The following is a 266,156-nucleotide window of genomic DNA, read 5'->3' as shown; positions in this document are numbered from 1 at the left end:
AGGCATCAAATGGTTTGTGATGATGTGGCTCAGTTGTTAGAGCATGGCACTTGCAATGCTAAGGTTGTGATTCCGATGCCCATGGGGAACCAGTATGAACATGAATGCACTCACTACTGTAAGTTGCTCTGGATAAGAGCGTTTACTAATATGGAAACGGAATGAATAGACCATTTCAGTTTTCACATTGAAATAAGTTGCATTTGTATTCAGACCCCTTAACTTTTTCCACATTTTGTTATGTTACAGCCTTATTCTAAAATGGATTAAATGTTTTTTTCCCTCTACACACATTAGTCCCCATAATGACAAAGCAAAAACAGGTTTTTAGAAATCTTTACAAATGTATAATAAAAGAAAGCCCTGAAATACTACATTTACATAAGTATTCAGACCCTTTACTCAGTACTTTGTTGAAGCACCTTTGGCAGCGATTACAGCCTCGAGTCTTCTTGGGTATGACATTACAAGCTTGACACACCTGTATTTGGGGAGTTTCTCACATTCTTCTCTGCAGATCCTCTCAAGCTCTGTCAGGATGGATGGAGAGCGTTGCTGCACAGCCAATTTCAGGTCTCTCCAAAGATGTTCGATCGGGTTCAAGTCCAGACTCTGGCTGGGCCACTCAAGGACATTCAGAAACCCGAAGCCACTCTTGGCTGTGTGCTTATCTGTCCTGTTGGAAGGTGAACCTTCGAGCAGGTTTTCATCAATGTTCTCTCTGTACTTTGCTCTGTTCATCTTTCCCTTGATCCTGACTAGTCTCCCTGTCCCTGCCACTGAAAAACCACAGCATGATGCTGCCACCACAATGCGTCACCGTAGGGATGGTGCCAGGTTTCCTCTAGACATGACTCTTGGCATTGAAGCCAAATAGTTAAATCCTGATTACATCAGACCAGAGAATCTTGCTTCTCATGGTCTGAGACTCCTTTAGGTGCCTTTTGGCAAAGTCCAAGTGGGCTGTCATGTGCCTTTTACTGAGGAGTGGCTTCCGTCTGGCCTCTACCATAAAAGCCTGATTGGTGGAGTGCTGCAGAGATGGTTGTCCTTCTGGAAGGTTCTCCCATCTCCACAGGGGAACTCTGGAGCTCTGTCAGAGTGACCATCAGGTTCTTGGTCACCTCCCTGACCAAGGCCCTTCTCCCCCGATTGCTCAGTTTGGCTGGGCGGCCAGCACTAATGCTTTGGTTCCCTTCCCCAGATCTGTGCCTCGACACAATTCTGTCTCGGAGCTCTACGGACAATTCCTTTGACCTCATGGCTTGGTTTTTGCTCTGACATGCACTGTCCAATGTGGGACCTTATATAGACAGGTGTGTGCCTTTCCAAATCAGGTCTAATCAATTGAATTTACAACAGGTGGACTCCAATCAAGTTGTAGAAACATCTCAAGGTTGATCAATGGAAACTGGATGCACCTGAGCTCCATTTCGAGCCTAATAGCAAAGGGTCTGAATACTTATGTAAATTAACTATTTCTGTTTTATATTTTTTATAACTTGACCAACATTTCTAAAAACCTGTTTTTGCTTTGTCATTATGGGCTGTTTGTAGATTGATGAGGAAAAAATATGATTTCATAAATTTTAGAATGAGGCTGTAATGTAACAAAATGTGGAAAAAGTCAAGGAGTCTGAATACTTTCTGAATGCACCGTATATCAAGCAAGTATTATCAGATGAACTGTTTTGTACAGATAATAATCAGACAAGTTACAAATGCTGGTAAACACTCAAATACATTTAGTTTTAAAAAATTCATAAACGGAGTGCTCTGGACTTTTACTAGTCCTGTATTAGCGGACCAATATAAACATCTTCAGCGCAGGCATTTGTTTTTGCAGCACCCCCATACTACTTCCAGTGGCTATGCCCACAAGTGAAGAAGCCGGTCCTGGGCTGGTGTGGTTACACGTGGTCTGCAGTTGTGAGGCCGGTTGGACGTACTGTTAAATTCTCTAAAATTAGGTTGGAGGCAGCTTATGGTAGAGAAATGAACATTCAATTATCTGGCAACAGCTCTGGTGGACATTTCTGCAGTCAGCATGCCAATTGCACACTCCCTCAAAACTTGAGAGATCTGTGGCATTGTGTTGTATGACAAAACTGCACATTTTAGAGTGGCCTTTTAGTGTCCCCAGCACAAGGTGCACCTGTGTAATAATCATGTTGTTTAATCAGCTTCTTGATATGCCACACCTGCCAGGTCGATAGATTATGTTGGCAAAGGAGAAATGCTCAATAACAGGGATGTAAACAAATTTGTGCATAGCATTTGAGAGAAATACACTTTTTGTACGTATGGAACATTTCTGGGATCTTTTATTTCAGCTCATGAAACATAGGTCGAAGACAGAAATCTGTGTTTTGTATCATATAATGCTAAATGCATCATACGGGCCAGATTTCTGTATTTTCAAAGTTAGATATCTTGGAAACTTGATTGCTGACATGCAAAACGTTTTGGGACTAGATCAATAGTGGACTAATTAACCATTCTTACCCTCCTTAACATGGTCTATAGACATCTAGAGGGTGCCAAATCCCATGTCAGGGTTCTGTTTGTTGACTTTTCTTCTGCCTTCAACACAATCCAGCCTTACATTCTGGCACAGAGACTCATTCGGGACTTCTCCTTAGATGGGCGCTGGTTTTGTGGCTGTTGGACTTCCTGAGCGAATCAAAATAGGTCCCCACGTGTCGGATATACGCAATACCAACACAGGCTCTCCTCAGGGATGTGTTTTGTCCACACTCCTGTACATCTTGCACACTAATAGTTGTACTAGTTCCCATACTGACAGACACCTCGTTAAGTTCGCTGATGACACTGCCTTGATCAGCCTGTTGCATGATGACGAGGAACATCATAGATTACTTTGTAGAGTGGTGTGAGGAATCACACTTGGTCCTCAATACCAACAAGACCAAAGAGATGTGCATAGACTTCAGGAAGCGTACAACACCTACCTCTGCAACATCTATCAGAGGTCAGAATATAGAAATTGTAGAGGAATACAAATATCTGGGTGTCCTTTTGGACAATAAGCTTCAGTGGAGTAAATGTACAGACCTGATCTACAGAAAGAGCCAACAGCTTTCTCAAAAAGCTGGGATCTTTTAATGTAGACTGTACTATATTGACTCTGTTTTACACATCTTTTATTGAGAGTATTTTAACTTTTTGTATTGTTTGTTGGTTTGGCAATGCCACTATCAGCCAGAGAAATATGTTGAGAAGGATTATTATCACAGCAAGCAAGGTACTTGGAGTCAAACAGGCCTGGATGAGATCTTTAAGGTCACAAAATAATTTTAGACCCACGCCACCCCCTGTACCTGGACTTTGAACTACTCCCCTCTGGGCGCAGGTATAGGGCACCCCTCAGCAGGAAAAACAGAACTAGACAATCATTTGTGCCAGGTGTGATATCCCTCAAAAATAGTTCGGGCTAATGTTCCTATCGACTCCGTAAGGCCAGCAAGCTAGTCTTTTAAAAAAAATATATATATATTTCTTTATTTATTAGAATTATTATATATATATTTTTATTGGTATGTAACTGTTATGAAAGTTGTATGGTCAATTTTGTTTTTTATTTAAACGCCACTTTAAATGTGTACATGACACTGCAACAAAATTTCTCCATTGGGACAATAAAGTCAATAAGTTAGTAAAGTGGCGCAGCGGCCTAAGGCACTGCATCACAGTGCTGTAGGCTTTACTACAGACTCTGGTTCGATCCCGGGCTGTATCACAACCAGCCGTGATCGGGAGTCCCAGGCAGCGCACAATTGGTCCAGAGTCGTCCGGGTTAGGGGAGGGTTTTGCCGGGGTAGGCCATCATTGTAAATAAGAATATGTTCTTAACTGACTTGCCTAGTTAAATAAAGGTTAAAATACCAAAACATTGTTTTTTGGTGGAGTTTTCCTTTAAGTTCAAGGTTAGAATAAGCAGAGAGAAAAGTGCATAAAAAGTTAATTCCATTCCATTTAAGCTCGCTTAACTCAGAATCGGATCCGGGCCCTACGCCCTTTGCATACCTGGATTGTACAATATTTGCACATTATTATTATTATTAAAGAAATGCTTCAAGCTCTGTCAAGTTGGTTGTTGATCATTGCTAGACAGACATTTTCAAATCTTGTTATAGATTTTCAAGCTGATTTAAGTCAAAACTGTAACTAGGCCACTCAGGAACATTCAATGTTGTCTTGGTAAGCAACTTCAGTGTATATTTGGCCTTGTGTTTTAGGTTATTGTCCTGCTGAAAGGTGACTGTTTCCCAGTGTCTGTTGGAAAGCAGACTGAACAAAGTTTTGCTCTAGGATTTTGCCTGTGCTTAGCTCTATTCCGTTTCTTTTTATCCTAAAAAACTCCTTAGTCCTTACCGATGACAAGCATAGCCATAACATGATGCAGCCACCACCATGCTTGAAAATATGAAGAGTGGTACTCAGTAATGCGTTGTGTTGGATTTGCCTCAAACATAACGCTTCGTATTAGTTAATTTCCACATTTTTTGCAGTTTTACTTTAGTCAAATGTATGTTTTGACATATTTTACTCTGCACAGGCTTCCTTCTTCTTACTCTTTCATTTTGGTTAGTATTGTGGAGTAATTAAAATGTTGTTGCTCCATCTTCAGTTTTCTCCTATCATAGCCATTTAACGCTGTAACTGGTTTAAAGTCACCATTACATCCAAAATGTAATTCATAACTATACCATGCTCAAAGGCATACCAATAGGTTCCCTTCTTTGTGAGGCTTTGAAAAACCTCCCTGGTCTTTGTGGTTAAATCTGTTTGAAATTCACTGGTGGACTGATGGACCTTAGAGATATGTGTGGTGTACAACGATGAGGTAGACATTCAAAAATAATGTTAAACACTATTATTACACACAGTGTGAGTCCATGCAACTTGTGAGACTTGATTAGCAAATGTTTACTCCTGAAATTATTTAGGCTTGCCATAACAAAGGGGTTGAATACTTTTTGACTCAAAACAATTTGGCTTTTAAATTATTAATGTGTAAAAACATATATATATACATAATTCCACTTTGACATTATGGGGTATTGTGTGTAGGCCAGTGACACAATCTCAATTTAATCAATGTTAAATTCAGGCTGTAACAACAAAGTGTTGAAAAAGGGGTGTGCATACTTTCTGAAGGCAATGGAGTTGCTTACCAAGACAACATTGAATGTTCCTGAGTGGCCTAGTTACAGTTTTCACTTAAATATGCTTGAAAATCTATGGCAAGACTTGAAAATAGCTGTCTAGCAATGATCAACAACCAACCTGACAGCACTTTAAGAGTTTTTTAAAGAATAATGTGCAAATATTGTACAATCCAGGTGTGCAAAACTCTTAGAGACTTACCCAGAGAGACTCACTGCTGTAATCGCTGCCAAAGTTGATTCTAACATGTATTGACTCAGGTGGATGAATACTCTCTGCCTGGGATTCAAGTTAACACACAACATAGCACCACCACCTTTGAAGGTTTTCGTCAGCAGTTCCAAGAACCTCCACCAGGGGTGACTGTAGCATCCTCAAACAGACGAAAAGGAGACACAGGAGTCAGCCCGACACTAACTTTAGATACCAAGGAGCAGTGCTTGATTTGAGCCAGATCCTGCCAGAACAGGATCCGGCATCTCTCAGTTTTGGACTTGTTTCATTGCGGAACCCATTTGCCAAGATCCGGTACCTCTCGTGACATGAAAAATACTTTTCACTGTTTGCAATGTAAAAATAAAAGCAATCAGAGTCAGAGTTAGGCTAATTCAAGTTGACTGCTTTGTAATTCTCCTGGTTGCCCCCTAAAAAATGTAATGTGAATAATTGATTCGTGTTGTGCTGGACCGGTTTATGTTTAGCCCAACATTGGAGCCGGTATAGACCAACGCGTGGCCATTGCTGTGTTGAGAGAGAAGCGCCCCTGTATCTCGCAGAGAACTAGAACGAGATTCACTTTCTATATCTCTTCCTCTCTCTACTCTGATAGACATGAGCCTGCAACTCTCATCCCTCCAACTCTCATAATTTATTTCCTAACAGAATCATAGGTTCTGGCAGCACTCCTGATAAATTTAAATCAAATCAAATTGTATTTGTCACATGCGCCGAATACAACAGGTGTAGACCCTACCATAAAAAAATAATACATACAAGTTATAGAATTACTGCTGTCTGTTCAGAAAGAAATGAAATACCTTAGAATAGTGCACCAGTAGTAGGCATATAATTTAGCCACAGATTATCAATGATTTATTTTAAAAAATTGACTAGCTGTGGATTGTGTGTAGCCCAATCATGAGGCACGCCTAAAGTCGGGAACACGCGGCAAGTCTGTCAGTGAACAGCATGCAGCCAAAACAGGCTTTTCCCAAGTAAAACAAGAGAGATAAGCTTTTGGAACAAGCACATTGGCCATCGCCAGTGAGTAAACTGAGCATCAATGGGTGACTCAGTGAAACTGGAAAGCTTTTTTAGGTCTATAATTTCCTCCTCATACTGTACAATATGTGTGTCTCCACACACCTACCATAGGTCTAGGGCTAGGCTATTGATGGATTGAGGACAAGGTCGTTTTTATTGATCTCAGATTCTCAGTTTGTCAGTGTCAAAGTAGCTTTGTCATTTCGATCATTTGTGAGGTAGTAAAAGTCTCCAGTCATCAAAAATTATATAAAATTGCATGAAATGCATTTATGAAGGTCACATTTTTCCCGAACACTAGGCTACAAAAAAAATTCCCCATGTGAGCAACTTCTGCAAGCAACTTTTACTGATCTATGTCGGTATGCAAAATAAATGATAATGCATGCAGTGTTTTATTATAACGTTTTTTTTTCATGTGTTCTGGTACCTCAGTGTACCACGGGTCACCCCCCCCCTATCTGGCTCACTTTTTGTTACAGCACCTCCCAATTTACAAATTAAGCACTGCCATAGGCTCTCACTCACATCACTATCTCCTTTGGGAACATCACACTCATGTCTTTTCTTGGATTCCCACCTGCACCCTCACACACACACACAACTGTAGCATCTTGTTACATTTCTCAAATTTAGGCATCCACTGACATGGGCACAGATGTATGTATAGTTATTTTCTGTGTGGTGGAAAATTAGTTGAAAGGGGGAAGAGGATGTGATTGCTTGCGGTGGGGGTGGTGGGATGAACAGCTGCAGTGAAGCTGATTGGTTGCTCTGGCTATCACATCTTCTTGACTAAAAGAAAGAAAGATTTAGGAATTAGTTCAACATTGCCATAGTTCAACAGCTGAAAGCCTTCATTAACATGCTCCCAAAGACAGCAAGACATTCAATGACTCATGATTATTATTGTAGACTATAGGCTACTCCTGCATCTACTTTGTACAATACTGTAATCATTGAATGAAGTAGCGTATCATCCACATTTTTTATTAAATGTATCAATTAGATAAATAATGCTATAGTTATATTATTGTAGAATAGGCCACTCCTGTATCCACACTATAATAGGATACCGTTATGATACTGTCATGATTTTAGGTCTTCAATCGAAGATGTATATTGTATCTCGTTTTCGTCCTTCAGTGAAAAGTAGTTATGCATCCCCCATTCAATTCAGTGCAGGTGTAAATGTCCCATAGCTCCAGCATACAATGGCATGTTGGGGTAGTGTATTACAACATACTATTTTTATATATCCTATAGCACACATTTGTATATTTTCATTTACAATTTAATTAATCCATGAAATAAATAATACTATCACATCAAATTACATTATTGTTGTACACTAGCCTTCTCCCCTATCGACACAGTAATTAATATTGCCTACGTGCCTTCGACAATACGTTATCAACTCAGCAAAAAGTAATTATTTTCAAATAAACCAAATTTGCCTTATCAACACAGTAGACCTAAATATTTCCTAACAATATTAGAACTTAAATATATTTACTTCTCAATCGGATCAAGGACATCTTGTGAATTCTTCTCATCTTCTCTAAGGAAACTATCTGGGCAGACACTCGAAAATTGTTGTGTGGTATACCGTTTCTTTGCCATAGTTTTTTCTGTAAGAAAACCAAGCTTTCAAATACCTTGCCCGTCTCTCACTCTATGAACGGTCACTGCTATCCGGATTCCTTGGGACGTCCCTATCCTGAACCAAACCCTATAACTTATCTATAATCATAATCCTTACCTATCACTAAACTTAACCCTTACCTTAACCATTTTACATTTCTACTTGATTGAGGTAGGGACATATAAGGAATCCCGGATAGCATGGACCCTCTGGGAAATCCTATCCTAAACTCCTCTACTCTACTGAAAGTCATGGATACAACTCCTATTGACATACTGGGAACTTGTAACAACACAGACTGTGATTGGCTAACAATGTTTAGATCTGTATACAGCGAGATAAGATAACGTACCATCCCATGAGGTGTTGAGGGAAAGCAAGATTACCTATAGATTGAACGTCATCTTTTCTAGGCCATAATAACCAGAAATGTGACCCGATTCAGGAAACTAGGTGTATGTCGCAAGTCACGACTTCACAGGAGAGCTGTTTGAACGTAAACATTTTTTTTGCCATGCCTTCTCGAACATGTGAACTTTCATGTGCCTTAATAACAAACTTGTATGCCATCTGTAAATACAAATAAAATTGTTAAATCACAAGCCTTGTTGGTTAAGCCACAGAAAAAGTTAGCAACCTTCCCACTAACCATGATTGGCTGAGATAATGAGTGGGCTGAATATGCCGAGAGAGGAGAGAGGATTGGTCTGTCATATTGAAGGCTGCTGTCTATTTGAGCTCGTCAGTCTGTGTTGGTAATCCTGTTGAATGCGGCTTTTTAAAAAATGTTTTGTGTAGTAGAGCTGCACTCTCTGGAGGATCAAGTTTTGAAATCAGTGGAAATAGAGTATGATAGCTAAAGAGATGGAGAAAACACCTGTCTCTGGATTACATCTCCACCTAAGGGCAACCGTAGTATGGCATTCCTGATCCACCTCTACGCAGACGACACCATTCTGTATACTTCTGGCCCTTCTTTGGACACTGTGTTAACAACCCTCCAGACGAGCTTCAATGCCATACAACTCTCCTTCCGTGGCCTCCAACTGCTCTTAAATACAAGTTAAAACTAAATGCATGCACTTCAACCGATCGCTGCCTGCACCTGCCCGCCTGTCCAGCATCACTACTCTGGACGGCTCTGACTTAGAATATGTGGACAACTACAAATACCTAGGTGTCTGGTTAGACTGTAAACTCTCCTTCCAGACTCACATCAAACATCTCCAATCCAAAGTTAAATCTAGAATTGACTTCCTATTTGGCAACAAAGCATCCTTCACTCATGCTGCCAAACATACCCTCGTAAAACTGACCATCCTACCGATCCTCGACTTCGGCGATTTACAAAATAGCCTCCAATACCCTACTCAACAAACTGGATGCAGTCTATCACAGTGCCATCCGTTTTGTCACCAAAGCCCCATATACTACCCACCACTGCGACCTGTACGCTCTCATTGGCTGGCCCTCGCATCATACTCGTCGCCAAACCCACTGGCTCCAGGTCATCTACAAGTCTCTGCTAGGTAAAGCCCCGCCTTATCTCCGCTCACTGGTCACCATAGCAGCACCCACCTGTAGCACGCGCTCCAGCAGGTATATCTCTCTGGTCACCCCCCATGCCAATTCCTCCTTTGGCCGTCTCTCCTTCCAGTTCTCTGCTGCCAATGACTGGAACGAACTACAAAAATCTCTGAAACTGGAAACACTTATCTCCCTCACTAGCTTTAAGCACCAGCTGTCAGAGCAGCTCACAGATCACTGCACCTTTACATAGCCCATCTATAATTTAGCCCAAACAACTACCTCTTCCCCTACTGTATTTATTTATTTTGCTCCTTTGCACCCCATTATTTCTAGTTTGCACTTTCTTCTACTACAAATCTACCATTCCAGTGTTTTACTTGCTATATTGTATTTACTTTGCCACCATGGCCTTTTTGCCTTTACCTCCCTTATCTCACCTCATTTGCTCACATTGTATATAGACTTATTTTTCTACTGTATTATTGACTGTATGTTTGTTTTACTTCATGTGTAACTCTGTGTTGTTGTATGTTGTCGAACTGCTTTGCTTTATTTTGGCCAGGTCGCAATTGTAAATGAGAACTTGTTCTCAACTTGCCTACCTGATTAAATAAAAACATTCCTGACAGGGAGACGAGTCCATCATGCATGATGATGTATACAGGTAAGATAGTCTAGCGCTAGCTAGCTACTTTTTCAGATATCATACGTTTCTAATTTTGACAGAAAGGGGTTTCATTTGAAGCTAAAGTGTACTGTTAGCTAGCTAGCTAGCTAATGTTAGCTGGCTGGCTCCTTAGCTGACGTTATTATTTGTTTCCCAGAGCCGTTTGCTTTTCTAGTTAGAGCCTAATGTTAGCTAGCTAACATTGGACCTGGTTGGTTAGCTCCCAGCACTGTGGCATTGTTGGCACTTTGTTCATTGTGGTTTAACTAGCTAACGTTCGCTGGCTGGTTCGTTAGCTAACGTTACGTGACGTGTGTACAACACCCGTTGAATATGTCCGGTGTCAGTAAACATCTGCAAAAAATTGTAATGAAATTGTTGCCAGCAGAGCTGGTTAGGCTGTTTTCATGTTATACAGAGGTAAACAAATCATCAGTCAGAGCGTCAAGTGTGCGCTCCAAGAGCGAAACGAGATGGGTGGGGCTAAAGCTTAAGAGGATGTGAACGATGCTGAATGGGTGTAGACAAAGAAGAGCTCTTCACTAGATACCTAAACATTGAAAAGCGATTTTCTCAGAAGTGAGTTTACATGTTGATCAACTTTCAAAGCAGAATTACTTTCCCATTGTTCCTCAAATGCAGTGTATGATATACCATTTTGTAGCTCTGAGTCTCTACCTTTATCCAATGTAAAAATAAAAAAAAACATTAAACATTTTGCTACATAAGACCGAATCCAGGTGGTGAATCACAAATACACCAGCTGTTGGCAACACTATAGCTCAATGTGGCAAGCTATATTGGAATATCAAGAAAACTGTACATTTCTAATATTTGTGGTTGATATTTAATATAAATATAAACAATGCACCTTATGACTTTTATTAACATGCAGGCGTCAGATGTTAGTAAGGCGTTGATATCACTTCATGTCAGTCAGATGTTCAAAGGTAGACGACAGCCACACGGTGGTGCTGTTGCCTAGGCTTCATTTTGGCACGAATCACTCCCCTAGCGCACTACAGGTTTTGTATTTGTATTTATTATGGATCCCCATTAGCTGCTGACAAGGCAGCAACTGCTCTTTCCTTGGGTCCAGCAAAATTAAGGCAGTTATACATTTTTTAAAACATTACAATAGATTCACAACAGATTTCACAACATATTAAGTGTGTGCACTCAGGCCTCTACTCTACTACCACATATCTACAACACAAAATCCATGTGTACGTGTGTTTAGTGCATATGTTATTGTGTGTATGCATGTGTCTGTGCTAATGTTTGTGTTGCTTCACAGTCCCCGCTGTTCCATTAGATTTATTTTTATCTGTTTTTATTATCTCATTTTTATGCTTGCATGTGTTACTTGATGTGGAATAGAGTTCAATGTAGTCAAGGCTCTATGTAGTGCTGTATGCCTAGTCTGAGAGGAAGAGAGAAGCCCAACTCAGTAGAAAATCTTTCTCCCTCTAGCACAGGGGTGTCAAACGTCCGGCCCGCGGGCCGGATCAGGCCCGCAAAGGGGTTTAATCCGGCCCGCGAGATGATTTTGTAAAGTATAAAAATGAGCTGCAATTTTTCAATAAAATAAACTGCTGTTCCAATTGCGTCCACTGGATGGCGCAATAGCAATTGTGTTAAGCAAGCAAACTGTTTATACCAGAGCAGAGCAAGTAGGTCAAGCAAGTGCAGCCAGTCCGGATGAGCTACTTTGTTTTGCCCGTGATATTTATTACGGCTTCTACTTTTAACATTATGTGCTTTGGCACCCTCATTGCCCCAATATGTCTCTGTCAAAAAAGAGAAAAGTGGACGCAGAGTGTTCCAAGAAAAATGGTCATCCTCCTATTTAATCACGGAATTGAATGGGAAAGCTGTATGTTTGGTGTGTTCACAGCATGTTGCAGTGCTGAAAGAGTATAACCTTCGTCGCCACTATGTGAGTCTTCATGCCGACAAATATGACAACTTTCAAGGACAGCGGAGAAGAGAGAAGGTGAATGAACTGTTGGCGGGTCTGAAGAAACAGCAGTCTGTGTTTACTCACAGCCGAGACATCAGTGACGCTGCAGTGAAAGCTAGCTACCTCATTGCTAATGAAATCGCAGTGCCTTCAAAACCATTTATCGAGGGTGAATTTGTAAAAACATGCATGATGAAGGCAGCGGAGATTGTGTGCCCTGAAAAGCGCCAGGCTTTTGCAAATATCAGCCTGACAAGAAACACAGTTGCAGACAGGATTTCCGATTTTTCAGTGGATTTGGACAGCCAGTTGAAGCAAAAAGTAAAGTCATTTTATTGGGTTTTAGGTTGCAATTGATGAAAGCACGGACATTACAGATGTTGCACAACTGGCCATTTTCATCCACGGAGTTGATGACACATTGACCGTCACCAAGGAGTTCGTGGAGTTGGTGCCGATGACAGATACAATGACAGCAGCTGATATTTTCACCGCACTTGTTGGCGCGCTGGACAGGGTCGGAGTGGACTGGTCCCGCGCTGTCAGCCTGGCTACAGATGGTGCGCCCTCAATGATCGGGAAAAAAGCAGGCGTTGTGACAAACTTCAGAGAAAGTGCAATCTGCAAATGGAGTGATTTTTGGACTTTTCACTGTATTTTGCACCAGGAGGCTTTGTGTTGCAAGTCATTAAAGATGGATAACGTCATGGTTCGAGCCCGGGTTGGGGCGAAGAGAGGGACGGAACCTACACTGTTACAGATGCAGGACCTTGCATTTATGGTGGATGTTACAGAGCACCTGAATAACTTGAACAAACAGCTGCAAGGGCGCAACAAAGTCGTCACGCAGTATTATGACAGCATACGTTCTTTCAAGTTGAAGCTGTCATTGTGGGAGACGCAACTCGCCGGTGGTGATGCAGCTCACTTCCCCTGTCTGAAAAATGTGTGCGCGACCCAACATGTGGCAGACATGAAGCGGTTCAAAGATATAATAACGGGACTGTTACGGGAGTTTGAGCAACGCTTTTCAGATTTTTGGTGAACTGGAGAAAGACTTCAACGTTTTTTGCTCGCCATTCACCGTGAATCCCTCTGATCTGCCCGTCAGCATCCAACTTGAAATAATAGACTTGCAGTGTGACTCGGATATGAAGGACAAATTTGCCGCAGCTGGCTTGGACACATTTTATCAGAATCCCTTGCCAGGTTACCCCAACTTGACAGCCCTCGCTGCAAAACTGTTGTGCATGTTTGGAACCACATGTCTTTGTGAGCAAGTTTTCTCTGTAATGAGCATAAATAAAACAAAGCTGCGCTCAAGGCTCACGCACAAGCACTTGAATCACATCCTGAAGTTGGCTGCCACTCAGGATGTGACGCCTGATATTGATGGCTGGTGAAAGCTAAAAGATGCCAGGTATCAGGAGTCAAATAAACTATGCAACCCAACTTAAAGTGCTGCATGAGACACCCTGATATAGTTCTGTGATCTGTGATATACTTCTGTGAATCACTGAGGCATTGTGTGTTCTTTTTCTTTAGAATTTTCAAATAAACTTGAGGTGTTTTATGATTAATCGTGATGTTGTGCTTGTACTATTGTGGACACACTGTCCTCAGGCTCCAGCTTTATGTTTTATGTTGATCGTATTAAAACAAAGAAAACAATCTGAAGTTGTTGTTTTTAAGTTATATATATACCATGATTTTACCGGTCCGGCCCACTTGGGAATAGATTTTCCTCCATGTGGCCCCTGAGCTAAAATGAGTTTGACACCCCTGCTCTAGCAGGTCGCTTTTTCTGGGTGGTTTCGCCCACCAAGCAAGGAATTTTTGTATGGCGTTCAATGAGTATTGAATTTGGTCAACAAGAAAATGAATGGCTTATTTGCTACGTTTTATTTTACCTTTATTTTAATAGAGAAGACATTGAGACCTAGGTCTATTTTTCAAATGTGCCCTGTATAATAGAACATAAATACCCACATTATACACAAATATACATACACTGAACAAAAATGTAAACGCAACATGTAAAGTGTTGTTCCCATATTTCATGAACTGAAATAAAAGACCCCAACATTTTCCATACGCACAAAAAGCTTATTTCTCTCAAATTTTGTACGCAAATTTGTTTACATCCCTGTTAGTGAGAATTTCTCCTTTGCCATGATAATCCATCCACCTGACAGGTGTGGCATATCAAAAAGCTGATTAAACAGCATGATCGTTACAGATGCACCTTGTGCTGTGGACAATAAAAGGCCACTCTAAAATGTGCAGTTTTGTCACACAACACAATGCAACAGATGTCTTACATGCTGACCACATCGCTATTCAATCATTGCACCCACACTGCTTGCGCACGCCAACGAGCATCTGCGTTGCCAGGCGCTAAAATATAAGTTGCTTCTATTTGTGGCACAGAACACGCTGAAAGTCCTGCCTCTCCCATCTCCTCATTGGTTTATAGAAGCAGATACCCACGTGCCATCTCCTCATTGGTTATACCCAAGTGGGTGATTGAAAGACGAACTGAGGTCGGTCGTCGTCATGGTAATACTATTAGATGCCAATCGCCATATAAAGTCCAAAGAAGAAACAGCCTGGAAGGGGGAGAGTTAACTACAAACGGTTCGGTCGATCGTTTTATGTGTGGATTAATTGTCGGAGTAGGGTACCTTGTGCATTTCAGATAAAATAACAACTCACTGTTTATATCCCAGGATAAATTAGCTAGCAACAGCAAGCTAGCTAAATAGGACAAATTAGCTAGCAACTGCAAGTTAGCTAGCTAAATTGGCATACGTTTTTAATGCTTTTTGACTTGTCCCCAAATTAATATAATTGGTTTAGAGTTGCGTGTCGTGATCGCGTTTGGTGTGGAGGGACAAAATCAATTTGCGCACAATGGCGCACGACCGGTTTGGGTACGGTGTTAGGTTGAGGGAGCGTGCATGGTGGCATGGCAATTGACATGGTGACTGCAGGAATATCCACCAGAGTTGTAGACAGAGAATTGAATGTTAATTTCTCTACCATAAGCCGCCTCCAACGTCATCTTAGAGAATTTGGCAGTACGTCCAACCGGCCTCACCACGGTAGACCACGTGTAACCACGTCAGCCCAGGACCTTAACATCCGTCTTCTTCACCTGCGGTGTCGTCTGAGACCAGCCACCAGGACAGCTGATGAAACTGTGGGTTTGTACAACCAAAGAATTTCTGCACAAACTGTCAGAAACCATATCAGGGAAGCTCATCTGTGTGCTCGTCATCCTCACCAGGGTCTTGACCATGCCGTAACCGACTTCAGTGGGTAAATGCTCAACTTCGATGGCCACTGGCACATTGGAAAAGTGAGCTCTTCATGGATGAATCCAGTTTGCTAGCACAGACTGGAATATGTTCCGGGATTCTTCCAACGGCATTGAGGAGAACACCACATCAGTCACTGGCTTCATCAATAAGTGCATCGATGACGTCGTCCCCACAGTGACTGTACGTACATACCCCAACCAGAAGCCATGGATTACAGGCAACATGTGTGCTCGTCATCCACAGTAAAACGAGTCCTATATTGAAAAAACCTGGGCTAAAGGGTAGAGCTGCCGCTTTCAAAGAGCGGGACTCTAACCCGGAAGCTTATAAGAAATCCCGCTATGCCCTACGACAAACTATCAAACAGGCAAAGTGTCAATACAGGACTAAGATTGAATTGTACTACACCGGCTCCTACGCTCGTCGGATGTGGCAGGGCATGCAAACTATTACAGACTACAAAGGGAAGCACAGCCGTGAGCTGTCCAGTGACACAAGCCTACAAGACAAGCTAAATTACTTCTATGTTCGCTTCGAGGCAAGTAACACTGAAGCATGCATGAGAGCATCAGCTGTTCCGGATGACTGTGTGATCACAATCTCCGCAGCCGATATGAGTAAGACCTTTAAGCAGGTCAACATTCACAAGGCCAAGAGGCAAGACGGATTACAAGGACATGTACTCTGAGCACGCGCTGACCAACTGGTGTCTTCACTGACATTTTCAGCCTCTCCCTGTCCGAGTCTGTAATACCAACATGTTTCAAGCAGACCACCATAGTCCCTGTACCCACGAACACTAAGGTAACCTGCCTAAATGACTACCGAACTGTAGCACTCACGTCTGTAGCCATGAAATGCTTTGAAAGTCTGGTCATGACTCACATCAACACCATTATCCCAGAAACCCTAGACCCACGTCAATTTGCATACTGCCCCAACAGATCCACAGATTGCACTCCACACTGCCCTTTCCCACCTGGACAAAAGGAACACCATTGATGGAAGCAAAGATTAATGCTTCCATCAATGTAATTGTCTGCATCATTTCCAATCCCCCATATATTTTTGGGGTACATACATACATACATACATACATACATACATACATACATACATACATACATACATACATACATACATACATACATACATACATACATACATACATACCCTTATTATATACAGTTGAAGTCGGAAGTTTACATACACTTAGGTTGTAGTCATTAAAACCCATTTTTCAACCACTCCACAAATTTCGTGTAAACAAACTATAGTTTAGGCAAGTTGGTTAAGACATATACTCTACACATGACACAAGTCATTTTTCCAACAATTATTTACAGACAGATTATTTAATTTATAATTCACTGTATCACAATTCCAGTGGGTCAGAAGTTTACATACACCAAGTTGACTGTGCCTTTAAACAGCTTGGAAAATTCCAGAAAATTATGGCATGGCTTTAGAAGCTTCTGATAGGCTAATTGACATCATTTGAGTCAATTGGAGGAGTACCTGTGGATGTATTTCAAGGCCTACCATCAAACTCAGTGCCTCTTTGCTTGACATGAGACAATCAAAAGAAATCAGCCAAGACCTTGGAAAATAAATTGTAGATCTCCACAAGTTTGGTTCATCCTTGGGAGCAATTTCCAAATGCCTGAAGGTACCACGTTCATCTGTACAAACAATAGTACGCAAGTATAAACACCATGGGACCCCGCAGCCGTCATACCGCTCAGGAAAGAGACGCGTTCTGTCTCCTAGAGATAGTCAAAAAGTGCAAATCAATCCCAGAACAACAGGAAAGGATCTTGTGAAGATGCTGGAGGAAACAGGTACAAAAGTAGCTATATCCACAGTAAAACGAGTCCTATATTGACATAACCTGAAAGGCCGCTCAGCAAGGAAGAAGCCACTGCTCCAAAACCACCATAAAAAAGCCAGACTACGGTTTTCAACTGCACATGGGGACGAAGATCATACTTTTTGGATAAATGTCCTCCAGTCTGATGAAACAAAAATAGAACTGTTTGGCCATAATGACCATCGTTATGTTTGGAGGAAAAGGGGGAGGCTTGCAAACCGAAGAACACCATCCCAACCGTGAAGCACGAGGGTGGCAGCATCATGTTGTGTGGGTGCTTTGCTGCAGGAGGGACTGGTGCACTTCACAAAATAGATGGCATCATGAGGAGGAAAATTATGTGGATATATTGAAGCAACATCTCAAGACATCAGTCAAGAAGTTAAAGCTTGGTTGCAAATGGGTCTTCCACATGGACAATGACCCAAAGCATACTTCCAAAGTTGTGGCAGAATGGCTTAAGGTACAACAAAGTCAAGGTAAAGGAGTGGCCATCACAAAGCCCTGACCTCAATCCCATAGAAAATTTGTGGGCAGAACTGAAAAGGCGTGTGCGAGCAAGGAGGCCTACAAACCTGAATCAGTTACACCAGCTCTGTCAGGAGGAATGGGCCAAAATTCACCCAACTTATTGTGGGAAGCTTGTGGAAGGCTACCCAAAACGTTTGACCCAAGTTAAACAATTTAAAGGCAATGCTACCAAATACTAATTGAGTGTATGTAAACTTCTGACCCACTGGGAATGTGATGAAATAAATAAAAGCTGAAATAAATCACTCTTTACTATTATTCTTTCATTTCACATTCTTAAAATAAAGTGGTGATCCTAATTGACCTATAACAGGGATTTTCTACTAGGATTAAATGTCAGGAATTGTGAAAAACTGAGTTTAAATGTATTTGGCTAAGGTGTATGTAAACTTTCGACTTCAACTGTATATATATATATATATATATATCTGCAGAGCTGGGAAGATTGTGTCCCCCATGTATATAACATTCTGTTGGTTGCAAGAATTTAGTATAATAATTGAACCTGAAAAAATCTAAGTTTTGAATCAGGCGTTGTTTTGCGTGTCAATTTATAAACCATGTGCCATGGAATGGGTACATCGAAAATCTCTTCCCAACTATTTTGCAATTTATATAGCACAGGTGTCAATTTTTTGGTCCTTAAATGAAATTGATTCATGTTTTTATTCATCAGAATTTTCTTTAACCATTTACGTTCTTTAATGTAGGACCAACAGACAAGTTCCTTACTTTTCTCCCCTTCTACTTGCTTCTTCCATTTATGTGGTAATGCTGCAATTAGTTGGTTGTAATTTGAGGTAGAGCAGACATTTCCATATGTCTGTGTTAGCTGCATGTGTGACAACTCCACCAGTCCTGTTTATGACATCATTTACAAAAATTATACCTTTAAAAAAAAAGAATTATCGAAAAATACGTTTTTTTGATCAATTAGTATATTTTAGTTTAACCACAATATTTGTTGTATTATTTGTTTTTTATTTTCAGGTGGATTAAACTGAAATTGCAACCAAGTTTCTAAGGCTTGTTTAAAAAATAACGATATTTTGGAGATTTTAGAAGAACCGAACGTGAGCAGTTGTAATCTGAATAAAGGGGAAAAGGCCATTCTTGAACATGGGGTGAGACATTTCTACCAATTTACTCGAGAACCATTTCGGATTTAAGTAGAACTTTTGTATGACTGATGCCTTTAGTGAGAGGTCTAATGCTTTAATATTTAATAATTTCTGGCCTCCAAATTCATATTCATTATATTAATAGACCCTTATAATTTTTTCTGGCTTGCCATTCCAAATAAAATTGTATATTTTTTGTTCATATAATTTCAAAAGCAGGTCACTAGGTGTAGGCAAAACCATAAGCAAATAGGTAAACTGTGATATGACTAAAAAGTTAATCAGGGTAATTTTTCACAAATAGACAGGTATTTTCCTTTCCATGGTAGCAAGATCTTAACTATTTTTGCTAACTTTCTATAAAAATTTACTGGAGTGAGATCATTTCTTTCTTTCGGGATTTGTATACCGAGTATGTCCACATCCCCGTCAGACCATTTTATTGGTAAACTACACGGCAATGTGAAAGTTGCATTATTTTGTTGTGATCCAATACGTCATAATTTCAAATCAAATCAAATTGTATTTGTCACATACACATGGTTAGCCAACGCAGTCTCACAATCAATTCGTGCATATATGCACATAATGCATTTCAGCAAATTTCGTGCGTTTTTGTGCGTTTTGGTGTGGCATAAGAAAAGACACGAATTTTATGTGCTTCTTAATTTGTGCGAAAAGACACAAATTTAACCAGTAGGCTACACACAAGCCTTTGCAAAAACCATATAGACGCGATAGTTTATATTCATTTTTGTTCTTCTTAATGGCTAATTCAACGTTATGAATATTGTAATGAAACAGGCAGGGAGCAGGTCTCGAACCCTCGACCTTCAAGCCCGAGGTCCGGCGCGCTATCAGAGTCGATTTCCGCGCTTATAAACCCATGGTCGTTACACTAAACAGAAATGTTGTCTTTGTTTAACCATGTTTTAAAATGTGGCGTTGTATGCTATAGATATAACGGAAGTATGAAGTAGGGTCTTGTTAACAAAAAAAATGGGGTAATGTAGAGATCTATATAGGTCTTCAGCGAAGTCCAGCCAACATTTTGACACAGGATGCAGTGATGAGTATTAAAACGAAGGACATTAAACCATGGCATCCAAAGGTTTAAGGGTAGTAGAAGCTGCACTTTGATAAATAATATCACCATAATCAAGAACAAGTAAAAAGATTATTCAGTCAATCTGCTTCCTAATGCTTAGAGAAAGGCACAATCTGTTTAAAATCCAATCCATATGCCTAAGTATTTATATGCGGGAACAGGTTCGATTGGAGAACCATCTAATGGGTTAACATGTAGTTATTCTGAAACATTCGTACGAGTTTAAAAACATGTATTTCATTTTATCCATATTAAGCAAAAGGTTTATTTGATCGAATAGAAGTTTCGTAATGCTTAAATTGTTACGAGTGTAATGATATGAGAAGGACATGTGACATCCCGGCTACTTTGATATAACATGTTTTTTTATCGGAGTTGTTGAGATGGCTATGTATATTCATGGCATTAGGCTAGTATCATAGCATCTCTCTCCATTGAATACAGGCGATAGATATCAACAACCCTCATTGAATATTCAAAAAGGGATGACAATAATGAGATTTATCCACCAATCCAAAGAAAGGATAGGCAGGAGTTAGACAGGCCGCCGTGTCGCTTTGTGGGCGACTCCTAATGTTAGGGCGTAGAGACATGTATCTTGTCTGTATATCTATAAACGTTGTCGTAGTCAGCCAGATGACTAAAGAATGCTTGATGGCGCGCCCTCTACTGTTCAGCCATGAGTTTCAATGTCACCCGGACCAATTTGTCATCTATCATGCATGGAAGTGGAATAATAATTGCTTTTACATGGGTGGGAGAATAATAAAAACGATCTATCCTAACCCAGTCATCCAGTTAGAATGAATCCGGTTTAAGAAAATTAAGAGTGCCCATTCTTTTCATAATGTAGTATTATAAGTTCATATTTACAATACAAACACACAAGCATCACATTACAATATGGTAAGAGACAGTTGTGGAAACGTTACAGCAAGGTGTCACTCAAGTCCATCTGATGATCCAAATTCTTTCTATTGAGAAGAATTGTTATAGAAGGCTCATATGAATGTAAAGGAAATATCTATAGCTGTGGTCCAATTCGCTACCCTTCTCCTGAGATGTGCACTCCTACACCTTCTCATGGATTTAAAAGGAATGGATTGGTGCAAAGTATATGGTCAAAACTCCCTTCATCCATGCTTGCAACAATTCAATGCTTTTGGATGAAGAGTGGAGAAACAGAACGCAGCCTATGATCTAAGTTGACATCACAGTCCCTTGTAGTAAACCTTTCACCCTTTTTCCTCTTGACCCATCTCTCACACTGCTGTCCCCTCCTGCCTCTCCCTCTCCTGACTTCTGAAGTACTCTTTGCTGAGTAGGACATCCCCTTTAGGGGTAAGGTTGGCTCCTCAGCCGCCGCCGCCCCTAGCTCATCTTTCTGCCGCTGGGCGAGGAGCATGGCACGGCACAGGGGCGGGTACGACACATAGCGTATGGGGGGCTCGGGAACAGGGTTGTAGAGTCATGGTACATCACCTTGTCCATCTCCTTTGTTTCACTCTCCCAATTGCCTATGGGAAATAATAATACACATAATGTTGTCTTGGTCATCTTTTCCTAATCTCTTTTCACAACCACAATCACATGTCGGTACAACAGAGTACTACCGAGGAAAGCTAAACCTATTCTTTCTTCAGTGAGAGAGCATGATATAGGATGTGTGAATGGAAAATTCACACCTTTATAGGTCAGGACTCCTCATGCTCTGCCGTGGCCCATGTTATGCAGAGAAGAAGAGAAGGCAGCGGAGTTATAAACATGTACACTACATGACCAAAGGTATGTGGACACCTGCTCGTCGAACATCTAATTTCAAAATCATGGTTATTAATATGGAGTTAGTCCCCTCTTGCTATAACAGCCTCCGCTCTTCTGGGAAGGCTTTCCACTAGATGTTAGAACTTGCTTCCATTGAGGTCGAGCACTGATGTTGGGTGATTAGGCCTGGCTCGTAGTCGGCGGTCCAATTCCTCCCAAAGGAGTTCGATGGGGTTGAGTTCATGGCTCTGTGCAGGCCAGTCAAGTTCTTTCACACTGATCTCAACAAACCATTTCTGTATGGACCTTGCTTTGTGCACGGGGGCACTGTCATGCTGAATCAGGAAAGGGTCTTCCCCAAACAGTTGCCACAAAGTTGGAAGAACAATATTTTCTAGAATGTCATTGTATGCTGTAGCATTAAGATTTTCCTTCACTGGAACTAGCCCAAACCATGAAGAACAGCCCCAGACCATTATTCTTCCGAACCACGATTTGTCCTTCGGACTGCCAAATGGTGAATCGTGATTCATCACTCCAGAGAACGCCTTTCCACTGCGCCAAAGTGCAATGGCGGTGAGCATTACACCACTCCAGCCGACGCTTGGCATTACACATGGTGATCTTAGGCTAGTGTGCGGCTGCTCGGCCAACTGTTCAGTCGTGTGGTCAGGTGCCACAAAAAAGGACTTAGGAAAATTGCAATTGGCTCAGAACAGGGCAGCACGGCTGGACATTGGATGTACACAATAATATGCATGTCAATCTCTCCTGGCTCAAAGTGGAGGAGAGATTGACTTCATCACTGCTTGTATTTATGAGAGGAATTGACCTGTTGAATGCACCGAGCGGTCTGTTTGAACTACTGGTGCACAGTTCGGACACCCACGCATACCCCACAAGTCCAGAGCAGACTATGGGAGGCACACAGTACTAAATAGAGACATGTCTACATGGATCTCTATTCCACATCAAGTAACTCAAACAGTAAAATTATATTTAAAAAACAGATTTAAAAAAACACCTTATGGAACAGCAGGGACTGTGAAGCAACACAAACATAGGTACAGACACATGCATACACACACACGATAGCATACGCACTATACACACACACATACAGATGGATTTTGTACTGTATATTTGTGGTAGTGGTGGAGTAGGGGCCTGAGGGCATACGGTCTGTGAATGTATTGTAAGGTTTTTAAAATTGTATAAACTGCCTTAATTTTTCTGGACCCCAGGAAGAGTAGCTGCTTCCTTGGCAGCAGCTAATGGGGATCCATAATAAATACAAATACTACAGAACCTGGTTGGATTCCAGGTTATATCACAACCGGCCGTGATTGGGAGTCCCATAGGGCAACGCACCATTGGCCCACCGTCATCCGGGTTTGGCCGGGGTAGGCCGTCATTGTAAATAAGAATTTGTTCTTAACTGACTTGCTTAGTTAAATAAAGGTTAAATAAAAAAATGCATTCACTGTAACGTTACTACTCAAGTCTGACTGTTTTACGTTAGCAACATACTATAGTAACCATTAAGTAGCTAGTCATCCTGTAGGTAATCTGGTTAAGTAAAGCCAAACATCTTATTTAAGAACCACAATCAATACAGCAAAATTGAGTTATGATTACTGTTAGATTGTTAAATGCGGTCCGTTTACGTTAGCTACTATTTCACGTGCTGGCACTGGCATTCTCTGTCACAAGCTAGCTAACATTACAGATGTTAGCCAGAGAGAATGGCACATTAGCGGGCTAGCTAGCTAGGTATTCCACTATTCAACACACAGTATTCTTGTTATCACAATTGTAAAAAATAGTTTCCAGGGGATGTTTTATTTGGCATAACTAGCTAACGTACGCTAACCCCATTCCGTACAAATGTGCGTAACCGCAACATTCAAACGAGGCTGCAAAGAAAACTAATTGGACTGGAGCGACTGTGTTGACATCAAAATCTGGGGTGTGAACTATAGTATTGGAGAAAAGTTGAAAAAAAAACAGACCCCTCCGACGCTGTACGTACAACAAATTCTGTCTTACAGCCTCTCTCCACCAGGTGTAGCACTTCTCTCACCGTTTAAAAACAATAAAGGGACAGGGTAAGGGTGGATACCTAGCCATTTTTTGCGTCATCACTGCAAGCTATCATGACTCTCAAAAGCCGCTGTTAACTTCTGAAAATCACTTTAGCACCGCCCTAAAAACCCGATTCAAATTCGACACATACCTTCAAATAGTTATGTAATCACACATAATATAAACTCTTTATAGTGTTTTATTTACATTTTAGAGGCTATAAGGGTTGGATAGATCGAGTGGAAAAAGCCGTTTCCCCACACGACATCTCTCCTTCGCACTATCACGCAATCGGTTTCACTTCCTCACCCGCCATTTTAAAAAATACCCGACGGAGCTCATTGCTTTCTTGAATCATGCAAAGATGGGCATCATGAAGGTCTCGTCATTGATTTTTACATAGATCATTACAGCCTAAATTACGTTGTTTTCATTCCCACTATGCAAACAAGGTTGATTTCAGGGACATTTTCACTGTTTAGACTTGTTTTGCTTAGCTAATAAAATGAAAACATTACTTCACACTACTTTTGGGTACCTTGTTAGCATTATAACACATAAAATCCTTGTCTTAAATGTTGCTACGTTTCGGAAATAGCAAAAAATACATGTGCAAATCCATTTGATTCATACACTGGCTAGTCTGGCTGTCATGTTTTATTTTAATCGGCCCTTCCCTTATCTAGACTGAAATAATATAATTTCAGTAGTCCTCTATTCTGATTCCCTTTTTTCTATCTCGCATAGTACATCCTTGTGGTTGAATATATATGTATCTATTGTAGGTCCTAGGATACAATGAATAATGTGGAACTAATAAATACCATCAAAGGATATCTTACAACTTACAATAATGAACACCTTGTGAAACAACTGTGAACACTAACCTGGCAAAGTTTAAGATTTTAATATATAAACGTCGATTTTTTTTGTTGTCCATCATTGCCTTGGAGGTGGCCTTGCCAGTCTCGCCCTTGATGGGTACCATACAAAACAAAAATCTATTTTTGGTTCCAAGCACCCTTTTTAATGGGTTACAGATGGAAATTTAGAGTTAAACACGTTCTCTTCCTTCACTGACCTTAATGGGTATTGCCTCCACCCACTTGGTAAAGTGATTGGTCGCCGTCAGACACCAGCTGTTGCCATTCCTGGATTTCGTGAAGGGTCTGATGAGGTCCACCCCTTTACATGTAAAGTGTTAGAGAGAGGATTACTTTACTCTTACCTGTGTCATACAGTATGCAGATGTTCATATTTGTAAGGATACTGACACACACATTCTATAATATTGAACTCTGCTGTGGTCAAAAAAAGCAACCATTACATTACATAAAACAACTTATCAGGGCACAATTTGAATTGGGACACTTAACAAACATGTGCCATGGTGAAACAACTTTGATGGGCTTCAACTCCAGTGCCACAGTCTTCACTCTCTCATACTTCTGGCAGGCTAGACAGGGTACTGACCTTTAAGCACACAGTGACAAATTGAAACATTGTGTGCTCTCTGACGTGACATTCATTGAAATCATAATAATTCCAGATATAATAGAATGTGCTTGATGAACAAAAGGTTAATTCACTTGTCAAGCTGTCCACCTCCTTGACAATTCCACGTCAGAAGAAACTTAGGTTGATTTTCGCAATAATGCGCTTCACTCCGAAATCGTCAGCATGCATCTCGTTCAGCACGGCCTACTCCTTAGTAAAAATCACCCTCCTGTGTCTGGCCATCCTTCCCCTGTAGGTGCATGTGATTGTCTAACAAGTTGGAAGAGACGAGTTGTTGAAATACTCAAGTCTAAGTAAATTTGCACTGCTGTCTTTCTCTCTCTGTCTCCCACTCTCATCCCACCTCTCTCATCCTTTCTTTTTCACTTTCTTCCTTTCTCTCCCCCCTCTCTCTCAGTATGTCTAGCGAAGACACCTAGTTAAGGGCATTTGAAATACCATTATTGTCTATACCTATCCATTTGATTGATCAGGTTTAACTTATAGCTAGATACCTAAATATGACAGACATAACAATATGTATAGCTAGCAACATGTAGGTGACCAACTAGCTAGACGGAAAGTGGTTGTACATAGCTAAATCTGTTCAGTTATCTAATTCCCCAATTCAGGGGAACGTGCTTAACCTCTCTGGGTCAGTGGGACGTTTGCGTCCCACCCTAGTCAATAGCCAGTGGAATCGCGTGGCGTGAAATACAAATACCTAAAAAATGCTATAACTTCAATTTCTCAAACATATGACTATTTTACACCATTTGAAAGATAAGACTCTCGTTAATCCAACCACGTTGTCCGATTTCAAAAAGGCTTTACAGCGAAAGCAAAACATTAGATTATGTCAGGAGAGTACCCTGCCAAAAATAATCACACAGCCATTTTCAAAGCAAGCATATATGTCACAAAAACCAAAACCACACCTAAATGCAGCACTAACCTTTGATGATCTTCATCAGATGACACTCCTAGGACATTATGTTATACAATACATCCATGTTTTGTTCAATCAAGTTCATATTTATATCAAAAACTAGCTTTTTACATTAGCATGTGATGTTCAGAACTAGCATACCCACCGAAAACTTTCGGTGAATTTACTAAATTACTAATGATAAACGTTGACAAAATACATAACAATTATTTTAAGAATTATAGATACAGAACTCCTTTATGCAAATGCTATGTCAGATTTTAAAATAGCTTTTCGGCGAAAGCACATTTTGCAATATTCTGAGTACATAGCTCGGTCATCACAGGCTAGCTAATTTGACACCCACCAAGTTTGGGGCAACCTAAACTCAGAATTACTATTAGAAAAATTGGATTACCTTTGCTGTTCTTCGTTAGAATGCACTCCCAAGACTTCTACTTCAACACCCAATGTTGTTTTGGTTCCAAATAATCCATAGTTATATTCAAATAGCTCCGTTTTGTTCGTGCGTTCAGGTCAGTATCTGAAGGGTGACGCGCGAGCGCATTTCGTGACAAAAAAATTCAAAATATCCCATTACCGTACTTCGAAGCATGTCAAATGCTGTTTAAAATCAATTTTTATGCTATTTTTCTCATAAAATAGCGATAATATTCCAACCGGACAACGTTGTATTCAAAAAATTGAGAAGTCTCGTGAACGCGCATCTCAGTTGTCCCCAGGCAGGCCACTTACAAACTCTGCTGCTGTACTTTGCCCAGAGACAGGAGACACGTCATTCCACTTTCTGAACGCTTTAGAGAGCCAATGGAAGCCTTAGAAAGTGTCACGTAACAGCACAGATGCTGTAATGTCGATAGAGATGCAACAGGACAACAAATTGTCAGACAGGGCACTCCCTGCATGGAATCTTCTCAGGTTTTGGCCTGCCATATGAGTTCTGTTATACTCACAGACACCATTCAAACAGTTTTAGAAACTTTAGAGTGTTTTCTATCCAAATATACGAATTATATGCATATTCTCGTTTCTGGGCAAGAGTAGTAACCAGTTTAAATCGGGTACGTTTTTTATCCGGCCATGAAAATACTGCCCCCTAGCCCCAACAGGTTAACGGGGCGGACAGTTTTTGTCAGAGGGACACTATTTGGCATGACAGACCAAAAATCCGTCACTTCCAGCAGGTGGCGTTTTTCTTGTATTTTTTCACTCTCCAAGCAAGGCGTTTTTGTATGGTAAATAAAGTGTAGAATTTGGTAAACTAAAAATGGATTGAAAATAAGTTGTGTAATGCTGAGGTTGTTACGAGTGTACTGATATAAGTAGGACGTGTGACATTCTGGCAAATTTGAGAAGAAAAATAATTCAGAGTTGCGCTGTCACACGCATATCTTCCCTCTCATTGGCCAAAATGATCCCACCTGATTTTGCATCCTCCAAACTGCCTTCCATTTTTTAAGCCATTTATGTTCATTGTTAGAGCGGTGTGATAGAAAAATTACGTATTTACCTGATTTGTTTGATATTAATATTTAGCAAGACATTTATGTTGTTTAATTCTGTGTTTCTGTAAAGAGATGGTTTCCACTCTAGCTTCCTGCAGTTAGTCTGGGCGTATGGTCAAGGAAAATAGGTTTTGCTAGAGATAGCGTGAGCTGAGAATGACTTGGTGATAAAAACCTAAAGCTGGCATTCCATAGACAAGATGTGGTGTGTGTCACCCAAGATAGAGATAGCCTGGAAGAGTTTAGAACAAGGCCTCATTGTCACATCTTCCTGGCATCTGGGAAACTAAGCCCGGGTTGGAAGTAAAACAACATCCCGTGCAGATAACCAGGAGATGGACCAAGGTGGCTTATGGGAGGGGTTGGAAACAGGCTGACTAAGCATTTTTAGGTTCTATATAAGATCTGTTTTTTCATTTTCAGTTATGCTGCTCAGCCCAACAGTCAAGACTGTTGAGTTGACTGGTTTCATTATTGCAATAATTAATTGATATGAAATAAAGATGATTGTTTGAAGAAATGACCAAGTCTCTCTCAGTACTGAATTTCCACGACAGCAGCCACTTGAGTATATGGTCAATATAATGCAGGGCTGACAAACTCATTCCACGAAAGGCAGAGTGTTTGCATGTTTTGTTTTTTCCTTTTTAAGACTTAAGACAACCAGGTAAGGGGAGTTCCTTACTAATAATTATTATTAGTGACCTTAATTAGTCAATCAAGTACAAGGATGGACTGAAAACCCATAGACACTCGACCCTCCATGAGATGAGTTTGACACGTGACATAATGGATAATCTGTGGGGCTGCCCATTCTCTCATGACGCCATAATGGGACAGATACAATGATGCAATGTCTATGGGTTAGCTACACAGGTAGCTAGCTAACGTGGAATTGGACTGGAAAGGAGAAAATGGCTTCTAGATCATCTCTCCCAGTGCACTGTTCTGTCTGCTGTGACAAGGATCCAATCATACAGTCGCAGTTTCTAAACATACTGTACTGTCTTTGATACTGTGTGGTGGCCACAGCTTCTGTATCCCATACAGAAAAAAAATATTGGAATTAATACAAATAAAAAAATATATTTTAAAATAATACAGTGCATTCGGAAAGTATTCAGACCCCTTGACATTGTTACATTCCAGCCTTATTCTAAAATTGATTAAAAAAAAAAATCCCTCATCAATCTACACATTAAACCCCATAATGACAAAGCCAAAACAGGTTTTTAGGCATTTTTGCTAATTTATTACAAATAAAAACTGAAATTTACATAAGTATTCAAACCCTTTACTCAGTACTTCGTTGAAGCACCTTTGCCAGCGATTCTAGCCTAGAGTCTTCTTGGGTATGATGCTACAAGCTTGACTCAGCTGCATTTGGTGAGTTTCTCCCATTCTTCTCTGCAGATCCTCTGAAGCTCTGTCAGGTTGGATGGGGAGCGTTGCTGCACAGCTATTTTTAGGTCTCTCCAGAGATGTTCGATCGGTTTCAAGTCTGGGCTCTGGCTGGGCCACTCAAGGACATTCAGAGACTTGCCCCGAAGCCACTCCCGCGTTGTCTTGGCAGTGTGCTTAGGGTCATTATCCTGTTGGAAGGTGAACCTTCACCCCAGTCTGAGGTCTTGAGCAGGTTTTCATCAAGGATCTCTATGTACTTTGCTCCGTTCATCTTTCCCTCGATCCTGACTAGTCTCCCAGTACCTGCCGCTGAAAAGCATGATGCTGCCACCACCATGCTTCACTATAGGGATGGTGCCAGGTTTCTTCCAGACGTGACACTTGGCATTCAGGCCAAAGAGTTCAATCTTGATTTCATCAGACCAGAGAATATGGTTTCTTATGGTCTGAATCCTTTAGGTGCCTTTTGGCAAACTCCAAGCGGGCTGTCATGTGCCTTTTACTGAGGAGTGGCTTCCATTGGGCCACTCTACCATAAAAACTTGACTGATGGAGTGCTGCAGAGATGGTTGTTCTTCTGGAAGGTTCTCCCACCTCCCTGACCAAGGCCCTTCTTCCCCAATTGCTCAGTTTGGCCAGCTCTATGAAGAGTCTTGGTGGTTACAAACTTCTTCCATTTAAATATGGTGGAGGCCACTGTGTTCTTAGGGACCTTCAATGCTGCAGAAATGTTTTGGTACCCTTCCCAGAGCTGTGCCTCGACACAATCATGTCTCAGCATTCTACAGACAATTTCTTCGACCTCATGGCTTGGTTTTTGCTCTGACATGCACTGTCAACTGTGGGACCTTTTTATAGACAGGTGTGTGCCTTTCCAAATCATGTCCAATTAATTGAATTTACCGGTGAACTCCAAGTTGTAGAAACATCTCAAGGATGATCAATGGAAACAGGAAGCACCTGAGCTTAATTTCAGGTCTCATAGTAAAGGGTATGAATACTTACGTTCTGTTTTTTATTTTTAATAAATGTGCATACATTTCTAAGAAATTGTTTTCACTTTGTCATTATGGGGTATTGTGTAGATTGATGAAGAGAACATTTTATTTAATCCATTTTAGAATAAGGCTAATGTAACATTTGGAAAAAGTCAAGGGGTCTGAATACTTTCCAAATGCATTGTATGTAAGGTCCCTCATTCAGGTATTGAATTTCAAGCACAGATTCGACTACAAAGACCAGGGAACTTTTCGAAAGCCTCAAAGAAGGGCAGTGATTGGTTGATAGTTAAAAATAACAAATCAAATATTGAATATCTTATTGAGCAAGTTAATAATTATGCTGTGCATTATATATTAAACGACCCGGACACATATACAGTCGTCCTTCCGAACTGAGCTGCAGGACAGGAATGAAACTGCACAGGGATGTTAACCTGAGGCCATTGGTGATTTTAAAACAGTTATTGAGTTCAATGTCTGTGATGGTAGAAAACTGAGGATGGATCAACAACATAGTAGTGACTCCACAATAATGACCTAAATGACAGAGTGAATAGAAAACACAGAAATATACAGAATAAAAATATTCCAAAACATGCATCTTGTTTGCAACTTGGCACTTAAAGTAATACTGCAAAAACAACAAACACAGCATTGGAATACACCTTTTGACCTAAATGCAAAGCCTTGTGTTTGGGCAAATCTCACAACACACCACTGAGTAACTGCCTCCTTATTTTCAAGCGTAGTGGTGGCTGCATCATGGTATATGGGTATGCTCTACATAGGCAAATAGTGGGGAGTTTTTCGGGATAAAAAGAAACGGGATGGAGCTAAGCACAGGCAAAATCCTAGAGGAAAACCTGCTTCAGTCTGCTTTACACCAGACTGGGAGAGGAATTCACCTTTCAGCAGGACAATGACCTACAACACAAGGCCAAATCTACACTGGAGTTGTTTACCAAGAAGAGTGAATGTTCCAGTTTTGACTTAAATCTGCTTGAAAATGTATGGCAAGACTTGAATATTGCCATCTAGCCATGCTCCCCCAACATCGACAGAGCTTGAAGAATTTTGAAAATAATAAATGGGCGAATATTGCACAATCCAGGTGTGGAACGTGCTTATTACCCAAGAAGACTCAGAGCTGTAATCGCTGCGAAATCCTATAGATGCCTTCTACAAAGTACTGACTCAGGGGTGTGAATACTTGTGTAAATGAGATATGTCTGATATTTCCGGGAGTTTGTATTTAGAGGTAACTTCTTCTAAACCTGAAAAGGGACAACTTCTAAATGTTACGCAGCAAAAAAAGACAAATATATAAAAATCAGACTTAAGTAACCACATTGTGGGCCTATTACAATACAGAAATCACGACGGATTTGAAGAATATTCACTTGCTGAATGTGCGCCAATCTGGGCAATGGAACGGTCTGCGTGGCCATCTCTGTTGTGATGTCACCTGCTAGGTTGGGAAGCGACCTCTGCTCAGACTACGAAGATGAATACCAGTAGAAGGTTGTCGTCAATATGATTTTCAGATCACAAAAATTGTATTTTATTTTTTTGTTGTTGCCAGAGCTGCCTCAGCTGATACCGCTGTCTGTACACTGAAAGTGGCATTCGTTTTGATTTGCAAAGGAAAGTTTTCATTTGTATTTTATTTGATGTTGATGCATTTTATGCCATTGTAGGTTCTTTAGACCAACAGACATGCACAAATATTACTTACTTAATCCTTGTTTCCTGGAGGAACATTGGTCTGCTAAATGACGTTAATGTAAATGTGTGCAAACATAAGATTTATATTGTTATAGCAACCTAACAGAGAAGAGAATACTGAATGTAAAGGTTAAAGATTAAACATTTGCTTGAACCAGGGGGAAAAAGAAAAGCACCATGAGCCTCCGACTATTTTTTAGAATAAGGAAAACAGTTCTGTGCATATTTCACCTATTCCTCTTAGTTTCAGTTAAAGGCCATGCATTAGATATAGATTATTGTAGAGAAAGACATAATTAGAGAGAAAGAGAAGAATAAAGGCCTATACATACAGTATGAACATTACATAGAAGATCCATTTATATATCCCGTTTATACAGTGAATTCAGAAAGTATTTAGACCGCTTCACTTTTTCCACATTTTGCAACATTATAGCCATATTCTAAAATGGATTTAAAAAACACAATACCACTAATGACAAAGCAAAAAGGTTTGACATTTTTGCAAATGTATTAAAAATAAACAAATACCTTATTTATATAAGTATTCAGACCCTTTGCTATGAGACTTAAAAATTGAGCTGTTTCCATTGATCATCTTTGAGAAGTTTCTACAACTTGATTAGAGTCCACCTGTGGTATTTTTTTTAAATTTGATTTTACTTTTATTTAACTAGGCAAGTCAGTTAAGAACAAATTCTTATTTACAATGATGGCCTACACCGGCCAAACCCAGACAACGCTGGCAAATTGTGCGCCGTCCTATGGGACTCCCTATCACAGCCTGGATTCGAACCAGAGTGTCTGTATTGACGCCTCGATCAATGAGATGCAGTGCCTTAGACCGCTGCGCCACTCGGGAGCCCCGAAAATTGGTAAATTCAATTGATTGGACATGATTTGGAATGTCACACACCTGTCTATATAAGGTCCCACAGTTGACAATGCATATCAGAGGATAAACCAAGCCATGAGGCCGAAGGAATTTTCTGTAGAGTTCCGAGACAGGATTGTGTCGAGACACAGATCTGGGGAAGGGTACCAAAAAATGTCTGCAGCATTGAAGAACACAGTGGCCACCATCATTCTTAAATGTAACTAGTTTGGAACCACCAAGACTCGTCCGGCCAGCTCTAGGAAATAAAATGTGGGAAAAGTCAAGGGGTCTGAATACTTTCCGAATGCACTGTATATACTCAAGTGCTTTGCTGCATAAAATAAACAACATTGTACACTGAAAAATAATAAAACACAGATATATTTATATATTATAATATGTGGACACCCCTTTTCTACCCCTTTTGCCTTCTTTATTCAGTACACTGTCTGCAACCCAACCATTGGACGCACAGGGGGTTCCAACCAAATGCACGCGACAACAAAATCAAATGTCTAACTAACAGACAAAACGAGTCAACCATCAAGCAGAAGGAGAGCATAACAGGGAGGTCAGTATAAGAATGGTGCATGACAACTCACAGTTCAACATAGATGGTGTGTGTATGTGTAACAGTCATCACCGCTTCAACCCATATCTAATACGACGGCAGTATTGAGTGAAAAATACATCAGAACCCCCCCTAAACATTTAGTTAAAAAATAAATATAAATAAATAAAAAATACATGTTGATGCCATGTCTGGTGTCGATATGACAAAAATAATTCATTTGTCAAGCTGATCTAAACAAAATAAAAGATTGTTCCTGCTCTGAAACAAATGTGCCAATTAACAACAAAATAACTTTGTTTCACTGAGTATTCAAAACTGTCAAACGCATTACTTGAACTGTGTATTCTTGCAGAGCAAGAACAGAACATTTTCCCATAGATTTTCCAAAACTTTGATTAAATTCCAGTGTTAATGCCAGCCTAATGAAGTTATGATTTCATTAGAGAACAGCGAATGACATACAAACGTAAGCTCTCGCCAAATTGCATCACTTTAACCATTGGTCAGACAGACTCCATCAACATTGATCTAGGGATGGTCTTCCAGCTAGGATAGTTGTTGAAGGTCATGTTTTACATGCAATAAATCTGACTAGGACTACCTCCAAAGCAGGCCTTCTCTCCTATTTAGAAAATTTCAAATTTTGAGTGCGAGTCTTGTCTTATTTACACCTTGCATTAATAATGTAACATGGATTGTTTGGATTTTCGTGCCAGGACCAGACAAAGGCACAACAAAGAGGGAGGAAAAAAGTAACAAATAAATGTTGTCATGGAGATGTGAAAGTGCAACAAATTGTGACTACTCTCTGGACTCAACTTCGTTCTTCGGTCAGCTAAAACAGAAACTTAAAATAGGGCCTTATGGGCCACTCTTACAGCAATCCAACCAGCTTTTCATGTACAAGGAGAAAGCATGGTGACAATCCACATAATGCTGCACTTGGTCTCTTTTCATTGATGTCATCATTGTTGTTGCATATACTGTTAATGTACACTAAAGTTTGGCCATAGGTCTTAGTGCCACATTCATTTGATCTTGATTAAATGTTCCCACAACACTGTCCCTAGGTCCTGGGATCACCATTAACTGTAACGTGTGTGTGTGTGTGTGTGTAAGGGGTTATAACTTGAGTGTGTCTCAGGGAGGGGGCAGGGATCCAGTCCAGTTCATGGCTGCATCCAAATGGCACCCTATTGACCAGAGTCCTATGGGTCTTTGACCAGTAGGTCACTATATATAGGGAATAGGGTGTAATTTAGGACACACCCCATGTGTTTACATTGGGGGTCACGTCGGATTCCCGTCACGTCCAACGACATCTCTTCCTCTGACATGCCTCAGGGTCCGACGAACACCCCTCAGAGTCATCGCTTTCAGAGGACAAGGCCCCGGCCAAGGGGGGCGTAGGGGGCAAGTCAGACCCCAAGCCCCCCCTCCCTGGAGCTCCCAGGAGGCCGTTGTTGAGGCGGAGGACCCAGCCCAGCTTATTGTGCAGCAGGTGGCGCAGGCCAGGGGGCAGCGGCAGTACGCTCAGGGTGTCTGGGCACTCAGGGAGGAGCTTGCGGAGGCGAGCACAGCACAGGTACTGCAGGGAAGTGGGCGTGAAGCAGGAGCGGATCACCTTCATGCTGCTCTTGGCTGCTGTGGAACACGCCATGGGGTAGAAATGCTTGTTCTGTAGCTTTGTAGCCGCCACGCCTGCAGAATAGAATATACATTTTATTGTCCAGTTTAGAATGGAAATGTATCCATTTGTTGTCAAATTACCCAACGTCACACACAAGCATAAGACTAGGCGCAGCACAGGGGTAACTAGCTGGGTACATGCAGAGGGGGAATATGAGAAATCCTAGGTAGGTTCCATGTTAATTAGGTCTTGAAGTGATTTATAGGGCTGGTTTTCCCATCCCAGATCAAGCCTAGTCCTGGACTAGAAATCACTTTCAATGGAGATTTAACATAAAGCATGCATTGTAGCCCAGGACTTAGCTTAATCAGTGTCTGAGAAACTGGCCCCTAATGCCCAACCACCAATCTAACATACAGTGTTGGGGAAGCTACCCTGAAAATATAGTTTACCAAGTTATCAATTACTTCACACTGGAGGAAGTTAAGCTACCCTTAAAGGAAAACACCCAAAAATGATCTTACCAGCAGTATTTCTATAACTTGATTGCTGGCACGCAAAACATTTTGGGACTATATCAACAAAGGACTAATCAAGCAAATACCAAAATATATATTTTGGGGTGTAATTTTCCTTTAAGAAAAAATATAGTTTACTTAACTAAAGTTAATTTGAAAAAGTAGTTCAAACTACTTTGTGATAAATGATATCTAAATCTGAAATGTCAGACTACAAATTGCAAGAACAGTGAAATGTAAACAGAATGTGTAATTTAGCCTATTAATGACAAAAACTGTTTCAAGTGAAAATTAGGCATGTTTGATGCCGTAAAAGAAAGGAAATTCTTGCCTACTTCACCCATATTTTCTTATCTTTTTGCCCAAAATAGTAGTGTGTAGTTCCAGTAGTTAACTACAACGCTACATGGCAAAAAAGTAATTAACTAGTGAAAATATTACCAAGATTTGAAATTTAGTTCAACTACCACCAAGCTAATGCAAAACGTAGTTAAATTACTATATGTTGATCACTACTCAACCCACCTGGTCCCCTTGACCTGTGACCCCTGTAATTACCTATGCACTTGCGGTTCTTAAAGAAGGTGAGTGTTCCATGCCATGTGTCCAGGTGCACTCCGATGATTGAGCCCTGGCCGAAACGTGAGGAGAAATTCACCTTGTCTCCTTTATGATGCAACAGACCTAGAGGATAACCATATTAGCATTATTATTATTATTATAATGGGAAAACAACACACAATTATTTCATGTTTCAAAACAATTTCTTTATCCAGATGAAGGGTACTGTTAAGGGATCCCCAACGGCTACTAACTATGCTAATTTGTATGTGGGTTAAATGGAGAAACAGTCAATTCTCAACCACCTCAAAATATATTTTTTTTGCCCAACATTATTTGGAAATGGTACATTGATATCTTTGCTCCCTTCGGGAATTTTCCACTCCAGTTAGCTCATCATAAAATGCCAACTAGTGTTAGCACAATGACTGGAAGTCTATGGGAACAGCTGCTGTACCTGTAGACTTCCTGTCAGCATTGGCTCGCGAAACTACCTACCTTCATACTGCATGGTCATTGCTAAACAGCTTTTGTTAAATTGACATCAAAAGTTATTTTGTTGCATTTTGGCTAACCCTAAGCCTTTTCATAACCTTAACCCAATTCTCCCATACTGCTACGTAAAGTCAAATCTGACAAAAGCTGTATTCATTCTAGTCAAAACCATACTAGACGAAGAGACATAAAAATGATATCCACGAGTTAATCGGACTCTGGGTAAGTAGATAAAAGGTCTTCATTGCCAAAATCCCAAAGTATCCCTTCAACCTCTACGGGATCGGGACAGTTGTTTCGTAATATGCATAATGTGACTAGAACGACGTTGTAAACAACATCATCTTTACAAGGTCCTTTGCTGTTGTTCTGGGATTGATTTGCACTTTTTGACCAAAGTACATTCATCTCTAGGAGACAGAACGCTTCTCCTTCCTGAGCGGTATGATGGCTGCGTGGGCCCACGGTGTTTATACTTGCATACTATTGTTTGTATAGATGAACGTGGTACCTTCAGGCATTTGGAAATTGCTCCCAAGGATGAACCAGACTTGTGGAGGTCTACAATATGTTTTCTGAGGTCTTGGCTGATTTCTTTTTATCCGGCCGTGTAAATACTGCCCCCTAGCCCCAACAGGTTAAGGCTTCCATTGGCTGTCAACAGCCTTTAGAAACGTGTTTCATGCGTCTCCTGTTACTGGGCAGAGAATAGGAGCTCAGTCCATCAGTGGACTGCCTGGGAGCAGTGCGTTGTTTACTGAGCATTCACGCTGGCGTGCCGCTCATTCTTTTTCTTCTGTAACGAATACGCTATTGTGCGGTTGGAATATTATCAACGTTTTATTTTAAAAAGCCCCTAAGGATTGATTACAAACATCGTTTGACATGTTTCTACGAACGGTAATGGAACTATTTGACTTTTTGTCTCTTTTTTACGCACACGTGTTATGCCTTTGGATAGTGATCTGTACGCACAAACAAAACGGAGGTATTTTGAACAAAAATAACATTTCTTGTGGAAGTAGGAGTCCTGGTAGTGCATTCCGACCAAGATCAGCAAAGGTAAGGGAATATTTATAATACTAATTCTGAGTTTAGTTGACTCCAGAACTTTGCTGGTATCTGTATAGCTTGCTTGATGGTTGAGCTCTGTACTCAGAATATTGACAAATGTGCTTTCGCCGAAAAGCTATTTTAAAATCTGACACAGCGGTAGCATTAAGGAGTAGTATATCTATAATTCTTTCAATAACTGTTGTAAATTTTATCAACGTTTATGATGAGTATTTCCGTAAATTGATGTGCTCATTCACCGAAAGTTTTGGTGGGAATAACGCGCCAATGTAAAATGGGGTTTATGGATATAAATATGAACTTTATCGAACAAAACATACATGTATTTTGTAATATTGAGTCCTGGGAGTGAAGGATGCTTTGTTGCCAAATAGGAAGCCGATTCTAGATTTATGCATATCTTAGTTCTGGGACAACTACAAATACCTGTCATCTGATGAAGATCATCCAAGGTTAGTAATTGATTTTAGCTGACTTTCTGTTTTTTGTGATGCCTCTGCTTGCTTGGAAAATGGCTGTGTGGTTTTTCTTGTTTTGGTGCTGTCCTAACATAATCTAATGTTTTGCTTTTGCCGTAAAGCCTTTTTGAAATCGGACACTGTGGTTAGATTAAGGAGAATCTTATCTTTAACAGTGTCCAAAGAAGGGCCAGAGGTATACAGAATGGTTTTGTCTGCATAGAGGTGGATCAGAGATTCACCAGCAGCAAGAGCGACATCATTGATGTATACAGAGAAGAGTCGGCCCGAGAATTGAACCCCCATAAAAACTGCCAGTCCGGACAACAAGCCCTCCGATTTGACACTGAACTCTATCAGAGAAGTAGTTGCTGAACCAGGCGAGGCAATCATTTGAGAAACCAAGGCTGTTTAGTCTGCCGATAAGAATGTGGTGATTGACAGAGTCGAATGCCTTGGCCAGGTGGACGAATACGGCTGCACAGTAATGTCTTCTGTCGATGGCGGTTATGATATCGTTTAGGACCTTGAGCGTGGCTGAGGTGCACCCATGACCAGCTCTGAAACCAGATTGCATAGCGGAGAAGGTACGGTGGGATTCGAAATGGTCGGTAATCTGTTTGTTAACTTGGCTTTCGAAGACCTTAGAAAGGCAGGGTAAGATAGATATAGGTCTGTAGCAGTTTGGGTCTAGAGTGTCTCCCCGTGGCAGCTTTCCAATCTTTGGGAATCTCAGATGATACGAAAGAGAGGTTGAACAGGCTAGTAATAGGGGTTGCAACAATTTCGGCAGATAATTTTAGAAAGAGAGGGTCCAGATTGTCTAGCCCGGCTGATTTGTAGGGGTCCAAATTTTGCAGCTCTTTCAGAACATGAGCTATCTGGATTTGGGTGAAGGAGAAGTGGGGAGGCTTGGGCGAGTTGCTCTGGGGGGTGCAGGGCTGTAGCCAGGTGGAAAGCATGGCCAGCCATAGAAAAATGCTTATTGAAATTCTCAATTATAGTGGATTTATCGGTGGTGACAGTGTTTCCTAGCCTCAGTGCAGTGGGCAGCTGGGAAGAGGTGCTCTTATTCTCCATGGACTTGACAGGGTCCCAGAACATTTTTGAGTTTGTGCTACAGGATGCAAATTTCTGCTTGAAAAAGCTAGCCTTAGCTTTCCTAACTGCCTGTGTATATTGGTTCCTAACTTCCCTGAAAAGTTGCACATCATGGGGGCTATTCGATGCTAATGCAGAACGCAAACGGATGTTTTTGTGCTGGTTAAGGGCAGTCAGGTCTGGAGAGAACCAAGGGCTATATCTGTTCCTGGTTCTACATTTTTTTAATGGGGTATGCTAATTTAAGATGGTGAGGAAGGCACTTTTAAAGAATAACCAGGCATCCTCTAGTGACGGGATGAGGTCAATATCCTTCCAGGATACCCGGGCCAGGTCGATTAGAAAGGCCTGCTCACTGAAATGATGAGGGGTGGTCGTTTGACCGCAGACCCGTTACGGATGCAGGCAATGAGGCAGTGATTGCTGAGATCTCGGGTGAAAACAGCAGAGGTGTACTTGGAGGGCAAGTTGGTTAGGATGATATCTATGAGGGTGCCCGTTTTTACAGATTTGGGGTTGTACCTGGTGGGTTCATTGATAATTTGTGTGAGATTGAGGGCATCAAGCTTAGATTGTAGGATGGCCGGAGTGTTAAGCATGTCCCAGTTTAGGTCACCTAGCAGCACGAGCTCTGAAGATAGATGGGGGACAATCATTTCACATATGGTGTCCAGGGCACAGCTGGGGGCAGAAGGTGGTCTATAGCAAGCGACAACGGTAAGTAAGAGACTTGTTTCTGGAAATATGGATTTTTAAAAGTAGAAGCTCGAATTGTTTGGGTACAGACCTGGATAGTAAGACAGAACTCTGCAGTAGATTGCAACACCGCCCCCTTTGCCAGTTCTATCTTGTCGAAAAATGTTATAGTTAGGGATGGAAATTTCATTTTTTTTTTTTTTTACTTCTTGACTGTCATCTTGATGTTGCTTCAATATATCCACTTAATTTTCCTTCCTCATGATTTCTTCTATTTTGTGAAGTACACCAGTCCCTCCTGCAGCAAAGCACCCCCACAACATGATGCTGCCACCCCTGTGCTTCACGGCTGGGATGGTGTTCTTCGGCTTGCAAGGCTAGCAAGGCTTTTTTTGGTCCTCCAATAATCAGTATCGGCGTTGAAAAATCATAAATCGGTCGACCTATAGTCCTCAGTACATGGGCAAGAAGATGAGAGCAACAGGAGTGTGCTTGACAGGTGTTGCCCCACCTTGCACAAAACAATATCCCATTAGCAAAGAAAGCTATGGCTCTACTAAAGTTGTGGAGGCTCCTAACATCATCATACAATGTGGCACACCATGTAATCCAGCTACTCTGATGCTTCCTCCATAAACCACATTACTTGAACACGACTGTTGTGAGTTGGTTTTGGATCAACTCTCTGATGGGTTTATTAAGAGTCATCCGTTGGAAAACCCTGAGTTTATATTATACAGAGACGGATCAAGCGTTGTGGAGGGGGGTGTGAGGAAGGCAGGCTGGGCAGTTAGTACGGTTGGGTTCTGAGAATATGAAATATACTTATTCATGTCACTTCACTGAGGGAGAGAGGGCTTTCATAGTGTCCGTTGAGTTTTTTTATCCTGAGAATTAGAACACTACAATGGACAATGTGATAGTGACAGGCACGTTAGATTTAAGAAAATCAGACGTTCACTTTATGAGTGACACAATGTTTAACTATTGCATACAACTCTCTAATGCAGTAGCGGAAGCAGACAGACAAGTACAAGAGGCGTGGGGAATAAGTGGTGTGGGGGCTGTGCTTTGGCAAAGTGGGTGGGGTTATATCCTGCCTGTTTGGCCCTGTCCGGGGGTATCATCGGATGGGGCCACAGTGTCTTCTGATCCCTCCTGTCTCAGCCTCCAGTATTTATGCTGCAGTAGTTTATGTGCCGGGGGGCTAGGGTCAGTCTGTTTCATCTGGAGTATTCTCTTGTCTTATCCGGTGTCCTGTGTGAATTTAAATATGCTCTCTCTAATTCTCTCTTTCTTTCTCTCGGAGGACCTGAGCCCTAGGACCATGCCTCGGGACTACCTGGCATGATGACTCCTTGCTGTCCCCAGTCCACCTGGCCATGCTGCTGCTCCAGTTTCAACTGTTCTGCCTGCGGCTACGGAACCCTGACCTGTTCACCGGACGTGCTTGTTGCACCCTCGACAACTACAATGATTATTATTATTTGACCATGCTGGTCATTTATGAACATTTTAACATCTTGACCATGTTCTGTTATAATATCCACCCGGCACAGCCAGAAGAGGACTGGCCACCCCTCATAGCCTGGTTCCTCTCTAGGTTTCTTCCTAGGTTTTTGGCCTTTCTAGGGAGTTTTTCCTAGGGAGTTTTTCCTAGCCACCGTGCTTCTTTCACATGCATTGCTTGCTGTTTGGGGTTTTAGGCTGGGTTTCTGTACAGCACTTTGAGATTTCAGCTGATATACGAAGGGCTATATAAATAAATTTGATTTGATTTTGATTTGAATAAGTCCCGAGGGGGGACATGACGTAGTACCAGGACAGTGGGTGATGGTAAAAAAATATTTAACAGAGACATTAGGGCCAAAATGGGAAGGTCCTTATCAAGTTCTGCTCATAACGAGGTCAGCAGTACAAGTCCATGTAAAATCACGATGAATACATGTCACTCATTGCAAGGTTGTCCATGTTGATGACAAAGCGGAGCCTGGAGAATAAAGAACTGATTGATTAGCAAATCGGGGGCCAATCTTGGGTGAAGAAGCATAGTAAGATGATCAGAACCTGATATGCTTCTATGTTATACAGTCATCATATTAGGGATATCTAGCTGAAATATCCAACTTCTTCCTGAAAATCAGGACATGCTTACTTAGGGAAATCTATGTGAAATATCAATTTCTCTTGAAACCAGGACATGTTACTTTCACTTTTTTGTTTCCTTCGTTACAGGTTACTAGAATCTACAGTCTGAAGCAATATCCCTTGACCCAAGGACTGTACTTGAAATGATACAAGATCACTGGTGAAGTGTTCACTAGAGAAGTCCTTATCAACCAGTGGAATGGAAGAATTAGAAAGGAAGAAGAATTCCTCACTACCGGCAGACTTTCAGAAAATAATTTCGAATAGTTATCTATGTGGGACTGATACCAGTGTGGAAGAGCAGATCACTTTTAAAAGACTTGGTAAATGATTACCTTGCCAATAGGACAATTGAATATTATGGTCTTTTTTTGTTCCCTCCTAATACAGGATGTGGTAGGAATCGTAAGGGCTCATAGTAATGGCTGGAATTGAATGAATGAATCATTACATCATTACACCGGTTAATACTTATTTTCTATAACTTTGTTTGAAATCGATATCTTATTGTAACAACAAGTAAAATATGGCCTTTGTGTTCTATAGAAATGCAAGGTGTTTAATGTGAATGATTTTATGCTTACTGCTAATGTTTTTTATACTGTATATTTTTTCATGTTTTTTTTATTATTTTCTAAAAATAAATTTTAAGTATATTTCTTTTTAAAATGGTCTAGGGGGGAGTGTAAGAATATTTCGAAGATAAATACACAACGCAGAGGACGAGAAGTCAAGAGTATTAACAGTCAATATGGAATTATCAATGGAAATAGTTGGTTTTCAGTTCAACATCTGTTAGCTATGAGTTCAGGACTGACATTCCTATGTGTGGCACGTTCTCATTGGTCCAACCTGAAATAGGATACTTGTTATTTTGCCATTGGCCCAGTTTTATTGCAAGGAATTCTAATTGGCCAACAACAGGCTAGGGCTGGGTTATAAAACTACATCCTGTCCCTTTGTTCTGTGGAGAGAATCACTGAGGACAGGGAAGGAACGTCCATCTAACATTTACCTCTCAGCATAACATCTATGATTTAACCTTCTCCTCCCTCCTGAATCCCCCCCCCCCCCTCCTCCCTCTTTGCGGATGACTTCGTCAACCATTTTGAAAAGAAGGTTGACGACATCCGATCCTCGTTTGCTAAGTCAAACGACACTGCTGGTCCTGCTCACACTGCCCTACCCTGTGCTTTGACCTCTTTCTCCCCTCTCTCTCCAGATGAAATCTCGCGTCTTGTGACGGCCGGCCGCACAACAACCTGCCCACTTGACCCTATCCCCTCCTCTCTTCTCCAGACCATTTCCGGAGACCTTCTCCCCTACCTCACCTCGCTCATCAACTCATCCTTGACCGCTGGCTACGTCCCTTCCGTCTTCAAGAGAGCGAGAGTTGCACCCCTTCTGAAAAAAACTACACTCGATCCCTCCCATGTCAACAACTACAGACCAGTATCCCTTCTTTCTTTTCTCTCCAAAACTCTTGAACGTGCCGTCCTTGGCCAGCTCTCCTGCCATCTCTCTCAGAATTACCTTCTTGATCCTAATCAGTCAGGTTTCAAGACTGGGCATTCAACTGAGACTGCTCTTCTCTGTGTCACGGAGGCTCTCCGCACTGCTAAAGCTAACTCTCTCTCCTCTGCTCTCATCCTTCTTGACCTATCTGCTGCCTTTGATACTGTGAACCATCAGATCCTCCTCTCCACCCTCTCCGAGTTGGGCATCTCCGGCGCGGCCCACGCTTGGATTGCGTCCTACCTGACAGGTCGCGTGGCGAGAATCTGTCTCCGCACCACGCGCTCTCACCACTGGTGTCCCCCAGGGCTCTGTTCTAGGCCCTCTCCTATTCTCGCTATACACCAAGTCACTTGGCTCTGTCATATCCTCACATGGTCTCTCCTATCATTGCTATGCAGACGACACACAATTAATCTTCTCCTTTCCCCCTTCTGATAACCAGGCGGCGAATCGCATCTCTGCATGTCTGGCAGACATATCAGTGTGGATGACGGATCACCACCTCAAGCTGAACCTCGGCAAGACGGAGCTGCTCTTCCTCCCGGGGAAGGACTGCCCGTTCCATGATCTCGCCATCACGGTTGACAACTCCCTTGTGTCCTCCTCCCAGAGTGCTAAGAACCTTGGCGTGATCCTGGACAACACCCTGTCGTTCTCCACTAACATCAAGGCGGTGACCCGATCCTGTAGGTTCATGCTCTAAAACATTCGCAGAGTACGACCCTGCCTCACACAGGAAGCGACGCAGGTCCTAATCCAGGCACTTGTCATCTCCCGTCTGGATTACTGCAACTCGCTGTTGGCTGGGCTCCCTGCCTGTGCCATTAAACCCCTACAACTCATCCAGAACGCCGCAGCCCGTCTGGTGTTCAACCTTCCCAAGTTCTCTCACGTCACCCCGCTCCTCCGCTCTCTCCACTGGCTTCCAGTTGAAGCTCGCATCCGCTACAAGACCATGGTGCTTGCCTACGGAGCTGTGAGGGGAACGGCACCTCCATACCTTCAGGCTCTGATCAGGCCCTACACCCAAACAAGGGCACTGCGTTCATCCACCTCTGGCCTGCTGGCCCCCCTACCTCTGAGGAAGCACGGTTCCCGCTCAGCCCAGTCCAAACTGTTCGCTGCTCTGGCACCCCAATGGTGGAACAAGCTCCCTCACGACGCCAGGACAGCGGAGTCAATCACCACCTTCCGGAGACACCTGAAATCCCACCTCTTTAAGGAATACCTGGGATAGGATAAAGTAATCCTTCTAACCCCCCCCCCTTAAAAGATTTAGATGCACTATTGTAAAGAGGTTGTTCCACTGGATATCATAAGGTGAATGCACCAATTTGTAAGTCGCTCTGGATAAGAGCGTCTGCTAAATGACTTAAATGTAAATGTAATGTAACCTCTTTGAATAAACCTATTTTCCTCCCCCTGATTTACTATGGGGTTTGTGTTGTTAACCTGTTGGGGCTAGGGGGCAGTATTTGCACGGCCGGATAAAAAAACGTACCCGATTTAATCTGGTTACTACTCCTGTCCAGTAACTAGAATATGCATATAATTATTGGCTTTGGATAGAAAACACCCTAAAGTTTCTAAAACTGTTTGAATGGTGTCTGAGTATAACAGAACTCATTTGGCAGGCCAAAACCTGAGAAGATTCCTTACAGGAAGTGGCCTGTCTGACCATTTCTTGCCCTCCTTGATAATCTCTAACAAAAACAGGGGATCTCTGGCATGACGTGACACTTCCTACGGCTCCCATAGGCTCTCAGAACCCGGGAAAAAGCCGAATGACGTAATTCAAGGCCCAGGCTGAAACACACTAGCGCGTTTGGCAAGTGCTCTATCAGAGGGCCATCAGACTGAGGCTCGTGCATGAGGGGATAGCATGCTTTAACTTTCACTCTCTTTGTAATAAAAAACGATTGCCCGGTCGGAATATTATCGCTTTTTTATGAGAAAAATGGCATAAAAATTGATTTTAAACAGCGGTTGACATGCTTCGAAGTACGGTAATGGAATATTTAGATTTTTTTTGTCACGAAATGCGTCGTGCTCGTAACCCTTATTTACCCTTTCGGATAGTGTCTTGAACGCACGAACAAAACGTCGCTATTTGGATATAACAATGGATTATTTGGGACCAAACCAACATTTGTTATTGAAGTAGAAGTCCTGGGAGTGCATTCTGACGAAGAACACCAAAGGTAATCAAACTTTTCTAATAGTAAATCGGAGTTTGGTGAAGGCTAAACTTGCTGGGTGTCTAAATAGTTAGCCTTGTGATGCCGGGCTATCTACTTAGAATATTGCAAAATGTGCTTTCACCGAAAAGCTATTTTAAAATCGGACATATCGAGTGCATAGAGGAGTTCTGTATCTATAATTCTTAAAATAATTGTTATGCTTTTTGTGAACGTTTATCGTGAGTAATTTAGTAAATTGTTAGTAAATTCGCCGGAAGTTTGCGGGGGGTATGCTAGTTCTGAACGTCACATGCTAATGTAAAAAGCTGTTTTTTGATATAAATATGAACTTGATTGAACAAAACATGCATGTATTGTATAACATAATGTCCTAGGTGTGTCATCTGATGAAGATCATCAAAGGTTAGTGCTGCATTTAGCTGTGGTTTGGGTTTATGTGACATTATATGCTAGCTTGAAAAATGGGTGTCTGATTATTTCTGGCTGGGTACACTGCTGACATAATCTAATGTTTTGCTTTCGTTGTAAAGCCTTTTTGAAATCGGACAGTGTGGTTAGATTAACGAGAGTCTTGTCTTTAAAATGCTGTAAAATAGTCATATGTTTGAGAAATTGAAGTAATAGCATTTCTAAGGTATTTGAATAACGCGCCATGGGATTCAACTGGCTGTTGAGTAGGTGGGACAGCCCAGAGAGGTTAAAGAATAACATCAACTGCTAACAGTTCCAAAAGTGAAAACCCTGTCCAGCAGAGCAGGCACCACTACAGGCAGGCTCAATCAAACACAAAGTATTTGAAAGAATACGATATGAACCCAGGTCTGTTTGTGATAAGGATTATCTGATGGATTATATGGTTTTACCAGTGTAGGAGAGACCCCAGCTGTCGTCATCTTTCCCCAACAGGCTGCAGAAGGTATGTCTGTACTTATCCAGGCTCACGTCACAGGTTCCGATGCCTACCATCTACACAACATCGAAGAGTCTTCATTCAACATGTTCACCTTAACAACATAACATCAAAATAGAACAGTAATCAACATGCTCACCATCATACAATATGAAAAAGGTTCACAAAATAAACTTTAGGAAAGAGAAACCACTAAACTTCCTAAGGTCTTACAAGCCTAAGCACCAACCCCCAGCAGACGAGGCTGGTAAAGAGAGAAATCAGAGGACAGGCTCATAGTAATGGCTGGAATAAATGAATGAATGCTGTCTCCTGAGTAATGATGGGCAGAGCCTCACCATGTCTGTCCCGTACACTGGTGATGTCATCTTGATCTCCCAGAAGTGCTGTCCATCTGCCAGCTCCTTGGAGCCTCTTATGGCTGCTGTGCCGCAGCTGTACTCCGTGTGGAAGTTGACTTTGCGGTTGTCGCAGGTCATCAACGTGGCCGTGGAGCGGTTACTGTCATCCCACACCCAGTCGAAGTCTGCAATGTCAAGAGGTCAGTGGATCAAATGACAGTTGACTTCCAACATTTCAGACACTTAAGATATTTTAATAAGCAAATAATGGTGAGAGCTTCACTTTGGGAACTCCCTGATACAGCCTGGGCATGAAACAGAAGAAAACCCTCAGAAACAGTGTGAAATACCTGAAGGGACTACCTGAACTTGACCTATAAAAAATGCTCACTTTCCACTTCAAAACGTTTTGCTACGGTGTAACCCTTCTGAACACAACCCTAGTTCCCCACTCTGCCCCTCCAGTCCTCACCCTGGTCTTCCTCTCCACAGTGGCAGTCTTTGATGCGGTGGAAGCCCCGGAGACGTGGGTTGTAGCTGGGCTCGGCCTGGGAGTCGCAGGTGCAGTACGACTCTCCGGTAACGGGCACGGCACTGGGGACCGGTGGCACCACAGGACGGTAGTCTGGCTCAGAGTCTGAGTCACTGTACTGCAGAGGCCACAAACAGTACATAACAGTGCTCAAAATTGTCAGCTGTACTTGACTCCGCTTTTCTGGCACAATGGAACCGTCTACGTCACAGGTGTCAAACTCATTCCACGGAAGGCCAATTGTCTGCGGATTTTCGCTCCTCCCTTGTACTTGATTGAACAACTTGCCTTAGGTCCCTCATTAGTTAGGAACTCCCCTCACCTGGTTGTCTAGGTCTTAATTGGACACAAACAAAGGAAATAACAAAAACCAGAAGACAATCTTCTCTATGGAATGAGTTTCACACCCCTGGACTACGTCCGTCACAAACCGACCCTTACCTGTAAGCGTTCGTAGCCGCACTCCTCACTTTCTGAGGCCAGTACCAGCGCCCGGGAATCAGCATCTCGACGTATTCCACTCCACACGTAACGCCACGCCCGGCTGTTCCTGCTCCGCCTTGACATTGCAGCAGGACACCTGGGGGAAGGAGGAGTCAGGAGAGTCAGAGTTGGGTGGACAAAGGTTGCGTCCAAAATGGCACCCTATTCAGTGCATTACTTTTGACCAGAGCCCTATGCGCTCCAGAAGTTGACAATTTTACAATGTAGGCAAAAATGTGATATACAGTGCATTTGGAAAGTATTCAGACCGCTTGACTTTTTCCACATTTGGTTACGTTACAGCCTTATTGTAAAATGTATTAAATAGTTTTTTCCCCCTCATCAATCTACACACAATGCCCCATGATGACAAAGCAAAAACTGTTGTTTTTGCAAAAAAAATTGTAACTGAAATATCACATTTATATAAGTATTCAGACCCTTTACTCAGTACTTTGAGAGCCCCGACGATCGATCAGAACATTAACACGCATCGCTTGCGGTATGGTTATGGCAGCATAAGGACCTTATATTTCATATCAGTGAGAAATCATTTTCAAAAAACAAAAAGAATACATTGATACACATACACCTTTATAGGGTTAGTGTTAGAGGTCGACCGAATATGATTTTTCAACGCCGATGCCGATTATTGGAGGACCAAAAAAAGCCGATACCGATTAATCGCCCGTTTTTTAAAATTTATTTATTTATTTGTAATAATGACAATTACAACAATACTGAATGAACACTTATTTTAACTTAATATAATACATCAATAAAATCAATTTAGCCTCAAATAAATTATGAAACATGTTCAATTTGGTTTAAATAATGCAAAAACAAAGTGTTGGAGAAGAAAGTAAAAGTGCAATATGTGCCATGTAAAAAAACTAACGTTTAAGTTCCTTGCCCAGGTTGTAGTTATTATAGGAATTATAGGACTATTTCTCTCTATACGATTTGTATTTCATATACCTTTGACTATTGATTGTTCTTATAGGCACTTTAGTATTGCCAGTGTAACAGTATAGCTTCCGTCCCTCTCCTCGCTCCTACCTGGGCTCGAACCAGGAACACATCGACAACAGCCACCCTCGAAGCAGCGTTACCCATGCAGAGCAAGGGGAACAACTACTCCAAGTCTCAGAGCGAGTGACGTTTGAAACGCTATTAGCGCGCACCCGGCTAACGAGCTAGCCATTTCACATCGGTTACACCAGCCTAATCTTGGGAGTTGACAGGCTTGAAGTCATAAACAGCGCAATGCATTTGCGAAGAGCTGCTGGCAAACGCACGAAAGTGCTGTTTGAATGAACGCTTACGAGCCTGCTGCTGCCTACCATCGCTCAGTCAGACTGCTCTATCAAATCATATACTTAATTATAACATAACACACAGAATTACGAGCCTTAGGTCATTAATATGGTCGAATCCGGAAACTATCATCTCGAAAACAAAAAGTTTTTCCTGTCAGTGAAATACGGAACAGTTCCGTATTTTATCTAACGGGTGGCATCCCTAAGTCTAAATATTCCTGTTACATTGCACAACCTTCAATGTTATGTCATAATTACGTAAAATTCTGGCAAATTAGTTCGCAACGAGCCAGGCGGCCCAAACTGTTGCATATACACTGACTCTGCGTGCAATGAACGCAAAATGACAATTTCACCTGGTTAATATTGCCTGCTAATCTGGATTTATTTTAGCTAAATATGCAGGTTTAAAAATATATACTTCTGTGTGCAAAGCTGTCAAGGCAAATGGTGGCTACTTTGAAGAATCTCAAATATAAAATATTTTGATTTGTTTAGCACTTTTTTGGTTACTATATGATTCCATGTGTTATTTCATAGTTGATGTCTTCACTGTTATTCTACAATGTAGAAAATAGTAAAAATAAAGAAAAACCCTGAAATGAGTAGGTGTGTCGAAACTTTTGACTGGTACTGTATATTTCACTGTGACCTGTTGCTGACTGTCAGGCAATGAGGCAGGCTGATGCTGAGTGAGTGATTGGTGGGGAGGGCCGGAGGGGTTTGTGTGTGTTTGTTAAGAGAGCACCACAGTTATTGGCTGAGTCATGTGAGCGAGAGGACAGAAAGCAGCACGCGTGCACGTTGTGACAACTTTTTACCAGTTGAATGTAGGCCATTTAGACTGTCATTAGGGAGACACCTATTTCTAACCCTTTTTTCCATAAAACACTATGCTAGAACTGATGCACATCAAGAAACAATGGAGACAAAGTGTAACAGGTGTAACATATACTTTGTATTTCACAGAAAATCCCTCATTTATTTAAAAGGTTATTTTGAGATGTATTACACTACATTCAAGATAACTATTTTATTGTAGTTATCTTCTAAATTGTGATGTGATGCCATCAACAGGAGCCATGCTTTTACTCCTCAGTTTGCTCAAAGTGTGATGAAGAAAGGTGTTTATGTATGTTTATTTGTCTTTTGAATGTGAATGTTCACAAATGCACAAAAACATTAAATAGATGTAGTCTTGTTGCACTACTGTCGGTAGGAATATATATTTGCGTGAATGGGGATAATTTTCGAGTGCAACTTTGCAAGGCTAGCCCAGCTAGAGAGAGGGTCTCTTTCAGGTACAGACCGTGAGTTTTCTGATGATTTTCTCACGGTATTCTTTACTATCTTTTGTCAGGGAAATATACTTGAGTATGAGGGTCCAGATGGCAGCATTGTTTGCCTTGGATTTGTAGCCATTCCATACAGGTATTTTGTCAAATGTGACATTTTTGAATTTCATGTTTAATGTGCCTAGTTAGCTGGCGTTCATTTTGTTACCTGTCTGGTTATGTCAGGAATGGTGGTTGCCTCATTAGTATGCCTGGGGTATAATAGTACATTCAAATAAATAGTACTTTTTAGCAAATTATCAGTATAATGGTGTACAACTTTAATAAAATGAAATTTGAGTCTTTTGAAAATATGAACATGTACATTTTGTACGATGCATTCTTTTGTTGATGTCAGTTTGCTCAAAGCGTGGTGAAGAGAGGCAAATATACTTGTGTATGAGTCCAGACGACAGCATTAACATTTGCCTCTCCGGGGCTACCTGAGTGGAAATTTGAAATGGAAGTTATGAAACTCCTTCACGTGGTTCTTCTTATGGGGAAAAGTCCTCAATGTAACTGACATTAGGCTAAATGTGGAGAATTATACATTTGCCTCTGCTGGCCATCAACTAGACTATTAAATGTATATGCCATTGTAGGCTACCATTTCATACAATAAATATGTTGGAATGACAATATCACTGGAGTCATTGCAAATCATTTTGTGTCACTTGTGTAGCCTACCTGGACCTGGCAAAGCAATTTAATAAATAGCCTACAACAGTTTATTGTTGTAGCCTTGTGTTATTATGAATGCATTAGATTGATGTAACAGTTGTCAGATTAGGCTACAAGTAAAACAAATTAAAAAATTAAAAAATAAACACTGGCTGTTGTTGACAAGCATATTCAGTTCATATACATATTATTAAAATGCAATTCATTGATTGAAATTATGACCCCATCCTCAGTAGCCTATTCAAGCAGGCTATTGGGAAACAAGCACCTCTTATTCATTAATAAATTAGTCTTAATTTGAGCTAAGCAAGCTGCTAAATCATTCAGTTTATATCTTGCCTACATCTTGTCTAGGATACTGTAGACTATCTGAAATGAGATGTAGGCCTATCAGGGGCTATAGGATACCCGCCTTAAGCTAAGCAAACTACAGCAAAATGTAATTGCATTCATAAACACAGATTTTAGTCTGTAGCCTATGCCTCTTGAAATTACAAGTCAATCTTGCAAATGGGCCATTTATAACGGTTTGTAGCCTTAATATCTGGCATATAATTGCCAGAAAATAGCCTAACAGTTTTTTTATGTTCATCCAAGTGTTTCTTGCTCAGAGATTTCCTGTCGGATTTATCTATAGTTACGCAACATGCGCAAAGGGGATTTATTTACATTTATAAACCTTGTTCGAGCCCTGAATACTGATTGGCTGAAAGCTATATCAGACCATATACCACGGGTATTACAAAACATTACTTTTTACTGTTCTAATCACAGTGGTACCCAGTTTATAATAGCAATAATGCACCCCGGGGGTTTGGGGTATATGGCCAATATACCATGGCTGACGGGCTGTATCCAGGCACTCCGCATTGTGTCATGCTTAAGAACAGCCCTTAGCCATGGTATATTGGCCATATACCATACACCTCAGGACGGTTGAGCTAGCGTGCGCTAATGTGATTAGAATGACGTTTTAAGTAACGAGAAGATTTCCCAGGGCAGACATATCTGGTATGGGCGGAAAACTTAAATTCTTGTTAATCTAAATGCACTGTCCAATTTACAGAAGCAATTACAGTGAAAAAAGACCATGCTATTGTTTGAGGAGAGTGCACAGTTCTGAACTAGAAAATGAATTAATAAACCAATTAGGCACATTTGGGCAGTCTTGATACAACATTTTGAACAGAAATGCAATGGTTAATTGGATCAGTCTAAAACTTGGCAAATACAGAATTGCACCTAACCTGGAATAATACAGTGTGACCTTTCTCTTGCATTTCAAAGATGGGGGGGGGGGGGGGGGGAACCCATCTTTTACCAGATCTAATGCGTTATATTCCTTTCAAACGGTATCAAGAACATGCATATTCTTGCTTCAGGTCTTGAGCTACAGGCAGTTAGATTTGGGTATGTAGTTTTAGGCGATTATTTGTATTTTTTTTTTTTTTTAAAGGGTCCAATCCTTAAGAGGTTGCAACGTCATAACTTGCAATTATTATTATTTAGAGGTAACCCGAATTTTGCTTCTAATGTCGTTACAAGTTACTATGATATTCCTTCATTGGCTCAATAACGTTACAGAAAAAGGGTTTATTGTAGAGATATGGCAACTCCTCCCATGCTGTCAAAAAAATGTGCGCTAGTTTTTCCAAGCCTTTTGGACGGGCTTTGAGTGGTCATGGGCTCAACATTTTTACTTCACCTGGCAACCCTGCGTCTCCCTGTACACTTCACGTACCATCAACTGTCATGCACAGATTTTAGCTAGCTCCATTTTACTTACCTAGTTGCTGTGCATAAAATATCCATCCATCTGTTGAAATTAAGTGACCAAGCCACGCAAATATGTAGGCTAGGCTACTGACTAGATCATACAATCAAACATCTCGTCTGGTACGTTTTGGGCCTAGCTGGCTCGCGAACAGCCCCAACAGTGCTGCAACACGTTTTCAATTTAACTAACGTCAACGGGCTAGCTGTGCCTCCTTGGTCAAGGACTAAACATTTACATTATGGCAAAAATGTAAGAAATAATATGCATCATAACTAGTTACATATCTAGAGTTTGTAACCTTTCTCCAACAACATGTTATTTTTGTTGACGTTAGCTAGCTTGCAAGTACCTAGTTGGCTGGCTAGACAGCGTTAGCGCGATTGCTAATTTACCTGTACTGTAACGTTACCAGCCGTCCGTTTCCTGTCCGACACTTAAAAATAAGCCCTTAGTCTTCGTTAAATGTCACAGGACTGTATAGGCCAATATCCTTATGAAATATTTGCAGCGAAGTACTTTCTTTACTAACATGCTAGTCGGCCAACTAGCTTAAGTCACTCTCTATGACAGAGTTTCTAAACCGAGGCGCAACATCGCGAGACTTCCGGGAAAGCTTGCCAAACAGACCAGGCCGGGTTTGAGACTTCAATGAGATACGTCAATAAGTATTCCTTAGTTGTTACTTTTCTCAAAATCGAAAGGCACAACCTGGATTCTAACAATGTTTTAAGTAGTTCAACACGTTATTATTCCAACCTCGTGAAAGTGCGAAACTGACACGTGTTCATTTTCGTCACAAATTACTTTATAGTTAAGTGGTGCATTTGAGTTGAAGGCTTGCACATGCGCAGTTTGGCGCGAGAGTCCGTTCTACGCATGCATTTAGCTCGCCAACGTCGCCACCAACATCGCCTGATGCGGGATTTCTACTGGAGAAGCAGTTTCTGCCCAACTTCAAACCAGATTTTTTTTATAACTAACCCAAGCTAGACCAGAGCCTGTCGTTTCCAATGGTAATAAATTAATCGGAGTGTGCAGAACAAGCACCAGCTATGGAAATCCTATTGGCGCGTTCTAGCATTTATTTCCATATTTCCGTTAGGGAACGCCCACTTTGAAGTGCGTGTGTGCAGTAACTCATTTCGCACTTGCACTCCTAAACAACGCATTTTTAAAAAACTTTGGCAAAGGGTAAAGTCAACAAAACGCAGTCCTCTCTGTTACAGATTTTAGTTTTGGAAACAGAAAACTGTATGGCGATCAAATGTTTCAATGATAAAATTAGCAGAATTTCTGGCAAAATCCATCTCGCTCCACCTTCTACTGGGCTTCCTCAATACCATATTTGGTAGGGAGAGGAAACGCCAACTGGACGCTTCACATTAATACATCCGGTGAAATATCTGACTCATTGTTGTGTTCCTACTGTACTGTCTGACAATCATGACCTATCATGACCTCCGGCAACAGACAAACAATACTTTGTCAAACCAACTGCTGCCATGTGGGATTTTCTTCCCTCCAACTAATAGCAAAGTTGCACATGTGAAGCTTGTGAATGCTGTTATTTATAGTGCTGCTATTAAACATGAACATTGCTTAACATTCCTACACTACAGCCTATATCAGATCAATTTCATAGACATCACCACTTGCTTGTTGCTGGAACTATTCACATAAGGCTGACGGGAGAATTCACGTGCGACTGAACCGGCATCTATAGTGCTGGCAAAGCGGCAACAGCATCAATATCCAAATCCATGTGCTACTTACTGCCATTGAATCCTTGAACAAAGCATTGAAACCCACCCCCCCCCCCCAAAAAAAAACAAAGAGCGAGCTATTCTTCCATTCTAACATTGCTTCAGAAAATCATTAAATAATGCAAGAAAATACATCATTTGGAGGTTGAGATTTAATTGGAAATTAGACGAGGCCTGACAGTGAGCATCTGCAACCACACGGCTGGGGTTTATTCATTACGTCTTGCGTCGGAAACTGTTTACAAACCCAACGGTTTCCGTTTAGTTTTCATTTGGAGTAATGATTACACCCCAGTACTACAGGTCAACGGTACGAATGAGTGTTGAGAATGATGTATTCGAGTTAAAACACACATTCACATGCCCCACACTTTTACATGCCCGCTGCCATAAACAAACACACAATTAACTCCCACATCTGGACATCACAGACAGTCTCCATAGTAACAACTGGATACATGCATCCAGAGGAACTCCAAGAACTTAGAATAATAACCCACAGTGCAATTAATCTAGCTATACACATATCTCTCTCTCTCTCACACACTTGATAAACACTTTGTTCCATTTAAACAGTTTTATTAACATTTCAAAATCTTCATAAATAATTAGTGAAAAAACAACCAAACCAAAAAATAGTTATCCATGTCGTCTTATTAGTTTGGTCCTATAATGTGAAAATGGTCCCCAGAAAAATTCTAATGATTTGTCCAAACAGTCAGTTCCTCAGAAAAAAACTAAGGAATAATAAAAGCCATTTAGCAGACACACAAATGAAAGGAAATTGGGAGGAAGGAGGTAAACTGATACTCAAGCACGGACAGGACGAACGCGTCACTACATTTACAAAGCGCATTTACAAGGGGTTGACTGCTGGACTCAAGGACATGAAAAGAGATAAGAGGACGCTTTTCGCTTCCCGCCCAATCCCAAAGCAACCCCATGCGGTGTCCCAAATCACACCCTATTCCCTATTGAGTGCACTACTTTTGACCAGAGCACTATGTAGAGAATATGGTGCCATTTGGGACACAGCCCATAACACCTCAAGATGCCTCCCTCGTAGATCTGACAGGCATGAATAAGCAATATAGGTAGGTATGTGGCTTTACTATTACCATATTGCTAACACTAATTCAAAACTATTAGCTCTACAAAGGACCATCAAGTAGTGTCACTAGGAAAGAAGTGGCTAAAGGGAGTTGATTTGGAACCGGGCGTAAAGGCATGCTCTACAATTTGTTCTTTATTTCTTAGTTGTTTATATATGGAATGGATGACGTAGCGTTGACTCAACGTACACGGATGGATGGACAGAAGGACTGTTCTTTTCTTTCTTTCTCTATTTCGTGGAGAGGATGAGAGCCACGATAAGACCGTAGAGCCCTAGGACCTCTGCGAAGATCAGGATGAGGATCATGCCCACAAAGAGCCTGGGCTGCTGAGCTGTGCCCCGAACGCCTGCGTCGCCCACAATGCCAATGGCAAAACCAGCCGCCAGCCCACTCAGCCCCACACTCAGCCCAGCACCCAAGTGGAGGAAACTCCTACATGAGAGAGAGGTGAGGGATAGAGCGAGATGGAGAGAGGGTAGAAAGAAAGTTGGGATGGAGATGCGTTGGAGAGAGGGAGAAAGAGATGGGGAGGGAGGAAGATTTATTTAAAACAATTGCAGTCAAAGCATCCAAAGAGATTGCAGACCATCAGTTTACAGATGTAGGACATTGCTAACACTTCTGAAAAACAATGGTGAAAAATCCACCAATCCTATCAAGTGGAGCCAATACCATATTACCAATCAGATCGCTTCAGACATGCAATGCCCAGCGGTAGACTTGAGAATGGGTAACTAGCGTCAATTTCTGAGCTCTTACTTGTAGAGGGTGACTTTCTCTGAAATGTTGTTGGCGATGAGCACCGCCACCACCAGCCCGTAGATGGCGATGATACCTGCCATGACCACAGGAATGATGGACTTCATGATGAGCTCCGGCCGCATCACCGACATGGCAGCGATGCCCGTGCCACTCTTAGCCGTGCCATAGGCTGCCCCCAACGCTGGAGGAGAAGGAGAATTTAGAATTTCAAAAAGACAGAATTCCAAGACCATCCTATTTTGTCAACAGAACACAATTGTTTCAAGTAAAGAGAACGAGAGATTAGATTGTTATAGAGCGTGTGGGTATTAAAACCAATGGAGTTTGACAGTAGTGTTTGCGCTTGTTGATCAAAGCCCGTTTTCAATCACAGGTAAGCTTCCCTTTTCACGCTTTGTAGCTCTAGGAAAAACATCTTAAATCTTTACATCTATGAAGAAACAAATGCATTAGCACATTGGTAATGCCCATCACAATGGTTTCAGGAGTTTGTGCAAGGTGGAGAAAGAGGTTGGGGAGTTTGTGTGTGTTTAATGGGATAGTTTGTGATTTTGTCAACGAAGCCCTTTATCTACTTCCCCAGAGTCAGATACAAATGGTATCCACAAGTTCATGTCTCTGCGTCCAGTATGAAGTTAGTTAAAGGTACATTCACGAGCCAATGCCAACTAGTGTTAGTGCAATGACTGGAAGTCTATGGGAACAGTCATTCCAGTCGTTGCACTAATGCTAGTTACCAATTGTGTTAAAGCTAGTTAACAACTCCCTTCAAACTGAACGCAGAGACAAACAACAAAATGGTATCCACGAGTTCATCTGACTCTGGGGAAGTAGATAAAGGGCTTCATTGCCAACATCCCAAACTATCCCTTTAACTCTTGAGGCTCACACCTTTCTGTGATTGCAAAGGTTCCCAAATTCATGAGAGCCTATATGGCTGCCTTCATTGCTTTAAAAACAAATCTGTCCTCTTCTCCCCTTAAACTGTACTGATTGGCAAAGACTTGACAGGTATAAACAACATGGTGAAAACTATGGTGAAAACATTAGGATGGCTTGGTCAGTTCTTTCAGTGAGGAGAGAGGATGCGAGGATTTTAAGGAATAACTATTTTAAAAAAGAACCACTGAGAGAAAGACTCCAGGATGTAGCCAGAGAAAGACATGGTGTGTGTGTCCCAATATCTCCTTTCTCCTGAAGTGTACACTTGTTCATTACTTCCCACAAACCTAAAAAAGCATTGTCTTGATGGTGGCATGGGAGACGTATACTGAACAAAAAATATAAAACTGCAACAATTTCAAACATTTCACTGAGTTACAGTTCATAGAAGGAAATCAGTCGATTGAAATAAATTCATTAGGTCCTAATTTATGGATTTCACATGACTGGGCAGGAGAGCCTCGGAGGGCATAGGCCCACCCATTTGGGAGCCAGGACCACCCACTGGAGAGCCAGTGGGTGGACCTAAGGCACTGCATCGCAGTGCTTAAGGTGTCACTACAGACCCAGGTTCGTTCCCAGGCTGTGGTTTGGCCGGGGTGGGCTTTACTTGACTCCTTGTGGCGTGGCAGGCCAGGCACATGCAGGCTTACTTCGGTCATCAATGTTTCCTCTGACACATTGGTGCGGCTGGCTTCCGGGTTAAGCTGGCAGGTGTTAAGGAGGTTTGGCGGGTCATATTTTGGAGGACGTATGACTCGACCTTTGCAGCGATGAGACAAGATCGTAATTGGATATCACAAAATTGGGGAGAAAAAGGGTAAAAAATAAATTCTTATGGTAGAGAAATTAACAATGAATTATCTGGCCACTGGTCTGTTGGACATTCCTGCAGTCAGCAGGCCAATTACACGCTCCCTCAAAACCTGAGACATCTGTGGCATTGTGTTGTGACAAAACATTTTAGAGTGGCCTCTCACTAACAGGGACATGAACACATTTGGGCACAACATTTGATAGAAATAAGCTTTTGTGCATATGGAACATTTCTGGGATCTTGTATTTCAGCTCATGAAACATGGGACCAAAACATTGCATGTTGCGTTCATATTTTTGTTCAGTGTAAATAGCCAAGAGACAAGGACAAAGTCTCACTTCAGTCAACTTTTGTTTCAAGTAAATTAGGCTAACTTATGCGTGTGCAACGCTTCTAAAAATGAATCTTTCAACTCAGCTCTTCACATGCAGTGTTGAAGCGCAAGGTGGGATAGGCTATACGTTTTGTAGTTCCTTGACTTTTTGCAATTAATTTACCAGCTATGAAACAAAACTGCAGAAATACTTAGAAAATAGCTACTGCAGAACAAATGTTTCCAGAAATGTGATCATACTTGACCATTTTTATTCACAAATACAAGTGAAATGCTCACACTGTGGAGACTGACCACCCGCCAACGTGGCTGGTGAATTTGACCTGCCAATGCCAAAATCTACCCGCATTTGACAGGTGTTAATTCTAGTCCCTGAATGAGAGATAATGGGGACATAGCCATGCAGTGCTGAACCCCGAAGGCAGTAGAGCTAGCCTAGCCAAACTGAAGTGAAAAAATGCCAAAGGGCGAGGCCAGTCTGGTATTTAACTAGGCAAGTCAGTTAAGAACAAATTCTTATTTACAATGACGGCCTACACTGGCCAAACTCGGACGACGCTGGGCCAATTGCGCGCCGCCCTATGGGACTCCCAATCACGGCCGGTTGTGATACAGTCTGGATTTGAACCAGGTTGTCTGTAGTGACGCCTCTAGCACTGAGATGCAGTGTGTTGTGCCACTCGGTTTAACCAGCCTATCATCCACAGTACTTTAATTAGCCATGTAGCCAATTTTTCACATCTCCACAAATATCAGCGTGGGGCATGCTGGGTTTGGGCGGTTCATTTGCATGGCAAAGAGGGAGTTTGCAATTCATTGAAATTCATCTCATCACGCTTCATAACATTCTGGAGTATATGCAAATTGCCATCATACAAACTCTGGCAGACTTTGTGAAAATTAATATTTGTGTCACTCAAAACTTTTGGCCACGACTATACACACAATAGCCCATAATGACAAAGAAAAAAAAAAACTGGTTTTTAGAAATGTATTAAAAAACTGAAAAACCTTAAGTATTCAGATCCTTTGCTACGAAACTCGAAATTGAGCTCAGGTGCATCCTGTTTCCATTGATCATCCTTGAGATGTTTCTACAACTTGATTCGAGTCCATCTGTGGTAAATTCAATTGATTGGACAATATAGGGAAAGGCACACACCTGTCTATATAAGGTCCCACAGTTGACAGTTCATGTCTGAGCAAAAATCAAGCCATGAGGTCAAAATACTTGTCCGTAGAGCTCCGAGACAGGATTATGTCGAGGCACAGATCTGGGGAAGGGTTCCAAAAAATGTCTGCAGCATTGAAAGTCCAAGAACACAGTGGCCTCCATCATTATCAAAAAATGGAAGAGGTTTGGAACCAGCAAGACTCTTCCTAGAGCTAGCTGCCCGGTCAAACTGAGCAATCGGGGGAGAAGGGCCTTGGTCAGGGAGGTGAACAAGAACCCGATGGTCACTTTGACAGAGCTCCAGAGTACCTCTGTGGAGATGGGAGAACCTTCCAGAAGGACAATCATCTCTGCAGCACTCCACCAATCAGGCCTTTATGGTAGTAGCCAGACGGAAGCCACTCCTCAGTAAAAGGCACATGACGCCCACTTGGAGTTTGCCAAAAGGCACCTAAAGGACTCTCAGACCATGAGAAACAAGATTCTCTGGTCTGATGAAATCAAGATTGAACTCTTTGGCCTGAATTCCAAGTGTCACGTCTGCAGGAAACCTGGCACCATCCCTACGGTGAAGCATAGTGGTGGCAGCATCATTCAGTGGGGATGTTTTTCAGCGGCGTGGACTGGGAGATTAGTCAGGATGGATGGAAAGATGAACTGAGCAAAGTACATAGAGATCCTTGATGAAAACCTGCTCAGGTTCACAGACTTGGACGAAGGTTCATCTTCCAACAGGACAACGATCCTAAGCACACAGCCGAGACAACACAGGAGTGGCTTTGGGACAAGTCTCTGAATGTCCTTGAGTGGCCCAGCCAGAGCCCAGACTTGAACCCGATCAAACATCTCTGGAGAGACCTGAAAATAGCTGTGCTTCGATCCTCCCCATCCAACCTGACAACGCTTGACAGGATCTGCAGAGAAGAATGGGAGAAACTCCCCAAATACAGGTGTGCCAAGGGTTAATCGCTGCCCAAGGTGCTTCAAAAAGTACTGAGTAAAGGGTCTGAATACTTATGGAAATGTTTTTTTGCTTTGTCATTATGGGGTATTGTGTGTAGATTGTGGGGGGGCAAACTATTTAATTAATTTTAGAATAAGGCTGTAACGTAACAAATGTGGAACAAGTCAAGGGGTCTGAATACTTTCCAAATGCACTGTATATTTACCTTTGCTCGACTAAAAAAAAATCTTGGTCGTCCAAACAATCGACCAGTCGACTAATTGCGGTCAGCCATAATTCTGGTTGATGGGCACCTCTACAACCAGGTGTTTTACATTTCTTGAGAACAGAAATATTTAAAGATTGGGATGCCATGAAATTTGATTTGACATATGTCCACTCTTACACCTTTCTGTAATCTGTCACATCTAAATACATTATAATCATTTACTTCAATGTCTATCATCAGATACAGAACCATTTAACCATGTTTCTGAGAGAACCAGGACACAAGTCCTGTACCCAAATGTCAATTGTCAACTTTTGAAATCATACTTTGCACATTTAAAGTGCATTATCCCAAGCCCCACATGTGATTTAAAGTCAGAGGGGGTATTTTAAACTCATTCCCATAAGCGCTAACAGGCATAAGGTCACCTGCAGCTATTTTTTGAGTGAGCTGAGACTCTGCAGAGGTCCCTTGCCGACCAGCTGAGAGCAGAGTAGACTGCGCATTTGACAGACCTCCCTCAAGTTGCTGGCTGTAGTGGCTGGGGCGGGAACTGGGAGAGAAGTGTTAGCAGAGCTCAGTCCACCCTGATGAAGCTCCCAACAAGGGAGTGGAGCTGCTGCAGGGGATTGGTGGCTGCCAATTCTCCATTCTGGGTATTCACAGGAGGCCTTGGTGTGGATCCTGTTGCAGGGTTGGGGCTGCAATGGGGGGGAGGAGTGTCCCAGGCCTGTCCTGGGGATGGGAGTAGGGAGGGTAACTAAAACTAGCCTGGGAGGGAGGTTGTGGGGAGAATTGAGGAGGGCAGTGTGGCTGGCGAAGCTCCAAACATTCAGCATATGAGGACTGATGATGTGAATGATACTGCATCATGTGGTGCACTACCCTCAATAGTGTTTTTCTAGACCCTAGGGTAGTGGTCGTAGCTGTGTAGAGCTGGGCTGTGATGGGGCAGGTCTGGTAGAGCTTTGCTGAGGCGGGCCTGGTCTGGTAGCATGGGAGGGAGGTTGTAGGGGGAATTGAAGAGGGTAGTGTGGAGGGCAGTCTGGCCAGCGACGCTCCAAACTCTGCATGGGGCCTCTGACTGTGTACGGCTTGGGCATAGCTCAGTGAATCTGCATGCAGTTCTTGGGAAAGAAGTGGTGTGGGGGGGGGGCAGTGTTGCTGGCTGTTCGCCAGTCTGTATGGCGCCACCGAATGCAGGTCTAAAGGTGCGCCTGATTTGTCTCAGTGAGTTTGTGGCTGTTATGTTGCTCCTGTGAGGTGGACTGACCACCTAGAGCAACATCCTTTAACGTCCTAAAATGATGAAAGGAAGCCCAGTGGCGGGCAGAGGGAGAAGATGGATGTTGGACGACTTCCTGCTAATTTTCTCATTGATGAAACATTTCATCTCAATACAGTTTTCTGTTCCTCAAACTATAATATGTTATGAACAGTGGACTTAAGTTTTGTAGAGGTTTCCCCTTTGCCAGTTTAAAAAGATTGCGTTGTTTAGGAGTGCAAGGGCGAATTGAGTTGTTTCACATCTTCACTTCAGAGTATGCATTCCCTAACAGAAATATGCAAATACATGCTAGAATGTGGCAATAGGATCACCCTAGCTCATGCTTGGCTCTGCCCACCTCCTTGCTTGTTCTATCCACTGATTCATTTTCTCCCATTGGAAACGACAGGATGTGGTCTTATCTTGGGTAAGTTATACAAATATTTTGCTAATGAAGGCTCTGAGGCTAAGCTATCCACATTCAGCTGTCTTCGAAACCGCTTGCGGATTCTCCGAGAAAGTAATCTTTATCTTCACTGCGCGCACACAGTTCAGGCGAGGTATGCATGGGTGGAAAGTCCCTGGCTGTCTAAGCTTGTGAGTCATATGACTGCGGGTGAAATGACTGGTTCTGGAGAGTGGAGTCAAAGCCAGTATGAAAGGTGCTTTCAAGACAACTGGGAACTCAGAAAAGAACAAGGTAAAATCATGACGTCAAAAGTCGGAGCTCTAGAAAGATGCCAGAGTTTCCGACTTGGAATTCCGAGTTGGGTGACCGTTCCAAAATTATTTTTAAGAGTTCACAGTTGTCTTGAACGCTTGGAAGTCAGAGATTTCAGAGTTGCCAGTTGTTTTGAACGCGACAGAAGAGCAACGTTATGAACCATCTCTGGTGTAGTCTTATAGAGGCCTTTTTTCGGTTAATGCTACAATATTTAATCGCTGACCTTGGCAAATAAAACGTTGTAGTTTACATTTACATTATCCAGAGCGACTTACATTAGTGAGTAGATACATTTTCATACTTTTTCGTACTGGCCACCCGTGGGAAGCGAACCCACAACCCTGGCATTGCAAGCGCCATGCTCTACCAACGGAGAGGAAATGAATGACACAGATCTGATCAAATGAAGAGGGTACCCTAACTCGAATGAATTTAGCACCATCTAGGCTATTGATTGAATATGGCTAGTCAGGTGCTGCATTAGAAGATGGCTTGTCAGTCACTCAGTCTTACTGTGTCTATACCATTGATACTATTTATACAGTTGAATATTTGTAGCTACTTTTTAAGTAAATACCGCAGTCAACTTTTGCAAAACGTTAGGAGATGAAGAACATTGCGTTTTTCATGTCATCGTCACATACTTTTTCATTATGAAGCTTACCGGTAGTCACGTGGTGGTTGTTGTTTACAAGCACACAGCGACGAGAGACCGGAGCCTTGTGAGTCACTCACTGTTGTGCAGCACGCGGCAGGTGATCGAGTTACAGTAAACAACTAAATGTTTGCCAGCTAGATATCTTATATCAAATTAACTGTCTAAAATGTGGTAAATGCTCTGCAGTTGTGCATTTGATTTGCAAATTTAGTAGCTAGTTAGCCATCTAGCTAAATGGTTAGGTTCTTCCAAAACATAACAGCAGAGAATCCACAATGCAACTTGTTCAGCATATGTCGGGAGACACAGTTTGTGTTACAATTGTTTGTCTATCCTGAAATAACTTAGGCTGATTTCCATGAACATGGTCTAAAATCAATTGTTAGGCAACTCCCACAATTCCACTAGTTTAGTATTTGAAGGGAGACACTGAGTTGCAAATAAACATTCTTAAAACACTTTCCATGAACATGGTCTAAAATCATGTTTTAGTCAATATCAACCATGCAACTAGTGCTGCATGCAACGGGAGACAGTTTGTGTGTTACCTGAAATCACTTTTTAAGTTGATTTCCATGAACATGGTCTGAAATCATGCGTTAGGCAACATCCACCATGAAACTAGTTCAGCATATGACGGGAGATACAGTTTGTGTGTTACAATTGGCCAAGCAAGACTCCAACACCTTCATTGAGTTTGCAGGTGACACAACAGTGATCACTGACAACGAGAGACAGCCTATAGGGAGGAAGTCAGAGACCTGGCCGTGTGGTGCCAGGACAACAACCTCTCCCTCAACGTGATCAAGACAAAGGAGATGATTGTGGACTACAGGAAAAGAAGGACCGAGCACGCCCCCATTCTCATCGACGGGGCTGTACTGGAGCAGGTTGAGAGCTTCAAGTTCCATGGTGTCCACATCAACAAACTAACATGGTCCAAGCACACCAACACAGTCGTGAAGAGGGCACGACAAAACCTATTCCCCCTCAGGAGACTGAAAAGATTTGGCATGGGTCCTCAGATCCTCAAAAGGTTCTACAGCTGTACCATCGAGAGTATTCTGACTGGTTGCATCACTGCCTGGTATGGCAACTGCTCGGCCTCCGACCGCAAGGCACTTCAAAGTGTAGTACATCACTGGGGCCAAGCTTCCTGCCATCCAGGACCTCTATACCAGGCGGTGTCAGAGGAAGGCCCAAAAAATTGGCAAGGACTCCAGCCACCATAGTCATAGACTGTTCTCTCTGCTACCGCACGGCAAGCGGTACTGGAGCACCAAGTCTTGGTCAAAAAGGCATAGCAGCTTCTACCCTCAAGCCAAAAGTCTCTTGAACAGTTAATCAAATGGCTACCCGGACTATTTGCATTGTCCCAAACCCACCCCCCAGTTTTACACTGCTGCTAATCTGTTTATTATCCATGCATAGTCACTTTACCTCTACCTACATGTTTATATTACCTCAATAAACTAGTGCCCCCGCACATTGACTCTGTACCAGAACCCCCTATATATAGCCTCGCTACTGTTATTTTATTGTTGCTCGCTACTGTTATGTTATTTCTTTCCCCCCCCCTTTTTCTTAAAACTACATTGTTGGTTAAGGGCTTGTAAGGGCACGGTTAGTACCATCTGTAAGGTCTACACCTGTTGTATTCGGCACATGTGACAAATGGAATTTGATTTGACCTTATTTGTGAAACAATCTTCAAAATGTGTTGGTGCAATTCAGGAGGCTGATTGAGGACTTTATTACTGATGAATGTGTTTTTTTTTTATGACCATGTCCTTTCTGCTTGCATTTTGTATTTACATCGATGTGTGTAAGTTATGTAATTCTGGGCTCATCTGTAAAATAAAGGTTAAATAAAATAAATAAAAATAACCATATTTGGTGGTGAATGGAAATGCAACCGGGTGCTTCAGATGTATGGTGAAACATCTGGCTCATTGTTCTATCTGTGGTTGAGCAGCCACGGTGAGCAAGCTGATTAGCAGATAGGCATCTTGTTGCTAGTCGACACGATTACCAACCATCGTTATTTAAGTATCGAATTGGATGTCTCCAGTTAACACAAAAATACCTATATCAAACTGTATCAATAGAAATTGGCCAGCTTATTACGTCAATGGAAACGTAATCTGTTACGATGGAAATCGCCAGTCCGAATACCTACCCCCTCACATGACAGGTATGATAGCCAGTTATCTAACAAGCAACCGCATCCTCTTGGCTTTTTTGACTTGCCCGCTCCATATTCAACACAACATTCCTTAGTAGTAGACATTTCGGCCGAGAGTAATACGACCCACACACCCCTTATGATTGAACGAGGCATGAGACATATGACTGAACGAGGGTGTTGTGATAGTTAACGTTACCGCTGAAGACCATAGCCGCAGAGGCTCCCATCACTGCGAAGAAAGGGGAGTATTCGGGACTTTCTGACGACATTCTTACGCGTTCAGGGAAAAGCGCACAAACGTCCTTTTTTAAAAAAACGTCAACGTTTCTGTCGATTCTCAACACTCAATTGCAAGGCCCTTTGGTACAGCACAGGGACGACACCCGAAAAAGCCAGCTCTTCACAGGAACACTGGTGTAGCGGTAGAAAATGGCGAAACGGGAAATGTCACATGATCATTCCACTGGCCATGTCCCATTATGTCGATGTAGGGGTGTCCAAAATATCCTGCGTGTCATGTCCATTTCGTTCGCGTGAGAATACAAATAATATAATTTGTTGCAAAGAAAGGTAGAACTTGTTTGTTTATAATTTAATCAAATAAATTAGATGATATCGCTAATTTTGTAGTCATAATGGTATGGTCCGCTGAAGGCTGTCTGTGGTCTATTCATGCTTGCCTGGTTGTGGGAGGGGATGTGCCGCTATGGAACACCGTTTGGGTCTTTGCATGTCAAAAAAAGATATGAAAGTGATGCAGAAGGTTACAATTAGTGGAATTATGCCATGTTTAGACTAGATCATGTTAAACAAGGTTGGAATGTGAAGCAATGAAATGAGTTACCAGTCTACTCGGTGACACCCACAGAACACAACTGTGAAGAGTTTACACAAATATTAGTGTTGTAGCTCTTATCGCGGGACTGTGACTGTGTGAAATCACCTCCCCAGTCAGCCTATTGTGTGGTGTGATGACATTCATATTGCACTCTACAGCTTTACCTAAGGATTGGGGATCAATGAAATGGGGTATCAGTCTACTCAATCCCCAATATATTTTTTCCCAACGTCCTCCTCAGAGTTATCAGACTCCGAAAGATCCACGCAGTATTGTTTTTCCTCAGGAATGGTGTTCAATACACATGGGTTGACAATAAATGTGGCTCAATCCACAGTTGTTTCAGAGTCCTGCAATAAGAGCTATGACGCTAATGGTTCTCTGGGTGTCACTGAGTAGACTGATACCCTATGTCATTGATCCACAATCCATAGGTAAGGCTGTACAGTGAAATAAGTATGCCCCCAATGCAATTCTAAAGTCTAATACATCCAGTGTGATTTCAACAGCTTTTTGTCAAATGAACAAATTGTCTTTTGTTGATTTTATATAACAACATTTCAACCTCGTTTAGCATGATCTATTCAATTAGCTAGGTGTCATCAACTAAAATAACCCTCATTTATAAAGCAGTTCTTATTTGATAATGGTGGTCGGGCCATCTGTGTGAAGCTAGCCACAATAGTGGACTTTGCGGTTAGCCTTCAAAATAAAAGTATGTCATTGACAGTGATGCAAATTAATACAAATTTAATTATGCCATAATTGAATAGATCATGCTAAACGAGGTTGAAATGTTATATAAAATCAAAAGACAATTTGTTCCTTTGACAAAAAGCTGTTGAAATCACACTGGATGTATTAGACTTTAGAATTGCATTGGGGACATACTTATTTCACTGTACAGCCATACCTATGGATTGTGGATCTATTTGTGGAAAAATCACCCTGATTAACTCTTTAATCATATCATAGTTTACCTATTTGCTCATGGTTTTGCCAACACCTAGTGACCTGCTTTTTAAATTATATGAACAAAAAATACTAGATTTTATTTGGAATGGCAAGCCAGACAAAATTAAAAGGGCCTATTTATATATCGAATATGAATTTGGAGGGCAGAAATGATTAATTATTAAAGCATTAGACCTCTCCTTAAAGGGATCAGTCATACAAAAGCTTTACTTAAATCCGAAATGGTTCTCTAGTAAATTGGTAAGAATGTCTCACCCGATGTTCAAGAATGGCCTTTTTCCCTTTATTCAGATTACAACTGCTCACTTTCAGTTGTTTGAAAACAAAATCATCTCCAAAATATCCTTGATAGAGATCTGGGCTCTTCTCTGGCCATGGCAGAGCACTGACATAACTGTCTTGCAGGAAATCACGCACAGAGCGAGCAATATGGCTAGTGGCATTGTCATGCTGGAGGGTCATATCAGGATGAGCCTGCAGGAAGGGTACCACATGAGGGAGGAGGATAACTTCCCTGTAACGCACAGCATTGAGATTCTCTGCAATGACAACATGCTCAGTCCGATGATGCTGTGACACACCGCCCCAGACCATGATGGACCATCCAGTACAGACCCATATCTATCCTGCCCTGCCTTTCTAAAGTCTTCGCAAGCCAAGTTAACAAAGAGCTCACCGACCATTTCGAATCCCACCATACCTTCTCCACTATGAAATCTGGTTTCCAAGCTGGTCATCGGTGCACCTCAGCCACGCTCAAGGTCCTAAATGATATCATAACCGGCATCGATAAAAGACAGTACTGTGCAGCCGTCTTCATCGACCTGGCCAAGGCTTTCGACTCTGTCAATCACTGGATTCTTATCGGCAGACTCAATTGCCTTGGTTCCTCAAATGACTGCCTTGCCTGGCAGTCATTTGGACCTCTGGCACTCTATAGGCGTGCCACAGGGTTCAAATCTTGGGCCGACTCTTTTCTCTGTATACATCAATGATGTCGCTCTTGCTGCTGTTGATTCTCTGATCCACATCTACGCAGTCGACACCATTCTGTATACTTCTGGCCCTTCTTTGGACACTCTGTTAACAAACCCCCAAACTGCTCTTAAATGCTAGTAAAACTAATGCATGCTCTTCAACCAATCGCTGCCCGCACCCGCCCGACTAGCATCACTACCCTGGACGGTTCTGACTTAGAATATGTGGACAACTACAAATACCTAGGTGTCTGGTTAGACTGTAAACTCTCCTTCCAGACTCACATTAAGCATCTTCAATCCAAAATGAAATCTAGAATCGGCTTCCTATTTCACAACAAAGCCTCCTTCGCTCCTTCGCAAATTGGATGTAGTCTATCACAGTGTCATCCATTTTGTCACCAAAGCCCCATATATTACTCACCACTGCGACCTGTATTCTCTCGTTGGCTGGCCCTCGCTTCATATTCATCGCCAAACCCACTGGCATCAGGTCATTTACAAGTCTCTGCTAGGTAAAGCCCCGCCTTATCTCAGCTCACTGGTCACCATAGCAACACCCCACATAGCACGCGCTCCAGCAGGTATATTTCACTAGTCATCCACAAAGCCAACTCCTCCTTTGGCTGCCTATCCTTCCAGTTCTCTGCTGCCAATGACTGGAACGAATTGCAAAAATCACTGAAGTTGCAGTCTTATATCTCCCTCACTAACTTTAAGCATCAGCTGTCAGAGCAGCTTACCGATCACTGCACCTGTACACAGCCCATCTGTAAATAGCCCACCCAACTACCTCATCCCCATATTGTTATTTATTTTTGCTCTTTTGCACCCCAGTGTCCCTACTTGTACATCATCATCTGCACATCTATCACTCCAGTGTTAATGCTAAATTGTAATTATTTTGCCACTATGGCCTATTTATTACCTTACCTCCTTAATCTTACTACATTTGCACACACTGTATATAGATTTTTCTATCATGTTATTGACTGTACGTTTGTTGTGTAACTCTTGTGCTGTTGTTGTTGTCGCACTTATCTTGGCCAGGTTGCAGTTGTAAATGAGAACTTGTTCTCAACTGGCCTATCTGGTTAAATAAAATAAAGCAGACCTTGGTGTAACCCTCATTCCTTCGATGATAAACGCGAATCCGACCATCATCCCTGGTGAGACAAAACTGTGACTCGTCAGTGAAGAGCACTTTTTGCCAATCCCTTCTGGTCCAGCGACGGTGGGTTTGTGCCCATAGGCGACGTTGTTGCCGGTGATGTCTGGTGAGGACCTGCCTTACAACTGGCCTACAAGCCCTTAGTCCAGCCTCTCTCTGCCTATTGCGGACAGTCTGAGCACTGATGGAGGGATTGTGCGTTCCTGGTGTAACTCGGGCAGTTGTTGTTGCCATCCTGTACATGTCCCGCAGGTGTGATGTTTGGATGTACCGATCCTGTGCATGTGTTTTTACATGTGATTGTATTTAAAAACAATTTAATCCATCTTAGAATAAGGCTGTAACTTCACAAAATGTTGGAAAAGTCACGTGGTCTGTATACTTTCCGAATGAGAAGAATTAATGTTTTATCACAATTAGCCACAAAATCCCCTGTTTTTCTGGAAGATGTGCTGCATAATTTTCCCTACATAACCCCCCCCCCATGTGGGCCAGCCCCTAGCAATTTGGTTTCGAGCCAATGAACTTCAGCCCCTCGCCATTTGAGTGACAGCTTGCAAGATGCAGACACAGCAGAGTGAGAGAGAGCATGACGTGGTACACATATTGTAATGGAAATTATATGATTAAAGGTTTGACTAAATGATTTCACCCTGAAAATGTATAACCGAGTGATTATAAGATGAATGTACTAATGTGTGTGTGTAGGAAAAGTTGAAGCTTAATGATTTAGCAATGTAAGCAAGACATTCAAGAAAAAGGGGAACTGTTAACAGACAGCAGACAACTTGTGACTGCTGTGAAACTGATAACAATGAGGTCTCCCCACCCAGGGAGGGGAGAAACCGTTAGGCTTGCAGTAGATTATGTAGCATGTGCAGGATATGATAAGCAATGTATGTATTGGAGCAGCATTGACAATGTTAGAGAAGAGGAGGGGCATTTGTATGACGAAATGTGTAATATAAAAGGCTGTGTGCATTGTATGAATTTCAGAGCTCTCGTGAATAAACATGGTTGACTATTGTAGGCTGGGCCTCCGTCTGTATCATTTAACCAGAATCTTACAAACTCTGGGGTGCAGACTGAGTAGTCTAATTGAAGTTCAGTTTATGAACATTGGGAACAGAATTCCCATAACACATATCTGCACATATGTGAAGTAGTACTACATTTTCAGTGACCACTTTTGGTTTGTGAGCTCTACTTTCAGAAGTAATGGCTAAAAAGTATACAAAAGTACTGAAGAATTTCTTTAATTCAAATTCTTCTTCCTGTGGTGTGGCCAATTCAAATTAAATTCATAGTCTAGAATTTATTTGGAATTAATGACCAATTTGCAACTCTATTCAGAATTGACCCAAGCACACAAACCTTTCAAGCACACGAAGACTACGAGATTTTGGCTCCGACTTAAGTGTGTGTTAGAGGGGAGAGAGTACTCATCCCCCTAGATGTTGTGAGTTTTTGGTCTTGGTAAAGTTTTTGTGTGTTTGCAAAAAGCAAACACGGGTTTAGCACAAATGGAGGACTTATTGTGCTATCAACGCTGCAGGAGTTGTATATGCTTTGCCCTGTTCTGGGATGAAGTCGAACACCCTGACTTTCAGTGCCTGCTCACGGAGGGCTACAGAGAAGAAGTCCTGGCTGGATGGAACTAGTAGCCCTGCACAAGTGAAGTGCTGGCACAAGGCGAACTGGGCTGTGCAGGGGCCTGATGGTTGCCGTGCATAGAGCGGGCGTAGGGTAGCCTGGACCTAGGAGGCGTACCGGTGACCAGATGCGCTGCGCAGGCACCCTCCTTCCAGGCTGGATGCCCACTCTAGCACGGCACTTGCGAGGGGCTGGGATCACTCGCACTGGACTGTGCGTGCGTATGGGCGAGATTGTGCGCACTTCCGCATACTCCGGCGCTCTCTTCTCCACCTGTTCACCATAAAAAGCACAGGGAGCTAGCTGGCTTAGGTCCACTGCCTGGCCTAGCCAACCTACCCGTGTGCCCTCCCCCAAAAAATTCTTGGGGCTGCCTCTCCGGCTTCCTAGCCAGCCGTGTTCCCCGGTAGCGTTCCCGGTCCTCACCAGACTTCCTCCATGGGCCCTCTCCGGCCAAAATCTCCTCCCACGTCCAAAACAACCGATAGTCCATATCATTATCCCGTTACTCCTTACCCCGCTGCTTGGTCCTTGGTTGGTGGGAGATTCTGTCACAGTTGTCGTCGGGTAAAGTGGACCAAGACGCAGTGGGGAAATGTGCACTCATCTTCTTTTATTAAAACGGACAAAGAAGGTAAACCAAAATAAATACATTCACAAAAAACACACGACTAATAACAGGCCGGTAAGGCAACAAAGCTATACCCAGCACAATCTCCCACAAAACACTAAAACAAACACATACCTATATATAGGACCCTCAATCAGAGGCAACTAGAAAACACCTGCCTCCAATTGAGAGTCCAATCCCCAATTAACTAAACATAGAAATACAAAGAACTAGACTAAACATAGAAATACATTAACATAGACCAGTGCCCAAAACCCAGAATAATAAATCAAACACCCTACTAAACACACCACCACCCCGAACCACATAAAACAAATACCCCCTGCCACGTCCTGACCAAACTACAATAACAAATAACCCCTTCTACTGGTCAGGACGTGACAATTGTATGCATCAGGGATATACGGATGCCTCGATCCAAAACTCATTTTATCAACAAAAGGAATTTTAAAAAATGTCAATGAACAGGCCTTTTTTTGTGACCTTTATTTTGGCGACTTTGATTGTATTGCATCTATACCTGACCCAGAGTTGGCTATGAACCACTTCATAAAAAACGGAGAATTAAAAATTGGTCATGCCCTTGGTTCAGTCCAGAGCTCTCTGAAGTCATACACAACAGAGATGCTGCCTGGGCCAAAGCTAGATTCACGGACTCGGGCCCAGACTGGCAGTCTTTTAGGCTATTGAGAAATCTGTGTGTAAAACGAGTTGAAAAAGCAAAATCAGATTATTATGTTAATCTGAATGTACAGGGAACCCAGCTAAATTTTGTCACTGAAGGGTTGTGTCTCCTCATCACTGAAGGGCTGTGTCCTCTTCTCTAGCCCAAGAAATTAATTTAGATTCTGTCCCTATTACTGACTAAATTGATATCATTAATGCATTTTAATCACCATTTTATCTCTGCAGGCTTTATAATTTAATGTATTTCAAAGCCAGCTCTTGAAAAGATTAGTTTGGATGTAGATGGTGAAAATCTATTGAATGATACTGAAAATGCTGGTCAGGTGTTTTCTTTTCGGGAATTCACTGATAAAGAAGTCCTGGATGCTTTGTTAACATCATACAAAACTCCACAGGAGCTGATCATTTGGAGCCTGGTCTGCTTAAGTGTGCAGCACACCTTATTGCTGGCTCGGTAGCCCACATTTTTAATTTAACATTGTTATCAGGAAGTATTCCAAAAGCATGGATATTCACATATGTGCTGCCACTCCATAAAGTGGGATAGAAATGATCTTGACAACTATAGCCTCATTTCAAGGCTACCTTGTTTAGCTAGTACCGTACAACTTAAATGAATAGCCTTGGCCTTTATTTGCTTCAGTCACTGTACACAACCGGTGCTTATTAGAGGCTGGCTTCTATTTGAGCCAGGCGTCTATTTCCTTAATGCACACAACGTTTTCTCAATAAAATATTGAAAAGACTACCACACTGTTTATTGTGACCAGTATTGTGGCAAATAAAATGACCAAATCCATCCCATATCAGACATTGTGCTTCTTTTGAGCTTCAGCACTATTCTCTCACTCTTTGCACCTTGTATCCCCCGTAGTTGCAGGGCGATCACAACAGATAGATTTCAGTATTCAACGTTTGTCCAGATGCCTTCAATACTATCCACGAGGGGCAAAGTGAGTACGTAGCACTTTCTGCTTAACAGTCAAGATTTTTCTGTTTAACAACCTTAACGTATCCTATCCCGCAGCTCAACTTACCCCATACCCAGGACCGCTTGGCACAACTTGAATGAATTCTGATTATTTCCATGGATACGCAGCATCCTAAAACATACTGTATGTAGATATCTGTTAGAAATAATAATACATTTCCCTTGATGGAGTGATCCTTAATGTAAAAAAGGTCTCAACTTACCCCACTCTCCCCTACCTACTTTCACTTCACCCATAAACATTTATCCCTCGGAAGGGTCTTTCCATGGAAGCCTTCACCCTGTGCATGCGGCTGGCCACCGAGCTGGCAACAGGCAGCCGTGAGATCATCCTGTTTGCATACTGCACAGAGTACTACGACAAGCTCAACGTGTGGAGAAAGGCTGACGGCACCTACGGCCTGTGTATGAGTGTGGACGGGACCCACCTGTGTCTCACCCGGGAGTCTATGTCAGGCATGGTCATGTTCTACATAGACGGGAAGAGTAGCATTAGGAAGGTATATAAACTGGAACGAAGCACAAGCTGTCGGTACAGTCATCCTGGGACAGGACCCAGACTTCTGAAGGAGGTTGACACAAAGCAGAGTTTTGTCGGAGGGATCATAGACGTCAACATGTGTGACTACGTGCACTCCAATGTCATGATGGAAGCTTTGTGTGCTGGGAAACGTGTGCCCAAACAGAACATTTTTGACCGGGAAATCAAAGAGCAACGGGAACATCAAGGTGATCACTAAAGACAGTGGCGGTCGGTGCCGTTTACGAGAGAGGACGATTATTAGAATTTTTATGAGCATAGCTTTTTTTCTATTACAGCTTATTGGATATCTGTCACATATTCCATTCACCCAGGTCAATATAACACGGATAGGTTTCGGCTACTTACGACATGATACTCAAATTTTCCTTATACCCATCATGAGATTGCTACAACCTAGCCTATGAATGAAAGTTTACAACGTGGGTCGAGAGACATTTGAGAAATCAATACCGCCTTCCACAACATTTCCTGCATCTAGCTGATTTAGGGTGTAATCATTAGTCCAACAGTTGCAAACGAGAGCTTCTATTGGACAAATTCAGGGATGTTTATCCCCGTTTCGTTTAAGAAACGTTTTTCAAACAAAATCGGCGGAATGAATACACCCTGATCACATGCAAACACAGTTCACTTTCATAGCAGCCAGATCATATAATTCCTTCTCGCATCTACACGCTCTTCTCTTCTCCTCTCAACTTTTCCCTTCGCCTGTGGGCTTCAGTGCACAACACTGAAAAAAATATTTTCAAGCTAAACCTTCATATCATAACTGCTACACACAGCCTACATCGTTGTCACCATATTAGCCAAAGTCAAGTCAACAGCATAGCTACTAGAACTAACGCATTATTAGACCCGCTACAGTACAGTGTACAGTTAGCAAGCAGTTTAGAAATTACACAGGCCGACCACGGTGGTAATAAATATATAAAACCAAAAGCTTACCTTGACTTGGAAGAGTTCTAGTGTTGGATAGCCATAGCCAGCTAGGTAACATAGCATCTGTCTCTGTTTGAACTGGGTGTTTGAGTAGGCTAAACTATCTAGCTAGCTTAATTTCCTAGCTAAGTAAGTGAAAGTGAAAAATCCTAGTGCGTGCAACATTGCAGCACAGGTTTGAGCACTGATGTAATCTCATAGATGAACAGCAGGGGGAAATCCATTATTAATTTGGAATGACATAGAGCCCCACAGTGGAGGTGTCATAATACCCATAAAACCTAGCAGTCAAACAGGGAAATGGTTACAATCACCTTGTCCAAGATATTTACACTGTTATCAAAACGTCACATGCCTACACGAAACACATCCCTTATTTTAAGTGTTTCTAAAAAACACTTTGGGAAAAATGATTGGAACCATTTCCCTGTTTGACTGCTAGGTTGTATGGGTATTATGACTCCTACTGTGATTCTCTATTGCAGCCGACTTTAACGGCAAGTCCAGACTGACTGTTCTACAAATCACCTTGCATCACACCTTGTTTTACAGACGAGCTTAAGGTCGAGTTCCTCCCCAACTACATTGTAGACATACCAGATCTTACAACACCTGAATAGGTATTTAACATATCAGCTAATCACATCATATGACATAGCATATGATCGACACCTTCATTTATTTTATATTCACCCCAAACGAATAGCAGGTGAATAGCATGCGATTCTCATGCTTATGTTCGAGGTCAGAATGCACATAGAGAAAAGTGCAAAAGAGAATTATGTTTCATTTACCTGAGCTTAACTCAGGTTGGAATTCACCCACTCATCAGGCAGAAACTCGACCTACCAGTATATCAAGCAAGTAAAGTTGTGCAAGTGTAGCATCAATGCTAAAATAGCTACAAAAGTTGCACACAAAACGTACAATGTGATCATTGTGAGAGATGCTTTTTAGAAATACTATTCTAACATTTCCAATCCATGGGTGTCCTGTCCAGTATTCTCCAATATTGCACAAGGTCATTGTAGTAAGGAAAGATTCCATCAGTAGTGTCCCAATAGTTTTTTAATTTGTTTTCTTTACTTGTCTCCTTCCCTTCAAGGCCTCTTAATTTCATCTGATCAATCACTTGTTTTGAAGGGTAGGCAGGAGACAGGGGAGGGAAGCCATTGCAGACAAGAATTGGAACATGGCCAGTGTATAGTAGTGGTTAAGGGTGAGCCCTAAATGCCACCATATTTTATATTTAGAGCACTACTTTTGATCAGAGCCTCATTTATCTTGGTCAAAAGTAATGTTGATTGGGAATCGGATGCCATTTGGGACGCAGAAAGAAAAACTCCCCACGAGTAAGGAATGAGGAAGTGATACATTTTCACACCAGGGGTATGTGACAGTTGTGACTAGAAGGAGTACAGCTAAAGACAAGATTTACCATTGAACTACAGCGAAAGTTTGGAGTTGTATCACTCAGATTTGCTCAAAGTAAAAATCTATACCGTACAATTTCAATTAAACACAGAGTCTCAAATAGCCCTGTCCCTTTTAATAGCCGGGAAACAACATCCATTTCAGCAAATAAACTACTGTTTCAAATAAACGGCAGGTCTAAATAAATTGTTTACGAGATTACAATGAATTACCAGGTTTAATGTTTGATTTGTAAGATTAAATAATTCAGTAATTACTCAAATTATGGCAATCATCAGTTTTTAATGCCAATAAGAAACTGCTAGCCATTGGCTGCTAACAGCTGAGAACTGATAGCTAACTGGCAAGCACAAAAACAGTTAACAACTTCGGGAGTGCCGACCACCAGAAATTGGCTGATCGACCTCTAGTGGCGAAAGTATGAACTTGCCGAAAATGCACATTCAAAGAGGAGAAAGATTATTCTGTCAAATAAATGTTTTTCCGAAATAGAGGCATACTAAGATTAAAGAAACGTGACACAGTGTGTCAATGATAACACAGTGCAGGAAATGAAGACATTGATTAAAATGAATGCTGGAATGAAACAATTAACTATGTAAATGATAAAATATCTAGGTGAACAAACAGTAGTGTACAATGTATTATTTCCCACCGGGAAACGTATCCAATTAATCACCAGTGTACAGATACAATAACCAATCCAATTTGTCCTACTAAATGCCAATGCAGCCTAAATTTGGTCTTTACGAATTAAAACTCTGTCCCTATTGGCTACCTGTTATCTGCACATTGTTGTCTAGCTGCTGTCAGTCCACTCATCTTGGTCTCCAAGGAAAGCTCTGCACCTCTGTCAGATTCTTAATTTGGCTGATTGGTTCTCATTTTCTGAATCCATTTTAATGGATTCATTAATTTGCTCATTCATTGGTGCAGTATCCTAGAACTGATTGTATTCTGCTTAAATTAAATTTTAATCCATTGGGTTCTTGGTCACCTCCCTGACCAAGGCCCTTCTCCCCTGATTGCACAATTTGGCCGGGTGGCCAGCTCTAGGAAGAGTCTTGGTGGTTCCAAACTTCTTCCATTTAAGAATGATGGAGGCCACTGTGTTCTTGGGGACCTTCAATGCTGCAGAAATGTTTTGGCACCCTTCCCCAGATCTATACCTTGACACAATCCTGACTCAGGGCTCTATGGAAAATTCCTTCGAGCTCATGGCTTGGTTTTTGCTCTGACATGCACTGTCAACTGTGGGACCTTTTATAGATAGGTGTGTGCCTTTCCCAATCATGTCCAATCAATTTAATTTACCACAGGTGGACTCCAATCAAGTTGTATAAGCATCTCAAGGATGATCAATAGAAACAGGATGCACGTGAGCTCAATTTCAAGTCTCTTACAAAGGTTCTGAATACTTACATAAATAAGGTATTTCTGTTTTACATTTTTTAGAAATTTGCTAAAATGTATAAAAACCTTTTCTCTTTTTCATTATGGGGTATTGTGTGTAGGTTGCTGGGGATTTTTTTTTAATCAATTTCCACAAAATGTGGAAAAAGTCAATGGGTCTGAATACTTTCTGAAGGCACTGTATGTCCTTGAATCGATCACTTTAAAATCACACACAGACTAAGTTAAAAAACTTCTTCAGGATTGATGGGTCCCCTGCGGGACGGTTGAACTAACGTAGGCTTATGTGATTAGCATGAGGTTGTAAGTAACAAGAACATTTCCCAGGACATAGACATATCTGATATTGTCAGAAAGCTTACATTCTTGTTAATCTAACTGCACTGTCCAATTTACAGTAGCTATTACAGTGAACAAATACCATGCTATTGTTTGAGGAGAGTGCACAGCTTTGAACATAAAAAGTTATTAATAAACAAATTAGGCACATTTGGACAGTCTTGATACCGAATTTTGAACAGAAATTCAATGGTTCATTGGACTAAAACTTTACACATAACCTCCTACCATCTAGTGGCCAAAATCTAAATTGCACCTGGGCTGGAGTAATACATTTCAAAGATGATTGTACCAAAAAAATACAAAAGAACGGTTGGTTTTCTCTTTGTATTATCTTTAACCAGATCTATTCTGTTATATTCTCCTACATTCCTTTCACATTTCCACAAACTTCAAAGTGTTTCCTTTCAAATGGTACCAAGAATATGCATATCCTTGCTTCAGGGCCTGTGCTACAGGCAGTTAGATTTGGGTGTCATTTTAGGCAGAAATTGAAAAGAAAACGGGCCAAAGGGGCCAAAGTACTTCCTCTTTCAAAATATAATTCGGTGAATCATGCATGACTCCATCATTTGTAACAAGTTTCAATAAAAAAAAATTGGTAGCATTTCTATGTTGAAGATTGAAAAAGAATTTGGTGCATTTTTTCCCCATATTCCATCCAGTTCGCTTTATTTTTATAACATTTTATAACTGGATCTTTCTTGAATAAGTTCCTCCATTTCTTTTTGTTTTTCCTCTAACTTATTCTGTGCCTCTATGGTACAGTTTTTATTGCTATCTAACTGTACTGTTAGTTCTTCAATTTCCTTTGTTAATATGGACTCTTTTGATCTAAATTGCTTTTGTTTTATAGATGAGTACTGAATTGCATGGCCTCTAAAGGCACATTTAAAAGTGTTATGTCGGAAAAAGTCAGTAATAAATTATTCTATCCTAGTTATAAACAAGTTATCATCCAGTAGGCTTTGATTAAATGTCCAATATCCTCACCCATGTGGAAATATTGTAAGAGTAATATATACTGCTCAAAAAAATAAAGGGAACACTAAAATAACACATCCTAGATCTGAATGAATGAAATAATCTTATTAAAAACTTTTTTCTTTACATAGTTGAATGTGCTGACAACAAAATCACACAAAATAATCAATGGAAATCCAATTTATCAACCCATGGAGGTCTGGATTTGGAGTCACACTCAAAATTAAAGTGGAAAACCACACTACAGGCTGATCCAACTTTGATGTAATATCCTTAAAACAAGTCAAAATGAGGCTCAGTAGTGTGTGTGGCCTCCACGTGCCTGTATGACCTCCCTACAACGCCTGGGAATGCTCCTGATGAGGTGGCGGATGGTCTCCTGAGGGATCTCCTCCCAGACCTGGACTAAAGCATCCGCCAACTCCTGGACAGTCTGTGGTGCAACGTGGCGTTGGTGGATGGAGTGAGACATGATGTCCCAGATGTGCTCAATTGGATTCAGGTCTGGGGAACGGGCTGGCCAGTCCATAGCATCAATGCCTTCCTCTTGCAGGAACTGCTGACACGCTCCAGCCACATGAGGTCTAGCATTGTCTTGCATTAGGAGGAACCCAGGGCCAACCGCACCAGCATATGGTCTCACAAGGGGTCTGAGGATCTCATCTCGGTACCTAATGGCAATCAGGCTGCCTCTGGCGAGCACATGGAGGGCTCTGCGGCCCCCAAAAGAAATGCCACCCCACACCATGACTGACCCACCGCCAAACCGGTCATGCTGGAGGATGTTGCAGGCAGCAGAACGTTCTCCATGGCGTCTCCAGACTCTATCACGTCTGTCACATGTGCTCAGTGTGAACCTGCTTCTTCTGTGAAGAGCACAGGGCACCAGTGGCGAATTTGCCAATCTTGGTGTTCTCTGGCAAATGGCAAACGTCCTGCACGGTGTTGGGCTGTAAGCACAACCCCCACCTGTGAACGTCGGGCCCTCATACCACCCTCATGGAGTCTGTTTCTGACCGTTTGAGCAGACACATGCACATTTGTGGCCTGCTGGAGGTCATTTTGCAGGGCTCTGGCAGTGCTTCTCCTGCTCCTCCTTGCACAAAGGCGGAGGTAGCGGTCCTGCTGCTGGGTTGTTGCCCTCCTACGGCCTCCTCCACGTCTCCTGATGTACTGGCCTGTCTCCTGGTAGCGCCTCCATGCTCTGGACACTACGCTGACAGACACAGCAAACCTTCTTGCAACAGCTCGCATTGATGTGCCATCCTGGATGAGCTGCACTACCTGAGCCACTTGTGTGGGTTGTAGACTCCGTCTCATAATACCACTAGAGGGAAAGCACCACCAGCATTCAAAAGTGACCAAAACATCAGCCAGGAAGCATAGGAACTGAGAAGTGGTCTGTGGTCACCACCTGCAGAACCACTCCTTTATTGGGGGTGTCTTGCTAATTGCCTATAATTTCCACCTGTTGTCTATTCCATTTGCACAACAGCATGTGAAATTTATTGTCAATCAGTGTTGCTTCCTAAGTGGACAGTTTGATTTCACAGAAGTGTGATTGACTTGGAGTTACATTGTGCTGTTTAAGTGTTCCCTTTATTTTTTTGAGCAGTGTATATGCCAATTATGTCACAACCGTCGTCAAGAATGGACCAAGGCGCAGCAGGTATGTGGATACTCATGTTTTTTAATTAAAAAAAAGGAGTAAAGTATCCACTGGACAAAAACAATAAAGACGACAGCAACAGTCTTGCAGGCACATACAACGCAGTGCAAGGACAACTACCCACTATCCCAAAGAAAAACACACCCTTCTATATAGGACTCCCAATCAAAGGCAACTCAACACACCTGCCTTCAATTGGGAGTCCAATCCCCAACACAAACCCTTAACATACAAAAAACCTGCCACATCCTGACCAAAACTGATACAATACCTCCCTCTGCTGGTCAGGACGTGACAGTACCCCCCCCCCCCCCCCTCAAGGTGCAGACCCCGGAATGCACCTAAAAGAAAAAACAAACCCCCAAACAACAAAAAATTATCCCCCTAAACAATAAGGGAGGGAAGGGAGGGTGGCTTCCGTCAATGACGGCACTGTGCTACACCCTCCCTCCCCAACCCACCTCTCCAGGAGGTGGCTCAGGTGCAGGACGTGGACCACGCTCCACCTTCGGCATCGCCCACTTCGGTGTTGCCGATAGCTGCGCCGGGCAGACGGGCCACTCGGGTTGACCCTGGAAGACGGACCACTCTGGCTGGACCGGAGGACAGGCGGGCCGCTCGGGCTGGCCCGGAGGACAGGCGGGTCGCTCGGGCTGGCCCGGAGGACAGGCGGGCCGCTCGGGCCGGGCCGGAGGGCAGGCGGGCCGCTCGGGCCGGGCCGGAGGGCAGTCGGGCCGCTCTGGTGGCTCCGGGCAGTCGGGCCGCTCTGGCGGCTCCGGGCAGTCGGGCCGCTCTGGCGGCTCCGGGAAGTCGGGCCGCTCTGGCGGCTCCGGGCAGTCGGCGGCTCTGGCGGCTCCTGACTGGCGGGCGGCTCTGGCGGCTCCTGACTGGCGGGCGGCTCTGGCGACTCCTGACTGGGAGGCGGCTCTGGCGACTCCTGACTGGCGGGCGGCTCTGGCGACTCCTGACTGGCGGGCGGCTCTGGCGACTCCTGACTGGCGGGCGGCTCTGGCGACTCCTGACTGGCGGGCGGCTCTGGCGACTCCTGACTGGCGGGCGGCTCTGGCGACTCTTGACTGGCGGGCGGCTCTGGCGACTCTTGACTGGCGGGCGGCTCTGGCGACTCTTGACTGGCGGGCGGCTCAGGTGACTCCTGACTGGCGGGCAGCTCAGGTGACTCTTGACTGGCGGGCAGCTTTAGCGACTCTTGACTGGCAAGGCTGGGCTGACGCACTAGACGCCTGATGCGTGGGGCTGATACTGAACGTGCCAGCCTGGAGACACGCACCTCCATGCTAGTGCGTATAGCGGGAAACACCGGACCGTCGAGGCGCACTGGCGGTCTTGAGCGCAGGGTTGGCATCACCCCTTCCGGCTCGATGCTCCCCTCACCCTGGCACATGCGGGCGCTGGTACAGGGCGGACTGGCCTGTGCGTTCGTATAGGCGAGATTACGGCTCTTCCTTGGCCTGGCCAAACTACCCGTGTGCCCCCCCCAAAAGAATTATTTGGGGTGCCTCTCCGGCTTCCTCGCCAGCCGTGTTCCAGCATAACGTTCGCGTTGGTTCCTCTGTCCAGCTGCCTCCACTCTCCTGAGTGCTTCCACCTGTTCCCATGGGAGGCGATCCCTTCCGGCCAGGATCTCTTCCCAAGTGTAGACTCCCTTGCCGTCCAGGACGTCCTCCCATGTCCATTCATCCACCCGGTTCTCCTGTGGCTTCCTCCTCTTCTGCTGCTTGGTCCTTTGGTGGTGGGTAGTTCTGTCACAACCGTCGTCAAGAATGGACCAAGGCGCAGCAGGTATGTGGATACTCATGTTTTTTAATAAAAAAAAAAGGAGTAAAGTATCCACTGGACAAAAACAATAAAGACGACAGCAACAGTCTTGCAGGCACATACAACGCAGTGCAAGGACAACTACCCACAATCCCCCCAAAAAACACACCCTTCTATATAGGACTTCCAATCAAAGGCAACTCAACACACCTGCCTTCAATTGGGAGTCCAATCCCAACACAAACACTTAACATACAAAAAACCTGCCACATCCTGACCAAAACTGATACAATACCTCCCTCTGCTGGTCAGGACGTGACAAATTATGTGATGATCCGACCGCATTCTGTCCCTATCAGGGGCGGAAATCCCGGGGGGGACGGGGGGGACACGACCCCCCCATCCTGGGAAAAATATGATTTGTCCCCCCCAATATATCACTGAAACATAACTATGTAATTTAAATAATATTAATAATACGCAATGAAAGCAATTGTGCTGATTATAGACACTTAACAGCGCGTTTTTAAGTTTCAAAAGATTGCGACCCCCCCACCCTTTTCCTCACAATGGTTTGATCCACTGGCAAGGTAACAGAGGGGTCGTAGCCACTGTCTGAAAGGCACTCAATGAACGTAACTGACGTGAGGTTAATCCAGTCAATCGCGCACACACACTAGCTGAATATGCAGAGCTAGCGCGCAAATATTAACTATTAAGCTAGCTAGTACCTATTCCATTTATGTGGCCTCGTCAAAGATGGAATCTTTGCTATCGTCAATTTATTCCGAGATCAGCATGCAGATGATGTAAGTTAGTGCTTCAAAGTCCCTGTGATAAGCTTAGCGATAAACTGAAGTCCAAACTGAACAGAACTACACTCTCTTCTACCATTGTCTTAAATATATTTAATTGTCTCGTTGCAAAAGCTAAATTGTCGCAAGGGAACTTTTATTTATTTATTTATTCATTTAACGCGGGTAGCAAAGATTATAGCAAACACCACTGAAACTGAATTAGTGCTCGCTAGCTTTGCAAATTCAGCTATTGTTGGAAGCCAGCCAATATGAAACAAACTATTACAATTACAAAAGGTTGCAGCATATGTTGTGTAAATGGTGAACTCATACAGCTGTCAACTGTTGTCATTTTAATCCCTTTCACATTTGCTAGCTACCTTTTAGATCGAAGCCCAAATAGAATGATAAAAAATAAGATGATAGAAGCCCATCTCCTACTGTAAATAACCTACACACTGTGTGTGTGTTTAGCCAGCCAGCCAGCCAGGTAGAAAAATGGCAGAAAAATAAAAGACGGACATCAGAGTATTTTTCAGTACACCAAAACGCAAAGTAAGAACCCTAGTAGCCTAATATCTCAAAGACTAGTTGATAAAATGTTCATAAGTAAGAAATGAAATTCTAATAGAAATGTTTCACAATGATGTCATTAGGCAGAGCAGGCAACAGATGGCACACAGACAGCAGAGTTGGGGACAGATATGCAGGGACAGACTCAGGTAAGTTTGTTTGTTTTGAGTCTTTGTTTGGCAACATTATGAAAGGTTCTCAATTTTTTTTACTTGTAAAATAGGAACATAATTGGAAAATGCCATGGATACCCCCACTCTCAACTTAAACTGGTGACTGAACTAAGATTTGTTAAAGGCAATGGTATTGCTGTTGTGAGTAGTTGTGTAGTTTTGGGTACCGGTAGTTAGGAGTACGGCAAACACCTTATTTCTTTGGTTCCTCAATATACATTTACCATATTACAATGTAGGCTATGTGTTACAGCACTACTTTTGGTGTCCCCCTCAGGAATTGCTCTTGAGAAAATTTCATGGAATTGTCCCCCCCAAAGTTGATATCAGATTTTCGCCCCTGGTCCCTATAAACACTTTTTTTAAACTTTTGGTGCCAGAGAGAATGACATAAGAAAGTAATCAAGACGACTAGCTTGATTAAGCCTCCGCTATGTATATCTCACTAGGTCAGTGTATTTAAGCCTCCGTATATCCACTAAATATATCCATATATCCACATTCATGATTTCCTTACGTGCCTGAGGGTGATAGTTTGTAGTGTGATTTCCTTTACGGTTCATAGAGATATTTAAAATCATGTTAAAATCCCCCACCATAATAATAGTCTAGTGTTACTTGTGGAGTTGATAAATTCTTATATATATTTTCATTATTTTGACCGTATTGGTTAATAAGCCATATTTGTTTATTGTCCAATAACATATTTAAAATAATCCATCTACCTTGATAATCTGTTAGGACACCAATCTACTACTCTGAGACAAGCCCGAGTATAGCCCACGAAGATCTCCCCCACGGCACGAAACCATGGGGGTCGCCAACCCGAACAGGAAGATCACATCAGTGACTCAACCCACTCAAGTGACACATGGAAGAGCACCAGTAAGCCAGTGACTCTGCCCCCTTAATAGGGTTAGAGGCAGAGAATCCCAGTGGAGCGAGGTGAACCGGCCAGGCAGAGACAGCAAGAGAAGTTTGTCGCTCCAGTGCCTTTCCGTTCACCTTCACATCCCTGGGCCAGACTACACTCAATCATAGGACCTACTGAAGAGATGAGTCTTCAATAAAGACTTAAAAGTCGAGACTGAGTCTACATCTCTCACATAGATAGGCAGACCATTCCATAAAAATTGAGCTCTATAGGAGAAAGCCCTGCCTCCAGCATTTGCAACCATTTCCTTTCTCACTCAACGCCACACTTTCCCAAACACCAAAAAACACACACCACACCATCCATCTCAATACATCCACACATACTGTGCCTTCTGTTTACTGTGTTTTTATCTCCACCCAGTTGAATTAGTGCTTTTTTGCTCCAATTAGTTATATTAGAAGATAGATAGAAAAGCTACAGTTGAAGTCGGAAGTTTACATACACTTAGGTTGGAGTCATTAAAACTTGTTTTTCAACCACTTATTAACATACTATACTTTTGGCAAGTCGGTTAGGACATCTACTTTGTACATGACACAAGTAACTTTTCCAACAATTGTTTATAGACAGATTAATTCACTTATCATTCACTGTATCACAATTCCAGTGGGTCAGAAGTTTACATACACTAAGTTTACTGTGCATTTAAACAGCTTGGAAAATTCCAGAAAATTATGTCATAGCTTTAGAAGTTTCTGATTGGCTAATTGACATCATTTGAGTCAATTGGAGGTGTACCAGTGGATGTATTTCAAAGCCTACCTTCAAACTCGGTGCCTCTTTGCTTGACATCATGGGAAAATCAAAAGAAATCAGCCAAGACCTCAGAAAAAAATTGTAGACCTCCACAAGTCTGGTTCATCCTTGGGAGCAATTTCCAAACGCTTGAAGGTACCACGTTCATCTGTACAAACAATAGTATGCAAGTATAAACACCATGGGACCACGCAGCCGTCATACCGCTCAGGAAGAAGACGCCTTCTGTCTCCTAGAGATGAGCGTTCTTTGGTGCGAAAAGTGCAAATCAATCCCAAATCAATAGCAAAGGATCTTGTGAATATGCTGGAGGAAACAGGTACAAAAGTATCGATATCCACAGTAAAACGAGTCCTGTATCGACATAACCTGAAAGGCTGCTCAGCAAGGAAGAAGCCACTGCTCCAAAAAAAAAAAAAAGCTAGACTACAGTTTGCAACTGCACATGGGGAAAAAGATCGTACTTTTTGGAGAAATGTCCTCTGGTTGGATGAAACAAAAATAGAACTGTTTGGCCATAATGACCATCGTTATGTTTGGAGGAAAAGGGGGAGCCTTGCAAGCCGAAGAACACCATCCCAACCGTGAAGCGCGGGGGTGGCAGCATCATGTTGTGGGGGTTTGCTGCAGGAGGGACTGGTGCACTTTACAAAATAGAAGGCATCTTGAGGCAGGAAAATTATGTGGATATATTGAAGCAACATCTCGAGACATCAGTCAGGAAGTTAAAGCTTGGTCGCAAATGGGTCTTCCAAATGCATACTTCCAAAGTTGTGGCAAAATGGCTTAAAGACAAAGTCAAAGTATTGGAGTGGCCATCACAAAGCCCTGACCTCAGTCCTATAGAAAATTTGTGGGCAGAACTGAAAAAGTGTGTGCAAGCAAGGAGGCCTACAAACCTGACTCAGTTACACCTGCTCTGTCAGGAGGAATGGGCCAACATTCACACAACTTATTGTGGGAAGCTTGTGGAAGGCTTACCCAAAACGTTTGACCCAAGTTCAACAATTTAAAGGCAATGCTACCAAATACTAATTGAGTGTATGTAAACTTCTGACCCACTGGTAATGTGATGAAGGAAATTAAAGCTGAAATAAATAATGGTATAAGATGATAAAAGCCCATCTCCTACTGTAAATAACCTGCACACTGAACATAGATTCTCTTTCAGTGCAGTTGCCTCTCTTTTGCAACAAATACCCCTGTAGCAGCAGTGGAGAGGCAGCAGAGGTCCTCAGGAGGCTTCCAGCTTCCCGCACCTGGGGGTTAGTTGAGCAAGTTGAGGTGCTGATCAGAATTTTGTTTGTGGTACCAGTGTCTTCATGTGAGGCTGAGAGGAGTTTCAGTGCACTCCGTAGGTTAAGACTTGGCTCTTAGCATGGGCCAAGAGAGACTGAATGGCAAAGTTGTCTGTAATATACATAAAGACAGGTTGGACAGTCTCGAGGGAAAATATCTGCCAGCAATTTGTTGGATCCGTTAAAACCCGCAAACATATGTTCGGTTCTTTTGTTCAGTAGTGTGTATAGCAGTGGTTCTCAACATTTTTTGGGTACAGGAACTCCTGCATATTTTGAGGTAAGGCAGGCAAGGTTTTGAGTGGTCCTCAGGGACTTCCACCCCATCTATATTATGTTATTTTATTTAAAATTGCATACTTGTGTGACATACTTGTCCCTAGCTGCTGTTTGAAGAGTTGAGACACTGAATGAACGATAAAACAGTATTTTTGAAGGATATTTTGGTTGATTTATTTGGGTTATTCATTGAAGTAGTTATTTTGCTTTTAGAACTGTACTTATTTTGAGCTTTTTGTTCTTGTAAAGCTATTGTAGTAGATTCAGGCCAGTGGCATATTTAATGACTATATAAATGTATCAGAAAAAGTTAAATAAAAAGGTCAATTCAATACAGAGACCAACTTTGTGATGGTTCTCAATGGAGATTATTTTAGATGAGATCACACCATGTTCATTGTATTTACGAAAACTGCACCCATACACAGTGTACAGTACCCTTGGAACCTACTGGCCTTTCTTGGTATTGCTGGTTGTAAATACAAATACCTGCATACATACTGGACTGATAAGGAACACTGCTATAACTATTATTATTAGTAGTATTATAATGATTTAAACATTTGAGACAACCCTTCAGTTAACTACTGTACCTATCAATTATCCAGTTGTAGTAATTATGGTTCCTCAATATACATTTAACATTTTAGTCATTTAGCAGACGCTCTTATCCAGAGTGACTTACAGTAGTGAATGCATACATTTCCTACATTTTTTTTTCTCTCTGTACAGGTCCCCCGTGTGTCCCAATGTGTTACAGCACTACTTTTGGTGTCCCCCTCAGGAATTGCTCTTGATATCAGATTTTCGCCCCTGAGCTCGCCAGCTTGTAGTCCTAAAACCAGGAAGTGATTTACCTCTGGGTTTGTTCAGCCATTCCTGTGGCGAAAATAATTGGGGAAAGAATAGGGTTTTGTGATTAACGTAGAAAATAAGGTCTGTTAACACAGGTTTAGGAGATCTTATACATTCTGTTCTATGAGATTATAATGTATCAGTCAGTTAATATGACCTTTATGTGCTTTATGTGCTTTTTTGAATTACATAAATACTTATTCAAAAAAAGTGACGTTAGTTGATGAAGATTCTCTCCTGGACAAAATGTATGAGATCTCCTAAGCCTTATTTTTGCAGTTTATCCAAAAACCCGACAAAAAATCCATTAAGTTTCCCATAGGCTTTGTCCAACAAACCATGATGGAGTTAGTGCCTACAAAAGATGCCATTGCTATTGCTCTCCTTTGAGTCTGATTCCGACTTAGGAATGTATGCCTTTCCTACGTATGCATGCCTTTCCTACGTACGCATGCCTTTCCTACGCACTTCTCAGTATTTGGTATTCAGACTTACCTTATTCAGTTGCATAAAATGCTCTGCAAGTGTGGCTACCTTGCGCTCTCTGAATATGTTTAATTCAACTGCTGAATACCCTCCCACTTGCTGGACAACAGATTTTCTCGCAGAGTTTATTCAATAGGGTTTTCAGCACATTTATCTTAAGCCATCCCTTTAAATACGGTGTACCTTTAATACGAATTTTGTCCACAGACTCAATAGAATACATAGAGAGAACAGGTTCAGAATATATATGGATCAATGAAAGAATGCCATCTATACTAAACAAAATTACAAACACAACATGTCAAGTGTTGGTCCCATGTTTCATGAGTTGAAATAAAAGATCCCAGAAATTTTCCATGAGCAGAAAAAGCTTATTTCTCTAAAAATGCTGTGCACAAATTTGTTTATATCACTGTTGGTGAGCAATTCTCCTTTGCCAAGAGAATCCATCCCCCTGACAGGTGTGGAATATAAAGAAGCTGATTAAACAGCATGATAATTACACTGGTGCACCTTGTGTAAACAGAGTGCCCCATGGTGGCGGTGGGGTTATGGTATGGGCAGGCACATGCTACAGACAACAAACACAATTTCATTTTATTGATGGAATTTTGAATGCACAGATACTGCGATGAGATCCTGAGTCCCAGTGTCGTGCTATTCATCCACCGCCATCACTATGTTTCAGCATGATGATGCACGGCCCCATGTTGCAAGGATCTGTACACAATTCCTGGAAGCTGAAAGTGTCCCAGTTCTTCCATGGCCTGCATACTCACCAGGCATGCCACCCATTGAGCACGTTTGGGATGCTCTGGATCGACATGTACTACATTAGCTCCCGCAAAATATCCAGCAACTTTGCACAGCCATTGAAGAGTAGTGGGACAACATTCCACAGGCCATGATCAACAGCCTGATCAACTCTATGCAAAGGACAGGTGTCGCGATGCATGAGGCAAATGGTGGTCCCAACAGATACTGACTGGTTTTCTGATCCACTCCCCTACTTTCTTTTAAAGGTATCTGCGACCAACAGATGCATATCTATATTCTCAGTCATTTGAAATCCATAGACTAGGGTCTAATTAATTAATTTAAATTTTGTAATTTCCTTATATGAACTGTAACAGTAAAATCCTAGAAATTGTTGCATATTGCATTTATATTTTTGTTCAGTATATTTATCTTATTCTTTGTCTAAATCTACTAGCACCAACTGGTAGATTTAAAAGTATTCAGATTTTGTCGATTATTTAGGCACATTCTTGGGTTAGGAAAGTATGTATGAATCATAAGACAAATACATTTGGTTTTTGCTGTATTCATCCTGAAAGTTTTCAATTTCAAGTTCAATCCAATTTCAAGTTCAATCCATGAAATTTTGGAAGTAGGAAAAGTGTACAATAGGGGTTGAACAATAGTCCTATAACTCTACACTAATTCTCATTAATCATGGAACTGTATGACAACGGCCCAGTAGTCGTGAACCATGCTCCAGGTTTAACCTGCTATGTGTGGTCTGAGTTTAATAATGATTCAAATGGGCTACATGTCCCAAATTATTGCACAACATTAACCTAATTCAACCCACTAATGCTATCAACCCTCAGGAACAATTTACATGGACGTGACAGAGGAAAGAAAGGTAAATGGAATGGAATGATGAAAAATGTGAGTTACAAATTGAAGAAAACTAACACTAAAGTGACAGTTATACATGTATGTGGGTATTACTGACTCTGGCTCCTGATAGTGACTAATATTTAACATAATACAAATTGTAAAATAAAACTGAGAAAAGTCCAGGCATAGGCTATAATTAAAACATTCTAAAGCGTACACATCACCTCGGCAGATTCAGCCTTTGTGAGAGCAAAATTACAAGATTATGTTATAATACTGATATTGCATCAAATGGTTGTTTTATGGAATAGAATAGGGTTCTTAGAACGCGGTCTAAGAAACTGCATCTCAGTCCCTTGGTTTGAATCCAGGCTGAATCACATCCGGCCGTGATTGGGAGTCCCATAGGGCGGCACACAATTGGCACAGTGTCGTCCGGGTTTGGCCGGGGTAGGTCGTCATTGTAAATAAGAATTTGTTCTTAACTGAGTTGCCAAGTTAAATAAAGGTTAAATTCAAAAAAAGTTACAAAAATTAAGACTCATCTGTGCGTGGTCTTCTGAATTGGGCCTCTGGGGCTTAATAATGCTGACAGTGGATTTACGATGCCTTTGGTGATGAAACCTAAAGAAACCATTCCATAGCATGAGTTAGTGTTTGTGTATTGGTAAATACCAGGGTTGAGATGGGTCGGGTTTGGATAGTAATGAGAGGAACCTTGTTTTGGTGACCAGACCTTGGTTTCCAAACAATGAGAACAGTCTTTACAGCAGATTCTGTCTGCTGTGAATTATTCATTTATTTTATACGGATCCTAACCTTGTGACCCATTCCACACATCTGTTGTTTGCATTGTAGACTAAGGGGGTGTATTTTTGCTAAAGATGATCTTTGTATCCTTTGTGTCGGGGCTCTCAACGAATCATCTAAAGGGTGGTTCGTCGACCAGCCATCGTTATTGCAGAGCACTCACATGATGCACTTGTGTGTGTAGTGTGACATGCTTTCCTTATTAATAAGTGAATAAAGATTTAGTTTAAGTATAACTCTGACTTGTGTGATATGTTTGTCTCGCCTCATTTGATAATAAAGAAATAACTACCACACCCTACAGAAGACTATAGCTTGGGCTATAGTCTTCTTGCAACAAACTTATTTTATAATGATATTTTAACATATTTTGCTAAGAATGTGAGAGTAGGGTGATTCCCGTAACAGGTCTTAAACCCAGGCCACTAGCACCAATGATGAATGCCCTAACCACTGTCCCAATAAAGGATATCTCTATAGGACATGTGCTTATTGGGCCAGTATAGTTAGGCCCTGTCCTGTCCAGAAGAAACCCTACCCCCTCATCCCTAGGCACTTGTGTAGATCTGAAACAACTTGATAGGTGGAAAGGTATCCACATGCTTCCCAGCTGAAACAGTTCATAAGAGTTTGCATATATTATTACATTCTGTGATGTTTTTGTTTGTTTTGGACTTCGGTAAGGTTTTTCGGCTGTTCGGGCACACAACATTTTTTCTCTCGAAGCAAGCTGAAGTAGGTAGCTGAAGTCTACGCCCCTTCATCAGTGATTGGTCAATAGTAGGGATTCTTCAATAAAGTCTTTGTTGTATTTCAACTAGTGACGACTGGTTTTCATGCACATTTTTCATTGAGCACCAAACATTAGTTAGAAGTAAAATCGTACGACTAAGATCTCCTCGGAAAAAACATCAACATTAATGATAGATTTCTTGAGTTAAATTAATTCGGACTATTTTGAGGAAGTGTATATTGGCTACGGCGTCTCAAAATGGACAAACAGTACTATTGTCGCTTATTTCTAATTTTTCAATCGAAACTCTTGTAGCCCTTTCCTGCAGTCAAATGACCTAGTGGTCTCATGGGTGGAACGTTATTAATATTTTTCATAATTAAATAACATTATTTACAAAAAATGCCAAACATCCTGTGTTTGTATGTGAAACGGTTTTGTTATTTCAGTATTCTGTGATGTATTTAAAGTGTAATATTGGGATGCAAATAAAAAATGTAGTACATTTTAACTCTATATCTGACATCCTACAGGTGTCTTCTTTTTTAAACCCATAACCATGTGTATGAGGGTGAACAGTGCCTTCAGAAAGTATTCAGAACCCTTGACTTTTTCCACATTTTGTTACATTACAGCCTTATTCTAAAGTGGATGAAATTTAAAAAATCCTCAACTGTCTATACACAATACCCCATAATGGGAAAGTAAACTTGTTTTCAGACATTTTTGCAAATGTATTACAAATAAAAAACAGAAATACCTTATTTACATAAATCAAATCAATGATGAAAATAGTCAGATTAACCAATGCGTCCGGCCAAACCTGGACGACGCTGGGCCAATTGTGCGCCGCCCTATGGGACTCCCAATAACGGCTGGTTGTGATATGGCCTGGATTCGAGCCAGGGTGTCTGTGGTGACGCCTCAAGCACAGATGCAGTGCCTTAGACTGCTGCGCCACTCGGGAGCAACATGACAGCCATGGTGGTGTAGCAGGAAGATTGATGTACCGTGAACCAAAAGGTTGCGAGTTCAAATCCTAGGTGAGGACTGTTGAGTAATAATTGCTGTATAAATGTGAACTGTTATCATATATGTCAAAGTGTACCAAGTACAGTGCATTCTGAAAGTATTCAGACCCATTGACTTTTTCCACATTTTGTTACCATATTCTAAAATAGATTTTCCTCAATCTACACACAATACCCCATAATGACAAAACGAAAACATTTTTTTTAGTTTTACATATGTATTCAGACCTTTCGCTTATGAGACTTGAAATTGAGCTCAGGTGCATCTTGTTTCCATTGATCATCTTTGAGATGTTTCCACAACTTGATTGGAGTCCACCTGAGTCCACCTCAATTAAATTGATTGGACATGATTTGGAAAGGCACACACCTGTCTATATATGGTCCCACAGTTGACAGTGCATGTCAGAGCAAAAACCAAGCCATGAGGTCGAAGGAATTGTCCGTAGAGCTCCGAGACAGAATTGTGTCAAGGCACAGATCTGGGGTATGGTACCAAAAAGTTTCTGCAGCATTGAAGGTCCCCAAGAACAGAGTGGTCTCCATTATTCTTAAATGGAAAAAGTTTGGAACCACCAAGACTCTTCCTAGAGCTGGCCGCCCGGCCAAACTGAGCAATCGGGGGAAAAGGGCCTTGGTCAGGGAGGTGACCAAGAACCCGATGGCCACTCTGATAGAGGTCCAGAGTTCCTCTGTGGAGATGGGAGAACCTTCCAGAAGGACAACCATCTCTGCAGCACTGCACCAATTATGCCTTTATGGTAGAGTGGCCATACGGAAGCCACTCCTCAGTAAAAAGGCACATAAGAGCCTGCTTGGAGTTTTCCCAAAAGGCACCTAAAGACTCTTAGACGATGAGAAACATGATTCTCTGGTCTGATGAAATCAAGAATGAACTCTTTGGCCTGAATACCAAGTGTCACATCTGGAGGAATCCTGGCACCATCCCTTCGGTGAAGCATGGTGGTGGCAGCATCATGCAGTGGTGATGTTTTTCAGCGGCAGGGACTGGGAGACTTGTCAGGATCGAGAGAAAGATGAACGGAGCAAAATACAGAGAGATCCTTGATGTGCACTGGACCTCAGACTGGGGCGAAGGTTCACCTTCCAATGGGACAATGACCCTAAGCACACAGCCAACACAATGAAGGAGTGGCTTCGGGACAAGTCTCTGAATGTCTTTGAGTGGCTCAGCCAGAGCCCAGACTTGAACCTGATCAAACATCTCTGGAGCTGTGCAGCAACGCTCCCCATCCAACCTGACAGAGCTTGAGAGGATCTGCAGAGAAGAATGGGTGAAACTCCCAAAATACAGGTGTGCCAAGTTTGTAGCATCAAATCAAAGAAGACTCGAGGCTGTAATCGCTGCCAAAGGTGCTTCAACAAATTACTGAGTAAAGGGTTGAATACTTATCATTATGGGGTATTGTGTGTAGATTGATGAGGGAAAACGAGCTAATCCATTTTAGAATAAGGCTGTAATGTAACAAAATGTAGAAAAAGTCAATGGGTCTGAATAGTTTCCGAATGCACTGTATGTAAACTGAAAACACTTTGTTAAAAGCATTGTGTGTGAGTATCCCTAACCAACAGACAAAGAGCTATTAATGGGTCAGCGGTTCACCAAATCAGGGCCTTGACTGGCTTGGCAACAAGGTGTGATGTCAGTTATTATTATTTGGTGGGGGGGGGGGGATGACGACGACGACATTTCTTTGGTTCCATCAGGAAACGTCCTGCCAACTGAGACACAGAAATGTTCTTGCAACGTTCCCATGAAATGTATCTAGAACATTAATATCTTATGTTCTGAGAACATGGCCACCATGTTCTGTATATGTTTGGTGGGACGTTGATGGAATATTCTCCTAAACCAGAGAGTGAAGGAAAAGTGCTCAGCAGATGTGGGAACTTGTTGGAAAAGCATTCCAGGTGAAGCTGGTTGAGAGAATGCCAAGAGTGTGCAAAGCTATCTTCAAGGCAAAGGGGGGCAACTTTGAAGAACCTCAAATATATCATGATTCCATATGTGTTATTTCGTAGTTTTGATGTCTTCACTATTATTCTACAATGTAGAGGAGTCAGCGGGGGGACCGTTGGGCGCTTCGAGCATGGGTGAGGGAGCGTGAACAGGGCGGGAGCAAATTTAGGGAAGGCTGAACTTTATACTAATACTCTGCGATATCATGGCACTATTGACCAATCAAAGCTCACTATAGCTTCCAGACCCTACTGGATTGGCTATTGATACCTTGCGGTACCTAGCATCCTAGATAGCTTGCTAGCACCCACACAAGGGCTACGCTAGAGTGGCTATCCGAATGTCACGTTATAGTGGATCCTTAGCGTAAGAGTCTTTAAGCTGTCATTTTAGTTTTTCATGAATTTCAGTTTTTTATTTTTTTACCCCTTTTTCCTCCCCAATTTCGTGGTATCCAATTGGTAGTTACAGTCTTGTCCCATCGCTGCAACTCAGGAGAGCCGAAGGTCGAGAACCGTGCGTCCTCCGAAACACAGCCAAGCCGCATTGCTTCTTGACATAACGCCTGCTTAACCCGGAGGCCAGCCACACCAATGTGTCGGAGGAAACACCGTTCACCTGGCGACAATGTCAGCGTCCATTGCGCCCGGCCCGCCACAGGAGTCACTAGTTCGCGATGGGACAAGAACATTCCTGCCGGCCAAACCCTCCCCTAACCCGGCCGATGCTGGGCCAATTGTGCGCTGCCCCATGAATCTCCCGGTCGCGGCCGGCTGCGACAGAGCCTAAACTCGAACCAGGAACTCTAGTGGCAAAGCTAGCACTTCGATGCAGTGCCTTAGACCACAGCGCCACTCGGGAGGCCCGAAGTTCTATGTTTGATGTTATGTCTGGCCTATCTATCTATCCATGAACCCATCTCACACTATCGCAGTGCATTTTCTTGTACGTTAAAGCAAATATCTGTGAACATCAGACAATAAATACATCTCTTCTATAGTCTAATCCCACAAGGCATATTTTTTAAAACACTGAAATAGACCATTATGACCTTAACTGCACTAGGTTAAACAGTGAAAATATCCATAGCCTAATAAAATATATTTTAGAGTTTTAGTCTGTCTATGTGCTCTTAGCCGACTTCTTTGTCATTGCTTAGTCAGATGAACTAATCCTGAATTATTGGAGCACACATAGGGCTGGTATCCCACACAGATTAGGCCTAGTCCTGGACTAAAAAGCATTTTTAATGGAGAATCCAGGAAACCGGAAACCAGGGTGGTATTGTCAGTTTCATAGTCAGTTCTGGAGAACCCCCTGTGAATGCAGTTTTTTTTTATTCCAACCTTATAATCATTGTACATTGCTTTCTTTTGAAGTCTACTTTACATTTGAAAGAATTGCAAAAACATTGACATTGCAAGATTCATCAGTGTCACAATGTCATAGCACAAAACAAATACTTAAAAAAAAAAAATATTAATTAAGCATAGTTTATTCTGTTTCAGAATGGAATGATATGAAAGACAAGTTGAAAGTCTGTCTCCTTTGGAAATGAAAAACTGAAGGCAAGATCAATAAAAGCGTACACGTTTGTTTTAAAAACTCAAAATCGAGTTGGAAAGTGCTGAATCCCAGCCTGGCCCCGTCTCAGACCGCTTCAGTCTGGGTTTAAATTGGGCCTAGACAAGACCAGGTCTGCCCATCTTGCCGCCCATCAATTTGGCCTCGTCATCATCAATGGCAACAGACAAGTGAAGGAGGGCGTTGCTAAGAAATGTAATAATAAAAACCCTCTACAGCAGAAATGAAGGTCCAAGAGCACAACCGCCAGTCCGTACTTTTCTCAGAGAATCTTCAACCCAAACCCCTCCCAACCCAAAAGACAGGCCAGCCCATGTGGAGTTCCTATCCCCCTGGGAGGCTCAATAGAGGTGGTGGCTCAGAAGTAGAGGGGGTAGATAGGAGGGGAGTGGCCAGCACTGGTTTAGACAGACCCCAATGTTGAAAATCTGAGCTGTGTGGAGCGCGCCCATGGGCGATGTGCTATAGCTTGACAGTGCCCGTAGGAAGGCTGCTATTACACAATCTGTAATAATGCAGGTCGTTTACAAGTCTGTGCACACTCTGAGTGAAGGAGGGCAAGTCCTAGAGAGAGGGGGGGGAGGCACTGGTTACAAAAAAATCAAACATTTGAAACCATGCAAACATTCAATGTACCGTAACACCCATTGGAACCATCCCACCAGTGTGTGCTAGTGTATATATTGGAAAAGAGCCAATGTAAATTGCATGTTGCATATGGGAGTTTGTTTATAAGCCCACAGTGTGCCCCCTGGCCCTCCCCCATTCCCAAATATGGGCCACGGGAAATTTAGACATTTTGTTGTACATATGTAAAGTCACATGAACAACAGATTGTATAGTAATTAAACAATTAGTGAGGGAAAAAAGTATTTGATCCCTTGCTGATTTTGTACGTTTGCCCACTGACAAAGAAATGATCAGTCTATAATTTTAAATGGTAGGTTTATTTGAACAGTGAGAAACAGAATAACAACAAAAAAATCCAGAAAAACGCATGTCAAAAATGTTATAAAATGATTTGCATTTTAATGAGGGAAATAAGTATTTGACCCCTCTGCAAAACATGACTTAGTACTTGGTGACAAAACCCTTGTTGGCAATCACAGAGGTCAGACGTTTCTTGTAGTTGCCCACCAGGTTTGCACACATCTTAGGAGGGATTTTGTCCCACTCCTCTTTGCAGATCTTCTCCAAGTCATTAAGGTTTTGAGGCTGACGTTTGGCAACTCGAACCTTCAGCTCCCTCCACAGATGTTCTATGGGATTAAGGTCTGGAGACTGGCTAGGCCACTCCAGGACCTTAATGTGCTTTTTCTTGAGCCACTCCTTTGTTGCCTTGGCCGTGTGTTTTGGGTCATTGTCATGCTGGAATACCCATCCACGACCCATTTCCAATGCCCTGGCTGAGGGAAGGAGGTTCTCACCCAGGATTTGACGGTACATGGCCCCATCCATCGTCCCTTTGATGCGGTGAAGTTGTCCTGTCCCCTTAGTAGAAAAACACCCCCAAAGCGTAATGTTTCCACCTCCATGTTTGACGGTGGGGATGGTATTCTTGGGGTCATAGACAGCATTCCTCCTCCTACAAACACGGCGAGTTGAGTTGATGCCAAAGAGCTCCATTTTGGTCTCATCTGACCACAACACTTTCACCCAGTTGTCCTCTGAATCATTCAGATGTTCATTGGCAAACTTCAGACGGGCATGTATATGTGCTTTCTTGAGCAGGGGGACCTTGCGGGCGCTGCAGGATTTCAGTCCTTCACGGCGTAGTGTGTTACCAATTGTTTTCTTGGTGACTATGGTCCCAGCTGCCTTGAGATCATTGACAAGATCCTCCCGTATAGTTCTGGGCTGATTCCTCACCGTTCTCATGATCATTGCAACTCCACGAGGTGAGATCTTGCATGGAGCCCCAGGCCGAAGGAGATTGACAGTTCTTTTGTGTTTCTTCCATTTGCGAATAATCGCACCAACTGTTGTCACCTTCTCACCAAGCTGCTTGGCGATGGTCTTGTAGCCCATTCCAGCCTTGTGTAGGTCTACAATCTTGTCCCTGACATCCTTGGAGAGCTCTTTGGTCTTGGCCATGGTGGAGAGTGTGGAATCTGATTGATTGATTGCTTCTGTGGACAGGTGTCTTTTAAACAGGTAACAAACTGAGATTAGGAGCACTCCCTTTAAGAGTGTGTTCCTAATCTCAGCTTGTTACCTGTATAAAAGACACCTGGGAGCCAGAAATCTTTCTGATTGAGAGGGGGTCAAATACTTATTTCCCTCATTAAAATGCAAATCATTTTATAACATTTTTGACATGCGTTTTTCTGGATTTTTTTGTTGTTATTCTGTCTCTCACTGTTCAAATAAACCTACCGTTAAAATGATAGACTGATAATTTCTTTGTCAGTGGGCAAACGTACAAAATCAGCAAGGGATCAAATACTTTTTTCCCTCACTGTATATCCTGTCATACTGTAAGGATCCAGTTCAAATGGGAAAATCTGAGATACAATGATGCTACCACAGTTTTCCACTCGTATTTCTCAGTCCAGAGTCTCTGATAATTCCAAGAGCACATAACCATATAATATTGGGCTAATACCCCACCACCTCTTTTACTATGAAATACAGTACACCTAACCTTACCCCAGACTCCCACTGCCGCGGCCATAACCCACTCTATAAACCCATGCCCATTAAGTCTCACCCGCTCCAGTTTAAAGTTACGGCAGAGCACCGCCCGCTGGTTGGCGTCCACGCTCTGGCAGCCATTGAGGAACTCGGGCATGAAGGCGGAGTAGAAGGCACCAAAGTCCACGGAGGCCATGTTGTACACGGCCAGGGCGATCTCCTCTTGAAGCAGGTCGTGACTTTTGTGGAGGAGCACCTGTAGGAGCACGTTGATGAAATGAAACAGCATGGAGGTCCGGAACAGCTTCTGGAATAGACAGACAGAAAGAACAGTGTGGCCAAACACCAATATTAGAATCATTCAATTTTAAATCAAATCAAAGTTTATTTGTCACGTGCGCCGTATACAACAGGTGTAGACCTTACAGTGAAATGCTTACTTACAGGCTCTAACCAACAGTGCAAAAAAGTTATTAGCGTTAGATTTCCCTTCACTGGAACTAAGGGGCCTCCTGCACCAAACTTTACAGTTGGCACTATGCATTGGGGCAGGTAGCGTTCTCCTAGCATCCGCCAAACCCAGATTTGTCCGGACTGTCAGATTGTGAAGTGTGATTCATCACTCCAAAGAACAAGTTTCCACTACTCCAGAGTATAATGGCGGAGAGCTATACACCACTCCAGCCGAAGCTTGGCTTTGCGCATGGTGATCTTAGGCTTGGGTACGGAAGCTCCCGACGAACAGTTCTTGTGCTGACGTTGCAGTTTCAGCACTCGGTGGTCCTGTTCTGTGTGCTTCAGCAGTCGGTGGTCCCGTTCTGTGAGCTTGTGTGGCCTACCACTTCGCGGCTGAGCTGTTGTTGCTCCTAGACGTTTCCACTTCACAATAACAGCACTTAAATTTCTAACAGGGCAGAAATATGACGAACTGAATTGTTGGAAAGGTGGTATTCTATGACAGTGCAACGTTGCAAGTCACGGAGCTCTTTAGTAAAGCCATTCTACTGCCGATATTTGTCTATTGAGATTGAATGGCTGTGTGCTCGATTTTATACACCTGTCAGCAACGGGTGTGGCTGAAAAAGCCAAATCCACAAATTTGAAGGGGTGTCCACATACTTTTGTATATATAGTTGAGAATTAGATAGAAATAGAATAGTAATCATATTTCCATAATGACAACTATATGAGGTGAGGTTATTAAGTGTGACCATTCAAATAAAGTGTCACAAAGAAGAGACAAAGGGTCATTTTGGAGCTAATGGTATGGCAGATAAGAGCTGAACTCACTCTATGGTAGAGCTTGTGCTTGCTGTTGAGGGACTCCAGATAAGAGAGGTTCTGCTTGAAGATGTGGATGTCCGGCTGCAGGAAAGACTGCCCAAAAGCCTAGAGAAACAGATTTGAGCCCATGTCAGGGAATTCTACGGCCCTGTCCAAAAACAACCCATAACCAATTCCCCCTAGACACCGAAATAACTGGATAGTTATAATCCACGGTTGGTTGGGGTCAATTCGAATTGAAGGCAGTTCATTCAGAAAGAGGAAAAACATTTGAAATAAATAGCTTCTACTTTTCAGATTATTGTGAAGTCATTGAATTTTAAGTAATTGAGAAGTCATTGAATGACTTCAATTCGAATTGATCACAACCCTGTAAGGAATATGGTATTAGAGTTTTTTTAACAGAACATTGTACAAATGGCAGCAGCATGCTGAATTGTGAGTACAACTTACATTTGAATATTAAAATTTCCAAAAAGTCAGCAGGCAAACCATGAATTGTGATAGCTATAAAACCGAAAGGCCAGGAGGTGGAATTCTCTGATTAGAAGGGTGCTATAAGCCAATTATATCATGTACATGGGGTAAATATAAAAAAAAGGCTATTATTAACTTGGCGTTGCAGTTTCGTTTAGAAATTTTCGGAAATGTATTGACAAATTCACTAAAGCTTTCATTGGCACTTTGAAGTCAATACGGGTTGGGCTGGCCTTGATGGGCTCGCTCGAATTGCGTTTCCATTGCGTCAAGAATTTAGAAATGATGTCATGTTGCTGGTTGCCAATATGTGACTGTGCAGCTGGCTTCGCTAATGAAGAATTGAATTCACCCTCACCATGCTGTAACTAACATTACCCCAAACTCATGCCAGCCAGACTCATAACCATGTATTTAGCTTGCTAACGTTAGCTAGCTAAACGGTTAGCGTCATCGCTAGCATAACAGGCAAGCTAGCTAGCTTAATTCCTACCTTGCTTGCCATGGCATTGGCTATTAGCTACCTAACTTAACCAAGCAAACAAGACAACAGCATTGATATGTAGCTAGCTTTCAATATGACCTAGCCAGCTAAAATTCCTGCTAGCTGGCTTGTTTCAACTCTGATTTGCTAGCTAATGTTAGGTGGCGGCAGGTAGCCTAATGGTTCGAGCGTTTAAAAAAAAAAAAAAAAAATGTAATCTTTATTTAACTAGGCAAGTCAGTTAAGAACAAATTCTTATTTTCAATGACAGCCTAGGAACAGTGGGTTAACTGCCTTGTTCAGGGGCAGAATGACAGATTTGTAACTTGTCAGCTCGGGGATTTGAACTTGCGACCTTTCAGTTACTAGTCAAATGCTCTAACCACTAGGCTTCGCTGCCGTTGGGCCAGTAACCGAAAGGTTGCTAGAATCTAATCCCCGAGCTGACAAGGTAAACATCTGTCATTCTGCCCCTCAACAAGGCAGTTAACCCACTGTTCCTAGGCCGTCATTGTAAATAAGAATTTGTTCTTAACTGACTTGCCTAGTTAAATTAAGGTAATTTGAGGGCTGACTTATCAGAAAAGTTTGTGTAGTGCAAAAATGAATGAAGGATCCAGCTATGGTGGTAATTCGTGTCATGTGTGACTACCGCAGTACTTTTCCATGTGCTATCTAACATGAGCTAGCTAAACATGGTGTCAGCATCCAGCATCCCCTCCCTCCTCCACACACACCTGCATGGCAGCACTAAACTGGGCCTCGTTCTCCATGGCCTCCTCAGCCAACCCCCTCTGCACGCTGGCTAGGGCAGAGGTCTTGAAGAAGTACCTCCAGTTATGGTGAAGCACCTGGTATAGCAGCTCAAACATCTCTGCCTTGACGTCTGGAGAAGAACGCTGTGGGACAGACAAAGAAATCACAATAGATCTTTATTATCCATTGTTGATCAGAAATTCGTATTTTTTGCTGACCCAGTGTCCAACACAATCGATCGATATACCACACACAGTGTATCCATTTTTTTAAAATCAGTGTGTACAAACATGTTGTGTGAATGAGAGAGTGCACTCTCACCTCAGCCACAATAGGGTAGACTTGCTCCATGCAGAGAAATATTATGCTGGGTAGGAAGGGTTTGAAGGACTGGCCGGGCTCCTGAACCACCACCTGGAGAATTTTTAGGAACTTCTCCACCACTCGGCAGCCTGCGCTGCCCTCCTGCAAGATACTGGCTGCCAGCTGCTCCCTGGGACGGACACACACAAGAATGTAAAACAAGTTATAGCTTCTAAATGTGTAAAACTATCACTTGGATGTTGAGGACAGCCAGTCCTTGCGTCTACAGCGCTGTCTATTAATTTTAGATCGGTTACATTTCTCTAGCCTCATCCCTCAGCTGTATATCAAAACATGTGGCAGGGCTACTGTTTTGTTGTTTTCTCCGAATCCCAGATTGTAGCTTAAAAATGGTCACTATAGTTGTATCTAAGCGTGTGTGTCCTACCTGGTGAACATGCTGAGGAAGGTGTGTATAATTTGTCCGGTGAAGAGCACGCCCATCTGAACACGCAGGCCTTGAAACAGTGTGAAGAAGAAGCTCAGCATCTCATCTGTCACATCTTGAGGAGAGAGGGAGTGACAGCGGGAAAGACAATGTCAGAAAGAATAACTCAGTTTTGGCATAAAATCAAATCAACGACCAGAATGTTGAGTGAAAATGACATTTTAAGTCATAGAGAAAATCTGAAATCTGCAAACTTCAAGCTTAACTCCGTTGATCTACCGTACGTGTTTGCATGTGGGTGGAGTGGGATTTTTGGAGTAGAGGACACCTTTTGGTAACATGACATCCTTGCCGTCCCACTCACATTCACAAGGGGCAATAATTTTGCATTTTAATTTTGTGAAAACAAGAAAGAGAGTCACCTTCCCTTACTAGTAGTAGCTAGCTGGCAGCCTGGCTAGCTGACTTTAGCCTGGATAAAAACATAGCAAGCTAGCTAGCTAGCTTTTTTAGCTTCCCATATCTCCATGTGAAATAATCATAATGAATCATAATGAAAAAAATATGCCGTGCCAAATATTATTTGACTTGCCGGTGTAACCTAAAACATTATCCCACTGCGATATGCTGCTTGCGTATTAACTCCCATATCAGCTAAACATAGAACGTCATCATGTTTTGGTCACAGAGTAAAAAAAGCACATGGCTAGCTAGTTGGCTACAGCAGGTTCTACCATTTCGAAATAGCCAACCTTTTGGGTGGATTCTTGTTTGCTTTACGGTTTGAACAGCTGATGAGATTATATTTGGTTATCGATGCTAAATAGGCTACTTTAATGAATAGCCTATACAGTGCCTTTCAAAAGTATTCATCCCCTTGGCGTTTTTCCTATTTTGTTGCATTACAACCTGTAATTTAAATAGATTTTTATTTGGATTTCATGTAATGGACATACACAAAATAGTCCAAATTGGTGAACTGAAATGAAAAAATTACTTGTTTCAAAAATGCTGAACCCCCCCCCAGAAAAGTGGTGCGTATTCACTCCCTTTGGTATGAAGCCCCTAAATAAGATCTGGTGCAACCAATTACCTTCAGAAGTCACATAATTTGTTAAATAAAGTCCACCTGTGTGCAATCCAAGTGTCACATGATCTGTCACATGATCTCAGTAGTTTTACACACTTGTTCTGAAAGACCCCAGAGTTTGCAACACCACTAAGCAAGGGGAACCAACAAGCAAACGGCACCATGATGACCAAGGAGCTCTCCAAACATGTCAGGGACAAAATTGTGGAGAAGTACAGATCAGGGTTGGGTTATAAAAAAATATCAGAAACTTTGAACATTCCACGGAGCACCATTAAATCCATTATTAACAAAATGGAAAGAATATGGCACCACAACAAACCGGCCAAGAGACGGCCGCCCACCAAAACCCACGGACCAGGCAAGGAGGGCATTAATCAGAGGCACAACAAAGAGACCATAGATTGGAGACCAAGATTGGAGTATCTGTCCATAGGACCACTTCAAGCCGTACACTCCACAGAGCTGGGCTTTACGGAAGAGTGTCCAGAAAAAAGCCATTGCTTAAAGTGTTCACCAAAAGGCATGTGGGAGACTCCCCAAAAACATGGAAGAAGGTACTTTGGTCAGATGAGAAATTCTTGAGGGAAACCTGTTTCAGTCTTCCAGAGATTTGAGACTGGGACGGAGATTCACCTTCCAGCAGGACAATGACTCTAAGCATACTGCTAAAGCAACACTCGAGTGGTTTATGGGGAAACATTTAAATGTTTTGGAATGGCCTAGTCAAAGCCCAGACCTCAAACCAATTGAGAATCTGTGGTATGACTTAAAGATGGCTGTGCACCAGCGGAACCTATCCAACGTGAAGGAGCTGGAGCAGTTTTGCCTTGAAGAATGGGCAAAAATCCCAGTGGCTAGATGTGCCAAGCTTATAGAGACATACCCAAAGAGACGTGCAGCTGTAATTGCTGCAAAAGGTGGCTCTACAAAGTATTGACTTTGGGCGGGTGAATAGTTATGCACGCTCAAGTTCAGTTTTTTGATCTTATTTCTTGCATCTTCAAAGTGGTAGACATGTTGTGTAAATCAAATGATACAAACCCCCCAAAAAATCAATTTTAATTCCAGGTTGTAAGGCAACCAAATAGGAAAAATGCCAAGGGGGTGAATACTTTCGCAAGCCACTGTATATCAGATGAAGGAAAGAAGCGACAACACTGCCCCCATGGCAGCAGAATGAATGATACAGCGTCTACATTTTCAGGTAGTAAAAAAGTATGTTGAACGCCAGAGCGTATCACAAGGAGCCGACCCTTTAGTAGACAAAAAACATTGCAACACTCCGAATCTTGCGAATGTCATTGAAAATGTGAAATGTCACATTGTTAGAATGGTTGAACGGACAGTTGCACACTGTGTGTACTTGCAAAGAAACATTTTGTTAAGTGCAAGGTTTTTGTCACATACATTGACCTTGCTCAGGCAAATCACACGTCTAACGTTACATTGTAAAATTACTTGAAATGTACTGTGGTGATGGATTTTAGATTTTCATTTAATGCCTGTAAAATCAGTGAATGGGTAATAGTAAAATTACAACACGTCTATTATGACTGAAACTATTGTGCTAAAACACAATGTTACTTCTTCTGACCTGGCTGCTGGATGAAGACAGGAAAGAGGCCCAAGGAAACTTGCACGGACTCCTGAAGACTCTGGTAGCATATCTGTCGGGATTTGGTGGATTCCTCGGAGATGCTGTCCACTATGTCCCTTAGCACAGGCAACGTCTGGTGCAGCACTGCTTTCGCTAAGAAAGAGGCGTAGGGGGTAAGAAAGAGGCTTGGGTTTATGCTATAAGGCCAAACGCATAATGTCTCCAGTGTCCCTTTCTAACAATCAGTGCATTAAACTTCAGGGTGAGATTACTATATTATTCTGGTGTGTTTATTGTGCATTGTCCCCGTCAAAAAAGAGCTTTACTCAGTCTGAATTTTACTCTGTAGTTGTTTTTGGAATGCCATGGTAGAGTGGTATTATAATGACAGAATTATTACCTTTACATTTAATCAAACTTCATATTTATGCATGGAATTAAACAAAGTAGTCAGACACCTCGACTTTTTCCACATTTTGTTAAAGCCTTAGGCCAGACAAAATTGATTCACTGCTTAACGGATTTTCCCCCCAGAAAAGTGAGGCGAGCGAGCGAAAAAATAAATAATTAGGTGGATAAGGAATAACAGTACCTTACCACAGTTCATTAATCTACTTAATTGTATAGCCTAACAAATTCAAGAATGATTAACAATAAAGAATTGTAATCGATTTAAAATGTTGATGCATAATGAGTTCATTACCTGAATGTATCTCTATAGCCTAGGCGTTAACAAAATATTCATACAAATATGATTAGGCCTCTCATTGACCCTCTTTCTACAAGGCCTAGTCTATCAAGTTAGGTCTGCCAAATTAATGTAGCATTGGAAAAAAATACATAAATCCAGCCATAGAGTATAACCTTCCATCATCCCAATTTTTTTTTGTTTATAACATGCACAATAAGAAGCATCAATCCATATAGAGCAAGCGTGACTAAATTCGAGCCCAGTAACTTTGCTCACCGCATCCTCCTTCGATTGTCTCGTCCGGCTGCCCCGAAAAGCCCCCACCTGCTGATCTGCACGAAGTGTGTGCGTGCCACTGGCGATGTACTTTGCTGGACATGCTTGCTGTTCTCGGCGGAGCATCATCACTTCAAATGCATTCTGTCATGGTGTTATCGGTTGGCCTACTTCTACCTGTAGTACCGGTAAAATGTTTTGAATCGCAAATAACCATACAGCTGACACACTTCGATTTCATCAATCATTTTGACTTCAATTTGGTTGCCCAAAATACTATTAGCTTGCACTGCGTCTTTGCTGATGAATGCATTGATCTCTGGCCAACAATTACATTGTTGTTTAGTCTATTAATCGCTTCTAATAGATCTAAAATGACGCAATAATCATGAATTTATCCGACTGTTTGTTTATAATGAGGGATGTCCCACGTTTAACCTGGACACATAAATAGTAGGAATTTGCGCTGGCTTCAGCCATGACCGCATGAGAGAGAAATGAAACATCTGCAAGTCGCCTGCATGTGCCAGCGTGAACATGATCTGAGCGTGTGATCTGAGGCTGTTTGGTCTCTTGGGCATCAAATTTGGAAAGCCTCAAGGGAGAGCGGACAGTGCATTATAAACAAAGTTCCGCATATATTGGACAAAAATTAACACATCTGATTATTATTTTTAAAAATCCGGGGTATGGAGAAAAGAGAGGCGGGGCATCCGTTAAACAGTAATTAAAACGTGTCCTGCCTTATTCTAAAATGGATAAAATAAATTATCAATCTACACAATACCCCATAATGACAAAGTGAAAACAGATTAAGACATTTTTGAAAATGTATTACCAATAAAAAACTGAAATACTTAATTTTCCTAAGTATTCAGACCCTTTGCTATGAGACTCGAAATTGAGCTCAGGTGCATCCTGTTTCCATTGATCATCCTTGAGATGTTTCAACAACTTGGTTGGAGTCCACCTGTGGTAAATTCAATTGATTGGACATGATTTGTCTGGATAAGGTTGACAGTGCATGTTGTGCATGTCAGAGCAAAAACCAAGCCATGAGGCCGAAGGAATTGTCCGTAGAGCTCCAAGACAGGATTGTGTCAAGGCACAGATCTGGGGAAAGGTACCAAAACATTTCTGCAGCATTGAAGGTCCCCAAGAACACAGTGGTCACCAAGACTCTTCCTAGAGCAAACTGAGCAATCGGGGGAGAAGGGCCTTGGTCAGGGAGGTGACCAAGAACCGAATGCTCACTCAGTTCCACCTTGAAGATAGGAGAACCTTCCACCAATCAGGCCTTTATGATAGAGTGACCAGATGGAAGCCTGCTTGGAGTTTGTCAAAAGGCACCTAAAGGACTCTCAGTCCATGAGAAACAAGATTCTCTGGTCTGATGAAACCAAGATTGAACTGTTGGCCTGAAAATAGCTGTGCAGCGACGCTCCCCATCCAACCTGACAGAGCTGGAGAGGATCTGCAGAGAAGAATGGGAGAAACTCCCCGAATACAAGTGTGCCAAGCTTGTAGCGTCATACCCAATAAGACTCGAGGCTGTACCGCTGTCAAAGGTGCTTCAACAAAGCACTGAGTAAAGGGTCTGAATACTTATTTAAATGTAATATTTTTTTATGTGCAAAAATTTCTAAAATAAGTTTTTGCTTTGTCATTATGGGGTATTGTGTGTAGATTTATGCGAAAAACCCCGCAATTGAATCCATTTTAGAATAAGACTAACGTAACAAAATGTGGAGAAAGTCAAGGGGTCTGAATACTTTCCGAATGCACTGTACACCATTTGGTACAAAGCAGTTACCAATTGAGTTGAAATAGGTAGGTTTGGGCAGTATCCCAATTTCCATACCTTCATGTACCATATCGGGGTATACGGTATTACCTGCACTGCTCACAAGGGGCTCAATTTCTTTCCAAACATTACTTAGTTTTGCTAACAAGGTACTAGCAAATTCCCATAGGGGACGCTAGCTAAATGCTAATAAGAGCAAACGAACATAAACTAAATGTAAGGACAGACAACCCAGCTAATAAAGTCACATAACTATCTCAAAAAGGCTACTCACACTAGATCCAGGTGGGAATAGATTGTCTCTGCTGTAACCAATAAGCTTAAACTTGAAAGCTAGCTACTTATAGCTAGAAAGTTAGCAAACCAAATGCATAGCTGGAGCCTTGAGCTGGAGAAAATGTATTTGGCACATCTTAGATAGTTAACTTAAGATATAAGATATGTAGCTGGCAAACATTAGTAGTGAATTTCAAGTGTAACTTGATCACCTCTCTTGTGCTGCTCAACAGTGGATCGTCACATCATGTTTGCACCATGTGGTCTTTATAAACATACTTAATATAATTTTTGTAAAAAAAAAAAAAGGCTTTTGGCGCTATTGAAAATCATACCGTTGGTACTTAAAAATAACCTGATATACCGTCCATGCCTAGAAATAAGTACTAAAAAGTACCCAATGTCATCACATCTTTTCTCCCACATTATTTCTTGGTAAATACCATCTGAAACAGGACTGCAGAAGGAAGCGATATCAAAACTACAGGAGACGTAAGGATGATAAATGGCATGATGCCCAACTGACTGTCTTCCAGGCCAAGGCGGTGTGGTGGCTGGTTGGCAGTGCTCTGTAGGCGGTAGTGGCGGGTAAGGGCAGCCAGCAGGCTGGCGGGGCTACTGGAGCGGGTTTGCCACTGCTGCTCGCTCTCTGGCAGGTTAGACCAAGGCAGCAGCAGCATGTTGGACAGAGCCCTGCACACGAGCATGTGGGCCTGGAGGAGTGGAGACACACACATTAGACAGATTCCTCCACGCATAACCATACACACTCCAGCAGGTGTGACTATAGGTGGAGGGGGGTATAGACATTCCATGAGACATTGCGCACACACACACACACACACACACACACACAAAATCATGTAAACTTTGGCAGATTAGATAGAGCACTAAAGCGGGACACCCCAGAATCCGGACGGAGAAAAGTTATTATTTTAAGTACTCCACTTCTAATCAGGAAATAGATTAAGGCCGGACATTGACGACAACCCGCGGTCGGATTGAATCTAGGCCCTAAGCCTCAAAATAACATTGAAGCCATAATAGCGCACTCTGACCTCTTGGGGGAGCCTGCGAGTCTGGCTCTCTGTGATGCGGTTGAAGATGTTCTGCACGGCGGGCAACGTGACCAGGAAAACAGGACGCACGGTGGTCGCCATGGACAGCATGAGATGGCATGCCGACAGCAGCAACTTTTCGGGTACCTAGAATAGAAAGACAGCTTGACATGAAATAGGTAACACAAGGAATTGACAAAGTCTGCAAAGATTCTTAGTTGACTTGCTAAAATGATCTGATAACCAGTTTTTGGCCAATGAGAACACAAACATGCAAGTTCAGTTGGTCGGCATACAAATGGAAACACTGGGTGTCATATCATACCAATTGCACAACATTAGCAACTAGGTAAGATTTAACACAGACATATTGTTACTATCACATACTGTGTGTGTGTGTGTGTGTGTGTGTGTGTGTGTGTGTGTGTGTGTGTGTGTGTGCGGTTACTTTGGCAGTGATGAGTGGTGTGGTGGCATCCATGGTGGAGGTGACGAGGCTGATGAAGCGGCTCTGGTTGTGCCTCTGGACCTCATTGTAGAATTGAGCCAGCCAGTGGGAGTAGGCCTGCAACGCCGCCAAGGACTGGGCATGGCTGGACACAAACAGACCTTAACAACTGTGACAATACAGTTAAATTTGCCAAGAGAATCAAATGCTCTCTGACTATTTTCTTATCACAAATTGTTGGTTAAATAAAGGGGTGAATTCTGAAGTTATGTCTATAGACAAGAGTAAAAGACAGCAATTTGTGACAAATCCACTTTATATCTACAGTGCCTTCAGAAAGTATTCATACCCCTTGACTTATTCCACAATGTTGTGTTGCAGCCTGAATTCAAAATGGATGAAGTTGATTTTTTTCTCATCCATCTACACACAATACCCCATAATGACAAATTGAAAACATGTTTCGAAATGTTGGCAATTTTATTGAAAATGAAATACAGAAATATCTCATTTACATAGGTATCACACCCCTGAATAAATACATAGGTATCACCTTTGGAAGCGATTACAGCTGTGAGTCTTTCTGGTTCTTTCTGGGCAAGTCTAAGAGCTTTGCACACCTTGATTGTACAATATTTGCACATTATTCTTTGAAAAATTCTTCAAGCTCTGTGAAGTTGGTTCTTGATCATTGCTAGACAGCCATTTTCAAGTCATACCATAGACCTTCAAGCCGATATAAGTCAAACCTGTAGCTAAGCCACTCAGGAACATTCAACGTCGTCTTGGTAAACAACTCCAGCGTATATTTGGCCTTGTGTTTTAGGTTATTGTCCTGCTGAAAGGTGAATTTGTCTCCCAGTGTCTTTTGGAAATCAGACTGAACCAGGTTCTCTATTCCATTTATTTGCCCCAAACATAACGCTTTGTATTCAGGACACAAAGTTAATTTCTTTGCCACAATTTTTACTGTTTTACTTTAGTGCCTTATTGCAAACCAGATGCATGTTTTGGAATATTTGTATTCTGTACAGGCTTCCTCCTTTTCACACTATTGTGGAGTAACTACAATGTTGTTGAATCATCCTCAGTTTTATCCCTTCACAGTCATTAAAATCTGTAACTGTTTTAAAGTCACCATTGGCCTCATGGTGAAATCCCTGAGCGGTTTCCTTCCTCTCCAGCAACTGAGTTAGGAAGAACGCCTGTATCTTTGTAGTGACTGGGTGTATCCAAAGTGTAATGAATTACTTAACCATGCTCAAGGGATATTCAATGTGTGCTTTTTATTTTTACCCATCTACCAATAGGTGCCCTTCTTTGTAAGGCAATATAACCTCCCTAGTCTGTGGTTGAATCTGTTTGAAATTCCCTGCTCGACTGAGGGACCTTACAGATAATTGTATATATGTGGGGTACAGAGATGAGGTAGTCATTCAAACATCATATTAAACTCTAATAGAGTGAGTCCAGGCAACTTATTATGTGACTTAAGGAAATGTTTACTCCTGATCTTATTTAGGCTTGCCACAACAAATGGGCTGAATACTTGACTCAAGACATTTCAGCATTTCATTTGTAATTAATTTGTAAAAATGTCTAAAAACATAATTCCACTTTGACATTATGGGGTATTGTGTAGGCCAGTGATACAAAATCAACATTTTATCAATTTTAAATTCAGGCTGTAACAACAAAATGTGGAAAAGTCAAGGGATGTGAATACTTTCTGAAGGCACTGTAGACAGTGGCAGTAAACGGTTGACACTCACACGTCGATGAGGTCAGGCTTGAGCACAGATGGCACGGCAGTCTCCAAGTCATACAGGCTGATCTGAGAGCCATAGCATGTGACCTCCACCAACCTAGAAACACAAGTGCAGAGACACTAAATGATGCAATCTGAATGATTTCTTTATCAAAATTATCACCTGTAATACAACACAGGATTTGATTTCAATTCAGGAAGTACTGCATTGTCAATTCCAAATCAAGACTTAAATAAATTTGCAATTTTTCAATAATTAACTTAGAATAATTAAATCTCAAGTGTAAGTGGTCAGTCTGGAAAATACGCTCTTCTTCACATATTGGAGGCCACCAAAGGTGTAGGCGCTAAGAACCATAACGAAGGTAGATACTGATGTTTGACAGAAGCAAGGGGGTCAGTTCCATTTTAATTAAGCCAATTCAGGAATTAAACTGACATTTCAATGGAAGTGACTGAAGGAAGCAGTGTGGCACACTAACCTCTCCACCACTGCTAGCGCATCGCTGAAGCGTGCGGTGAAAACGTCCCCAATGAAATACGCAGCCAGCCTCCCGACAGCCTGAAGTAGGGAGCTGAGGTCTCTGAGAGCGCAGTGCAGCCTCCGACAATCATTCTCTGCTGTGATGTTCAGTCTCTGGCCTGCCACAAATAAAAAGTAGAGATTTTTTATTTATTTAATTTCACCTTTATTTAACTAGACAAGTCAGTTAAGAACAAATTCTTAATTGCAATGACAGCCTACCAAAAGGCCTCCTGCGGGGACGGGGGCTGGGATTAAACAAATAAAATATAAATATAGGACAAAACACACATCACGACAAGCGAGACAACACAACACTACATAAAGAGAGACCTAAGACAACAACATAGTAAGGCAGCAACACATGACAACACAGCATGGTAGAAACACAACATAACAACATGGTAGCAACACAACATGGTAGCAGCACAAAACATGGTACAAAGATTATTGGGCACAGACAACAGCACAAAGGGCAAGAAGGTAGAGACAACAATACATCACACAAAGCAGCCACAACTGTCAGTAAGAGTATCCATGAATGAGTCTTTGAATGAAGATATTGAGATAAAACTGTCCAGTTTGAGTGTTTGTTGCAGCTTGTTCCAGTCACTAGTTGCAGCGAACTGAAAAGAGGAGCGACCCAGGGATGTGTGCGCTTTGGGGACCTTTAACAGAATGTGACTGGCAGAACGGATATTGTATGTGGAGGATGAGGGCTGCAGTAGATATCTCAGATAGGGGGGAGTGAGGCCTAAGAGGGTTTTTATAAATAAGCATCAACCAGTGGGTCTTGCAATGGGTATACAGAGATGACCAGTTTACAGAGTAGTATAGAGTGCAGTGATGAGTCCAATAAGGTGCATTGGTGGCAAATCTGATGGCCGAATGGTAAAGAACATCTAGCTACTCGAGAGCACCCTTACCTGCCGATCTATAAATTACGTCTCCGTAATCTAGCATGGGTAGGATGGTCATCTGAATCAGGGTTAGTTTGGCAGCTGGGGTGAAAGAGGAGCGATTACGATAGAGGAAACCAAGAGTAGATTTAACTTTAGCCTGCAGCTTTGATATGTGCTGAGAGGAGGACAGTGCACCGCCTAGCCATACTCCCAAGTACTTGTATGAGGTGACTACCTCAAACTATAAACCCTCAGAGGTAGTAATCCCACCTGTGGGGAGAGGGGTATTCTTCTTACCAAACCACATGACCTTTGTTTTGGAGGTGTTCAGAACAAGGTTAAGGGCAGAGAAAGCTTGTTGGACACTAAGAAAGCTTTGTTGTAGAGTGTTTAACACAAAATCCAGGGAGGGGCCAGCTGAGTATAAGACTGTATCGTCTGCATATAAATGGATTAGAGCTTCCTACTGCGTGAGCTATGCTGTTGATGTAAATTGAGAAGAGCGTTGGGCCTAGGGTTGAGCCTTGGGGTACTCCCTTTGTGACAGGCAGTGGCTGAGACAGCAGATTTTCTGACTTTATACACTTTCAGAGAGATAGTTAGCAAACCAAGCCAAAGACCCCTCAGAGACACCAATACTCCTTAGCCGGCCCACAAGAATGGAATGGTCTACCATATCAAAAGCTTTGTCAATAAGTCAATAAAAATAGCAGCACAATATTGCTTTGAATCAAGGGCAATGGTGACATCATTGAGGACCTTTAAGGTTGCAGTGACACATCCATAACCTGAGCGGAAACCAGATTGCATACCCGAGAGAATAGTATAGACATCAAGAAAGCCAGACAGTTGATTATTGACAAGTTTTTCCAACACTTTAGATAAACGAAAATAGTAGGGCGAAATAGTAATAGGTCTATAAGAGTTAGAATCAGCTTGATCTCCCACTTTAAATAAAGGACAAACTGTGGCTGCCTTCCAAGCAATGGGAACCTCCCCAGAAAGGAGAGACAGGTTAAAAAGGTTGGAAATAGGCTTGGCGATGATAGGGACAGCAACCTTAAAGAAGAAATAGTCTAAACCATCTGACCCAGATGGTTTTTGGGGGTCAAGTTTAAGGAGCTCCTTTAGCACCTCAGACTCAGTGACTGCCTGCATGGAGAAACTTTGTAGCGGGGCAGGGGAAAAAGAGGGAGACGCATCGGGAATAGTCGCATTAGAAGGGGTGGGAGATGAGGACATTTTGGACGGGCAAGGAAGCATGGCTGAGTCAAATAGGAATCCTGACTTAATGAAGTGGTGATTAAAGAGCTCAGCCATGTGCTTCTTGTCAGTAACAACCACATCAAGGAACATGGGCAGCTGTGGGGCGGGTGGTTTATTCTCCAGCTCTTTAACCATTTTCCAGAACTTCTTGGGGCTAGAGATGAGGATAAGCACATGCTCAGCTTCTTGAAATAACAATCTTGTTTTTTCTTGTTTTCGTTTTTTTTAACAGTCCACGACATGCAATGTACGCTGTTCAGAAGACTCTTTCAGTACTGAAAGTGTCTTTTCCAGTGCTTTTTCATGTCTGAAAATGAAAGGCAAACAACCCCTAGCCCCTGCCCCCTGAGAGAACTGGTTAGGTGTTAGAAAAATGGCCCAGCCTATGAGAGCAACTACCATATCACTTAGACCTATCCAATTCCTTAAAATCTACACCTGTACCAATGAGATAGGCACTAAAAGTTGTTTCTGGATACCACAATTATGATTTTTACCCCTACAGATCCTCCACATTTTTAAGATGTCTTGATTGTGTACATCTTCACACCCTAGAGCTAATACTTGGTGGAAGCACCGTTTGTAGCCAGCCAGCTGTGAATCATTTTGAATAACATTCTACCAACTGCACAATTCTTAGGGCATCATACACTCAGTGGACAGTTTATTAGGTACATCACCTATTCACAAAAATGGTTTTCTCCTACAGACAGTGAGTCACGTGGCTTGCTATATAAAGCAGGCAGACAGGCATCTAGGCATTCAGTTACTGTTCAATTTAACATTAAAATGAGCAAAACTAGTGACCTAAGCTACTTGAAGCTTGGTATGATCGTCTGTGCCAGGCACGCTGGTTCCAGTACCTTAGAAATGGCCGGCCTCCTGGGCTTTTCACGCACAAGTGTCTAGGGTTTACAGAGAATGTTGACAAACAAAAAAAGTCAGTTCAACAACAGTCCTGTGGGCGAAAACAGCTCATTGATGAGAGGTCGAAGGAGAAGGGCAACAATCATGCAAGCTAACAGAAGGGCCACAAACAGGCAAATAACGGCACAGTACAACAGTGGTATGCAGAATTGCATCTTTAAATGCAAAACGAGTTGGTCCTCGTCGCAGATGACCACACCGGGTTACAATGCTATCAGCTAAAAACAACAAGAAGCGGTGCCAGTGGCACGCGATCACCAACACTGGACAATTTAAGAGTGTAAAAACACTGCTTGGTCCAACGAATCCTGGTTTCTGTTGCTGATGGAAGAGTCAGAATTTGGCGTAAGCAGCATGAGTCCATGGCCCCACCCTGCCTGGTGTCAACGGTACAGGCTGTTTTATTAACTTTTATTTAATCAGGGGAGCACAACTGAGATCAGGGTTTCATTTTCAATAGTGCCCTGACACCATAAAGTAAAATATAAAAAACTATAACAAGATACAATAACAATGTAATGGTGTTGGGAATGTTTTCCTGGCACAAGTTCGGTCCCTTCATAGCAATTGAGCAACATTTGAACGCAAAACCTTGTAGAATCCATTCCCCGAAGAATTCAGGCTCTTCTGGAGGCAAAGCGGTTCCGACCCATTACTAGATGGCCACTGCCCAAGCTCAGTACAGTCGTGGCCAATCACTCTTCATAACATTCTGGAGTATATGCAAATTGCCATCATACAAACTGAGGCAGCAGACTGTGTAAATTTATATTTGTGTCATTCTCAAAACTTTTTGCCACGACTGTACATTTGGTTGAGAATCATTGATGGAGAGCAATATTAAAACCTGGTCTCTGATTATGAAGAATTTTTTTTTCAGGAATGAGAATGGACCACTCAACTCCTCTAAAAAAAAGCCTTTCTGGCAAATTATTCTGGTGTGTCTTTACCATTCAGTCTTTTGAAAACCTAGTCTTGCATTTCCTCATCTCAAAAATCACGTCGTCGTGACGCCTCCCTTGGAGGTCATGTAGAATGTTGTATTGCAAAAACAGTTTGAATGGTCTACTGGCTCCCAGTGGCAAGATTTTGATTGGATGTTACATTTTAATAAAAAATGGAAAAATGTAGAATAAAGAATAAAAAATGTAAATATATACATTTAACCTTTATTTAACTTGGCAAGTCAAGCATTTCGCAACACCCGCTAAATATGTGTAAATGACAAATAAAATTTTATTTTTGATTTGATATTTACTGAAATCGAAAATGCTTCAGGCTGATAAAGTCAAACGTCACAACACGTTCTAAACTGCTCTTGAAAAAAAACAACGTTTTGCCTCGTCTCCATTCGTTAGGCTGCTGGCTAACGTTATGCTTTGCTACCAGGATATTTTTTTTACATAATAATAATAATAATGCAAAATGTAAAATGTATACAGGTTCAGAACTTGTGTGATATAGCACAGTTACAAATAGAAATCAAACTGGATGTACATCAGAAATAGAGGAAGGACTAAAAACAAACAAAAAATAACTATTGTAAAATAGACTGTCTGTAAAATGTGTATAAGATGAATAAATTGAAGGCAAAAGCCAAAGTGTTTATTAGTTTACTCCAATTGGGGGGGGGGGGGGGGGGATCGGTGGTAGGGTTTGCGGGGAATAATAATAAAGGTATATAGGTATGTGTATGTATATATGTGTATATGTATGCATGCGTGTATGGATATATATATATATACCCCAAAAATATATGGGGGATTGGAAATGATGCAGACAATTACATTGATGGAAGCAATATTCTTTCCGCAATATTAAGCTGATCCACCCCTAAAAAATGTTAAAAAAAATAATAATAATGGCCATTATATTGTTTTGGTAAGAACACAAAAAAACTGAGGCTGTGCGAGAACCTATTCAAGTAAGTAAATACATTTTTAAAATGTAAGCGGGCTACAGTAGACGCCTTTGTAGGCTAACTCAACTAACCTGCTAACGAGCTAACTTTAACTAAGTAAATTGAATCAGCTAGCTAACTTCCTTTTAGCTAGCTATTGTGATGTAATTAATAGTAAAATAAAAAGTCTCCAAATGCATTTGTAAATAACAGCCGTGAAAAGGGGTGAAATTGCTGCTCCAGCTCTCAGTAAAAGGAGTGTAGGATACAGCATAAGGCAGGTTATTTTGTGGGAGGACATTATGAAAAGATTCTCCAGTTCGAGTCCCTAGAGGGGAAAACTTTGAGGACAAAGAGATAATATCAACATCTAATTTGAGTATAATGAAGCCTGTATCTTTGTGATGTTTTCTGTCATCAGATATGGAAAGCTGTGAAAGCCTGTTTGCAAATGAAGATTGCACTCCTAATGAATGTCGCAAGAGACTAAGGATATATCTTATATGACATGGGTTATATAGTGCCTTCAGAAAGTATTCATACCCATTGACTTATTCCACATTTTGTGGTTTAAATTCTTTGGGATAGGAGGCAGTATTTTCACATCCAGATGAAAAGCGTGCCCAGAGTAAACTGCTTGCTGCTACTCAGGCCCAGAAGCTAGGATATGCATATTATTAGTAGAATTGGGTAGAAAACACTCTGAAGTTTCTAAAACTGTTTGAATGATGTCTGAGTATAACAGAACTCATATGACAGGTGAAAACCTGAGAAAAATCCAACCAGGAAGTGGGAAATCGGAGGTTGTAGTTTTTCAAGTGATTGCCTATCCAATATACAGTGTAAATTTGGTCAGATTGCACTTCCTAAGGCGTCCAATAGATGTCAACAGTCTTTAGAACGTTGTTTCAGGCTTCTATTGTGAAAGGGGAGCGAATAAGACCACTCTAAGCAGTGGCTCAGCTGAGTTGTTGATTGAGTGCGGCCGTGAGAGCAAGCTCCATTCCCTTTCCTTTCTGATGACAACGGAATTGTCCGGTTGGAATATTATTGAAGATTTATGATAAAAACATCCTAAAGATTGATTATATACATCGTTTGACATGTTTCTACGAACTGTAATGGAACTTTTTTGACTTTTCGTCTGGACTTAGTGCCCGCGCCTTGTGCATTTGGATTAGTGAACTAAACGCGCGAACAAAAAGGAGGTATTTGGACATAAAGATGAACTTTATCGAACAAAACAAACATTTATTGTGGAACTGGGATTCCTGGGAGTGCATTCCGATGAAGATCATCAAAGGTAAGTGAATTTATAACACTATTTCTGACTATTGTTGGCTCCACAACATGACGGGTATCTGTATGGCTTGTTTTGGTGGCTGAGCGCTGTACTCAGATTATCGCACGGTGTGCTTTTACTGTAAAGCTTTTTTGAAATCTGACACAGCGGTTGCATTAAGGAGAAGTTTATCTATAATCCTATGCATAACACTTGTATCTTTCATCAAAGTTTATGATGAGCATTTCTGTAAATTGATGTGGCTCTCTGCAAAATCACCGGATGTTTTGTAGGCAAAACATTATTGAACATAAAGCGCCAATGTAAACAGAGATTTTTGGATATAAATATGAACTTTAACAAACATAACATACATGTTTTGTGTAACATGAAGTCCTATGAGTGCCATCTGATGAAGATCATCAAAGGTTAGTAATTCATTTTCTCTATTTCTGCTTTTTGTGACTCCTCTCTTTGGCTGGAAAATGGCTGTATGTTTTTCTGTGACTAGGTGCTGACCTAACATAATCGTATGGTATGCTTTCGCCGTAAAGCCTTTTTGAAATCAGACACGGTGGCTGGATTAACAAGAAGTTTATCTTTTAAATGGTGTATAATACTTGTATGTTTGAGGAATTTTAATTATGAGATTTCTGTTGTTTTGAATTTGGCGCCCTGCAATTTCGCTAGCATCCCACATATCCCAGAGAAGTTAAATAGATTTATTTTCCTCTCACTCATCTACACACAATACCCCATAATGACAAAGTGAAAACATGTTTTTCGAAATATTTGCAAGTTAATTGAAAATGAAATAAATACATCTCATTTACATAAGTAAGGGTATATTTCAACACCCGAGTCAACACGTTAGAGTTACCTTTGGCAGTGATTTTCTGGGTATGTTTCTAAGAGCTTTGCACACTTGAATTGTAAAATATTTGAACAAACAAATTATCCAAGCTCTGTCAAGTTGGTTGTTGATCATTTCTAAACAGCCATAATCATGTCTTGCCATAGATTTTCAAGCAGATTTCATTTTATCATAAAAAACTCCTTAGTCCTTGTTGATGACAAGCATACCGATAACATTTACGCAGCCACCACCATGCTTGAAAATATGAAGAGTGGTACTCAGTGATGTGTTGGATTTGCCCCAAACTTAATGTTTTGTATGAAATAAATTTTTTGCAGTTTTACTTTAGTGCCTTATAGCAAACAGGATGTATGTTTTGGAATATTTTTTATTCTGTATAGGCTTCCTTCTTTTCACTCTGTCATTTAGGTTAGTATTGTGGAGTAACTACAATGTCACTGATCCATCCTCAGTTTTCTCCTATCACAGTCATTAAATTGTTTTAAAGTCACCATTGGCCTCATGGTGAAATCTCTGCGCTGTTACCTTCCTCACCTGCAACTGAGTTAGGAAGGACGACTGTGTATTTGTAGTGATTGGGTGTATTGATACACCATCTAAAGTGTAATTAATAAATTCACCATGCTCAAACGGATGTTCAATGTCTGCTTATTTTATTTTTATCCATCTACCAATAGGTGTCCTTTGCAAGGCAAAGGAAAACGTCCCTGGTCTTGGTAGTTTAATCTGTGGTTGAAATTCACTGCTCGACTGAGGAACCTTACAATTATCTGTATGTGTACAGACATGAGGTAGATATTCAAAAATCATGTTAAACACTATTATTGCACACAGAGAGAGTCAAAGCAACTTAGTGTGGTCACGGCCAGAGTCACCATTGTGTAGCACCCCTGGAGCAATTAGGGTTAAGTGCCTTGCTCAAAGGCACAGCGACACCCTGTGGATGTCTCAAGGGGAGTTGGGATATGCAAAAAACTAAAATGTCCATTACACATTTGTATGCAACTTGACAAATAAGCACCCCAAAAATTCTTATTATATATGCTAAGCAAATTTTTACTCCTGAACTTCGCATCCCATTATGCCTCAATTCGTCGGGGCATGGACAAGGAGTCAAAAGTGTTCCACAGGGATGCTGGCCCATGTTGACTCCAATGCTTCCCACAGTTGTATCAAGTTGGCTGGATGTCCTTTGGGTGGTGGACCATTCTTGATACACATGGGAAACTGTTGAGAATGAAAAACCCAGCATCATTGGAGTTCTTGACACACTCAAACCAGTGTGCCTGGTACCTACTACCATACCCCGTTCAAAGGCAAGAAAATCTAGTCTTGCCCATTCACCCTCTGAATGGCACACATACACAAGCAACGTCTCAATTGTTTCAAGGCTTAAAAATCCTTCTTTAAATCAATCTCCTCCCCTTCATCTACAATGATTGAAGTGGATTTAACAGGTGACATCAATAAGGGATCATAGTTTTCACCTGGATTCACCTGGTCAGTCTGTCATGGAAAAGAGCAGGTGTTCCTAATGTTTTATACACAGTGTATTTAGGCTTGCCATAACAAAGGGGTTGAATACTTATAGACTCAAGACATCCCAACTTTAATTTGTAATGAATTTATAACATTTTCTAAAAACAATTCCACTTGGACATTATCGGGTATTGTGTGTAGACCAGTGACACAAAACCTCAATTTAATAAATATTAAATTCAGGCTGTGAAACAAAATGTGGAAAAAGTCAAGGGGTGTGAATATTTTCGGAAGGCACTGTATCTGTTGGCCTACCTACGTTAGCAAATGTACACAAAAATACAGTTAAACGTCACACAATGTATAAACCTAATAAAATTAGAGCAGGCCAACCCTGCTGGAGGTCTGCTGGGTGTGCAGGGTTCTGTTTCAGCCCAGCAATATAACAACTGATTCAACTTATTAAACCTCAAGTGTGCTATTGCTGTACTGGAATAGTAGTCTGCTCACCCAATAGATAGCATAATTTCAAGTGAACAAAATAAACTCTTTAGTTATAATAGCCCACTTCTTACAACTCAATTATCTACTGTTGTTTAGATGTAATATGTCTAATCTTCACATATGAGTTACCTTATTTGTACATTCTGAAGTGATGAAGTGTTGATTCTTTGAAGTGAAGTGTTTAAAAATGTTTTAATTGTTAAACTATTGATAACAAAATGAACCAGTGTCAATGTTGATTAACCTCTCTTGGGTAGGGGGCAGTATTTTCACGTCTGGATAAAAAACGTACCCGATTTAATCTGGTTATTACTCCTGCCCAGAAACTAGAATATGCATATAATTGTTTGATTTGGATAGAAAACACCCTAAAGTTTCTAAAACTGTTTGAATGGTGTCTTTGAGTATAACAGAACTCATATGGCAGGCCAAAACCTGAGAAGATTCTATACAGGAAGTGCCCTCTGACCATTTCTTGGCCTTCTATAGCCTCTTTATCGAAAACAGAGGATTTCTGCTGTAACGTGACATTTTCTAAGGCTCCCATAGGCTCTCAGAAGGCGCCAGAACGGGGAATGATGACTCTGCAGTCCCTGGCTGAAAAACAGTAGCGCATTTGGAAAGTGGTCGATCTGAGAACAATGACATGGGTGCGCGCCTGCACGTGAAGACACCATTTTCTTATTTCAGTCTTTGAACGGAAACGTCTCCCGGTCGGAATATTATCGCTATTTTACGAGAAAAATTGATTTTAAACAGCGTTTGACATGCTTCGAAGTACGGTAATGGAATTTTTTGTCACGACATGCGTCCGCGCGTCACCATTCGGATAGGGACCTGAACGCACGGCCAAAACAGAGGATATTTGAACTTAACTATGGATTATTTTGAACCAAAACAACATTTGTGGTTGAAGTAGAAGTCCTGGGAGTGCATTCTGACGAAGAACAGCAAAGGTATTCCAATTTTTCTTATAGTAATTCTGAGTTTAGTGAACGCCAAACTTGGTGGGTGTCAAATTAGCTAGCCCGTGATGGCGAGCTATCTACTCAGAATATTGCAAAATGTGCTTTTGCCGAAAAGCTATTTTAAAATCTGACACCGCGATTGCATAAAGGAGTTCTGTATCTATAATTCTTAAAATAATTGTTATGTTTTTTTGTGAACATTTATCGTGAGTAATTTAGTAAATTCACCGGAAGTTTTCGGTATGTTTGCTAGTTCTGAAAGTCACATGCTAATGTAAAAATCATTTTTTTTATATAAATATGAACTTGATTGAACAAAACATGCATGTATTGTATAACAATGTCCTAGGAGTGTCATCTGATGAAGATCAAAGGTTAATGCTGCATTTAGGTGTGGTTTTGTTTTTTGTGACATTATATGCTAGATTGAAAAATGGGTGTGTGATAATTTCTGGCTGGGTACTCTCCTGACATAATCTAATGTTTTGCTTTCGTTGTAAAGCCTTTTTGAAATCGGACAATGTGGTTAGATTAACGAGAGTCTTGTCTTCAAAATGGTGTAAAATAGTCATATGTTTGAGAAATTAAAGTTATAGCATTTTTAAGGTTTTTGAATATCGCGACACTCGATTCCACTGGCTGTTGACTAGGTGGGACGATTTCGTCCCACATACCTGAGAGAGGTTAATCACAATTCTGCAATAAAGAGGGGAAGGGGTTTGGTTTTAATGTGTCTGTTGTATTCTCAAATTAACATTTCCTTTTTGTCTAAGATCTACAATCTTTTATTTGACTTTCATTCTCTCTAGCAGTATTTGAGCTACAGTACCAGTCAAAAGTTTGGACACACCTACTCATTCAAGGGTTTTAATTTATTTTACTATTTTCTACATCATAGCAATCCCCCGACCTCAACCCAATTGAGATGGTTTGGGATGAGTTGGACCACAGGGTGAAGGAAAAGCAGCCAACAAGTGCTCAACATATGTGGGAACTCCTTCAAGACTGCTGGAAAATAATTCCACATGAAGCTGGTTGAGAGAATGCCAAAAGTGTGCAAAGCTGTTATCAAGGAAAAGTGTGGCTACTTTGAAGAATCTCAAATAAAAAATATATTTTGTTTAACACTTTTTTTGGTTACTACATGATTCCATATGTGTTATTTCATAGTTTTGATGTCTTCACTATTATTTTAACAATGTAGAAAATAGTAAAAATAAAGAAAAACTCTTGAATGAGTCGGTGTGTCCAAACCTTTGACTGGTATTGTATGTGAAACCATTTTGCAGCTTATCATATGGCATGCGTCGGCAATGCAAGTAACATTTTATGTCACGTGCCAAATACAAGGGTGTCGTCTTTACCGTGAAATGTTTGCTTACAAGCAATGTTCTAAGGTTAAATAAAACTAGGCTACTGAAAACCTAACCCTGGGATAGAGTTGTATTTTTCAGCAGGACAATTACACAAAGACACACCAGCATGACCTTCCAAGAGGTGCTGAATGTTCCAGAATGGTCCAGTCTCCATCCGTAATCTGCGTTAAATATTTCTGTCTATCAATGATTACCAACCAAATTTACTGAGCTTGAGCAATTTTGACAAAAACAATGGATATACAGTGGGTCTAGGGTTAGGGTTATAGGCTCCCTATAGGCTGTCTCGTCGTTGTCGGTAAAATTAATGCGTCATCGGCAAAATTAATGATGGTGTTGGAGTCGTGCCTGGCATGCAGTCATGCATGAACAGGGAGTACAGGAGGGGACTGTTCACGCACCCCTGAGGGGCCCCTGTGATGAGGATCAGCGTGGCGGATGTGTTGTTACCTACCCTTACCACCTGGAGGCGGCCCGTCAGGAAGTCCAGGATCCAGTTGCAGAGGGAGGAGTTCTTTGGTCAATAAAAATAAATGATTAAGATGGGCTAGTCTGAGATAAGGCTTTTTCTTTGCAACTTGGCCTAGAAGGCCAGCATCCCGGAGTTGCCTCTTCACTGTTGATGTTGAGGCTGGTGTTTTGCGGGTACTATTTAATGAAGCTGCCAGTTGAGGACTTGTGAGGCGTCTGTTTCTCAAACAAGACACCCTAATGTACTTGTCCTCTTGCTCAGTTGTGCACCGGGGCCTCTCTCTCCCCTTCCTATTCTGGTCTGTGAAGGGAGTAGTACACAGCGTTTTACGAGATCTTCAGTTTCTTGGCAATTTCTCGCATGGAATAGCCTTCATTTGTCAGAACAAGAATAGACTGACGAGTTTCAGAAGAAAGTCTTTGTTTCTGGCCATTTTGAGCCTGTAAGTCAACAAATGCTGATGCTCCAGAAACTCAACTAGTCTAAAGAAGGCCAGTTTTATTGCTTCTATAATCAGAACAACAGTTTTCAGCTGTGCTAACATAATTGCAAAAGGGTTTTCTAATGATAAACTTGGATTAGGTAACACAACATGCCATTGGAACAGAGGAGTGATGGTTGCTGATAATGGGCCTCTGTACGCCCATGTAGATATTCCATAAAAACAATTTAAAAAAAAGCCGTTTCCGGCTACAATAGTCATTTACAACATTAACAATGTCTACACTGTATTTCTGATCAATTTGATGTTATTTTAATAGACAATTTATATATATTTTTTCTCACTTTACTGCTGAGGAGAACTCGCAAGTAAGCATTTCATTGTACCATTAACCTCTAGGGTAGGTGGCACCAAATCGTCCCACCTACGTAACAGCCAGTGGAATCCTGTGGCGCGATATTCAAATACCTTAGAAATGCTATTACTTCAATTTCTCAAACATATGACTATTTTACAGCATTTTAAAGACAAGACTCTCGTTAATCTAACCACACTGTCCGATTTCAAAAAGGCTTTACAACGAAAGCAAAACATTAGATTATGTCAGCAGAGTACCCAGCCAGAAATAATCAGACACCCATTTTTCAAGCTAGCATATAATGTCACAAAAACCCAGAAGACAGCTAAATGCAGCACTAACCTTTGATGATCTTCATCAGATGACACCCCTAGGACATTATGTTATACAATACATGCATGTTTTGTTCAATCAAGTTCATATTTATATCAAAAAACAGCTTTTTACATTAGCATGTGACGTTCAGAACTAGCATACCCCCCGCAAACCTCCGGCGAATTTACTAACAATTTACTAAATTACTCACGATAAACGTTCACAAAAAGCATAACAATTATTTTAAGAATTATAGATACAGAACTCCTCTATGCACTCGATATGTCCGATTTTAAAATAGCTTTTCGGTGAAAGCACATTTTGCAATATTCTAAGTAGATAGCCCGGCATCACAGGGCTAACTATTTAGACACCCAGCAAGTTTAGCCTTCACCAAACTCCGATTTACTATTAGAAAAGTTTGATTACCTTTGGTGTTCTTCGTCAGAATGCACTCCCAGGACTTCTACTTCAATAACAAATGTTGGTTTGGTCCCAAATAATCCATAGTTATGTTCCAACAGCCGCGTTTTGTTTGTGCGTTCAAGACACTATCCGAATGGTAAATAAGGGTCACGCGCACGGCGCATTTCGTGACAAAAGATTTCTAAATATTTCATTACTGTACTTCGAAGCATGTCAACCGCTGTTTAAATTAATTTTTATGCCAATTTTCTCGCAAAAAAGCGATAATATTCCGACCGGGAATCTGCAATTAGGTAAACAGACGAAAGAAAATAAAGCATGAGGTCGACTCGGGCACACGCCTAAGCCCTTTGTCCTCTGATCGGCCACTTGGCAAAGGCGATAATGTGTTTCAGCCAGAGGCTGCCTCGATATGGTTCAGCTTTTTCCCGGGCTCTGAGAGCCTATGGGAGCCGTAGGAAGTGTCACGTTACAGCTAAGATCCTCAGTCTTCAATAAACAGAGGCAAGAACAACAACACCTTGTCAGACAGGCCACTTCCTGCATGAAATCTTCTCAGGTTTTTGCCTGCCATATGAGTTCTGTTATACTCACAGACACCATTCAAACAGTTTTAGAAACTTTAGGGTGTTTTCTATCCAAAGCCAATAATTATATGCATATTCTAGTTACTGGGCAGGAGTAGTAACCAGATTAAATCGGGTCCGTTTTTTATCCGGCCGTGTAAATACTGCCCCCTAGCCCTAACAGGTTTTAACACCCCTCTGTATTCTGTGCATATGACGAATAAAATGTCTCATGCAAAAATGTTCACTCACTTCTTCCAGAAGTGACGATGAACTGCTGCAAACCCAGGTACACATCCAAGTCCTCTTGAAGGACAGGGAACTGAGAGAGAAATGGTTTAGAAGTCAGGGATTTAAGAAATAGTTAACTCCAAAATCAAATGTTTGTCAGACGTTTAGTCTTGACGATATAAGATAATGTCATGTTGTCATAAGCACATCACATTAAACTAATGCAGGGTGAAAGGTGATACATGAACAAGACTAAAAAGGCCTGCACATTCATTGCACATAATACCCCCTTTAAAATCATTAACATTTTAATAATTAGGAGCATCACAGTGTGCTGACCTTTTTGGTATTTTTCCAGGAATATAAAATGAGAAGAAACAAGGAGAACACTCACAAACGTGGCGAAGGCATGGGACGGTAGCAGCTCCATCACCTTGGCAACAACCTCCAGACTCTGCCGCAAGTACCGCTGCCATTCAGTCTGTTGCTATGGTAAGCATAAAGAGTGAAACTATTGATACAGGTTGAGGAAAAACAAGCAGTCTGTGTGTGTGTGTATACACACTGTTGTAATATGTATGATATAATGGGGACAACAAAATGTTCCTTCAACACACTAGGTAATAAAGGTGCAGACAAATATAATTCTCAGCAATACTGACGAAAGCAGTGCGAGAAGTAAAGCCTCTTACATCATCATCCAGGGTCTCATCATCCAGCTCCTCTAACTGGGCTTGATTATATCGGAACTGGATTCGGTTGAGAACCTCTCTTAATAACAGCACTAAAGCATCCTTATACCTGTAGAACAGCACAAGCGGCCAGATTAGCGGCCAATAGAAGAAGCAGCACCATACAAGAGGCTAGTAACTAACGACAGAACCATATTAAAAACATTATAGCAACTCTGGCCCTCAAGAGTTACTGGGTGTGCAAGCTTTCGTTTAAGCCCTTCAGTAAGACATATTCCGCTGATAAAATCCCAGACTGAATACTATGATTACTTGAATCAGGTGTGTTGATCAAGTGATGGGTTGGGATAAAAGTCTGCACAACCAGTAGCTCTCCAAGATCAAAGTTGGAGAACCTTGCATTACAGGCACTGATCCATAAATGTTTCACGCATCAGGAGACGTTCTTGATAGTACATCCAAATTCCTTTGCTTTATATACAAGTAGAACCAGAGCAACACTGAAAATGACATTAAAGCCATTCAGTTATACCTGTTCAGCACACTGTCTCGGTCACCCAGCCTACTTTTGATTTTAGTGGTTAAATAATCCAAGAAGATACTCCAGATGTCCAAACAGGCAAAATAGCCTTCGTGGGTGGGCTAGAACAATAGGATAGAAGAGCAGTCATTTTCTCTACAGTACATGATAGAGGTTTCTGATTCCTCAACAGTCAAACTAGGTAATATTATTATGGAAGCCATCTTTTTCTCTAATCTTTCCCCAACTGCGGTATACGATACTGCAGTACGCACATACTTGAACATTATGCAAGTATTTGGCCACAATTTCCATAGAATATTTTAGTGTCAGCAGCAGCACATGTAGAAAATAAACAAAATGGCTGAAAGAATGTGCTACCTGATTGAAAGTGTACTTGAAAAGCAGGGCTAAAAACTCCACCACAGGAAACTGAGCATTGGACTCGATCCGCCGAAGGTGCACGCTGACGAACAGGCGCAGAAAGTCAGTGAACTTCTCTAGATAACTGCAGACAGAGAGGGAGAGAGTGCCACATATATCTTTGCATTAGAGCCAAACCAATATATTGGTTGACTGATATTGGCCTGTTTTGGGCTTTTACCCATCATACCTGCCTTTACAATGGACGGAGAAAAAGGTTTTGTATAATTCCAGCCAGTAGTTTTGTGTACAACGTCAGATGTGGGTCGTTCCATGACCAGAATGTCTTTTTGTCCCTCAGACATCTGTCTACATTTTTCTAAAATACTCAATTTAAATTGAGTCACATGCTCAAAATTTCAAAAGCAGTGTGTTTTCATAAACAATAAGTACGAGAGCCCACTCTGAAAATGTACTTGTAGAGTATATTGTTTAACACTCAACATCTACTAAATCTAAACAGGTACTTTTGAGATATTTACGTTAACATGTTTGAATAACCATAAATTAATGTAAAGAAATTGTATCCTTTATCCCGCTTGCATTCTTAACCCTTTTGCTTCAGAGCGTGCCTACATGACAGGAACGAGTATGCAGATCTTGTGCACTGCACTGGGCCTAAATGACGCCAGGTTAGAATGTCGGGATTCTGTGACTTTCTCCCCTGGGAATCTGAGAGGACTGCAGATATTATGCATGTATGAGCCATACATTGACACATCAAATTCAAAACATAAGGTCTTAAAAAGAAAATTGCAATTTTGTTTCCAAGAGCCTGTCTAGCCTCTTTACTTTAATCAAAGTTTAGTTTTCAAATGATAGGATTTGAATGCCGATTCCATCTTTGTGGGCCTGTATTTCTTTTGGACCTCAATATGTGCAGAAAACTGTTCCACAGCTGAAAAACTTTGGAATTGGTGCATTTCTACATTTTATTCATTTGGCCGGCTCAAGGCCACAAACAGATTTTTCACCTAGTTGCCTCGGGGATTCGAACCAGTAACCCAAAGGCTACTTGCCCCCATACTGGTCACGCTCTACATTGCATTGAAGTCTCAGGCTACATTTCTGAACCAATAACCAAATCTTGTATGCACTGGCCAGCTACTTGATTTGATTCTAGGGGCTGAGGTATTCAAATTCTGCACTGAACAGAAATAGCAGACTTGAAGTGGACTGAAATAGGTACCGTTACTCTTTATATCCATGTCATGCACTGATCACTCCTCTCAAAGTCTGTCCCCAGCCCCCTCCCCCTCTAAAAAGTCTACCTGTGCTTACAACCCGGGCAATCCGATGCACGTAATGACAATAAAGAGGTATCTGATAAAGTATTTGATGCACCAGAAGTTGTGTGTTAGCAGCACAAAAGGCTCACTTAAATAAAGTTTACACTGACTTAATTTCCTTGAAATGTTAAATAGTTTGTTAACTTAGACAAAAGTTAAGACTATAGAGACACCTGAAAAAAGCATCTCAAGTTTTTTTATTTGCTTTCTCCATGAAATGCATCTGGTGTAGCTGTCAAAACACTATGCCAACAGAGAAACAGAATGTAAAAAGTGGGATCCAGGACACTGATGACCTGTTATATTTAAGCAGTGAGTTACTGTGTTATTATACTGAACAAAAGTATAAACGCAACAATCAATTTCAAAGATTTTGCTGAGTTATAGTTCATATAAAGAAATCATTCAATTGAAATTAATTAATTAGGCCCTAATCTATGGATTTCAAATGCCTGGGCAGGGGCACAGCCATGGGTAGGCCCACCAACTTGGGAGCTAGGCCCACCCAATGGGGAGCCAAGCCTAGCAAATTGTAATGAGCTTTATTACAGACAGAAATACTCCTCCTGGATTATTTGTGCCCAAAATTTGGGAGAAATACGCTTTTTGTGAGTATGGAACATTTCTCTGATCTTTTATTTCAGCTCATGAAACATGGGACCAATACTTTACATGTTGCGTTTATATTTCTGTTCAGTGTAGTATTTTTTAGTGTAAGTATGTTGTAACTAAAGTACTTCTTATCCAATCAGGATAATCAATTCCACCCCTAAAAGCAATGGTCATTTGGTGTAGCCTGCTATTTAACATTTAAAAAATGATTGAATATTGCAATATGGCCATGGTCAAAGTATTCAGACCTCTTGACTTTACCACATTTTGTTATGTTACAGCCTTATTCTAAAATGTATTACATTATTTTATTTCCTCAATCTACACACAATACCCCATAATGACAATGCGAAAACAGGTTTAGAACATTTTACTAATTAATCAAAAAATAAAACAGAAACACCTTATTTGCATAATTATTCAGACCCTTTTGCTATGAGACTCGAAATTGAGCTCAGGTGCTTCCTGTCCAAATCTATGAAATTGCTTTATCCGACATATTGCGGTTGCATGAGGCAACCATATACATTTTCTGCATCACATCTTAGAGTGATGGACTGTGCAATGCTTCCGCAACGAATCAGACAGGTTTCCTGTGCACCATGAAAAAAACAAAAAAAAACCATTGAGACTACTCGACCAACAGCCTACCGACCAAACAATCGACCAGTTGACTAAATGGGGTCTGCCCTAATCAATACACCAGTCACTACAAAGATAAAGGCGTCCTTCTTAACTCAGTTGGCAGAAAGGAAAGAAACTGCTCAGGGATTTCACCAGGAGGCCAATGGCGACTTTAAAACAGTTAAGAGTTTAATGGCTATGATAGGACAAAGCTGACATTGTAACATTGTAGTTACTTTACTCCACAATACTAACCTAATTGACAGAGTGAAATTGAGGAAGACTGTACAGAATAAAAATATTTCAAAACATGTATCCTGTTTGCAACAAGGCACTTAAGTAATACTGCAAAAAATGTGGAAAATCAATTAGCATTTTGTCCTGAGTACCTACCACTCTCCATATTTTCAAGCATAGTGCTGGCTGCATCATGGGTTATGGATATGCTTGTAATTGTTAAGAACTGGGGAGTTTTTCCAGTATAAAACATGTATGGAATGGGGCTAAGCACACTAGAGGAAAACCTGGTTCAGTCTGCTTTCCACCAGACACCGGAAGATTGAGTCACCCTTCATCAGGATAATAACCTAAAACACAAGGACAAATCTACACTGGAGTTGTTTACCAAGAAGTCAGTGAATGTTCATGAGTGGCCGAGTAACAGTTTTGACTTAAATCTGCTTGAAAATCTATGGCAAGACCTGAAAATGGCAATGATCAACAACCAACTTGACAGAGCTTGAAGAATGTTGAAAAGAATAAATGGGCAAATTCGGCGCATGTGACAAATAAAATTTGATTTTAACTCAGGTGTGGAAATCTCTTAGATACTTACCCAGAAAGACTCACAGCTGTAATCACTGCCAAGTGATTCTTACATGTATTGACTCAGGGAGTTTAATACTTTTTTAATCAAGATATATTAGCGTTTTATTTCCCATATATGTTTTTCTTTTTTTACAAATGTTTGAATTTCTTTTCCAATTTGAAAGAGTATTTTCTGTTGATCATTGGGAAAAAAAATGACAATTAAATCAATTTTAATTCCACTTTGTAACAACAAAATGTAGAAAAAGTCAAAGGGTGTGAATACTTTCTGAAGGTACGGTCTACTGTATGTGTTCTATTTAATTCCATGTGTGGGCATACCTCTCGTCCAGCTCCTGCAGCCAGCTCTTGACGGTGTGTGCATTGTTCTCCCTTGTCAGCCTCTGTAGCATGAAGAAAGTCTGCTGAAACATCCTCAGCAGGTACTCCTCAAAGTCCAGTGGCACACAGTTCTTGGACACCAGCTCGTTGATGCATGTCATGGCCAGCACTCCCAGCCGCGACCTGTCCACCTGCCTGCCGCTGCCACCTCCCGTCTGATGACCGGGTCGACCACCGCCATTGGCAGGGGGAGCATGCTCGCCATTGGACGAGGACAACAAGTAAATGGAAGGGGGAGTCTTGGGCTTGACCCGCAGGTCACAGCCAAAACGGGCAAAGTGGAAGATAGAGGCGAGGAGGGAAGGGGTGATGCTGGTAGAAAGGGGGATCCAGCTGAATAGATGGGCTAGACACTCTAGAGCTAGGTAGCACAACTGTTCACTGTCATCATCCAGTGATGGGATGGGCTGGGATAGCAGCTTGGAGTACTGGGTGCCCTGCAATAGACTGCCCAGCAAATCTCCTTAAAGGGAGGGGGGGACGAGAGCAAATGAGAGGCCGGATTAACATTCTCTCTCCCAGTCCCGCTCCCTTTCTCATACACACAGTCATACAACCTTCACAAATACACTTAGCACAGTTGTCTCCTCCCCCATTGTTCACTCCCCCTTATTGATCTGAGATAACTGGGTTGGTGAAAGCAGTAGCATCACCTACTTACAGCCAGTCTATACAATCGAATCAGATCCGTAAAGGGTGTGAACAACCTGGTTTACAGCCCACATTCTCACCACTTTCTCCTGAGGTGGGAGAGGGAGGGGGGGTGGCAGCCGTAACACTGTGCTTATCCCAAATCGTCTCCAGGATACCTGCAGGGTAGAAATGTAGAGAAGTGTTATTATGGATGTGTGCATATCACACCACTAGAACCCACAGAACAGAGAGACCGATGGGAGAGAGAGAAAGAAGGGGGTTGGTAAAGATCATAGGAGGTTGGTGGCAACCTAATTGGGGAAAATGGGCTCATGGTAATGACTGGAGCGGAATGTTATCAAATACAGTATGTAATGGTAAAAATAGCAAAAATAAAGAACTACTCTGGAATGAGTAGGTCTGTCCAAACCTTTGACTGGTACTGTATACAGCTGAAGTCGGAAGTTTACATACACCTCAGCCAAATACATTTAAGCTCACCACTTTATTTTAAGAAATAGATATGTCAGAATAATACTAAAGAGAATGATTTATTTCAGCTTTTATTTATTTCATCACATTCCCAGTGGGTCAGAAGTTTACATACACTCAATTAGTATTTGGTAGCATTGCCTTTAAAATGTTGAAGTTGGGTCAAACATTTCAGGTAGCCTTCCACAAGCTTCCCACAATAAGTTGGGTGAATTTTGACCCCTTCCTCCTGACAGAGCTGGTGTAACTGAGTCAGGTTTGTAGGCTTCCTTGCTCGCACACGCTTTGTCAGTTCTGCCCACAAATTTTCTATGGGATTGAGGTCAGGGCTTTGTGATGGCCACTCCAATACCTGGACTTTGTTGTCCTTAAGCAATTTTGCCACACCTTTGGAAGTATGCTTGGGGTCTTTGTCCATTTGGAAGACCCATTTGCGACCAAGCTTTAACTTCCTGACTGATGTCTTGAGCTGTTGCTTCAATATATCCACATAATTTTCCATCCTCATGATGCCATCTATTTTGTGAAGTGCACCAGTCCCTCCTGCAGCAAAGCACCCCCACAACATGATGCTGCCACCCCCGTGCTTCACAGTTGGGATGGCATCTTCGGCTTGCAAGCCTCCCTCTTTTTCCTCCAAAAATAACGATGGTCATTATGGCCAAACAGTTCTATTTTTGTTTCATCAGACCAGAGGACATTTCTCCACAAAGTACGATCCTTGTCCCCATGTGCAGTTGTAAACCCGTAGTCTGGCTTTTTTTATGGCGGTTTTGGAGCAGTGGCTTCTTCCTTGCTGAGCGGCCTTTCAGGTTATGTCGATATAGGACTCGTTTTACTGTGGATAAAGATACTTTTGTACCGGTTTCCTCCAGCAGCTTCACAAGGTCCTTTGTTGTTGTTCTGGGATTGATTTGCACTTTTCGACCAAAGTACGTTCATCTCTAGGAGACAGAACGCGTCTCCTTCCTGAGCGGTATGACGGCTGCGTGGTTCCATGGTGTTTATACTTGCGTACTATTGTTTGTACAGATGAACGTGGTACCTTCAGGCGTTTGGAAATTGCTCCCAAGGATGAACCAGACTTGTGGAGGTCTACAATTCTTTTTCTGAGGTCTTGGCTGATTTCTTTTGATATTCCCATGATGTCAAGCAAAGAAGCACTGAGTTTGAAGGTAGGCCTTGAAATACATCCACAGGTACACCTCCAGTTGACTCAAATTATGTCAATTAGCCTATCAGAAGCTTCTAAAGCCATGACATCATTTTCTGGAATTTTCCAAGCTGTTTAAAGGCAGTCAACTTAGTGTATGTAAACTTCTGACCCACTGGAATTGTGATATAGTGAATTATAAGTGAAATAATCTGTCTGTAAACAATTGTTGGAAAAATGACTTGTGTCATGCACAAAGTAGATGTCCTAACCAACTTCTCAAAACTATAGTTTGTTAACAAGAAATGTGTGGAGTGGTTGAAAAACGAGTTCTAATGACTCCAGCCTAAGTGCATGTAAACTTCTGACTTCAACTATATATATGCTAATGAAAAAATAAATAAAACATTGAGGTCGACCAAACAATCGACCAGTCAAGTAATTGATGTCAGCCCTACACAGTAGACCTAGCTACTAAGCTGAACTTAGTTACAAAATAAAAGAGACGATAACACAGAAACAAAAAACAAACCGTTTTTGGAGCTGGCTGGCCGGTGTTTGTGATCTTTGATGATGAGGAGCTGGATGGAGTAACAGGCTGTGCATAGCCTAGGCCAGGGGTTTTCAAACTGGGGTCCGCGGCCCGAGGTACTGCAGGGGAGTCCGCCTTTGTTTGTTTGTTTTTTTATAAAGAAAAAAAATAATTTGGGGTGGATTTTTTGTGTGAAAAATAAGTATTTTATGAATATCGTTAGCTGCAACAAAATACCATCATGGTTACCATTTTCATGTCTCTGCATCTAGTATGAAGGAAGTTTATAGATAGTCGTTAGCACAGGCTCGAGAAACTAAGTCTACAGGAACAGTTAGCATGCTAGCTGTTCATCCGTCTCTGAAATGTAGATAGATGGCTTCATTGCCAAAATCTATCCCTTTAATATGGAGGAAATTAGTCATTGGAGCTAATTAGATTGTTTTTTCTACATAGAAAATTCTTACGCAGGCGATCTAAGCGGTAATTTTTGGGATGAAAAAACAGTTTGTGTCAACTTAAACCACCAAAACCAGATAGAAAGCATGCAGAAAATATATACGTAATATATATATTTCATTTTTATTATTTTTGTATAATACCATTGAGCACTAACAATCAAATAAAAGCTAAAGTTAGGTAGAATAGAAAATGTAAAAAACTGGGCATTCAGAGCATATGCCCATTGATTTTGCTATAATGTTTGAGCAGAGGACACAGCATTAGCCATGGCAAAATGCATACAATTCAGGGGTGTCAGTTGGGTATGGCAGTCGCCATACCCTAGCTCAAGACCAAAAATGTAGAATAAAGCTACAAAAAAGTTGAATAAAATCATTCCAATCCCGATTAAAATGCAACAGCTGTTTAACATATTGGGTGGCTGGCTTTAGGACGATGCTGAGCATCTCTCAGGGAGAAGCTGCCAGCCTGCGCCCCTTTCTCTCACAAGAGAGCAGAGACCGTGCCAGAGTTTGCTTTGCCAGTCAGCCGTTTAGGCAGTGCGCCAATTGCTTTAAATTTGATGTCAGCAATTGAACTTGGCCTCATAAGCCTCATGGCTAGCTGTTTTATGCACCGGTTACTTTCATATTGATGACGGCATAGTCTAGGGGCAAATTGAATTTGCCAAAATGTGTTATATAATTACTCGTGCCTACACATTAATAAATAATTCAAAATACTTACCCAGAGTGCATGATTTGGCCACAGAGGATGATTAGATTATTTTTAAAAAGTAGCTGTGGATTGTTTTAACTCGCAACTTGGGCACCACGCCCGGCAAATAACAATCAGCTATTTGGTAGGCTGAGTTGCATCGGCCAGTGAAAAGCAGTTAAATAGGCCTATTGAAATATTTCTAAATACAATCGTAGGAAAAAATTGTTTAGAAAGTAAATGGTTACTGCTGAAAAGAGAAAACAAAGAAAAGACTAATCTGTCCATAGTTATCAAAATGTTGAACTCCCAAATGACCAAACAGTAGCCTGTATTACTAGCACCAGTGGAAAGCATCTGCCATATTTTCCTTGTGAGTGTGCACATATTCACTGTCTTTATCCTTCAAATCAGTACCATTGTAAAGCTTTTTTGGGAACAATAATTTCCTCCTCCAGGTTAGATGGATGTATTGTAAAATGTGTGTCTCCCCTTTTCGCAGTCCTAGATTAGATGGTTGCATTTAATAAAGTTGTTTTGGTCCCTCGTTTTGACCATTCGAACGTTCAATCGAACAGTAACTGAATGCCTCGATGCCTGTCTACCTGTTTTATAAAGCAAGCCATGGCCATGTGACTCACTCCGTAGGAGCGATCCATTTGTTTAGGGTTTATAAAATGCCACATTTTCCCCATGCTATGAATGGTCTCCGTTTAGGCCTACTCTGTCCCTACGCGCTAAGGAAGACATTGTTCAGAACTGTGTCTTGCTAACAGTGATTGAGTTATATTATTAGCCTAAATAATGACTATGCAATATACTCCTCTCATTAGCATTAGGAATAGTAGCCTATATTACATTAGTCTGCAAATGATAGATGCATGTAATCTTTTATTATAAAGGTGAATTTTATGGTGAAAGAAATAGCTATGGCTGTCAGCATTTGAAGTTTCACTGTTCCACAAGTAAATGAGTCAATTTATGATATGTTTTAGTACTGGTTAACATTATATATGCCGTTCCACAGACCTTTAAATCTTATATTATGGTGATAACTAATGTCCGGGGTAATTTTTGTTTGTTTTTTCCTGTTCTCTAAATAGCATGAGTATTTTTTTATTTTTTATTGTGTAGATATTTTATTTTTTATTTAACCTTGATGAGCTTCAACTTCCCCACAACCCACTTTGTCATAGCATTTGTCATTTTATGTCAACAATCTACACAAAATACATTTGTGAGAAAAAATAAAAAACTAATATATTTTCATTAGATAAGAATTCAACTTCCTGGGTCAATACATGTTAGAATCACCTTTGGCAGCTTTTACAGGTGTGAGCCTTTCTGGGTAAGTCTAAGAGTTTTCACACATGAATTGTGCAACATTTGCCCATTATTCTTTTCAAAATTAGGATGTTCAAGCAGATTTATGTCAAAACTGTAACTCGGCCACTCATGAACATTTACTGTCTTCTTGGTGAACAACTCCAGCGTAGATTTGGCCTTGTGTTTTAGGTTATTATGCTGCTGAAAGGTGAATTCATCTCCCAGTGTCTGGTGGAAAGTGGTGCTTTGTTCCATTCCATTTATTTTGTTCTGAAAAACTCTGCATAACATGATGCAGCCACCACTATGCATGAAAATTACGTAGAGTTGTACTCAGTAATGTGTTGCATTAGATTTTCCACAAACATGAAAGGTATTCAGGACAAAAAGTAAATTGCTTTGCCACATTTTTTGCAGGATGCCTGTTTTGGAATATTTTTTTATTCCGGACAGGCTTCCTTCTTTCACTGTCAATTAGGTTAATATTGTGGAGTAACTAATCTTGTTGATCCATCCTCTGTTCTCCCATTACAGCCATAAAACTCTGTAACTGTTTTAAAGTCACCATTGCCCTTATGGTTTCTCTCTGGCAATTGAGTTAGGAAGGACGCCTGTATCTTTGTAGTGACTGGGTGTATTTATACATCATCCAAAGCGTAATTAATAACTTCACCATGCTCAAATGGATATTAAATGCCTGCTTTTTTATTACCCATCTACCAGTAGGTGCCTTTCTTTGCGAGGCATTGGAAAACCTCTCGTCTTTGTGGTTGAATCTGTTTGTTTAACTTATTATGTGACTTGCTAAACACATTTTTAATCCTGAACTTAGGCTTGCCATAACAAAAGATGTTGAATAATTAGACTGACGACATTTAAGCTTTTCATTTTGAATGCATTTGTAAAACATTTAGAAAAACATAATTCCACTTGATGGGGTATTGTGTTTACAAATAAATAATAATGGGGGTATTGTGCCAGTGACAAAAAAAAAACTACATTTAATCTATTTTAAATTCAGATTGTATCAACAAAAAGTGGAAAAAGTAAAGGTGTGTGAACACTTTAGGAAGGCACTGTAACTGGAAGCATGCTATTGATAGAACCAAAGGATTCTGTATAGGCACGCATCACATCAAGCAAGGAGCATTTGAAATGCACTGCACTGTGAAAAAACAAAAACGTTTTAAGTGCCATGGGAACTGAATGAGGTGTTGACACTTGTTAATGATAGCCAGCAAGAACTAATCTTCCTCTTGGACAAACATGTTCAGTCAGCACTAGGGCTGTGGCGGTGTCCGCTGGTGATTGTCAAGCAAATAACTGTCGGCCTCACGGTAATTGACCGTTAATTAACATAAACAAATGTAGCATCTCCTGGCTTCCACACACAGCCTTCAAGCCATTTTAAAAAGTCAAATAAATCCATGTAATATAGCCTACACCTTCATAATAGATCCATTATTTATTTTAGACAGGTCTAAAGAAGCATGATATGAAGAAAATGTAGTCTTTTCCAGAAGAAAATAATAGCATACTCTTGAGTTGTCCTTATGTTTGGTCCTGATGTGGCTATGCCAAATGGCTGTGGGCAACATTTGTTAATTTTGCAGACAAGATTTGTAAGGCCGCATGATGAGACTAATGATGATTTGAAAAAAGTAGAGTGAAAGGCATGAGCTCTGCTTTGTTATTTTGCGCAGGCTGTAAACACTCCAATAGTCTCTCATTCAGAATTTGACAAGCACTTGATAATGCCCCGAATTCCATGCCTTTTTTGCAGCCCGGAGAGCTGCGTTGTGCCTTTCTCCCCAAGTGTACTGTGCAAGTTTTATAGAGCAAGCCAGACTGCTTTAACCATGGCACCTCCTACTCAATTTTGGTTGACTAACATACAGTGACTTGCAGAAGTATTCATCCCCCTTGGCGTTTCCTATTTTGTTGAATCACAACCTGTAATTTAAATTGATTTTTATTTGGATTTCATGTAATGGACATACACAAAATAGTCCAAATTTGTGAAGTGAAATAAAAAAAATTACTTGTTTCAAAAAATAAAATAAAAAAATTACTGAAAAGTGGTGTGTGCATATGTATTCACCCTCTTTGCAATGAAGACCCTAAATAAGATCTGGTGCAACCAATTACCTTCAGAAGTCACATAATTTGTTAAATAAAGTCCACCTGTGTGCAATCTAAGTGTCACATGATCTGTCACATGATCTCAGTATATACACACACCTGTTCTGAAAGGCCCCAGAGTCTGCAACACCACTAAGCAAGGGGCACCACCAAGGAAGCGGCACCATGAAGACCAAGGAGCTCTCTCCAAACAGGTCAGGGAGAAAGTTGTGGAGAAGTAACATTTTTTTTCCATTATTAAAAAATGGAAAGAATATGGCACCACAACAAACCTGCCAAGAGAGGGCCGCCCACCAAAACTCACAGACCAGGCAAGGAGGGCATTAATCAGAGGCAACAAAGAGACCAAAGATAACCCTGAAGGAGCTGCAAAGCTCCACAGGGGAGATAGTATCTGTCCATAGGACCACTTTAAGCCGTACACTCCACAGAGCTGTGTTCGCAAAAAGTCATATGGGAAATACCCCAAACATATGGAAGAAGGTACTCTGGTCAGATGAGACTAAAATTGAGCTTTTTGGCCATCAAGGAAAACACTATGTCTGGCGCAAACCCAACACCTCTCATCACCCCGAGAACCCCATGGTGGTGGCAGCATCATGCTGTGGGGATGTTTTTCCATCGGCAGGGACTGGGAAACTGGTCAGAATTGAAGGAATGATGGATGGCGCTAAATACAGGGAAATTCTTCAGGGAAATCTGTTTCAGTCTTCCGGACATTTCAGACTGGGACGGAGGTGCACCTTCCAGCAGGACAATGACCCTAAGCATACTGCTAAAGCAACACTCGAGTGGTTTAAGGGGAAACATTTAAATGTCTTGGAATGGCCTAGTCAAAGCCCAGACCTCAATCCAATTGAGAATCTGTGGTATGGCTTAAAGATTGCTGTACACCAGCGGAACCCATCCAACTTGAAGGAGCTGGAGCGGTTTTGCCTTCTCCAGCTCCTTCAACCACTCCGCTTGGTGAATGGCCAGTGTTTCACCTCCCAACTTCCCATTGTAATGAATGGGTGAAGTTGCTCACCTGTCAGTAGTCCCAGCACTGTGGGGACCTGCTCCAGCAACAGTTTGCGCAGCTCGTCTTTCCGTGCCATGCTCAAATCCTCCCGCGGGCAGGCCAGCTCCTCGGACGAGGTCTTGAGCAAAACCAGCCCCAGGGAGGACATGGTAGGAGACTGGATCAGCTGCAGTAACACACACATCAATTTGTGATAACATCACAGCAAAAATGCATTCCGTAGCCTTTTCTTCTCCAGTAGTAGCATTAGGAATTATACACACGATCACGGCAAAAACAACACACACACACACACACACGCACACACACACACAAACCAATCAGGGTACCTGTCCACAATCAAAGAAGTGGTGGCCTCACTTTTGAACAAAAAATAGAAGCAACTAAATGTACTTTAAACATCAATCTGATTGTGACTGTCACCTCGAAAATCCTATTTTTGAAATGGCATAGCTCAATACTGTACATTTTGTGTATGTTAATTTATTGTGTTACTATTAGTATGTCTAAAACCCCAAAATATACTTATTGAAGAGCAATACAAATGTACATTTGGGCAAGACGTTTTCCATGTCAAAAATGTAAACACAAAGCAGACCAAACTCTTTGGTCTTTAAAAAACCTGTTGTATGTGAAATATTGTGTGCTATAGCTTGGAAAACAAATAAGTGGGACTCTGGATGACAACATAATGATGTTAATTTCCAACATTAGGGCTGTTTCTCTGAAGAAGTTAAATCCGCTTTATGTATTGTTTCCTTGTCACGATACTAACAAGTAGCGCGAAACTGGTATCACCACGGCCCTACTGTACATACTGAATATATAGGACTATACAAAGCGGTGAGATAAAGTTTGTGAACCCTTTAGCATTTTCAGTACTGCTGCAAAAATTGGACCTAGTATGTGAACCTCTATATTATTGAGCTCAATAAAAGTGTATTAATGTAGACACAAGATTAGTATTTGGTCCCATATTCCTTGCACGGAGTGACTACATCCCGCTTGTAACTCAACAAACTTGTAGTATGCAGTTGAAGTCGGAAGTTTACATACACTTAGGTTGGAGTCATTAAAACTAGTTTTTCAACCACTCCACACATTTCTTGTTAACAAACTATAGTATTGGCAAGTCGGTTAGGACATCTACTTTGTGCATGACAAGTAATTTTTCCAACAATTGTTTACAGACAGATTATTTCACTTATAACTCACTGTATCACAATTCCAGTGGGTCAGAACCTTCAAACTCAGTGCCTCTTTGCTTGACATCATGGCAAAATAAAAAGAATTCAGCCAAGACCCCAGAAAAAAAAATTGTAGACCTCCACAAGTCTGGTTCATCCTTGGGAGCAATTTCCAAACGCCTGAAGGTACCATGTTCATCTGTACAAACAATAGTACGCAAGTATAAACACCATGGGACCACGCAGCCGTCATACCACTCAGGAAGAAGACGCGTTCTGTCTCCTAGAGATGAACGTACTTTGGTTGAAAAGTGCAAATCAATCCCAGAACAACAACAAAGGAGCTTGTGAAGAGGCTGGAGGAAACGGGTACAAAAGTATCTATATCCACAGTAAAACGAGTCCTATATCAACATAACCTGAAAGGCCGCTCAGCAAGGAAGAAGCCACTGCTCCAAAACCGCCATAAAAATACCCTACTACAGTTTGCAACTGCACATGGGGACAAAGATCGTACTTTTTGGAGAAATGTCCTCTGGTCTGATGAAACAAAAATAGAACTGTTTGACCATAATGACCATCGTTATGTTTGGAGGAAAAAGGGGGAGGCTTGCAAGCCGAAGAACACCATCCCAACCGTGAAGCACGTGGGTGGCAGCATCATGTTGTGGGGGTGCTTTGCTGCAGGAGGGACTGGTGCACTTCACAAAATAGATGGCATCATGAAGATGGAAAATTCTGTGGATATATTGAAGCAGCTTCTCAAGACATCAGTCAGGAAGTTAAAGCTTGGTCGCAAATGGGTCTTCCAAATGGACAATGACCCCAAGTATACTTCCAAAGTTGTTGCAAAATTGCTTAAGGACAACAAAGTCAAGGTATTGGAGTGGTCATCACAAAGCCCTGACCTCAATCCCATAGAAAATTTGATGGCAGAACTGAAAAAGCGTGTGTTAGCTAGGAGTTACACCAGCTCTGTCAGGAGGAATGGGTCAAAATTCACTCAACTTATTGTAGAAAGCTTGTGGAAGGCTAACCAAAACGTTTGACCCAAGTTAAACAATTTAAAGGCAATGCTACCAAATACTAATTGAGTGTACGTAAACTTCTGACCCACTGGGAATGTAATGAAAGATATAAAAGCTGAAATAAATCATTCTCTACTATTATTCTGACATTTCACATTCTTAAAATAAAGTGGCGATCCTAACTGACCTATGACAGGGAATTTTTACTAGGATTAAATGTCAGGAATTGTGAAAAACTGAGTTTAAATATATTTGGCTAAGGTGTATGTAAACTTCGGACTTCAACTGTACATTTGCAGTTTTTTAGTGTCGTGTTTTAGGTTGTTTTGCCCAACCATAACTGAATTGTGAATAATGCCATTTTGGAGTCACTTTTATTGTAAGTAATAATAGATTACGTTTCTGAACACTCCTAAATTAATCCTGATATTGCCATGATCATGATTTCATTCCAGATTTTTCTTGAATAATGATGAGTGATAAGGTTACAGAGGCTACAACAAAACATGCCAACATGCTCTCACCATTACAGGGGAGAGCATGTTAGCTTGTTTTGAAGATCTGATCACATATCTTAGGTCAAATTTATGCAGAAATACAGAAAACTCTAACGGGTTCACAAACTTTCTCAGCCTTGTACTGCAACTGTACATAGAGTTTGCATAGGACTGGATGATGACATGGGGATGATAACCTATAATAAAGGCTTCCAATTGCAAATGCAAATGTTTAAGGCCCGGAGCAGTCAAAATACAAACGTTGGGCTATATGTTTTGATTTTTAATACATTGTAAGGCTGCATGATGCGACTCTGATGATGTGAAAAAAGTCACTTGAAAGGCATGAGCTTTGCTTAGATTTTTTGGTGCAGGCTTTACACACTTCATCAGTCTCTTATTCACAATTTGACAAGCACTTGATAATGCCTAGAATTTCACGGCGGCATCCCCTTTGAGTAGTCGTAGTGCACCCTAAAAATAATCCATGCCTTTTGCGGCCAGTGGCCGTTGTGCCCTTGGCCTGGAGAGCTGCGTTGTACCCTTCTTCCTGAGTGCTGCGCGCTCCGAAGCACCTCACACGGCCCTCCATCACGTGATCAGGTTTTTCCTCACAGGCTACAAGCAGTGGTGGAAAAAGTACCCAATTGTGATACTTGAGTGAAAGTATAGATATCTTAATAGAAAGTTACTCAAGTAAAAGTTAGTCACCCAGTAAAATACTACTTGAGTAAAAGCTTAAAAATACTTGGTTGTAAATATACTTAAGTTACAAAAGTAAAAACTACTAGAAATTCCTTATATTAAGCAAAGCAGAAGGCACCATTTTCTTGTTTTTAAAAATGTACAGATATCCAGGGGCACACTCAAGACATAATTTACAAATTATGCACTTGTGTTTAATGAGTCTGCCAGATCAGAGGCACTATGGATGACCACATGTTCTCGTGATAAGTGAGTGAATTGGACCATTTTCCTGTCCTGCTAAGCCTTCAAAATGACTTTTGGGTCAGGGAGTTTTATGGAGTAAAAAGTACATTATTTTCTTTAGGAATGTAGTGAAGTAAAAGTAGTCAAAAAAATAAATAGTTAAGTATAGATACCCCCCAAAAATACTTAAGTAGTACTATTAAGTATTTCTACTTAAGTACTTTACACCACTGGCTACAAGAGAAGACAGACACATCGGCGACGCAACCGAGCGCGTCCTTATCCAATTCCGAGGTGCATATTGAAAATATTGGAAGAACTGTCCACATTTCCTTTTTGTCAGCCAACAAGATGAGTAGGCCTAATGAACAGCAAACGCACTAGCCTATGTCAATCTACTGTCCCCCATAGTACAAAAGTTTACCTATTCTGTGCGAGAAATAAATATTCCAAACATAGTCTGGGATGATAAAGCCCAAATTAATACAAAAAAACTACACAATGTGGCTGACGCAACAGATCAGAACATTTAGCTTAGAATGTTGATAAACTATTAGGCTACTTCTTCACATTATAAGAGCAGCAATGTGCACATGGCAGTAGGCTATAAGCACAAATGTTCCATTAGCAGGAAAACATCATTAGAAAAAGTGACTGCAATTGCAATTATGCATGTAATGCTTTTATTAAAAAGGTGCATTTTTAATGGTGAAAATTATCTTACCCAAACTTGAAACTCACATGCTGCTTATGTATGCCAGTTAGGCTCTACACCCCTTGTAAAGTGGATTAATGTGCTTAATTTGGTCACTTTAGTTGTGATACAAACCTTATCAAAACATATAGGCCTATGGGCTAGGCTAAATGAGGTGTGTGACTAGGATTAGAAAAAGTCGCAAAAAAAAGGTATCGTTTCTTGCCTTATGCTGGGCATCATTCACAAGTGATAATATATAATTCACAAGTGATATGCTAATATTGTCACCCATCAGACTATTCTTGATTCAATCTTTAAATATACGTGTGAAATTTGTTTTGATTTAGAATAGAACATTATCATGCACCTGTCTCGGCACAGGGGCAGAGGGAAGAAATACGTGCATAGACAATGTACAGCGAAGGGAGGACGCTTTTCCTGTGGTTCATTTTCATGCCAGCCAGGTAGGCTATACTCCTGTTGTAAAGATAAACAATGTGTTTAATATTAGGAAAGTTGAGAAATAAATATAGTAGGCCTAGCCTATAGAAGGCTGATGGGATCCTCCTCTTTTTAATAGAGGCCATCACTCTGTTTTCTCCTGCAATTGCATTGCCTATAGAAATGTTGCGCAACATGAGCTCATGGTCTCTCATTAAGTGTTTGATTAGATTTTCGATTACATTTGCATAGATGTCAGAGTGATTAGAGGGACAATAGAGTGCTGAGTACGAGGCAGTTAGCAAGTTTGGTAGGCTACTAATGACCAACAGCAGCATCAGAGCTTGGAGAAGACTAATTACCGTGACTAAGCGATCACGTGGAATTTGACTGCCTACATGACTCGTGGCCGCCGGTGTGGCAGTAATACGGTCACCACAACAGCCCTATTCCGAACCTCTCTGCCAATAAGAGGTCATTTTCAGTTTTCCCCTCCCCACTCAGACCACTCCAAGACAGTCCAAGCTAAATTCTTGCTTGAGACATTGATTTGTTTATTTTTTGACCATTTTAATTGAAAACTCTTACAGTAAGGTTGTTAGCCAGAAATTATTTTTATATTGATATAAAAACAGCTGCATTGGACCTTTAACCTTTGCCTGTCAAGCAAATTAATGTAATTATGGATTGCAGCCAAGTGCTCTCCATGCACAATTTGCCAGATGCTAAAACAGTTGAGAGATACACACATATATCGATTACCTATCCTTTTAAAAAATGCTAGCAGGGTGACCATTTGAAGACTAATGTAGCAAATGAGAGGCCTATGCCACTTTACTTAGCTTCTGTTTGGCATTGTCGGTTGTTCTGTTTTTTTTCATCATTGTAACGTTGTTTGGGGGGCAAAACTTTATTTAGGTAGCCCCCTATAAAAGGCGTACAAACCTAAATAATAAATACATCGATCAAGTGCTACTTGATATGCAACAACATTCTGATGAAGGCCATTGACGGCCTAAACATCGTTATTTTAATATTTAGATAAATAAAGTATCAAGTTGTTAATTGTGACCAAGAGTTCGTCCTATTCCAGGGGTCCCCAATTACATTCAGCCATGGAGCATTTATTTTCTTGAGTGGATGGTCGGAACATAGTTATAAATAATTTGTATGCTGCAAATTGACCGCATGAGGCCCAAACACTGAGTATACAAAAGATTAAGAACACCTGCTCTTTTCATGATATACAGTTGAAGTCGGAAGTTTACATACCTTAGCAAAATACATTTAAACTCAGTGTTTCACAATTCCTGACATTTAATCCTAGAAAAAATTCCCTGTCTTAGGTCAGTTAGGATCACCACTTTATTTCAAGAACGTGAAATGTCAGAATAATAGTAGAGAGAATGATTTATTTATTTAATCACATTCCCAGTTGGTCAGAAGTTTACATACACCCAATTAATATTTGGTAGCATTGCCTTTAAATTGTTTAACTTGGGTCAAATGTTTTGGGGGAAGCCTTCCACAAGCTTCCCACAATAAGTTAGGTGAATTTTGGCCCACTCCTCCTGACAGAGCTGGTGTAACTGAGTCAGGTTTGTAGGCCTCCTTGCTCGCACACACTTTTTCAGTTCTGCCCACAAAAAGTTTCTATACGATTGAGGTCAGGGCTTTGTGATGGCCACTCCAATACCTTGACTTTGTTGTCCTTAAGCAATTCTGCCACACCTTTGGAAGTATGCTTGGGGTCATTGTCCATTTGGAAGACACATTTGCGACCAAGCTTTAACTTCCTGACTGATGTCTTAAGAAGCTGCTTCAATATATCCACAGAATTTTCCATCTATTTTGTGAAGTGCACCAGTCCCTCCTGCAGCAAAGCACCCCCACAACATAATGCTGCTACCCCCGTGCTTCACGGTTGGGATGGTGATCTTCGGCTTGCAAGCCTCCCCCTTTTTCCTCTAAACATAATGATGGTCATTATGGCCAAACAGTTCTATTTTTGTTTAATCAGACCAGAGGACATTTCTCCAAAAAGTATGATCTTTGTCCCCATGTGCAGTTGCAAACCGTAGTCTGGCTTTTTTAATGGCGGTTTTGGAGCAGTGACTTCTTCCTTGCTGAGCGGCCTTTCAGGTTAGGTTGACATAGGACTCGTTTTACTATGGATATAGATACTTTTGGACCCGTTTCCTCCAGCATCTTCACAAGGTCCTTTGCTGTTGTTCTGGGATTGATTTGCACTTTTCAACCAAAGTACGTTCATCTCTAGGAGACAGAACGCTTCCTGAGCGATATGACAGCTGTGTGGTCCCATGGTGTTTATACTATTGTTTGTACAGATGAACGTGGTAACATTTGGAAATTGCTCCCAAGGATGAACCAGACTTGTGGAGGTCTCCAATTCTTTTTCTGAGGTCTTGGCTGATTTCTTTTGATTTTGCCATGATGTCAAGCAAAGAGGCACTGAGTTTGAAGGTAGACCTTGAAATACATCCACAGGTACACCTCCAATTGACTCAAATTATGTCAATTAGCCTATCAGAAGCTTCTAAAGCCATGACATCATTTTCTGGAGTTTTCCAAGCTGTTTAAAGGCACAGTCAACTTAGTGTATGTAAACTTCTGACCCACTGGAATTGTGATACAGTGAATTATAAGTGAAATAATTTGTCTGTAAACAATTGTTGGAAAAATGACTTGTGTCATGCACAAAGTATAAGTCATAACCGACTTGCCAAAACTATAGTTAGTTAACAAGAAATTTGTGGAGTGGTTGAAAAACAAGTTTTAATGACTCCAACCTAAGTGTATGTAAACTTCCAACTTCAACTGTAGCTTTCACTTAGATTCACTTAGTCTATGATCCCTTATTGATGTCACTTGCTAAATCCACTTCAAATCAGTGTATAGGTGAAGGGGAGGAGACAGGTTGAAGAAGGATTTTTAAGCCTTGAGACATGGATTGTGTATGTGTGCCATTCAGAGGGTGAATGGGCAAGACAGGCTGCCTGAGAGACCGGCCCATTCAACATCCCCAGCTGTCATCATAGGCAGCTCTATGGTGAGAAACATCTCTGTCCCCAAGGGAAAAACCCTGTGCTACCCAGGAGCACGAGTACAGGACAAAACAAGGCTGCTTCTGACTGTTCTACCACAGATGCCGGGAGCTGACAATGACGTAGTAAATGTGGGGTCAAAAGACATCAGGAAGGCTAGCTCGGAACATTTGAAAATGGATTTTAAAGAACTTATTTTAGCATTAAAAGACTCCAAAAAACAGCCAATAATTTCAGGTCCAGTACCATCGTTGGGCCGCGGGTGTGATAGATTCAGCAGACTGCTGGCATTACACATTTGCCTAAAATACTACTGTAGCTCTGCTGGAGTCACTTTTATTGATAAATTTGACACCTTCTGGAAACAGAAGATACTCGACAGGAACGACGGAGTCCATCAAAATCATCTTGGCTCCTGGACTGTGTTCACCCATTTCAAGGCTGCGTTGAAACAATGACTGGTAAATGATCCAGGACCAGCACAGTAAATCCCTACCATTGTGACAACGAGACATCATAATGCTGCATCAAATGTACATGATCTTAGGGGCATTGGCAAACACAATGTAATTTATGTACCCCTAATTGCGCCAAATACATCTGTTTATCCTACAGCTATTGTAAGCAGTAATCATGAGCCTATAAACCAGAGTTACACTGTTAGCACTGAGGCGGTGCGCAATAGTAGAAAGACCACTTCATGCAGCTCACCCTGCACTATAAACTCCAATGTAAATAAAATGAGTAAGTCTACCTCTGATAAGCTTACCAGTAGAGCATTAAAAACAATCAAGCAACCCATAAATGTGCTAATAGCTCATATTAACCTAAGAAACAAGGTCAATGAAGTCAATAACTTGCTTGTAACAGATGACATTCATATTCTGACTATCTCTGAAACTCACTTAGATAATACCTTTGATGATACAGTGGTAGAAATTCACAGTTATAGCATCTACCGAAAATACAGAAATGCCAACGGAGGTGGTGTTGCTGTTTATGTTCCGAACCACATTCCTGTAAAACTTAGAGACGATCAAATGTTAAATAATGTTGAAGTAATATGGCTATAGGTTAATCTGCCTCACCTAAAGCCCATTCTTGTGTGAAGCTGCTATAGACCACCAAGTGCTATCAATCAGTATCTGGATAGTATGTGTGAAATGCTTGATATTGTATGTGATAAACAGAGAAGTATATTTTCTGGGTGATTTAAATATTGCCTGGCTATCATCAAGCTGCACACTCAGGAAAAAACGTCAAACTGTAACCAGTGTCTGCAACCTGGATCAGGTTGTCAGTCAACCTACCAGGGTAGTAGGTAGGAACAGGAATTAAATCATCAACATGTATTGATGACATATTTACTAACGCAGCAGATATTTGCTTTAAAGCAGTATCCGAATCCATAGGATGTAGTGATCACAATATAATAGCCATATCTAGGAAAACCAAAGTTCCAAAGGCTGGGCCTAATATTGTGTATAAGAAGTCATACAAGAGGTTTTGTAGTAATTCATATGTTGATGTTGTAAAGAATATTTGCTGGTCTGTGGTGTGTAATGAGGAGCAACCAGACGCTGCACTTAACGCATTTATGAAACAACTTATTCCAGTTACTAATAAGCACACACGCATTAAGAAAATGACTGTAAAAACTTAAATCCCTTGGATTGATGAGGAATTGAAAAATGTTATGGTTGAGAGGGATGAGGCAAAAGGTATGGCAATTAAGTCTGGTAGCCCAACTGATTGGAAAACGTACTGCAAATTAAGAAATCATGTGACTAAACTAAATAAAAATAAACTACACTATGAAACAAATAAATGATATAAAGAATGATAGTAAAAAGCTTTGGGGCACCTTAAATGACATTTTTGGGGGAAAAAAGCCAACTCGGCTCCTTCATTCATTGAATCAGATGGCTCATTCATCACAAAGCCCACTGATATTGCAAACTACTTTAATGACTTTTTCCTTGGAAAGATAAGCAAACTTAGGGATGACATGCCAGCAACAATCGCTGAAACTACACATCCAAGTATATCGGACCAAATTCTGAAAGACAAGAATTGTACTTTTGAATTCCATAAAGTCATTGTGGAAGAGGTGGAAAAATTATTGTTGTCTATCAACAATGACAAGCCACCAGGGTCTGACAATCTAGATAGAAAATTACTGAGGATAATAGCAGACGATATTGCCACATCTTCAATTTAAGCCTACTAGAGAGCGTGTGCCCTCAGGCCTGGAGGGAAGCTAAAGTCATTCCGCTACCCAAGAATAGTAAAGCCCCCTTTACTGGCTCAAATAGCCGACCAATCAGCCTGTTACCAATCCTTAGTAACCTTCTGGAAAAAATAGTGTTTGACCAGATACAATGCTATTGTATTGTTACAGTAAAATTGACAACAGAATTTTAGCATGCACTTACACAAATGACTGATGATTGGCTGAGAGATATTGATAATAAAATGATTGTGGGGGCTGTCTTGTTAGACTTCAGTGCAGCTTTTGCAATTATTGATCATAGTCTGCTGCTGGAAAAACATGTGTTATGGCTTTACACCCCCTGCTATAATGTGGAAAGAGTTACTTGTCTAACAGAACACAGAGGGTGTTCCTTAATGGAAGCCTATCAAATATAATCGAGGTAGAATCAGGAATTCCCCAGGGTAGCTGTTTAGGCCCCTTGCTTTTTTCAATGTTTACTAACGACATGCCACTGACTGAGTGAAGCCAGAGTGTCTCTGTATGCGGATGACTCAACACTATACACGTCAGCTACTACAGCGACTAAAATGACTGCAACACTCAACAAAGAGCTGCAGTTAGTTGTTTCAGAGTGGGTGGCAAGGAATAAGTTAGCCCTAAATATTTCTAAAACTAAAAGCATTGTATTTGGAACAAAACACTCACTAAACCCTAAATTTAAACTAAATAATGTGGAAATTGAGCAAGTTGAGATGACTTAACTGCTTGGAGTAACACTAGATTGTAAACTGTCATGGTCAAAACATATTGATGCAGTAGTAGCTAAGATGGGGAGAAGTCTGTTTATAATAAAGCGATGTTAACAACACTATCAACAAGACAGGTCCTCCAGGCCCTAGTTTTGTCGCACCTTCACTACTGTCCAGTCGTGTGGTCAGGTGCCATAAAAAAGGACTTAGGAAAATTGCAATTGGCTCAGAACAGGGCAGCACGGCTGGCCCTTGGATGTACACAGAGAGCTATATTAATAATATGCATATGCATGTCAATCTCTCCTGGCTGAAAGTGGAGGAGAGATTGACTTCATCACTACTTTTATTTATGAGAGGTATTGACATGTTGAATGCACCGAGATGGCTGTCTAAACTACTGGCACACAGCTCGGACACCCATGCATACCCCACAAGAGGTCTCTTCACAGTCCCCAAATCCAGAACAGACTATGGGAGGCACACAGTACTACATAGAGCCATGACTCAAGTAACTGACGCAAGCAGTAAAATTAGATTTAAAAAAACACCTTATGGAACAGCGGGGACTGTGAAGCAACACAAACATTGGCACATACACATGCATACACACACACGATACATACGCACTATACATACACATGGATTTAGTAATGTAGATATGTGGTAGTGGTGGTGTAGGGGCCGGAGGGCACACAGTGTGTTGTGAAATCTGTGAATGTATTGTAATGTTTTAAAATTGTACAAACTGCCTTAATTTTGCTGGACCCCAGGAAGAGTAGCTGCTGCTTTGGCAGCAGCTAATGGGGATCTATAATAAATACAAATACAAATATTTAAGTGCCTTTGAAAGGGTTATGGTAGTACAGGGTATGCTGGGTTTTTCACACTCAACAGTTTATCAAGAATGGTCCACCAGCCAAAGAACATCCAGCAAACTTGACACAACTGTGGAAAGCATTGGTGTAAACATGGTCAGCATCCCTGTGGAATGCTTGACACCTTGTAGAGTCCATGTCCCGACAAATTGAGACTGTTCTGAAGGCAAAAAGGAGGGGGGAGGTTGCAGCTCAATATTAGGAAGGTGTTCTTAATGTTTTGTACACTCAGAATATATATTTTTTAAATTCAAACCTTGATTACATTTGGATACAATCACATATGCCTCCATTTATGCATGGGAAAACGTGCTAATAGATTTCCTGGTGATTTTATAGTCTTATGTCCAACAATGAAAAGTATTACAAATAATACAAATTTGTTTTTTTTGCTCAGAAAACCTGGGGGGCCGCCTATTCAGGAACCCTGCCCTATTCCTTCCTGATATGCAACAACTTGAGTTAGGTTTAGGGCTAGTGGAAAGTTAGTTGAACCTCTATGAACCGTTTGTGAGGGACTATTCAAATAAAATATTACAGTTTGCTGTATTGGCAAAGCCAACATAACATATTCAACACAATTTTAGCAGGGCATACCTGAAGGGTGTTGGTGAAGAAATCATGGTAGAACATGGGCCAGTCCTGACGACCAATATCCACTATGACTTTGCAGAGTTTGTTGCGTATGAAGAAGGGCATAGCTTTGTGCTGGGCCAGCAACAGCTTGGGCAGGCAGCTACAGAGCTCCATCTTGTCCTGTGAGGCTACTCCCAGCCACATCTTATTGACCAGGTTCTGAAAAGGCAACAATGGGCAGATTTATTTGAACTAGCCAAAGTTGCTTTAAAACACCATTATAACTTATCATGATCATAACCATAATTAGGCCTATCATGTGATAGCTGAGACTCAGTTACAAAGTGTAGGGTGTCTTCTCTTGCATATTCATTCCAGTCATCAGCAACATACCACTAGGTCGGGTACATGTCTAATATCAATGTGTTAACAATAACAAGGGTTATAAAACGACTATGGGTTAAGGGAAATTCTAATTTGAACAGACATTTTAAGTTGGAAAAGGTGTACCTTGTGACCACCCTGGGGTAGGTTTAGCCATTAATTACTGTTCTGCATTGTAACACCATCATAAAATACTAAAATGTTGCAACATTATGAGCAGCCCAACACGTTTTCTGACGGTTTTGACATTGTTATTATGCAGCCGTTATATTCAGGTGTCATAAGACTAAAGAACACTGCAATATGTCACAATGCACTTATCGCATTATAATAATACATTTTACTTTAAGTGCTTTTCAAGACATCCAAAGTCACATACACAAGATAACTTGTCAAATATATATTATGACAATATAATTTATGACACACGCTATGAAGCTTAATAAAACTTATGAAGCATTATGGCGGACAGTTTATATCTTTGGGCTTTTAGTGACGTTCATAATTATAAATTCACACCGCGAGAAAAAGTGGCTTAAAGGGATACTTTTGGATTTTGTCAATGAGGCCCTTTATCTACTTCCCCAGAGTCAGAATTGGCTCGTGAAACTACCTCTAACTTTCTTCATAAAAATGGTATATATGAGTTCATCAGACTCTGGGGAAGTAGATAAAGGGCCTCATTGACAATAACCAAAAGTATCCCTTTAATAATATACTGTAGGCTACAGAAACCACTGCAAAAGCCTACATAACCTTACATTACAGATTGTCTCTCCTAGTACTCAAAGAGGTACCCATAACACAGTTTCAGAAAACACTGAAGAGGTCATAAGAATGTTTTAAGAGAAAATCCTGTGTTAAGTCGTGTTTAATATTGAAATCATGAACAAAAACAGCTTATTTTCAAGCTATATTGCCACAGGCCCCAGGGCTGACCACAAGATGCAGACTCATCCCAAGCTTCATCCAAATCCCCAAAACAGTTTCTCATTAAAAGGATATCGGCAAATTTAACGAAGCATTAGTAATGGAGATTTTTGTTACATCTATTTCAACTAAATTGGGATCCTTAACATTAATAAAATTCACAAAATTAAAATCACAGTGCAGTTATGACTAAACATATTATTTTCTGTGTTCCAGCCTAACTAATGTGGTGGCTAATTTCTGCATTACCAAATGAGGAGAATTATAAACTTCACACACCTGTCAGAGTTATACTTATAACTACATCTTTAATAATTAAGAGCTTTTGCAAAAGCACTTTGACTTTCAATGATGCGCTATCTCTAACGAACCATTGAAAAGTGATTACACAAAAGTACAAAGATCTTTTATAGCCAAGATACACCCCTCTCAACATACATGACGAACCACAGATACATAGAATGGGTCACAAGGGTAAGTTTTGTATGAAATATATCTATAAAACATATCAGACAGCAACTGCTGTGTCAACAGCTTTCATTGTACAGACCAGTGTCTGGTCCTCCTACCCCAAACTGGAACCGTCTCTCCCTGGTACGGTATAGAACAGAACCATTAGCTCATCCAATGGCATAAATCAATTGACAACTCTAGATACTCCCATCTCAAGTAAGTCCCCCTCTTGACTCCACTCCTGGACAAGCTCACTGAGGGGAGTGAGCCTCTAGGTCATACACTATCCCAAGATAAGTGCAACATCAGAGGGGACATACAATGGTCCAGACACTGCCATACACCTTCCCCCAATGCCAAAGGAGGGAGTGACTTGCGCACAGACATTGTGGAGACAAGTAATTGATTCCCCATTAATCACGCCATCCCTTCACATGGTTTAACAGATACATTCACATATGGCAAGTATATCACATAAGCATATTATGCAAATAAAACATCTTAATTATCTATGTTACCCAACTAATTCTGATTCATCCGCCACACTAGACGATAGGATATAAAATACCTGGGGAAAGTTGTGTAATTTAAAGTTAGACTGTGATATCACGTACATGCAGAAAGTAAACAGCATAATAATTTCCACAACAACTAAGAGTGGAGCGCAAGGCTCAACTTCACCTCTGTTTTTGTGCCCTGGCTACCACGTAGAGCCCTGCATGGGCTTGCATTTTAAGCCCTACCCACGCCCGTGACATTCAGGCCCTACTCAACCTACCCAGGCCCGATTGCTTCTGACAAATTTAAAGCCTGGCCCTGCTAAAACCAGAAATAACTTCCTCGGTAAGTAAATCCATTAGCTGCTCCTCTCACTCGCTCCCTGCGCGCAGGCAGCTCGCTCTGCATGCAAGGGGGGGGGGGGGTGGAAGGTCCACTGGAGTTCTTTGATCATCAATTTAACAGGTTAGCCAATGTTAGTTTACTATAAAATAAACTATAGTTTAAAGTATCTCCGAGCAAGAGATCTGTCTTTAACACCAGATCTCATGTTCTGAAAATGTCAATGTGTGACATCTGCATTAAGTACTGAGAATTTCTAGAGTTTATTTATCAACAGAAAGCAGCCCCATTAAAAGAACCATCGCTATGTAACGGTGTCCTCTTACTACTACTGGACTATTCATAACGTTCACCAAATGAACTTACCTCAAATACTGTGAGACTGTACATCATCACATACTCGTTGCGAGTGTTGGAGAGGAAGTACAAGCAGCATCTGCTGAGCAAAGTTATTCAGCAGCTCTTCTGCAGAAAAAAGGAAGCACATGATTTATTTAAATTTTATGTTGAGTCATTTCAAGTCCACGCTTACATAAAAGGTAATTATGACAACTTATCACAAATATAATAACATTTCTATAGTGCTTTTCATAAGCGCTTAAATAGCAAAAAGCGCTTAAATAGCAAAAAACAAACAAAATCATGAATAGCCTAGCTAGTTAGGTCAACTATTAGAGGCCAAGTCTTTGAGTGCATGCATCCTCCAATGATGGAGAGGGATGGGTTCATGACTTGATCAGACGATCATGTAGAGGACTACTCTGGGAACCAGTCTGTCGTGTAGCTACTGGATCTCTCCTCCTTCAAAATGTGTAGCACCCACTTGGGTGATGCCTCAGCAGCTCTTGGCGACAGAAAGCTCACCAAACACAGTTCAGAGGAGTAGCAAGTCGTCCTCACTACGAGTCCTTTGCCGCAGCACTGCATTCTTTTACTTAAAAAATATGAGGATATATTACCTGTATCTGTAATTAAAATGGCATCCGCACTCTATAGTCAATAGCAAATCAATATAAAAAGTTTTGTTAACAGGCCACTATTTCGGGACCAAACGTTCCATGACAATAGCGTTGCATGAATGTAATTATCATGGAACTTTGAGCCAACATAGCAGCACCCATTACAATTTTAAGTCACATATCAAGTGTACCACAGTACATGGCTCTGGTCCATTCTACTATCATGCCAAATTTCATAAGGGTGGACAGACTTGCTCAGATGGTTGCACAACAATACTTTTGAATGGGCAGGTTTCTACACCCAGATCAAATTTGGCACGGCACTACCACACTCACCAATCTCTCTCTTGCGCTCGTTGGTTGTACAGCTGTGGAAGAACTCTGTCATGAGACTCTCCAGAGCGCGCAGTGAGCTCTCCTCTGATGCCTGCCGGATCAGAGGAGGAAGGGAGCGAGGGAGGGAGGAATGATAGATAGGCGGGGAAGAGGAATTGGAAAATATGAGCGATAGGTAGAGAGCTTTAAGAATAAAAAATTGTTAGTTATCAGAGTTAAGAATGTGACCTAAGCTCACTCCACAGCTAGAATTCACCTGGGTGAAAATGGCTCCCAGTTGTTATCATTTTGACAATGGAGCTAGCGAATTGGATCGTTTTCTTTAGCTCAATTGGTTTGTACGTTGTCAAGGGCGGTCTGAGTGTTTGCGATCAGTGGATCACTAGTTCAAGCCCACACAATTTTGGCTACGATTTAGTTTGAGATCGGAGAATAAATCCCGATGTCGTTGCCTATTCAGGGAGTAGAGCCGTCACTGACACTCATTGAATGTGAGTGGGTCAGAGACACAATCTAAGGGCTACCGATCCTGTCTTTGAGCTGTCCGGAAATTTTCAAAGATGTTTGATTTTATCGGCACGAAACCTGAAATGCCGTTGTAGTTTGAGATGTGCAACGAAACATTTTGAACAGTGATCAGCAATAGCCAATGAGAGCTCGCCATTGCGATGATAATGTTGTATGGCATCACCCAGAATGTGTACTCTAGAGCAGGGTCGATGACTAATACTAGTATGTGTATGCAGCCTTTAACCAAAGCATAAAATTGTTACAGCTTTGAAGTTCACAAGCAATGCTATTGAATTCAAAATGTATTGGCTACATACACTACCTGACCAAAAGTATGTGGACAACTGCTTGTCGAACATCTCATTCCAAAATCAGAGGCATTAACATGGAGTTGGTCCCCCCCTTTGCTGCTATAACAGCCTCCACTCTTCTGGGAAGATTTTTCATTAGATGTTAGAACATTGCTGCAGGGACTTGCTTCCATTCAGCCACACGAGCATTAGTGAGGTCGGGCACTGATATTGGGCAATTAGGCCTGAGTCGCAGTCAGCTTTCCAATTCATTCCAAAAATTGTTCAATATGGTTGAGGTCAGGGCTCTGTGCAGGCCAGTCAAGTTCTTTCACACTGATCTCGACAAACCATTTCTGTATAGACCTTGCTTTGTGCACGTGGGCATTGTCATGCTGAAATAGGAAATGGCCTTTCCCAAAATGTTGCCAAAAAGATGGAAGCACAGAATCGTCTAGAATGTCATTGTATGCTGTAGCATTAAGATTTCCCTTCACTGGAACTAAGGGCCCTAGCTCGAACCATGTAAAACAGCCCCAGACCATTATTCTTCCTCCACCAAACTTTACAGTTTACCCTATGCATTGGGACAGGTAGCATTCTTCTGGCATCCGCCAAACCCAGATTTGTCCCTCGGACTGTGTGATTCATCACTCCAGAGAACACGTTTCCACTGCTCCAGAGTCCAATGGCAGCAAGGTTTACACCACTCCAGCCACCGCTTGGCATTGAGCACAGTGATCTTAGGCTTGTGTGCTGCTGCTCGGCCACTGAAACCTATTTCATGAAGCTCCCGACATTGCTTCCAGAGGCAGTTTGAAACTCAGTGGTGAGTGTTGCAACCGAGGACAGACGGTTTTCACACGCTAGGCGTTTCAGAACTCGGCGGCCCCATTCTGTAAGCTTGCGTGGTCTACCACCTCGCGGCTGGGCCATTGTTGCTCCCAGACGTTTCCACTTCACAATAACTGCACTTACAGTTGACCGGGGCAGTTCTATTTAACTTGCCAATTTCTAGCAGGGCAGAAATTTGATGAACTGACTTGTTGGAAAGGTGGCATCCTATGATGGTGCCACGTTGAAAGTCACTGAACACTTCAGAAAGACCATTCTACTGCCAATTTTTCCAATGGAGATTGCATGGCTGTGTGCTCGATTTTATACACCTGTCAGCAACAGGTGTGGCTGAAATAGCAGAATCCACTAATTTGAAGGGGTGTCCACATACAGAGTTGAAATACACTATATATACATAAGTATGGCAGGCGTGGATGTCTGACTTTGAGCCACAGCTCATTCTAACTACGTTCAAATGTAATCACATCATTGTTTTAGCAAGACAGCATGCTATCGAGAATCCTCACGACCAAGTGAAAAATCTTGTGTTACCCCCGTCTGTGTCACATTGTTTAGTCTGCATACCACTACGTTGGAAATACCAAAAAAAGACAGGAATGACAATCGTTTAAATATAATTTTTTTATTTAACCTTTATTTAACATGACAGCCTACTCTGGCCAAACCCCCGACGCCGCTGGGCCAATCGTGCACCGCCCTATGGGACTCCCAATCACGGCCAGATGTGACACAGCCTAGATTCAAACCAGGTACTATAGTGACGCCTCTTGCAGTGAGATGCAGTGCCTTAGACCGCTGCGCCACTCTGGATGTTAGGCTTTTGAAAGTTGCTTATGGAAAATACTCACACTAACTTCCTCATAGCATTGGTAATTTCCACTCAACTGCTATTCATAATCATAGTATAATGGAATGCACTAAAACCAGCAGCAAAGGGGGTCTGTGATGACAATTAAAATGTCAATTCACTATTTAAGAGTTGTGTTAACAAATTATTTGCATTTGAGTCAGGAAGGACAGTATTGCAAAAAGGTGAACATCGATTTCTCTGCATATCTGAAGCATCTTGCAGAGCAAAGGCCCGAATTCTTCAAATGGGCCGCAAGATGCTAGGATTACTCAACGCAAATATTTGGTCTTGCAAGATGGGCGTCTTGTGTAGCAGACAGACGAATTCGACTCACATCCTGGAAACCAGGTAGCATACTCATGTGTAGAGCACAAACAAGAACCGTTACCTTGCTCGACAGGGTTTGATTGCTCTTTAAAATATATCTTCTTCCAGAATTTTATACAGGGAAAATATTATCGTTGGATACATAATTTATAAAGTTTAAGATATGATACGCCAAATTTGACTATACCGGTAACTAACACAATAAATTAATATAATTTCATACTAACGTTACGGGTTTCACATTTTTATGAAAATATTATATTCAGTAATTGATAGACAATTTCTGTTCTGTCATCGCTTTGCTGAAGTCTACAGCATATATTCTACATTGTCCTCTATGTATTGGATTTTTAATAGTATCAATTTCCAGACATGTTAGTTTAATTAGCTAGTTAACTGTAATAATGTGGCCAACTATAACCCATACTCACCATGTTTGGAGTTTATTTTGATGGCTCTCCTTGCTTCCAATAAATATTTGTAGCAAGCAGGCAACTTGAGGTGTTGGCACACCGGCAGAGGCTCATGTTGTGGCAATGGGCCCACTCGCGACTACAAGTCCCCGCGACTTTGCATCATAAAAATGCAGGTTAAGTAATTTATTAATCTTGATGTCGATACAATGTATGGCTTTTAAGAGACGACCCTTGCTATTGTTGATAGTGTTGCTACACGGGGTTTAGTGGAGGTGAACCAGACATGTAGCTAACTCTGCCAAGCTGTTGCAGTGCCAGTGGGAACCCCTTTAAAAAATAAAGCACGTATTAAAGATAGTCTGTTTGAGGGGTTTACGTCATAAATTGTACGGAAAATGTAATACAAACAGTATTTACAGCTGCGTGCTTGTTCCCGTTTTCTGTATTGTTCTCCTCAGCGGCTCTGCCCAGTCCCAGCGCTAGCTTTGGCTAAGCTAACTGGTTGCTTTGGAGCTGCTCTACTGAGCCTGAGGCCTTGCATTCGCAACTTCCTCCGGGTGAATCAGCCCATCCCCACCGGAAGTAACAATTTAATCTTGAGCCGGATGAGTCCCCCATCCACAATCAAAATATAGCATATTGCATTAAATATTTTCAAAAGTCTATCTATATTTGCAAACGCGCCACTAAGGGTTGCACATTTAGAATAGTAATTCTGTGTTATCAATTTACAGCACACACACCTCAAGATCAGCCGCTCATTGCAGTGCCACCTGTATCCAAAATTTGAGATCTGAGATGTTGAGAGACCAGTCTGAATCTCAGCCAACATCTGGCTCTGACTGCCATTGTCTGGAGTGGCCCTAATAAACCCACATTAATCTGGCCAGTTAGATGCTGTTTCTGCCAGCAGAGGGCTAAATAAACACACACCAATCTTAACTCAGAAGCAGGCACATGAGGAGCCTCTGGGGAATGATGGCCTCACCATGCTCATTTGTGCCTGATCAGGTGTGTTTCCCCCACATCACTAGCAAAGGGGGAAACATGATCTTAGTGCTAAAAGATGGTCTTCATGTTTTTGGGAAACTCGCTCCAGATCAATTTTTTTTGCATTATTCAATTCAAACACCTATGTATATCACATACAACACCAAAACATTTTCTGAAGGGAAAAACAAAAGGTTGACTTTTGGTGATGTGCTGAAAACTCAATCTTATTAGTCTTAAAACCGTTGAAGCTACAATCTAGCTCTTAACTGAGGGCTTGGATTGAACAGCAGCGATGCGTGGGTTAAATCACTGAGGAAGCCAGAAATAAAAGCCATATTTTTGTATTTATTAGGGATCCCTAATAACTATTGCCAACGCAGCAGCTACTCTTCCTGGGGTCCAAACACATTAAGGCACTTCCATGACACATAAAACAAAATATAAAACAGTACATTATTACACCAGTACATATCTACAATACAAAATGTATAATACCACCATACAACAATATTACAATGTATGTGTGTGTAGAGTGCTTGTGCTAGCGCCTGTGTGCATACACATTACAACCTACATATATTACAACCTATGTGTTTGCTCTATAACATGTTAGTTCACATGCTTATGACTGTGATATACAGTGCATTCAGAAAGTATTCAGACCCCTCGACAGCCTTATTCTAAAATTGATTATTTTTTTCCTTCTCAATTTGCACACAATACCCTATAATGACAAAGCAAAAACAGGTTTAGAAATGTTTGTAAATTTATAATAATAATTATTTTTTTAATTAAATATTACATGCTCAGTTGGTAGAGCATGGTGTTTGCAACACCAGGGTTGTGGGTTCGATTCCCACGGGGGGGCAAGTACGAAGAAAAAAAAATGTTTGAAATGAAAATGAAATGTATGCATTCACTACTGTAAGTCGCTCTGGATAAGAGCGTCTGCTAAATGACTACAAATGTAAAAATGTAAAATGTAAGTATTCAGACCCTTTACTCAGTACTTTGATGAAACACCTTTGGCAGCGATTACAGCATTGAGTCTTCTTGGGTATGACGCTACAAGCTTGGCACACCTATATTTGGGGAGTTTCTCCCATTCTTCTCTGCAGAGCCTCTCAAGCTCCGTCAGCTTGGATGGGGAGTGTTGACTGCACAGCTATTTTCAGGTCTCTCCAGAGATGTTTCATCGGGTTCAAGTCCGGGCTCTGGCTGGGCCATTCAAGGACTTGCCCCGAAGCCACTCCTGCGTTGTCTTAACTGTGTGCTTAGGGTCATTGGGGCAAAGGTTCACCTTCCAACAGAACAGTCTAAGGTACTGAGCGCTCTGGAGCAAGTTTTTATCAAGGATCTCTGTACTTTGCTCCTTTCATCTTTCCGTCGGTCCTGACTAGTCTCCCAGTCAATGCTGCTGAAAAACATCCCCACAGCATGATGCTGCCACCACCATGCTTCACCGTAGGGATGGTATTGGCCAGGTGATGAGCGGTACCTGGTTTCCTCCAGACATGACGCTTGGCATTCAGGCCAAATAGTTAAACCTTGGTTTCATCAGACCAGAGAATCTTGTTTCTCATGGTCTGAGTCCTTTCGGTGCATTTTAGCAAACTCTAAGCAGGCTGTCATGTGCCTTTTACCAGGGAGTGGTTCCTGTCTGGCCACTCTACCATAAAGGCCTGATTGGTGGAGTGCTGCAGGGGTTGTCCTTCTGGAAGGTTCTCCCATCTCCACAGAGGAACTCTGGAGTTCTGTCAGAATGACCATCGGGTCCTTGGTCACCTCCCTGACCAAGGCCCTTCTCCCCCTTCTTCCATTTAAGAATGATGGATGCCACGTGTTCTTGGGGACCTTCAATGCTGCAGAAATGTTTTGGTACCCTTCCCCAGATCTGTACCTCGACACAATCCTGTCTCTGAGCTCTACAGATAATTCCATTAACCTCATGGCTTGGTTTTTGCTCTGACATGCATTGTCAACTGTGGGACCTTATATATATATAGACAGGTGTGTGCCTTTCCAAATAATGTCTAATCAATTGAGTTTACCACAGGTGGACTCCAATCTAGATGTAGAAACATCTCAAGGATGCTCAATGGACACAATATACACCTGAGCTCAATTTCAAGTCTCATAGCAAAGGGACTGAATACTTATGTACATAAGGTATCTGGTTTTTATTTTTAATACATTTGCTAAAATTTCTTAAACTTTTTTCCTTGTCGTTATGGGTAGATTGTGTGTAGACTGAGGACATTTTTATTTATTTAATCCATTTTAGAATAAGGCTAACAAAATGTGGAAAAGTCAAGGGTTATGGTTTTTCAAAGATGTCAAATGCCCGTATCTCAATAATCATGTTGTTTTTATGAGTGTTTGTCCGCTTGTTCACATGTTCTCTTTTTGGTCTTGTCTCCACTCCTTCTGTGCTGTATGAATCTTACTATTCACACAGTTTTTCCGCAGTTCTTTTAACGATGGTAGGTGTTCAGCAGGCATTAGCAAAGGACACTGGGTGCTAACTAGCTAGCTAGGAGGGCTCCGGTACACAGCAGGCGGGAGCGACACCGGTAGCTAACTTGCTGGAACGCTTCGAATTACGGGCCGCAATCACACACTATTGTTTCAACTCATTATTTGCATTTGAGGTTTGGTCCAACAGAATCGGTCATATGGACACCGAAACACATTGAGACATTTTATTGTAATAAAAGAGAAGTTAACCTTTCTAACAATACCCTTTTTATGTCTCAACTCCACAGAGCAAACACTATTAAAATGGGAGTATAAATGAACATTGATTCTGGAAAATGTATTCTCAGTTTGCAGCACGCGGCATAATGTACCACTAGTAGCATTTTTGACAAAGACCTTTATACTAGTCTGTGTTTTATAAATGTGCAATAAGCCATTTAAGAACAAATTCTTATTTACAATGACATCCTACCCAATGACAGAAGGGCATAACATTTCAAGTGTTCTACCTTGTTAGCTAGCAAATAGATCCAAGTTGGCTAAACTTTAAATATAAAGATTAGCTGGCTACTCACTAGCATGTGGGCTTGTGCTTGAGAGACCTGTGTTAATTTTCTATAATGCCTGCTACAATAAGTTAGTAATTCGTGAATGTGCATTATGCATGGTTCTGGTTAAATTTGTAACAAAAAGGGCATTTTCATAGACAGACTTGAAAGCCAGATCAGCGACTATTGCAAAAAAGCAGGTTAAACTATTTTAATAAGATAATAAAATAATTAGTGGGTCTTATGGTTGTGGAAGGCTTATATTTAGCCTAGGTATAATTTGACTGAAATGAAGTGTATTTTACGTTTAATTGTTCAACCAGTCTTATTTAGAGAAAACATTTTTTCAAATATATCGATATATATTGTGAATCGCCCGTAAGTTTGAAAAAATTTGATATGATTTTTAAGCCACATCGCTCGGCCCTACTTACAATCCTGCCATCACCGGAGCCCAAGTCCACAAGGGTTCCGGTGCCATCACATTCCGCACTTGTTTCTTGATGGGCACCTGCAGAAAATATCGCAACTCACATCGGTTATCAGAAATAGCAGATAGAAATGTCTAACACTTTACTTAAAAGCCTACAGATGCAATGCACTATGATGTGGTTATAATGCATTGTAAGAATTGTTATGAGCATGTATAACCCCCTTATGTCTCATAAAGGCGTCAGCATGCTTCAGTTCGGCTGGCACTTAGCTGACCTCAGCTAGTCGAACCGAACAAGTGTGCTCGCATACTCCCTTAAAAGACCTTCGCTTGAAAAATGAGAAAAAAGCAGCAAATGGTACCATGTGGCTCAGTTGGTAGAGCATGGCGTTTCCAACGCCAGGGTTGTGGGTTTGATTCCCACGGGAAACCAATACGAAAATGTATGCCCTCACTACTGTAAGTCGCTCTGGATGAGAGCGTCTGCTAAATTACTCCAGTCCTTGGGGGCCTGACTGGTCTCATATTTTTTGCCCCAGCCCCAGCTAACACACCTGACTCCAATAATCAAGTAATGATGAGCTTCAGTTTAGAATGCAATCAGTTTAAATCAGCTGTGTTTGCTAGGGATGGGGAAGTTGGACACCACTTCAGCCGCCCCCCGAGGACTGGAGTTGCCCATCCCTGTCTTATAATCATCTCATAATGATTCTGATTTAATACATGGGATTTTGTGTCAATTAAAAAAGGGTCAATCTGTGAATGGTACATCCATTTGACTTTAACATTTAATGATAAACCCATAGATTGTCGAAGAATGTGACTTATAAAAGCCTCATGAGGTCAGTTATACTTTTGTGCGTAGCCCAGCAGAATCCAAAATATAAGCTTATTTTACTCCATTGTTTGTAAACAATGTCATTGTAAACAAACATTGTATAGCCTCATGGTTAAAACTATACTTTTGGTATCATGGATGGTCAGTCCTTGCATCCATAGCTATGAATTTGAGAGTGGTTACATTTCTGCATTCCCATTACATTTCTGCATTCCCATCCCGCAACTGTTAACCAAAACAGAGGTTAGTAGGCGCCTCTGTTATTGAACTGAGCTTGCCCCTTTAAAAATGTGACACAAAGACAGGAATAGCATATTATAAGCCTTATAAAGACATTATAAAGGCTCATACCTAAACTCAGCAAAAAAGAAATGTCCCTTTTTCAGGACCCTGTCTTTCAAAGATAATTCGTAAAAATCCAAATGACTTCACAGATCTTCATTGTAAAGGGTTTAAACACCGTTTCCCATGCTTGTTCAATGAACCATAAACAATTAATTAACATTCCTGCAAGACAGGAAGGTCAGTGTTCTGCCATGGCCAGCAAAGAGCCCGGATCTCAATCCCATTGACCACGTCTGGGACCTGTTGGATCGGAGGGTGAGGGCTAGGGCCATTCCCCCCAGAAATGTCTGGGAACTTGCAGGTGCCTTGGTGGAAGAGTAGGGTAACATCTCACAGCAAGAACTGGCAAATCTGGTGCAGTCCATTAGGAAAAGATGCACTGCAGTACTTAATGCAGCTGGTGGCCACACCAGATACTGACTGTTACTTTTGATTTTGACCCCCCCCTTTGTCCAGGGACACATTATATCAATTTATGTTAGTCACATGTCTGTGGAACTTGTTCAGTTTATGTCTCAGTTGATGAATCTTATGTTCATACAAATATTTACACATGTTAAGTTTGCTGAAAATAAAACACAGTTGACAATGAGTGAATGTTTCTTTTTTTGCTGAGTTTATATCAAGTTATAAAGCATTATACCTGGATGCTTTTAAGTGAAGTGTAAACTATAGAGCCAACACAATTCCCTGATCCTATGACAGAAAGGCAGATCTGATCTACAAAATATACACTGAACAAATATATAAAACGCAACATGTAAAGTGTTGGTCCCATGTTTCATGAGCTGAAATAAAAGATTTTCCAGACACACAAAAAGCTTATCTCTCAAATTGTACAAAACTGTATTTACATCCCTGTTAGTGAGCATCTCTCCTTTGACAAGATAATCCATCCACTTGACAGGTGTGGCATATCAAGAAGCTGATTAAACAGCATGATTATTACACAGGCGCACCTTGTGCTGGGGACAATAAAAGGCCACTACAATGTATAGTTTTGTTATACAATGCCAAGTTGAGGGAGCATGCAATTGGCATGCTGAATGCAGGAATGTCCACCAGAGCTGTTGTCAGATAAGTTTAATGTTAATTTCTCTACCATAAGCCACCTATAGCATCGTTTTAGATAATTTAGTAGTATGTCCAACCAGCTTCAACCGCCGACCACGTGTATGGCGTACTGTGGGCAAGCTGTTTACTGATATCAACGTTGTGAACAGAGTGCCACATGATTGCGGTGGGGTTATGTATGGGCAGGCATAAACTAGACAACAAACAATTGCTTTTATCAAATGGCAATTTAAATACACAGAGATACTGGGACGAGATCCTGAGGCCCATTGTCGTGCCATTCATCTGCCGCCATAACCACATGTAGACATGATAATGCATGGTCTCATGTTGCAAGGGTCTGTACATAATTCTTGTAAGCTGAAAACGTCCCAGTTCTTCCATGGCCTGCATACTCACCAGACATGTCACCCATTGAGCATGTTTGGGATGCTCTGGATATCCATCAACTTTGCACAGCCACTGAAGAGGAGTGGGACAACATTCCACAGGACACAATCAACCGCCTTATCAACTCTATGCAAAGGAGATGAGGTATGAGGCAAATGGTGGTCATACCAGATATGGACTGGCTTTCTGATCCACGCCCCTGCCTTTCTTTTTAAGGTATCTGTGACCAAGGGGCTTATAATATGCTATTCCTGTCTTTATATCACATTCCCAGTCATGTGAAATCCATAGAATAGGGCCTAACGAATTTCATTAAATGTGACTGATTTCCTAATATGAATTGTAACTCAGTAAAATCTTTGAAATTGTTGCATGTTGCATTTATATTTTTGTTCAGTATATTTATATCTGATGATTCTGTAATTGAATTGCACCCCAATGAACACGACTCAGGTCTTACCTGAAACCTCAAGAAGGACTTTTCGAAATCCCGGCATGAGAACCCCTAACCACACAGCATAGACAGCTAGCCCTGTGCCAGCAGTTATCTGGACAATGCCCCAACCACCTATATGTTTCTCCTTGAACTCTGCAGGAAACTCTTCTGGACTATCCACTTCCATACTTGAAATACAAAACACATTTTGGCCATAAAGCAATGTGTTATATTTAAGCAATACTGCCCGAGGGGGTGGTATATGGCCAATATACCATGGCTAAGGGCTGTTCATAAGCACGAAGCAGCACATTGTGCCTGGACACAGCCCTTAGCCGTGGTATATTGGCCATATAGAACAAACTCCAGAGGTACCTTAATGCTATTATAAACTGGTTCCCAATGTAATTAGAACAGTAAAAACATTAGTTTGTCATACCCGTGGCTTTCAGCCAATCAGCATCCAGGAGCCAAACTACCCAGTTTAAAATATGCAGTTAGTATACCCTAGTAGTCTCTAGTCCTTGCAGCACATAATCTAATAAGACTTTCAGTGCTATCAGGAAACCTGGAATATTGAAAGATGATAGCAAAAGACATTAATTGTTCTAGAAAAAAATATTATGGAATGGTGATACATCTTTGTATGATTCCGTTTATACTACAATATAGGCAAATTTATTTCAAATGACATTCATAAACTTCCAACATACAGTGCATTCGGAAAGTATTCAGACCCCTTGACCTTTTCCACATTTTGATACGTTACAGCCTTATGGATTAAATTGTTTTTCCCCCTCATCAATCTACAGTACACACAATACACCATAATGACAAAGCAAAACCAGGTTTAGAAATGTTTGCTAATTTATAAAAAGAAAAAACGGAAATATCACAATTTACACAAGTATTCAGACCCTTTACTCAGTACTTTGTTGAAGCACCTTTGGCAGCAATTACAGCCTTGAGTCTTCTTGGGTATGACGCTACAATCTTGGCACACCTGTATTTGGGGAGTTTCTCCCATTTTCTTCTTTGCAGATCCTCTCAAGCTCTGTCAGGTTGGATGAGGAGCGTTGCTGCACAGCTATTTTCAGGTCTCTCCAGAGATGTTCAATCGGGTTCAAGTCCAGGCTCTGGCTGGGCCACTCAAGGACATTCAGAGACTTGTCCCAAAGCCACTCCTGTGTTGTCTTGGCTGTGTGCTTAGGATCGTTGTCCTGTTGGAAGGTGAACCTTCGCCCCAGTAGAAGGTCCTGAGCGCTCTGGAGCAGGTTTTCTTCAAGGATATCTGTTCAACTTTCCCCTTGATCCTGACTAGTCTCCCAGTCCCTGCCGCTGAAAAACATCCCCACAGCATGATGCTGCCACCACCATGCTTCACCATAGGGATGGTATTGGCCAAGGTGATGAGCGGTGCCTGGTTTCCTCCAGACGTGACGCTTGGCATTCAGGCCAAAGAGTTCAATCTTGGTTTCATCAGACCAGAGAATCTTGTTTGGCAAACTCCAAGCGGGCTGTCATGTGCTTTTTACCAAGGAGTGGCTCCCATCTGGCCACTCTACCATAAAAGCCTGATTGGTGGAATGTTTCAGAGATGGTTGTCCTTCAGGAAGGTTCTCCCATCTCCACAGAGGAACTCTGGAGCTCTGTCAGAGTGACCATCTGGTTCTTGGTCACCTCCCTGACCAAGGCCCTTCTCCCCTGAGTGCTCAGTTTGGCCAGGCGGCCAGCTCTTGGAAGAGACTTGGTGGTTCCAAATTTCTTCCATTTAAGAATGATGGAGGCCACTGTGTTCTTGGGGACCTTCAATGCTGCAGAAATGTTTTGGTAGCCTTCCCCAGATCTGTGCCTCGACACAATCTTGTCTCAGAGCTCTACGGACAATTCCGTCAAACTCATGGCTTGGTTTTTGCTCTGAGATGCACCGTCAACTGTCAGACCTTAGACAGGTGTGTGCCTTTCCAGATCATGTCCAATCAATTGAATTTGCCACAGATTGACTCCAATCAAGTTGTAGAAACATCAAGGATGATCAATGGAAACGGGATGCACCTGAGCTCAATTTCAAGTCTCATAGCAAAGGGTCTGAATACTTATGTACATTTCTAAAAACCTGTTTTAACTTTGTCATTATAGGGTATTGTGTGTATATTGTTAAGTAGCTGAACACAATCTGTGCAAGTGACAAACTGACATGTTTTCATTTCCGACCAAAATAACTACATATCGATTTGACAGCCTGCACATGCGCTGTTCGGCGTGACACAACCGGTTACACCGCATGACGTGTTTCTGAGCATAAGCTTAGCTAGCTACTGTTGCCAAGACATCGCCTACAAGTGTGATCGGGGATTCTATTGGAGAAGCAGTTTCTGGAGCTCTTCATCTATAGAGGCTCTTTGACACAAGTTTAGAAAAAAAAGACGTGTTCAAACTAAGCTTTTCATTTTGCTTTGACAATTCGGAGCCTCTGGAATTCTCTGGAAGCCTCTTCCCGATAGCTGAAAATCCTAAACTTTTGCGCATGTGGGGGATTTTCTACTTTACACACAGTCTCTGCTCTACTCATTTTGCTGCCCTTTCTGGCCAATGGTGCTCGTTTAATAAAATTAGATCAAAGCTGAATCAATATCTGCAAGAGCACAATGGTAGTATTCTTTATAACAGAACCAAATATAATAGAATAGTATAGCGTTATTATAAGACAAACTCCACCAAATTTCTTATGACATTTTAGGATTATTGCGCGAATGGTAGACTTTTACAATTCACTCACTGTAGGCCAAATAATTCAAAACATCACTGTCGATAACTCAATAAAATCTAGGTCTAAATGCATATTCCTATGAAAAGAATGTGGGGTAAGTAGTGGTAAAGAATCATACGCGCAGAACCTGATACAGATTTTTGGCTATGAGCAAGAGGCTTCGGGGGGGGGGGCAGAGGTGGTAACCTTCAGAAAATTTTACAAACCTCAGAGCGTCGGTGTCGTGCGTACCATCACTAATAATCTGCCAACCAAACCAGTTCAGAGTCCTACAGATGCGTATAGAAAGTAAGTAATGTATGAGGTGTGTTAAACTATTGTAAATGTAGCTTAAAATGTAGTTTGTTTGTATTTATCCCTACTTCTTAAGAGTGTTTAATTGTCTATCCATTGTGTCACGGTGGGAGGGTCTTTTTATAGCCATTTCCTAGTGATAGTCTTTTTACTAGCTGCCAGTAGGACCTTCAACAGGTATCTTCTCTATTGTGTAAGTTTAACCCAAAATAGAAAGAAATTGTTTGTTCTATGTCCAAGCCATTATTTTTTCAATGTTAGATCTTATTTCTCGCCAGTAAGTTTCAATTGCGGGGCAGGTCCAAAAGATATGAGTGTGATCCGCCCTTGATAGCCAGCATTCTCTCCAACAAGGGTGTTGGGAGCCAGCGTTTTGATTTCAGTTTAGGTGTTATGAAGAAACGTATAACATTCTTACAACAGAATTCTCTCCTTGAGTTTGTTGAGCTTAATTGAGTCTTAAATATGTTCAACCCCGTTTCATCAGTTATTTCAATGTTAAGTTCCTCCTCCCATTTCTGTTTAAAGTGTTTCTTTGAGGATAAAATACCCAAGTAAAGATTTTTTATTTTTTTTAATACTCCTAAGTAGTATTTCTGAGGTGCCCGAAGGTCAATCACTTACTTATTTTAAAAAGTAGTGTCGAACCTGTAGAAATCTTGTTTATCCATGCCATATTTTTTTACTTAGGTCCTGGAAGTTGTCTAGATACCCATTCCTTATAATTGTACAAAATGATGTGATGCCATTTTGCATCCACTGTTTAAATCCGCTATCCCGAATTGCAGGAATGGCGCTGGTGTTGTACGCGGGCCAGCTCAGAAGTTTGACCTCTGTCTAAATTAATTTGCTTAACTTCTATGGGCTAGGTGGGACGCTAGCGTCCCACCCGCGGTACACACTATCAACAGCCAGTGAAATATCAGGGCGCGAAATACAAAACAGCAAAAATCTCATCATTTCATTTTCTCAAACAATCAACTATTTTACACCATTTTAAAGATAACCTTCTCGTTAATCTAACCACATTGCCCGATTTCAAAAAGGCTTTACGGCGAAAGCATAAAATTTGATTATGCTAGGACAAACTTCACAGCCATTTTCCAAGCAAGGACATGCATCACAAAAACCAAAAATACAGCTAAAATATTCACTAACCTTTGATGATCTTCATCAGATGGCACTCATAGGACTTCATGTTACACAATACATGTATATTTTGCTCAATAATCCAAAAAACCCATTTTACATTGGTGCGTGATGTTCAGAAAATGTATTCCCACCAAAACTTCCGGTGAATGAGCACATCAATTTACAAAAATACTCATCATAAACGTTGATATAATTTACAACAGTTATTGAAAGAATTATAGATATACTTCTCCTTAATGCAACCGCTGTGTCAGATTTTAAAATAGCTTTACGGAGAAAGCACATTTTTCAATATTCTGAGTACATAGCTCAACCATCAAAGCAAGCTATACAGATACCCGCCAAGTTCTGGGGTCAACTAAACTCAGAATTAGGATTATAAATTCTCTTACCTTTGCTGATCTTCGTCAGAATGCACTCCCAGGACTCCTACTTCCACAAGAAATGTTGTTTTTGTTCGAAATACTCCATATTTATGTCCAAATACCTCCGTTTTGTTTGTGCATTCAGATCACTATCCAAAGGCATAACGCGTGAGCGTAAATTCAGACACGAAAAGTCAAATAGTTCCATTACCGTTCGTAGAAACATGTCAAACGTTGTTTACAATCAATCCTTAGGGTCTTTAACCTCTCTGGGCTAGCGTCCCACCTACTCAACAGCCAGTTGAATCCCGTGGCGCGATATTCAAATACCTTAGAAATGCTATTACTTCAATTTCTCAAACATATGACTATTTTACACCATTTTAAAGACAAGACTCTCGTTAATCTAACCACACTGTCCGATTTCAAAAAGGCTTTACAACGAAAGCAAAACATTAGATTATGTCAGCAGAGTACCCAGCCAGAAATAATCAGACACCCATTTTTCAAGCTAGCATATAATGTCACATAAACCCAAACCACAGCTAAATGCAGCACTAACCTTTGATGATCTTCATCAGATGACAATCCTAGGACATTATGTTATACAATACATGCATGTTTTGTTCAATCAAGTTCATATTTATATCAAAAACCAGCTTTTTACATTAGCATGTGACTAGCATTCCCACCGAACACTTCTGGTGAATTTACTAAATTACTCACGATAAACGTTCACAAAAAACATAACAATTATTTTAAGAATTATAGATACAGAACTCCTTTATGCACTCGCTATGTCCGATTTTAAAATAGCTTTTCGGTGAAAGCACATTTTGCAATATTCTGAGTAGATAGCCCGGCAATCACAGGCTAGCTATTTTGACACCCACCAAGTGTGGTACTCACCAAACTCCGATTTACTATTAGAAAAGTTTGATTACCTTTGCTGTTCTTCGTCAGAATGCACTCCCAGGACTTCTACTTCAATAACAAATGTTGGTTTGGTTCCAAATAATCCATAGTTATATCCAAATAGCGGCGTTTTGTTCGTGCGTTCAAGACACTATCCGAAGGGTAAAGAAGGGTGACGCGCCTGACGTGTTTCGTGACAAACCAATTCTAAATATTCCATTACCGTACTTCGAAGCATGTCAAACGCTGTTTAAAATCAATTTTTATGCTATTTTTCTCGTAAAAAAGCGATAATATTCCGACCGGGAGTCGTTGTTTTCGTTCAAAGAGAGAGAAAGTAAACATGGTGTCGGCTTGTGCAAGCGCCTCCAGTCTCATTGTCCTCAGATCGACCACTATCCAAATGCGCTAATGTTTTTCAGCCATGGCCTGCAAAGCCACCATTCATCGTTCTGGCGCCTTCTGAGAGCCTATGGGAGCGTTAAAAAATGTCACGTTATGCCAGAGATCCCCTGTTTTGGTTAGAGATGATCAAGAAGGCCAAGAAAAAGTCAGAGAGAGCGCTTCCTGTTTGGAATCTTCTCAGGTTTTGGTTATATGCATATTCTAGTTACTGGGCAGGAGTAGTAACCAGATTAAATCGGGTACGTTTTTTATCCGGCTGTGCAAATACTGCCCCCTATCCCCAACAAGTTAATAATAGCCAAAGTCTTCACAGGTCTCTATACAGTAGGTATGTAGTTAGCAGCAGCGTCATTATAGCAGAGGTAATTTACCCTGTCTGGTAAGAGAGGCAGATACCACTGAGGTTTATAAATCCTGTGTAGAGACCTATTTTTGCATGGCCTATAGCATCCGATTTATCTGCAGGTTCCATGAAGTTGAATTTAAGAGACAATTTAATAAAAATTGAGGTCTGCATGTGCCACACACCTGCTAATATTCCCGTATTTTTAGGGCTGGCTCTTGCATCCAAGGCTATAGCCTACATGCCTCAGGCAGGTGTGCTATTTTAGCAATGAGCATTCTCCTGTAGCTTAATGGATGTAAAAGCATAGTGGCTGGGCTATAGATGGCTTAAGTATGGGGTTGTCCATCTGCATTTGTTTAGGCTACCCCAATGGGCTAATCATTAGCTAGATCATAAACTTTAAGTGTTCCGAATTTTGGCTTCGATACCAATACCAGCTATAATGATACTCAATACCATAACGATACCATTGAAAACAAAGCCTTAAGGTCAAATATACAGCACTGTTATAGTATAAAACATGTGGTCCACTCTTCATCTGGAGAGCTAGGCCACTGGGTATGCAGGTTTTTGATTCAGCACTGCTCAAACACACCCAAGTCAGCTTTACAAGGTCCAGTTGAGCAGTTGATTTGTAGAATCTGGTGTTAAGAGTAGGGCTGGAACAAAAGTCTACACACCCATTAACTCTCCTGGAGGTGTTATGCTATAACATCAGAACATTAGCCTACAACCCAAAAGTATAATAAAAGAATTCCCTTATTCAGTGAGCAAACAGTTGTCTGTTTGCTCTGGGCTTTCCCCTATCGAGTCTGGGCTTTCCCCTATCGAGCAACATTTTTATCGAATGGTCTGTCTATCCTTTACTGAAGACTCCTCTTTTCAGTAGGTCTTATGATTAAGTGCAGTCTGGCCCAGGGGTGCGAAGGTGAACTGGCCCAGGGGTGCGAAGGCACTGGAGTGATGAACTGCCTTTTCTCTCCCTGTCTGGCCGGCTCCCTTCACTCCTCTGGGATTCTCTGAACCTATTAAGAGGGATAAGTCACTGGCTTACTAGTGCTCTCAAATAAAATAAAATAAAATAGTATTGGTCACATACATGTGACTAGCAGATGTTATTGCGGGTGTGGCGAAATGCTTGTGCTTCAAACTCCTACAGTGCAGTAATATCTAACAAGTAATATCTAACAAATAACACAACATATACCAAATACACACAAATCTAAGTAGGAATGATTTAAGACTATATACATATGGTGATGTCAGAGCGGAACGGACTAAGATACAGTAGAATAGTATAGAAAACAGTATATACACATGAGATGACAGTATATACACAGGGGCTCACACCTGTTTCCGGTCACAACTTGCAGACTTGTTTACGCTGCTGTGCGTTTTTGTTGCCGATCTTACTTTGCTACCTGACGGTTTTTACTTTTTCATTACCGTATATTTTTACTTTTTACCCTCACTCAACTTTTTTCATTCAACTTTCTTACCCCGGAGGTTTTATCTGGACATGGTTCGTCAGGACTTCAAACAGCTGAAGCTGAAGCTAAGTAACATTAACATGATGCCTTCTAATTGCAGTCGTTGTAATTATAATATACAGGAGAACGATCGCCTTACGGCAAGGATAGCTGTGCTGCAAGCCCAGCTTCAGACGCAATCGTTAGGCAAGGGTAATTTCAGTGTAGGAAAGGATGAAACAGCATCTGTGCCACCAGCAAGTACAGATAGTAACGTTAGTATAAACCCCCTCGCACGGTCCCCGCAGCCGGACAACTTTCTCATGGCTTCTGGAGGGAAACGCTGTAGGAATGCTCAACCGGTGTCGCCTATTCAGCCGACAAAAACTTTCAACCGGTTCTCCCCATTAAGCGAGTCGGAGTCAGAGGCCGAGATTTCTCTGGTCTCTACTCCTCCCGCTGTGGGGTCTGAGACGCCGACGGCTCCCACCATTAGCTCTGACAAATTGAAAACCCTAGTCATTGGTGACTCCATTACTCCGCAGTATTAGACTTAAAACGAATCATTCAGCGATCATACACTGTTTACCAGGGGGCAGGGCTACCGACGTTAAGGCTAATCTAAAGACGGTGCTGGCTAAAGCTAAAACTGGCGAGTGTAGAGAGTATAGAGATATTGTTATCCACGTCGGCACCAACGATGTTAGGATGAAACAGTCAGAGGTCACCAAGCGCAACATAGCTTCAGCGTGTAAATCAGCTAGAAAGGTGTGTCGGCATCGATTAATTGTCTCTGGCCCCCTCCCAGTTAGGGGGAGTGATGAGCTCTACAGCAGAGTCTCACAACTCAATCGCTGGTTGAAAACTGTGTTCTGCCCCTCCCAAAAGATAGAATTTGTAGATAACTGGCCCTCTTTCTGGGACTCACCCACAAACAGGACCAAGCCTGGCCTGTTGAGGAGTGACGGACTCCATCCTAGCTGGAGGGGTGCTCTCATCTTATCTACGAACATAGACAGGGCTCTAACTCCTCTAGCTCCACAATGAAATAGGGTGCAGGCCAGGCAGCAGGCTGTTAGCCAGCCTGCCAGCTGTTAGCCAGCCTGCCAGCTTAGTGGAGTCTGCCATTAGCACAGTCAGCGTAGTCAGCTCAGCTTTCCCCATTGAGACCGTGTCTGTGCCTCGATCTAGGTTGGGCAAAATTTAAAATGGCGGTGTTCGCTTTAGTAATCTCACTAGTATAAAGACCTCCTCAATTCCTGCCATTATTGAAAGAGATTGTGATACTTCACATCTCAAAATTGGGTTACTTAATGTTAGATCGCTCACTTCCAAGGCAGTTATAGTCAATGAACTAATCACTGATCATAATCTTGATGTGATTGGCCTGACTGAAACATGGCTTAAGCCTGATGAATTTACTGTGTTAAATGAGGCCTCACCCCCTGGTTACACTAGTGACCATACCCCCCCGTGCATCCGGCAAAGGCGGAGGTGTTGCTAACATCTACGATAGCAAATTTCAATTTACAAAAAAAAAAACAATGACGTTTTCGTCTTTTGAGCTTCTAGTCATGAAATCTATGCAGCCTACTCAATCACTTTTTATAGGTACTGTTTACAGGCCTCCTGGGCCATATGCAGTGTTCCTCACTGAGTTCCCTGAATTCCTATCGGATCTTGTAGTCATAGCAGATAATATTCTAATTTTTGGTGACTTTAACATTCACATGGAAAAGTCCACAGACCCACTCCAAAAGGCTTTCGGAGCCATTATCGCCTCAGCGGGTTTTTGTCCAACATGTCTCTGGACCTACTCACTGCCACAGTCATACTCTGGACCTAGTTTTGTCCCATGGAATAAATGTTGTGGATCTTAATGTTTTTCCTCATAATCCTGGATTATCGGACCACCATTTTATTGCGTTTACAATTGCAACAAATAATCTGCTCAGACCCCAACCAAGGAGCATTAAAAGTCGTGCTATAAATTCTCAGACAACCCAAAGATTCCTTGATGCCCTTCCAGACTCCCTCTGCCTACCCAAGGACGTTAGAGGACAAAAATCAGTTAACCACCTAACTGAGGAACTCAATTTAACCTTGCGCAATACCCTAGATGCAGTTGCACCCCTAAAAATTAAAAACATCTGTCATAAGAAACTAGCTCCGTGGTATACAGAAAATACACGAGCTCTGAAGCAAGCTTCCAGAAAATTGGAACTGAAATGGCGCCACACCAAACTGGAAGTCTTCCGACTAGCTTGGAAAGACAGTACCGTGCAGTATCGAAGAGCCCTCACTGCTGCTCGATCATCCTATTTTTCCAACTTAATTGAGGAAAATAAGAACAATCCAAAATTTCTTTTTGATACTGTCGCAAAGCTAACTAAAAAGCAGCATTCACAAATGGAGGATGGCCTTCACTTCAGCAGTAATACATTTATGAACTTCTTTGAGGAAAAGATCATGATCATTAGAAAGCAAATTACGGACTCCTCTTTAAATCCGGGTATTCCTCCAAAGCTCCATTGTCCTGAGTCTGCACAAAAGTGGCAGTAATAAAGCCTCTCTTGAAAAAGCTAAATCTTGACCCAGAAATGATAAAAAACTATCGGCCTATATCGAATCTTCCATTCCTCTCAAAAAATTTAGAAAAAGCTGTTGCACAGCAACTCACTGCCTTCCTGAAGACAAACAATGTATACGAAACGCTTCAGTCTGGTTTTAGACCCCATCATAGCACTGAGACTGCACTTGTGAAGGTGGTAAATTACCTTTTAATGACGTCAGACCGAGGCTCTGCATCTGTCCTCGTGCTCCTAGATGTTAGTGCCGCTTTTGATACCATCGATCACCACATTCTTTTGGAGAGATTGGAAACCCAAATTGGTCTACATGGACAAGTTCTGGCCTGGTTTAGATCTTATCTGTCGGAAAGATATCAATTTGTCTCTGTGAATGGTTTGTCCTCTGACAAATCAATTGTAAATTTCGGTGTTCCTCAAGGTTCCGTTTTAGGACCACTATTGTTTTCACTATATATTTTACCTCTTGGGGATGTCATTCGAAAACATAATGTTAAATTTCACTGCTATGCGGACGACACACAGCTGTACATTTCAATGAAACATGGTGAAGCCCCAAAATTGCCCTCGCTAGAAGCCTGTGTTTCAGACATAAGGAAGTGGATGGCTGCAAACTTTCTACTTTTAAACTCGGACAAAACAGAGATGCTTGTTCTAGGTCCCAAGAAACAAAGAGATCTTCTGTTCAATCTGACAATTAATCTGGATGGTTGTACAGTCGTCTCAAATAAAACTGTGAAGGACCTCGGCGTTACTCTGGACCCTGATCTCTCTTTTGAAGAACATATCAAGACTGTTTCAAGGACAGCTTTTTTCCATCTACGTAACATTGCAAAAATCAGAAACTTTCTGTCCAAAAATGACGCAGAAAAATGTATCCATGCTTTTGTTACTTCTAGGCTGGACTACTGCAATGCTCTACTTTCCGGCTACCCGGATAAAGCACTAAACAAACTTCAGTTAGTGCTAAATACGGCTGCTAGAATCCTGACTAGAACCAAAAAATTTGATCATATTACTCCAGTGCTAGCCTCCCTACACTGGCTTCCTGTTAAGGCAAGGGCTGATTTCAAGGTTTTACTGCTAACCTACAAAGCATTACATGGGCTTGCTCCTACCTATCTTTCCAATTTGGTCCTGCCGTACATACCTACACGTATGCTACGGTCACAAGACGCAGGCCTCCTAATTGTCCCTAGAATTTCTAAGCAAACGGCTGGAGGTAGGGCTTTCTCCTATAGAGCTCAATTTTTATGGAACGGTCTGCCTACCCATGTGAGAGACGCAGACTCAGTCTCAACCTTTAAGTCTTTACTGAAGACTTATCTCTTCAGTAGGTCCTATGATTAAGTATAGTCTGGCCCAGGAGTGTGAAGGTGAACGGAAAGGCTGGAGCAACGAACCGCCCTTGCTGTCTCTGCCTTGCCGGTTCCCCTCTTTCCACTGGGATTCTCTGCCTCTAACCCTATTACAGGGGCTGAGTCACTGACTTACTGGTGTTCTTCCATGCCGTCCATGGGAGGGGTGCGTCACTTGAGTGGGTTGAGTCACTGACGTGATCTTCCTGTCTGGGTTGGCGCCCCCCCCTTGGGTTGTGCCGTGGCGGACATCTTTGTGGGCTATACTCGGCCTTGTCTTCGGACGGTAAGTTGGTGGTTGTAGAAATCCCTCTAGTGGTGTGGGGGCTGTGCTTTGGCAAAGTGGGTGGGGTTATATCCTGCCTGTTTGGCCCTGTCCGGGGGTATCATCGGATGGGGCCACAGTGTCTTCTGATCCCTCCTGTCTCAGCCTCCAGTATTTATGCTGCAGTAGTTTATGTGTCGGGGGGCTAGGGTCAGTCTGTTACATCTGGAGTATTCTCTTGTCTTATCCGGTGTCCTGTGTGAATTTAAATATGCTCTCTCTAATTCTCTCTTTCTTTCTTTCTCTAGGACCTGAGCCCTAGGACCATGCCTCGGGACTACCTGGCATGATGACTCCTTGCTGTCCCCAGTCCACCTGGCCATGCTGCTGCTCCAGTTTCAACTGTTCTGCCTGCGGCTACGGAACCCTGACCTGTTCACCGGACGTGCTTGTTGCACCCTCGACAACTACTATGATTATTATTATTTGACCATGCTGGTCATTTATGAACATTCTAACATCTTGACCATGTTCTGTTATAATATCCACCCGTCACAGCCAGAAGAGGACTGGCCACCCCTCATAGCCTGGTTCCTCTCTAGGTTTCTTCCTAGTTTTTTGGCCTTTCTAGGGAGTTTTTCCTAGGGAGTTTTTCCTAGCCACCGTGCTTCTTTCACATGCATTGCTTGCTGTTTGGGGTTTTAGGCTGGGTTTCTGTACAGCACTTTGAGATTTCAGCTGATATACGAAGGGCTATATAAATAAATACATTTTATTTGATTTTTTGATTTTGAGATGAGTAATGCCAGATATGTAAACATTAAAGTGGCCAGTGATTCATCGTCTATGTCTATAGGCAGCAGTCTCTAATGTGCTAGTGATGGCTGTTTAGCAGTCTGATGGCCTTGATAGAAGCTGTTTTTCAGTCTCTCGGTCCCAGCTTTGATGCAACTGTACTGACCTCGCCTTCTGGATGGTAGCGGGGTGATCAGGCAGTGGCTCGGGTGGTTGATGTCCTTTTTGGCCTTCCTGTGACGTCGAGTGCTGTGGGTGTCCTGGAGGGCCGGTAGTTTTCCCCCGGTAATGCGTTGGGCAGACCACACCAACCTCTGGAGAGCCTTGTGGTTGCAGGCGGTGCAGCCCGACAGGATGCTTTCAATTGTGCATCTGTAAAAATTTGTGAGGGTTTTAGGTGACAGGCCAAATGTCCTTAAACCTCCTGAGGTTTAAGAGGCTCTGTTGTGCCTTCTTCACCACACTGTCTGTGTGGGTGGTCCATTTCAGTTTGTCAGTGATGTGTACGCCAAGGACCTTGAAGCTTTCCACCTTCTCCACTGTGGTCCCGTCAATGTCGATGGGGGGGTGCACCCTCTGCTGTTTCCTGAAGGCCACGCTCATCTCCTTTGTTCTGTTGACCTTGAATGAGAGCCCTCACGTCCTCCCGGTAGGCTGTCTTGTCATTGTTGGTAATCAAGCCTACTACTGTTGTGTCATCTGCAAACTTGATGATTGACTTGAAGGAGTGCTTGGGCACGCAGTCATGGGGAGTACAGGAGGGGGCTGAGCACACACCCTTGTGGGGCCCGAGTGTTGAGGATCAGCGGAGTGGAGGTAATGTTTCCTACCTTCACCACCTGGGGGTGGCCCATCAGGAAGTCCAGGACCCAGTTACACAGGGCGGGGTTCAGACCAAGGGCCTCTAATGAGGAGCTTGGAGGGTACTATGGTGTTGAATGCTGAGCTATAGTCAATAAAACAACATTCTTACATAGGTATTCCTCTTGTCCAGATGGGATAGGGCAGTGTGCAGAGTGATGGCGATTGCATTGTCTGTGGATCTATTGGGGCGGTAAGCAAATTGAAGTAGGTCAAGGGTGGCAGGTAAGGTAGAGGTGATATGATCCTTAACTAGTCTCTCAAAGCACTTCATGATGACAGAAGTGAGTGCTACGGGGCTAGTCATTAAGTTCAGTTACCTTTGCCCTCTTGGGTACAGGAACAATGGTGGCCATCTTGAAGCATGTGGGGACAGTAGACTGCGATAGGGAGAGATTGAATATGCCCGTGGCTGGTTTTCCTTTTGTAGTCCGTGATTGTCTGTAGTCCCTGCCACATACGTCTCGTGTCTGAGCCGTTGAATTGCCACTCCACTTTCTCTCTATACTGACGTTTAGCTTGTTTAATTGCCTTGCGGAGTGAATACCTACTGTTATTATTCTGCCATATTACAAACTGAAGCAGGAAGTACCAGTGACTCGCTCAATAAGGAAGTGGTCAGATGATGCGGATGCTACAGGACTGTTTTGCTAGCACAGACTGGAATATGTTCCGGGATTCATCCAATGGCATTGAGGAGATTACCACCTCGGTCACCGGCTTCATTAATAATTGTGTCGACAATGTTGTCCCCACAGTGACCGTACGTACATATCCCAACCAAAAGCCATGGATTACAGGCAACATCTACACTGAGCAAAAAGGCTAGAGCTGCTGCTTTCATTGAGCGGGACACTAATCCGGACGCTTATAAGAAATCCTGCTATGCCATCAAACAAAGCTTCAATACAGGACTAAGATTGAATCCTACTACACCGGCTCGGACGCTCGTAAGATGTGGCAGGGCTTGCAAAAAATTACAGACTACAAAGGGAAACCCAGCCGCAAGCTACCCACAAGCTCCCCAGTGACAAACCTACCATACCAGCTAAATGCCTTAGATGCTCGCTTCGAGGAAAGCAACACTGAAGCACGCACGAGAGCACCAGCTGTTCCGGATGACTCTGATCACGCTCTCCATAGCAGATGTGAGCAATACCTTTAAACAGGTCAATGTTCACAAGACCGCAGGGCCAGACAGATTACTAGGACGTGTAAGTGTCAAGTGTCTTCACTGACATTTTCAACCTCTCCCTGACAGAGTCTGTAATACCTACTGTACATGTTTCAAGCAGACCACCATAGTCCCTATGCCCAAGAAGGCGAAGATAACCTGCCTAAATGACTACCGCCCAGTAGCACTCACGTCGGTAGCCATGAAGTGTTCTGAAAGGCTGGTCATGGCTCACAACACCACCATCCCGGAAACCCTAGACCCACTCCAATTCGCATACCGCCCCAACAGATCCACAGATGACGCAATCTCAATTGCACCCCACACTGCCCTTTCCCACCTGGACAAAAGGAACACCTATGTGAAAATGCTGTTCATTGACTACAGCTCAGCATTCAACACCAGTGCCCATAATGCTCATCACTAAGCTAAGAACCCTCGGACTAAACACCTTCCTCTGCAACTGGATCCTGAACTTCCTGACAGGACGCCCCCAGGTGGTAAGGGTAGGCAACAACACATCTACCACGCAGATTCAACCCGGGGGCCCCTCAGGGGTGCGTGCTTAGTCCCCTCCTGTACTCCCACGACTGCGTGGTCAAGCACGACTCCAACACCATCATTAAGTTTGCTGACGACACAGCGGTGGTAGGCCTGATCAGTGTGGTGCCAGAACAACAACCTCTCCCTCAACGTGAGCAAGACAAAGATGCTGATCGTGGACTACAGGAAAAGGAGGGCGCCGAACACGCCCCCATTCACATCGACAGGGCTATTGTGGAGCGGGTTGAGAGCTTCAAGTTCCTTGTTGTTCACATCACCAACGAACTCTTGGTCCAAACACACCAAGACAGTCGTGAAGAGGGCACGACAACACCTTTCCCCCTCAGGAGACTGAAAAGATTTGGCATGGGTCCACAGATCCTCAAAAAGTTTTACAGCTGCACTATTGAGAGCATCCTGATCGGTTGCATCACTGCTTGGTACGGCAACTGCTCGGCATCTGACCGTAAGGTGCTACAGAGTATAATGCGTACGACCCAGTAAATCACTGGGGCCAAGCTTCCTGCTATCCAGGACCTATATACTAGGCGGTGTCAGAGGAAGGCCCAAAAAATTGTCAAAGACTCCAGTCACCCAAGTCAGACTTATCTCTACTACCGCATGGCAAGCTGTATTGGAGCGCCAAGTCTAGTTCCAAAAGGCTCCTTAATAGCTTCTACCCCAAACCATAAGACTCCTGAACAATTAATCAAATGCCCCCCTGTTTTTACACTGCTGCTACTCACCGTTTATTATCTATGCATAGTCACTTCACCCCTACCTACATGTACAAATTACTTCGACTAACTTGTACCCCCGCACATTGACTCGGTACCGGTACCCCCGTATATAGGCTCGTTATTGTGTTACTTTATATAATTTTTTTTACTTTAGTTTATTTAGTAAATATTTTCTGAACTATATTTATTGAACTGCATTGTCGGTTAAGGGCTTGTAAGTAAGCATTTCACAGTAAGGTCTACACCGGTTGTATTCGGCACATATGACAATTTGATTTGATAATTACTCAGGTGCACCTTGTGCTGGGGACAATAAAAGGCCACTAAAATCTGCAGTTGACACACAACACAATGCCACAGATGTCATCAAGTTGAGGGAGAATGCAATTGGCATGCTGAATACAGCAACGTCCACCAGAGTTGAATGTTCATTTCTCTACCATAATCGCCTCCAAAGTCATTTTTGAGATTTTGGCAGCATGTCCAACCGGACACAAAACCGCAGGCCACATGTATGGCGTCACGCGGGTGGGACGTTTTGCTGATGTCAATGTTGTGAACAGAATGCCTCATGGTGGCCGTGGGGTTATGGTATGGGCAGGCATAAGCTACAGACAACGAACTCAATTGCATTTTATCAAAATTTGGCAATTTGAATGCAGAAAAATACAGTGACCCGATTCTGAGGCCCGTTGTGAGGCTCATTTACAGATGCATATCTGTATTCCCAGTCATGTGAAAGCCATAGATTAGGGCCTAATGAATTTATTTAAATTGACTGATTTCCCCATATGTAACTCAGTACAATCAATGAAATATTAAAACCCCTTGGTGTATTCTAAAATGTATTTAATAAATGCTCCTCAATCTACACACAATACCCCATAATGACAAAATGAACAGGTTTTTAGAATTTTTTGAAAATGAAAAAAAAAAAAAAATATTCACATGTATTCAGACTGTTTGCTGTTTCTCAAAATTTAGCTCAGGTGCATCCTGTTTCCATTGACCATCCTTGATGTTTTTACAACTTGATTGGAGTCCACCTGTGGTAAGTTCAATTAATTGGACATAATTGGAAAGGCTGTCTATATAAGGTCCCACAATTGGCAGTGCATCTCAGAGCAAAAACCAAGCCATGAGGTCGAAGGAATTTTCCATAGAGTGCCGAGACAGGACTGTGTCGAGGCACAGATCTAGGGAAGGGTACCAAAAAAATGCATGCAGCATTGAAGGTCCCCAAGAACACAGTGGCTTCCATCATTCTTAAATGAAAGAAGTTTGGAACCACCAAAACTCTTCCTAGAGCTAGCCGCCCGGACAAACTGAGCAATCGGGGAGAATCTCAGGGAATCTCAGGGAGGTGACCAAGAACCCAATGGTCACTCTGATAGAGCTCCAGAGTTCCTCTGTGAAGATGGAAGAACCTTCCAGAAGGACAACCATCTCTGCAGCACTCCACTAATTATGCCTATATGTGGCCAGACGGAAGCCAATCCTCAATAAAAAGCCATGACAGCCCGCTTAGGTGCCTTTTGGCAAACTCCAAAGGACTCTCAGACTATGAGAAACAAGATTCTCTGGTCTGATGAAACCAAGATTGAACTCTTTGGCCTGAATGCCAAGCGTCAGGTCTGGAGGAAACATGGCACCATCTCTGCTCCAAAGCGCTCAGGATCTCAGGTTGGGGCGAAGGTTCACCTTCCAACAGGACAACGACCCTAAGCACACAGCCAAGACAACACAGGAGTGGCTTCGGGACTTGAACCTGATCTAACATCTCTGGAGAGACCTGAAAAAAGCTGTGCAGCAATGCTCTCCATTGAACCTGACAGAGCTTGAGAGGATCTGCAGAGAAGAATGGAAGAAACTCCCCAAATACAGGTGCGCCAAGCTTGTAGCGTAATACCCAAGAAGGCTCGAGGCTGTAATCGCTGCCAAAGGTGCTTCAACAATATACTGAGTAAAGTCTCTGAATATTTTTTTTTTACACATTTGCAAAAATTTCTAAAGACCTATTTTTGCTTTGTCATTATGGGGTATTGTGTTTAGATTGAAGGGAAAAAAACAATTGAATCAATTTTAGAATGAGGCTATAACGTAACAAAATTTTGAAAAAGTGAAGGGGTCTGAATACTTTCAGAATGCACTGTACATCGGCAGGTAGCCGATATACAGTGGGGCGGCAGGTAGCCTAGTGGTTAGAGCGTTGGACTTGTAACCAAAAGGTTGCAAGATCGAATCCCCGAGCTGACAAGGTAAAAATCTGTCGTTCTGCCCCTGAACAAGGCAGTTAACCCACTGTTCCTAGGCCATCATTGAAAATAAGAATTTGTTCTTAACTGATTCGCCTAGTTAAATAAAGGTAAAAAATATCAGAACAAGTGGCAGGGTTGCTGTTAATGCTTTTACACTGGTGAGTTCCAACTTCCCAGGGATACTTTATATCACCTCTGCAAATAACAAAGTTGCCAATGAAGTACTATATACTGTACCTACGTCATTTGTTTTGGGGAAGATTCTTGAAACATTCCAAAGAATATACCATCCCGTCATACTGTCAGTTTCCATGATCTGTTTTTCAAAATGTATGCATTTCATTCTCTTTTTTTTCCCCTTACTCTGTCTCCTAGCACACTCTTGGCATCTTAAGAGGGCGGTATTTGGCATGTGTTGGCCGGGACTCACTAAGCCAGGAGGACAGACACTTGATGACGAGAGTGGTAGAGGAGGAACTGATGAGAATGCAGGTAAAGACGTTTGTGAGTAGATATGATTTTGTCAATCAATATATCTCCCTCAGACCTGGATCAAATGGGTAAGTACTTGAATTGCACTCAATTTAGTTTGCCCAGTACAATGGAGCCAAACCCTCAACCTATATCATGCAGACTGCAAGTACTTTAACCTGTAGGCTATGTCTGTATGTATTTGTAAATAAAGATTGACATGTATTTGACCCAGAGCTGCTCTCCTACAATCCTTCACAGTTTGATGCCCCATAACTTTTGATAAAATACTTCCTTTCTCTATTGAGTACACACATCTGAAGTGATTAGGTGAAAAGGCGATTACCTTCTTAAATAAACTAAACAAAAATATAAAATGGAACATGTCAAGTGTTGGTTTCATGAGCTGATATAAGATACCAGACATTTTCCAGACGCACAAAAAGCTTATTTCTCTCAAATTTTGTGCACAAATTTGTTTACATTCCTGTAGTGAGCATTCCTCCTTTGCCAAGATAATCCATCCACCTGACAGGTGTGGCATATCAAGAAACTTATTAAACGGCATAGTCATTACGCAGGTGCACCTTGTGCTGGGGACAATAAAAGGGCACTAAAATGTGCAGTTCTCTCACACAACACAATGCCACAGATGTCTCAAGTTTTGAGGGAGCGTACAATTGGTGTGCTGACTGCAGGAATGTTCACCAGAGCTTTTGCCAGATAATTTAATATTAATTTCTCTTCCATAAGCTGCCGAAAGTCGTTTTTGGAGAACTTGGCAGTACGTCCAACCGGCCTCACAACCATGCAGTTTGTTGTTGTAACCGACTTTAGTGGGCAAATGCTCACCTTCGATGGCCATTTGCACGCTGGAGAAGTGTGCTCTTCACGGATGAATTACCGGTTTCGACTGTACCGCGCAGATGGCAGACAGCGTTTTATAGCATTGTTTGGGCGAGCGGTTTGCTGATGTCAACGTTGTGAACCGAGTGCTCCATGGTGGCAGTGGGGTTATGGTGTGGGCAGACAAACTATGGACAATGAACAGAATTTGATTTTATTGATGGCAATCTTAATGCACTATCGTGCCATTAATCTGCCTCCATCACTTTGTTTCAGCACAATAATACACGGCCCCATGTCGCAAGGATCTCTACACAATTCCTGGACGCTGAAAATGTCCCAGTTCTTCCATGGCCTGCATACTCAGATATGTCACCCATTGAGTATGTTTGGGATGCTCTGGATTGACGTGTGCAACAGCTTGACGAATCTTTATTCGGGTTCAAGTCCGGGCTCTGGCTGTGACACTCAAGGACATTCAGAGACTTGTCCCGAAGCCACTCCTGTGTTATCTTGGCTGTGTGCTTAGGGTCGTTGTCCTGTTGGAAGGTGAACCTTCACCCCAATCTGAGATCCTGCGAGCTTTGGAGCAGATTTTCATCAAGGATCTCTTTGTACTTCGCTCCATTAATCTTTCCCTCGATCCTGACCCTGCCGCTGAAAAACATCCCCACAGCATGATGCTGCAACCACTGTAGTCACTGTAGTATTCACTGTGGTATTGGCCAGGTGATGAGGGGTGCCTGGTTTCCTCCAGACGTGACGCTTGACATTCAGGCCAAAGAGTTAAATCTTGGTTTCATCAGACCAGAGAATCTTGGTAACCTCCCTGACCAGGCCCGTCTCCCCCGATTGCTGAGTTTGGCAAGGCAGCCAGCTCTGGGACGAGTCTTGGTGGTTCCAAACTTCTCCCATTTAAGAATGGAGGAGGCTGTGTTCTTGGGGACCTTCAATGCTGCAAAAATGTTTTGGTACCCTTCCCAAGATCTGTGCCTCAACACAATCCTGTCTCGGAGCTCTACGGACAATTCCTTCAACCTCATGGCTTGGGTTTTGCTCTGACATGCACTGTCACCGGTGGGACCTTTATATAGACAGGTGTGTACATTTCCAAATCATGTCCAATTAATTGAATTTACCACAGGTGGATGCCAATCAAGTTGTAAAAACAATAAGGATGATCAATGGAAACAGGATGCACTGGAGCTCAAGTTAGACTATTAGCATAGGGTCTGAATATTTATGTAAATAAGGTGTTTTTTTATTTTTAGTAAATTAGCAAACAACTTAAACCTGTTTTCGCTTTTTCATTATGGGGTATAGTGTTTAGATTGAAGAAAATGTATTTAATCCATTTCAGAATAAGGCTATAAAGTTAACAAAATATGGAAAAAGTCAAAGGGTCTGAATATTTTCCGAATGCACTGTAGAAACAAACTAGATTGATTGTTGTATTGCGCGCGCCAGTCTGATGGTAGCTCTGCCAGCCTATGAACCCAGTAGGTCGATAGGACAATAACTTCCATCTGTTCTAATTATTAGCTTTGTTTGAACAGGGCAAAAACTTTTTCTGTACTTTTTACCTCTTTTCTCCCCAATTTCGTGATATCCAATTGGTAGTTAGTCTTGTCTCATCGCTGCAACTCCCATACAGACTCAGGAGATGCGAAGGTCTGTAGCCATGCGTCCTCCGAAACATGAACCTGCCATGCCGCACTACTTCTTGACACACTGCTCACTTAACAACTGGCGACCGTGTCAGCGTGCACACGCCCGGCCCGCCACAAGGAGTCGCAAGAGCGCGATGGAACAAGGACATCCCAGCCGGCCAAACCCTCCTCTAACCCGGGCGACGCTGGGCCAAATTGTGCACCACCTGATGGGTGGCCTGGCTGCGACACAGCCTGGGATCGAACCCGGGTCTTAGGCCTCTGCGCCACTTGGGAGGCCCACCATTCATTTTTCCCATAGGGGATTTTAGAAACACTTAAATAAAAGCTGTTGTTTCGTGTAGGCTTACCCTGGCGTGACATTTTGATAATTTTGTAATTCTCTCTAGGACAATTTCACTTATCAATATATTCACCTGTATTTACCCCCCCCAATAAAAAAAAAAAGCTAATTAGGTGCTAATCTGGCTATCATAAACAACTACAAATGCCATGATGATCTGGACGAGACTGCCGAATCAAGCAAAAGGAAAAATCTCTGGAATAACTATCTAATGTTAGCTAAATTTAGCAATGAATAAATTGTCTAAATGTCTTTAAATTGACACAATACCTGTTAGCAAAGGTGTCAGCTGGAGATGACGTGCAGGAGCTTGCAGGAATTTGTGGTCTTGCATGATGTCTACTTTAGAGCCAAAAAGATTGATAAAAGTCACCTTATCCGAGAGAGATTTACATGGTTATCAAAATGTCACACCAGGGTAAGCCTACACAAAACACAGCCCTTATTTTAAGTGTTTGTAAAATTCCCTATAGGAAAAATTAAATAGTGGAAAAACAATTGGAACCTTTTCCCTGTTTGACCGCTAGGTTTTAAAGGTATTATGACACATCCACCTTGGGTCTCTATTTCGGCCAGCACTGGCAGGTCAAACTAACAACTAAAAGCCAATTTATGGAGGGTGTGACGCAATTGCGGAGCCTCCAGAGGTCAAAATGAGCTCCGTACCGCATCACCATGTGCCTCCCACATTTTGTAACAATGCGGAGGCCTCCATATAGCTCCGCATTGACATGATTGGTTCACAGTTGGTGGGGGCAGGAGGTGCTGTATAAACAAACTCACTTCCTTGACAACATCCTAGCAGAGATGGATGGAAAGGTATGGGGGTTACGAGTTGAGGAGGATGGGATGGAGTGGAAAAATGGTGGAGGTATAGTAAGAGCAAAGGTTAAGAAGAAGAAGCCTGAGGAGCCTTTGCAGGTCTTGTCAGAGGAGAGTAGTGATGAGGGAGATTTGGGTCCGAATGTTGTACTTAGAGTTCAAGGTGTTGGTGAAATTGAAGGGTTGGCGCCCCCCCTCTTGGGTTGTGCCATGGCGGAGATCTTTGTGGGCTATACTCGGCCTTGTCTTAGGACGGTAAGTTGGTGGTTGGAGACATCCCTCTAGTGGTGTGGGGGCTGTGCTTTGGCAAAGTGGGTGGGGTTATATCCTGCCTGTTTGGCCCTGTCCGGGGGTATCATCGGATGGGGCCACAGTGTCTTCTGATCCCTCCTGTCTCAGCCTCCAGTATTTATGCTGCAGTAGTTTATGTGTCGGGAGGCTAGGGTCAGTCTGTTACATCTGGAGTGTTTCTCTTGTCTTATCCGGTGTCCTGTGTGAATTTAAATATGCTCTCTCTAATTCTCTCTTTCTTTCTTTCTTTCTCTCGGAGGACCTGAGCCCTAGGACCATGCCTCAGGACTACCTGGCATGATGACTCCTTGCTGTCCCCAGTCCACCTGGCCATGCTGCTGCTCCAGTATGATTATTATTTATTATTATTTGACCATGCTGGTCATTTATGAACATTTTAACATCTTGACCATGTTCTGTTATAATATCCACCCGGCACAGCCAGAAGAGGACTGGCCACCCCTCGTAGCCTGGTTCCTCTCTAGGTTTCTTCCTAGGTTTTTGGCCTTTCTAGGGAGTTTTTCCTAGGAAGTTTTTCCTAGCCACCGTGCTTCTTTCACATGCATTGCTTGCTGTTTGGGGTTTTAGGCTGGGTTTCTGTACAGATTTACATTTACATTTACATTTAAGTCATTTAGCAGACGCTCTTATCCAGAGCGACTTACAAATTGGTGCATTCACCTTATGATGTCCAGTGGAACAACCACTTTACAATAGTGCATCTAAATCTTTTAAGGGGGGGGGGGGGGGTTAGAAGGATTACTTTATCCTATCCCAGGTATTCCTTAAAGAGGTGGGGTTTCAGGTGTCTCCGGAAGGTGGTGATTGACTCCGCTGTCCTGGCGTCGTGAGGGAGCTTGTTCCACCATTGGGGTGCCAGAGCAGCGAAAAGTTTGGACTGGGCTGAGCGGGAACCGTGCTTCCTCAGAGGTAGGGGGGCCAGCAGGCCAGAGGTGGATGAACGCAGTGCCCTTGTTTGGGTGTAGGGCCTGATCAGAGCCTGAAGGTATGGAGGTGCCGTTCCCCTCACAGCTCCGTAGGCAAGCACCATGGTCTTGTAGCGGATGCGAGCTTCAACTGGAAGCCAGTGGAGAGAGCGGAGCACTTTGATATATCAGCTGATGTACGAAGGGCTATATAAATACATTTGATTTGATTTAAGGATCAAGGTGGAGTCACGTTGGTGAGTCCGATTGCGTTGGCTAGGGATTTGGAGAGTAAAGTAGGAGAGGTTGTGTCTGCTAAAGTTCTTTGTGATGGAAGTTTGGTGGTAGTGTATTTCAATGTCAAGCAGTATGAGAAGGCGCTCAAACACAAGCAGGTATGTAAACGTGTGGTTGATAGTAGCCTGCCGGATCAAACAGGACAGAAGTGGGTGAAGGGAGTTATTACAGGAGTTCCAGAAATGGTTAACATGGAAGAAATAAAGGACCACTTGGAAGGGAGGCTCTCTTATTGAGGCAAAGTGCCTCCAGATGACACGAGATGGGAAGAAGGTGGATAGCTTGTCAGTGCTACTAAACTTTGAGGATATGGTATTGCCAGGAAAAGTTAGGATTGGGTATATGAGTTATTATGTGTGAGCATCTGTTCCAAAACCATTGCGTTGCTATAAATGTCAAAGGTTTGGGCATGTGGCGGCAGTGGGTAAAGGCTAAAGGAGATGTGCAAAGTGGGGGGAGAACATGCATATGGGGAATGTGGAGATGGGGTCCAGTTAAAGGGCTGTAACTGTGGGGGCACCCATAGTGTAGCGTATGGGAGTTGTTCAGTGATGAAAAGACAGGTGGAAGTGCAGCAGGTGAGGAGTGAGCGTAACATCTTGTATGCAGAAGCAGTGAAGTTAGTTCACACAGAAACAAGCGGGGCACCTAGAAGAGCCAGTATTCCAGGGCAGATTGAGATGCAGGTTGGGTGTGATGAAGGTAGCAGAATGGGGGAGAACAAGAATGGTAGGAGACATGAGGAAGGTTGTTACATCTGTGACAACAGTAACCAATTGCACAGACAAATGACAATCTAAGAAGATAAAGATCATAGTGGAGCAGAGACTGAGGTATCTTGGGATCACAGGACTGACATGGGAATATGTACAGGATGACCTCAATAAGATTGAGAATCAGTCCAGCCAGGAATCATGTATTGGTTCATTTGCATTATGGTGTTAATCCTACAATGGAATGCCAGAAGTTTGATGGCTAATAGGCAAACAGTTTGAGTCCGTAGAGATAGGGTGGCAAGGGGAGGAGAGTGTGCTACCTTTGTAAAGCGGGGGATCCCATATAGGTGTGTGGGAGAGGAACAGGAGTATGTAGTGGTAGAGGTGTGGTTTGGAGTAGAAAATACGGTAATGGTGAACTTTTACAACCTGTGTAAGAGACTGGAGTTGCTGGCCCTTGGGAATGTAGAAGGTTAAGAAAGGAGATGGGTAATGTGGTGTGGGGATTTCAATGCTCATGGTACGCTCTGGGGAGGGTTACGGACTGATGTAAACAGATAAGTGTTGGAGGAACTAGTGGATGAGAAAGGACTTGTGAGTCTTAATGACAGTCGGGGAACCAGGATTGACCCAGTAACTGGAAATGAATCTGCTCTAGATCTTAATTTGATATCAAAATCAATGGCAGGCAGATGTAGTTGGGAGGTTTGAGGAATCTACAGTGGGTAGTGATCACTATCCTATCATGAGTACTGTAGGATTGAGGGAGGAAGAATAAGTAGGACATTTATATTTGGCAAAGCAGAGTGGGGTCAGATTCAGGAGTTGAGTGAACAGGAGCTGTCTGTTCAGATATAGAAACAGTCAATTAGGGAATAAGAGGAACAATAGAGGAGGAGAAAGATTAACGCAGTCCCCTGGTGAAGTGAAAAGTGTAGAGAAGCAGTGAAAAGTAGGAACAGTGCTTTCAGAATGTTGAAAAGGTCCCATAATTACCAGCACCTGATGCAGTATAAACAAGCACAAGCAGTAGTAAGTAGGATCATTAGGACAGCTAAGAGGGAGTATTGGCGCCGGTTTTGTGGAAACATAGGCAGGACCACTCCTGTGGGAGAGATATGGGGGATGATTAAGAAGAGGATGAACGGATCTCCCTCCCTTCTGCAGAGGCCGTATCGCCGTAAGTGCTGCACGGCCAGTACATACGTCTGAATGACCATGCATCGCCTTTTATGAACGAGTCATTATGAAAAATAAACTAATCATGACTTTTCAGTCTAAAAAGAGTCGTTCAAAAATAACGACTCGTTCGCCAACTGCATCACTAAACGAAGAGTTTATGGGTATTGTAATCGAGGCAGTCGGTAATTAATGAGCATTTTAAGTGCAAATTTAGATGGTTAGGGACAGCTCGAGATTTAACAATGCTCCTAAGAAGGTTCTAATTATGAACTTAGGTTTTGGGAAACCGGGCCCTGGGCGTTAGAAAGGCGTCATGGCAAAAGGCGTCACACATGCAAGCCAACAACCACGCACAAGCGGTTATGGTATGTCAAAACTTTGCCAGAAGCTAGCAGGAATGTATATGCATGATTTGACTTTGTCTAAAGAAACTGCAAAGGGAGTTCACCTCAGGTCAGGACAATCACGGAGTTGTCCAGAAACGAACCTCCGAATCTGAGTTTCTTCCGCTGACACCATTTGTTAGCTAGATAATGTTGCTGCTTGCTTTCCCCCTGTTATGTATGGTACGACGTGCTGTACGTCACACCGTACGTTGTTATGGTTTACGACAGTGTGCTGCTTTACGGATGAATGGGTTGTCAGGATGAGTGGCACATGTCATTAAACGACAGAGTGATGTACAATGTGAAACCGTGCGGACGTGCGTTCTTCTACAGCTAGGCTAGATATAACATTGGCGACGAAGATGGCTGAATTCAGTTTACCACCGCCGGCACCATTCCTCGCCGTGCCTGGCGAACCTCCAGTCCCGTGGAATAACTGGCTTGATAGCTTTAACACTTATATCGAAGCTATGGACTTTTCTACAATCTCCGACAAGAGGAGGACAGCACTGCTCCGTCACTGCCTCGGTACAGAGGGACAAAGGATTTTCAGAGTGCTTGGATCGGCTCCTACATTCACTGCTGCAGTCAGCCTCCTACGGAACCCCTTCGCCGGGAAAGAGCGAGTGCTCCTCCGACGCTACCGGCTACGGAAGAGACACCAACGGCCGGGTGAGTCCATTCAAAGCTACGTGGCTAATCTGAGGGACTTGGCTAGCTCTTGTAACTATGGGACACTTCAGGACGAGATCATCAGGGATCAGTTGATAGAGGGGACGTTATGTGAAAAGACAAGGGAGAAACTGCTTTTGGAATCGGATAATTTACAACTAGATGGAGCTATTAAAATAGCACTCCAGGTTGAAGCGGCGTTGGAATGCTCTACTATGCTAACAGACAGATCTGCAGCATACACTCGGCCCCCAGCCATTCTCACACAGCAGCTTCAGCCCGAGCAGGCGCACTACAACGATCACACGCTGTGCATGGCCTCCCACGTTGATAGCTGCATGGACACAGACACCGGCATGCCCGTGCAGCAGGCACACAGACAAACGAACAGAAGTAGCTGTGGCAACTGCGGGGCCAGCTCTCACAATTCAAGGGCTTCAAACTGCCCAGCCTGTGGGAAAATATGCAAGAACTGTTCAAAATACAATCACTTTGCAAAAGTGTGTCGTTCTGCCCCAGTTACTAGCTCCACCCAGCACAGGCCCTTAGTTTCATCTCACTCTCAACATGAACGCACGGAAATTCAAACTGTCTCCACCAACCATGTGTCATTCAGGACATGCACTGTGCAGCTGGGTGAGGTGGGTTTGCCTTTGCTGCTGGATACTGGCGCTGCGGTGTCATTGCTCAACCTTGCCACTTACTACAAATTTTTCAGTCACTTACCACTCCAACAGCCCTCCACTGCCCTGTGTGGGTACGGTAGATCCAAGAGACATTGTAGGCACCCTCCAGGTCCCAGTACACTACGGCACCAAGCATCTGCCATCATTCACATTTCATGTTGCAAAGCGGGGTGCCAACCTCTTGGGCCTCGACCTCTTCACAGGCTTGGGATTCACGCTGAGAGATGACAGTGGGTCAGCTATCCACCAGGTTACCTGCACATGGCAACAGAACTGGCCAACTCTGAGGGACTGGGCTGCCTCACATCCTTTACTCACAGGCCCCTAGTGAATCCGGAAGTGACCCCAGTCATGCAGCCCCTGCGGCGCATTCCCTTTGCACTGCGTGATGACGTCACAAAAGATCTCCAGGCACAGTTGGATGCAGGCATCATTGAGCCAGTCAACGCTGCCCCCTGGATTTCAAACTTAGTCATTGCAACCAAAAAGTCAGGTGGAATCCGGACCTGCGTGGATCTTCGTGCTGTGAACAAGGCCGTTGTCCCGGATAAGTACCCCTTGCCTACAGCTGAGGAGCTGACCGCACAATTCCATGGCTCCACGATCTTCACGAAGCTTGACCTTCGTCAGGGTTATCTTCAGGTACCCCTCCATGCAGCTAGCAGAGATCTCACTACCTTTGTCACACATGCTGGCGTGTTCAGATATACACGCATGCCTTTTGGACTTAACTCCGCACCCAGCTGCTTCCAGAAGGTGATGAGCACCATCCTCGCTGGAATACCTGGGGTGGCGGTCTATCTGGATGACATCGTGGTCCACGGTCCTGACCTCCACATCCATGATTATCGACTCCACAGAGTATTCAGCGCTCTACGGCAGAACAACCTGACCCTTAACGGTGGAAAGTGCACCTTTGCAGCTCCAGCCGTCGAGTTTGTGGGGTTCCGCCTGTCGGCCAAAGGCATTGCCCCACTCATGTCGAACATTGAAGCCATCCACAGGATCCCGGAACCGACCTCAGCCTCTCAGGTGGCATCATTCTTGGGCATGACAGCTTACTACCTCCGGTTTCTGCCCCACTACTCCCAGACCACAGCGCCCCTTCGCCAGCTCCTCAAGAAGGATGAGCCATGGGCCTGGACGGCAGCCTGCTCAGACGCGGTCCGCTCACTGAAGAGCCAGCTCACCACAGCCCCAGTCTTGGCTCACTTTGACCCCGTCTGCCCCACCATTGTCACATGTGACGCCTCAGCTGGAGCACTAGGAGCTGTCCTCTCACAGCTGCAGAATGGCATTGAGAGGCCCGTCGCCTTCGCCTCAAGGGCCCTGAGCCCCACAGAACAACGGTACTCTGTGGGCGAACGAGAAGCACTGGCCTGTGTCTGGGCGTGCGAAAAGTGGCACCTCTACCTCTATGGCCGTCTGTTCACGCTCCGAACCGACCACCAGTCCCTCACAACGCTACTGTCGGCATCAGGAACTGGCCACAAGCCACTTCGGCTGCACAGATGGGCCGACCGCCTCAGACAGTACGACTATCAGCTGAAGTTCACTCCAGGGAGGGATAACGTGGTGGCAGACCTCCTCTCACGCTCCTTTGACGCTCCTACTCCGGCCGTCTTGCCAGACGACAACGAAACAGAGCTCGTACAAATGCTTTACGCTCCTCTTCAGTCAGTCGTCTCACTGGAGGAGCTGAAGCAAGCATCGGAACAGGATCCCACACTGTCTACCCTGCGCACCTAAATACGCACTGGATGGCCAGCACAGAGCTGGCGACTTTCGCCAGGGTGAAGCACGAACTGTCTTGCTGGGAAGAAGTCTGTGTCTCTCGAGGGTTTTGCACTGTGGTCCCAGGTGGTCTGCGTGCGCGTGTTCTATCCATGGCGCACGAGGGGCACTTGGGCATAGTGAAGGTCAAACAGCGATGTCGAGACCTTGTGTGGTGGCCAGGCATCGACCACGACATTGAAGCCCTGGTCAGGGATTGTGCTGCATGCCTCCTCAGTGGGAAAACAGGACAGTCCGCCCCACCCCCCCCTGCAGCCTCTCGCATGGCCGTCCCGCCCCTGGGAGCACATCCAACTGGACATCTGTGGCGAGATCCATGGTCACGCAGTCCCTCACCATCAGCGCTTCCTGGTGGTGGTGTATGACCTCCACTCTAAGTGGCCAGAAGTAGTTCCTGTCGGAACTGTCACAGCACAGGCCATCGTGGACATCCTAGACAGCCTGTTCACAAGGTGGGGCCTACCCCTCACCCTTACCACGGACAATGGGCCCCAGCTAATCTCTGCTGAGTTCTCCTCATATCTCAGCAACAAGGGAATCAAACACATCCGCACGGCCTACTACAACCCACAAGCTAACAGAGGGGTGGAACGCTTCAACCAAACGCTGAAGAACGGCATCAGAGCGCACCTGGTCCAGGGGTGCACGTTCCAAACTGCTTTGAATCAAACGCTAATGCACTACAGAGCAAGCAAACACACAACACAGGCCTCCCCGGCATCCCTCATGCTAGGTCGTGAGATGGAACTGCCACTGGACAGACTCAGAACACAGAGAGTTGCAGAACCGGCAACTAGGTGCACCCAAGAAAAACAGGCAGTGACCAGGCACCAAAGAGAAATGAAACAGCGTTTTGACAAGGCACACAGGGTGAAGAAGTTGATCATCCAAGTGTCTGACTGGTTCCGAGCCCGATGACCTCAGCGGTGCAACAAAATGGCCTCATTCTGGTCGGAACCCCTGCAGGTCAGTCGACAACTGGGGCCCGCCACATTCATGTTGAGCAATGGATCACGCTGGCACACCAGCCGCCTCAGGAAAGTCCCTGCTCCTCAAGGAATACGAATGCACACAGAACAGACATGCAGGCCAGAGACGCCACCGGATGGACCTCCCCCACCACTACCACCCGAGCCCCAGCCTCTGTGGGCTCCCCAAGGGCCAGAGCCACAAGCGGTGGCGGTTGAAGAAAGGCCTATGTGGGCACGAACTCGCCCTGCTCATCTGGGGGACTACTTAACCTCTTTTCATTCTTAGGCTCCGATAGGTGTCTTAGTCAACCTCCAGGTTAATGGACTGAACTGGTTAGTTTGGAGAGTCATTCTGTTTAAAGGTTAATGTTTTATTTCTTACAGGTATCACTCTAGGTTCTTGCCCTATGGACATTTTATATATGGTACCAGTCCCTGGTTTTGGAAAGGGGGGGGAAATGTTATGTATGGTACGACGTGCTGTACGTCATACCGTATGTTGTTATGGTTTACGACAGTGTGCTGCTTTACGGATGAATGGGTTGTCAGGATGAGTGGCACATGTCATTAAACGACAGAGTGATGTACAATGTGAAACCGTGCGGACGTGCGTTCTTCTACAGCTAGGCTAGATATAACACCCCCCTCCTTCAGATTTCTTTCCCTCCAGGATTTCACAAGATTTTTTTTCTGCGGCCAAAAATGCTTAATTTTTGCAGCAGCTTTCTGAAATTATGCAACTTTTTTTTCACGTTAATTTCAGAAAGTAATAAGTCATGTGCTCAGTTTTAGGACGATTTTAAAGCAGAATACATAATACAAAAACAATTAAACTTCTAAAGTGGTCAATTAGTTTATTTTCCTGAATAAACAGCTGTCATAATCCACACACCTCTCTCCGTCAGGCTTGGGGGCTTGCTATCAATACGAGATGCATCTCCCACTCTCTCTCAAAAAAGATTCAAAGCTGATCATTAGCTTTCAATTTGAGGATCGATATTTCTTTCGCATAAATTGTCTTAAATACTTTTTCTGAAAGGGTCGTAAGGGAGATAAAGAACGAAACGTAGAACGCGTTGTTGATATGTACTTTTAAAACAGTATTGCCCCAAAAAATCCAGAAAGATTGTGCTTTTGTGATCGTATGACGTTTTAGTTTAAAGCGGACAAATTGCACTCAGTGCTTTGAGCAGCGCTCTCAATAGAGACTGGGGAGAGCAGAGTGCCAGCCACCCTACTAAAGCCAAGGTTAGCGGAGTCAGTTTGAGTAGAACGCCACTCACCTTGATTCTTTCAACGCTTGCCAGTCTTGCTTGCTACCACTTCAGTCATTTTTGGCACGACATTGCGTAATGACGCAACTAGTTACGTGTTACTTGCTATGTTTGTGTCATGTGAGTTTTAAGACAACTGGGAACTCGCAAAAAAAGGACAAATCATGACCTCAGTGATTTTTTTTTTATTTTTTTTTTTTTTTTTCAGGGTGGCGCTCTGTAATTCCGATGCTTTTCTTCTTTTGGAACTTATGAGTGTAATGTTTACTGTTCATTTTTGATTGTCAAAGCAAGTGAAACAAACAATGTTAACATGTGTTTCCCATGCCAATAAAGCCCCTTGAATTGAATTGACCATAAAGATTTTTCCCGAGTTCTCAGTTGTCTTGAATGCACTGAAGTTGAAGTCTTTCTTTTACTCCTGCTATGTTTGGTTCATCATTAGTTAACACAGCCACAAGTATGGCTAAACCCTGCCTCTCTACATTTTTTTCTTAAAATTTGATTTTAAACTTAACCAGTGCATGATTTAGGCAGGAGCTCATAGGAGCAGAGTACCAGCACCACAACATTTATACTGCTTTAGCTTCTGTTCCTATTATAGAATCTTAGCAAAAGTATTGTGGAGCCCCTTCACCTAAACACTACCGTCACCCAAAATGAGTACCTGCAACAATTTCAGTCGAAGTCAAGCATTGACCTAAAATGTACACACTGCTAACCTTAAATACCAAAACACTAGCCAATTATGACTTTGTTATCTAGTATAAGGGGCATCTCAATAGTATTATTATTATTTTACAAGGCAAGTCAGTTAATGACGACTTACCGGGGAACAGTGGGAACAGGCAGAATGACAGATTTTTACCTTGTCAGCTAGCGGATTCGATCCAGCAAACTTTTGGTTACTAGCCCAACACTTTCCAATTTATTTTCCATTAATGCAGGTGAATGACAAAGGCCACATTATACCTGGGGAGGCTGGTAGCCAGGTGGGCTACCAGCCGCCCCAAGTATAACGTGGACTTTGTCATTCACCTGCATTAATGGAAAAGAAATTGGAAAGGTAAAAACAAATTCATCGATCCATTTGAAAAGATTAAGAGGACAAGAAGAGTGGGTTTTTCCACCCAATCCTACACACAACACCAAGATGCAGGTTTTAGACTTTTATTGAATGTTGATGGTCCATAAAATATCTAAAACCCCAGACAGTTACAATATCAAAGTACATTTGATGAAAAAAAATATGGTTTGCGCATCTTGGCAGACATTATGGGACGGTTTTCTAGATTAAAAAACATTCTTTGCAAATGCATTTTATTCCAGGACTGCCCCAAGCATTTTTTTTATAGGATTAGGATGTGAGATTTACATGCCAGATGACATGCTTCTATGGGTTAACAAGTGTCCAATAATAACCATTGGGACATAAAAACACTTCCCAGGTTCAGATCACTTCCTACATTTCACATGTAAAAAAAAAATGTCCCCCCTTTTTTTTGGATCATAGACTTATCATAGACATGATTTTTAGAGAGCCAAGTAAAGCCTGATTTCACCACCAGACCTGTTTCAATTAGGCACGGTAGCATCATGGACAAAAATATAAAAAAATAGTTTCGCAAGTCAATGTATCAACATGAACTCACATGGCTGTTAAACGTGACATTGCCTCAACATATTGGATGAGCATGGCATCAAGTGTCAGTTCAGAAAGTGATCAGTGCGTAAACTGGTCAAAACAAATCAGATCAGCACCTCGACACTCACAATCCCCACCAACATCTATACAGAATAAATAAATCATTTATTTAAAGTTATAAGGGACAAATGAACATTCTAAAATAAAAATAAAATTGAGACAAACATACAACAGTCATCAATTCAAAAGGAATAAACATCCAGCAGGTGCTCAGCAGTCACACTTCCTCTAATCTACGACCAACACCCCATTCCACCCTCCCTGTTCCCTTTTAGTGCAGAGTTAAAGTACCTTAGTTGAACCAGCAAACTCCTCCATCTTCCAGTCACATTACCACCATCCAAACCGGGTCGGGAGATAGCCCCAACTAGCCCTTAGGTATTTGCAGACCTATGCTGTGGTCCATTTCTCTTTACCCTTCTCCCCAAAGTGTGCATGTTAATTAGTGTAATAGTCCCACCTTTGGGTTAAGGGTTGTTTTCCCGATCGGGCACAAAAAATAATAATCTCAGTCTTTGGTAATAAGAATCTCGAAGTCCCACACCTCCTTCCTTATATAAGAACCTATCCTACCCCATCCCTACTAAACATCCACCCTAACCTCCAGGCAAACACCCCGCTGCCAAACAACATGTATCTTTACCCTGCTGCTAACTCCCTCTCTTCATCCTCTCCTTAACCCCACAGTTCCTAATTTTTTCTCAGTCCTTATACACAGTCTGTTGGCCGTGTCCTCTCTCGTCATGCATGATGTGCCTCCTCACGTGAATCCTCCTCACCCTTCGGTCCCCTGCACTGGCCCCCTCCTCCTCCGATTGGCTGGCCATCAGCGAAGATGACTCCAAAAGGGCCACGCCTCCCGGGCCAGAACCACGCCCATTCTCATAGATGAGGATGTTGAGCGTCTCCTCAAAGATGCGGGCTTCAGGAAACTCCACCTGACAGGGAGTAGGAAGAGCAGGACACAGGGAGGGAAAGAAGGGGTAGCATACCATTGTAGAATTCTGTATTTAAGTGCCTTTGGAAAAGTGTTCAAACATTTTGTTACATTACAGCCTTATTCTAAAATGGATTAAATTGTTAAACCTCAATCTACACACAATACCCCATAATGACAAAGCAAAAACAGGTTGACATTTTTGCTAATTTATAAAAAATAAAACTGAAGTAATACATTTACATAAGTATTCAGACCCTTTACTCAGTACAATCTTGAAGCACTTTTGGCAGCAATTACAGCATCAAGTCTTCTTGGGTATGACGCTACAAGCTTGGCACACCTGTATTTGGGGAGTTTCTCCCATTCTTCTCTGCAGATCCTCTCAAGCTCTGTCAGGTTGGATGGGGAGCGTTGCTGCACAGCTATTTTCAGGTCTCTCCAGAGATGTTCGATCAGGTTCAAGTCCGGGCTCTGGCTGGGCCACTCAAGGACATTCAGGGACTTGTCCCGAAGCCACTCCTGCATTGTCTTGGCTCCGTGCTTAAGGTCATTGGCCTGTTGGAAGGTGAACCTTTGCCCCAGTCTGAGGTCCTGAGCGCTCTGGAGCAGGTTTTCATCAAGGATCTCTCTATACTTTGCTTCGTTCATCTTTGCCTCGAGCCTGACTAGTCTCCCAGTCCCTGCCACTGAAAAACATCCCCACAGTATGATGCTGCCACCACCATGCTTTACCGTAGGAATGGTGCCAGGTTTCCTCTAGACGTGACATTTGGCATTCAGGCCAAAGAGTTAAATCTTGGTTTCATAAGACCAGAGAATCTTGTTTCTCATGGTCTGAGAGTCTTTAGGTGTCTTTTGGCAAACTCCAAGCAGGCTGTCATGTGCCTTTTACTGAGGAGTGGCTTCAGTCTGGCCACTCTACCATAAATCCCTGCTTGGTGGAGTGCGGCAGAGATGATTGTCCTTTTGGAAGCTTCTCCCATCTCCACAGAGGAACTCTAGAGCTCTGTCAGAATGACCATCGGGTTCTTGGTCACCTCCCTGACCAAGGCCCTTCTCCCCCGATTGCTCAGTTTGGCCGGTCGGCTAGCTCTAGGAAGAGTCTTGGTGGTTCCAAACTTCTTCCATTTAAGAATGATGGAGGCCACTTGTGTTCTTGGGGACCTTCAATGCTGCAGAAATTGTATGGTACCCATCCCCAGATCTCTGCCTTGACACAATGCTGTCTCGGAGCTCTACGGACAATTCCTGCGACCTCATGACTTGGTTTTTGCTCTGACATGCACTGTAAACTATAGGACCTTATATAGACAGGTGTGTGCCTTTCCAAATCATATCCAATCAATTGAATTTACCACAGGTAGACTCCAATGAAGTTTTAGAAACATCTCAAGGATGATCAATGGAAACAGGATGCACCTGAGCTCAATTTCAAATCTCATAGCAAACGGTCTTAATATTTATGTAAAAGAGGCATCTGTTTTTAATTCAACATGTTTTCGCTTTGTCATTATGGGGTATTGTGTGTATATCCATTTTGGAATAAGGCTGTAACGTAACAAAATGTGACTCCCCACCTGGATTCGGTCTTATGTAGCGAAACTTGAATTTCTGTTTGACATCAAATAAAAGTAGCGACTCAGAGCTACAAAATGGTATATCATACATGGCATTTTTGAGGAACAATGGTAAAGTAATTCTACTTTGAAAGTTGATACACTTGTAAACTCACTTTTGAGAAAAGAGCCTTTGAATATTTTGGTACCTACTAGAGCTCTCCTTTGTCTACACCCATTCAGCATTGTTTACACCCTCTTAAGCCAGCCCCACCCATCTCTTTAAGGATTCACATGAGGTCATGTGCTAAAGACTAAAGGTGGTAGTAGCCGAAAATAAGAAAATCCATGTGAACAGAGTGTCCAGATATAAAATATTTTTATTAGACGACACTTACCCAGATACACTTGTCTAAACTGATGGGTCATGTGAAAGAAATGCTATAACCCCCAGCCACAACCAGTGGTGGAAAAAGTACTAAATTGTCATACTTGAGTAAAAGTATAAATCATTTCAAATTCCTTATTAAACCAGACGGAACAATTGTATTTAAAAAAAATTATATGTATTGACGGATAGCCAGGGGCACAATGTACTTAAGTATCAAAAGTAAAAATAAGCCATTTCAACTTCCTTATATTAAGCAAACCAGAGTGCACAATTTTCTTATTTTTTATTGATGGATAGCCAGCACTCAGACATCATTTACAAACAAATCATTTGTGTTTAGTGAGTCTGCCCGATCAGAGGCAGTGTGGATGACCAGGGATGTTCTCTTGAGAAGTGTTTGAATTGGACAATTTTCCTGTCAAAATGTAACGAGTACTTTTGGGTGTCAAAGAAAATGTATGAGTAAAAAGTACATTATTTTCTTTACGACTGTAGTGAAATAAAAGTTGCCAAAAATATAAATAATGTACAGATACCACAAAAAACAACTTAAGTAAAAAATACTTTAAAGTACTAAAGTACTTTACACCACTGCCCAAATGCCTTCACACCAGTAAATTAGCTTACTTTAAATACTGTTACACATGCACTTATCACATAGTATTCCATACATAAGTTAAGGCCATGCAACCTGAGTTGAAACCTGAGTGAGGTGCACATGTACAGTACCTAAACAGATGCATGCGCCATATATTTAAGTGGTGGACACTTGATACGTTCACATGATATTGTTGTGGTATGTCACAAAATCATGTTACGACCACACATATCAATATTAATTTTATATATTATATATATATATATCTTATATCAATCATATCAAGTGGATAGTCTCTACAGAAGGTGTAAACACTACAGCCAAATGGTTACTTTCATAGTAGCAATATGAGAAATAAATAGTGTCAATATAAATAAAATATACAGTATGTAAAAGAACAATATCAATAACGACAGTGATAGACGAGTTAGTTATATGCATTCAATCAGGGGAAAAGTGGCTGAGCAGCAGGATAAAAAAAAAAGCAGCAACGTATGGCACGGGCTAGGAGAGAGTCATGTGAATAGAGGCACTTTTAGATAGTGCTGATGACTGGTCCATCCAATCCACGCATGAACAAGGACATCTATATTTGGATAACCTGTTTCTGTCCTGCCCTTGGTGCAAGGCATGTGATGTCCATAGCCTCTTCGTCGCAAAACTCTGATCTTGTCAAAAAGATAGTTCGTCTAGCTGTGTCCAGTCCAGGTGGTGCTTTTACAGGCAGACCATCTATGGGAGGAAGGATGTCAGTGTTGCGCAGCAGCTGAAACCTTGTCCCGACAGTCCGAGCACTCCTTGGTGACAACACTAGCCTCCAGAGCATCGAAGCTGTAAAACAGTGAATAACAAAAAATCAGAAGACATTACAACCCTGCACAGCATCAATTCACCCCCCAAGTTTAGATAAGAATAACCTCAAGATTTTTTTTTACCTGAAGTGCTGGAACTGCTTGATCTATGGCAGCGGCCTGAAGTACGGAGTCAGGTGTTGTTGTCAGCCATAGCTTTCCACCAGCACCGTACCATCCTCCAGTCCAACCAGCTGTGGGATGTTGACCCCTGTCACAATTCTGTCCTTCACAACACCAGCAATGTCAGACAAAGTGTTCACTCTGGTCTTTCTGAAGCGCTGCTTGATGAGGCCAAAGCACCAGTCAGGGGCAAACTTGGTGTGGCCTGTGGTCAGGAAGTGAAGGTCCAGATTGTGGTGGAGCTTGTGCATGGTCCATCAGGCAAAATACTAGAGCACAAACTTGTTCTGGCCACTGCAGTTATAACAATTCAGGTCCACACGTGTTTTCCCAACTCCATAACTGAAGAAATGGTGCATGTAGTTTATTTGTATTTATTATGGATCCCCATTAGCTGCTGCCAAAGCAGAAAGCAGCAGCTACTCTTCCTGGGGTCTAGCAAAATTAAGGCAGTTGCAACAATTTTAAAACATTACAATACATTCACAGATTTCACAACACACTGTGTGCCCTCAGGTCCCTACTTCACCACTACCACATATCTACAGTACTAAATCCATGTGTATGTATAGTGCGTATGCATGTGTCTGTGCCCAATGTGTGTTGCTTCAGAGTCCCCGCTGTTCCATAAGGTGTTTTTTTTTTTTTTTTTAAATGATCTGTTTTTTTAAATGATATTTTACTACTTGCGTCAGTTACTTGATGTGGAATAGAGTTCCATGTAGTCATGGCTCTATGTAGTACTGTGTGCCTCCCATAGTCTGTTCTGGACTTGGGGACTGTGAAGAGACCTCTTGTGGGGTATGCATGGGTGTCCAAGCTGTGTGCCAGTAGTTTAGACAGACAGCTCGGTGCATTCAACATGTTAATACCTATCAAATAAAAGTAGATGAAGTCAATCTCTCCTCCACTTTCAGCCAGGAGGGATTGACATGCATATTATTAATATTATCGCTCTGTGTACATCCAAGGGCCAGCCGTGCTGCCCTGCTCTGAGCCAATTGCAATTTCCCTAAGTCCTTTTTGTGGCACCTGATCACACGAGTAACACTAGATTGTAAACGGTCATGGTCAAAACATATTGATGCAGTAGTAGCTAAGTATGTCTATAATAAAGCGATGCTCTGCTTTCTTAACAACACTATCAACAAGGCAGGTCCTACAGGCCCTTGTTTTGTCACACCTTGACTACTGTTCAGGCGTGTGGTCAGGTGCCACAAAAAAGGACTTAGGAAAATTGCAACTCTATTCCACATCAAGTAACTGACGAAAGCAGTAAAATTACATTTAAAAAAAAACACCTTATGGAACAGCGGGGACTGTGAAGCAACACAAACATTGGCACAGACACACACACGATAACATACGCACTATACATACACATTAATTTAGTACTGTAGATATGTGGTAGTGGTGGAGTAGGGGCCTGAGGGCACACAGTTTGTTGTGAAATCTGTGAATGTATTGTAAATGTTTTAAAATTGTATAACTGCCTTAATTCTGCTGGACTCCAGGAAGAGTAACTGCTGCATCAATATGCTTTGACCATGACAGTTGACAATCTAGTGTTACTTCAAGCAGTTTAGTCATCTCAACTTGCTCAATTTCCACATTAGTTGATGACTGCGCTGCTGCCTTTGCTTGCTTGGGCCAGCTCTCTTTTTGATGACTGTGTGACTGGTGGATTAGAGTCAGCCGTGTTCTACTGATTAATGCTGAAAGACCAGATACAAATATTTTAGCATTATTATACAATAGATGTGAAATGGCATTCTGAGATAACATCACTAACTTTACACACACATAAGTTAATGTTAGCTAGCAAGCCAGCCACCTAACATTAGCTAGCTAACAGCAAGCTTTAACTTGGGATCTTTTGTTTAGACATGTCACGTTACCTAGCTAGCTAAACAATGAACTATAATCCCAATCCAGAGGAACGTTACTAGTAATAGAAACCGATTGTCATAGCAAGCTAAAGTTAACATTAGATTCGTTGTTAGCAAGCCAGCCATCCATCCATCGAACTCCAGCTGGCTAGTTAACAGCAAGCTTCAGCTTGCAATGAAAACAACTTTGACAAAATTATAACTTATAACATCCGAATCTGTAGCTAGATTCTTACCTGTGTACATGGATGAAAGCTTCACGGCAGACTGCAACCCCTTTTATAAGACATCCTGTGTTGTTTCCGTTTAGTTTGCACAGCTTGTTTGGCCCGTTGTGTTCAACTGATTTCAAAACGTGTTATGAAATGAGAGTCAGCATTGCATGGCATGATCGTCGTACAGAAAGTTGTCCGTCACAACTTTTTCCTACTGACCTTTGTCGATAGCGCCTGATAGATTCAGGGCAGCAATGTTATTGAGCGCAGTAGCAACATAATTGTAGTTCTCAATCCAAACTCATCTCTCAACATGTCCAACCCACTCATTATCTCAGCCAATCATGTCTAGCAGGAAGGTTGCTTACTTTTTCCGTGGCTAAACCAACTAGGCTCGTAATTTAACAATTATATTCAGATTTACAGACGACATTCAAGTTTGATATTAAGGCACATGAAAGTTCACGTTTGAGAAGGCATTTTGGCCAAAAAACGCATTTTGATAAAAAAACTAAACATTTACGTTCAAAAGACTCCTGTGAAGTCATGACTTGCGACATACGCCTAGTTTCCTGAATCGGGTCACAAATGTGGAAAAAGTAAATGGGTCTGAATACTTTCCAAAGGCACTGTACCAATTGAGTAATGAATACCATGATACAGTGTCTTCAAAGTGTTCACACCCCTTGACTTTTTACAGATAGAATTTAAAATAGATTAAATTAAGATGTTTTGGTCACTAGCATACATAATGTCAAAGTGAAATTGTTTTTGGGAAATGTTGAAGAATTAATAACAAATGAAAAGCAGAAATGTCTTGAGTCATTAAGTATTCAACCCCTTTTATGGCAAGCCTAAATAAGTTCCTTTCAAAGGAGGTAGATGGGTAAAAAAAAAAGAAAAAGCAGACATTGAATACCCCTTTGAGCTTGGTGAAAGTAATTACAAGAGGTCGACCGATTAATCGGAATGGCCGATTAATTAGGGCCGATTTAAAAGTTTTCATAACAATCGGTAAATCGGTATTTTTGGCCACCGATTTGCCGATTTTACATTTTTTAGTTATTTATTATTAATATTTTTTTAGACCTTTTTAACTAGGCAAGTCAGTTAAGAACACATTCTTATTTTCAATGACGGCCTAGGAACGGTGGGTTAACTGCCTTGTTCAGGGGCAGAACGATAGATTTTTACCTTGTCAGCTCAGGGATTCAATCTTGCAACCTTACGGTTAACTAGTCCAACACTAACCACCTTCTTTACGTTGCACTCCACGAGGAGCCTGCCTGTTACGCGAATGCAGTAAGAAGCCAAGGTATGTTGCTAGCTAGCATTAAACTTAACTTATAAAAAAAACAATCAATCATAATCACTAGTTAACTACACATGGTTGATGATATTACTAGTTTATCTAGCCATTCCTGCGTTGCATATAAATCGATGTGGTGCGCATTCGCGAAAAAGGACCGTCTTTGCTCCGACGTGTACCTAACCATAAACATCAGTGCCTTTCTTAAAATCAATACACAAGTATATATTTTTAAACCTGCATATTTAGTTTATATTGCCTGCTAACATGAATTTATTTTAACTAGGGAAAATGTGTCACTTCTCTTGCAAACAGAGTCAGGGTATATGCAGCAGTTTGGGCCACCTGGCTCGTTGCGAACTGTGAAGACTATTTCTTCCTAACAAAGACAGCCGACTTCGCCAAACGGGGGATGACTTAACAAAAGCGCATTTGCGAAAAAAAGCACAATCGTTGTACGACTGTACCTAACCATAAACATCAATGCCTTTAAAATCAATACACAGAAGTATATATTTTTAAACCTGCATATTTAGCTAAAAGAAATCCAGGTTAGCAGGCAATATTAACCAGGTGAAATTGTGTCAGTTCTCTTGCGTTCCTTGCACGCAGAATCAGGGTATATGCAACAGTTTGGGCCGCCTGGCTCATTGCGAACTAATTTGCCAGAATTTTACGTAATTATAACATTGGAGGTTGTGCAATGTAACAGGAACATTTAGACTTATGGATGCCACCCGTTAGGTAAAATACGGAACGGTTCTGTATTTCACTGAAAGAATAAACGTGATAGTTTCCGGATTCGACCATATTAATGACCTAAGGCTCGTGTTTCTGTGTGTTATTATGTTATAATTAAGTCTATGATTTGATAGAGCAGTCTGACTGAGCGGTGGTAGGCACCAGCAGGCTCGTAAGCGTTCATTCAAAATAGCACTTCCGTGCGTTTTGCCAGCAGCCCTTCGCAATGCATTGCGCTGTTTATGACTTCAAGCCTATCAACTCCCAAGATGAGGCTGGTGTAACCGATGTGAAATGGCTAGCTAGTTAGCCAGGTGCGCGATAATAGCGTTTCAAACGTCACTCACTCAGACTTGGAGTAGTTGTTTCCCCTTGCTCTGCATGGGTAACACTGCTTCGAGGGTGGCTGTTGTCGATGTGTTCCTGGTTTGAGCCCGGGTAGGAGTGAGGAGAGGGACGGAAGCTATACTGTTACACTGGCAATACTAAAGTGCCTATAAGAACATCCAATAGTCAAAGGTATATGAAATACAAATCGTAGAGAGAAATTGTCCTATAATTCCTATAATAACTACAACCTAAAACTTCTTACCTGGGAATATTGAAGACTCATGTTAAAAGGAACCACCAGCTTTCATATGTTCTCATGTTCTGAGCAAGGAACTTAAACGTTAGCTTTCTTACATGGCACATAATGCACTTTTACTTTCTTCTCCAACACTTTGTTTTGGCATTATTTAAACCAAATTGAACATGTTTCATTATTTATTTGAGGCTACATTGATTTGATTGATGTATTATATTAAGTTAAAATAAGTGTTCATTCAGTATTGTTGTAATTGTCATTATTACAAAATAATAATAATAAAAAATAAAAAAGATTGTCCGATTAATCGGTATCGACCTTTTTGGGTCATCCAATAATAGGTATCGGCGTTGAAAAATCATAACCGGTCGACCTCTAGTAATTACACTTTGGATGTTGTATCAATACACCTAGTCACTACAAAAGATACAGGCGTCCTTCCTAAATCAGTTGCCGGAGAGGAAGGAAACCGCTGAGGGATTTCACCATGAGGCCAAAGACTTTAAAACAGTTCGAGTTTACTAGCTGTGATGGGAGAAAACAGAGGATGAATCAACAATACAACAGTTATTCCACAATACTAACCTAATTGACAGAGTGAAAAGGAGGAAGCTTGTACAGAATACAAATATTCCAAAAGCATCCTCTTTGGTACAAGGCACGAAAGTTATACTGCAAAAAATTTGGTAAAGCACTTTACTTTGTGTCCTGAATACAAAGCGTTACGTTCGGGGCAAGTCCAATACAACACAGAGTACCACTCTCCATATTTTCAAGCATTGTGCTGGCTACATCATGTTATTGGTATTTGGGCTGGGCGATATGGCATAAACGTTTCACAAACTTATGGCCGATTCACGATATACACTAGTATGTGGATACCTGCTCGTAATTCATTCCAAAATGATGAGCATTAATATGGAGTTGGTCCCCCCTTTGCTGCTAGAACAGCCTGTACTCTTCTGGGAAGGCTTTCCACTAGATGTTGGAACATTGCTGCAGGAACTTGCTTCCATTCAGCCACAAGAGCATTAGTGAGGTTGGGCACTGATGTTTGGCGATTAGGTCTGGCTTGCAGTCGGCGTTCCAATTCATCCCATAGGTGTTCGATGGGGTTGAGGTCAGCGCTCTGTGCATGCCAGTCAAGTTCTTCCAAACCGATCGACAAACCATTTCTGTATGGACCTCGCTTTGTGCACGGGGGCATTGTGATGCTGAAACAGGAAAGGGGCTTCCCCAAACTGTTGCAACAAAGTTGGAAGCACAGAATCGTCAAGAATGTCATTGTATGTTGTAACGTTAAGATTTTCCTTCACTGGAACTAAGGGGACTATACTGAACCATGAAAAACAGCCCCAGACCATTATTCCTCCTTCACCCAACTTTACAGTTGGCACTATGCATTCTCCTGGCATCTGCTAAACCCAGATTTGTCCGTCAGACTGACAGATGGTGAAGCGTGATTCATTCACTCCAGAGAACGCGTTTCCACTGCTCCAGAGTCAAATGGCGGTGAGCTTTACACCAATCCAGCCAACGCTTGGCATTGCGCATGGTGATCTTAAGCTTGTGTGCAGCTGCTCGGCCATGGAAACTCATTTCATGAAGCTTCCGACAAACAGTTCTTCTGCTGACGTTGCTTCCAGAGGCAGTTTGGAACTCGGTAGTGATTGTTGTATTTATTATGGATCCCCATTAGCTGCTGCCTGGGGTCCGGCAGAATTAAGGCATTTATAAAATGTTAAAAACATTACAATACATTCATTACAGAATTCAAAACACTAAGTGTGTGCCCCCTGGCCAATACTCCACTACAACACAAAATCAATGTGTACGTGTGTGTATAGTGCGTATGTTATCATGTGTGTGTATGTATGTCACTTCACAGTCCCCGCTGTTCCATAAGGTGTATTTTTACTTGCTTTTTAAATTTGATTCTACTGCTTGTATCAGTTACCTGATGTGGAAGAGTTCCATGTAGTCATGGCTCTATGTAGTACTGTGCGCCTCCCATAGTCTGTTCTGGACTTGGGGACTGTGAAGAGACCTCTGGTGGCATGTCTTGTGGGGTATGCATGGGTGTTCGAGCTGTGTGCTAGTATTTTAAACAGACAGCTCTGTACCTTCAGCATGTCAACACCTCTTATGAAAACAAGTAATGATGTCAATGTCTCTTACACTTTGAGCCATGAGGGATTGGCATGCATGTCATTAATGTTAGCTCTCCGTGTACTTTTAAGGACCAGCCGTGCTGCCCTGTCTGAGCCAACTGCAATTTTCCCAAGTCCCTCTTTGTGGCACCTGACCACACTACTTAACAGTAGTCCAAGTGCAACAAAACCAGGGCCTGTAGGACCTGCCTTGTTGATAGTGTTAAGAATGCAGAGCAGCGCTTTATTATGGACAGACTTCTCCCCATCTTAGCTACTGTGGTATCGATATGTTTTGACCATGACAGTTTACAATCCAAGATTACTCCAAGCAGTTTAGTCACCTCAACTTGCTCAATTTCCACATTATTCATTACAAGATGTAGTTGAGGTTTAGGATTTGTCCCAAATACAATGCTTTTAGTTTTGGAAATATTTAGGACTAACTTATTCCTTGCTACTCATTCCAAAAATACAGCTCTTTGTTAACCTGTTGGGGCTAGGGGGCAGTATTTGCACGGCCGGATAAAAAACGTACCCGATTTAAACTGGTTACTACTCTTGCCCAGAAACAAGAAAATGCATATAATTAGTAGATTTGGATAGAAAACACTCTAAAGTTTCTAAAACTGTTTGAATGGTGTCTGCGTATAACAGAACTCATATGGCAGGCCAAAACCTGAGAAGATTCCATACAGAAAGTGCCCTGTCTGACAATTTGTTCTCCTTCTGTGGCATCTCTATCAAAAATACAGCATCTCTGCTGTAACGTGACATTTTCTAAGGCTTCCATTGGCTCTCAGAAGGCGCCAGAAAGTGGAATGACGTCTCTGCAGTCTCTGGGCGAAAAACAGCAGGTGTTTTTGTGAGTGGTCAGGCAGGGAACAATGACACTGGAGATGCGCGTTCACAAGACGACTCCATGTTTTTCTTTCAGTCTTTGAATGAATACATCGCCGCCTGGTTGGAATATTATCGCTATTTTACGAGAAAAATCGCATAAAAATTGATTTTAAACAGCATCTGACATGCTTCGAAGTACGGTAATGGAATATTCTGACATTTTTTGTCACGAAATGCGCTCGCGCGTCTCCCTTCGGATACTGACCTGAACGCACGAACAAAACGGAGGTATTTGAATATAACTATGGATTATTTGGAACCAAAACAACATTGGGTGTTGAAGTAGAAGTCCTGGGAGTGCATTCTGACGAAGAACAGCAAAGGTAATCCAATTTTTCTTATAGTAAATCTGAGTTTGGTGAGGGCCAAACTTGGTGGGTGTCAAATTAGCTAGCCGTGATGGCCGGACTATCTACTCAGAATATTGCAAAATGTGCTTTCGCCGAAAAGCTATTTTAAAATCTGACACCGTGATTGCATAAAGGAGTTATGCATCTATAATTCTTAAAATAATTATGTATTTTGTGAACGTTAATCGTGAGCAATTTAGTAAATTCACCGGAAGTTTGCAGTGGGTATGCTAGTTCTGAACATCACATGCTAATGTAAAAAGCTGGTTTTTGAAATAAATATGAACTTGATTGAACAAAACATGCATGTATTGTATAACATAATGTCCTAGGATTGTCATCTGATGAAGATCAAAGGTTAGTGCTGCATTTAGCTGTGGTTTTGGTTTTCGTGACACACATGCTTGTTTGGAAAATGGCATTGTGATTATTTTTGGCAGGGTACTCTTCTGACATAATCTAATGTTTTGCTTCCGCTGTAAAGCCTTTTTGAAATCGGACAATGTGGTTAGATTAACGAGAGTCTTGTCTTTAAAATGGTGTAAAATAGTCATATGTTTGAGAAATTGAAGTTATAGCATTTATGAGGTATTTGTATTTCGCGCCACGCAATTCCACTGGCTGTTGACTAGGTGGGACGCAAGCGTTGCAGTCATTTCAGTCACTGTAGTAGCTGACGTGTATAGTGTTGAGTCATCCGCATAGATAAACACACTGGCCTTGCTCAAAGCTAGTGGCATGTTGTTAGTAAAGCAAGGGGCCTAAAGAGCTACCCTGGGGAATTCCTGCTTCTACCTGGATTATGTTTGAGACTTCCATTAAAGAACACCCTCTGTGTTCTGTTAGACAAGTAACTCTTTATCCAGATTATAGCAGGGGGTGTAAAGTCATAACACATACGTTTTTCCAGCAGCAGACTATGATCGATAATGTCAAAAGCTGCACGGAAGTCTAACAAGACAGCCCCCCCAATCATTTTATCCTCAATTTCTCTCTGCCAATTATCAGTCATTTGTGTAAGTGCTGTGCTTGTTGAGTGTCCTCTATATGCGTGCTGAAAGTCTGTTGTCAATTTGTTTACTGTGAAATAGCATTCATTGTATCTGGTCAAACACAATTTTTTCAAGAAGTTTACTAAGGGTTGGTAACAGGCTGATTGGTCGGCTATTTGAGCCAGTAAAGGGGGCTTTACTAGTCTTGGGTAGCGGAATGACTTTAGGCCTGGAGGGAAGCTGAGGGCACACTTTCTTGTAGGCTTAAATTGAAAATGTGGCAAATAGGAGTGGCAATATCGTCCGCCATTATCCTCAGTAATTTTCCATCCAGATTGTCAGATCCCGGTGGCTTGTCATTGTTGATCATTTTTTCACCTCTTCCACACTGGCTTTATGGAATTCAAAAGTACAAATCTTGTCTTTCATAATTTGGTCAGATATACTTGGATGTGTAGTGTCAGTGTTGGTTGCTGGCATGTCATTCCTAAGTTTGTTTATCTTGCCAATGAAAAAGTCATTTAAGTAGTTGGCAATATCAGTGGGTTTTGTGATTAATGAGCCATCTGATTCAATGAATGAAGGAGCCGAGTTGGCTTTTTTCCCAAAAATGTCATTTAAGGTACTCCAAAGGTTTTTACTATCATTCATGTTTGTTTCATAGCATAGTTTATTTTATTTAGCTTAGTCACATGAGTTCTTAGTTTCCCAATCAGTTGGGCTGCCAGACTTATTTACCTTACCTTTTGCCTCATCCCTCTCGACCATACCATTTTTCAATTCCTCATCAATCCAAGGGGATTTAACAGTTTTTACAGTCATTTTCTTAATGGGTGTGTGCTTATTAGTAACTGGAATAAGCAATTTCATAAGTGTCAAGTGCAGTGTCTGATTGCTCCTCACGACAACACAGACGAGCAAATATTCTTTACATCATAAACATATGAATCACTACAAAACTTATTGTATGACCTCTTATACACTATATATTAGGCCCAGACTTTGGAACTTTTGTTTTCCTAGATATGGCCATTAGATTGTGATTAGGGTTGCACATTTTGGGGAATATTCAGAGGTGGAAACTTCCCGTGGGAATTAACAGGAATATGGGAATTAATGGAAATACATGCAAATTAATATAAATACCATTTAAATGCTGATGTTTTTTGCATTGGATATATTTAACATATATAAACCTTTACCTTGTCATAAGTAGACAATTGCAAATTATTAAAACCTTCCAATAGAAATAACAATTTAGTTACAAAATGAACTTTAATTAAAATGAGTTGACTCTTCACATGGAATGATTTCACTGAACAACAAAAAGGGAATATTGAATGATCCATCGCATCTCCCAAAAACATTTGACATACATCTGTAAAATGATAGTCTAGAAACTAAAGCTTTGGTTGTCTTTCTCTCAGGCTTCCATGTCACCTCCCTGGACCTCCTCAATATCCACCTCTTGAACATTAGACTCTGAGGCCTCATCTTCACTGTTACTTTCCAACCTTGTTGAGGATAGCTCATTGTCAGGCTCAAAAAGCCTCAAATTTGCCCAGATGGCCACCAATTTTTCAACCCTTGTATTGGTCAGCCTGTTGCGTGCTTTGGTGTGTGTGTTCCCAAACAAGGACCAGTTGCGCTCTGAGGTAGCTGATGTTGGTGGGATTTAGAGGATGATGGTGGCAACAGGGGAAAGAGCCCCAGATCCACAAAGCCCCTTCCACCAGGTGGCTGATGAGATATGTTGGCATGATTGTCATATTGCATCTCCATCCCAAAGCCCTTGCTTGGAAGTGTACTTCGCCAGACTGCCAAGAACCTTGCCCTCATCCAGGCCAAGGTGGGGAGACATGGTAGTGATGACACCATAGGCCTTGTTGATCTCTGCACTAGACAGGGTTCTCTTGCCAGCATACTTGGGGTCCAACATGTACGCTGCGACGTGTATGGTCTTCAGGCAGAAGTCTTCACACTTTTTGATATATTTCAGAACTGCAGTTTCCTCTGGTGGGAGCAACAGTGAAGTGGGCAGTACAGATTTCTTCTCTTACATCTGCAAACAGATTCTGAACATCAGACAGGATGGCATTGTCTCCCTCAATACGTGCAATGTGCAATGGCTACTGCTATAGGTTTCAGGAGTTTCAGGCTGCTTACCACTCTCTCCCAAAATGCATCATCCAGGAGGATCCTCTTGATGGGGCTGTCCATATCGGCAGACTGTGATATGGCCATTTCTTGGAGAGACTCCTTCACCTCCAGGAGTGTGTCAAACATGACAACACCACCCCATCGGGTGTTTCTGGGCAGCTTCAATGTGGTGCTCTTTTTCTTCTCACTTTGCTTGGTGAGGTAGATTGCTGCTATAACTTTATGACCCTTCACATTCCTAACCATTTCCTTGGCTCTCTTGTAGAGTGCATCCATTGTTTTCAGTGCCATGATGTCCTCGGAGCAGATTCAATGCATGAGCAGCACAGCCAATGGGTGTGATGTGAAGGTAGGACTCCTCCACTTTAGACCAAGCAGCATTGTCTGTCACCAGTGCAAATACCTTCTGTGGTCCAAGGTCATTGATGACTGCCTTCAGCTCATCTGCAAAGTAGAGACCGGTGTGTCTGTTGTCCCTTGTCTGTGCTCTTGTAGAAGACTGGTTGAGGGGTGGAGATGTAGTTAATTATTCCTTGCCCATGAACATTCAACCACCCATCAGAGATGATTGCGATACAGTCTGCTTTCTCTATGATTTGCTTGACCTTCACTTGAACTCTGTTGAACTCTGCATCCAGCAAATGAGTAGATAAAGCATGTCTGGTTGGAGGGGTGTATGCTGGACGAAGAACATTCAGAAATATTTTACAATACACATTGCCTGTGAGCATCAGAGGCGAACCAGTTGCATACACAGCTTGAGCAAGACATTCATCTGCATTTCTCTGACTACGTTCCTCCATTGAGTCAAAAAAACTTTGATTCCAGGAGGACCATGAGCTGTTGCTATCGATAAGGTGTCTTGATTCATAATTTTATCCTAGAATATAAGTAGAGGGACTTTTGTAAGAGGTTGCTTGTTGTGAGCGCTGAGGGAACTTCATGCACTTGGCCAGATGATTCTGCATCTTTGTTACATTCTTCACAAATTATTTGGCACAGTATTTGCAAATGTACACAGCTTTTCCTTCTACATTAGCTGCAGTGAAATATCTCCACACATCAGATCGTGCCCGTGGCTTCCCCTGTAAAAAAATAAATAAAATACAATTCCATGTACAGATAAATGTTTTAAATGAAACATGTATGGAAACAGGTGAATTAACACTCCTCGGTTAGCAGGCTCAAGCAAGCGACAACCCACATGGCAGCAAAAACTAACTAGCAGAAATTGTTAAGAAGTTAGAAATGATTTTTTTTAAACACGTTGCTGTAGGCTACTATTTACTAGTTAACAAAAAATTATGCATGTCATATACAATATTCACCCCACCCAGTATTGTAATAAAACTTACCAGAAAGCATGTAGTCCTTGGCTCAATAGGATCTCATTAGTGTGCAAGATCTTGAGAATCAGCTGTACATGTAATGGAAGAGTACACTGCACATGTGATGGAAGAATGCACTGTGCATGCAGAGGGTTGCCATTCCATCGAATTGGGGATAGTTTAACCAAAATATGCCACAAGACCTAGAATTGCCTTATGTGTACTGTTATAAGCTAACTTTTTTGATGAATTTAAGCAAAATTCCAAGGCTTAACTTCCCATGGGAAAAAATCTGGAAATTTACCGGAAAGTTTCCGACCCTTTGCAATCCTAATTGTGATCACTACATTCTATGGATTTGGATATTGCTTTAAAGCAAATTTCTTCTGCATTAGTAAAGATGTATTGATCACATGTTGATGATTTCATTCCTGTGCTGTTTGTAACTACCCTGGTAGCTTGTCTGAACCAGGTTGCAGGCACTGGTTACAGTTTGAAGATTTTTCTTGAGTGGGCAGCTTCACCCAGAAAATATACTTCTCTGCTGATATCACATACATTATGAAGCATTTCACACATATTATCCAGATACTGACTGTTAGCACTTGGTGGTCTCACAAGAATGGGCTTTAGGTGAGGCAGATCAACCTGTAGCCACATTACTGCAACAGTATTTAACATTAGATCGTCTCTAAGCTTTACAGGAATGTGGTTCTGAATATATACCACAACACCGCCTCCGTTGGCATTTGTCTTTTCGGTAGATGTTATAACCATGTATTGCTACCACTGTATCAAAAGGTATTATCTAAGTACGTTTCAGATATAGTCAGAATATGAATGTCATCTGACTTCATGGACCTTGTTTCTCATTTTGCTTTTTTAAGTAGTTTTACACACAGATTTCGCAATAGCCTAAAAGACTGCCAGTCTGTGCTCGAGTGTGAATCTAGCTTTGGCCCAGGCAGCATCTCTGTTGTGTATGACTTCAGATAGCTCTGGACTGAACCAAGGGCAAGACCGATTTTTAATTCTCCGTTTTTTACAGGGAGCATGTTTATCCACAATACAATTGAAAACATTTGAAGTGGTTCAGAGCCAACTCTGGGTCAGGTATAGATGCAATGCAATCAAAGTCACAAAAATAAAGGTCACAAAAAAAGGCCTGTAAATTGACATTTTTAAAATCGTCGTTGATAAAACGAGGTTTGGATTGAGGCATCCATATATCCCTGACACACACACACACAATGGGACAGTGGTCACTAATATCTAAAGAAAATACCGACTAACTGCATATTTCTCTGGAGTATTTGTAAATATGTCAAAGTCGATTTCATTAGGGTCCTTTAACCTGTTAGGGTATAGGGGGCAGTATTTTCACGGCTGGATAAAAAAAAATGTACCCGATTTAATCTGGTTACTAATCCTACCCAGTAACTACAATATGCATATACTTATTATATATGGATAGAAAACACCCTAAAGTTTCTAAAACTGTTTGAATGGTGTCTGTGAGTATAACAGAACTCATTTGGCAGGCAAAACCCTGAGACAGATTCTGAAAGGAAGTGGATACCTGATGTGTTGAATTGACTTTAAGCCTATACCATTGAAAAACAAAGGGGCTGAGGAATGTTTTGGCACTTCCTATTGCTTCCACAAGATGTCCCCAGCCTTTACAAAGTGTTTTGAGTCTTCTACTCTGAGATCTGACTGAAGAAGAGCCTTGGAACGGCGATGGCCCATTAGACACCTTGCGCGCGAGTTGATGGTGGGTACTCTCATTCCGAAACGTTTTAAAAGAGAACCCAATGGTCCGCCTTGAATTTTATTCATGTTCTGGTTAAAAAAGGCCCTAATGATTTATGCGATACAACGTTTGACATGTTTGAACGAACGTAAATATATTTTTTCCGTTCTTGAAGTGAAGTGAAGTCCGGCTGGCTTAGATCATGTGCTACAACACGGAGGTTTTTGGACATAAATGATGAGCTTTTTTGAACAAAACTACATTCGTTATGGACCTGGGATTCTTTGGAAGTGACATCTGATGAAGAGAATCAAAGGTAATGGATTATTTACATAGTATTTTCGATTTTAGATCTCTCCAACATGGCGGTTAGTCTGTATCGCAATGCGTATTTTTCTGGCGCAGTGCTCAGATTATTGCAAAGTGTGATTTCCCAGTAAGGTTCATTTTAAATCTGGCAAGTCGATTGCGTTCAAGATATGTAAATCTATAATTCTTTGAATGACAATATAATATTTTACCAATGTTTTCTAATATTAATTAATTATTTTGTTGTCATGACTTGACTGCCGGTATTGGAGGGAAACGATTTCCTGAACATCAACGCCATAGTAAAACGCTGTTTTTAGATATAAATATGAACTTGATAGAACTAAAAATGCATGCATTGTCTAACATAATGTCATCTGATGGAGATTGTAAAAGGTTAGTGCATAATTTTAGCTGATTTTATGGTTTTGGTGACGCCTGTCTTTGAATCGACAATGCATTACACACAGCTATTATCAATGTACTCTCCTAACATAACCTAACTTTATGCTTTCCCCGTAAAACCTTTTTGAAATCGGACAACGTGGTTAGATTAAGAAGATGTTTATCTTTCAAAGGCTGTAAGTTAGTTGTATGTTTGAGAAATTTGAATTTTGACATTTATTTGGTTTCAAATTTGCCGCTCTTGAAATGCACCTGCTGTTGATAGGGTGCGCCACGGGTGGCACGCTAACGTCCCACATAGCCCCAAGAAGTTACGTTTGGACGAGTGGCCTTTGTAATCAGCTGGGTCAAATTTAAATTAGTACAAAAATTATTTAAACAGTCAGCATCCTGCGCTCACCATGCAAGATTAAAATCTCCGGCGATCAACACCTCTGGGGTAGTAAAAATGGCAATTAAATCAGTGAGTTCATTTAATACACACTTCTTGGCGGAGGGTGGGCGATAGATTCCTATAACTGTTCTTTTTTTTTTTAGATTGAACCCAACTGAAGACTTAAAGCCAAATTGTTTAGGACTGGAGGTAGCCTTTAACAGAGACACAGAAATAATATTCCTTGTGTAAATGGCAACACCACCTTTGCCTTTCCTATCAGCAATGATGACAGCTGGCGATGTTAAATGGGCCAGTGTCTCAGGCATCCTCATGGTCTGAAGAGTGTGGGAGCTCCGAGGAACTGAACCCGAGGTAGAAGCCACCGGAGAGGGAGACATAACAGAGGAGGAAGACGCAGGTACCTCTGGATCCGATCTTGAATGGGAAGCCCCCAAGGAAGGCGGCGCTGGCACCTCTGGATCCAGGGCGGCAAAGCAGTTTCTGGTCTGTGTCAGGTCCGGGCTCAACATCTCCAAGGAGACCCCCGTTGCCAGAGGATGCTTTCTTCGACTTCCACAACGAGTGATGTCTCTCCATGGCTGGTTGGTTGGGTCAAGAACAGCTCCATTCTCCAGGGAAGGGGGAGACCCCTTCAGGGATGGAACCCCGCTGAGCACCAGCCAGTCAGCTGTGGAGCGGCGACACTTCCACCAGAACAAAGCGGAGTCTGGGTACTGGGGTGGAAGAAAAAGTAGGCGGGTGTGGATTCCCCAGTAGCTTGTGTAGGTTTGCTACTTGCTTGCTAAGAGTAGCCACTTCGCTCCTGTAGTCCTCCGCAAGCAAGCTGTTGCTTCATTTAAAGTCAGCGTGGTCCACATTGTCCCGGAACAAAGCAAAGTAGACAGCTCCTACAGCGCTGGAAATGTTCAATAGCGACCTCCATATGAGACCGCCAAGCCAGCTAGGCTAGCTGGGCTTCCGCTCTGTCTCCATAGAGTTGACAGATGCCGTTACAACAGAGGACAAAACTTTTACGCACTTCAGTGGTCCCGTTCTGTTAGCTTGTGTGGCCTACCACTTCGCGTCTGAGCCGTTGTTGCTACTAGAAATTACCCCTTCAAAATAACATCACTTACAGTTGACTGGGGCAGCTCTAGCAGGGCAGAAATTTGACAAACTGGCTTGTTGGTAAAGGTGGCATCCTATGACAGTGCCACTTTCAAAGTTACTGAGCTCTTCAGTAAGGCCATTCTACTGCCAATGTTAGTCTATGGCGGGAAGGGGGGGGGGGCAAAGTACAGCCCGCGAGACATTCATTTTTCCACAATTACGTGGTATCCAATTGGTAGTTACAGTCTTGTCCCATCACTGCAACTCCCGTGCAGACTCGGGAGAGACGTCGGTCGAGAGCCGTGCGTCCTCAGAAACACAACCGAGCCAAGCCGCACTGCTTCTTGACACAATGCCCTCTTAACCCGGAAGCAAGCCCACACCAATGTGTCGGAGGAAATACCGTACACCTGGCGACCATGTCAGCATGCATATGCCCGGCCCGCCACAGGAGTCGCTAGAGCGAAGGGACAAGGAAATCTCGGCCTGCCAAACCCTCTCCTAACCAAGACGACGCTGGGCCAATTGTGCACCGCCTCATGGGTCTCCTAGTCACAGCCAGCTGTGACACAGCTTGGGATCGAACCCGGGGGCCTGCAAATTTGATTTTAACAAACAATTGGTCCCCCCGAAAAATGCTGCCATCCGTTGAATTTCAAAATCCCGATGTGGCACTCGGGACAAAAAGTTTGCCCACCCCTGGTCTATGGAAATTACATGGCTTTGTGCTCGATTGTATACACCCGTCAGCAACAGGTGTGGCTGAAATAGCCACTAATTTGAAGGGGTGTCCACATGCTTTGTGTGTATGTATATATAGTGCATCTAGGTTTATGGGGACAGTAAATGGGGACATTGCCCTGTGTAGGGTGCTGTCTTTCGGATTGGATGTTAAATGGGCGTCTCTTTGGTCACTAGAGATCCCATGGTGTTAACCCTATTGTCCTGGCAAAATTCCCAAATCTGGCCATCATCTCCAGCTTCCAATTGGCTCATTCATTCTCCCCTGTAACTATTCCCCAGGTCATTGCTGTATATGAGAATATTGTCAGTCAACTTACATGGTAAAGTAAGACCCACTAAAAATGTAATTAGTTTAACCAATTTTTTTGTTTCAAAAAAAATAAATCACTGATCTGGCTTTCAAGTCTTTAAAAATGCCCTTTGTTACAAATTTAACCAGAACCATGCATAATGCACAGTGGTGTAAAGTACCAAAGTGTTTTTGGGGTACCTGCACTTTAATATTTATATTTCACAACTTTTACTTCACTACATTCCTAAAGAAAATATTGTACGGATGCACGATATTTCGTAATCGGACGATATTAGCCGAAGATTCCAACATCGGCTGTTTAGTTTAACGCTGATGTGCAAAACCGATGTCAAAGCTGACGGGCATAGGTAGATGACATAATGACGCCTCGAAAAATACAGCGCTACACAGAAAAGCAGAAAAATACTATGCGCACACATCCATCAACTAAACAAGTTCAAGTCGAGCAGTCATTTGAAAGAAGAAGAAAATTTAATTGAGACAACAAAGGCGAAATCCATTAGGCCAAGATAATGGAATTCATTGACCCAGAATTGTTTGTTTGTATGTATATAAAAAATTCAGTGTGATTATTTAGGCATTTCGTAATGAAATAATTAAGCCAATTTGTATATTGCTGATTCAACTTGTTTGCCAGGGTTCGTGCAGATAACCAAGTACTTTACAACAATCAGAATGAGACTAAATAAGGTTACGATTAATAATTGACTGCTATAAAAAGATCTTTAGATCTTTTAGAGTTTATTCATTAGGCAGCAACACTATAAACACTTCTGTGGTGCCCCAGGTTATTAATGAGTTAATTGAATTAAACCATGCAACAATTATGTAATCAATTAAAAGTTAGGTAATCGATTTGATAAAATAGCCTGTCATCTCATTTAATCAATCAGACACGACAGTAGATTACCTTAAACAAAAAGGCAGACATCTTGGACGTAGTCTCCAGTTCTTATTATACCTCAGTGACACAGCACAGGAGTGAAGGATACGAGACCAAGAAGACATGAGAATGAGCAGACATGAACGCTCATAAAAATGGGAAATAAAATTTATTATTCTTGCGATACAGGCATTTGGTATATCGCGCAAAAACATACATTCTATATCTAGCCAGCCCTAACGGGTATTCTTATAATCCTTAAGGACTGGGGAGTTTTTCAGGTTAAAAAAAATCTACACTGGAGTTGCTTACCAAGACAGTGAATGAGTTACAGTTTTGACTTAAATCACTTGAAAATACATGGCAAGACTTGAAAATGGTTGCCTAGCAATGACCAACAACCAACTTGACAAAGCTTGAAGAATTTTTTAAATAATAATAAAATGGGCAAATGTTATACAATCCAGGTGTGGAAAGCTCTTCAGACTTACACAAAAATACACACAGCTGTAATAAGTTCCAAAGGTGATTCTAACAAGTATTGACTCATCTAGTCAATATAGTGTTTTATTTTTCAATTTTGGTTTTAAAAATGTTAGAATTTTTGTACGACTTTGAAACGAGACTACTTTATGTAGATCGTTGACAAAAAATTACAATTCGATCTATTTTAATCCCACTTTGTAACAGCAAAATGTGGAAAAAGTCAAGGGGTGTAAATACTTTGAAGGCACTGTATACCCTAGCATTTACCTAAACCCTGATGTTGCTAGCCTCCATGTTAGTGAAATTGGTTTAACTGGGCTTACTTTGGTCTGTTTCTTCTCAGTGGCGTAGACAATGGATGTGCAGCACACCTCAGCGATCTTGCGGCCCTCACCGTAGAAGGACCAGCAGCAGATCTCGTCCCCGAGCACTTCCTTGACAAACAGGACACGCCCGTTGAAGCGTAGCCCCAGTTTATCAAACAGCTCAATGTTTTTCAACAGGTTGTCGTCCGAGTTACTGAAGGAGAGGGAAAAGCAAGGCTTAGGGTCAATCCAAAAGACACAGCACCATTGGTGACATGCAGGGAGCGTGACTTGAGAAGCATCACCCCTTGGCAACAATGCCTGACATACATGAAACCCTGAAATCTCAAATTGAAATATTTGGTTTTACATTTCTAAAAAACTAGGCAGTAAGTAATGTAACTTTTTTGTTGCTTTAGCTTAATTGTGGCAGTGCTTACTAAAAGAGTGACTTTGGGCATGGAATCACCTATTAAGTCAACAGCAGCTATAACACGATGACTTATTGGATATACCTAAACTCCAGGGCAATGTTCCCTCTAAGCTGTGCGCACGTGGCCACGCAACTCCCTCAGGACTTCCGCGCAGAACAAATGCTGGCCCGCGCAAGATTGAACTTCACTAGAGTTGCCCCATTAGTTTACACATCTTTCCTTAATAACTTCTTATGGGCAGGTGAGACGGTAGCGTCCCACCTGACCAATATCCGGTGAAATTGCAGAGCGCGAAATTCAAACTACAGAATTATAAATATTTAACTTTCATTAAGCCACAAGTGTAATACATCAAAATAAAGCTTAACTTCTTGTTAATCCAGCCGCTCTGTCAGATTTCAAAAAGGCTTTACGGCGAAAGCACACCATGTGAATTTATCTGAGGACAGCGCCCCGCATACAAAAGCATGAAAAAGATATTTCAACCAGGCAGGTGCGCCACGAAAGTCAGAAATAGCGATATAATAAATGCCTTACCTGTGATGATCTTCTGTTAGCTTCTGGGCCTGAGTAACAGGCAGTTTACTTTGGGCACGCTTTTCATCCGGACGTGAAAATACTGCCCCCTACCCCAGAGAGGTTAACCTGTTGAGGATCTTATCCCGATCTTATCCCGGTATTGGGATTCATTGTCATGTGACCATGGCGGGGAATTCAAAACTGCAAGAGTAATCATTTCAAAAAATCAAATAATCAACTATTTTCCTCCATTTGAAAGATATATCTCCTAAATCTAACCACGCTGTCCGATTTTCAGAGGCATTACGGAGAATGCATAAAGTTAGGTTATGTGAGGAGAGTACATTGACAATAGCTGCGTGTAATGTTTAGCCAATTCAAAGAAGGGCATCAACAGACAGAAAACTAGCTAGAATTATGCACTTACCTTTGACAATCTGCATCAGATGACACTCATAGGACATTATGTTATACAATACATGCATTTTTAGTTCCATCAAGTTCATATTTATATCCAAAAACAGCATTTACAGTCGCGGTGAAATTCAGAATTTTTTTCGGCTCGAATGCACCCAGTGAATCCAGCATTACAAATCACGGAATTACTATTCGAAAACATTGGTAAATTATAATATTGTCATTCAAAGAATAATATATTATCATCTCGTAATTGCTACCGAATGGCCAGATCTCAAAATAACTTTACTGGGAAATCACATTTTGCATAAACTGGGTACTATGCTAACAACAATAAGCTATATGCTAAGCTAAGCTAAGCTATACCGTTAGCATTAGCATCATCTAATATCGATAATAACATTCTAAATATCCCCTTACCTTTGATTATCTCCATCAGAAGGCGCTGCCAGAGATCCCAGGTCCAGAACAAATGTGGTTTCTTTTGACAAAGTTCATAATTTATGTCCAAATAGTTAGCGTTCAGTAGGCTCCCACAAAATGAGGTGGGCAGTGTAAAGTCACGTCGAAAAGCTAAAGAAAACCTAGTAAATAATCTATTTACGTTTGTTTAAACATGTCAAACGTTGTTTAGCACTAATCTTTTGTTCCATTTTTAACGTGAAACATCAGTAAACATCAGTAATATTTTCACACAACCTATCAAGTGTCTAGAATAAACGATAATGACAAAGGCACTCTTCTCAGATTCATGCGCAGGCGCAAAAAATGAAGTGATGACGTGTCAACTTGTAAGCTTTCTAATTCGGTCTGTATTCATGACAGATGCTTCCAACAACTTTCTAAAGATCGTTGACATCTAGTGGAAGCAGTAGGAGTTGCAAACTGAATCCTTTCTCACTGTGGTATCTTTAAAACAATGACACTAAATAGTACAGTCACAAAATTCTCATTTTTTTTAATCTATTTTTCACAGGTTTTTGCCTGCAATATGAGTTTTGTTATACTTACAGACACCATTCAAACTGTTTTAGAAAATTCAGAGTGTTTTCTATCCGAATGTGTTAATAATATGCATATCCTAGCTTCTGAGTTGGTGTAGGAGGCAGTTAAAAATGGGCACATATTTCTTTCAAAATTCTCAATACTGCCCCCGTGGCCCGTAGAGGTTAAACAGATCGTTTCCTTCTAATGTGGGAATTGTGATCGAATCAACATAGGTTTGTTGCATTTAAAGTGGCTGATACTAACTTTGCAAGATTGAGTCAGTAATTGTGATGTAGCAGTTCAATAATCTGCTGTCGTATGTGCTTTTGAGATCAAAGAGCAGATTTTACAGCCCTCACTTTCCACATTTGTTGATATCCTTTCCTATTTGGCCAGTTTTAAGCCCAGTTATAGCATTTTTTGGTCAGCAATGGGAGAGTGATTGCTTCCTATCAAAGCACAAAACCTTAAAAGAGCAATCAAAGCTCTTACCTAACTCTCTTTTGAAAGATGGCAAGAAATGTTAACCTCTCTAGGGTAAGTGGCACCAAATCGTCCCACCTACGTAACAGCCAGTGGAATCCTGTGGCGCGTTATTCAAATACCTTAGAAATGCTATTACTTCAATTTCTCAAACATATGACTATTTTACAGCATTTTAAAGACAAGACTCTCGTTAATCTAACAACACTGTCCGATTTCAAAAAGGCTTTACAACGAAAGCAAAACATTAGATTATGTCAGCAGAGTACCCAGCCAGAAATAATCAGACACCCATTTTTCAAGCTAGCATATAATGTCACAAAAACCCAGAAGACCGCTAAATGCAGCACTAACCTTTGATGATCTTCATCAGATGACACACCTAGGACATTATGTTATACAATACATGCATGTTTTGTTCAATCAAGTTCATATTTATATCAAAAACCAGCTTTTTACATTAGCATGTGACGTTCAGAACTAGCATACCCCTCGCAAACTTCCGGCGAATTTACTAACAATTTACTAAATTACTCACGATAAACGTTCACAAAAAGCATAACAATTATTTTAAGAATTATAGATACAGAACTCCTCTATGCACACTATGTCCGATTTTAAAATAGCTTTTTGGTGAAAGCACATTTTGCAATATTCTAAGTAGATAGCCCGGCATCACAGGCTAGCTATTTAGACACCCAGCAAGTTTAGCCTTCACCAAACTCCGATTTACTATTAGAAAAGTTTGATAACCTTTGGTGTTCTTCGTCAGAATGCACTCCCAGGACTTCTACTTCAATAACAAATGTTGGTTTGGTCCCAAATAATCCATAGTTATGTTCAAACAGCGGCGTTTTGTTCGTGCGTTCAAGACACTATCCGAATGGTAAATAAGGGTTACGAGCACGGCGCATTTCGTGACAAAAAAATTCTAAATATTCCATTACCGTACTTCGAAGCATGTCAACCGCTGTTTAAAATCAATTTTTATGCCATTTTTCTTGTAAAAAAAAAAGATAATATTCCGACCGGGAATCTGCGTTTAGGTAAATAGACGACAGAAAATAAAGCACTGGATCGACTCGTGCACGCGCCTAAGCCCATTATCCTCTTATCGGCCACTTGCCAAAAGCGCAAATGTGTTTCAGCCTGGGGCTGGAATGACATCATTCAGCTTTTTCCCGGGCTCTGAGAGCCTATGGGAGCCGTAGGAAGTGTCACGTTACAGCAAAGATCCTCAGTCTTCAATAAACAGAGACCAGAAGAACAAGATCTTGTCACAGGCCACTTCCTGTTCAGAATCTTCTCAGGTTTTTGCCTGCCATATGAGTTATGTTATACTCACAGACACCATTCAAACAGTTTTAGAAACTTTAGGGTGTTTTCTATACAAAGCCAATAATTAGATGCATTTTCTAGTTACTGGGTAGGAGTAGTAACCAGATTAAATCGGGTACGTTTTTTATCCGGCCGTGTAAATGCTGCCCCCTAGCCCTAATAGGGGGCAGTATTTACACGGCCGGATAAAAAAACGTACCCGATTTAATCTGGTTATTACTACTGCCCAGAAACTAGAATATGCATATAATTATTGGCTTTGGATAGAAAACACCCTAAAGTTTCAAACTGTTTGAATGGTGTCTGTGAGTATAACAGAACTCATATGGCAGGCAAAAACCTGAGAAGATTCCTTACAGGAAGTGGCCTGTCTGACAATTTCTTGGGCTTCTTGACTCTCTTTATTGAAAACTGAGGATCTTTGCTGTAACGTGACACTTCCTACGGCTCCCATAGGCTCTCAGAACCCGGGAAAAAGCTGAATGATGTCTTTGCAGACCCTGGCTGAAAAACATTAGCGCATTTGGATGGTGGTCGATCAGAGTACAATGAGACTGAGGCGCATGCACGAGGCGACCCCATGTTTTTATTTTCTCTGTCTTTGAACTAAAACAACGACTCCCGGTCGGAATATTATCGCTTTTTTACGAGAAAAATTGCATAAAAAATAGATTTTAAACAGCGGTTGACATGCTTCAAAGTACGGTAATGGAATATTTAGATTTTTTTTGTCACGAAACGCGTCGGGCCCTTATTTACCCTTCGGATAGTGTCTTGAACGCACGAACAAAACAGAGGATATTTGAACATAACTATGGATTATTTTGAACCAAACCAACATTTGTTATTGAAGTAGAAGTCCTGGGAGTGCATTCTGATGAAGAACAGCAAAGGTAATAACATTTTTCTTATAGTAAATCTGACTTTGGCGAGGGCTAAACTTGGTGGGTGTCTAAATAGCTAGCCCGTGGCTAACAATGACTAAATAGCTTGTAGCTAATTAGCTGGTTAGCTTCTGATGGCTAGGTGGTTCTAGCTATAAGGAGTAAAAATTTTAAATAATAGCGGTTCCGTATCACATTGGGTGAGGCAGGTTACCGGAAGGTATAATTTAATTAAAATGGAAAACATTTTACATTTTAGTCATTTAGCAGACGCTCTTATCCAGAGCAACTTACAGTAGTGAATGCATACATTTCATACATTTTTTTTTTCTGTGCTGGCCCCCCATGGGAATTGAACCCACAACCCTGGCGTTGCAAACACCATGCTCTACCAACTGAGCTACAGGGAGATTGAAAATAAAATTGAAATATATACAAAAAAATACGAAAGTACAGGAGAGGACGAACAAAACACGTCTGCACTGCTACGCTATCTTGGAAGAGATTTTGTTGATCACTCACTGCTAATTCCAAGGCTTTCCTCAATTGGCCGAGACAAGGCTTGTTTAAAAATTACTTGAAAGATGGAACTCAAATGTGTATCTACTGATGGTGTTACATCTGGACATAACAAAAGGTGTCCCACAGGGGTCGATTCTGCGTCTGAACTTCATACTGTTTAAATTAACTATACTGACTTTTCTGTTCAAATAAATTGACCTGCACTTGTATGCTCCACCGATGACACTGTTGTGTATGCCATTGCCTCCACGGTTGACCAGGCTCTATCGGAACAGTATGCTTTCACTGTATTACAGTAAAACTGGCCTGAAATTCGTATTGAATACAGGTAAAACTAAGTACAGGTTGATCTCTAGACTGCATAAAATGAACTGATGATTTAAGCATATGTACTTTGGATGGTGCCCATATTTGTATTATGTATTTATTATGGATCCCCATTAGCTGCTGCCAAAGCAGCAGCTACTCTTCTTGGGGTCCAGCAAAATTAAAACAGTTTATACAATTTTTAAAACATTACAATACATTCACAACACACAGTGTGCCCTCAGGCCCCTACTCCACCACCACCACATATCTTCAGTACTAAATCCATATGTATGTATAGTGCGCATGTTATCGTGTGTGTGTGTATGCATGTGTCTGTGCCAATGTTTGTGTTCCTTCACAGTCCCCGCTGATGCATAAGTGTTTTTTTAACCTGTTATTTAAATACATTTCATTGCTTGAGTAGGTTACTTAATGTGGAATAGAGTTCCATGTAGTCATGGCTCTGTAGTACTGTGTGCCTCCCATAGTCTGTTCTGGATTTGGGGACTGTGAAGAGACCTCTTGTGGCATGTCTTGTAGGGTATGCATGGGTGTCTGAGCTGTGTGCCAGTAGTTTAGACAGACAGCTCTGTGCATTCAACATGTCAATACCTCTCATAAATAATAGTGATGAAGTCAATCTATCCTCCACTTTCAACCAGGAGAGATTGCATATTATTAATATTAGCTCTCTGTGTACATCCAAGGGCCAGCCGTGCTGCCCTGTTCTGAGCCAATTGCAATTTTCATAAGTCCTTTTTTGTGGCACCTGACCACACGACTGAACAGTAGTCAAGGTGTGACAAAACTAGGGCCTGTAGGACCTGCCTTGGGCTAGGGTGCAGTATTTTGACGTCCGGATGAAAAGCGTGCCCAAAGTAAACTGCCTGTTACTCAGGCCCAGAAGCTAGGATATGCATATAATTCGTAGATTTGGATAGAAAACACAAAAGTTTCTAAAAAAAAAAAAAAAAAACTTAAAATAATGTCTGTGAGTATAACAGAACTGATATGGCAGGCGAAACCCCGAGGACAAACCATCCCAAAAAAAGAATGTTCAGCCTACCAAATCAAATGTATTTATATAGCCCTTCTTACATCAGCTGATATCTCAAAGTGCTGTACAGAAACCCAGCCTAAAACCCCAAACAATGCAGGTGTAGAAGCACCACTGTCTTCAATGGCTGTCATATTTATTATGAGGCGAAATCCTCCCAGATTGCAGTTCCTAGGGCTTCCACTAGATGTCAACAGTCATTAGAAAGAGTTTCAGGCTTGTTTTTGGAAAAATGTGCTAGAATTTGTAGTTTTTCTAAGTGGCTTCCATTTTGGCTGTAATGTTTTCATGCGCGTGGATGAGAGCGTGTTCTTTGTTGTTTAACTCCGGTAAAGACAATAACGATTCTCCATCTTAAATTTTATAGTTTATTTACGTATTAGGGTAGCTGAGGTTTGATTTTAAACGTTGTTTGACTTGTTTGGAGAAGTTTATTGGTAACATTTGGGATTCATTTTGTATGCATTTTGAAGAAGGGAAACCGGTGGATTATTGAATGAAGCTCGCCAGCTAAACAGAGTTTTTGGGGTTAAAAAGAAGGACTTTATCGAACAAAAGGACCATTTGTGATGTAGCTGGGACCTTTTGGAGTGTCAACAGAAGAAGATCAAAGGTAACAAAGGTAAGGCTTTTATTATCGCTATTTCTGACTTTTGTGGCGCATCTGCCTGGTTGAAAAATGTTTTTCATGCTTCTGTATGCGGGGCGCTGTCCTCAGATAATCGCATGGTGTGCTTTCGCCATAAAGCCTTTTTGAAATCTGACACAGCGGCTGGATTAACAAGAAGTTAAGCTTTATTTTGATGTATGACACTTGTATTTTCATGAATGTTAAATATTTATATTTCTGTCATTTGAATTTCGCGCTCTGCTATTTCACCAGATGTTGTCGAGGTCTGTCGCTAGCGGAACGCCTGCGCCAGAAAGGTTAAGGCAGAACATCGCTTTATTATAGACAGACTTCTCCCCATTTTAGCTACTACTGCATGTGTTGACCATGACAGTTTACAATCTAGTCATCTCAAACTGCTCAATTTCCACATTATTTATTACAAGAATTAGTTGAGGTTTAGGGTTTAGTGTGTGTTTTGTTCCAAATACAATGCTTAAAAAGTTTTAGAAATATTTAGGGCTAACTTATTCCTTGCCATCCACTCTGAAACTAACTGCAGCTCTTTGTTGAGTGTTGCAATCATTTCAGTCGCTGTAGTAGCTGACGTGTATAGTGTTGAGCCATCCGCATACATAGACACTCTGGTTTAACTCAAAGTCTGTGGCATGTCGTTAGTAAAAATTGAAAAAAGCAAGGGGCCTAAACAGCTATCCTGGGGCATTACTGATTCTAACTGGATTATGTTTGAGAGACTTCCATTAAAGAACACCCTCTGTGTTCTGTTAGACAAGTAACTCTTTATCCAGATTATTGCAGGGGGTGTAGTCATAACATATAGGTTTTTCCAGCAGCAGACTATGATCGATAATGTCAAAAGCTGCACCGAAGTCTAACAAGACAGCCCACACAATAATTTGATCATCAATTTCTCTCAGCCAATTATCAGTCATTTATGTAAGTGCTGTGCTTGTTGAGTGTCCTTCCCTATAAGCATGCTGAAATTCGGTTGTCAATTTGTTTACTGTGAAATAGCATTGTATCTGGTAAAACATTTTTTTCCCGAAGTTTACTAAAGGTTGGTAACAGGCTGATTGGTCGGCTATTTGAGCCAGTAAAGGGGGCTTTACTATTCTTGGGTAGCGGAATGACTTTAGCTTCCCTCCAGGCCTGAGGGCACAAGCTCTCTAGTAGGCTTAAATTGAAGATGTGGCAAATAGGAGTGGCAATATTGTCTGCTATTATCCTCAGAAATTTTCCATCCAGGTTGTAAGATCCCGGTGGCTTGTCATCACTAGATGACGCTCAAGATGGCGTAGCAGTGCACACGTGGTTTGTCGTCCTCTCGTGTACTTGTGTATTTTTTCGTATATATTTCAAAGTATTTTCAATCTCTTTTCCATTTTTATATTAAATATACCTTCCGGTTACCCGCCTCACCCAATGTGACACGGATCCGCTATTTTTTTTAGACCTTATAGCCAGAACCTCCTTCAGAAGCTAGCCAGCTAATTAGCTACTAGCTATTCAGCCATTGTTATCCATTGCTAGCGACCTTTCCATCTGCACCGACACCAGACGTTTTTTTTTGGCCTGGATAATACTTGCCAACATCGGACTGTTTTCTCCACTACAACGCCAGATTCCTGCAGTAAACCCTGGACCATTACTCCTGATCATCACAGCTAGCTAGCTGCCACCGAGTGACCCAGCCCCGAAGCTAGCCCTGAGCCAGGCCTACCTCCCGGCCTACTCTGTGATCACCCGGCTACTCAGCCGATGCCTTCCGGACTCTACCCCAACACGGCTAGAATCCACCACTCCGGATTCTTGCCGTAAGCTCTGGACCTGTGCATCGGATCATCGCTGCTACCGAGTGGCTATAGTGGCTAATGCCCCTGCCCCGAAGCTAGCACCAGTTAGCCGCGAGCCAGGCGCATCTCCCGGCTAGCAAACAAAATTACTACAACTAGAATTACCTCTTTTGCCTTCTGGTCTGGACCCTTTGTTGACACAGCGCCCCGCCGTACCACCACGACTGGTCCGCCGAATTAACTCCATCCGCTGTGCCATCAACCGGCCTTCGCCGGATGTCGGAGCTGAAGCTTCTACTTATCCCGGCCTGCTAACTTCTCCTGCGTGCTAGCGTAGTAACGACTACTCGCAGCTTCCCTGTTCCGTCTATTGCTGTTCACTGGACCCTATGATCACTTGGCTACATAGCTGATGCCTGCTGGACTGTTCATTAATCGCAGTACTCCATTTTGTTAATTTCTTGTTTGTCTGTTGGCCCCAACTCAGGCCCTGTGTGTAGTTAACCGACCCCCTCTGCCCATACATCGCCATTTTACCTGTTGTTGTTGTTGTTGTCTTACCCGTTGTTGCCTTAGCTAGCTCTCCCAATCAACACCTGTGATTGCTTTATGACTCGCTTTTATATATATATATATCTCAAACGTCAATATGCCTTGCACACTGTTTAGAATAGTTATCATTGTCTTAGTTTACTAGTCCCACTCAACATGCCTCATACCTCATACCTCCTTTGTCCCACCTCCCTCACATGTGATGACCTAACCCAGCATAAATAGCCCGTCCAGAGATGCAACCTCTCTTATCATCACTCGGTGCCTGGGTTTACCTCCACTGTACCCGCACCCCACTATACATTATGCCCCGAATCTATTCTACCACACCCAGAAATGTCATCCAAAGCACTAGACAACCAGTTTTGATAGCCTTCAGCCGTACCCTCATCCTACTCCTCCTCCTCCTCTGTTCCTCGGGTGATATGGAGGTTAACCCAGGCCTTGCATGTCCCCCAGGTACCCTCATTTGTTAACTTCTGTAAACGAAAAAGCCTTGGTTTCATGAATGTTAACATCAGAAGCCTCCTCCCTAAGTTTGTTTTACTCACTGCTTTAGCACACTCCGTCAACCCTGATGTCCTTGCCGTGTCTGAATCCTGGCTTAGGAAGGACACCAAAAATTCTGAGATTTCCATCCCCAACTGCAAAATTTTCGATCAAGATAGAACTGCTAAAGGGGGAGGAGTTGCAATCTACTGCAGAGATAGCCTGCAGAGTTCTGTCATACTTTCCAGGTCTATGCAGAAACAGTTCGAGCTTCTAATTAAAAAAATTAATCTCTCCAGAAATAAGTATTTCACTGTTGCCGCCTGTTATAGACCCACCTCAGCTCCCAGCTGTGCCCTGGACACCATATGTGAAATGATTGCACCCCAGCTATCTTCAGAGTTCGTTCTGCTACGTGACCTAAACTGGGATATGCTTAACACCCCGGCAGTCCTCGAATCTAAGCTAGATGCCCTCAATCTCCACAAATTATCAAAGGAACCCACCAGCTACAACCCTAAATCTGTAAACATGGGCACCCTCGTAGACATTATCCTGACCAACTTGCCCTCCAAATACACCTCCGCTGTTATCAATCAGGATCTCAGCGAACACTGCCTCATTGCCTGCATCCGCTATGGGTCTACGGTCAAACGACCACCCCTCATCACTGTCAAACGCTCCCTAAAACACTTCTGCAAGCAGGCCTTTCTAATTGACCTGGCCCGGGTATCCTGGAAGGATATTGACCTAATCCCGTCAGTCGAGGATGCCTGGTCGTTCTTTAAAAGTAACTTCCTCACCATCTTAAATAAGCATGCCCCTTTCAAAAAATGTAGAACTAAGAACAGATATAGCCCTTGGTTCACTCCAGACCTGACTGCCCTCGACCAGCACAAAAACATCCTGTGGCGGACTGCACTAGCATCGAATAGTCCCCGCGATATGCAACTTTTCAGGGAAATCCGGAACCAACACACGCAGTCAGTCAGGAAAGCAAAGACTAGCTTTTTCGAACAGAAATTTGCATCCTGTAGCTCTAACTACAAAAAGTTCTGGGACACTAAAGTCCATGGAGAACAAGAGCACCTCCTCCCAGCTGCCCACTGCACTGAGGATAGGTAACACTGTCACCATCCATGATAATCGAGAATTTCAATAAGCATTTCTCTACGGCTGGCCATGCTTTCCTTCTGGCTAACCCAACCACGGCCAACAGCCCCTCAGCTACTTGCCCAAGCCTCCCCAGCTTCTCCTTCACCCATATCCAGATAGCAGATGTTCTGAATGAGCTGCAAAATCTGGACCCTCTCTTTCTAAAACTATCCGCCGCCATTGTTGCAACCCCTATTACCAGCCTGTTCAACCTCTCGTATCGTCCGTGATCCCTAAAGATTGGAAAAGTGCCGCGGTCATCCTCCTCAAAAGGCGGTGACACTCTAGACCCAAACGGTTATAGACCTATATCCATCCTGCCCTGCCTTTCTAAAGTCTTTGAAAGCCAAGTTAATAAACAGATCACTGACCATTTCGAATCCCACCGTACCTTCTACGCTGTGCAATCCGGTTTCCGAGCTGGTCATGGGTGCACCTCAGCCACGCTCAAAGTCCTAAACGATATCTTAACCACCATCGATAAGAAACAATACTGTGCAGCCGTATTCATTGACCTGGCCAAGGCTTTCGACTCTGTCAATCACCGTATTCTTATCGGCAGACTCAATAGCCTTGGTTTCTCAAATGACTGCCTCGCCTGGTTCACCAACTACTTCTCTGATAGAGTTCAGTGTGTCAAATCGGAGGGCCTGTTGTCCGGACCTCTGGCAGTCTCTATGGGGGTACCACAGGGTTCAATTCTTGGGCCAACTCTTTTCTCTGTATATATCAACGATGTCGCTCTTGCTGTGGGTGATTCCCTGATCCACATCTACGCAGACGACACCATTCTGTATACATCTGGCCCATCTTTGGACACTGTGCTAACTAACCTCCAAACAAGCTTCAATGCCATACAACACTCCTTCCGTGGCCTCCAACTGCTCTTAAATGCTAGTAAAACTAAATGCATGCTTTTCAACCGATTCGCTGCCCGCACCTGCCCGCCCGACTGGCATCACTACTCTGGACGGTTCTGACTTAGCATATGTGGACAACTACAAATACCTAGGTGTCTGGCTAGACTGTAAACTCTCCTTCCAGACTCATATTAAACATCTCCAATCCAAAATTAAATCTAGAATCGTCTTCCTATTTCACAACAAAGCCTCCTTCACTCACGCCGCCAAACATACCCTCGTAAAACTGACTATCCTACCGATACTCGACTTCGGTGATGTCATTTACAAAATAGCTTCCAATACTCTACTCAGCAAACTGGATGCAGTCTATCACAGTGCCATTGATTTTGTCACCAAATCACCTTATAACACCCACCACTGCGACCTGTATGCTCTAACAACACCCACCCGTAGCACGCGCTCCAGCAGGTATATCTCACTGGTCGCCCCCAAAGCCAACACCTCCTTTAGCCGCCTTTCCTTCCAGTTCTCTGCTGCCAAGGACTGGAACGAATTGCAAAAATCGCTGAAGCTGGAGACTTATTTCCCTCACTAACTTTAAACGTCAGCTATCTAAGCAGCTAACCGATCGCTACAGCTGTACATAGCCCATCTGTAAATAGCCCATCCAATCTACCTACCTCATCCCCATATTGTTTTTATTTACTTTTCTGCTCTTTTGCACACCAGTATTTCTACTTGCACATCATCCGCTCATCTATCACTCCAGTGTTAATTTGCTAAACTGTAATTACTTCGCTACTATGGCCTATTTATTGCCTTACATCCTCACGCCATTTGCACACACTGTATATAGACTTTCTTTTTTTTATTGTGTTATTGACTGTACGCTTGTTTATTCCATGTGTAACTCTGTGTTGTTGTTTGTGTCGCACTGGTTTGCTTTATCTTGGCCAGGTCGCAGTTGTAAATGAGAACTTGTTCTCAACTAGCTTACCTGGTTAAATAAAGGTGAAAAAAAAGAAAAATGTTGATAGACAAAAATACTTTTCTCACCTCTTCCACACTGACTTTAAGGAATTCAAAAGTACAATTCTGGTCTTTCATAATTTGGTCCGATATACTTGGATGTGTAGTGTCAGCGTTTGTTGCTGGCATGTCACCCCTAAGTTTGCTTATCTTGCCAATAAAAAAAAAGTTATTAAAAGTAGTTTGCAATATCAGTGGGCTTTTGTGATGAATGAGCCATCTGATTCAATGAATGAAGGAGCCGGGTAGGCTTTTTTCCCCAAACATTTTATTTAAGATGCCCCAAAGCTTTTTAATATCATTCTTAATATAATTTATTTGTTTCATAGTGTAGTTTCTTTTTTAGTTAGTTTAGTCACATGATTTCTTAAATTGCAGTACGTTTGCCAATCAGTTGGGCTGCCAAACTGAATTACTCTACCTTTTGCCTCATCCCTCTCAACCATACAATTTTTCAATTCCTCTTCAATCCAAGGGGATTTAACAGTTTTTACAGTCATTTTAATGCGTGCGTGCTTATTAGTAAATGGAATAAGTAGTTTCATAAATGCATCAAGTGCAGCATCTGGTTATTATTTACATCAACATATGAATCACTAAAAAACTTATTGTATGACCTCTCACACTATATTAGGCCCAGATATTAGAACTGGTTTTCCTAGATAAGTCTACTAGATTGTGATCACTACATCCTATGGATTTGGATACTGCTTTAAAGCAAATATCTGCAGCGTTCGTAAAGATGTGATCAACACATGTTGATGACTTAATTCCTGTGCTATTTGTAACTACCCTGGTAGGTTGACTGACCAAATTGATCCAGGTTGCAGGCACTGGTTACAGTTTGAAGTTTTTTCCTGAGAGGGCAGCTTTATGATTGCCAGTTAATATTTAAAATAACCCAGAAAATATACTTCTCACATTATCCAGATACTGACTGTTAGCACTTGGTGGTCTATAGCAGCTTCCCACAAGAATGGGCTTTAGGTGATCGTGTCCCTGCTTACAAATATCTGGGCATCTGGATAGGTGAAAAGCTGTCTTTTAAAAAGCCTATGAGTCAGTTAAGAAGCTGACAATACAAATGGGCTTCTATAGAAAGCTGATTCAGTAAAAGTTCCTATCGATCCTAGACTATGCGGACATCTATATTTTTATTTATTTTATATTTCACCTTTATTTAACCAGGTAGGCAAGTTGAGAACAAGTTCTCATTTACAACTGCGACCTGGCCAAGATAAAGCAAAGCAATTCGATACATACAACACAGAGTTACACATGGAGTAAAACAAACATACAGTAGAAAAATAAGTCTATATACAATGTAAGCAAATGAGGTGAGAAGGGAGGTAAAGGCAAAAAAAGGCCATGGTGGCGAAGTAAATACAATATAGCAAATAAAAACACTGGAATGGTAGATTTGCAGTGGAAGAAAGTGCAAAGTAAAAATAATGGGGTGCAAAGGAGCAAAATAAATAAATACAGTAGGGGAAGAGGTAGTTGTTTGGGCTAAATTATAGATGGGCTATGTACAGGTGCAGTGATATGTGAGCTGCTCTGACAGCTGGTGCTTAAAACTAGTGAGGGAGATAAGTGTTTCCAGTTTGAGATTTTTTTCAGTTCGTTCCAGTCATTGGCAGCAGAGAACTGGAAGGAGACGCGACCAAAGGAGGAGTTGGCTTTAGGGGTGACCAGAGGGATATACCTGCTGGAGCGCGTGCTACAGGTGGGTGCTGCTATGGTGACCAGTAAACTGAGATAAGTGGGGACTTTACCTAGCAGGGTCTTGTAGATGACCTGGAGCCAGTGGGTTTGGTGACGAGTATGAAGCGAGGGCCAGCCAACGAGAGCGTACAGGTCGCAGTGGTGGGTAGTATATGGGGCTTTGGTGACAAAACGGATGGCACTGTGATAGACTGCATTCAATTTATTGAGTAGGGTATTGGAGGCTATTTTGTAAATGACATCGCCGAAGTCGATGATCGGTAGTATAGTCAGTTTTACTAGGGTATGTTTGGCAGCATGAGTGAAGGAGGCTTTGTTACAAAATAGGAAGCCAATTCTAGATTTAACTTTGGATTGGAGATGTTTGATGTGAGTCTGGAAGGACAGTTTACAGTCTAACCAGACACCTAGGTATTTGTAGAGTAGTGATGCTGGACGGGTGGGCAGGTGCAGGCAGCGATCGGAGGTGGGAGGAGGTGCTCTTATTCTCCATGGACTTTAGTGTCCAATAACTTTTTTGAGTTTGTGTTGCAGGAAGCAAATTTCTGCTTGAAAAAGCTAGCCTTGGCTTTTCTAACTGCCTGTGTATATTGGTTTCTAACTTCGCTGAAATGTTGCATATCACGGGGGCTGTTCGATGCTAATGCAGAACGCCACAGGATGTTTTTGTGTTGGTTAAGGGCTGGAGAGAACCAAGGCCTATATCTGTTACTGGTTCTAAATTTCTTGAATGGGGAATGCTTATTTAAGATGGTGAGGAAGGTATTTAAAAAAAATAACCAGGCATCCTCTGACGGGATGAGGTCAATATCCTTCCAGGATACCCCGGCCAGGTCGATTAGAAAGGCCTGCTCGCATAAGTGTTTCAGGGAGCGTTTGACAGTGATGAGTGGAGGTCGTTTGACCGCTGACCCATTACGGATGCAGGCAATGAGGCAGTGATCGCTGAGATCTTGGTTGAAAACAGCAGAGGTGTATTTAGAGGGAAAGTTGGTTAGAATGATATCTATGAGGGTGCCCGTGTTTACGGCTTTGGGGTGGTACCTGGTAGGTTCATTGATAATTTGTGTGAGATTGAGGGCATCAAGCTTAGATTGTAGGATGGCTGGGGGGTTAAGCATGTCCCAGTTTAGGTCACCTAGCAGCACGAGCTCTGAAGATAGATGGGGGGCAGTCAGTTCACATATGGTGTCCAGAGCACAGCTGGGGCAGAGGGTGGTCTATAGCAGGCGGCAACGGTGAGAGACTTGTTTTTAGAGAGGTGGATTTTTAAAAGTAGAAGTTCAAATTGTTTGGGTACAGACCTGGATAGTAAGACAGAACTCTGCAGGCTATCTCTGCAGTAGATTGCAACACCGCCCCCTTTGGCCGTTCTATCTGGTCTGAAATGTTGTAGTTAGGGATGGAGATTTCAGAGTTTTTGGTGGTCTTCCTAAGCCAGGATTCAGACACGGCTAGGACATCCGGGTTGGTAGAGTGTGCTAAAGCAGTGAATAAAACAAACTTAGGGAGGAGGCTTCTAATGTTAACATGCATGAAACCAAGGCTATTACGGTTACAAAAGTCATCAAAAGAGAGCGCCTGGAGAATAGGAATGGAGCTAGGCACTGCATATAAATACAGCTGCCACTTTAATAAAGCCATGCAGATGCAGTTTATAATAGCGCACTGCACTTTATTACATCTGACAGCTTTAGTACTCATCACTGCATTCTCTACCAGAAAGTTGGTTGGCCCTCTTTGATGTCACGTAGGTTGAATCATTGCCTGGGTATCACCTGGGTATCAGGGATGGCTAACTCCAGAAATTCCTTTGGTCTCTACTGAGTTAACTAAAAGCTGATTTACCTTTCTTGCACCTTATTTGTGAAACAATTTTCAAAATGTTCTTAAATTTGATGTTTTGAAGCCTCTAGGGCAATTAAGAAAGCTGATTGATGACTTATTACTGATTGTGTTTGTTTTAATGACAGTGTTTTCTTTCTGCTTGCATTTTGATGTGTGTATTTTCTGTAATTCAGTGAAAGAGATCTGTAAAAGAGACCTTGGTCTCAGAAAATGTAAAATAAAAAAATAGAAAATTACCTGGTGTACGAATACTTGTTGTTCCCTCTGTTGTTCTGTAGTTTTACTACAGGCTGTGGGAGACAGGAAACATTAGAACAGTAGCAAATATTTAGCATTTTTAGTTAATTTATTTGGAAAAGTTGAGCTGCTGAAAAATGTTGGGGGTCCACTTTAATAATAATCATTTTTGTTTGTATAGTGCTTTTCGGAACACTCAGACACTTTATAAAAGGCAATAACAAATCTAAACTCACATGGACTTAAAAAAAAGTATGAGAGCTAAAGCTAAGCAATGACACCAGAGCTAAGGTCGGAGATCAAAGTAAGCATTTAAAGTCAAACCAGTCTGCCATCCATAATAGACAGCCTTCCTACCTATGCCTGTCGTCCCTACCTCCCATCCACTCTCTTTCTATCCCTCTCTCACCTTCCTGCAGGTGGTTATCATTCTCTGTTCTTCTTTGGTTGAGGTAATCATGGGAATGCGGCATACCCCCTCATAGACATTCCTTTGTTTCTGTGGGACATCAAAGGCATTTGATTCACATGAACATCTGACTCACACTATGGGAGGCTTCTGACACTTTGGGCTGGGATCCAATGTAATGTAAGGGCTTTGGGTTGGGATCCAATATAAGTATTAGAGATTATATGTGCATAATAGTTGTTTGACTCACATACAGTATATTGCACTTTGAGCTAAACCTGTAAGTCTTATCAAAAGCTTTCAAAGACAAAGACAAAGAGTGAAGGACATTTAATATTACTGACACTCAGCTCAGTGCTTTTCACACAATGATAATTTGCTGTGGGTCAGTCTGGGTCTTACCTGCATGGCACACATGCAGTGCTGGACTAGTCCTTGGACCCTGTAGTACTGAGCTTCCTTCAGAACTTCCTCCAGCTCTCGGTGGGACTCCGGAAGCGGTACCGAGCCGTCCCGCATAAAGTTCAGCACCAAGCCAAAATGGCGACCACACCTGTCCAACACTACCCAGCCTAAGAGAGAGGGGAAATATTGAGGAGTGAGCACTGATAGGCGAGAATCAATCTCATCTAAATGTAATTTTTTTCCCCATGTGTCGATTGCTTTAGTAATTCCTGAGGATATGGAGAAAACAAAAAGATGAAGAAGTCACATCCCATCACACGCTGCTAAGGGGAGTAAATGGTTTGTACTGAACGACACGTTTTCCAAAAATGGTGCGCATCGTTATTCAGTCTTCGAGGTATGTTTGCACCCATGTGGTGGGTGTGAACTAATCAACATAGGTGTGACCATTTGAAATATCAAATCCAGTGCAGCAGCACACCACACAAAATTGCCCTCAGCCATCATAAATCACAACATTCAACTGGTCGTTCAGTACAGTACTGTTTCCAACACAGCCCAGTGTTTCCAATCCGTTCTTTTGGCTCCCTTAGGACTACATGTTTTCTTCCAGCATTAGCAAACCTGATTCGCAACCTTGGTGACCATTAGCTGACTAGTTGTATCAAGTGTGGTAGTGCTGGACAGGAACAAAAATGTGCAAGCCTGCGTGATTCTAGAATAACATATTTGGAAACACTGGCATACATAAATAATACACATAGGTCCATACTTACCCTCCGAATCTATGGTGACCTCTGCTCCTCCATTGCACATGCTCCTTAGTAGGCTGTCCTCTTTGCTCAGGGTCTGTACCGTGGTGTAATGCAGGGAGCCCCCAACATTCAGCTTTACATATTTACTCCCCGCCAGACCCCCTCCAACCCCCTTCTCCTCGCTGCCCTGGCCAGAGGACTGGGTGGCAAGGACGGAGGCATCTGCCACACTCCCTGCGGAAGCCTCGGCAGACATCAGGCTTGCTTGCAGTTACAGAAGTTCTTGATTTAAAAACAGGAGACCTCAGTTGGGGGATGTGATTTCAACTGAATTATCAAAAACAAATACAACTGTGAACATAACAAAAATGAGGTGGATGTTTGGGGTGTAACGGTACACGGGGACCTCCGTTAGGACCACACTGTGAACCGAATGAATACATAAATTGTTTTAATTCAAAATGAAAACACTAGGCCTATAGGCTATGCCTATGCTGCATTGTAGGGCTATTAAATCTAAGCTAAGAAAATGTTCAGAGGCTATTCCATTAAAAAACCTTTTTTTGCCTATGCGCACGTTGTAATCAAAATTTGTATCTAAATTGGTGCATTTCAAACTGTCCTTTTGTGAGGCGCAGCCGGGAACTAGTTCTGTACGGTGGCAAGTGGTGGAGTCGATAAACTAGAATGGTTTAAATCTCCAGTTTGGGAAAATGTTGGCTTCCCAGTAATTACAATGGCGATGGACAGTTGTGGATAAATGTTAACAGTAATTCGCCACGCACAACAAGAAAACTCTATACAGCTGCCAACACCTCAAATATGTTGACAGATTTATGCTGACATCACCTCAATAAACCAGGGCAAGACAGAAACACAAAAAACAACACATCGTCATTCAAGCAGCCTTTGGCAGTTGATTCTAACTGGACCAAAGAAATTACAAGAGCGATAGGTAGGCTGTGTTTCATTTTTTTACAGTCTTTGGTTTATAGCTGCTGATATGCACCCATTCTCCGTGGTTGAGAATATGGGCTTTCAGTATGGAGCAAGATCGCTGCCAAAAGCTTGAACGTATGTATCGTTAGGATCGTAGGAAAATCCATACGTAAATTGTTAGGATTAGGGATGCACAATAGATCTGTGAACATATCGGAGTCGGACGATATAACTAAAAATGCCAACATCGGCCGATGTCTACTTTAACGCCGATGTGTAAAACGATGTTAAAGCTGACGTGCATACCTATATAACGTAGGTACATGACGTAATGACACCAAGTAAAACTTTGCGCTACACGTGCAACACAGCATTCCTAACCTAGCCCACAATGTCTGCTGTGTGGGTCGAGTAGTCAACAAGTCGAGCAGTCATTTGAAAGAGTAAGAAAATTTCAGCGAGACAACTCAAAGGTGAACTCCATTAAAGCTAAGATTGCCATTGACAATCAACCGTTCTCTGTCGCGGGTGATGTTGGCTTTCGCCGACTGGTCGCGCACAGGTACACACTACCAAGTGCGCTATTTTTCAGATGTAGCCCTACTGGAGTTACACAGTAATAGCGTCACTGCTATTAGCTTCATGACATACATACTATGGAATGCCGTTTGGGTCTTTGCATGTCAGAAAAGATACAGTAGCACTGTAAAAGCTGTACGCAATAGTCTGCAAACAAGCAAACACCGGCCACGAACGATGTGTTTACAATGCCGCGTTGGTAATAAAGCATCATTTGTCAACCGCAACTTCAGCTTTAGCTTGGTACCTAGCTAGCACCAATACAACCAGCCTGAAAACAATGACCAGTAGAAACCGCAGTCATTTTCATTATTCTTAGCAATGATTTAGGAATCCTTGTAAGTATTAGCTAGGTAGTCACTTGTTGTTCACCTATTGAAATTGAACTTCATGAAAATAAATAGCTAGCCAACTACTTAACCCTGTTTCCCAAAGCTAATGTTATAAGCAGCCAGCTAGCTTCATCTGGCTAGTGAAGCTTGACGGGACCGGGTTGTGAAGCTAGCCACAATAAGGATTAGGCACAATAGTGGAATTTGCGGATTGCCTTCAAAAGAAAAGTATGGCACTGACAGTGATGCAAATGAATACAAATAGTAGAATTATGCCATACTTTTATTTTGATGGCTACCTGCAGTCCGCTATTGTGGCTAATCCTTATTGTGGCTAGCTTCACATAGTTCTTATTTGATTAATGGTGGTCGGACCCATCTTATAAATTAGGGTTATTTTAGATGACACATAGCTAACTATAACTACCAAAACGGATGTCGTTTTGCTATGTTTTTGGGGAAGAACATTGTTTGCATCCACGAGCTAACAAGCTTTTTTTTATGACCAGCACTGTAGGTGCGCGAGACAACTTTACCAGCATCATAGCATACATAGATGAATCGTTGTGACATATGAAATATGAGTGAGTGTAATCAACGTGTAATAACTACGTAAAAAATGTATGAACTAGAGGTCGACCGATTAATCGGAATGGCCGATTAATTAGGGACGATTTCAAGTTTTCATAATCAGAAATCGGTATTTTTGGACGCGATTTAAAAAGAAAATATATTTTACACCTTTATTTAACTAGGCAAGTCAGTTAAGAACACATTCTTATTTTCAATGACGGCCTAGGAACGGTGAGTTAACTGCCTTGTTCAGGGGCAGAACGACAGATTTTTACCTTGTCAGCTCTGGGATTCAATCTTGCAACCTTACGGTTAACTAGTCCAAAGCTCTAACTACCTGCTTTACATTGCACTCCACGAGGAGCCTGCCTGTTACGCGAATGCAGTAAGAAGCCAAGGTAAGTTGCTAGCTAGCATTAAACTTATCTTATAAAAAACAAAATCAATCAATCATAATCACTAGTTAAACTAGTAATATCGTCAACCATGTGTAGTTATCTAGCCTGTCCTGCGTTGCATATAATCACTTAGGTACACATTGCTCCAACGTGTTCCTAACCATAAACATCAATGCCTTTCTTAAAATCAATACACAAGTATTTATGTTTAAACCTGCATATTTAGTTAATATTGCCTGCTAACATGAATTTCTTTTAACTAGGGAAAATGTGTCACTTCTCTTGCAAACAGAGTCAGGGTATATGCAGCAGTTTGGGCCGCCTGGCTCGTTGCGAACTGTGAAGACTATTTCTTCCTAACAAAGACAGCCAACTTCGCCAAATGGGGGATGATTTAACAAAAGCACATTTGCGAAAAAAGCACAATCGTTGCACAACTGTACCTAACCATAAACATCAATGCCTTTCTTAAAATCAATACACAGAAGTATATATTTTTAAACCTGCATATTTAGCTAAGAGAAATCCAGGTTAGCAGGCAATATTAACCAGGTGAAATTGTGTCACTTCTCTTGCGTTCATTGCACGCAGAGTCAGGGTATATGCAACAGTTTGGGCCACCTGGCTCATTGCGAACTAATTTGCCAGAATTTTACGTAATTATGACATAACATCAAAGGTTGTGCAATGTAACAAGAATATTTAGACTTAGGGATGCCACCCGTTAGATAAAATACGGAACGGATCCGTATTTCACTGAAAGGAAAAACGATTTGTTTGAGATGATAGTTTCCGGATTCGACCATATTAATGACCTAAGGCTCGTATTTCTGTTTGTTTATTATTATATAATTAAGTCTATGATTTGATAGAGCAGTCTGAGCGGTGGTAGGCACCAGCAGGCTCGTAAGCATTTATTCCAACAGCACTTTCGTGCGTTTTGCAAGCAGCTCGTCGCTGTGCTTCAAGTATTGCGCTGTTTATGACTTCAAGCCAATCCACTCCCAAGATTAGGCTGGTGTAACCGATGTGAAGTGGCTAGCTAGTTAGCGGGGTGCGCGCTAATAGCGTTTCAAACATCAGTCGCTCTGAGACTTGGAGTAGTTGTTCCCCTTGCTCTGCATGGGTAACGCTGCTTCGAGGGTGGCTGTTGTCGATCTGTTCCTGGTTCGAGCCCAGGTAGGAGCAAGGAGAGGGACGGAAGCTATACTGTTACACTGGCAATACTAAAGTGCCTATAAGAACATTCAATGGTCAAAGGTATATGAAATACAAATCGTAGAGAGAGAAATAGTCCTATAATTCCTATAATAACTACAACCTAAAACCTCTTACCTGGGAATATTGAAGACTCATGTTAAAAGGAACCACCAGCTTTCATATGTTCTCATGTTCTGAGCATGGAACTTAAACGTTGGCTTTTTTACATGGCACATATTGCACTTTTACTTTCTCCTCCAACACTTTGTTTTTGCATTATTTAAACCAAATTGAACATGTTTCATTATTTATTTCAGGCTAAATAGATTTTATTGATGTATTATATTAAGTTAAAATAAGTGTTCATTCAGTATTGTTGAAATTGTCATTATTACAAATAAAAAAAGATATATATATATATAGAAAAAAGATATAGAAAAAAAGAAATTTAAAAAAATTATATATATATATTATTTTATTTATTTTTTAAATCGTCCGATTAAAATCGGTATTGCCCTTTTTTGTGGTCCTCCAATAAATCGGCATCGAAAAATCATAATCGGCCGACCTCTATTATGAATGCGTTAAATTATTATGTGACGTGCAGTCATATTCAGGTTGTGATTGGTCAACAAGCTTATTTGACACTCAAATGACCAAAACGGCGTTCCATAGCAAAAACCCAGACGGCGTTCCATAGAAATCCTGGTTGAGAATGAAACGACCGAACAACGAAGCAGCACAGCAAGTAAGTGAAATAAATAGCTTTTGATTATGTTTTACTGGTAATGGGGACATGCGTAAATGCCAACAAATTAACTTTTTGGTCAGTGTAGTGTGTGTGTGTGTGTGTGTGTGTGTGTGTGTGTGTGTGTGTGTGTGTGTGTGTGTGTGTGTGTGTGTAACCTTATTTAACTAGGCAAGTCAGTTAAGAACTAATTTTTATTTACAATAACGGTCTACGCCGGCCAAACTCGGACGACGCTGGGCCAATTGTGCGCCGCCCTATGGACTTCCCAACCACGGCTGGATGTGATACAGTCTGGAATCGAACCAGGGACTGTAGTGATGCCTCTTGCACTGAGATGCAGTGCCTTAGACCGCTGCGTCCATGTGTTTGTGTTAACTATTTAACTGTACTAGAATGCTTAAAAAGGCCACAAATTTAAAATAAATCGGTATCGTTTTTTTGGCAAGGAAAATATTGGATATCGGCAAAAAATGTAATATCGGTGCATCACTTGTTAGGATCGTAAGAAAAGCCAATCTTGAAACATGTAATGTAAACGTTAAATTAGATCTGTACACACAAACCCTATGCTATGACTTTAAATTAATTTTTGCATGTTCAATTACTTAATTTATGTCTCCCTTGACTCGGTTAGAGATCTTTTTTATACGTACAAACTTCTCAGTAATGTGGCACCTGCAAAGGACAAGAACTGAACATAGCTAATCAATCAAGCAACTCTAGCCCAGACCAGTTAAAGTTGCTTTGCAGCTTCCAGTTTCAATTCTAAAATAAAAGTCTAGAGCTTGTTTTAGAACTGCATTCAATAACAACATTATACCAGTAGATGGCGTAGTAAAGGCTTGGGCCTTCAGTGAATGACTTCTGTGAGAAGTCATTCACTGAAGAGCATTGTCTAGAATAACTAACTGAGCTGCAAAATAGAAAGTAGATAGTTTGTGCAAAACAGAAAGCGCAAACCATCGCATTTAACCATGGCAAGGTGACTGTGAATATGGCCGAATACAAACAATGTAGTTACTCCCTCCGTAAGATAATCAAACAGACAAAACGTCAGTATAGAGACAAAGTGGAGTCGCAATTCAATGGCTCAGACACGAGACGTATATGGCAGGGTCTACAGACAGGGTCTACAGACAATCATGGACTACAAAGGGAAAACATGTCAAGTCGCAGACACCGAAGTCTTGCTTCTGGACAAGCTAAACACCTTCTTCGTCCGCTTTGAGGATAACAGTGCCACCGACGCGGCCCAATACCAAGGACTGTGGACTCTCCTTCTCCATGGCCGACGTGAGTAAGACATTTAAGCATTTACGGACATATTCAATCTCTCCGTATCCCAGTCTGCTGTCCCCACATGCTTCAAGATGCCCACCATTGTTCATGTACCCAAGAAAGCAAAAAGTAACTGAACTAAATGACTATCACCCCGTAGCACTCACTTCTGTCATCATGAAGTGCTTTGAGACTAGTGAATGATCATATCACCGCTACCTTACCTGACACCCTAGACCCACTTCAATTTCCTTACCGCCCCAATAGATCCACAGACGATGCAATCGCCATCGCACTGCCCTATCCCATCTGGACAAGAGGAATACCTATATAAGAATGTTGTTTATTGACTATAGCTCAGCATTCAAAAACATAGTACCCTCCAAGCGCATCATTAAGCTCGAGGCCCTGGGTTGAACCCCGCCCTGTGAAATTGGGTCCTGGACTTCCTGACGGGCCACTGATCCTCAACACCGGGGACCCACAAGGATGCGTGCTCAGCCCCCTCCTGTACTCCCTGTTCACCCATGACTGTGTCCACGCACACCTCCAACTCAAATCACCAAGTTTGCAGACAACAGTAGTAGGCCCGATTACCAACGATGACAAGACAGCCTACAGCCTGCGATTGTGGTGCCAGGAAAATAACCGGTCACTCAATGTCAACAAAACAAAGGAGCTGATTGTGGACTTCAGGAAACGGCAGAGGGAGCACCTCCCTATCCACTTTGACGGGACTGCAGTGAAGAAGGTGGAAAACTTCAAGGTCCTCGGGGGAAACATCACTGACAAACTGAAATGGTCCACCCACACAGACAGCGTGGTGAAGAAGGCGCAATAGCGCCTCTTCAACCTCAGGAGGCTGAAGAAATTTGTCTTGGCACGTAAAGCCTTCACAACCTTTAACAGATGCACAATTGTGAGCATCCTGTTGGGCTGTATCACCGCCTAGTACGGCAACTGCACCGCCCGCAACTGCAGGGCTCTCCAGAGGGTGGTGCGGTCAACCCAACGCATCACCGGGGGCAAACAACTTGCTCTCCAGGACACCTACAGCACCCAATGTCACAGGAAGGCCAAGAAGATCATCAAGGACAACAACCGCCCGAGCCACTGCCTGTTCACCCCGAGTCTGAGAGACTGAAAAACAGCTTCTATCTCAAGGCCATCACTGTTAAATAGCCATCACTAGCACATTAGAGGCTGCTGCCCTATATACATAGACTTCAAATCACTGGCCACTTCAATAATGTAACACAAGTACCGTAAATTCCGGACTATAAGCCGCAACTTTTTTCCCACGCTTTGAACCCCGCGGCTTAAACAATGACGCGGCTAATATATGGATTTTTCCCGCTTTCACATTTTTTTTTCCAAAAAAACATTCTGTGACGTGCTCAGTTTTTTGCCGGCATGAAGCTTTCATTAGACCAATGAAATTGCCGAACGGGTTAAGGTCAAACAACTTTTTTGTTAACTGTTTAGATTAAATCGAGCGCTCTCAAACTTCCCATCATTCTGATTACGGTAGTCATTTTGTCACCCTCATCATGGCAAAGACACAGAAATGAATATGATGCAGCTTTCAAGTTGAAGGCGATTGATCTGGCTGTTGGAAAAATAAATAGAGCTGCTGCACGGGAGCTTGGTCTTAATAACCTGTTGGGGATAGGGGGCAGTATTTGCACGGCCAGATAAAAAACGTACCCGATTTAGTCTGGTTACTACTCCTGCCCAGTAACTAGAATATGCATATAATTGTTAGATTTGGATAGAAAGCACCCTAAAGTTCTAAAACAGTTTGAATGGTGTCTGTGAGTATAACAGAACTCATTTGGCAGGCCAAAACCTGAGAAGATTCCAAACAGGAAGCGCTCTCTCTGACTATTTCTTGGCCTTCTTGATCATCTCTAACCAAAACAAGGGATCTCTGGCATAACGTGACATTTTCTAATGCTCCCATAGGCTCTCAGAAGGCGCCAGAACGATGAATGGTGACTTTGGAGCCCCTGGCTGAAAAACAGTAGCGCATTTGGATAGTGGTCGATCTGAGAACAATGAGACTGGGGCGCGTTTTTTTTTTTTTCGTCTTTGAACAAAAACAGGGTTTCCCGGTCGGAATATTATCGCTTTATTACGAGAAAAATCGCATAAAAATTGATTTTAACTTCTTAGGGCTAGGGGGCAGTATTGAGAATTTTGAAAAAAATATGTGCCCATTTTTAACTGCCTCCTACACCAACTCAGAAGCTAGAATATGCATATTATTCAGGTTTGGATAGAAAACCCTGAGACAGATTCTGACAGGAAGTGGATACCTGATGTGTTGAATTACCTTTAAGCCTATGCCATTGAAACACACAGGGGCTTATTAATGTTTGAGCACTTCCTATTGCTTCCACTAGATGTCACCAGCCTTTACAAAGTGTTTTGAGTCTTCTACTGTGAGATCTGACCGAACAAGAGCCATGGAACGGTGATGGCCGATTAGACTCTGGCACGAGTTCATGTTGGGTACTCTCGTTCCAATACGTTTTAAAAGAGAACGCAATCGTCCGCCTTGAATATTATTCATGTTCTGGTTAAAAAAGGCACTAATGATTTATGCTATACAACGTTTGACATGTTTGAACGAACGTAAATATTTTTTTCCCCCTCGTTCATGAAGTGAAGTCCGCGGGCTTAGATCATGTGCTAACAACACAGAGCTTTTTGGACATTAATGATGAGCTTTTTCGAACAAAACTACATTCGTTATGGACCTGGGATTCCTGGAAGTGACATCTGATGAAGAGAATCAAAGGTAATGGATTATTTACATAGTATTTTCGATTTTAGATCTCTCCAACATGGCGGTTAGTCTGTATCGCAAAGCGCATTTTTCTGGGCGCAGTGCTCAGATTATTGCAAAGTGTGATTTCCCAGTAAGGTTATTTTTAAATCTGGCAAGCCGGTTGCGTTCAAGAGATGTAAATCTATAATTCTTTGAATGACAATATAATATTTTACCAATGTTTTCGAATAGTAATTATTTAATTTGTTGTGCTGACTTGACTGCCGGTTATTGGAGGGAAACGATTTCCTGAACATCAACGCCATAGTAATACGCTGTTTTTGAATATAAATATTAACTTGATAGAACTAAAAATGCATGCATTGTCTAACATAATGTCCTAGGAGTGTCATCTGATGGAGATTGTCAAAGGTTAGTGCATAATTTTAGCTGATTTTATGGTTTTGGTGACGCCTGTCTTTGAATTGACAAAACATTACACACAGCTATTGTCAATGTACTCTCCTAACATAATCTAATTTTATGCTTTCGCCGTAAAACCTTTTTGAAATTGGACAACGTGGTTAGATTAAGGAGATGTTTATCTTTCAAAGGGTGTAAGATAGTTGAATGTTTGAAAAATTAGAATTTTGACATTTAATTGGTTTCAAATTTGCCGCTCTTGAAATGCACCTGTTGTTGATAGGGTGCACCACGGGTGGCACGCTAGCGTCCCACATAGCCCCAATAGGTTAAACAGCGTTTGACATGCTTCGAAGTACGGTAATGGAATATTTTGAATTTTTTTGTCACGAAACACGTCGGGCGCTTCACCCTTTACCCTTCGGATAGTGTCTTGAACGCATGAACAAAACGGCGCTATTTGGATATAACTATGGATTATTTGGAACCAAACCAACATTTGATATTGAAGTAGAAGTCCTAAGAGTGCATTCTGACGAAGAACAGCAAAGGTAATCCAATTTTTCTAATAGTAATTCTGAGTTTGGTGAGTACCACACTTGGTGGGTGTCAAAATAGCTAGCCTGTGATGTCCGGGCTTTCTACTCAGAATATTGCAAAATGTGCTTTCACCAAAAAGCTATTTTAAAATCGGACATAGCGATTGCATAAAGGAGTTCTGTATCTATAATTCTTAAAATAATTGTTATGTTTTTTGTGAACATTTATCGTGAGTAATTTAGTAAATTCACCGGAAGTGTTCGGTGGGAATGCTAGTCACATGCTAATGTAAAAAGCTGGTTTTTGATATAAATATGAACTTGATTGAACAAAACATGCATGTATTGTATAACATAATGTCCTAGGATTGTCATCTGATGAAGATCAAAGGTTAGTGCTGCATTTAGCTGTGGTTTTGGTTTTTGTGACATATGCTAGCTTGAAAAATGGGTGTCTGATAATTTCTGGCTGGGTACTCTGCTGACATAATCTAATGTTTTGCTTTCATTGTAAAGCCTTTTTGAAATCGGACAGTGTGGTTAGATTAACGAGAGTCTTGTCTTTAAAATGGTGTAAAATAGTCATATGTTTGAGAAATTGAAGTAAGAGCATTTCTAAGGTATTTGAATATCGCGCCACGGGATTACACTGGCATTAACCTCTAGCCCATAGAGGTTAATGAGTCGATAAGACGTTGGAAACAGCAGCGTGAGGAATTGACTCAGTGCAAAAAGACAACTTAAGCTTACTGCTAATTTTTTATTTTTGTTACAAGCCGTGTTTCATTAAAGCCTGTGTAAAGTTCATTTGTTTCAATGTACCGGTAGGCACCTGCGGCTTATAGACATGTGCGGCTTATTTATGTTCAAAATCATATATTTTTTTTAATTCAGTGGGTGCGGCTTATATTCAGGTGCGCTTAATAGTCCGGAAATAACGGTACCTTTAATAATGTTTACATATTTTGCATGACTCATCTCATATGTATATACTGTATTCTATCCTACTGTATCTTAGTCTATGCTGCTCTGACATCGCTCGTCCAAACATTTATATATTCTTAATTCCATTCCTTTAGATTGTTAGATATTACTGCACTGTTGGAGCTAGAAACACAAGCATTTCGCTACACCCGCAATAACATCTGCGACAAATAAAATGTGATTTGATTTAAATATGATTTAGGCTAGGCCTATTCCGCTATCTAAATATACCATGTTGTTGTGTGTTATTTAGTGGCAATATAATTGCATAATTTATTTTTATAGCCGTGTGGGGCAGAAGCCCTGTGGTGATCAAGTAACCTAATGAATCACACTTTTTCCAGTATTTAGGAGCATGGACTGTAGGCCTTATATTAGGCATTTCACTCTATGTAGGCTTGTTAAAGCCCTTTGCTTTGCACAACCCCATCACGCAGAGGCTAAATCCATATCAATAATTGAGACAAAACAAAATATTGATTAAGTCTTGGCTATAACCTTTCCTGAGCGAAATAGCAAAGGGCCCTGAATGGTCAAGACTATCTATAGCCTATTCTTATTGCCAGATCTGTTTTTCCTATTTGTCATTGTAAATAAGAACTTTATCAACTGACTTGCCTAGTTAAATAAAGGTAAAATAAAATACAATATTAATAATAACAATAATAATAATAATTCAGCCACTGCACATGCTTCTTCAACTATTTTGTTTAAAATGCATTTAGAGGACAGTGAGCTAGGGTCTCTTTTTAAAGGAGAGCCCCATAAAAGTTTATACAATTATTCCGCAAGACACCACTACCCAAAATGATAGCCTACATTGGAATGCCTACAAGTTGAAGGCCTACTTTGTATTTGGATAGGCCTAAATTAAAACATTGAATTATTAAAGTGACAGGCAAAATAATTTGAGAATTTAGATAATTTTGAATACACACATGATTTCAATAAACAAAATGGGCAAGACTGTTCTATTCTCTTTTATCTAGTTCCTATTGCAATGCGGACAAATGATTGAATGTATGACATACTGGCTGCCTGAACGGAATGAAGGATGAATTAAAAGTTTGAATGTGCTGGAATGACGAGTTCCACGCATCATGCATGTTCTGCACATTATTTGGCTAGTAGGCAAATAGACCTACATCAGGGTAATGACTATGGCTAGGGAATCTTCTGAGGATGAGTACTGCTTTGGCAAGATTGAGTGATTAAATAAATATAAAAATATTCTATTAAAATATTGAGTGGCAAAGACTCCAGTGGTCACACATAATTGATAGACTCACCAAACATCTATTATTATTAAAAGTTGCATTATTCCTGGTAGATACTACTGGTTATGATTGCAGACAGAGCCCAGAGAATGGAATGGTGCAATATTGAATTAGTCATACAGTGCAGTCGGGAAAGTATTCAGACCTTGACTTTTCACATATTTTGTTACGAAACAGCCTTATTCAAAATGGATTAAAATAGTATTTTTTTTCTCTCATCAATCTACGTACAATACACCATATTGACAAAGCGAAAACAGTTTTAGATATTTTTGCTAATTTATAAAAAAACTAAACATTTAAAAATGACATTTACATAAGTATTCAGAGCCTTTACTCAGTACTTTGTTGAAGCACCTTTGGCAGCGATTACAGCCTCGAGTCATCTTGGGAATGATGCTACAAGCTTGGCACACCTGTATTTGAGGAGTTTCTCCCATTCTTCTCTGCAGATCCTCTCAAGCTCTGTCAGGTTGTATAAGGAACGTCGCTGCACAGCTATTGTCGGGCCTCTCCAGAGATGTTAGATCGGGTTCAAGTCCGAGCTCTGGCTGGGCCACTCAAGGACATTCAGAGACCTGTCCCGAAGCCACTCCTGCATTGTCTTGGCTGTGTGCTTGAGGTCATTGTCCTGTTGGAAGGTGAACCTTTGCTGCAGTCTGAGGTCCTGAGCGCTCTGGAGCAGGTTTTCATTAAGGATCTGTACATGTTCCTCTTTCCCTTGATCCAGACTCGATCCATCCAGACTTGATCAAAACATCCCAAAAGCATGATGCTGCCACCACCATGCTTCACCATAGGGATGGTGCCAGGTTTCCTCCAGACATGACGCTTGGCATTCAGGCCAAAGAGTTCAATCTTGGTTTCATCAGACCAGAGAATCTTGAGTCTCACAGGCTGTCGTGTGCCTTTTACGGAGGAGTGGTTTCCGTCTGGCCACTCTACCATAAAGGCCTGATTGGTGTAGTGCTGCAGATATGGTTGTCCTTCTGGAAGGTTCTCCCATCTCCACAGAGTAACCATCGGGTTCTTGGTCACCTCCCTGATCAAGGCCCTTCTCCCCTGATTTCTCAGTTCGGCTGGGCGGCCAGCTCTAGGAAGAGTCTTGGTGGTTCCAAACTTCTTCCATTTAAGAATGATGGAGAAAACTGTATTCTTGGGGACCTTCAATGCTGCAGAATTTTTTTTCTACCCTTCCTCAGATCTGTGCCTCAACACAATCCTGTCTCGGAGCTCTACGGACAATTCCTTTGACCTCATGGCTTGGTTTTTGCTCTGACATGTACTGTCAACTGTGGGACCTTATATAGACAGGTGGGTACCTTTCCAAATCATGTCATATCAATTGAATTTACAACAGGTGGACTCCAATCAAGATGTAGAAACATCTCAAAGATGACCAATGATAACAGGATGCACCTGAGCTCAATTTCGAGTCTCATAGCAAAGGGTCTGAATACTTATGTAAATAACATATTATACATACATGCTTCCCAAAATGTCTAAAAACCTGTTTTCACTTTGTCATTATGGGGTATTGTGTGTAGATTGATGAGGAAATTGTTTTATTTAATCCATTTTAGAGTACGGCTGTAACAAAATGTGGAAAAAGTCAAGGGGTCTGAAGACTTTCCAATTGCACTGTATTTTGATAAGGTACATGCATGGGGACAACCATGCTGTAGAATTACACCCAGCGGACTGAAACTTAATTTTTGTAGGTATAATACAGCTAGGGCTATCTAGACTTGCTCCGGCAAACAAATCCATTACACTACCTACCTAAATGTAAAGTAAACTCAACTGAGTAATGGAAAAGAGAGACAACTTGAAAACGTGCAGGATACATCTTTCCGGTGTCCCTGAATTCAGGTTTTTGTACTGTGGTATGCTTGTTCTCGTAGCACAACTCACAGGCCACTTGGTGTATGTTTTTTTTGTTGGTGAGATGAAACTGCCAGGATCTCTGAAAGGTATTATTGTACGTCAGAATTGCAACACAAGATTTGTTCAAGCCTAAAATGTTAGTCCGTAATCCTAACATGGTGTTGGTATGTTCAAAGATTACATCTCATTTACGTTTTATGTTTCACGCATGGCTTTTCTTACAATCCTAAAAATGTATGTATGGATTTTCTTACGATCCTAACGATACGTTTGTTCAACATTTTGGCAGGTATCTAGCTCCATATTCATACATAATAGATACCATTTAGCAGACATTTTTATCCAAAGCGACTTACAAGGCTGCTTGCATACATTTTATGTATGGAGGGCACCGGGAAGCGAACTCACAACCCTGGCGGTGCAAGCGCCATGCTCTACCAACAGTCATACAGGACCATACTCCAGCTCCTCATGAAAGTGAATTTATTCTAGACACAGATTTAGATGAAGCTAGGCTAATTCGCTTGCCTCATGTATTGTTTCTTTCGAGGAGAAAGACTTCCCGACACTTATGCCACAACACTTGAACAATCAAAATAAACAATCTACATTTGTCTTTTTATTTTGTTGTATCTGTCGCTCAGTAAACATGCCTGTGCTAGAATAAATAACAGCAAGCAAGCATGGGCTTGGATCACAACAGACGTCGTCAGCAATGGAATAATTATACGAACAGACAAAGGCGGCCTACTAAACAACCCCAAGTAAACAGACAAAAACAACAATATGGCCTCAGCTAAGTCGACAGGAAACAACTAAACTGACCAAAAATATAAACACAACATGCAACAATTTTGATTTTAATGAGTTACAGTTCATAAGGAAATCAGTCAATTTAAAACATGCATTATGCACTAATCTATGGATTTCACATGACTGGGAATACAGATATCTGTGACCAACAGAGGCATATCTTGAAAAAAAAAGAAAAAAAAGGTAGAGGCGTGGATCAGAAAACCAGTCAGTATCTGGTGTGACCACCATTTGCCTCATGCAGCGCGACATCTCCTTCGCATAGAGTTGATCAGGCTGTTGACTGTGGTAGTTATTGGCAGTAGAAAGGCCTTACTGAAAAGCTCAGTGACTTTCAATGTCAGTTCGTCAAATTTCGGCCCTACTAGAGCTGCCCCGGGTCAACTGTAAGTGATTTTTATTATGAAGTGGAAATGTCTAGGAGCAACAACGGCTCAGCCGCAAAGTGGTAGGCCACACAAGCTCACAGAACAGGACAGCCAAGTGCTGAAGCGTGTAGCAAGTAAAAATCACCTGTCCTCAGTAGAGCTGACCCCAATTAGTCGAGTGGTCGATTGTTTGGCCGTTATGCTGTTGGTCGACCGAGATCGTTTTAGTCGAGCAGTAACAAATAAATGCAATTATATATGTCCATCTCAGTGAACTAATCAACTGCGGAGGCCTAGACTAAAAGCCAATTTATGCTCGATTTGAAAATGTTGTCAAAGGCTCCATACGGAGGGTGTGACGCAATTACGGAGCCTCTAGAGGCATGCAGAGGCCAAATCAAGCTCTGTACTGCATCACCATGCAACTCCCAAATTTTGTAACAATGCGGAAGGCTCTGTATAGCTCCGCATTGGTAGGTGGGGGCAGTACATCCTGTATAAACACAAACTCACTTCCTTGACAACAGCTCTGCACTGCTCCGAGAAGCAAATGTATGAATGCCCCGACTTCTGCTGAGGCCGTATCACCGTAAATGGCCAATGCAGATGTCGGATTGACCATGCGCCCAGATGCACAATGCACTTCTCTCTCCAGAATGCACTCTCCCACCAATTTATGCACATTCATTGTTTCATAATTTGGTTTACTAAATTCCATTTACAAGTTCTGTCAATTTAGTCATTGTCTTTTGTTTGGAGCGCTCCTGTCAATGTTGAGTAAGGATGCGCATGCATAGAAATAGGCCTATAGGCTACCTGGCCTGCGCACAAACGTAGGCATATAAATGTGCCCATTTGGGGATCTGATAGTATTTCTGATTGGCTTAACACACCACCACTAATGACCTGTGGAGCTTCTCAAAGTAATGTTTTCTTCACCTCAAACAGCAAGCAATCAAAGTCTGTTTTTACCTCAATTGAGAATTACAATAGACTGAAAAACAGCTTCCATCTCAAGGCCATCAGGCTGTTAAACAGCCATTACTAACAGAGTGTCTGCTGCCAACATACAGACTCAAATCTCTTGCCACTTTAATAAATGGATTAAATAATGTTATCACTAGTCACTTTAAATAACGCCACTTTAATAATGTCTACATATCCTACATTACGCATCTCATATGTATATACTGTATTCTATACCATCTACTGCATCTTGCCTATGCCGCACGGCCATCGCTCATCCATATATTTATATGTATATATTCTTATTCATCCCTTACATTTTGTGTATAAGGTAGTCGTTGTGAATTTGTTAGATTACTTGTTAGATATTACTGCTCTGTCGGAACTAGAAGCACAAGCATTTCACTACACTTGCATTAACATCTGCTAACCATGTGTATGTGACCAATAAAATTTGATTTGATTTAGTTCCTCAGTATATTTGAAAAATCTTTCCAGCTCTCTCCCTTTCGATAACCACTCAGCTTGAAAGAAAAAAATGACATACTCTGATCCAGTGGAAACGTCATGAAATAGGCTTCTTATCAGTGCTCAACTTGGACTGAAAAAGGTTCCAGTACTCATTTTGGGTGCTGGTACTGTTTATATTTACGTGCAGGAGATCCACAATACTTTTGATCTAATATTCTATAAGAGGAACAGGAGCTCAAGCAGTAGAAAATTTGAATATTTTATACAATGATGCAAGTTCGCTAGCGCAAGCTTTGAGCAGGACCCAAGTTAATAGTCGACAACTTCGTTGCAGACAGGCCATGTGAAGCCAATGCGATTTATAGGATTTTTTATTTTTTTTTAATCAGAATATTTTCTACCTGCAGGCAGCAATGTTTTTAATTTGTTGGCTTTATGTAAGCTATTTTTACATAGTTGGCAATGGAAGTTACTTTTTAGGATTGCATCATTTTGATTTAGATTGCATAGAATTTTGATTAACCACATGACAATGATTGAGATATGAAGATGTTATTATAAATTAAACTAAACTGTATCACAAAAATGTGCATATGAAAACCATAACTGGCACGCAGATCGGTAGAAATGGTAAGAAATTGGCATTCCACATGAGAAAGGTTGCAGACTCCTTGTGTAGCCCATTACCGGCAACTTTAGGAGAGTAATGGCTGAATCTGCAAAAGCCAGCAGGAGCAGGAGAATAGTTGGGTCAGATTATGCTTTTTTTCCTCCTTCTGGTTACATAGATCTCCGAGGCATCAAACCCTAAGCTTAAAGCATCAGACAAGCTCAATGAACATTATTGATTTTATTAAAATGTAACCCGATTCAGGAAACTAGGCGTATGTCGCAAGTCACGACTTCACAGGAGAGCCGTTTGAACGTAAAAATAATTTTTTATCAAAATGCGTTTTTTCGCAGAAATGCCTTCTCGAATGTGAAACCTGTATGCCATCTGTAAATACGAATAAAATTGTTAAATTAGGAGCCTAGTTGGTTTAGCCACAGAAGTGAGCAACCTTCCCGCTAGCCATGATTGGCTGAGATAATGAGTGGGCTGGACATACCGAGAGAGGAGAGAGGATTGGTCTGCCATATAGCATGCGCCTGTTTATTGGAGCTGGTCAGTATGTCTAGGTAATCGTGTCAAAAGCGGCTCTTTAAAAATAATGTATCACGTAGTAAAACTGCATAAACCTAATGTCAAGTTAAAGTGTACTGTTAGCTAGTTAACTTTAGCTGGCTGGCTCGCTAGCTAACATTATGTGTATGTGTAACAGTGTAGGTTCCGTCCCTCTCTTCGCCCCAACCTGGGCTCGAACCAGGGACCCTTGCACACATCAACAACTGACACCCACGAAGCATCGTTACCCATCGCGCCACAAAAGCCGCGGCTCTTGCAACACAAGGGGAACAACCACTTCAGGTCTCAGAGCGAGTGACGTCACCGATTGAAACGCTATTAGCGCGCACCACCGCTAACTAACTAGCCATTTCACATCGGTTACATATGCTCTCCACTTTCTGGAGGACCGAGTTTTGAAATCAGTGGAATTCGAGTATGATAGCTAAGGAGATGGAGAAAACACCAGTCTGGATTACATCTTCAAACTAAGGGCAACCATGCATGGCATCAGACAGGAGACGCATCCAACCATGATGTATACTGGTAAGACAGTCTAGCTAGCTACATTTTCAGATATTACACATTTCTAATTTTAACAGAAAGTGGTTTCATTTCAAGTGTACTGTTAGCTAGCTAACGTTAGCTGGCTGGGTAGCTAGCTAACGTGTATAATCTTATTCTTCGTATCTCAGACACATTTGCTTGACTAGTTATAGCCATAGAACCTGGTTGGTTGGTTAGGTAGATGCAGATTCATGCAGAGTAGTAACGTCATGAGTTGTGATTAAGGTTCATTGTTTAGTTAGCTACATGTCTTAACAAAATACCACTAATTTTGACAAAGTATTTTCATTTCAAGTTAGTGTACTGTTAGCTAACTAGCTAACGTTAGCTGGCTTGCTCGCTAACTGACGTTATGTCATGCATTGGGATTCATTGTTTACCTAGCTAGCGATCTAGCTACATTTCTTAACAAAACACTCTCGTTTTAGTGTGCCAGAGAGCAGAATAACTGATTAATTTCTGAATGCTTAACACCCATTGAATATGTCCGGTGCCAGTAAATGTTGGCAACAAAGCGTAATTCAATTGTTGCCAGCAGCACAGTTACAGTCACCAACGCTCTGGATAACATGAAAACTCCAAGCTCTGCTTGGGGGAGTTAAATTGTCAGAGTGGGGTCCGTTCTCTCATTATGTGTCTGGAAGTAGCTAGCCAATGTTAGCTAGTTAGCTTGGGTGTTTGACTGCCGTTGTGAGGTCAGAGCTTTCAGATCAACCCTACTTATTGGCCAGAGCATCCAGGGGGCACTCTGAATGTGAAACGCTCTGAATTTACAAACGGTCAATCTGACTGCACAGTTGCAGTCACCAACGCTCTGGATAACATAACAGCCTAACCAGCTCTACGAGGGTGAGTAATGTTCAGTGAGCTGTTCTCTTTCTCTTAGATGACTGTAAGTAGCTGGCAAGTTAGTACAGAACGCATGGATCAACCCTTAAAGAGATGGGTGGGGCTAAGGCTTAAGAGGGTATGAACGATGCTGAATGGGTGTAGACAAAGAAGGGCTCTCCAATAGTAGTACTAAAACATTGAAAGACAGTTTTCAAAAGTTTACAAGTTGATTAACATTCAAAGCAGAATTACTTTCCCATTATTTCCTCAAATGCAATGTATGATATAGCATTTTGTAGTAGTCTACTTCTATTCAATGTAAAAAAAAATAGAAATTAAAATGTTGCGACATAAGACAGAATCCAAGTGGTGAGTCACATATTGAAAACTACACGTTTAAAAATTGAGAAATCCCCTTTCCGTCGACCAACATTTTTTGTTAGTCGGGAACAGCCTTAGTCCTCGGTTGCAACACTCACTACCGAGTTACAAACTGCCTCTGGAAGCAACGTCAGCACATAACTGTTCGTCGGGGGCTTCATGAAATGGGTCTCCATGACCGAGCAGCCGCACACAAGTCTGAGATCGCCATGCGCAATGCCGAGCGTTGGCTGGAGTGGTGTAAAGCTCACCGCCATTGGACTCTGGAGCAGTGGAAACATTCTCTGGAGTGATGAATCACGCTTCACCATCTGGCAGTCGAACAGACGAATCTAGGTTTGACGGGTGCCAGGAAACACTACCTTCCCCAATGCAAAGTGACAACTGTAAATTTTGATGGATGAGGAACAATGGCCTGGGACTGTCTTTCATGGTTCTTTGTGGCAACAGTTCGGGAAAGGCCCTTTCCTATTTCAGCATGACAATGCACCGTGCATAAAGCGAGCTCCATACAGAAATGGTTTGTCGAGATCCATATGGAAGAACTTCACTGGCTTGCACAGAGCCCTGACCTCAACCCCATTGAAAACCATTGGGAGGAACTGGAACGCCGACTGCGAGCCAGGCCTAATCGCCCAACATCAGTGACCAACATCACTAATGCTGGTGGCTAAATGGAAGCAAGTCCGCGCAGCAATGTTCCAACATCTAGTGAAAAGCCTTCCCAGAAGAGCGGAGGCTGTCATAGCAGGAAAGTGGGGGACCAACTCCATATTAATGCCATGATTTGAGATGAGATGTTGGACGAGCAGGTGTCCACATACTTTTGGTCATGTAGTGTATATAGAAGGACCTTCCATTATTTAAACAGTTCAGACCAGTAGCTAGCTATGCTGAAACCTGCCATCGAGTAGGGACTTTTTTCTTTTTTAATCTCAAAATTATTAAAATAGTGAGAAGTATGTGATTAATTAGACACGGCAAAATTATTCAATGTACAAAGGAGGGTAAAAAACATTAAGAACAGCTTCCTAATATTGGGTCGCACCTCTTTTAGATATTGTAAGAATTATTTCTGATGTATAGTTAGTTATTTACAAGGTTAGTCCGCTTACACCGTTTAAGCTAGAAACGTCTTTAAAATGTGTAGACTGCTCTGGAATAGTGTGCTTGCATACAACTTTTTGATAGATTTTATAACTTTTGGTCCTCCATCCACTTTCATGGGATTTCCTCAGCATTCTGAAGGTCCCATTCTGACATCACTACTAACGTTCTATTCACAATATATAATGTTACTTTTAACACATATCAGCTACTTTGACCACTTTCCCAACAACTTGGACAAAATGAGAGTGCATGAAACCTTCCTCTACTCTATTTAAAATCTCAAATCAGAACACAATTACGCTCTGGTACCGACTAAACTGGCAATTGAGCAGTGGACACAAACTATTTTAAAAAGGTGAAGCAAGTCACAAATTTTCTTCATGTTAAATTATAATCTACAGCAGTTTCCAATGATGTAACGTTAGCTACTTAAATCAGGTAAAACTGCTGGATGAGTCCAAAAACGTGCTGTGATTGATTTATTTGGACGATTTAGCTACCAGAAATCAACAAAACGTGTTTGCCAGTATCATTTCCAGTTGAAATTTGAATGGGTAACAACTGTTAGCTAGTCCGTTTTCCACACACTGCAAGACAGCTTGCCAGACACATTAAAGACAGCTAACCCGTTAACGTTGCTAACAAAGTAGCTCGCTACAATCACACAAGCTAACTCACTGATTAGTAGTTGGCTTGCTACCTAGCTAGATACATTCACTAACGTTAGTTTCAAGCTACCGTACCGTCTCTGATTGGATGCTAAATACCAGCCTCTCAAGCTACCGTACCGTCTCTGATTGGATGCTAAAGGAAAGTCGTTAGCTACTCACCAGGCTAGCCGACTTGCTAGCTAACGTTAGCGGTTAACTGTTGCGGTGGTTCCAAATCTCCAATGCTATTAAAATGTTAATTTAAAACAACGTCAAAGGAACAAAAAAAACACTTAACTAGGTTGCTAGCTAATTGTACGAATTAGGGAAATACTGTGGTTAGTTTGGACGGGGTCATTTTGACATGTTTAGCTTGCTTGACAAGACTAGCTTCTTATTCGATTAGGTTTAATGGCGGTTGGCATCCACTAAATGTTGCATTACCGCCACCTACCAGACTGGAGTACAACTCCCTTATACTTTGCTTGAAGAAAAATACATAAGTAAACAAATAGTCCACCATCTAACACCACACTCACAAAAAAATAATGCAATTATAAAAAAATAACACCACCCTACTCCACTATTTAAATATATTTAGTCCTACCTCAGGGCAACAACCTGAAAGGATGGGACACCACCACTTAGCACATCCTGTAACTCTTCTGATGTCAAGTCTTGCACACCCAAATACCTCTCTGCACCTGCCACCACAACCTACATTTTCTGCA

General features: G+C 41.9%; 4 protein-coding genes and 1 pseudogene across 6 annotated transcripts; 1 reads left to right on the top strand and 4 right to left on the bottom strand.

Moving 5' to 3' along the window:
- Positions 1-33,429: 33,429 nt before the first annotated feature.
- Positions 33,430-54,158, bottom strand: LOC115192106 (SPRY domain-containing SOCS box protein 3). Of its 2 annotated transcripts, none has more exons than XM_029750241.1 (7): positions 53,762-54,158; positions 48,217-48,355; positions 47,716-47,893; positions 47,241-47,428; positions 46,856-46,958; positions 36,299-36,424; positions 33,430-35,293 (listed from the first exon to the last, which is right to left on the bottom strand). In XM_029750241.1, exons 2-7 carry the CDS (start codon positions 48,340-48,342, stop codon positions 34,899-34,901), a joined length of 1,116 nt encoding a protein of 371 aa, XP_029606101.1. In that variant the 5' UTR covers positions 48,343-48,355; positions 53,762-54,158; the 3' UTR covers positions 33,430-34,898. The 2 variants fall into 2 exon arrangements, with proteins under 2 accessions (XP_029606101.1, XP_029606100.1); XM_029750240.1 differs by lacking the exon at positions 53,762-54,158 and adding an exon at positions 53,379-53,733.
- Positions 54,159-55,269: 1,111 nt separating this feature from the next.
- On the bottom strand, positions 55,270-66,727 carry LOC115192105 (V-type proton ATPase 16 kDa proteolipid subunit). The gene is made up of 3 exons (XM_029750239.1): positions 66,482-66,727; positions 57,007-57,190; positions 55,270-56,679 (listed from the first exon to the last, which is right to left on the bottom strand). Exons 1-3 carry the CDS (start codon positions 66,552-66,554, stop codon positions 56,475-56,477), a joined length of 462 nt encoding a protein of 153 aa, XP_029606099.1. The 5' UTR covers positions 66,555-66,727; the 3' UTR covers positions 55,270-56,474.
- A 7,723-nt stretch (positions 66,728-74,450) lies between these two features.
- On the top strand, positions 74,451-76,253 carry LOC115191625 (pentraxin fusion protein-like; annotated as a pseudogene).
- A 21,222-nt stretch (positions 76,254-97,475) lies between these two features.
- On the bottom strand, positions 97,476-165,191 carry LOC115192104 (exportin-6-like). Its single transcript, XM_029750238.1, is given in 25 exon segments — positions 97,476-97,789; positions 99,936-100,166; positions 101,150-101,248; positions 102,842-103,003; positions 103,182-103,353; positions 103,612-103,726; positions 106,299-106,454; positions 109,875-110,061; positions 110,407-110,553; positions 110,855-110,999; positions 112,627-112,719; positions 113,105-113,264; positions 127,458-127,527; positions 127,831-127,923; positions 128,129-128,237; positions 128,661-128,770; positions 129,030-129,156; positions 132,746-133,268; positions 133,537-133,614; positions 141,269-141,428; positions 153,547-153,744; positions 156,499-156,565; positions 156,567-156,597; positions 157,428-157,518; positions 165,132-165,191. Coding segments are annotated over 24 exon segments (3,387 nt in total). The 5' UTR covers positions 157,480-157,518; positions 165,132-165,191; the 3' UTR covers positions 97,476-97,687.
- A 35,823-nt stretch (positions 165,192-201,014) lies between these two features.
- On the bottom strand, positions 201,015-265,849 carry LOC115192103 (BTB/POZ domain-containing adapter for CUL3-mediated RhoA degradation protein 1-like). Of its 2 annotated transcripts, none has more exons than XM_029750237.1 (7): positions 265,606-265,849; positions 244,192-244,497; positions 243,413-243,582; positions 243,011-243,100; positions 242,602-242,654; positions 225,348-225,543; positions 201,015-202,501 (listed from the first exon to the last, which is right to left on the bottom strand). In XM_029750237.1, the coding sequence occupies exons 2-7, from the start codon at positions 244,424-244,426 to the stop codon at positions 202,265-202,267; spliced, it is 981 nt and encodes a 326-aa protein (XP_029606097.1). In that variant the 5' UTR covers positions 244,427-244,497; positions 265,606-265,849; the 3' UTR covers positions 201,015-202,264. The 2 variants fall into 2 exon arrangements, with proteins under 2 accessions (XP_029606097.1, XP_029606096.1); XM_029750236.1 differs by having other exon boundaries at positions 244,192-244,452.
- Between the last annotated feature and the right edge of the window lie 307 nt (positions 265,850-266,156).

This window comes from Salmo trutta, chromosome 4 (assembly GCF_901001165.1).
Source record: "Salmo trutta chromosome 4, fSalTru1.1, whole genome shotgun sequence".
NCBI lineage: Eukaryota > Metazoa > Chordata > Actinopteri > Salmoniformes > Salmonidae > Salmo > Salmo trutta.
The sequence above is the reverse complement of the archived record's forward strand: the minus strand, read 5'-3'. Positions and strand labels throughout refer to the sequence as shown.

Coding starts and splice junctions, on each gene's coding strand:
- LOC115192106 (XM_029750240.1), bottom strand. CDS start 53,404: ATGGATATTTTATGCACAGCAACTAG. Junction 47,429..47,715: donor CTGTGGAGAGGAAGACCAGG/GTGAGGACTGGA, acceptor TTGACATTGCAG/ACTTCGACTGGGTGTGGGAT. Junction 46,959..47,240: donor CAGTGTACGGGACAGACATG/GTGAGGCTCTGC, acceptor GATGTTGTGTAG/ATGGTAGGCATCGGAACCTG.
- LOC115192105 (XM_029750239.1), bottom strand. CDS start 66,554: ATGTCGTCAGAAAGTCCCGAATACTCCCCTTTCTTCGCAGTGATGGGA. Junction 57,191..66,481: donor TGCGGCTATGGTCTTCAGCG/GTAACGTTAACT, acceptor CTTCTCCTCCAG/CGTTGGGGGCAGCCTATGGC. Junction 56,680..57,006: donor GAGAAAGTCACCCTCTACAA/GTAAGAGCTCAG, acceptor TCTCTCATGTAG/GAGTTTCCTCCACTTGGGTG.
- LOC115192103 (XM_029750237.1), bottom strand. CDS start 244,426: ATGTCTGCCGAGGCTTCCGCAGGGAGTGTGGCAGATGCCTCCGTCCTT. Junction 243,583..244,191: donor GGTCACCATAGATTCGGAGG/GTAAGTATGGAC, acceptor CCTCTCTCTTAG/GCTGGGTAGTGTTGGACAGG. Junction 243,101..243,412: donor ACTGCATGTGTGCCATGCAG/GTAAGACCCAGA, acceptor GATGTCCCACAG/AAACAAAGGAATGTCTATGA.